Raw genomic sequence first — 288,358 nt, forward strand, 5'->3', positions numbered from 1 at the left:
CCTCCACCCCACCCCACCCCATCCCCGGGAAGGCAAGCCAGATTTGGGCCAGCCCAATCCCTCTTCTTATAATTAAGAGATGAATTGTTGAAATTGAATTGGGGACGCAGGGGGCTTTTAGGGCAATGTATGCAACTTTTTTTTTTTTTTTTCATGGTTAGTAACCACAACTGGTGCAAGGAACAAAGTCTGACGAGCTCCTATCTGAAGGGGTCCTTCAATGATTGTTGGATCGGAAGTGCTGAGCTGGATGCATGCAGGCCTGTGTGTGTGTACACCAGACATTTTTCTGTTTCTTTTTTAAAATGTATCTAGTCCTGTGTCTAGTTATAATCATAGTAAACATTGTAACGATTTCTAATCAAGCGTAATAGCAGGAAGGCAAAATGTAAGTCTGGAGGTTCCTGCTTCTATTGCAAAACCAAAATTTAGTATTGATCTTTCTAACAGACCACTCCCCCCACCCCATCCCTACCCAGTCCATCCCTGAGAGCTTGCCTTCCAGGCCCTACTGTCTCACTGGTGTGAGTGATGCTTGCACAGAGTTCCCAGCATGGAATCAGAATAGGAAGGGGCTCTCAGCAAGTAGGGACAGTGGGGGTAGAGAAAGCAAGACCAGTCAAGTAAGCCAGGCTTCCACCGCCTAACCCTAGTGCATTGAAAATGAGCTTTCATTGAAAATCGAGTGGAATTCTGCACTAAAACTGTCTGGCCTTGCCTGAGCTGTTTGGGTTGGGAGATTTTTTTATTGACTGCTTCTATTTCCTTGAAGTTTATAAGTTTATTTACATTGTTTATCTGATCTTGATTTGACTTTGGTAAGTAGTATCTATCAACAAAGTTAATCATTTCTTTTAGATTTTCCCAGGTTTGTGGAGTACAGGTTTTTAAAGTATGACCTAATGATGCTTGGGATTTTCCTAGTTGCCTGTTAGGTCCCCTTTTGTTTCTGATTTTGTTAATTTGGATATTCTCTCTGCCTTTTAGTTAGTTAGGACAAGGGTTTGTCTATCTTTTGATTTTTTTTTTCAAAGAACCAACTCTTTGTGTCATTGATTCTTTGTATTGATCTCTTTGTTGCTATTTTATTGATTTCAACGCTCAGTTTGATTACTTCCTGCCATCTACTCCTCTTAGGTATGCTTATTTCTTTTGGTTCTAGAGCCGTGGTTCTCAACATTCCTAATGCTGTGATCCTTTAATACAGTTCCTCATGTTGTGGTGAACCCCAACCATAAAATTACATTATTGCTACTTCATAACTGTCATTTTGCCACTGTTATGAACCATAATCTCAATATCTGATGTGTAGGATATCTACTATATGAGCCCTGTGAAAGTGGTCCTTTGACCCCCTCCCCCCCTCCGTAAGGGGTCGTGAGAGAGTTGTTCAGTTTCCATGAGTTTGCAGGCTTTCTGCTGTTCTGTTGTTGTTGATACCCAGCTTTAATCCATGGTGGTCTGATAGGATGTAAGGGGGTATTTTAATTTTCTTGTATCTGTTGAGACTTGCTTTGTGACTGAGTATGTGGTCAGTTTTGGAGAATGTTCCATGAGGTACTGAGAAAAAAAGGTATATTCTTTTGTATTTAGGTGAAATGTTCTATAGATATCTGTTAGGTCCATTTGGTTTATAAGTTCTGTTAGCGCCAGTATGTCTCTGTTTAGTTTTTGGCTGGATGACCTATCTGTCGGTGAGAGTGGAGTATTGTAGTCTCCCACTATCAGTGTGTGAGAGTTAATCCTCAACCAAAGAACAGATAAAGAAGGATAAAGATAAAGAAAATGTGGTACATTTACACAATAAAGTATTACTCAGAAGTTAAAAATTACATCATGAAATTTGCAGACAAATGGATAGAACTAGAAAAAAAAAAATCATCCTGAGTGAGGTAACCCAGACCCAGGAAGACAAACATGGTATGTACTCACTCATAAGTAGACATTAGCTGTTAAGTAAATGATAATCATGCTACACTCACAGGCCTATAGAGGCTAAGTAACAAGGTGGGGGGGGGGGCTCAAAAAAGAAAAAGAAGAAAACCAAGAGGGCTCTATGGAGGACCCATGGCTCTCCCTCAGAAGAGGAAATAGAATAGATTTTGTGGGTGGACTGTGGGCAGGTGGGAATGGGAATAGAAGGGACCCGGTGGGAAGGGAGGGATGGAGGGAGAGACTACTAGAATTGAGGGGCATTTGCAGGGGGGACGGTATGGAAACCTAGTGCAGTGGAACCCCCCTGGAATCTACAAGGGTGACACTAGAGAAGACTCCTAGTAATAGAGGACATGGAGCCTGAACCAGCCATCTCTTGTTACCAGTCAGGCTTCCAGTGTGGAGCTGGGACATCAACCCAGCCCCCAAACCTTCAACCTATGATCTGTCCTGCCTGAAAGATGTGCTGGAACAAAGATTATTTCAAGATCTCTCTGAATTGGGGCTGGAGAGATGGCTCAGAGGTTGAGAGCACTGACTGCTCTTCCAGAGGTCCTGAGTTCAACTCCCAGCAACCACATGGTGGCTCACAACCATCCGTAATGAGATCTGGTGCCCTCTTCTGGCCTGCAGGCACACATGCAAGCAGAATGGTGTATACATAATAAATAAATAAATCTTTAAAAAAAGAACTCTCTGAATCTTCTAGAAAAAAGCAAAAAAAAAAAAAAAAAGGGGGGGGGGGTGCTAAGGCAAGGCATACCTAGGAATATAATTAGAACCTGTAGGAGTGACCAACCAATGACTGCTTTAATTTGAGACCCACTCCAGGAGAGAGAGCCCATGCCTGACACTGCCTGGATGACCGGGAACCAGAGGCTGGAGAGACTTAGAGTAGAACCAAACACAACTGGCAAAACAAATAAATAAATGAAATCAATGAAATGGTTCCTAGTGACGTTCTGCTATACTCATAGATTGGTGCCTAGTCCAGTCGTTAAAAGAGGTTGCCTGCAGCAGCTCAAGGAAGCAGGTGCAAGGATTCACAACCAACCACTAGGCAGAGAGAGAAAGCCCAAGTTGGAGGTCTCCATCAGGCCCCTCCACTGGGAACTTGGGGAACCCAACAGAAGAGGGGGAGGAGGAATTGTGGGACCCAGGTGGGTCAAGGACACTGGGAGAACACAGCGCTCAGAATCTACGAAGCAGGGCTTCCAGAGACTGAAGCAGCCATTACAGAGCCTTCTTGGGTCTGCACTAGGTCCTCTGCATTCATGTTATGATTGTCAGCTTGGTGTTTCGGGAGCGGGAGTTGGGGGTGCCGCGTCTGGCTCTTTTGCCTGCTTTTGGGACCCCTTTCCTCCTGCTGGGTTGCCTCAGTCAGCCTTGATGTAAGGGTTTGGGCCTGGTCTTATTGTATCTTGTGCCAAGGTTGATTGATATCCCTGGGAAGCCTGCTCTTTTCCCCGGGGTGGGGGGGGGAGATGGGAGTGTGATCTGGGGGTTGTGTGTGGGGGGAACAGGGAGGAGTAGAGGGAGGGGGAAGCTTTGGTCAGTATATAATATGAGAAAATAAGCAAATTTTTTCAAAATGGGGTTTCAGTGTTTGACATAAAGCTTTGGGGACTCCCACTAAGTAGTCAATGGGAGGACAACTCCCAGCCCCTGAAAGTTCAAAGGAAGCTGAAGATTTCCCGTGGTAGAGATGTCACTCCGTGGTAGGGGACTTGCCTAGCAGGCACAAGGACCTGAGTTCAGTGCTGGACATTAGTCAATAAACAAAGAAAACCTTGTTTGAGCTTTTCTTTCACGTTACAAATAAGTTGGTTGGCTGATTTGAAAAATCCTTTGGAAATTGGAGACAATTGTTACGTGTTGGTCACTGTTTCTATCCGAATGAAATTTCAAACATGGAAGAGCTTAATTAGGTCCATTGATTTTTTTCTAGACAAATCCGATTGCTGTTACTCCACCCCCTCCTCCCCCAGGATCTGAAGATTCCCCAGACAACAAAACAAACGAAAAATGTCCTCTGTTCTCAGGGACAGAACATTCATTCGAGCTGAAACTTACAATAAAGTGAATGCATAACCAGGCCCCCCCCCCAAAAAAAAATACGTTGTGTTCAGGTTGTGTCAGGTACCATAAAGACGGGAAGAGCATGGGGACATGGGGTGGGGAGCTGCAACGTTGAAGTGTTTCAGGAAGGCCTCCTCTGTGCTGTGCTGTTTTTGAGACTCGCTATGAAGCAGGGGCTGGGAATGGAACTTCTGATACAGCCCAGGCTGTCCTCAAACTTACATTCCTCCTGCCTCCTGCTCCCCAGGGCTGAAATAACAGGTAGAAAGGAAGTATTGGGGTCAGGGTTTTTGAAGAGGCAAAGCTGTGCGTCTTTTCAGGTAATGGCATTCCAGCCAGTGGGAACAGCCGGGATGAGGGCATGAGCACATCTGGGAGTCCACAGTCCCCAGAAGACCGAGGAGGTCGGAGGAGCTGAACCAGGCTGGGGACAGCGACAACAGATACAACCCCAGCCTCAAGGAAGCAGTTTCTGGAAAGCGGCACCATCTGGCTGGCTTAGTTTTAAAATGTTTATCTTTTTCTTCCCCTTTTTTGAGGCAAGGTATGGTGGTATTTTATTTGTACTGAAATGTGATTTTAATTGTATGTTAATAAATAAAGTTGCCCCCGGGGGTCAGAGCTATTAGAGCCATAGCAAAAGCTGGGAGTTGGTGGTACATGCCTTTAATCCCAGCACTTGGTAGGCAGAGCTAGGTAGATCTCTGTGTGTTCAGGGATACAGCCAGCATTGGAGACACACGCGTTTTATCTCAATACCATAGAAGACCTGGAGGGCTATACAACAGACAGTGACGAGGCAGTCATGTGGTTGGTTTTACAACCAATGAGAAGGCAGAACAGACCCTTCAGAGATCTACAGAATATGGCATTTAAAATGTTTTAATAACTTAGAAAATTTTTCTTTTTTGTTATGACTATGAGACATGTCTGCTCCTGGCAGTACCAATCTACTTCAGAGAAAATATGGGCATTGAAGAAACTGCATATGGAGTCAACTTTCATTGTGGCAAAAGTTAGCCACTGGACAACAAAGTATCCTCAAATCAACTATTGACAAACAGGACAGACAGGACACAAAACAAAGGACTACTGATTCTTGCCAAAACAAGTGTGGTTATGGCTTTATCAAAAGGCATCTTCTGAGGCCAGGACGATATGGCACCATCCCTGAAGTGGCCTTCGCAATCCGGAAAAGGTACAGTGCCCTTTTCTTTGAAGGCAGCTGAACAGGCAGTGGGCTGATGGCTTCTGATGTGCAATGGAACAGCAGCTGAAACAGTTATTCTTGAAGAGTAACTAAGCTCATGCCTCTCAATAGTAGACTGGCATTTAATAGAGGGATGTGGAGAAGAAGGGGATGCTGAGATGAAGCCATATATACACAGCCAAGAAGAATGGACAGCCAAATTCAAAAACCATCAATTTCTAGAATTTAAAATCCTGAATCATGACCTGACACTAGTGGAATTCAGGTGTTTCTGGTACATGGACTGCTCTCACCCAATGTGAAGTTGAACTGTTGACCTTGTGTACATCCTACTTCACAAATGAGTCTGTCAGATACGCTAAGCCTATAGGCTGAAGATGATGCCCCAACACTGCAGAGAAACCTCAGGTGACTGTCCAGGCAGCTGGCTATTTCTGTCAACTCACAAATTTTTTGGAAGTTGCTTGCATGCACTTCCTGTTTTTATTTTTGTTAGGTAATATTATTTCCTTCTTGGGTCTCTGAGGGAGTTGAAGACAAGTTAGTTATAGTTAGACTAGTTAGGATAGAAAGTGAATTAGGTACATTTTGGACTTACCAAAATAGGATAGATAATGGAATTATTTTCTCTGAATTTGTCAAATACAAATGGACTAGGCATTGTTTAGGTATTTATTACTTGTATATATTGTATATAGTTATTGTTAGTTATAACCTTTTTCCTTTTTTCTTTTTATTAAAATAGAAAAGGGGAAATATGGTGGTATTTTATTTGTACTGAAATGTGATTTTAATTGTTTGTTAATAAATAAAGTTGCCTCCGAGGGTCAGAGCTATTACAGCCATAGCAAAAGCTGGGAGTTGGTGGTGCATGCCTTTAATCCCAGCACTTGGTAGGCAGAGCTAGGTAGATCTCTGTGTGTTCAGGGATACAGCCAGCATTGGAGACACACGCCTTTTATCTCAATACCATAGAAGACCTGGAGGGCTGTACAACAGACAGTGACGAGGCAGTCATGTGGTTGGTTTTACAATCAATGCGAAGGCAGAACAGAAAGTCCATATAAAGACAAACAGACAGGAAGTAGGTCTCTTTTGGAGAGGTCTCTTGGCTTAAGAGGCTAGCTGCAGCAGGCAGGTAAGGCTCTTAGCTCTGATCTCTTGGCTTTCGTCTTTGCATTGGCTCTGTGTCTCTTATTTAATAAGATGGTTGGTTACATCTACAGCAAGGTCTAGCTATAAAGCCCAGGCTGCCTCAAACTTTCAATCCTGCCTCAGCCTCCTAAGAACTGGGGTTATAGGCCTTTGCTTCCACTTGGCATTTAAAACTGAGCATTCTAACATTTTTGAGAACAGAATATGGGATGGGGAGGGAAAAAGAAGGGCAGGGCCAGGAAATAGTTAAGAGACTCTTGTGCTAGCCAAATAAGAGAAAGAGGAGGAAAGAGGAGTGGGCAGGAGTGAAAGAATCAGACCTTTGAATATATTTTGACACACAGAGGCAGAGGCAGGTAGCTCTCTATGAATTCAAAGCCACCTGGTCTACAAAGGGAGCTCCAGGCCAATCAAGACTACATGGTGAGACCCTGTCTCACCTCCACACTTCCCAATTCATTGTGAAGATAGTGTCAACTACACTTCCCCTTTCATTGTGAAGATGATAGTGTCAACCACACTTCCCAGTTCATTGTGAAGATAGTGTCAACCACATTTCCCTGTTCATTGTGAAGATGATAGTGTCAACCACACTTCCCAGTTCATTGTGAAGATAGTGTCAACCACATTTCCCAGTTCATTGTGAAGATAGTGTCAACCACATTTCCCAAAGATCTGATGTGAGAGATTGTGGGGTATTAACCCACCAACCCCACAGCTCCCCAGAGTTTTGAGTGTAAGCAGCAGGAAATATTAGATAGAAAGGTTTATATTGTGGAGAATATTGCTGAGATATAGATAGAAAATAAAGGATAGCCTCGAGAGGACCTGGAACCTTTTCCAACGGGCCCTGCTTCAAGGTATTTATAGAGATGCCAAGCAAAAGACCTCCTCCCCCAGCACAACCAAGTGCAGACCATCTCAGACACCTGCACTCAAGCCCGTGGTCCTAATCATCTTCTATGTGGACCTGCTGGGTAAAGCCACGAGGAACCCAAAAACGGGCTCCCACAAGAGATAAGAGAGAGGGTATGTCAAAAATGACTCCAAAGCATTCTCCACGAGCAAATGCAAAGAGCATGTTGCCTTTATAAAGAGGAAGAATGAGAGAAAAAAAAAGTAGGGCTAGGGGCAGAACTTATTCAAGAGCTGACTGAATTTGAGAATCCCATTAGATATCCACGTGGGTGCATCGGGCAGGCAATTGGTGATGCCAGTCTGCAGACTGAGAGAGAGGCTTGGCTGGAAATATAAACGTAGGACTCGCCAACCTCTCAATATTTTTTTTAAAGATGTAAGGATGGCTAAGAGCACGCCAAGCATGAGAAAAGAGAAGAGGTCTAAAGGCTCCTGAGGCACCCCAGTAGTAAGTGGTTAGGGAAATGAAGAATAAGAGTGAGTGTAGAGGGAAATCTGAGCACTGATGTGTCCCAGAAGGCAGATGTGTGAGGAATGCTATAATAACACCGTATAACAAATCACCCCATAGCACAATAACTGATGGATTTGCCTTTGTCTCCACGGCCACCAATCTGTGGGTAGGTTTAGTTTAGCTGGCCTTGCCTCAACTGAGGGCCTCTGCTTTAGGCCATGAGTTGAGTTTATGTCTATTCAACTTGTATTCAGGAGCCAAGAAGGAAGAGGCCACAGCTGGTTTGGGATCTCACAGTATATCACAAAGTTCACATGGCATTCCACAGCCTATGAGCACACTGAAGGTCCCCATCACATCAAGCAAGCTGACATTCCATTACCTTGAGGCCATCACATAGCCAAAGCCAGCATTAGCATCCTGTGAAACTATTAAGCCTACAGTGGAGGGTGAGGAAAAGGAATGCTTGCTAAAGAATAACCCAGACTCGTATCACAGTAAGAGAAGAACATGTTTCAACGTAGAGCAAGCGAATGCTGAGGACTAGAAAGGGACTGTGGATTTAACAATATGAAAGTTATTGCCTGATCTTGACAAAGATGGTTTTAAATAAATTGGCGGAGTAAAAATCTGGCCAGAGTGGGTTTCAAAAGCAAACAAGAAGAGAGCAATTGGAGAAGAGAGGTTTAGGCAGTTTGCTATCCATTTACAGGAGTCAGGGAGTGATCCAAGACGATCAGGCTGAAGCACAGACATTTTCCACTATGTAGATGCTATGTTTTCCAAATGTGCTTATAGAGGGAGGTGGGGGAGAGAGAGAGAGAGAGAGAGAGAGAGAGAGAGAGAGAGAGAGAGATAAAGTACAACAGCTGAAGCTCTAGCCTACCTTGATTCCTTTTATTCCAAAAAAGAATCCAGAAATAAGAATGGGTCATCCTTTTTTTTTTGTTACATGTCTCAATATGTACTGTAATTTTGCATGTAAATGTAAAATAACTAACATTTTACAGAACTAGTATCAGACCACATATATTATCTCAAAACTTTGTTCTTTAATCAACCTTTATTTTATTTTTTAGATTTATTTTTAATATATGTGTGCATGTGCATGCCATGATCCTAGTATGGAGGTCAGAGGGCAACTTGCAGGAGTCAGCTCTCTCTCTCCTCAGGCTTGGCAGCAAGCACCTTTACCCACTGAACCATCTTATCAGTCTCAATCAATCCTTGCTGGTGACTCATTCATGTAGATATGTATAATTTTTTTTTATTCATTTCATTGCTGCATGGTGTTGGACAAAAAAGCCTTTGTACATTTTCCTGATAACAAGCAAAATTAAGTTATAACAAAACACCACGTGCTAGCAAGATTGGACAACTGACATTTTCTTACAGTTCTGGAGTCAAGTCCAAGGTCAGGGTGCCCACATGGTGAGTTCTGGCTAGGGCCTATTCATGGCTTGCAGGCAGCCATCTTCCTGTTCTTGCTCCTGGCCTCTCCTTCTTCTTCTTAGGAGTGTTGGGGGTGGAAATCCTCATACTCATTCTCTCACCTACAACTATCATCTAAATTTAACCATTTTGGGCCAGTGACTCCCAAAAGCTTTCCTCTGATCTCCACAAGAATGCTATGCTATGACATGCACGCATTCATGTACCAAAATATATGAGCATGCACACACACACACACACACACACACACACACACACACACGACATAAATGACAACAGAGGCCAGTTCTGAAAATCAGACAGTAGAGATGGGTATTATACAGACTGGTGACTGAATTTGTATGTAAACAGGAAATCACACATTCCTTTCTATTATTATTCATTTCAGTTTCTTTGGCACAGACCATCAAGCACTGACTGTGCACATGGGTGTAATTGAAAATGCAGTATCTCTGCTGTTGATTTTACATACCCATTTTAATGCATTTCAAATGAGCTCTCTATTTCCAGATACAAAGTAATTATGTAGGTAAACCACTCTAAGGGCCAGGGATGTAGTTTAGTTGCTGGCATGCTTGCCTAAGCATACACAAAGTCCTGAGTTTGCTCCTCAGCCCGACATAAACCAGGGACACATGACACATAGCAGTAACACCAACATAGGAAAGACAAAGTCAAGGTGACCCTCAACTACACAGTGAGTTCAATCCTGACCTGGGACATATGAGCCCCTGTCTCAAAAACAGAGAGGAGTGGGGGGAATGAGGGAGGGAGGGACCGAGGGAAGGAGAAGGGAGGGGTAGAAAGAGAGAGGGAGAGAGAATTATGACAACCGCAAAGCAAAATTTGCGTCATTCAGTTACAGCTCATTTATCTCAGCTTCCTTCTTCTAGGCCAGGACAGGAAAGATTAGATTTGTTCAGAAGGCTTAAGGAGTTACAAAAGGTAACAGTGATGGGAACACAAAGAGCTAGCCCTTTATGACTTAGGCTCTATAATGGGCTCTCAGTGCATTGAAAAAGGAGAGACCAGTGTCTTGATGACGGATGCGGAGCAGCTCTCGACCCTTATCAGAAGAGCTGCTTTCTGCAGGAGATGGTGATTGACAGAGACTCACATTTGGTTAAAATGCAGAGACTAAAAGACTCTGGAATGCTCAGCTCTAGATCACATATGGATCACATCTTCTCCCCCTAAGACTCAAGAATCATAGAGAAAGGGGGGGGGTGCATAAAGATTGTAGGAGCCAGAGGTAGCGAAGGAATGCTGTGAAACAGTGCTTTCTGTATTTGACACTGCACACATGAACTCACGGTGGTGGTGACTGTATGCACAAGACCTGTGTAAGACCAAGCCAGCCAAAGTCGAGCATGGGTGGCCTAGGAGATCACGAAATCCCAACCCTAGCTGAGGAGCTATTGCCAAATGATGGTTGCTGGAATGGGGCTGGGGGGATGCATTCCCTGGGATGCAGTCCCTGGTAGGTTTCCCATGCCCCAGTAGATGTCCTGTGCCCATGCACCTCGCGACAGCACTAAGCAAAGTCAGTGGATTTAAAAGAAGTATACAGAGTTGAGATGGCAAAGTGAGAGTAGGGGTACAGAAGGAGCTGGAGGAGAGGCAGTGATCTGTTCAAAGTTCACAATAATGTTGGTATAAATTCTCAAATATTACATTAAAAATGAAAACGGAAAGAAAGAAATGAAGCACATTCCCATTCAGGGTTGTAGCTTATGATGGTTAACAATTCAGGAACTGTTTTTCATGCTTCACACAGCAAGTGATATTTTCCAGCCTTCCTTCCATTTTACATTTGGTCATGGAAATAACTTCTGGTTAATGAGCCAAGTGTTGCTTGGCTTTTCCTTCCAGGTGAAAGATGTCATGCTCACTTACCTTGTAGGTAGGTGGTCCTCTGCAAGAACAACAAATGCCCTTAACCACTGAGCCATCCAACCAGCCCACAGAACTCATTTGGAAAAATTAATATTGATCTCAGAAAAATATAATAATCAAGGTAACTGTTTTTAATTTACACCAGAAATTTATTATATGACTTTCATGTGTACATGTCTGTGTGAGTATGTGCATATGTGTGCATAGGTATACATAGCTGTGTGGGAATATGGAGGCCAGAAGAGGGGGTTGAGTATTTCTCTATATACTATTCACTTATTCCTCTGAGGCAGAGTTTCTTTCCCTGAATCCAGGGTGGATGTTTCCTTGGCTAAGCTAGAAGCCAGCAAGCCCTAGAATCCTTATGTTTCCACCCTGCTTGAAGCTGGGCCTATAGGCATGCCACAGATTCCCAGCTTGGTAAATGAGTGTTGGGATCTGAATTCTGGTCCTTATGATCGAACAGAAAGTACTTTTAAACAATGAGCCATCCCTTCTGCCCCATAGCTTTAAATCTTACATTGGGTTCTTGGTACACCTACATTTCCTTTTCCTTTCCCCTTCCCCTTTCCCTTTCCTTTCCTTCCTTGTCTTCTTGCCTTTTTGAGAGCCTTCATTTTGCTTTTTTTCTTTTATATTCCTAATCATCACCTGAAGTGTGTGAAATTTCCCACAATACTTGCCAGTTGTCCATAATGGGGGTGGGTGAGGATAAATCAACAAACTTTGAGTCAAATGCAATGGAGAAATTTAATCCGACCACATTACCAGGTAGGAACATGTGAGCAGTAAAGATCACATAGAGAAATCTGTATTTCAGGTTTCATAAAGGTCTCTTACTTTTGTTAGTTCCTGAAAGCCACAGTCCCTTGCATACCCAGTTTATAGAATATGGTAATGAGCCCTGTCTTAGAGTTTTATTGCTGTGAAGAGATGTCATGACCACAGCAACTCCTATAAAGGAAAACATTTAATTGGGGCTTGTTACAATTCAGAGGTTTAGTCCATGATCATAATGGTGGGAGGCATGGCAGCATGCAGTCAGACATGGTGCTGAAGACGTAGCTGTGAGTTCTACACCCAGATTGGAAGAAAGCAGGAAGAGAGAGTGACACTGGGCCGGGCTTGAGCTTCTGAAACCTCAAATCCCACCCACCGTGACATACTTCCTCCAACAAGGCCATAGCTCTGAATAGTGTTACTCCCTATGGGCCCATGGGGGCCATTTTTAATCAAACCACCACAAGCCTCATGGAGACCAGTGGAAGATCAGGACAGGACTGGAATGGTGTAAGGGCCAATAGCAACACTGAATGAAGAATCTTCTGATATTTTGTGAGAAGAAAGACAAAATTATGTAACAACCAACTTAACGAACCATTTTGTTTTTCATTAGCATTCATTAATACATAATAATAGGTTTCACTAGTAACTTAGCTAATATTTATTACACTTGAAATTTCATACACAGTAAATGATACACAGAACAATCAATTAACTTTATAATATGTAAACTGTAAGATTTATTGTTATGCAATTAAGGGTGTGGCAATGGGGTCATTTACTAATTAATTACACATATACATGTAGCATAAACTTTTCTCAAGCAGTATTCTAGGTGCTTTTAATGTGGTAATAAGCAAAATAGATGCAATCTTTGCCCTCATGGAACATTTACAGTCTAGTCTAGAAGGGAGATCCATACAAAGCAAAAAAGCAGATCATCTTGAGATAAAACCTGAATGAATTTTTCACAGGGTGGTACAACCCGGTACTTGTGAGATTTTAAAGTAAGAAATCTACTAGCTAAGTGTTTTTGTATGTCAGAAATATACTTAATATATTTTATTCCCTTCTACCAATGATCCTAAGTTCAGTATGTTAATTTACAAAATCAGTGAATCAGTGGTCACTCTGCAATTCAGACAGAAACATTAAAAATTAATCTAGAGGCTAGGGAGAGAGCTCAGTCAGTAAATGGCTTGTTGCACAAGCATGTGAAACTGAGTTTAGATCGCCAGCACCTGAAAGTTTGGGTGTGGTAGTTCACACCTGTAATCAGTGCAGAGGAGGTAGAGACAGGAGAATCCCTGCAGCCTGGTGACCTGAATAAGTCAACCTGTGGTCTCCATACACACCTACTCACACATGCATGCACACCCACTAACCCCATAGCCCCCCACACACAGAGGACTGCATTAGAATTCAGTCTCAGTGTTCTTTCAGTAATAAGGTAATTCCTTCATCCTTACCTTCAATGAACTTTAGTTATTATTCATGAATATAAATCGCTATTTATGCATTTCACACTGAATACCATTTTAAATGTTTTTAAAATGTCACAATGAATGGTCTTAGAAATAAAATGATCTTTAATAACTTTCCATCCTAGTTTTCTGATCTAGTTTCTCAGGTATTCTCACTTCACTTCCTCATTTAGTCCTTCCTTCTCCGGTCCAGGCCTCACCACCTCACTGCAGAGAGAGGCTGGCTTTCAATTCTCCATCATTCTGCCCCAGCTAGGAACTGGGGTTACAGGTGTGCACCACCACATCTAGTCACCTGTTCTTTCTTGATGAATCTATTATAATTTTAAAATAAGCTTAGTATTTTCCAATTTCTATAGTAATCATGACTATTTTTTAAGTATTTTTATTTGTGTGTGTGTGTGTGTGTGTGTGTGTGTGTGTGTGTGTGTGTGTGTGTATTACACCATATGTGTATGAGTGTCCAAGAAAGAGCTCTGTGTCCCAGGAGCTACTGTTACTGGTGTCTTTGAGTGTGCTGGGAACTGAACTCAGGCCCTCTCGAAGAGTAGCAAATGCTCTCAAATGCTAAGCCATCTACCCAGTTCCATTACTGTATTTTTAACAACTTTTTTCAATAGTACTTACCAAAAACCTAATAAAAATTGCATATATAATACAGAAAAACATTGTAACACTATAATATTGATTAAAATGGTTAACTCAGTTCCTGGAGATTTATTAGGAATTCTTTAAGTACATCTCTGAACAGTGCAGTTATTTAGGAACTACAGATGCACATAGCAGTGTGGATAGAGCATCACGTGACAGGGAGGGGAACTGGGGAACTGGAGCCTGAGTCACAGGCCTAGCTCTCTGCTCCTGCTGATGTTTGCCCAAGGTATCAAAAGGCCCTAGGTTAGGGCTGGTGCTAACCTGTGCACACAGGATGATACAAACCAAACAGAAATGGTTTGTGCAAATCCCTTGAGCCAGTGCTGACTACCAGCGGCACGAAAACTAAACCACCAGCCAGGCCTAGGGCCACCTGCCAGTTCTGCAAAGTTTACATAATAAACACTGACACACACAAGGCATCAGGGCACAAGCTTGAGGAACCTGGTCTCACACACTGATGTAACTGACATGATGACTGTGTATCAGATCCGGTTAAGGTGGTCACATCCTCTTCATGAGGATGCCTCAGGAGCGTGAACCAGGAGAGCCGTATCTATAAACTTGTGCAAAAGCTGCCTGAGAGTTCTCGTCAGCATCAAGAGAGAGCAGGGTGTTTACCTGTGGATTCTAACACACTGATAGAGATCATAACCGCTCGCCTTAATTTTTTCCTGTTTGGAGTTGTCAGTTATCTGATTAGAAACAAACAGCGGGGGCGGGGACTGACCGTGCGCCCTATATCTGAGACGGCTGCTGACACAATGGTTGAGATATGTTATGTTTATATTACAGCGACTGGATTATAGCTCAGCTGGGAGAGTACCTGCCTGCCTTGCATGCAAGAAGCCCTGCGTTTGGTCTCAGCACCACACACACAATGGGTGTGGTGCCACATGCCTTTAATTTCAGCACAGTGGCAGCATCAGGAGTTCAAGGTCATCCTGGGCCATATACCAAGTTGGAGGGCAATCTGGGTTATGTGAGACTCTAGCTCAAAAAAATGTTTGTTTACATGACTTGTTAACAATTCTAGAAATCAAGGAGACTGAACATCAAGGTAGCACATAGGAACTCCACATGTTCTTTGTAAAAAAGAACTAGGCATGGTGGCACACATCTGCAACTTGGGAAGCTAAGGCAGCAGGATCCTAGAGGGAGCCTGACTGAGTGTGGTGGTTTGAATGAGAATTGTAGTTGGAAGTTTTCCTGTGTCCCGCCCGGTCCCGTCTGGTCCCATAGCCGCTCAGACCCAAGTAAACACACAGAGGCTTATATTAATTACCAATTGCATGGCATGTGGCAGGCTTCTTGCTGGCTAGCTCTTATAACTTAACTTAACCCATTTCTATTAATCTATGTTTTGCCATGTGTTCCATGGCTTACCGCTCTGCTGGCATGTTGCTCCTTAGACAGCAGGCTAGCTTCTCTCTGCCTCTCCTTTCTCTTCTTGTCTATCTGCTTTAATTTCCTGCCTGCCTCTAAGCTGCCTTGCCATAGGCCAATACAGCTTTATTTATCAACCAATCAGAGCAACACATATTCACAGCATACAGAAAGGCATCCCACAGCAGAGAATGGCCCCATAGGTTCATAGATTTGAATGCTTGGTCACTAGGGAGTTGCACTATTTGAAAGGATTAGGAGGTGTGGCCTTGTGGAGAAAGTGTGTCACTAGGGGTGGGCTTTGGGGTTTCAAAAAGCCTTTTCCAAGTTCAGAGACTCTTTTCTTCCATGTTCCCTGCCGTGATGAAATGGACTAAATCTATGAAACTATAAGCCCCAGTTAAATGTTTTCCTTTATAGGAGTTGCTGTGGTCATGGTGTGTTTTCACAGCAATAGAAACCCTGACTAGGACAGTTCCTGAGAGTGTGTTTACATATTTGATGTTGCAGAGCACCCCCCACACCCCCTCTTCCAATATCTATTTGTTTAAGGGAAAGCAACTAGTAACAATGGCACAAGTGTTCAGCATAGTTAGCTAAATTAAGACACTGGGCTACATACACAGCAAGCTCAAGGTCAACCTGGATACTTAGATAGACTGTGTCTCAAAGAAAACAAACAAAACAAAACGGGGGCTGGAGAGACGGTTCAACAGTTAAGAACACCAGCTGCTCTTCCAGAGGACCTAGGTTCAATTCCCAGCACCCATATGGCAACTCACCACTGTCTAATACTCCAGTTCCAGGGGATCTGGCACCCTCACACAGACATACATGCAGGCAAAACACGAATGCACACAAAAACCCAACACAAAAGGAAAAGCCATACAACAACTGAACTGTTAACTACAGGCCATGAATCTAATACTTCCTCTTTCCCCCAAGCACCGCTGTAGCCTGCTCTTAGAGCCCAGTGCCAGGCCACTCAGTTGTTCTGATTGCCTTTCCCTGTCACACTCTCTGGAAGGCAAAATCCCCAGTGCGTCAGCCTTCTGTAGTTCCATTTCTGGCAGGGTTTGACTGATCTAAGCTCATTGCTTTAATGAGCTAAATCAATCCCTCCCCCTGACCCTGACCCTTTTTCTTGTCAAGTATTCGGTCACTGTGATGAGAAAAGTAACCACTATAGACAACTTAGGGCTGGAGAGATGTCTCAGTGGTTAAGAGGAGGAACTGTTTTTCTGAGAACCCAAGTTTGGTTCTCAGCATCCACACTAGGTGACCCAAAACTAGGCACCTGCGCTCACCTGAACATATCCACATAATTAAAAATAATAAAAACAATTCTTTTGTTTGTTTGTTTTGTTTTTGAAACAGAGTTTCTCTGTGTAACTTTGGTGCCTGTCCTGGATCTCGCCCTGTGGACCAGGCTGGCCTCAAACTCATAGAGACCCCCCTGACTCTGCCTCCTAAGTACTGGGATTAAAGGTGTGCACCACCATCGCCCAGGTTAATAAAAACAATTCTAAAAAAATAAAAAAATAAAAAAAATAAAAAAAAAAAAAAAAAAACTGGCACTGAGGGTAGGGTTTGTGATAAGGTTGTTGCTGAGATAAACTTTGGGACTATTGCGCAGTAGAAATGTGGAAGAGTTTAGAGTTGTGGTTTTAAAAAAAGGTCCTGAATCCTATAAGTAGACTTACTGGGCCATTGTAGTAGGAGCTAAGAAAAGCAGAACGCCAAGAGAGATAGATGCTTGAGGGTTCAAGAGGAAGGCGGCCCTCTCCACTTTGGGATGGGAATGCTTGTTTACTACAGGGATGAAGAGATACTGGGGTTTCAAGTGTTGGAACAGAAGGATGAGGATGGGGACTTTGGAAGCTGAACTGAATGTATTTTGCATTATGAGATGGCCATGTTGCTGGGGAGACCAGTGGGGGACTGTTAAGAGAGTGAAATATCCCCCATGGGATCCTATGTTCAAATATTTAGTCCCCAGCTGGTGGTGCTATTTTTTTTTTTTTTTTTGAGGTTGCAGAATCTTTGCAAGATGGAGTCTATTGGAGAAAGAATTTCTCACCTTCAGGGAGGGATCTTGCCGTTTATAGCTGGCCCTGCTTCCTGTCTCTGCCCTCTTGTCTGCCTCCTGCTTCTGATGCTGCAGCTACCATCTCCCCTTCCCACCATGATGTCCTGCACACTCAAGCCGTCCACTAGAATCCACACTTCCTCCTTTGTCAGGCATGGGATCCGAGGTAAGAAAAGCAATATAGTCACTGTTTCTGGAGCTTGCCTCGGACTTGCAGCCCACCTTGTCTCCACCTCCCTCGTCAGGCACCATGTCCACGCGAGTCTTGACGTCATTCTCATCTTACAAAGACTGCATGAAGGGGGCTGGAGAGGTGGCTCAGCAGTGAAGAGCACGGGATGCTCTTCCAAAGGATCCAGGTTCAAGTCCCAGCACCCACATGGCAGCTCACAACTGTCTGTAACTCCGAGATCTGACACCCTCACACAAACATACATGCAGACAAAACACCAATGCCCGTAAGATAAATTAAAAAAATAAATAAATAAAGACTGCATGAAAAGAATGTAAGGTAGAGAAGCCATTTCTATAAAGGTCGTTTCACCATCAGCTGTGTGTCGTGAAGGTTTCATGCACTCATTTCTCTTGACTGTGATGTGATGTGGCTAGCTGTTGGACGTTCCTGTCCTGACTTTCCCACAGTGATAGACTATAACCTGGGGTTGTTAACTGAAATAAATGTGTTCTCTCCTAAACTGCCTTTGTTTGGGGCATTTTATCATAGCAACAGAACTGAAACTAGAACACACACACAAACACACACCCCTACATCTCCTACACCCAGAGAGAAAAAAAAAATGTGGAAGAGTTAAAGCTGTTCAATAAACAAGCTTTCCACCCCAATGCACTGCCTAAGGAAGAGAGGATGCAGATCTCAATGTGTCCTATACGCGTGTTCCAGTCAGGGAAATGGCTGGAAAAAAAATCGGTATAAATACAAGATGGGATGCTATGAGATTAGGAAAAGTAACGACACCATTGTAACAAGACCGAGGGGTTTATACAAGCTGAGTCTGAAAAATTTAGATAGGATGTCGTCTCATCTTGTAAAAACAAATCCTGCACGTTGACACAGGTCTATACAGAACTGTAATATAAAAGAACTACACACTGGACCAATACGACTGTGTCCAAGTATGAAGAACGGGGTGGGGGGTGGGGGGTGAAGGTGCTGGTTTGAGAAGACAGGTGTTTCCACAGCAGCACCATGGCAAACACAACTGTATTTAAATTTTTTTAAGTTTAATTTTAATTGCTTTCTTAAAGGTCAAAGCATATTCCCTAAAGAGAAACAGAGCAGAATGGTCTGGCTTTCACAAAATTGACGCAAAGGCATAGTGTCCCAGTCAGGGTTCCTATTGCTGTGAAGAACACCATGACCAAAACAACTTGGAGAGGAAAGGGTTTATTTGGCTTACCTACCCTGTGTCATAGTACCTTGAGAGAAACCAAGACAGGAACCTAAAATGGACAGGAACCTGGAGGCAAGAGCAGATGCAGAGGCTGTGGAGGGGTGCTGCTTACTGGCTTGCTTCTCCTTCTTCCCCAGTGGCTTGCTCAACTTGCTTTCTTATAGAACCCAGGATCACCAGACCAGGGATGGCATCACCCACAATGGGCTAGGCCATCCCACATCAACCACAAGTTAAGAAAATGCCCTACAGGCCTGCTACAACCCCATCTTACGGAAGTGTTTTTTTCTTAATTGAGGTTCTCTCCTTTCAGATGACTCTGGCTTGTGCCAAGTTGACATAAAACTAGCCAGGACACATAAAAAACATTTGGTCAGAAAAGGCTGATATTAGGCCTAGCACTACCACTATAAACCCAACAATTATATATTTAGTATTCTAGCTCACAGAAACCTCTTTTACTACTCTACTGGGGCTAAGAGTCAAGGAGAAAGGAAGTGTAAGATTAGCAAGATTAGTGTCACAGGGGCTGAGTCTGTAGCCTGGTGGCAGCTCTCTTGCCTATTGTGTGAGGCCCTGGGTTCAATCCCTAGTGAACGCACGCGCGAACACACACACACACACACACACACACACACACACACACACACACACACACACAGAGTGGGCGCGGGAGGGAAAGGCTTCAGAATAATCACTCCTGGGTTGACACAAGAACGAGAGAACAACAGACATTTTATTAGAACATTTCATGTTTAATCTAGACCCTGGCACGGATCTTGCTGAGTTTCACAGGAAGAAAATGAGGACTGAGTACAAGCTGCCCTTTCAAAGTAACAAGTGGTCAGGGGATTGCCCATGTGATACACTGCTCAGACTGGAGGAGACACGAGCTGTACACTGTCTGACATAAAGCTAGAAGACAGTGAATTACATGAAGCCATCAATATGAATAAAGAGAATACAGAGTTATGATGTTACCTTTACAACAACTATTTTTGGTTTGTTTTTTCTTAATTATTCTTGTTAAAATACCCCCTGGAAGGTGGAAAGGAGAAGGCTGGTAGCACAGCCAGGGGAGCCAGGGCTGAGACACATCATCCACTCATCAGACCTACATAGGGCCCAGCTGAGAACAATAGCTTCTGTTCATGTCCTGTGCCCGTAGCAGCTGGCCTGCTACCATGGCAAACAGGCTCAAGGAGAAAGGTTTGGATGAATTAAAACCACAGAGAAGCTAATTTTAGGGTTTTATACACATTCTCACTTTAAAATACAGGGGAAACAAATTCAGAATTAACAGGCCAGAAACTGACTGAAGAGTTAAGCAAAATAAAACACACACACACACACACACACACACACACACACACACACACACACACACACACACACGGCAATGTGGTACACATTCGTCATCCCAACACTTGGGAAGCAGAGGCAGGAGAATGGCTGAAAGTTTGAGCCTCGTCTGGTTCCAGGCTAGCCAGGGCTACACAGTGAGACCTTGTCTCAAAACCAACAATAACCAAAAGAAGAGCCCCAGGCTGAAGTCCCCAGGAACACCGCTGTAGAGGTCCCATGGACAAGGAGCAAAGGCTGGCTGACCGTCACCCTTCCTCATCACTGCTGCTCCAGGCATCCTCAAACGCTGGATTCAACCGAGATTTAGTTTTAGCCTAAAAAAAGGAGAAGAATCTATTTTTATATTTCATAATTTTAGGCTAATAGGCTCAAAATATGCTATTTTAATAGCAATTAGATATTTGGAAACTGTATTACTGCTAATTTAAAAACAAAAGCAATGTAAAGATAATTAAATTAATATAAAACTGACAAAACTGACTCTTCCAAAATAACATGCTTTCCTCAAAGTAATTGGCTCACACGCATGCGCAGATCTACGCTATGACACTGGTCACAGTATTTCTATGCATGCGCAGATCTATGCTATGATACTGTTCACAAGTGTTTCTTCAACTCTATGGAGAAGGCGCAACACAGACATGCTGGGGTTAAGAATGGATGCATGCCCACAGCAGATTGGACAGTCCAGTATACAAATACTGGTAACCTTGTGTCGTTTGCACGAACTTTACTATCATCAATAAAAATTACCAAAATCTGAGGACTATTTTCATCCATCAGAATAATGTAGCTCCCCTACCCCCCTTGAGACAGTTCTTGTTCTGTAGTCTAGGCTGGCCCAAAATTCATCACAGTTTAGGGGTTACAGAGGGTTGTGTACCCTTATGTGATGCCACTGAGCCACCTCTCCAGCCCCACACACTACAGTTCTGTAGTCCAGCTGGCTTTGAGTTGTGGTAAGCCCCCTGCTTTATCCTCCTGATGGTTAGGATGATAAACATGTGATATCAAGCCCAGCTGAATAATATAATTTGTAATAAAAAATTACTGTGGGTCATTACACAGCTATGTCTCTGTTTTTACAGCCAATAGTGCTAAATTGTAGATGACTACAGGAGAAATGGTAGCGAGGGCAATAATTAGCATGGAGGTTTCCCTGGGAGATTTTTCTGGAAGCTATTTGGATTGTTACTCAAAACTTCAAGACAATATCACAATATTCTTCCTCCTTAGAGCCATGGGTGAAAAGGGTTTAGCAACTAGAGAGACCTAATTAAATGAATTACCAAGTCAGTTCACTTGTTTGGGAAACTGGAATGGTTTCTTCCTTATCTCTAGGAAATGACTTCAAAGGCTTGAAAGATGCACTTATTTTTCTTGAGTTAAGAATCAGTTTTGTCTCTTATGCTGCAGCTTCTGCATCTGGCTATTTGATATGACCCAGATTTCAATTGCTAACCAACTGCAAGATACTGTCAAATTAACTTAGATATACTGCCTTTTGTAACGTAGAGAAGTATTTTCTGTGAAGGTGACCCCTAAGTCATGTCTAAGAATGTGGTTTACTTTATGATCAACATCACAGACTCTTACAATTCAAATGGAAAAGCCCGCGTCCCCAGTATCTCCCCACACCAGCTAGAACAGCTAGACAACAACATAGTGATGTAGGCATGCTGCAGTTGTTAAACAGACCAGAGAACATGGCTAAACTTAGTGGCTATCACCACTACACATACAACAAAAATTTCCTAACACTTGTCTCCAAATGTCCAAATCAAAACTATGACCAAACTCAAGCTAACCACTCATTTCCAGCAGCAGTGATGAAAGTCTGAAGTCTATTCATTCATTCTTTGGCCCACATGTCTGATGAATCTCTCGATGCCTGAGATTAGTAGGGTTCACATCTGACTTCCATCAGGGATGCCATTTGAAGCGGGGTGTGGTGGAGCATGTCCATAATCTCTCCACTGGGGAGCTTGACAGTTTAACAACTACTAAGCTAGATTGCTCAGGAAGGGTTTCATCTCAGAGGTGACACTTCTCTCCTGTCTATAGACTTTGAACTCTGCCTTAGATACCTACCAAAAATATCCTTGGGGAAAAAAGCTACACAAAGTTCAAGTCTTCTAATTCCTCTATGGAAGCCCAATGTGTAATCTACTAGTCATTTGAATTTCATTTCACGATTCAATGGAAAAACCAATTTATATTTCATTATGAATTATTTTACTTTGGTAAGGATAGAAACAAAACCCCCCAAGATTTTGACATATTTGCACATACATTTACTCCTTAAAGTGGTAAACAGATATTTAGAATGCATTATAATAGTACAAGTGTATTTTATTGCTACAACAATCACAAAAAACAGCAACCCTGTGGTCAAGAGCTGCAGTCAGCAGTGTTGCAGGCAGATTTAATACACATTACTATTAGAGAGTCCTCTACTTGGTTTTCTCGACAACAGCCCCTCCTAGTGGACATCCAGTCTATGCACGAACACTCCTCCCTCTACCTGACCAGGTTCTGGTTTGACTGGCAGATAGTTAGTTGTGCATGGGGATGGTGAAGCTTGAATTTAGAAGGGATCCAGCCCAGAACCAAATGAGGACTAAAACAAAGCATCACAAGGATACATCTGGAAAAGTTTCAAGTGTTACTGGAAAGCCTCAGAGCTTTCCATGCCAGCAAATGATGTATCTATACAAGCATAAAGTAGAAACAGACATTCACTGTGCCAATGGCAAAGGTTCTGTTTGGTTTTGAGTCTGAATCTTGCTTTGTCGCTGTCTCAGTCCCCTTGGTGCTAGGTTACAGGAGTGGGTCACCACACTCAGCTGGGACTAGGATTCTGGATAAGAAGTAAGATTAAAACTGTAGTGTATCTTCCCTGCACATCTCTGGCAGCTACAGCTAAACTTACAGACTGGTATGAGTTGACCATGGCAATTAGCAAGTCTGGGTAAAACCAAACAGACACATTCCTCAGCTATAATACAACAGCCTGCCAGTTAACAACAAATTTAAAGACCATAAAATTTATCCCTGTCATCTAAGATCTTTCCGTTTCTATAGGTAGAATTAAGTTACTCCTTTAAAATCTGCGAAACACCCGTCAGGCATTCCGCTTAGGTTTGAAAGGAAAACTAAAAACAACTTTGGTTTAACAATCTGATAGTTGCATTTGAAAATGCCACAAGTTGTCCCAGGGTAATAGCTGTCAGGGCTGGTTGACAAGGGCAGAGAAGGATCTGACCTAGCTGCAGTATGTGCGCACACATGTTCTTTGTAGTATGCTGAGAAACATACACCACCTCCCGGGAAATGGCAAGTTATTTGTTTAGCAGCTCAGGGGAAAACATGTTTAAACACGAGTTAAACTGTGAACATTCACATATGCAACCAGTTCTCATATTTTAGCAGTTTTCAGACTTCTCTGCTGGGGTATATACCATGGTCACATTCTACCTACATTCATATGAACCTTTTCAGATAACATTTCATGGAATTAAATAACCTTACCATCCAGCACTTTATATCAATGAGCTATTCACATTTTAAAGTTGAAAATAGGAGCAGTATATTTTATTTATTTATTTACTTTTTGAGACAAGGTTTATATGTGTAGTCCTGGCTATCCTGGAACTCATTATAGATTAGGGTGGCACTGAACTCAGAGATACGCCTTTCTCAGTCTCCTGAGTGCTGGAACTAAAGGTGTGTACCACCACACCTGGCTTATTTTATTATTTTTATTAAAAATTAAAACTGTTTCTCCAGCTCACGGTAGTGCATCTGAAAAGATAAGGCTTTCTAGCTCTAACACTTGAATATACAGCTCAACTCTTCATTTTTATGATACAGGACTTCACTGTACAGTGCAGGCCAGCCTCCTCCTCACAGCTCGCCTGCCTCAGCCTTTGAAGTAACGGAGTTAATATAAATTGTCTGTGCCCACACCTTTTAATATCCCACATATAAAAGTTGTTTTGGATGACATGTCCCCACTATTACCACAGCTACCTAACAAGGATACATGACTATCAGTCAAAAATTATAACAAGCAACATAATAGTTGCTTCAAGTTTTTCCTCTGTGCAAATCACAGTAGCTTTATTTTTCATTTATTTTTATTATTTTCATTTGGCAAATGATTGTTGTACTTCTCAACATGATATAGTGATTCCCAAAAAGACAGAATAATTAAATAAAAATGCAAAATAAATGTCTAAATTCAACTATTCAAAGTCCAGTCAACCAAAGAAGCTGTATGCTAAAACTAATCAAGCCATAACAAACTGAATTAGACATGTGATGAAAACTGGAAATATTCATTTGGTTTTGGCCAGTTGCCTATATATTTATGAATGTGCCTCTTCTCTCTTTCATGTGGTTTAGGGCCCAAAGAAAGTAGCTCCCAGGCTTTACATTGGCTGTAACAGTAGCAAATTCAGGTATAAAACATATTCGCCAATAGCTGCTGTGTGGAGACCCACAGAGGTTTCCTAGTGAGAACTTACTCAGGGTCAGAGAATCTGGGATTGCTTTACCCAGCAGGGCTGCATGAGGAGATGATTTGGCCATGGGTGTGTTTACCAGGTGTTTGGAAGGGTCTACACTTGGCTGTGTGGTGTGCTTTGATCTAGCAAGGGGGAGGTCTTTGCTTTTCTTCTTGGCATGTTATGAAAAGGCCCTTTTCAATAAAGGACGAGGCTGTTGGGTATTGATCCAGGCCTGCTCCCCCCTCGCCCCTCAGCTATCCTATATTTCTGTCTTCTCATCATCTAGGTCTCTCTTTCTGATATTTCTTCATTCCTCTCTCCTCCACCTAAGAACCCTTTGAAAAGTGGGAGCTGGACCCCCACACTGCTGGACACTCCCACCTAACTACCCACGACATGCCTTCTTTTTATAAAGAACTAAAAAGATGACAAATATTTTCAGAATGTCAAACTCGCTTTATTAGTGATTATCTTCCATCTCTGCTTGAGATTGTACCTTTAAATGACCTTAAGAGGAGTCCTCCAACTCAAAAAATATACAAAAATTATTTCATACACATTTTTATATCCTTGAAGTTAGAGTAAATTGGGATGTTTAACACTGCATTCCAGAATAATCCCTGAAAGAGATGACACCTTAGACACGTTCAGTTACGTAGCAGAATTCATGTTTAAAGACCACACTTAGGCCTGTCCTGTCACTCAGTGCCTGTTAGTTATGTGTGGGTAAAGTCTTCTACTGTTCACCAGGAGAAAGTTCCTACGATAGTATCATACTAGGGCTCAATTTAAAAATACTACTTTATTATACTACTCCTTTTTGTAAATTTAAAATGAGAGGCTACTACTTCAGGGCAGGACTCTTGCCTCCTCATCTGTTTAACACCTTTACCTGAGGCTTTTTATTCACACTGTCATACTACCCTGAGACAGGCACAGTGAGGTTGCTGATCTAAGTGTGATCTGCTAAGATCTGATGTTGTGAACAGACAGATTTTAAGACGTCATACATACATAGTAACTCAAAAGTTAACTCCATCTCTTTCCTTCCCACAGGTGCCATGCCATCCAGACTGAGGAAGAGCCAGAAACTCTGTGGCTACGTGAGCCAGGGCCATAGCCGATAAGCAGGCATCACAAGCACCCAGAAGACCAAGGTAACGATGGATGCATGTGTCACCACAGGATCAACTTAGACAAATGACCTCATGTGACTTTGGTAAAGTTGGTCCGTGGTCTTACCACTTAAAGAGGAACCAGAGCTTATGTCCACCTGCCAACCGTGGTAAACTGTGGATCTGGTCAGTAAACAGACATGAGTAAATGCTGCCCCCGTCACCCATGTGGTATGGAATTCTGGGGAAGGAAAAGCCCCTAAGCAGCCCTCACTGTGAAGCCCAAAGTCTTCAGAATAGCCAAAGAGAAGATGAACTGAATTGGTCACTTGTGTCCTGGCGGCTTTAAGCCACACAGAGAGCAAACAAACAACCAAGAAAGATAACTCTAATTCTAGGAGTCTATCCTAAAACTAATTAGAAATATGAACACTTTTGAAAATATATTTACATTGATGCTGTTTAAGACAATCATCAGAAACAATTAAATATTTAAACTATGACATACAAATGACAGAATACCATTTCATTAAAAGTGTTTCTAAATAGTAGCCAGGCAGTGGTGGTGAACACCTTTAATCCCAGCACTTGGGAGGCAGAGGTAGGTGGATCTCTGTGAGTACAAGGCCAGCCTGGTCTATAGAGTTAGTTCCAGGACAGAAAGGGCTACACGGAGAAACTGTCTCAAGCCCTCTCCCTGTGAAAAAAAGTTTCCAGATACTTATTAATGATATGAATGGGGGTTACTGTATCATGTCAATGAGAGAAGACTCTAAGTTATATTACTATGAGTTAACTATTGTTTTTTTTAAAAAACAATACCAAGGAAAAACAGTGAATAAAAAGTATTTTCTAATTAAAATTGAGAAATTATGTTCTTCTTTTAGTATTTTTCTAAATTTTTATAGATGTGTGGTAACAAATTATCTGTATAACCAGAAAACAGCAAGAACTGCTTTGCCAGTCTCTCCCACATAAATAAAACACTAATCCTCATTATTAGAAATCACTGCACAGTAGGTAAAAGTACCACTTACCTCATCATCGTCGTCAGGAACTGGTTCGTATAAAGATGGTACCCAAGCAAGAATATTGCAGTCTCTGCTACCGCTGTACAGTTCCTGTAACAGAGAAAGCAAGACTGACTGCTGATCAATTTAAAGCTGGTAACATGAGGAAACGGGCTGTATCCATTTTGAAATGATCAGACTAAGTGGGTTAATTAAGTTAGGTTAGATTAATTCCATTAATTTAATTTCTATTCATAAAACAAAATATGATGCTCTTCAGTTTTTTAAAATGTGATGTCTTTAAATTCTGTGCAGGTCATTGGCTTAACTTCTTAGAGATGCTGCAAATCTTTTGGCTATATCCTGAGATTTCATTCTCCAAAAGTATTGTACCCATTTGTATCTTCTACAGATGACAGCATCCACTCCACTGTCCTACTGGAATCTTTTCAGGAATAGCCAATATAATATGAAGCTGTATTTTATATTTGAAAACCATGCCAGGACATGTTAGAGTTTACAAACAGTGAGAAAATCTTACAGAAATTCAATGCCTTACTAGCTTTGTCAATACTTATAAGCATATTTCTCTAACACTAAAAGTGTTAGAGACAGTAAAATATATAATAACTTTTCTTTGCCAAAAACTGAGGCATCTACAATATTGACTTCAATGAAGAAAACACAAGTTTCTAGGAAAACAAACCAAAAGTTCCATTTAGCTTACAGCTGTCTACCCGGCTGTTCTTCAAAAGCTTCAAGACCCCACCCTGTCTGCTGAGACTTTTACTACATAGAGGACTCGTGGGCTGATGCAGTGTGTGTCAATATCTTTATGGACATGCTCTTGGCTCCCACTGAACAATGCTCACTCCCTTCCCCAACAAACTGAAAACGTTCTCATCATGCAGTAAAGTAAATACATAGTGTTTTCCAATGTGTTCAGCAACTAAATCTTTCTGAGTTTGAAGCAGATAAAGACATGGTATTTGGCTGAGAGTGTGGCACATGACTGCAATCCAAGCATTGGGAACTGGAGGCAGGAGGATTAGGAGTTTGAGATTATTCTTGGCTTCATAGCAAGTTTGGGGCCAGCCTGGTCTATATGAGATCTTGTTTCAAAACACAAAGCAGAACAAAACAAATGAACACAGGCAGAGCATTTCCAGGTGACAGTCAATCCCAGGGGTCCGACTGAGGGCAGTCTCTGTCTCAGAATATTTTTTTGTTTTTAGTTGGAAACTTGCTAGGTAGCCCAGGCCAACCTTGAACTCCTGACAATAATCCAGAATGATGCAGGATTACAGGTGTCTGTGTCGCCACAGCCAGCTTACTTGGTACTGTTTGTTTATATATGTGTTTTGCCTATAGGAATGTATGTGTATCATGCATGTATCTGGTAACAGAGGAGGCCAGAAGAGGTTATCAGATTCCCTGAAACCAGAGTTATAGATGGTTATGAGCTGCCACATGAGTGCTAAGAACCCAAGTCCTCCGTGAGAGTAGCAAATTTTTCACTGCTGAATCATCTCTCCAGACCCTTCTTGGTACAGTTTTAACCAACTTCTAGGCCTCTTTGCTAACAAGCTCCTGCCTAGAAGAACATCATACTCTGTAGTCAGAATATCTTGTTTAAAATTTTGGTTGTGCCCCAGAGGGACTGTTTTCATTGATACAACAGAAATAAAAATTTTCTTCGACTAGAGAAAAGTAAGGACAGTAAACAAAATTCATATGGACTATGACAATCTTCACTGCAAACTTGACTGGCTTTGGAATCACACTGAAACCCTTCTAGTTGTTTCTACGCAGATGTTTCCAGAAAGGTTTGTTTGCTGAGGGAAAGCCCCACCATGAATGTGGGTGCTATCATCCTGGAGTGCTGGGGTCCTAGACAGAGTAAAAGGAGAAAGCAAGGCAAACGTCAGCATTCCCCTTGCTCTGCCTCCTGCCTGGGGATGCAGAGACCACCTGCATTATGTCCCTGCTGCCTGACTTCCCCGCCATCACAAACTGTGTACTTTCTCACTGGAAGCCGAAATAAACTGCTCCCTCGTGAAGCTGCTTCTGGTTATGGATTTTGGTCACATTAACAGGAAAAGTAACTAATGCAAGCACGTCAGTAATTTTGCGGGGCTCTTGAGGTGGCGGCTCAGTGAGCAAAGGCACTTCCTGCAAAGACGTCCCGAGTCTGATCTCAGGACCCACAGGATGGAGGGAGAGAATCAATTCCTGTAAGTTATTCTCTGACCTCCACATACATGCCCTTATGTGTCCTCCCACACACAAATAAAGAAGTGTGAAAAATGATGTGAGTTGCATTAATTCAAAGGTATACTTTACTATCCATTTCAGTATCTAGCCATTGCAAAGGCATACTTGTATCAGCCTCTGGCAGAAAATAAAGAAATGAAGTAACTGATTTCAGATTTCAATATAGTCACACATAGATAAACCAAGATATACTATATTTTGAAATTAAACATATATAGTTTATATATATATGTGTGTGTATATATACATATATAGATATATACTATATACTAAAGGACACACACACACACACACACACTAAAGGATTATTCATGAAAAAGTATTTGATTACATTTCGAATGGTTAAGTCGCGCTCATATTCAAAGGGAAAGACAACATATCCCAATCGATTGCACAGTATTGCACTGATTCATATACACTTCCTATGCCATCTGAGAATCAGGTTCTAGTAATCTCTACTGAAGAAATACTACTTCAAAGGTGAATTTTGGTATCATACTCCATAATGTTTAAAAGCATATAACACTTGAAAATAGACCACAACTTCCTGTTTCATACACCAGCCATCTACTCGTTTTCAATTCCCATCAGTATCATTCTCACCTGGAAGTGAGGCTGGAACACACAGCAGTCGACACTTTTATAATGGCCCTTCAGCAGAGTTAGCTGCTCTCCTGAGTAAACTGCATAAACAGCAATGGTGCTACCGTATGGAACAAAAACCAATTCTGAGCTGCAGCCACAGGAGACGGTGAATTTCAGTCCTTTCCTACTGTCATTACAAACTTTGCCATAGTTCACCTGCAGAATTAAAATCATAATGTTACTCATTTTTAAAGTCTCAGTTAAAAAAGCAACAAAGACTAAAAAAAAAAAATACTTCTTTCTCTTATTATCACATTATATAGAGAGGGCCTTTAAATTTAAAGAAACTAATGTCTTAATAAAAACAAGAGTCAATGATACAAACACACATTTTATATTTGAGGGAACAGAAATTGTGAATAATCCCACAAGGGAGGGATGATACAACTAAGTCAACTTGAAGAATTATTCCCGACGGTCAAACTTTCAAAAATCCCCCCTCCCCCACCTCTCCTTTTGGTACCTGAAGACAAAACTCAGGGCCTCATGGATGCTAGGTGAGACCTCTAACCTTACTAAATTCCCAGCTTCTGGTTTGGCTAATATTTTAAGAAACCTTCATATTGATAAAAAGTAAGGAGAACATGTTACTGGCGTCATAATTTGGCTATTCCTTCAAACAAGACAAATGGTTTAGTACAAAAAAAATAGCAAGATGTCTCTTTTGGGTGGGCTGAACTTTTCATAAGAATGTGTTGTGACAAAACCAACCCACTGTACATGGGACTACCACAATCACTCTAAGTGTGCAGCTCAATGGTCCAATCTCCACTTCTATCACAACTAACTCACTGAACAATAACGATATCCTTACTTCTTGATCTAGTAATTGCTCCTGGGAATTTCTCTTAAGGAAACAATTAAGCAGCGGAGAGTAATATGCCCAGAGGACTCAACACAGCACAATGGCAAACAACTGAAAATTGAGATAAGCTTGTGCCTCAGCCACAGCAGATGTGCCCACTGGAATAATAGCAACATGAAAGATCCTTGGGTAATCAACCATTTTCTGAGTGGATTTGAGGTCACTGTTACTGCAAACCCGATCAAAAGCCTATGGCTGTGGGAATCATACGTCCCAGAGGGGATGTACTATTACTAAATGGACATGGCAGCACACAGCCACCTTGTGGCAGCAGCAGTGAAGTACATGGAACACTGGACTTGGGTTTTGAAATCTATTTGTTAGAGGGGTCACTCAGATCTAACCTCTAAGTGCTGTTCCTCTGATCTGCTAAATGGACCCACCACCATTTCCCATAGTGCCATTGCAAAAACACAAATGACATCATGCACATGAGGGCACTTGGGAAGTGAAGGTAGCCAGCTGTTATGTCCAGACGTATTAATTACTTAGAAGAAGAATTACTTAGGAAGAACATTCTTTCACTTCCACCTGACGAACCAGTCTGTACCATTTGACTATGGGGAGGTGTGGCTCTAGAAGCTAGAATGGGCCATCATCAGGGAGGGGCAGGAGCTTAGGGTTGAGGGGAGAGCAGAACACACACATAGGAAAGATTACTGGTCATTAACATGAGAACGGGAAAGGAACAGAAGGAGGAGGGAGTTGGATTAGTGAACACTAAGGCTGTCTGAAATATCCTTATGGAGACCTACTACTAAAGGACTCTGAACACAAGTACAATGCATGGGTGGACACTGCCTCCCACAGAAGACACAGTGAAGTAAAAATCTCAGTGCCAGACATGGGATACTTTCCTACAAGTTACTGGTCATCGAGACCCCAGAGGTCCTTAAAGCAACAAAGGATACAGTGTAGTCATTGCTTTTGGTTGCCCATCATAATGGTATGATCCTATTGCTGAAGATGCCATTCATTTTGGATGCATACATAGAGAAACCAAGTTAGAACTGATCCAGAAACTTCATCCATGCTAGTGAGCTTTCATAGTGTTGGAAGGTGCTATGCAGGCTTCTGGGAGAGAAAAGTTCCTAAAGGTATTATCCAGTGATGAACCCTGAATGCAATAACACCAACCTGCCACGGCAGATGTGCCCACTGGAGTAATAGCAACATGAAAGATCCTTGGGTAATCAACCATTTTCTGAGTGGATTTGAGGTCACTGTTACTGCAAACCCGATCAAAAGCCTATGGCTATGGGAATCATACGTCCCAGAGGGGATCTACTATTACTAAATGGACATGGCAGCACACAGCCTTCTAAATATTCATGTTTACACCCATAGTTCAGTGCTGCTCTCAATCTTGGTCAGAGGAGCTTCTTTCTGTAGTGGACAGCAGGAGTGCACAAGCTCAGAACTGATCGAGTGCTGAGAACAAGAGACTGTTGCATGCTTAGTCGCACAAATGGGACACCTGTATCAACCCCGTGAGACTCAGGAAACATCACAGAGGAGAGGGCAGAAAGGAGTGAACACCTGGAAAGGCTAAGTAATTTGACCAATGAATCTTGACCAGTAAATGTCAGACTCAAACACCGCTTCTGAACTACACTAACCGAACCACTGAAACACTTTGTTCTGATAGTTTTCTTTCATTGTATGAAGAGATGGTCACAGTGCACTGCAAGACAAATAAGCCCTGGGTGTTCTGGGAGCTTCTAAGATAGGGTGGAAGAATCAAAGACAGGCTGAGCCTGAGATGAACCTTGGAAGCTGAGAAGCAGCAGCAGGAGGGGTATTCTAAAGAGAAGGCCGCAGTGTGTGCAGCAGAATAGAAAGGAAAGGGAGTGGGCAGATCTAAATCTTATGGAGTTTAATAGACTAAAGGTGGGGACATGGGAAAGTGGCAAAGCTGGAGAGCTGGGATGCACGGCTTATACAAGAGGTGAAGGCGTCGTTCAGTTGGAACAATACGAAAATGTGGAGGAATCAGGGAAAGACGTCCATTGGGAGAAGCTAGGAACAGTTAGGATATTAGCGTAATTAAACAGACACAAGCCCAGCAGGGACACAAGGGGAAACTAACAGTATTGTGGCTAGCTTAAATGAAATGAAATGAAAAAAAGAACAGTCTTGGTTCCTTACGTCATCACACAATACGAAAGATCGCACCAATGAACAATCTCGGTTCCCTACGTCATCACACAATATGAAAGATAGCACCAATGACCAGTCTCGGTTCCCTACGTCATCACACAATACAAAGGGTTGCGCTAATGACCAGTCTCGGTTCTCTACGTCATCACAATATGACAGATAGTGTCAATAACTACGACAGACCTCACCAATTCCCACTCTGAATTTTTCTCTTCTTTCATTGTGCCAAACTTGTCTCCTTATAAACTTGCTCTGCAGGAATTTGCTCTATACTTTAAGGCATGTTCTCCAGACTTCAAACCCTGGAGAGATTATATAACTAACCATTAAAGATCCATTAAGGATCAGGTGAAGGGAAAATCTTAAAAATTCTATTTCTATTTGTTATCTAAAAAATAAGAAATTAAGCTTTACTAAGCTTAATATGTAAGCTCAATATTTTTATATAGTTCATAATTAAACATAATAGAAATGCGTTCTTACACATATTTATACAAATAAGGCAAAAACACACAATTATCACTACACTCTGCCCTCTATTTGGCAGCTCAGCACTACATTTTTAACGTTTTGTTGTTGTTGTTGTTGCTGTTTTTTAAGGCAGACAGTATCCATGATTTACAAAATGATGACACCCAAACTGAAAAGAGTATTAATTAAGTAAATCAGGGTGGAATTTGTTTTTTGATCTTTAAGTCATTTACAAATTTTAGGACAAGGTTTCTCCCCAGAGTTGACTTTTGGGGATCAGTGTCTCAAGTCCCTCCAAGTGTCCTTTGTAGGAGAGAGTCTAAGTTAGCCTTGTGTATCTCTTTATGAATAACTTACTTAGTCAAGCCCATTAAAAACTCTACTTTCTGCTCTAAACCCACTATTCTAGATGTCACTGGCAAACCCCTAAGGCATAGCACTCACGCCACAGGGGACACACATGGAATAAACCATATTAACTGTGGGCATATGTTCAGTACCATTTGTATTTATCACATGAAACTTTGACACAGATTGTAGAACACTTTTCCAGGATGATCCTGTCACACTTCTCTACTGAAAGACCTTTACTCGCTCTCCATCTGGCCCAAGCCTTCCTCAGGCTGATTAAAGGACCACTCCACACAGTTACACAGAGGGGTGGAGGATGCAGTTAGCAGTGCAGTGCTGGCCTGGCAGGCACAAGCCTGCGGATCTGTGCCCATCACCACACACACACACACAGACACTCCTGTCAGTATTAGCATCAGAAATACTAGTATCAATAGTAGTAGTCAAAGTGACCCCTCCAGTACTTTACAGAGAATTACTAGCTAGAAAGGATGGGTAAAGAAAAGGAGATGACTCATTTTAAATGTAAAATTTGACTGTTGGTAACTTCATCTACAGCAGTTCTCAATCTTTCAATGAGAAGCATCTGAGTACACCCTACTGCAACAGTACCACAGTAAGAGTGTTAAGTGTGCAGGGGTGCCAGGTGGGGTGGCTCGCCTATCTTGAGAATTAGTTGTCATTGCCTAAAGCATCTTTTCAAAACGCATTACCAGCTGTGACTCAAGAGAAGAAATGAAGTCCCCTCTATAGTAAATGTAATACTATGTATATGAATGCACATGAGATGTACAACACGGATCCGTTTACTGAGAATGAAGTCCCCTCTATAGAAAATGTAATACTATGTATATGAATGCACATGAGATGTACAACACGGATCCATTTAAAGTCCTTTCAAGTCTCTCACCAGTGTGTTCTTCCCATTGGAGCTGTTCCAGAGCCTCATTCGGTTATCTGTGCCAACAGTGAGCAGGTGAAGCCCATCACTTGTAAAACACAAGCCATTAACTTTCCCATTGTGAGCAGTGTTGGCTGCAAGGAAAACACATCCAGGTTACCTTTTTCTGTGTTAAGCTTGTTTGAAACACGTTAAAGAATAACTAATGAATTACTTAAAATAGAAGTTGAACATACTCAAAATTAACCAACCTTTAGGCTGTGTAAGTAAGATAAGCTACATGAAAAGAACCATGAATATAGAAGGATAGGCAAAATACTTGCCAAGTATCATTTTTTCAGTAAGTAAACTGTACTATCTAATTCAATTAAATGCAAAGCTTAATACCAAAACTTTAAACACTTTTCAACCCTTTTATATATTTCCCTCTAACCTAGAAATCATTTGACAGAGTATTAAAAATCTACAATGGTGGTGCATGCCTATAATCCCAGCACACTTGGGAGGCAGAGGGAGGAAGGAGGACCATTTGTTTTATGCCAGCCTGGGTTCAGTCCCCAGCACTATCAAGAGAGAAAAGAAATTTTAAAAAAAGGAAGGAAAATATTAGTGTTTTCTATCAAGAGAAAATCTAACCGGGGAAGGAAAATTGTTCCAGACTTATAAAAATGTGTATCACTTTTACAATGAAAAACAACAACAACCAAGAAGTTCTATCCCATTTCATCACACGGTTATCCCATAGATTTCTAGTCTAGGATGAGTGGACACCACTCCACAGGAATGAAATCCTTTATGAAAACACAGTTGAGCCGCAATGTCCCAGGGATCACACCTGACTTACAATCACCACAACTTATAGTTTTTATGGGGACATGAAGGCACAAAACATCACTATTTTTTTAATCTACTGTAGCTTTCTGTGTAAAACTGAATTTACACAGTTGGCCTTAAAGCAAAAATATTGCAAACCAAGTTGCACGAGGAGTTTTTATGTTTGAAACTTTGGAGGCAAAAGAACTCCACAAAGTTATTTGGATCTTAGGAGAAACAAAACCACAATTTGATTTAGAAACTGATTCATGGTGAATGCCATTTACAAAATAATAATAATAATTTTTTTTAAAGATTTATTTATTTATTATGTATAGTGTTCTGTCTGTATGTATCCCTGCAGGCCAGAAGAGGGAGCCAGATCTCATTACAGATGGTTGTGAGCTACCATGTGGGTGCTGGAAATTGAACTCAGGACCTCTGGAAAAAAGCCAGTGCTCTTAACCTCTGAGCCATCTCTCCAGCCCAATAATTTTTAATTTGTCAATATGTACTTATTATTTGATTTCAATTTATAAAAAGCCACCATAAAAATCATTACTGTATTTCTTCTTTTTTTTTTTTTTCCCAAGACGGGGTTTCTCTTTGTAGCTTTGTGCCTTTCCTGGAACTAGCTTATGTAGACCAGGCTGGCCTTGAACTCAGAGATCTGCCTGCCTATTCCTCCCTAGTGCTGGGATTAAAGGCGTGTGGCACCACCGCCCGGCTCCATGACTGTATTTCTATATGAATGTGGTCTTTGTTACCTGATTCAGCAGCTTGTGACTTCTTCCCATTATGCTGATCAAGAGTGAGCAAACATCCTGATGCTCTTCTCACATCCCATAATTTTACTCTACTGTCGGCACTGAGGAAAAAAATTAACTCTTATGTTGACATAACATAGCTAGGGTAAAGACTCCACTCTTTACTTTGCCAGCATGAACACGGAGGTTTCACTCTATAGCACAATATATTCCTACAATTGTACTGTATTCTTATTTTCAGCAAATATTCAACAGTCAAACTCAGCAGTCCCCCAAAATAGCAAAGAAAGGTAATTTTTCTTATCAGATCACAAGGACAAAATTCTGCTATCACACTAATTATGACATATTTTCTATTATTTTTCAAATGCTACCTAGACAGTCACGCAGTTAAGGAATCTCATTGTTTAAGCATTTATTTCGTATCAATTTGGGATATCTTGTTTTTATTAAACAAGATATTAAAAGTTTGAAAATAAGATACATAATGATTTATTATGTATCTTTTCATTTGCTTTTTGTGCTCAAATAAGTCTTTGCTAGAAAACTATACTTACTATCTTCTAGAAACTAGACAAACAACAAAGGCCAAGACAGATTACTTATCAATTTCTCCTCTAAAAAATACCCAGTAATAACATGTGATCCCAATCTGATCCATTCATCTATCATGTCTTCTTAAGGACCTTAACAATATTCTTTAAAAACTCTATTTTACTTATTTACATGCGTTCGTGTGCATGTGTGTGTGTGTGCATGCATGTGTGCATGAGCTCACGCCAAAAGATCAAAGGACAACTTCCGTGAGTTGGTTCTCTCCTCCCACCACACAGGTTCTGGGGAATGTACTCAGGCTGGCAGCCTCGGCAGCAACTGTCTAAGCCACCTTTCCAGTCCTAGACGCCTTTTGATAGTTATAGTCTAGACGTCGCTGTACCTCAGACATCACATACTTTTTACCTCCTCAGGTCATTGATCCCTCCTACAATTTGTGTGTGTGTGTGTGTGTGTGTGTGTGTGTGTGTGTGTGTGTGTGTGTGTGATTTTCTCAACAACTTCCATATGTTGAGGTACTTTCCTTTAGACTCCCAAAATCACTGTCTGTGTCAGGTGATGTTTAGATTTCTGAACCTTGGTAAAGCTGTAGTCTATTTCTTGAACTGAGCACAGTTGTCCAGCTATGTACTTGTAGCCTGCCTCTCTCGCAGAGCCTATCATTCTGTATTGTTACTATCTCACCCTCCACTGAACAGCCCCCACCTTCACACCACTCGACTTTTTCCTGTACTAGTTCCCGAAGGTCTACTCTACCATCTCTCCCTCCACTAAACAGCCCCACACTCACACCGTGGACCTTTTCCTGTACTAGTTACTGAAGGTCTACTGCTACTAAGGCATTCTAGGATGTTCTGTAGGCACTGGTCTTTCTGACATCATGATCAACCTGTGTCTCTAGTGCAATATTTGGAACAGGTAGCAGCAATTAAATACTAACAAACTAAATCAACAGATAGGTGGGTACTTTGTATCAGAGCAAAAATGTTGAGTTAAAGAAACTAAAAACGGCCACCTTAAGTGAGTAGTGTTACACTTCCATGTAGGAAACAACAAGTGTCACTAGCGGCACACACAGCTGCGTCAGGCTTTGCGGGGACCTGCACTCAGGCCCTCCCACTGGTGCTGCAGGCTTTACCTGGGGACCATCTACCCAGGGCCCTCCTTTGCATGATCATCCATCTTGAAGGCTTTCACCTTTTAGAACAAAGAGAAAGCAGGAGACCCTCTGTAGTTGCATAAATCAGCTAGCACGGATTTATGTGTGCTTCTGTAATCCCAGAGCTGGGGATATGGAAACAAGCCAGTCCTACCTGACCTGATGGGCTCAAAGTTCAGTCGAGAGCAGTGGATGACCAATAGAGTGGAAGGCGACTGAGGGAGACACCCAGTGTCAAACCCTGGCTTACACACACATACATGTGCACACATACCACACACACAAAAGATGCAAAGCAAATTTTCTTTGCTGATATAAACTGAAATTTGTTACTCAATATTTCATTTCCAGGTACTAACAACTATATACAACAAAATGTATATCTTAGGAAAATGCAACCTTTCAAAATGCTTCTAATTATTAATATTAATAATAAAACCAAGTATACTGCACTTTACCTGGCTGTTGCCAAGATATAGTCATGGCGTGGTGACCAGGAAACTGCCAATATTTCCTGTCTGTGACCTGTAAATACAAGTGTATAAAAGGTCTTATAAAATATTTTAAAAAACCAAGCAAACAAAATGTAGGGTACCAATAATTCTGCCTAACTCACAAAACAGCAAGCATGAACAGCAGTGAAGATATGATCGCTTCTTCAGTTTGCAGTGTCTACGTTTAAATCCTAATGTGAGACTAGTGGGAGGTTTTTAACCCAGGACCTGTTAATATAAAAGGATTGGCTTCTGCTTTGGAAAAAATACAATTACTAATTTGTATCAATCAGTCCACACAACTGAGGCATCTATCTCTATAATAGAAATGCATGGCAATAAAACATAACCATTTTAAAGAAATAAAGTATTTTATAACTTCTTATAAAGTTACAAAAGAAAAAACTTGATTGAAAAAAGCATTTTAACATCTAGAAAACACAGATGATAAATACATAGAATAGTTTTACCTAATGGAACTATTCAAACCAGACATTTTCATCTGCCTAGCTTTTTAATCAACAGTGATTATTAATAATAATGTCATTGCTACCCACTGAGCTGGAGAATTGGCTCAGTGGTTAAGAGCCTTGTTGCTTTTGCAGTGGACTGGGGTTTGTTCCCAGCAACCACAAGGCAGCTCAAAACTAACTTCAGTTCCAGGGAAACTGACGCCTTCTTCTGACTTCCAAGGGCACCAGGCACACATGTGCTGCACATACATACATGCAGGGAAACACTCATACACATAAAATAATAAAATAAACTAAAAAAAAAGGACGACCCATTCCATCAAATTTTTCTGGTATATTTATAATGTTTCTCAGAGATTGATAAATAATGTGTACTTCTGAATTATATTCCAATATTTCATTGTTTAGAACTAGGTGATCTATATGGCTACAAATGAATAAAATTATTTATATTAATATAGTTTCCCCAAAGTATTGCTTCATAGACTTTTTCTAAAATATCTGTACTGAAGAGAAAAGACTTAAATATTAAGAACAAAGCTTCCTCATTAGCCACATTATTAAACGGTTGACACAAGACACATCTAATGACGTAAGTCTCATTACTCATTTATTTTAAAGGTAGAAACAGCTGAAGGCTTGGAGCTGGATTTTCTATTTTCCATATCTCAAGTTTCCCTTACAGTCATTGTTCATAGAAATGTCTCAATAGTTCAGTCTGACAAGAAAAATGCACAGAAGGACTTTTATTTCTCTGTTGACTTAACAACTAGCACAAAATGCATCAGTCACATCACTGACAAAGAACACATTGTTAGTAGTGTTTCTCTTTACTGAGTATTTTACTCAAAGTAGTAGTTGTTTCAAATTTTTTTAAAAAAAAATACCCTGTAGAATGTGAGAACAGGATCCAGACTTTAAGTCACAAAGTTGTACTTTGGGTCCTCTAGTACCAACTGTTAAAGAGAAAAAGAAAAAGATTTTATATAATATTTATTTTAAATTATAAGATCCAGCAAATCACCATTAAGAATCTCAATATTCCCATTGTATCTACACAGAAATATAAAATGTATGTCACGATACATTTACAAACATCTAAACCATCTTGAACATTTATGACTAGAGAAGTGTCCCTGTGTTAGCACTTTATTCTCGAGAACTGTGTGTTCCACAGCCTACTCTCATTCCAACAGCTACAGATCTGCATAGGCTGTCGGGCTAGTTCAGAGATAACTGAGAGCTAACCACAGGAACACATCACAGGAAATCTCTAGCAGCACTTGAGTGTGCGTATAGCTCTTTGTCACTTTACCACATGAAATCATTCAATTTCAGCAGCTGTTTTCCCTAGCTAAGTGTTACGTTATATTGCTATGTCACCTTAAAAACCTATGCTGTTAACTGGAAAAGTTATAAATTAACAAAACGACATTTCCTTTGTGTGTGTGTGATCGGTCAGTGTGTGCCGAGGTTAGAGCCCAAGCTGCTGTAGTCAGCTCTGCCCTGCCGCATGGGCTCCAAGGATCAAATGCTGGGTATCAGGCGTGGCAGTGGACAGCCCTACCCAGTGAGCTACTTTACCAGTCCAAGTTGCCGTATCTGGTTCACATAAAATACTTTAAAGTTTAGTGCCTCAAAGGAACTCCTCAGGGAACAGACACAAGCTGAGGGAAAAGAAAAGGAGAAAGACTTGATACTCTCAGTCCTTGAATCCTAGATAATAGCATGTGCTGAACTTACACTAACTAGTTTATGTTTAAAATAATCTTTCCCTGGGTTAAAATTTTTAACTAACTAACCCTAAAATGGGAGTTTCCTATATGCTAAAAGGCAAAAGGATGTGTACGCACCTGCTACGAGACAGTGCTTGGTGGCTGCTGGTGACATATGATGACTATAAACTGTTTCCTCAAAATTATACACATCTGCAGCCTGTTAAACAAGAGATGTTAAAAATGTGTAAAAATCGAAGCAACAAATTCTCTTTCCCACATTTTACACATATTTTTAATTGACTGTTAGCAATTTATCAACTAAAACACAACAGATCCTAGAAATTAAAGAAAGACAAGCCTTACCACGCCTCTCCAGTAGGCTAGCATCTCCATCGACAATTTAGCTAGCTAGCAACCTGCCTCTCTGAGCCACATGGCCACAGTTTCCAGGATCTGCTAATCACACTCCTTTGGAAGGATAAATTGCAGTTATCTGTAACCATAGCATCTATCCTTTTGGCTTTCTTCACCAACTACTCTAGGGCTCTTAAACAAGCCCCAGAGTCCCTAGCATTCTTTCCTACTCATTTTTTCCTAGTTGCATTCACTACAACCAGGCTTTAGTAATGACTGCCAGGCTACCATGTACCATTTCTCTAAACTAGTTGACTACAATATCCTGTAGCATTTCCAACTTCCTCCTCATCCACAAACATCTCTACACATTCACAACAGGTGATTAGATCTTTTAGTTCAGAGAAAATGAAAGCCACTGAATCAGGAATCTCCCAATCTCTCACACAGCCAGTCACTTCTGCTTAAGCTTTCCCCCTTCTTAGTGGAAACAGTCCTTCTCCCATCTCACAAGCTAATCCTTCTGCTGCACTTAGACCCCCTCAACACTGTGGCAATCTGGTCTAAGGTTAGCTCTGATATCTCTACTGGGTCATTCCCAGCAGCACTGAAAGTCAAGTCCCCTTCATCTTAGTATCCCTCAGGACAAAATAAACAAAGCTTATTTCACCCTACACTACCTCTCAATTTTCTTTCCTCCTCTTCACATCAATTTTTGCAATCTTTAATCACTTTCCATTTCTTTTTTAAAAACTAATTTACTTAATTAGTTTTTAAACTAATTAATTTAATTTTATTTTATGTGCTATGGTGATATTTTATTTGTGCTGAAATGTGATTTTATTTGTATGTTAATAAAGTTGCCTGGAGAGCAGAGCTAAGAGCAAGCCATTTAACAGAAGTCCGGCGTTGGTGGCACACGCCCTTAATCCCGATCACATGGCAGGCAGAATCTCTGTGTGTTCAAGGACACAGCCTAGCTGTGACCCGAACCTTTAATCTCAGTACAAACCATAGAGACCTGGAAGTCTATATAGACAGGCAGTGACGAGGAAGTCATGTGGTTGGGTTTAGAACCAATGAGAAGGCAGAACAGAAAGGCAATAAAAAGACAGGACACAGAAAGGAGGTCTCTCTCTCAGGAGAAGGACAGCTACTGCTCAATCTTTGGGCTTTCAACTCTTTATTTGGCTCTGTGTTTCTTATTTAATAAGACCATTTAGAATTACATCTACAATGTGCATTGGTGTTTTGCCTGCGTTCATTTCTGTGTGAGGGTGTCAGATCCGCTGGAACTGAAATTACAGACAGCAGCGAGCTGCCATGTGGGTGCTGGGAACTGAACCTAGGTCTTCTGGAAGAGCAGCCAGCGCGGAGTCATTTCTCCAGGCCGCACTTACCACTTAACTCACTGCAATCTTAGCTCTCTCCTTTCCTTGTTTACTTTTTAATTATCACTGATAGCCTCGTCATTCTATTTGGTGTGTCAGCTTCCTCAACACAGCCATTCACCCCAATGTCCTCGAAACAGTCTTTTCCACCGGCTTCCAGTTTCCAGAGGTACGGATGTGCCCTCACTCTCTGGCTACTTCTTTTCACTATTTTTGCAGGGCTTGTCGCCTCTTCTTTGGTCCTATTAGCCCTGGTCACCTTCAGGGTTTGTTCTATGCAAGCTTTTTCTCTTCAACTGAATGTTACTGATTCACAAGTCTCTGTTTTCAGTGTCGGCCTCACTCCCACATCAGATACAAACAGATCAATTCCCTGACTATCTCCAGAAGGATTTCCTGCAAACCCCTCAAACATCATAAATTACCCAATTCCCATTCCAGAATGGGACCCACCCTTGTGTGTGTTTGTTGCTGCTGCTCTGGGACTGGGTCTTGCTCTTTCGTCCAGGACTCACAAGCTAGTCCATGCTGGTTTCAAACTCGTGATTCTCCTGCCTTAGCCTCCCAAATGCCAGAATTATAGGCATATACCACACGAGCAGCTGCTGCTCTGTCTCTTAGAAGCTTCCACTGCCTGCCTTCTCAGGCCCCTGCTGTACATAAAAACACAAGAGTGAAGCATTTGTAAAGTCAAATTTACTTTTACAAACCCTTCTTTTCTCTGAGAACCATCCTATCAGGGTCCAGATTCCTAGGTTTTCAAAAGCTTTAAACAGAACTTTGCTGGTTTTGTCAATGGAGGATTGGTTTAGCTACAAGGCACTCCATTGTGGTCAAAACAGGAAGTTTATGACATTTAATCTTTACCATATATGTTTCATTCCGTTGGTTTTTTTTTAAAGACGGGGTCTTGCTACATATCCCTGGCTAGCACAGAGCTTAATATCTAGACCAGGAAATGCCAACTCTAAAGAGATGTCACATTTCTATAAAGAGGGTTTACAGGTAGGTACATATAAAGCTGAGGAGGAGGAGTACTATAAACTATATTTTACTAATTATATAATTCTCATCTCTACTATTTTTTCTAAGCTATATTATAAAAACTCCCTTTTCCTGCAAGTTTGTAATCAAGAGGGGAACAGTCTAATTCTCTTCCTTAGCTCCAGGTTTCCAAATAAGAAGGGCATTTGCAAAGCTTTTGAATGCTGATTACATGCTAAGCCTTGTGCTAGAAGGCACCATCTTGACCCTTGTCTGCAGATGAGAGCACGGAGATGCATTTGCCCACTGTCAGAATGTTAACCAGCAGGAGTTAGTTAATCAGGATATAAGCCCCACCACCTAGTTCTCCTTAACTATACTGCTTTCACATCGGACACACAGAACACCTTAGCAAGAAACCACACCAGTATCGGTGAGGATTCAATTTTCCATTACTGTACACAACAATTCGGAAAGGTTTTATTGTACTCACCTGCAAAGTATTGGTATCCCACACTTTCAGAGTTTTATCGAATGAGCTGGATGTGAATATGCCTGTATCATGGGGATACCACTGAACCGTTTCCACGCTGTATTTGTGAACATCGGGATGGCTTCTACAAAACAGCAATTGGTATTTAGAGACTGCCGACTTGAGTGAGTTTCACATGTATTACTGTGAAAAAAGTAGCAGACATTAATTAAAAAAAAAAAAAAAAGCCAAGTTACAATGCAGTAACCAGACTTCATGGGAGAATCCATGCCAGCCAACCAGACCTCCTTCAATAATATAGAAAGCATTCAACATTGTGTAAAACCCTGTAACAATGCTGGATTTTTTTTCTTTTGTTCTTTCTCTGTTGTAGAATATTATTTTAAGGTGTGTTACTTCTGTTTATGTTGCATTTGTTTAACTCTGTGAAAGTGTGATATTGTGTCTGTCTAAAACACCTGATGGTCTAATAAAGAACTAATGGCCAAAAAAAAAAAAAAAAAAAAAAAAAGTAGCAGACGTGGGCAGGAAGCTACAGATCGCTGCACTCACATCACGCGCCCCTGTTCAGAAGGGGAGAGAGAATGTCTAGGCATCTCCAGGTTAAGTTCCCACAGTGAGATGTTGGGGGCTTGCCTTCTCCTAAGGCTCATCATGTGGGATACCGGGTATCACTCACTCCTGTATTGTACGGTCGGGGGGTGGGGTAGGGGGGTGGGTGGTGTTGGCCAACTACAGTGGACTTCTTTCACCCTGCAGGTGGCAGTGGTTTTCCTTACTAGAAGAAATACATCTTTGGTAATTCTTTTCTCACCTATCATTATTAGAACTGTGGAATGCTTCACACACTGCCATGGGGATCCACACAATACTGTTTACCAAGAAACTTACTCTGGGACAAAAGAATGCAATTGGTGGGTATCAATGGGATCTGCTAGTTTCACGTAACCCATCATGCAGTTACATATAGCATCTTGTGAAAGGCTGTCCTGCTTAAAAAGACAGGGTGGATTCTCTGAACCAGTCATCAACACAGTATGTATGCCACCTTACTTTCCTCAATCTTAAATAAACTGGCATTGTGATACTTTTGAGATAATGAAGGAAATCTGAACACTAGATGTTTGATTCCAGGGATCACTGTGTATGTGAGATACTGGTACTAGGGTTACATTTACCAAAAAAGTCTTCACTTCAGTGACACAAACAAGTAATTATGGATGCAATGATCTTATTTGGGATTTACTTAAAGATAATCCTGAAACTGGCCGGGCGGTGGTTCAAGGCCAGCCTGGGCTACAGAGTGAGTCTCAGGATAGGCTCCAAAGCTACACAGAGAAAACCTGTCTCAACAAAACAAAACAAAACAAAACAACAAAAACAAACAAACAAAAACCCTGAAACTGGATGAGTATGTGGTGGATATGAAACTGCTTGTGATTGACAGTTACGAAGGTCGGGTGATGAGTAAACAGGTCATTATACTGCTTGCTATATTTGTACCTGGGAGAAAAAAGTTTAGAGACCATTATGTAACTCTGTGCAAACAGGACCACTATGGGCTTTAATTCCCAAGAGTGAAGGTCTAAGTCTCAATACTAGACCAAGGACCCTGACTGAGCATTTGTACTGCTGAACAGAAGCAAGGTCCTGAAGGCTTGCTCTGTGTGTGTGCATTTGTATGTGTATTAACTAACTTTACCGTTTTCTCCATCATTTTGTATGGGTTAACTGTATACTTGAGCCCACAATTTTATAATTCTGATATTGTAGATACAACATTAGGTTATGTCAGGACTGCATTTTTAAAGGCTATGAGGGAGGCATATACAGATGTTGGACAGGCAAATGTGTGGATGGCAGTACACAGGAGCCTTTCCTTCTTTTTCTGCTAAGGATTCAAACTCCTCCTAGTTACAGGGAACCTATGTTTTGCTGAGAGCAAGTACCTACTTTCTGCTATAGAAATTGAGGGACTCTGTGCATTGTCTTTTCCTGTTCCTTGGCACCAAGGGCAAAGCTGTGTGCTGAGCTTTATTGATCTGTTTGGAACTCTGAATCTCCAGGTCTGAATAGAAATCCCGAGGAGAGTCAGCCACTAGTCAGGGCTGTAGAACTGGGCCTACGTTGGTCACATGTACCAAAGTTCAAAGGGAATTACTTCTGTAGTGTGTGACCCTGGCTGTGTTCCCTGAGTTAGCCTGCCTTCCTTCCTTTCTTCCTTCCTTTCTTTCTTTTCTCTCTCTCTCTCTCTCTCTCTCTCTCTCTCTCTCTCCTCCCTCCCTCCTTCCTTCTTTCTTTCTTTCTTTTATTTGGTAAGTTTGGTTCTCTAATTTTCTCCACAATTTCATGAGATACAATTGTCACTTAAATAAGTCTCTATTTAAAATAAGCAGAATCAACTTTGATATGCTCTAAGAATCTTGATTTCAAAATAGACTTTCTGATGAGTTGTTTTAAATAAAACCAGTCCTTATTGTAGAAATATAAACAAAAGCTCATTTATATTTTAATTTAAATTTTAAAACAGGACACAATGTTGAATCACTCTCTTATATATGATATTATTCTTGTGTACATTTAGTAAGAATTTTGGTAGTAGAATCTTTTTAATGCTCAAGAACAAACAAATTAAGTATACCAACAATAAATATTACAAAGTGGCCTAAGCCAAAATACTAATAATAAATTTTCTGAAATTATTTTTTAAAATGATATTATAAAATAATCATTTTGAAATGCAAAGTCATAGAGTTTGAACTTAGGAATAAAAGTCAGACACATTGGATATTTACTTATATTACACACCAAAAAACCTATCAAATCACATTTCTTCATAGAGTAACATTATATAGCACATATATACATATATGTCAAATATATAAAATATATCCATTTCACTATTTAATAAACTTAATGTGTTAAATTTTAACCTCAGATAACATTATTTTAAAATTATTAAATTAAAATTGACTATTAATTTAAAGCCAGGTGGTGGCGGCACACACCTTTAATCCCAGCACTCAGGAGGCAGAGGCAGGCGGATCTCTGAGTTCCAGGCCAGCACTTTAGAATTTATCTTTTCCTTTGATTAAGGTTGACGGAAGTGTGTAAACGGCTCAAGCCTCTGAAAAAGCAGGTCCCATACCGTGCCACCACTCAGGGAGGCTCTAGGCTATCGTTACTACTCTTGGTTGCCCATCATTAACTAGACAGGAAGACAGTATTGCTGAAGACACAGTATACCTTGGTTGTAGGACATGGAGAAGTCAAGCTGGAACTGACCCGCAACCCTCCTCCCAGCTGGCTAGCTCTCATAGTGTGGGGAGGTGTTATGCAGGCCCCTAGGAGAGAAGACTCATCAATGATACATACTACCCAGAAATGGACCTGAATCCTACAATACCAACCTGCCAGGCAAGGTGGTAAATGAACAGTGTCAAGACTGGATTTGAGGTCTGTTCCACAGAAAGGAGTTTGTGCCTGGTACTGTAAACTTAGTCAAAAGCCCATGCTAGGGAGTTCATAGGCTCTGCGGCAACTTACCTACTGCTGTTGTTTGCTAAAGGGACCTGGGCGTTCTCTCCTACCATGTGGGTGTCAGGGGCAGAACTAAGGCCATCAGGTAGAGTGACAAATGCGTTTACCCACTGAGCCACCTAGCTGACCCCTAACTTTTTCTTTAGCTATATTCCTTTCCATTTACACAGCAGTTTTTACAGCTTTCAACATGCTTTAAAAATAATTATCACAGAAACTTAGTAAGAATGATAGAGCAAATAAAATTACCTCTAAAACAAAACAAGCTGAGCCTCAGAGAGATTTTCCAAAACATGTGTTTCTAAAATGAATCAGCACTGTGAATACACAATTATAAATCTCAGGGACACCATGACCTAGGGCCTTCCCAGTGCTTTGGGACACCAACAGCAGGGTGGCTGCTGAGCTCTGCGAGCTGATTCCTGTGAGAGCACACCTTGGCAGCTAGTCTCTAAGGCAAAGTTGACTTAAGAACAGATCAGAGAGACGGCAAAAAAGCTTTAAATGACCCGCACAAAAAAATTATCAAATAGCCAGGGAAGTCAGGACAAGCAGGTATATTTTTAAGTTGAGATTTTTTCTTTAATTTTTTGAGACAGTTTCTCTGTGCAGCCTTGGGTCTGTTCTGGAATCCTCTCTCTAGACCAGGCTGGCCACGAACTCAGAGATCTGCCTGCCTCTGCCTCCTTAGTGCTGGGATTAAAGGTGTGCACCACCACTGCCTGGTTCAAGTTGAGCATTTCATTTTTGAGTGAGTAGACAGACAAGAAAGATGGATGCGAGGTGTGCATGCGTGTGTTTGTGTGTGTGTGTGTCTCTGGTGGGAGGACTGTCTGTACATTTATTACATCCTGTTTTTAATCTGTTCTCCATTAACATGAGTTGAAAACTTAGTTTGCATTTATAATTAGCTGAAAGATTCATAAATGAACATTATACTAAGGGGTATTAAAAACCATAGTTACTGAGGTATACTCTGTAGGTACAAAACAAAAAAGACACAAAATGGTTTTTTTAAATTTCATTTGGAAGCTGATACAAAAACTGTCTGGAGGAAGTCACATGACAAAAAAAATCTACTGAATTTTAATTGTTTTCAAGAAAGCATCAAGGGATATCACTGTCAACTGAAAAATTTGCTTATGCCATGCATATGACTGCTATTTTCATTTCTGCACTTGATGCAAACATACTGAACTGTTTACATATTCCCAAGTTACACTTTCAAATACACACCTGCCAACGGTACACACTGCTTTACATGTGTAATAGGGCTGTCTGCTGCCGTTCTCAAGGTCATAGAGTGCAATCACACCATCTGAGCCACCCGAGAGCATGCTGACAACAAGAGAGTCACATGATCAATGCAGGAAGTCCACCTGCTGATGGCCATTTCCTATCTGTGAATGCTGACCTACATATACCCCTAAGTATTGAGATAACAAGTACAGTGAATCCTAACAGACTTAAATAAGCTGGAATTTCTTAACATTTACAAAAGCACAAACACAGCAAAACTCAATCTTCGATCATTTCAAGTTTATCTCCACAACTGCAAAAAAGGAAAGGTGATAGAAATAAAGGTGATAGAAATAAATAAATAAAATAAGCAAAGGCATTTACTTAAGAAAGTAAAACATTACAATATCACTTTACGTGTCGTCTTAAATCTGACCTAAATGAAAACAGAATTAGCCTATTACTGACATTAGCTATCTGTTACATCACCCACTTAACATTTCAACATTTGTGAGAATAGTAATAACCAAGTGGGGGAGGGGCATTTTCACCTAAATGACAAAGCTGCTGTGACAGCAAATGGAAGCTGGCTTCCTCATTCAATTCATTTATCCTACAGTGCATAAGGCACTCTGCTAATGAACTGTGAACAACCCAGGCACACCCCTGACCAACTGGAAGGTGAGTCTAACAGAAGAGATCTTGTATCTATCTCACAAACTGTAAGTTGTAATTGGGACCGCTGTGGCAATAAGCTCCTTTTATTTTAGTCTGAAGCTTCAAGGACGGCATCCTCGGTTACGTAGTATTTAAACTGGTACCTGGAAGAGAAAGTAGCCAGCGAGGTGTGTGAAAGTCACAATCTAAACTCAGTCTAGTGGCTGAGAAAGAAATATATTGCTGAAGTATGGAAGGGAGAAGGGAGAGAGATGAGAGGTCTAAGATCCACACACTGTCTTACATATTTTGTTTGTTTGTTTTTGTTTTTTTTCTGTGTAGCCCTGGCTGTCTTGGAACTCAGTAGACCAGGTTGGCCCAGAACTCACAGAGATCCGCCGGCCTCTGCCTCGAGTACGAGTTTAAAGGCGTGCGCCACCACCGCTCCCAGCTACTCAGTCTTACTTTTAATAGCAAAGGGTGCTAAAAGAAAAATGCTGTTCTTCCACTCGTCTATTACATTGGTAGAGACGGTAAATTATTTGATTAAAACATTCTGTAAAATGACTTCTAAATAGTTTAAGTAACACGTTAAGTACATATTTGACAACAGAAAGTTCTTTATATTAATTTAACTAACTTGCAAAATGAACTTGTAGGATATTCTTGGTACTTCACATACTTTCCCTAGGATCCTTGAATCTGCCTAAGATAGCTACAAGCTTGTTTACGAGCTACTGCTACTAGACTATTGGCTTTCCGATTATGATTTTGTTTTATTTATTCACATTATCTGAAAAAAACCTTTGAATTTGAAGCTGTAACATTTAACTGACTTCCCTGACAGCCATATTTTCAGTTTAGAAAATAATAGGTGGTGAATAGCGCAGTGAATTCAGAACAAAGCCGACAAAAGGGAAGACTTTGACTTTTCCATACATTGGAACACAAACTATTTCACAGTCAATATTTTCACTGTTTCTTTCTTTTTACCTCATTCAGGGTACCATTCCTTTGTATTTTTTACAGGATAAAAATCTTTTTGAACAATGATCTCTTTTGGATCAAATTTAACTTTAAAGACATCCTACATTTTATTCTACCAGTACACAAAATAAAAACAGGTGCACCTCATCAAGGGTTCCTCAGGAAGTCCACACACAGGACCTGTCCGAACCACGACCCCCTTCTTTTCCTTCAGTTACTCATTACTGCAACTTTTACAGGAATCGCGAATTTCTTTTCTGAATACTGCATAATTCATCACTCAGAAGTACATCATGACTCAAGAGCTTTGGATTGTTTTATATGGACACAGACCTTTACCCACCTTTGGGCTTCTTTGCTCCCTGACTGTTCCATCTCCTGTGATTCATCTATGCTAATGCCCAGGCCATTTGTTCTGCAATCTCCAGCTTAAAGTTCCAGACTGAATTAAAATAATGTTAACTTACAATTGGTTTCTTTGTTGTGATGTGATACCAACAGACAAACCAGTACCTAGATCCACAAAGTCATACATTTACTTTCTAGAATTACTGGTCATTATCAACCTTTATATTTCTGTCCTTCTGATTATTCTGGCTTTCTGATTTCAATTCAGTAAAATGCCGAAGAAGGACAATTAGTACAGCACTCCAAGAATTCCTGTACGCTACTGACAAACGCCTGTCTTTCGGCCTCGCAAATCACTTGAGTAGATGTCAAAGGCTTAATTCTCAGAGCATTTTAGATTTAAAAAGTCTTCCTTTGGGCAAAAAGTCAAAGTTCCGTGACAGTGTGACCCTTTCTCTTATACACAGTGACAGTGTGACCCTCTCCCTTATACACAATGACAGTGTGATCCTCTCCCTTATACACAGTGACGGTGTGACCCTCTCCCTTATACACAGTGGCAGTGTGACCCTCTCCCTTATACACAGTGACGGTGTGATCTTCTCCCTTATACACAGTGACAGTGTGATCCTCTCCCTTATACACAGTGACGGTGTGACCCTCTCCCTTATACACAGTGACGGTGTGATCCTCTCCCTTATACAGTGACAGTGTGACCCTCTCCCTTATACACAGTGGCAGTGTGATCCTTTCCCTTATACACAGTTGTAGATCTGTGGACCAGGCTGGACCCAAACTCACAGAGATCACTGGCCTCTGACTGCCCAGTGCTGGGATTTAAGGCTGTTGCCACCATGCCCGGCTCTAGTTGTAGATTTTACTCCAAGTAGACAGTTTTATTTTATTATAGTTTCATATTTATTCTGCTTTCTTGCATTGGTCTTCTCTGTGGATTCCTGTCGTGTGCAGTCTGGGTCTTCTTGGCTTCTATTCTGTCTGACTGTCTTCACATCTATTCTTTTCCCTTTTGGAGGAGGGGCTAGTGCTGGAATTGAACCTACAGCCTCACACATGAGGGGCAAGCACTCCACCAATGAGCGAGCTACAGCCCAGTCCTTGTTTCCTTCCTTTCTGATCTTAAGTTCTCGCTGTTCTTCATCTTCGATTTCTAAGGATTTACACCCTGTATTGATTTGCTTGTGTTCTTTATACTTTGGTTCATTTCTGAAATATTTTTATTTTATTTCTAATTTTTCCTGGGCTTGATAACCTCATTTCTGAGATCAATTTGAATTTACATTATTCTTTCATGGATTCAACTTTTAAAATTGTTTTGGGGTTAGGCTAGAGATGAATCAGTTGGTAAAGTGTCTGCCACACAAACATGATGACCTAAGTTCAGATGCCTCAGGAGCTGTACACACACACACACAGGAACATAATGAATTTCAGAAGTTAGAATTTAGATTTAGAATTTGGATTTTTGAATCTGGATTTAGAATAACATTTAAACTTTTATCTTCAAAAAATCCTCCTTCTAAAATATATTTCCTTTCCTTTTGATAAGATACTTAAAAACAGAAGCCTTTAATTAGAGATTTTCTGGTTCGGTTCATGTCCTAAACGCTCATCTAGGATGTCTTTTCCTCTTGTGTCTATCATGCAGACTGCTCAAGCTGGACTCTATTCTTCAGTGTGGGGCTTTTCTGCAGGGAGCTTTGACCTATTAGCTCCGAGGAGTGATTACAGGGGCACACTGAGCTCCTTCCAGCCTCAGGTGGGCCTTTAACTCACCTGTAACTGAGGTGTGACATGCTGTCCGGGGTCAGCTGCTGTAATCAGACTGGCCTGCTAAGCTTTCAGCTGCCCCACTGGTATTTGTGGATGATCAGCCAGATCAGCTACCCCATCACTTTGTGATAGCTCCCCTTCCGCCACGTGTAAATGCTGACAGCACACGCATCTTGGAGTTTCCAGGGTTTGTTTCCACTTACTCATGGTTTGTGATTTGTGTGGATTCTTTATGACCCGATGACCCTGACGGTCTGATCGTCCCGCCTTCATCTCCTGAGAGCTGGGATTACAGGCGTTTGTTGCCATCCCAGTCTTTGTGCCAAACCCAGGACTATGTGCACGCTAGGCAAGCACTCTACCAACTGAGCTACGTCCTCAGACCGCCGTGTCTTTGCTTCTTCACCAGGTACGGTAAATGCATTCTCAGTGTAACACCAATGATCACTTCGAGAGTTGCTTCTTTAAATTGAATTGGTATTTACAATAATGTGAAATATTTTTATTAAAATAATCCCCAAAATATTTCCTTTGAGTTTAATTATAGCATGAAAATTTAATCATTATTGAAATTAAATGACTTTCTATTTGGTATCTGACACTAATATTATTTAACTCTGAGGTCAGCATTCTGCTAATCATGACCATATTAGAGTCAGGGCATTATTTTTATATTATAAAAAGGAAACTTACAAGAGATGAATAAATTAAAAAAAATTATAAGACATACAAAACTTAATCTTCATAGGGTGGTATACAAATGTATTGTCTATAGCTGAACCTACTAAAAATGTAGTCTATGGATAGTCTTCTTAAAATAACACCTAATTGTGGAACTGTGTACTGGTCTACCAGATCTGTGCATTGTTGTTTTGGTTGTGTATATGTGTGTGTGTATATCTATATCTATATCTATCTATCTATCTATCTATCTATCTATCTATCTATCTATCTATCTACCTATCATCTATCTATCTATATATATATAGTGTTCGTAGTGGATGATAAATGTTTAATATAATATAGTGAACAATTTACACAAACACTGATTTTTCTTAAAGAAAACACTTGGCTTTCAATTTGACATATACTTTCATCTTTATTTCTTCTTGCTACTAAATGGGATTAAACACAATATGTCTTAGCAAACAAAGAAATAAAAAGCTGTAGCTTTCATCGGGTATTAAAGGGAAAGTTACTGTGCTAAGTGGCTCAGACTTTAGATGCATCATGAAGATGTTCTTCAGCCGCCTACTTTCCTCAAACATATTTCACACATACATAAACTGTAATCCACCAGTTCGGACTGACTGCTAACCAGTACCTCATAGGTACAGTATAGAACCACTATGCCAAACAGCTGGCTGGAATACTAGTATATTTTCCCTACTGGCACCAATGACCAAAAGAAATCAGCTGTCCTTTATGCCTTGGATCTCCGTCTGTTTTATAAAGGAGTGCCCCACAACTGTCCCTGAACAGGAAATAATTATGTTTTGCCTTGAAAAGCCAGGCAAAAGATTGTGCACCCTCTTTTTTATTATTTTTTTTTTAATTTATTTTACATACCAACCACAGCTCCCCCTCTCCTCTCTTCCAGTTCCCTCCCCCCACCTCCCATTTACCCTCCCCATCCACCCCTCCTCCATTTAGAAAGGGGCAGGCCTCTCATGGCACATCAAAGGTGAGGTAGGACCAAGCTCCTCCCCTTGCATCAAGGTTGGGCGGGGCATCCCAGCCTGGGGCCTACGGTTCAAACAACCAGTTCAGTGTTCCATCTTTTAAATGTAACCAGGTGCTAAAAGAGAACTCTGTTTATCACACACTTCTTCCACACTATTATTATGGCAGAGGTGAAGTAGAAAGTGCAAGTCTGCCAGACCCACCTGGCTTATGTTAAAGTGAATGACAATTCTTCACTATGAAACAAAACCTCTAGGGTGACTGCTGAATAGACCACAGCACAAGCGACTATTTTCCTTAGGTTTTTTTTAATACATAGTCTAATTGTAGACCACATAAAGATTGATTGGTTTTAGTTCCTTGCAGTGCCATGGCTTGAATCCAGGACAGTGTACATACTAGGTGAGGGTCTATTACTGAACTACAACCTCAGCTCACATGAAGGGCTCTGAGCCCACCTTCCTTACCGGCCCTTTCTGCTCTAGATTGAACCCAGATCCTTGTGTGCGCAAATCATGCATTCTGCCATAGAGCTGACCCTCCCCCAAACCTTCCCATATGAGTAGTGTGGTGTGATGATGAGTTGTGACTAGGGGAACACGTTCAGTTACAGTGTGGGCAATGAGCTGAAACAATTAACATGCACGTGAAGCTGCTTTCAATACAGATTTTCTCAAATCCTTAGGACAAATAAGCTAAGCATAACCATTCCCATCAAATAGCTATGGCAACTGAAAATTTGAAAGGGTAGGTAAACTGCACAAGGTCACAGAGTTGCTACGTATTCAGTAAAATTATTGCTTCAAACTTCATTTGACAAACACTTTTTATATTCAAGGCCCCATTAGGCTTCTTGAAAGTAACAGCTATATTTCAAAGAGCACCTAAGATACATCCCAGCACTTAGAAGCCTCCTGCATCAATGTCAATTCCTGGTTTATTGATTTAATATGAATATATTTATGTCACAGTATTTTGGAGGATCGAAAATCTGACAACATTTTGCATATTTGATTTTCTGTTTTTATTTTAAATGAATAAATGCCAACTCAACAAATGCTAGAATTATAATTTTCTTAACATATTGTAAGCAATGTCAACTAATCTATCTGAAAAGACAAGATTTGACTGTGTCTCATTTAAAAAGAAAAGTGAAGCTCCAACTTACTATCTTCCTTCAACAGGCTCAATATCAAGGGTGTTAACTCCACTGCAGTGGATTCTTTCAACATCTCTGTCTTTGTTCAGCTCCAGTGACAGGACCCTTCAAAATTAAGAAGAGAAAACTTAGTAAGAAGAAAAAATATAACATAAGCAAATTCCTTATTTCCCCAAGATTACATAGATTACCACAAATGTTGCAAGTCTTTAGTCTTACCATATTTAAAGGTGTTCAGATTTGTAAATGTCAGCCTCTAAAACAAGATACCAACAACTACATGCAAACATTTCACTGAAATATTACTTTAAATTTCATTTAGAGTTTAAGTTCTTAATAAGGTATCTATGGATAAACTTTCAAGAAGAGTTAAATTCTGATAAATTTGACTGAGGACACCCAGTGGATAAACGTTTGAATTACACATTAAAAGAGTCTCTTTAAGACTGTAGAAATGCAAACTATAGTCAACACAGTTTAAACAAAGTGAATTATTTTCTTTTCTCTTTAGTGCCTTGATTGTTTTTTTTTTTTTAAACCTGTCTTTATTCTTTTGAACTCTGCCTTGGGTCCAAACATGAAATGTGTGGTATGACAGTAACCAGAGTTTCAGAAAGTTGGGCAATCATAGCAAAGACGGAGATCAGGAAGGCCACCTCATAGAACAGTTTATGGACTCCAGGACTCACTCTCTACTGGAACATGCAGAGATCCGACCCCAAATACCCTGCAAACGACTTTCCAGACTCAACCAAGTGCCACTTGGCCACTGCCTGCCCAGTGAGTGGCATGCCCCTGGAGACCTAAAAGGATTTGAAACCACAGCCTACTCTGATATACCACAGCTAAATACTGACACCTAAAGACAGCATTAAAGCAACCAAACTGTCAATCTGTAAAGGAAAAAAAAATGATTTCAGTGACAGCATTTCCCCTTCAAAATCTGTGCGGCCATCAGATGTTATGGTGGTTTGAATAGGCATGGCCCCAAAGACTCATGTGTTTGAATGCTTGGCTATAGGACGTGGCACTATTAGGTATGGCCTTGTTGGAGGAACTGGGTCACTGTGGGGGTGCGCTTCGAGGTCTCATATATGTTCAAGTTACACTCTGTACACAGTTGCATTCTGATGCCTGTGGATCAAGATGCAGAACTCTCAGCTCCATCTCCAGTACCATGTCTGCTTGCATGCCACCATGAAGAAAATGGACTAAACCTCTGAACTGTAAGCCAGCCCCAATTAAATGTTTTCTTTTACAACAGTTGCCATGGTCATGATGTCTCTCCACAGCAATAGAAACCCTAATTAAGACAGAAGTGCTCTTTAAAAAAAAAAACAAAAAACCTTAGCAAGTCACGTTTGGATAGAGGGCAATGAAATAATATGGAAAATAGGGATATTCATAAAGAAAAGAGCAAGAGAAATGGTGAATATCTGGAATAAACAGAATAGACCATTCTTTTCCTTAAAATATGCTTGATGATTATAAACAATAATTATAATGCTGTCAGGTGGGGTATATACTGTTTGCAAACACAGTTACATATGGCAACAACATAGGATAGAGAGTAAAGGTTACTAAAGTTTTGACATTTCAAATGAAGCAGTAAAACTCCAAGTAAATGAGGAAGTTATACAGCCACTAGTATATACGTATATGCATTAGGTATACACATTACATACATCAAGAGTCAAAATTATGGCAGATACATTTAAGATGGAGTGCTAAATAATGTTCAGATAAACCAAATGAAAGCATTAAAGGGGAACAAAAAGGCTGTGGAGCACTTAGTGGACTCGCTATTTTTCCTTTTAAGTATTTTTAGATTTATTTATTTTTATGTATATGAGTGTTTGTTCTGCCTATCTATATGTGCACTGCATGTATGCCTGATGCCAGTGAAGGCCAGAAGAGGGCTCTGGATTCTTTGAAACTGGAGTTACAGATGGTTTTGAGCCACGATGTGAGTGCTAAAATAGAACCTAGGCCCTCCACAAAAGCAACAATAGCATGTTATTATTATTATATTATTATTATTATTATTATTATTATTATTATCTACAGTGACTGCCCCTTAAGCAGTGCTTCCGCTGCCATGGCCTCAGCCTGAGGGGAATTTGTTACTGAGTCTTTCAAAGCTACTAAGGGAACTTTTCTAAATCTACAGCACTCACGATTCAAGGCTTGGGTGGAATTCTGCTCCCTCAGAGAGGCTGAATAGCAAGTAGCTAATTTTCTCCCTTGGCAGGCATCTTGAAAAAAAAAAAAAAAGAAGAAGGAAAGAAAGAAAGAAAGAAAAAGAAAGAAAGGAAGAAAGAAAGAAAGAAGAAAGAAAGAAAGAAAGAAAAGAAAGAAAGAAAGAGAAAGAAAGAAAGAAAGAAAGAAAAGAAAGAAAGAAAGAAAGAAAGAAAGAAAGAAAGAAAAGAAAGAAAAAGAAACACAACATAACAAACAAACAAACCCCAATCCAGTGTCCTTCTCTCAGCCCCCACTTAAAAAACCCTTGCTACACTTGGTTTCTTATCACTTCCTGTCAGCTTCTTGCTGACTCAGCCTCCTGCTCATAGGATAATTTTATTTAATCAAACACATCTTTAAATTGTTAACAAAAGCAGTAGGGAAAAAAATTCAACACACTTTATAATAATATTCCCCAACCCTAGCAAGTGCTTTAAACCACGGAGCCACTTTTCCAGCCCCTCGAATTGGCTACTGGGAATACAAAATGCTTTCGGAGGGGCTGAAAAGATGGCTTAGGGATTAAGAGTGTGTACTGCTCTCTCGGAGGACTAGCATTCAGATCCTAACACCCCCATGAGACAGTTCAAAATGCTTGTAACTCCAGCTTCAGGAGATACAACACCATCTTTCGGCTTCTGTGTGCATTGTACTCTGTGTGCATTGTACTCATGTGTATGTGCGAAGTGAGTTAAAAAAGACAATCATTTCGAGAAGTGAATTAAAAAAGACTTAATCATTTCTGCACGAATTGATGAGAACATCAGAAGCAGATACAAACCCTCATCATGTTTAGAACTAATCAAAATGTGGCTTTAAAAAAGGTTGCATATTAACTCATTTAGTTAAAACAACTTAAATAATTTTTGGAACGTATCATTCTAAATATAGAACACCAAAATGTAAAAACGAAGGCAATATAATTATATTTCAGTATATAAAACACATAATTGTTGAAAGCAGGCAACTGATTACCTAGCAGAATAATTTGTTGTTTTGTTTGTTTCTCATTGATCAAGGAAGCCTGGAAACGGCTCCCAGTGGTCTCTTAATTCCTAGTATTGGTGACCTTCGGTAATTCGATCACCTTGAGCGAGCCAAATCTAGTGACTCATTTCAGATTGACAAGAATAGGACAAAAAATGATGAGCGAGCACTTCTGAGGCTGGAGGCGGCCTCCCACCTTACGCTGCCGTCTGTTTTCTTGGCCAGTTGTCCTGTTCCGGTATCCTATGGGATATTTCGAAACAGTGCAAAACTACAACCCCTTGGGAAACTCTCGAGTACGCCACCAGCATTCAACCCACCAGGCATATTATACCTGAGAATCAAGCTCCATACATCATCAGATCGATTTCTCCCACATTTCCCAGATCTATGCATTCCACTTGCAACCTTACACTCCCCTGCACGCCCATCAGCTCTCCTGGAGCGACAGTGACCTAACGCGACTCCCCTCCCAACCTTCAGCTTCATTCTTCAAGCAGACGCCAAGCTACAGTGACTGCGACCTGCGTTTCACCCTCCTACTCTGCTCTCCATGCCCACGCGGGTCTGTCTTCCTCTTCTGGCACCGGCCGACTTCTTCATCTTCGACCAGTGTGGTCCTGCCACCCTAACTCCCTGCTCCAGACTCTCACTTGGCACGTCACGGGGACCGACCAGGCGTGCCTTACCTCCGTGTGGACTGCGCTCTACGCAAGCGAAGAGGGTCCTCCAACCCCGACTGCCGAGCGTACAAAAAGCTCAACATCTCGGTCCCACTCACCGGCTGGAAGCCTCGGAGCCGCCATGACACAACCGGGACCGGGGGGTTGTAACAACGGGGTCTCCTATTGGCCAAGCCGTGAGAGGACGTGAACCAACGGAGAGCGCCTTTACTGGGAGGCGGGCGAACGCGAGTCAGAGCAGGGGGCGGGGCCCGGCGTGGGCGGGGTCTCCCGGCCGGCGCGAGCCCGAGGGACCTTGAGCTGCGCGGCGGCGGCGGCGGCATGGGCTGGTGGCGGGGTCTGCTGCGCTCGGTGTGGGGCTCCCTGTCGAAGGAGGTGAGGGAGCACGTGGGCACGGACCATCTGGGGAACAAATACTACTTCATCCCCGAGTACAAGAACTGGAGAGGTGAGAGCGAGAAGCGGCCGCGGGTCGCTGCGCGTCCCGGGCAGGTGGCTGTCACTGCAAATCTGGGGCCGGGCCTCGGGTGTCCTGGCCCCTGTCTGTCCCGGGGTGCGAGGGCTTGGTCGACGAAGTCTGGACCGAGTCCTCCAAGATCTGCCAGAGGGGTTTGGGGAGCATCGGGAAAGACTTTGCGCCGGTGCCCAGCTTGGTCTTTAGCTCCCTGCTGTCCTCAGAGTTTACCTTTCCCAGTGGCGCTGTGGCTGGGGCGCTCGCCCTGTTTGTAGCCATCCTTGAAACTAGGAACTATCCAGACACACTGATCTTTTCTAATTAGCAGTTCCCGTTTCCTTCCCAAGGAGTTTGTGAACCAATCGACCCTGTGCAGGTCGATTTCAGAAACATCTCTAAAGATATTTTCAAGAAGTGGAGCGTGTTGTTTGGGGAGTGCTCCATTTTAGCCAGAAGTGGTGGCACCTGCCTTTAATCTCAACACTCTGGATGCTGGGGCAGGCGGATCTCTTGAGTTCGAGGCCAGCCTGGTGTACAAAGCGAGTTCAAGGACAGTCAAGGCTGCACAGAGAAATCCTGCCTCGAAAAATAAAACAAACAAACAAAAAAAGGAGGTGTTCCATTCTTTTTTTGTTTTGTTTTGTTTTTTTGGGTTTTTTTTTTTTTTTTTTTTTTTTTTTTTTTTTTTTTTTGACAGCACGCCACATAGCGGCTTTCACAATGTCTTCTATTTTTCTCTATTGCTCCATTAGAGAGTCTCAGACGTGGGAGAAGAAAGAAGTTAGGGTAGAACTTCAGCTCTGAAGTAGCTGAGAGACAAGTCGTTTATTCTCACCTTGTCCCAGTGGTCTTACAGGAAAGAGATAGTAGTAGTGTCACTACTGGGACACTTGAAGACCCATCTGGCACTGTTTCACTCACTTCTCACACTTATTAACTATGTTAAATGTTTATAAAATTGTTTTACTTAGCTTTTAAAAAGTTTTTTTTTTTTTTTAATTTTATGTTTACTGCCTGCATTTATGTGTGCACACTACATGCCATAAAGGTCAGGAGAGGACGTTTCCTGAAGTGGAGTTAAGGGCGGTTGTTTAGCCACCATGTGGGAGATGGGATTTGAACCTGGGTCTTCTATTAGAGCAGCTATCACTCTTAACCTCTGAGCTATCTCTCCAGACACTGCTTAGCCCTTTTCTATAACTTACAACCTTGGACTTTTTTTTTTTTTTTACCCACTGAGCATTTAAATATGCTGCGCCTGCTTCATGTACCTAGACAACCACTGATCTGATTTTTGACTCGATGGATTGATTGCTCTGCATTTTCTACAGATTTTATAAGTGAAAATATATAGTAACTCTTTAGGTTTCTTTCTGGGTTCTTAGGATAATTATTTTGAAATTCACCCTCCTGTGTACCAAAATTGTAACCCTATGCTAGTGTTCCAGTGTGTGGAATGTAATGTAGTTTGCTTAACCATTCTCCTGTTCAGAAATCTTTGGATTATTACCAGTTTAAGGCTGTCACAAATGAATTATTAGCATCCATGTAGATAAGGCGTTGTATAGATATAATGCTTTCAGTTCTCTTTTTAAAAGGTCTACAGGGAGAATGGCTGGACCAACCGGTAGGTGTATGCTTCACTTTATAAGAAACAAAGTGACCGTGATGGTGCTTGCCTTTAATCCCAGCACTCAGGTGGTAGAGGCAGGTGGATCTCTGTGAGTTCGAGGCCAGCCTGGGCTACAGAGATAGTTCCAGGACAGCCAGGGCTACACAGAGAAACACTACCTCAAAAGAAAAAAGAAAAGAAGGGAGGGAGGGAGGGAAGAAGGAAGGAAGGAAATAAATAAATAAATAAATAAATAGACAAAATGATGTTACCAAGCTGGATGTGGTGGTGCACGATTTTAATCTCAGCACTCTAGAGGCAGAGACAAGCAGACCTCTGTGAGTTCGAGGCCAGCCTGGTCTACAGAGCAAATTCTGGGGTGGCCAGGGACACACAGAGAAACCCTGTCTCCAGAAACAAACAAAAGTAAATGATATCATTTTATTTCCCCACCGGCAATGCTGGAGGGTTCATTTTCTTCATGTTAGCTAATTAGTTGGTACATAGTGATAGCTCAGTTTTTTCTTTAAGTTCATTTTACTGCTAATAAATTGTTTTGTTTTGTTTTCAAGGACTAAGGAATGGCTTGTTGTGTTATAACACTTGTTCAGCAGATATGAGGAGCTGAGTTTGAATCCCTAGCACCTATGTAAAAAGCTAGACATGGCCATGTGTAAGCTAGGCATGGCTGTGTGTAAGCCAGGCATGGCTGTGTATACCTGGCAACTCCAGCATTTCAGGAACAGACAGGCAGCTCTGAGGGATGGGTGGTGGATGGTCAGGCTTCCTAGCCAGTAGGCAAGTTTCCAACTCAGAGACAGTCTCAAGGTAATAAGGTAGAGAATATAAGGAAAACACCTGCTATTCAGCTCTGGCCTCCACATGTGTGTGCACAGGTGTGTGCACTGGCACACTCAGGTGCGTGTAATGCACACAGCACTCACACACAGCACGAACTGTCTCCAGATTCAAGTGCTATAAATTGGTACACATTTCACATTTGACCTGTCAGAGATTCATCTGACCTCATCACAATCAGGATACAGAACAGGTTACTACCTTCAATATCTCCCACATGCTAATCCTCAGAAGTTATTCTTTCAGTTCGTAACCTTGGTAGCTGATTGTTATGTCAATTATTGTTCTGTCTTTTTGAGACTATTGCATAGAGAGAGTCATACCGTATGTAACTTTTTGAAAATGGCACCTTCTATTTTTCATCATAACGCCTTTGAGAGTCATTGTATGTATCAGTGGGTTGTTTTAAATATATATAATTGTGTGTATATATATATATATATATATATATATATATACACACACTGTAGTTTGTACATTTACCCACTGAAGACCATTTGGGCTGCTGCCAGCTCTTGGTGCTTGTGGATAGAATTGCCATAAACATTCACGTATAGGTTTTCCATGAACTTTAGTTTTCATTTCCCCAGAGGCATGGCTGATTTTTAGCCTTTTTTTATCACTTAATTTCCATACAAGCTCAGTAGCTCCAACTTGCTCTGTAAAATGAAAATAAAAAAGTACTTACCTGGCTTTGCCAGACATTTTTGGAAGTCAAGAGAAATAAATTAGATAATGTCTTCTTTAGAGAGTGAGATTTGATGTCACAGTCTGCTTGAGCTGAATTTGGACTTGGTTCTTTGATTTCTTTTATCTCTTGTAGTTTTCAGCATAGGGAGTGTACATGTATTTTATTTGTTTAGAAGTTTATTCTGTTTGATATTATAAAGGGTACTTTTTTATTGTTTTGTTTTTTGTTTTCTTCTTTGAAGCAGCCTCTCTATGTAGTTTCGGCTGGCCTGCAACTCACTGTGTAAACCAGCGTGGCCATGAACTCAAAGAGATCCACCTGCCTGTTGTTGGTTGTTTTTGCTCTTTTGAGGGGCCCTGCCACTCAGCTCCCAAATAAATCACCCGAGGAGGCTTATTCTTAATTATAAATATCTGGCCTTAGCTTGGCTTATTGATAGCCAGCTTTACTTAAATTATCTCTTCTAGCTTTTGCCTTTGAGCTTTTACCCATCTCTATTTCTGTTTGCCTTTCATTATTTCTTACTCTGGCTTGCTGTGCAGCTGGGTGACTGGCCCCTGATGTCCTCCTCCTCTGGCTACTTCTTTTCCTCCCAGATTTCTCCTTCTATTTATTCTCTCCACCTGCCAGCCCTGCCTATTTTTTCTCCTGCCTTACCATTGGCCATTCCGCTCTTTATTAGATCATCAGGTGTTTTAGACAGGCACAGTAACACAGCTTCACAAAGTTAAACAAATGCAACATAAACAAAAGTAACACACCTTAAAATAATATTCCCAACACCTGCCTTCCCTTTTCCAGTGCTGGGATTTTTATTTGGCTTTACTTATTTGTGTGTGTGTGTGTGTGTGTGTGTTCCTATGAACATATATCTGTGTATGGAAACCAGAGACCAGTGTCAGCAGCTTCTTCAGGCACTGTCTACCTTGTTTTTTGAGGCACGGTCTCTTGAACCCAGAGCTCTGATTCAGCTGGATTGGCTGGCCAGCACGCCCTAGGGATCTTCCTGTCTCCATCTCCTCGGCACTAGGATTACAGGTACATGCTACAGAGCTGACTTTTTACGTGGGTGCTGGGGATTTGAACTCAGGTCCTCACACTTGGACAGCAAGCACTTTACCCATGGAACTGTCTCTCTGATGCAGCTTTAAAAATTCCCTTTGTAAGCTTAATAGTTCCTTGCTGTTCTCTGTTAGCCCAGAGGTTCTTTTCGTAAGTGGATCTTGAAACTGTTTTCTCGCATGAGCTGAAATGTATGGACTGACCTTTTAACATTAATATTTACTTGTTTATTTGGTTTGTGTACATGTGTGGGCATGCCCACCCATGCCACAGTGCACTTGTGGATGTCAGAAGACAGCTTGGGATGGTGGTTCTCTCCCTCCACTTTGTGGGTTTGGGGGTTCAAACTCATGTCGTCAGGCTCGGAAGCAAGTACCTTTGCTTTTGGAACCATCTAACTGGCCCTGGCTTCATTTTTAGACCTGTTTTAGGCTCACGGAAAAGCTGAATGGAAGCTCCTAACAGCCTTTCCCCTCCCCCACTGTGCCATTGCCAGCGTCCTGCATCGGGGTGTGCCCCATTCTCTCCCCCATTGACTCTCTACTGTCCTGGTAGTTTTACTCTTTCAAGATGCCATAGAGATGTAACTATGTAGTATATTGCCTTTTTAGACGGGCTTTTCACTTAATAATATGCTTTTACATCGTTTCCTTTTTGCGTGTGACATAGTGGTTCTCTTCCTTCCTCTCTTCTTTCTGTTGATTATATGTTGAACTATGTTGATTGACTTTAACATTAGTAGACTTCATTTTTGTGTATTTATTTTGAAGTTTTGGCTGTTTTAGATTTTATTTACATTTATTTTATGTGTTTGGGTGTTTTGCCTGTTTGTATGTCTGTGCACCATGTGCATACAGTGCCTGAGGAGGCCAAATGAGGGTGTCAGGTCCTCTGGAGCTGGTTATGAACTGCCATGTGGGTGCTGGGAACTGAACCTCAATCCTCCGGAAGAGCAGCGGTGCTGAGCCATCTCTCCACCCGTTTTCATTTCTTTACAGTTGTGTGTGTGTGTGTATGTATGCCGCTAGTATACGGGTGCCCACAGAGGCCAAAAGAGGACATAGGATCCTCTGGAGCTAGAGTTATAGGAGGCTGTTACAGACTGTTAGAGGTGATTGTTACAGTATGCTGATCTAAGTGAAGTTTCAGACCTATTGATGGAACTTTGATCCAATTTCTAGCACAGCTAAGGCCTCTTTTATTTATAAATTGAATAGGATTTGGGAAGATAATGAGGTAAACATGAATCAATGGTTTTATTCATTTGAATTTTGCACATTCATATTGGAGCACACATTAGAAATATACTGTCTTCCATTTCTTAGTGTTCCATAACCTCTAGTCTTTTTCCTATCATTTTCATGGGCTTAGTTTAGCCAGAGTTACCATTCTTTCATATTTAATGTCTTTACAACCACCACCTAGGTCATAGTCTCATTTTAAACACGGGGCTATCCTTTCCTTTCTCCATGTTTAGCTGAGCTTCCTGTGTCTCTGCCTGGGTATAGAGTGGGTACCGCAAAAGCCATAGTCAATGAATTACCTCCTGGTCCACAATTCTAAAAGTCAAAACAAAACAAACCACAGCGATGGATGAACTAGCTCAAAGAATCTTAAGATACAGCTCAATAAATGAGTCAAATTAGCCTTGGAGGAATAAATATTCTTACCAGAAATAAGAGTGCCTATCCATGGCATAGCCACCCTTACTGTGGGTCAGGTCTGGACCTGCCTTTAAGACCTGCTAAATGGAGTTGTAGAACATCATAAAACTTCTGTGTGCACACTTAGCCTTACAGTTTCCCTTTCGAATCATTATTTAATTATTCAAAACCTGCGTCATCCCCTGTTGTGCGTGTAGATTCATTGATTAGGAGATCTCAGCTTATTCGCATGTATTATTTAATGGATTACCATTAATAGAAACAGTTACAGAGAACCTGAAAAGTGAATAACCAGAACTGAAAGTCTAGTTTCTTTTTTTCGTAAATAATTGGAAGGTGGTAATGCAGTTCTCTGGAATGTGGGACTTGACTCCTCAGCATTTGGCACTAATGAAAATATTTCAGTTCTTCCAGCAGATGGCAGCATTGTTCCAAAAATCAAGGTTGACAGTTTCTTTTTATTTTGAACTGATTTGAATGACCGCCTCCCACACACCCAGACAGGATCAGAGTATTTATTTACCTAACCAGCAGCAGCAGCAACAACAAAACATAATGGAAAGGAAAACAGAAATACACAAGATGGACAGAGAACAATGGACAATATGGCAGTAATAAATACTTCGCTGTCAGTTTTTCTCTGAGATTTCTTTTGTTTTGTTTTGTTTGTTGTTTTGGTTTGTTGTTGTTGTTGTTGTTTTGGTTTAGTTTTTTTTGAGACCAGGTTTCTCTGTGTAGTTTTGGTGCCTGTCCTGGATCTCACTCTGTAGACCAAGCTGGCCTTGAACTCACAGAGATCCACCTGGCTCTGCCTCCTGAATGCTGGGATTAAAAGTGTGCACCACCGCCACCTGGTGTTTTCTTTCTTTTTTAAAAAATTATTTCCTGAATTTCCCTCAGTTGTGTGTGAAGTTCATATACTTAAATACTAATTGTATTTTGGCAGAAGGGGAAAGACCTACTGTTTGCCCTGTGGCTTTGAAATGAGATTAAGCAACTGAATCCTAATCTTGATTCTCCTATCAGGGGAGTGTGGAATCTTTGAGCTGAAATGGAAACTAATTATAGCTGATTGACAAACTGCGTCATATCTATTTTTCATTGAGGCCAAAAGTATTTTCTGGAAATGAGTTGCCAGCTCTGTCTTCGAGGGTGTCATAATTGCTTTACGCTAGGACAGTACCATCAGTGCCAGTAATGATCACAGCATCTAGTAAATACTGTGTACTAGACTCACATTGTAGCATTTGTCAGGAGATGCTGCATTCGTGAGGAAATTACAAGAATTAAGAAAAATGGCTTGGTTAAAGCCACTCCATTGTCTCGTGCTTACCCAGAGCCCAGTTTCTCTGACATTTTAACTCAGATAGATACTGTTTTCCTAACTTTCAGAGAGCTGCTCAGGCCAGCAAGTCGTTTCTGCTGCTGCTCAGGGCTAAGTGTAAGTTATTTACCAGTTACAAAACTGCATTGATAACTGTTAGTAGTCACAGGTGAGTGATGTCTGGTACTGAGAAATAGCTTCAGGCTTCATTATCAGTTGTTAGATTTTTTTTTTCTATTCTAAGCTTTTTTCTAAATCCATTTTTGCAAAGTGGTGTGGGGAATATATACATTTAGAAAATACCTTGAATGGAATTTAAAAAAAAATAGCTTGAATAATTCCAATCAGGCTGCCTGTTTTATCTTGCATTCCAGCTGGTTAATGGCTCCATCTTGTGGTCCAAATGACAAACTGCATTCTTTGCCTAAAATGCCGATTAAGGAGTTTTTCCAACTTAGCTGAGTACTTCACATAGAGTTATTTATGCTGTCTTATTTATTAAGACATAAGTCTCATTAAACATATATTGTTGTATCTGCGTCTCTCTAGGGCTTTGCTCTGAAAAACCATTCCCCCACTTTCTAATGTATTTCCTGTCTTTCCTTCTTCAATGTTGGTTCCATCTTAAGGTGCCTTAAGTTCCAGAAGCCATTTTTATAGTGATCTGCCTATGAGTAAATAGAACTCTTAAATATACGAATTTAGCTGCTCATGGATATACACAGCATACATATTTATAAATTTATTTTATACACACACACACACACACACACACACACACACACAGCATAACTCTCCTCCTCCAATGGGGTTTCTCTTGTGTAGTTTTGGTGCCTATCCTGGATCTCACTCTGTAGACCAGGCTGGCCTCGAACTCACAGAGATCCGCCTGGCTCTGCCTCCCGAGTGCTGGGATTAAAGGCATGAGCCATCACCGCCCAGCTCAATAACTCTTAAAATATGTATATATAAGGAGTTTAATGATGGTGATGTTTGGGAGAAGTTTGTGATGAGAAGTGAAATGTAAAATCTTCAGGAAAATTAACTACCTGATCACAACTGTAAGATGATTGCTAAAATCAGGAATGAATTAAGTATTGGTCTGTCTCACCATCAGCTTTACTTAGGTTTCTTTTGGAAAAATTGCATGTAGCTGTGCTGTTCAAGGTTATGTTGACATATATGTGCATATTGTGTCTAATTAACAAATCATATTTGACATTTTGAAAAAGATATTTCAGAGATTCTGTTTTTTAATGGAGTAAAATATTTTTACATTTTATTTATTTGAAAATTTCATCTATAAGTATTGTGGTTACATCATCTACCCTCCTTCTCTTTTCCCCTTCCCTCTCCTGCCTTGCCATCCTCTTCTTAAATTCCTGGCCTCTCATTCGTGTGTGTGTGTGTGTGTGTGTGTGTGTGTGTGTGTGTGTGTGTGTGTGTGTACAGCCTGCTGAGCTCATTCAGTGTTGCTCACATGTATATGTGTTAGGGCTGACCATTTGGACCTGGATCATCACTTTTACAGAATGTGTTCTTTGAGAATCACATGCTCATATACAATGGGACATGAGCATCTCCCCTTACTCCCTTCCATCCGGACACTCTTCTCCATTAGCACATAAAGTGACTGTCACTGTGGCATTTCAGACCTTGTTTGTGCTGCTGCTGCTGCCCTCCCCTCCTGCCCTCTTCCCATCCTCCCTCGGAGCCCTCCATTTGCTTCCCTGGTGAGTGTATTGTGTTGCCCTCTTGCCCACTGCTCAGGACCTCTCCCTTCTCTTGGTGCTCTTTCAGGCTTATGATCTCTACGCACACTCACATCCATGCATAAAAATGAAAATCTGTGATTCCCTATGAGAGAAAACACGTGGTATTTGTCTTCTGAGTCTAGGTTACTTTGCTTGACACAGTAACTTCCAGTTCCGTCCATTTTCCTGCAAATTCCATTTTTCTTTACAGTTGAATAAAATTCGATTGAACAAACATAGCACATTATCTTCACTCATTCATGTGTTGATGGCCATCCAAGCTGGTCCCATTTCCTGCCTATTGTTGAGTATGCAGCAATAAACAAAACACAGAGTGTCTCTCTGTGACTTAGAGCCCTTGGGGACATGCCCAGAAAATGCCCCCTCCATGTTTGTTGAATAGTACTGATTTATTTAAGATTTATTTATTTTGTGTATATGAGTGTTTTATGTGCCTCTCTCTGTGTGCTGCATGTGTGCCGTGTCTGAGGAAGCCAGAAGATGGCATCGGATTCTCTGGAACTGGAGTTAAAGACAGTTGTGAGCTGCCATGTGGGTGATGAGACCTGAACACTGGTCCTCTGGAAGAGCAGCTCGTGCTCTTAATTGCTCTGCTTCTCCGCAGCACAGGACTCTGAGGTTTTGTTTGTTTGTTTGTTTGTTTGTTTGTTTTGGTTTTTCGAGACAGGGTTTCTCTGTGTAGCTTTGCGCCTTTCCTGGAGCTCACTTGGTAGCCCAGGCTGGCCTCGAACTCACAGAGATCCGCCTGCCTCCGCCTCCCGAGTGCTGAGATTAAAGGCGTGCGCCACCAATGCCCGGCATTTGTTTTGTTTTTTATATAATCTTTTGACAAAGTTATGATAGCACAATATGACATCTGTAAGTCACATGTCTCTTGAGAGTTTGAAGTGTTTTGGTTTTTTTTTTTTGCAAAATTTGAGGGAGTTATTTTTTCTGAACATTTATAATAATCTTTACTATATTCATTATTGTTTGAATTACTTTTCATATTTCTAGCCTGATGTACTATCTTTGGCCATGTTCTTAATTAAAAATTGATAGTATTCTTCTAATTGTCTATTACTTCCTTAGACTTTGTGAAGCTATTTCTGGTATGAAGCATGATTTAGTATGTGTTTACATTGTAGAATAACTAAGTTAAGCCAATGTGTATATGGACTCATATGATTATTATTTTTCTTTTTTATTGTGAGAATACCTCAAATTCCAGAGCAAATGTCAGGTTTGTAATGTGGTTTGGTTTTAGCCCGAGTCACCAAGCTGTGCAGTAGAACACTTTGTCCATCCTGCCAACCCCCAAGCTCCCAGCGTAACTCATCAGCTCCTTATAAGCAACATTATTTTATGTATCTTGCAATTAATCCTTTTTATACTTCACATATATGTGAGACTGTGTTGTATTTGTTTTTCTCTGCCTATCTTATTTTTTCTGAACATATTCTCTTACTGTTTGAATAGGTATGGCCCCCATAGACTTATGTGTTTGAATGCTTGGTCATAGGGAGTGGCAATATTAGGAGGTGTGGCCTTGTTGGAGGAAGTGTGTCGCTGCAGGAGCGAGCTTTGAGATCTCATATATGCTCAAGCTATACCTAGGGTGGGATAGTTCATTTCCTGTTGCCTTTGGATTAAGATGTAGATAGAGCTATAGCTCCCTCTCCAGCACCATGTCTGCCTGCATGCTGCCATGCTTCTCACTATGATGATAATGGGCTAAACTCGTGAACTAAGCCAGCCCCAATTAAATGTTTTCCTTCATAAGAGTTACGGTGGTCATGGTGTCTCTTCACAGCAATAGAAACCCTAAGATGTTCTCCAGATCTATCATTTGGCATAAATCTACTCACACAGCACCATCAACTAGAAACCAAGTGTTCAGAACCTGAGAGAGACATTTCTCATTCAAACCACCACATAATATCCTTTGTTTATGATGTCCCAAATGGTAGAATTTGTGACTCCGCTTTAAAATGCTGAACAATATCCTTTGTTTATGTATATACACCATATTTTCTTTATTCAGTATCTGTCGATGACGGACATTTAGGTTGAATAATACTGTGTAACAGGAATGCAGGCGTATTAGTCAGCTTTGTGGCACGATCACAAAACATATGACACAGGCTGCTTGTGAAGTAAAGAGAGGTTTATTTTACCTCATGGTTCTGGAGCTGTAAGTCCTAGATTGGCCAGGCAGCCTCATTGGCTTGGCCCTCTACTGATGAAGTTCATCACGGTAGGAGCATGTATCAGACCAAGCAATCACATCTAAAGCAGAAAAGTGTGGGGTGTACCAGCAGGGTCCTGTAGTCCCTTTCAAAGGCACACCAAAGGCACTTTCGTGTGTGTGTGTGTGTGTGTGTGTGTGTGTGTGTGTGTGTGTGTGTGTGTTTTAGAGAAAGCTGTGTTGGGAGGTGGCCGTTTGTATGACCACCATCATCTGAGGTTGCTAGTTTTGTTGTTCAGTTTTTTGAAGTGAGGTAAGGAAAACAGTTTAAGTACCATTCTTAGGATTTTCATTTAAGCAATTGCAGGAGAAGCAAGATTGGAGAGGACAGACCACATCTTCAGTCTTAGGTTCCATTTGAGATTTTGATTAGACATCTAAATAGAGATATCCAGAAAATTGTAAAAATGAGCCTGGAATTCAGAAGTCTGCTTTGGAAATAGAGATTTGCGAGTTGCTGACAAGGACCAGAGCAGGTGGTTAAATTCAATTATAAATGGTGGCTTGATAGTATTGCTACTTGTCAGTTCGAGTTGTGGCTGCTAAGACTGAAGGTGATGGAAGGCTGGCTGGTTCTAAACGGACTTTGAGGACAGGATCTAATATCGTGTCTTGAGTTTCCGTGTATCACTTTGTTCAGAACTGTGGCATTAACTTGTCCTTGGGAGACATGAACAGACATCCACTCACTCCCGATATGGCACTAATGACAGAATAAAGATGTCACCCTGTCCAAGTTGAGCTTGTTGAGTCATCAAGTTTAACTGGGGTTCCTTACAGGATTATGAGTGATGCGTGGTTAACTTCGGGGCAGCTAATCCGCTCAAGAGTCACTCTCCTCAGCAACCATTAGCCACCTATATGTTTATTACCTTAATTAAACCATTAATTATGGGGATGTAGCCACGTCAAGTCTAGAGCATTTTATAACAGAAAGTGATAGTAAAGGGCTCTACTTCTAAGTAACTAAAAATGCTAATTGTTTTTAAGTGAGTAAGCTCTTTTTAAAGATGACATCACCAAGTATAAGTTCTTTAATTTTATTAAATTGATTTTTGGGTTTTAGTATAATCTCTGTTTCCTATACTTCTTGTTTTGTTGTTTCCTCTTGGTTTATTAAGAGAGGGTTCCACCGCATAACCCATGCTGGCCTGGAACTCCTGATGTAGACTGGGCTGGCTGCAAACTTGTAGCCTGCCTGCCTCTCTCGTGAGTGGTGGGTTTACACCACACTCGGCTGTTTACTTTAATTCAAGCATCTAATTCAGTGAACTTTGATTAGAAGGTGTGTGATTGTTTTAGTTTCTCTTACCCTGAAGTCAACGCCTCTGGGTATGTGTGCATGTCTCCTAGTCAGCTCTAGGAAGAGGGTGCCGAAAATCAGTCAGCCCAGAGTATCACACCTGGAAAAGGGGTAACTCGGGTTACAGGTATGATTGCTGTTTGGAAAGCATGTAGCCACGCTGATGGGAAGTCTTTGGTCTCAGTGGGATTTCAGATCTAGACCCTTACACATTTGAGCACTTGGAGAAATAGTCAGTTTAAGGAGATAACCACAGACTAGAACTGAAAGTTCAGAAATCTTACTACAGGGATGCCAGGACTGTTAATTGGGGAAAAAATACTCTTTGACAGTTGGTACTGAGACACCATTGCAAAAGAATACAGCTGCAAAAATGAACACCGTATGCAAGATGGATCAACTGTCCACACAGAGTTAAGCTTATAAAACATCTAAAAGTGGCACTTGTGGGGAACCCTCCATAGCTTGGGCTGGCCGGGGCATACTTAGACAGGATTCCTAAAGCACAAACAACAGTAACTCAGACCTCATCAACATACAAAACCCATATTCATTGAAGACATTGTCAGGAAAGTGAAAAGACAACTTATAGAATGGGAGAAAATACTGGAAAATCATATAATGTGTTTAGTATCAAAAGTTAGGACTTAGGTAACTCAGTGATGGAAAGACTAATGACAAGAAAGAAAGGAAAAAGAAATGGATGTCAATAGACCTTTCTAGATGATAGACAACTGGCCAACAAGCACATGGAAATATGGTGGTCTTTCATCCTTGAAGAAGAAGAAATCAAGAAGCTTACAGCCACTGTGATTTCAAAGAGGACGAGAAGTGAGTTAGGCCTGCTGGCACAGGCCTATAATCCAGCTACTTGGGAGACTGAAGCAGGAGAGTTATGATTTTAGGCATGCCAGGGCTTCAAAGTAAATTCAAGGCAAGCCTGGGTTACCTAGGGAGACCTTGCCTTGAACCAAACAGTCACTAATTAATGATAACAATAATGATTAATTGATGATGATGATGATGATGATGATAATAATAATAATAATAAAACAAAGGGCTAGGTGATGGAATGTGGCTGAGTTGTAGAATGCTGGTCTGGCATATGCCAGGCTCTAGGTTCAAGCCCCGGTATTGAAAGGAAAGAAAATGGTGACTAGGGCATAGGAAATGAGAACTATCTATGGTATTGGTGGGAACTGATGATGGTGTACTGCTGGGAAGGTCAGTGGTCCCTCAGGGCGTCCAGCATGAAATCCCACACAAGTCAGTTCTATAACTGGATGTGTGTCCAGACGGAAAGTATACTCAAGCAAATGCCTTAAAACAATGTTCATAGCTCTACCATTCCCAGAAGCCAAAATGGAGAAGCATCCCAAGTATCCATCAATGGAAGAATGGATATACAAGATGTGATATGGCCTCTGTGTGTGTGTGTGTGTGTGTGTGTGTGTGTGTGTGTGTGTGTAAAATGCAGCATACTGAGGCATGAGAAGGAATGAAGTGTTGATTTATGCTTGCTGCAGTGTGGATGAACCAGTGAGTGTCCTGTGCATAGTGAAAGAAACCAAACAGATTCACACTGTATGATTTCATTTATATAAAGTAGCAGCATAGGTAAATATACCGAGACAGAATGTACCACTGGAACTACAGGGAACTGTGGGGCAGGAAGTGCCCGCTTACAACTATGGTGATTTTTTTCTTTTGGGATGACGAAACTACTTTGGAACTAGGTAAGGGAGGGATTGCACGTGAATGCACTTTTTACCACTGGATTTTCCACTTTAAAATAGTAAAATTTATGTTATGTGTATTTTACCTCAATTAAATATAATAAATCAACATGTAATTCCAGCTGCATGGGATCCAGTATCCCCTTCTGCCCTCCAAGGACACTACACTCAATACACAAGCCCACACAGAGACACACTTATATGCACATAAAAAAAAGAAACAAAGTAATATATGAGTACAAGTTCTAGCAATGTGGCATGGCCATCTAAACCAGATCAAGACAGGAATAGATGGGATTGGCAGTGAATTAAAAGTGTTCTAAAGAATGCAAACTATTTTCTAGTGAGACTTGTATAATGGATGATTTTAGATACTAGATTAGGCCTAAAAAATGGTAAATTCCAATCCTGCGTGACACACTAAAAATAAAAATAAATAAATAAATAAATAAATAAAGTGAAAAGTTAAGTTTTATTAACAGGTGAATAATGCTGTTCATATTAGTATTTGTACTGTGTGTTTTGGAAAATTATGCTGTGGAATATCATTTTCTTGACCTATTTAGCCAAAGTTCTTTAAAAATGAAATGTTCTGGGGCTGGAAAGTTGGTTCAGCTGTTATATCACTTGCTGTTTTTCCAGAGGACCTGGGTTCGATTCCCAGCACCTATGTAGTGGCCCACAGCCAACTAGAACTCCAGTCTCAGGGGGTCCGACCCCTCTTTTGGCCTCTGCTGGCACCAGGCACACATCTAGAGCATAGACATATATTCAGTCAAATCACCCATACACATAGAAAAGAAAAAGAAAAATTTAATGTCTTACTAATATGGCTTACTTTATTTGTAAGTTTTTGCCTTTTATAACAGAAAAGCTGATAATGTTTAGAATTCTAGAAGAATTTTATTTTTTTGGTCTGGAATTCATATAATAATTTTTGGCAGACTAAATAAAAATGTTAGAGGACAGCATAAAGGAAAAATTAAAATATAGTTATAATTGCTTGCTAAGGAGTGAAATAAAACTTTTTGAAGAATCTGTGCTTATATAACTTGTCCGCATTAAAAATTTGCAAATCTTCACAAAGCTGAGCAAGCAAAGTGAAAATCCCTTTAAGGGGGTGTGTGTGGATTTAATGATAATTGTGTGCTGCATGGTTCCATTAACAGCACTTGGGCATTTTGCTGTCACATTTGAGATGTTATGTTGAGAGAGGGAAGCTCAGCCCCTTGGGTTCATCCACCACCAAGTACTAATCATTCAGCACTTTCTAAGTGGTGCTAAATAAAGCTAATGCTTTACTTGTAAATTACCTTATTTTGTGTTTAATGTTAATAAATGTTGATAGAAAGTCATACAGATATTAAAATAAAATCTTAGGTATGTTTCTCTAATGATAATAAAAAATAAGAGTCAAACTTAGGGTTGGCAAGATGGCTTAACTGGGAAAGGCATTTTCTGCTAGCCTGATGACCCAGGCCTGGATTTGAGCCCTGCGACCCACACTGTAGAAAGAGAACCAACTCCTACTAGTTATCCCCTGACCTCTACACACATGCCAAGGCATGATGCAAAAGAGTGTGTGTGCTCATACACAATAAATAAATAAACAAATGTAAAATGTGAGTAGAAAAGCCCAACTTACTGAAATGAAAGCACAGTGCTTCCTTGGAGTTGACCCTTTGACCCTCCATCAGCCCCCAGTGTGGAGGAACCGGGACGTCTGTGTACATCGTCAACCTGCCAGTCGCAGCTTTTCACGTGGCTCTTTGATGGCTCATCCATCAGCTTCCTCTGACACCCCACGACCCATGACTTCGGAGAAGGAGCATCTAGCATACGTAGATGTTTGCGGAATAGTGTGCTTTAGGTCATACATCAATAAGATGCCCGGTCATGTTAACAGAAGACTGATTGCAGCCGGCAAGGGAGGTGCTGCAAGTCAAGAATGAGGAATAGAAACAGCACAGCGTGAGTTTAAATAGAGCTTTGGAAGGAGGCAGAGGGACAGAGTGTGACTTCTGGACCACTTCTTTCTCTGTTCTTCTGTGAGTCATTACCGTATCACACTATGGCCTTTTTCTGATGACAGACTCTCTTTGGGCATCCAGCCACCACATGATACCATTCTAAAGGTTCTATTCTTATTCTCCTTCCTTGGCAGACACACCCCAGGGGAAGAGGCCAAGGCGGGCTCCCCATCCCCAATTACTTTCTAACTATTTCTCCTATCCCATATCCCCAGCTATTCCCCTCAAGGCTTTTCTCTCTCTAATAAGTCCAGATGGGCCCACCCTCCTTATACTTTTGCTTTTACGTTACATTTGTCTTCCTGCGTATTTAATGAGCTCTTCTCCACTCCACAATTGCCTGCGTTTAAAAATGACTGCAAGAATGCAAAAGATTTGCAACAGTTCCCCGTGCAACTTCTATTTCTAAAATAAATACTCCTTCTAAATACCATCATGAAGCTTGTGAATCAGCATTCCAGACTTGTGATCGTGCCCATGTGCTGTCTGCTTTCCATTACTATCTGGTGGCATTGCACTGAACATATTTTTCTCACCTGTGCTGTTCTGACAGTCGGGTAGGCAGACTATTGGTCTCAAGGTAGTGAATCCTTATTAAATATAGTTTGGTTGGAAGCTATGTGTGATAAATATTCTATCTCTTTAGATATTAAAGCTTATTACATTGTGATGAATGATTTAATAAATAAAAGGAAATCAGGCTTTCTGTTACCACTGCAAAGTCTTATATTAGAGACATTTTTCCCTTGGTATTTTTCTCTTTTAGACACTAACCTCAGGACTTGGCATCTCAGGCATCATCTATATGCCCTGGTCAGACCATCCTGTAACATCTCTGTTTGTGACAGGACCATCACTGGTCCAGTGCCAGCTCAGGTTATCTCTAAAAATGAAACAAAATGGCAAACCCTGCTTTGCTTTGTTTGCCCTGGAAAACCGGGCTTCTCTCCAGCTGGATTAAGACATGGAGGAAATGCTGATGGGGAGATGGAGTGGATGTGTAGGATGGTGGGAGCCTTGGCAGTGGATCAGCTCTGGCAGTGGACAGGGTGGGCTAGGGGAGGACCAGAGCAGTGCCGCCGTTGTCCCCTTTCCAGCTGTTCCTTTAGTCCATCCTCCCAGGGTCACTTAACTGAAGTCACCACAATGTTTTCATTCCCTGCTCTGTGAGACCTTTGTAGTCTCTGCTTAAGATCACGAATGTGGTCTTGTTTAATATCCGGCGCACTCATCTGTTGGATTAGGGGAGGACGACATTCACCCCTAGTCCTTTAGGGTCTTAAGAGTATTATTGCATATTCATTCTGATTTAAGATTCTGAAAATGTGGTTTTGTATTTCAAAATCTATCCCGGTTTAATCATTGCAGAAGTTCAAGGGCATTGGAAAAAGGATAATTTATGGTTCCTTTTTCCTCTCAGCATGAATAACTTCAAATTCAGTGAAGTGTTGCTTAGGCTTTTCTTACCCAAATGGTGCACTTCTCTGACTCACTTCAATAGTTGCCTATTTCCCCTTTCAGAAATGTCTGTTCTCTCACCAGGACACTAAAACACTGTGCAGATGTACAGTTGGATACAATGATGCCAATATAATATATGCACTGTTCAATAATTTATTTTGTATCTGGAGTGATGCATCTGTTTCCTTCTTGTGGGAGGGGGTTTGAGCTTCGTTTTCAATGTCATTTTAGGTACTGGTCCAATTCTTCCATCCATTTAACCAAAAATGAAAATTTCCATCTGTTCAATTGCCATTCAGAGGAATGTTTTATCTCTGAAGCACATTATGACAACTAAAATTGACAGCATAATCAGTCTGAGTTTTTTCTCTTTCATTCCTCTTCATATTCTCTTGAGCTTTAACAAGAAAGGAGTCCTTTTTTCTTTTTTTTAATAGCTGCCCAAGATTTAGGGAGCTGACTTTCTTCTCTCCCGTAGCTATTGACCGGCAGAGCATGAATGACTGCTGTCCACTATTCAGTGCTTCATTATGGTTTTTTTCTGTCTATTAGTAACCCTACTTGTTAGCTAAATGCTATTAACAGAACAATATAAACACAGAGTCCTGTTTCTTAAGAGTAAGTGTCTGCCAGTACTGTGTGTTTCCATTGCACTCCCAGATTCTCTCCAATTGGAAGGTATAGTTATAGACTGGTCTTTATTGATTAGTATGTACTTAAAAAAAAAAAATCTAACCAAGAATATCTTTGTAATATACTTCTAATAATTTTTTTCTAACTTTTAAAGACTTAGAAATATTGTTTCAAATAGTTTCATTGCTGAAATAGCAGGAATGATTCTTTTTTTCATACTGTTAACATTCTAATTTAAATTATCTAGTTAATGGGAAAACATTTAGGTGTAATGAATAAAATATAGTTCTATGTACCAAATGCAGAGCTAAATCACTGGAGGAGCAGCAGGATGAGGATAAAATACCTGGGCTTGTGATGATTTCCTAATACACTATAAACACCAACACACTGGGACCAGCTGTGCTGAACCCTAGAGAACAATTGCTCTGAATAGCTGATTTTTTTTTGAAATGTCTATACTTTAATAAATATCTCTGATACCTGTACTCTTTCTTGTGTTCTCAAGGAAATATGATGCTTTGTATAGTGATGACTAGCACTTTGCTGTCCTACACAATATTTGCACCACAGCCCTTTGAAATGTGTTGAGGTCTCTGCATTTGCATGGTTGTACACGCTCAGTTTGTCTTTTGTTCTCCCTTGTGCCATGCTATTGGCTTATAGCTTTCCCATTGCCTACCTAATGTTCATGTACCTTTATGTAACAACCATGATGTCCTGGGGATGAAGTCAATGAGTTAGAGTACTATATTGCAATTATAAATTGTGCTAACCAATGGGAAAGGTACTGCTTTAAAACTGTAGGAATTAATGTTTTCTTAGGATATAAAAGCCTGGTAGAACAGATAACCAGCTGTAGGCTATTCAATATATGGAACATTTTAGCAGCTTGATTGGGAAACCTTTTGGAATATCCTATAAAAGGATAAAGAGCACTCTTGAACATTAAACATTACCACTGAAGGATTCCAGCTTTGTATTAGATTTTTTTCATAATAACATGAAATATTTGTATAGTTTATGATAGGTTGAGTAAGTTTAAATTTCCTTTCTTTAGGATCTTAGGACCTGAGAAATTTGGTAATTAAAATTGTAAGTAAGACTGTCTCATTACTTATCGGTCCCATGAATGGACAGGTTTGTGGGGAGGGGGAGAATTAATACTAAAGATATAGTCATGTCCTTTAAGAGGAGTACGATCTATTACCATCCCGTTCTCTCTTTCCTTTGCTGTAAATTCATTTTAAGCTACTCTCTTTAACAACCTAGAAGAACAGAGAAGTCGAGGAAAGAGAAAGAGGGCTGGGAGGAAGAGGTTAGCTGGAGGACATGGAAGGAAGATGGTAAGTAGCTGGAGGGAGGGTGAGAGGGAAGAAAAATGCACACTCTGGAATAGTGGTCATTTGTAGAGGGTGGGAGCGAATTGCTGTAGAATTTTGAAGTTGTGTTCTGTTTCTTTCATTAGTTCTGGGGAAGACTTATAAACAAAAAAGAGCTGTGGCCCTTGAAGTCAGAGCAGGAATTGTCTTAAGATGGGAAAACGGTAGGCAGGATTGGAAGGCACTGTGGAAAGATAGAGTGGTAGGAATTGCTTTTGTCCTTTTAGGTACTCACATACTGTTTCTGTTATTCTGGTACCTAAAAGTGTAAGGCTTGAAATCTAAACTGTTACTTTATTCAGTAAGCACATATTAATAGTATATTTTACATAAAGCAGTGTAGGATGAGGAGGATACAGAAATAAAGCAGATTCAGTCCTGACTTTGCCAGCAGTCTAGGATTAGAAGCTGAGTTTGAATCCTAGCTCAAGCATTCAGTAATTCTTTGATTCATTCATACACATTTATTGAATACATACAATACACTTGATTTTTGATTGTAAGTGATACTCGACTTTGGCAAATAAAATATAACAGGTATATGCTCTATCATTCTCCTTTTAGAAAACATGGTTGAGCAATAAACAGTTTACTATCAGATAAAGAAAATATATGAATGTTATGGATCTGTGAAACAGATAGATAGGGAGAGGAACGTGTGGGTTCCACAAGATAGGGAGAGGAATGAGTGGGTTCTACAAGAAAGATAGGGAGAGGAATGAGTGGGTTCTGTGAGATAGGGAGAGGAATGAGTGGGTTCTGTGAGATAGGGAGAGGAATGAGTGGGTTCTACAAGATAGGGAGAGGAATGAGTGGGTTCTACAAGAAAGATAGGGAGAGGAATGAGTGGGTTCTACAAGATAGGGAGAGGAATGAGTGGGTTCTACAAGAAAGATAGGGAGAGGAATGAGTGGGTTCTACAAGAAAGAAAGGGAGAGGAATGAGTGGGTTCTACAAGAAAGATAGGGAGAGGAATGAGTGGGTTCTACAAGAAAGATAGGGAGAGGAATGAGTGGGTTCTGCATTTAGCTGAATGATTTGAGGAAAGGCCTAAAGGCAGGAATGGCTTTCTGTTCCTAGAAGGACGGCTTGCAGCTCTCCTCCAGTGAACAAAGAAGAGAGTAACATGAAGTGAGATCAGCTACTGTCTGATACCAGCCCAAGCAAGGCTCACTGGTTATGGTACAGATTTGATTTTTATTCGAAATACATTTGGAAGTTCTTGAGAGACTTTAAGTAGAATAGTTACATGATCTGACTTCCTGTTTGGCTTTTTGATTTTTTTTTTTAAAAATAGCCTTTTTGTCCTTCGTTTTGTAAAAACTGATGTCCAAAATGGAAGTTAGTTATGCCATATTACATTTTTGCTTAACTAAAAATTTGAAACAAAACTGACGTTTGCTAGTAACCTTGGTGTTGACAGTAGTACCTTCATTAGACCCAGTGTGCCTTGAAGAAAGATTAAAAATCACACTCATCTTTGTATCCTCAGTTCCTGGACTGATAACTGGCACTTACTAGGTGAATAATGTTTTGCCTGAGGAGACTATATAAGGACTGTGTGATCATATAAAGAGCTTTTTAGATCAAAGACTCATCCCTAAGATGTTAAAGCTTTTCTGAGATAATGGGTTATCCAAAGCACTGAATGCAAAATAGTCTAGTTTAGCCCCTAGGCTCTCTCAATAGATACTGACAAGCTAGATCTTGTATGACTGTAGGATATACTTTTCCCTATGGTAAGACTTGTTTATTTATTTTTGATATAGGGTCTTGCTATGTAGCCCAGGCTGGCCTCAAACTCATGCTCCTCATGCCCCCATCTCCTGTGTATTGGGATTGTAAGCATGTACCATACACTTGGCTATACTTATATATATATATATATATATGCTTATTTTTAAGTTAGAAGTTGTGGTTTGAAAGAAAATGGCCCCCAAAGGGAATGTGGCTTTGTTGGAGTGGGTGTGGCCTTGTTGGAGGAAGTGTGTCACCGTGGAGGCGGGCTTTGAGGTCTCATATGTGCTTAAGCCACTCCCAGTGTCTCAGACAACTTCCAGTTGCCTGTGAGTCAAGATGTAAGAACTCTCAGCTCCTTCTCCAGCACCATGTCTGCCTGCACATCACCATGTCTCACTATGATGACAATGGACTGAACCATTGAAAATGTAAGCCACCCAATTAAATGAGTAGTCTTTAAAATGATTGATAGGGGCTGGAGACAGAGCTTAGTGGTTACGAGCATTGACTACTCTTAGATAGGACCCAGTTTCGATTCCCAGCACCCACATGGCAGCTCACAACCATCTGTAACTACACTTCCAGGGGATCTAACTCCCTCTTCTGGCTACTCTGGGCACCAGGTGCAGAGACATATATTCAGACAAAACACCCATATACATAAAATTTTATAATTGCTTTTAAAAAAACATTAAAATATTTTGCAAATTTTTAAATATTAAAAAAGAGTGATTGACAAGTGCATATGGATACCAAAGTCATATCTGTGTGCATATTCTTTTGTGTAATACCTAAAATTTGTGTGGAATTTTACAATTCATTTACAAATTTTTGCTCTTGTTATTCAAATCATCCCTCTCAAGGTTTTCTCAAGCAAATTGTTTGAATTTGCTCAGCTTCAGTTCCATCGTTCTTGAAGCATTGTGACTGGTGAGCGGATGAGCATATAAAAAGCAGGGTGTGGAGTAGTGATGGTCGTCAGCATTGTTATTTCATCAGCTGTGTGAGCATGCGCTGGCTGCTCAGGTAACCAGGATGCAAGTGAGCTGGAAGCTAGCAGAGGCCCTTGCCTTCCAAGGCTCATGGTTTTCCCACTGCTACCTTATCCATTGTGAAAGAGCATTGTCCATTGTGAAAAGCTCTCTAGGACAATGACATGAACTAGGGCCTTGGGAGGTGATGTAGGATCCAGTGCTTTTTATGAAATGCCTCCCTTGTCTCGCTCGTCAGTTTTTCCTTTTTCCTTTTCCTGACTGTGTCTTCTGTTGTCCCTTCCTGTCCCTGCATTGGTGTTCTGTGTATCCTTGCTTTGAGGGCTGCTGTAGAACCTTGCCCTGGCCTTTGCTGCCGGCCTCTGCCGCCTGTCGTCCCAGCTTATAGCCACTCCCTATGTTTTGTTCAGAGCATACTGATGTTTCCAGGTTTCTTTTCATTATTTATTCATTTATTTGTCTTTGAGGCAGGCTTTTTGCCTTGTAGCTTAGATGGCCCTGGAATGGCCCTACTTCAGCTAGCTGAGTGCCCCACAACTGGTTCTCTGGCTCCATCTGTTTTTCATACTTTTAGGTGTTAGAAGCTGAAAGTATTTTGAAGCCAAGTAAGTGTGGGTAACAGTTTTTTGCAACAGAGTTAAATATGTTATAATAACTAAATATATAACTCGTTAGAGCTTTTAATTCATTATCATGTACTGTGACTCTCCAGGAAGAAAAGAGGTATAGAGGGCCAAATATAAAATGAAACCTCTTTAAAAGTGGTTTAACCATGAAGCTCCGCCTCCCTCCCCCCCTCTTCCATGGAGATTAATGGATCAGGTCATTGGTCCGCACAGATTTAGGGCAGCTGCTGTGGTGCAGTGTAGGGTAGAATGCTTTTGAGTGTTAGGTTTTATAGGTTCCACCCCAGAACCACAAAACAGAATCTTGAGAAGTGAGAAACACGTCCCGTGTCCTCCCTTAAGAGACTGGACTAATGGGGCTCTTCTCAGCCACTCCGTGGTCACACTATTCCTTTCTCTGAGCCACAGAGTTAGTTCATCATGGCTTCACTGCTCATCACCCTCAATACATTAGGCCCTTCCTCTGTTTTTCTGATTCCAACCACTAGAAGACAATAGCTGACAGGTATTTCAGGCTCACCATGTTAAAAGTTAAAATCTTATCTTCAAAAAAAAAAAAGCAAAAATTTTGTTGAATAGTCAAATAGTCTTAGTGAACAGCAGCCATCTCCAACTAGACATCTCTGACAGAAACTGGAGGATGAGACTTGGCACTATTTTTCTGAGTCACTGTCAACCTCCCTTCAGGTACAAAGGAGGGCCAGTCATCCTCTCTAAGTAGCTTTGAGTCCTGGGCCTGTCCCTCTCCTGGGCTCTCTATCCTAGACTGTGCTTTAATGCTTTCCTCCTGGACTGCAGCTGCCTTCTGCTTGGTTTCCTACCTGTCTTTCTCTACTCCAGGCCCTACGTGCTGGTCTGAGTGGGACTGCTACATCTCAGGTGCGGTCATATGACTGTTGCTTTAATCCAGTAACTTCATACTATCCCTATGCATTATGTCCAGGCTGCTGCGTTTAAGAGGCATTCCACAGAATCGGGTTCCCACCATCCTTGTGAATAGTCTCACCTGCCACTTGGGTTTCTAGCCTCTAACTCACGGGATTCTTCAACTCCTTTTTTTTAGGTTATCATGCCAGGCCTTTGCCCTCTGCAGTCCCTGACCTCTTACCACCTCCCTCTCCCGCTTTTCTCTCTGACCTTTAACCCTCTGTCTTGCTACCCACCTTTGCTGGTCACTTACCTACCTCTTTTTCCTGGAGACCTGCCTTCCTTTCTAGTTCAGCTCTGCACTTTGCGGTCTCGGGGCTGCTTGGGTCCCAGCAGCACCCCTCATTGCTATCGTCTGGCCTTTTGCTGTGGCGCTTGCTCTCCCGTGTGCTGCTGCGCTGGGTGCTGCGGCTTGCGTCCGTTAGGCGGCACTTTTCTTCCTGTTGAGAACTCTTAGCTCTAGCTGGCATCGGGCCACATACTGAACGGCCGTTCCCTGTTTCTAATGGGAAAGCCATACTCCTTTGCCCCCTCTTTCTCTTGGGCTAGAGCAGTGTGAACGATTCAGCTGCCCTTTTACTCACCGCAGGCTGAGAGGGCACTTTAAGAGCACAGAGCATCCACAGAGAAGGGATGCGAAGAAGCCCTTTAGATAGCCGATATGCTATCATTTAAACCCCAGACTCTTATCTTCCACCATTTTTATGAGAGAGGGAAATAAGCTGCCTTGCTACTGTTAATGAGAATTCCTTACTTTGTTATAGATACTTTCTTCGTAGCATAGCAGTTCTTTGTGTGAGCCTTTTCCTGTTTGTATTCCTGTACCTTCTGTCTTACTGAAGAGTAGAGCCGGCCTTCCTTTAGTAAAGGATCTATATTCACACACCCCCAGCTTGCCTTGTAGCCAGAATGTGAACATATGATCTAGAATCTGCCAATAAGAAATGTCTGCCCCACTTATGAATTCATGAGTTAGTGATAAAATGTATACAGTAGCAGAAAACCTTCCTGGCAGTGGGTATAGTCGGACAATAACTGCGGGGAGGGCAGCAGAACCCTCGGGATGGAGGCCTTATTCACTGTGTTGTACCAGCACGTTAAGTTGGAGTGAACTGTCACACCTAATGCTTAATGACAGCAGCCATGGCTTTTGGTGGTTGTTGTTAGAATGTTAACTTATGGGGCGGGGTGGGGGGAGGCACACAGATGCTAAGGTGTGCATGTGGAGGTCAGAGGGCAATTTGCAGGAGGAGTTTTGTTCTCTCCATAAGCCATGCAGGTACTGGGGGTTGAACTCAGAATGCCAGGCTTGTTGGCAAGTGCCTCTACCCACTGAGTCATCTTACTGGCCAAATAATATTTTATGGGACTAGTTCTTGGCATTTTTAATAGTTCTTTTCTCATTACACAGTGTTGAAGCCTGTTTTCTTCAAGCCTTGCACAATGATATGAGCTATCTAACATTTCCTTTAAAAAACTAAACCAAAGTTTCTATTGTATGCACTTAGAAATCAGCTACTGCTATATTTGGCCTTCCCTAGCAGATTGTAAGTGCTGTGAGGACCATTGCGTTTACCAGTATTTCTCCACAATGTGTAGGTTCTCAGTGTGTCCTAGCTCAATGCCTGCACATTGAAAAGGTGCTCAGCATGGTTTTTCTTTCTCTAATAGATGATAGACCCGTGTCTCTGATCTCAGCTTTCTTACCTACCCCTGCAATTTTGTGCCCACCTTCAGTAGCAGCTCAAGCTGCTTGGGTAAGATTACCAGGTGTATTCTTTTCATTTTGTCATGTGACTAACTTCTTTAAAACTTTAGCCACGGTACTCCTTTCTTGGTGTCATTTTATCATTCTGACTGTTCCTTCAGGTTTCTAAAAGTATTCCTACTTATCTGGCAGCTCTTGCATCCTTCTGTTCCCCCCAGAATTCTTTCTTAAATGCACCCACTCCTATAGCTTCAGTTGCTATACATGCTGATGATTTCCAAACCTTGTCTTACACCCAGCCCTCTCACTTGAGTTTCCTACCATCATGTCCAACTGCCTACTCAATGTATGCATCGTGATATTCTGCAAAACTCTCCAACTCCACATGCTCTGCATGTCTAAAGATTCAATGAATTTTGCTGTCCTTCCCAGCAGAGAGATAATGTACATATGGCTATTATCTAAATCATTGGCTTACTCTAATTCTCAGTAAACTAGCTGAAACTAAATTAATATGCATGTGCAAAGTCACAGTTAAAATTTATTCAGATCTTTTTTCTTTCTTTCACTCTAAGGCTTATGATTTTCTTTTAGGATATAATTAAGGCTGTTTATGATTTCCAGAATTCTATTTAGTACCAAGACAAGAATGCAGACAATGATAACAATAGCAATAATGATAATAATAACATGCATTAATAATCTTAATATGTTAAAAAAACTGAATTTGAATCTGTTACTCTACTAGGAGAAACCATTTTAATTACATATAGACAGTTTTAATTTGTAACTTTTACTTAATAGAACTGTAATTCTTTTTAAAATAGAATGAATATTTTAGCTTTCAGAAAAAATACAAAACATTTTACAAAGGGGGGAATACTGACTGAAAAAATTGTGCACTAAGTCACCCCTCTTTCTTGTTTAAGAATGTCACCTATAATCTCAGATATTCACTTTCCCATTGCCATTTAAGTATTGGGGAGTTGTGCCGATCGTTTTCTCTCCTCAGTTGACTCCTGCCTGAATCCTCTTACTGACAGTTTCACAGCCAGCATGCCAGCCACTTCGCTAGAGACCGCTCCAGTTGCTTGGTCAGTTTGACAGATAAAGATCTTCGAACCGGGGAATTATTAAGTTATACAAGCAAATGCAAACTGTGTGTTGATGTTGCAGACATCTAAATACAAAAGTTGATAAAACAATTGAAATTTGCAGAGTGTGTTTCAATTTTTTTAATCACCCCAGGAAATAGCTGATACATAAAAACATGTTAGTGCAGTTTTGTTCATTTGAAACCTTCAAGCTTAATTAGATTTTTTTCCCAGGCACTTAATTTATGTATGCACCATAGTTTCCTTTGGATTTTAATTTTGTTTAATGTCTTTTGTTCAACAGTACATAAAAGGAAAATTTTCCCTTTATAATAATTTCTTTCAACTCCTAAAATAAGGTATTTAAGATTTTCCTTTGTTGATACATTGATTTAAAGCTTTGTGCCTTCTATACTTGAATTCTATTAAAGCCAGTGGATTTATTTCTAGCTAATTATTCTTTTCTATTGGACAGCTGCCTGGATGTTTAGAGCTGTTGAATACAGCGTGTTTTTATCTCTGCATCCCATGATATCAAATGTCTCCTGGAAGGAAGCTGCATTAAACTGACGCTGTGTATCACTGGGGAGCCAGGCAGAGTACTTTTTGGTCCCGTTTGCTCCTGCGTTTCTCATTTCCTTCTGTAGTGTTAGGAAGAAGTAAAAAAGAGTGAGTGGGGTAAATCGGCACGCAGAGCTGGAGTGTTGCTCTGTACGTTTCCAGTGCAGGGAAACTTCTTGTTACTAAGTACCCGTATCAGAGACCTCCGCCACAGACCTCAGTCTTAGGGATTTTTAAGGAATGTTTAGGATTTTGGAGTAATGCCATCTACTGGGTGAAAAGAGCATCTTTTGCATTTGCTTTATTTTTATTCATGTCATAAGCAGTAAGTGGAAAGCAGATCCTGCTTTTCAGGTATCTTGTTCATTACCTCTTGAGACCCAAATTGAAGCAAAAGATTCATCATCACGGGGTGGCTGACTTGGGAGGTGTTGGCTTTCTTTTGAAGCAGATGTACATAAGTCCCAATTCCCACTAATTTTGTGAAAGTATGTCATATCTGCTGGTAGAATTAAAACATGTTGTCTGAGTGGATGGTATAATATATATTTATCTGACTTGCTATTTTTAATTATTTTTAGCTGTTACTAAATATAAATCCATTTTTTGTTTCCATATTTAAGAGAGTCATGGAAACGTGTCTAAATATTTCTCTGCCTTTTCCAGTACTCAGAAGTTTCTTCATATTTAGAGCAAATAATGTTATATTACTATAAATTTCTTGATGCTAGTTATAGTTTAAAATCTGAAGGGAAAGGGTTAAAGCATAGTAACAATCATGGAAATCTTTATTGTATGTCTGATTAACTGTTTTTTTAAAAATATTCCTACAAAGGAAAGATGATTCACCTTTTGGAATATTAAAGCTTCTTTTTTATATAAAAGTATAAAAGGACTTTAAAAGTGGGGAGTAATATTCCCTCTAGATAGAGGTTGGAAAAGCAAAAGCTGCAGTTATATAAGAACTGTATACTCTGGGAAACAGGGCTGACCCCAGAGACACCTTCTGGGGGATGGCTCTGGTTGTGTGCATTTTGACATTGTAATAATGGCAGTGCTGGTAGGTGGCAGCCACGTGTCACGAAAGCTGGGAGCAAATACCTATGTTGTGGGGAAAGTTCGGGCTGACTGTCAGGAGAAGTCAGAAGGTGTTCTCTCCTGGCTGGTGTCGCGTTCTGCTCCACTCCTGTATTCTGCCTGGTGGTGGATTTCTGAAGATGGAAGTAGGTGCTGGGTGGTGGTGACTCTGCTGCTCCCTGGTCTGATGGTAGGGGTCTCCGAACAGTTGACTCCCTAAATCTGAAGATCCCAGGTCCAGAGCCCTTTATTTTGTAGGGCTAATTGAGGAAGCTAGTTACCTGGTATGGTCGGAGCTTGTATTTAGGTATGAGCCTGGTTTCTGAATGGCTATTACAGTTAGAAAGTTTAGTTTAGGGACCAGTGTTATGTTGGAGAGATGAAGAGTGGCATTGGCTTTAAGACGTACATTTCTTTCCTGCTGGATGGTAGTAATAGCTCACACGTCTTTAATCCCAGTGCTCAGGAGGCAAGCAGGCGGATCTCTGTGAGTTTGAGGCCAGCCTGGACTACAGAGCAAGTTCCAGGACAGCCAGGGCTACACAGAGAAACCCTGTCTTGAAAAAGAAAAAAAAAAATGTGTTTCTAAAGGATTGCTATTGCCTCTGCATGTGTAACCTGTGCCTCTAGCTACGCTATCAATACATGTGTGAAGCTCAGTCCACTCTGACTCGCTTTCCCTTTTCTGTCCATTTAGGAACTCAACATTTGCCTTGTAAGTTTATTACTTTCTCTACTTTAAGCCTTTTTAATATTCCTGTCTCTAGTGGTAAATGTGAAGCAGCCTGCAGTAGGTAGGTTCTGTAGAAGCTGATTGATGTCCTAATAAGATTTTTTTGGATAGTACATATCCCTATCAATGAATTGATAGTGCATTTTAGGGCAAGATAAGGATTTTAAATAAGAACTAGGCTTAGGAATCCTTTCTATATAAATTCATGATCTAAATAAGAGATCGCCACAGAAATTTTGTACTAAAATCTATTATTTATAGGAAGATTTTTTTCATTATGACAGTTCAGTTTCTTAAATAGTTGCAAGTTCTATTTGCTCTTCCCAATTATTTGATCATTTTTAAATATTCACATTTCAGGGGCTAATAATAATAACAATTAAATCGATAATAATTCACATATGTAATGGCACAGCAATTACAGGCACTTACTATTATTGTTTGTTTTTGTCTCATTTGGGGGCCTGCCACCCAGCTCCCAAATAAAGCACACATGGAGGCTTATTCTTACTTATGAATGCCTGGCCTTAGTTTGGCTTGTTTCTCACCAGCTTTCCTTAACTTATCCCATCTATTTTTTTTTTTGCCGCTGTGCTTTTCCCGTTCTCTTACTTCTGTTTCTTACTCTTTCTGTATGGCTTCCTATGTAGCTGGGTGGCTGAACCCTGGAATTCTTCTCCCCTCTCCTTGCTAGATCTCCCTTTCTCCCAGAGTTCTCCTTCTCTATAGTCTCTATTCCTGCCAGCCCCGCCCATCCTTTCTCCTGCCTTGCTATTGGCCAGTTCTTTATTAGACCATCAGGTGTTTTACACAGGCACAGTAACACAGCTTCACAGACTTAAACAAATGCAACATAAACAAAAGTAACACACCTGAAAATATTCTACTACAACTTACTGCTCTTGCCAAAGACTTAGGTCGAGTTCTGAATACCCTTGTGATGACTCACACCTAGTCTGTAATTCCAGTTCCAGGGGATGGATGCCCACTTCTGGCCTTGGCAGGCATTGTATGCATGTGGTACATTTAGACAAAACACTCACATTTTTAAAAAAGTAAGTTTTAGTAATTATCTTAAAATTTGAAGTCTACATGAATAAAAATATAGTGTTCTCTTCTGCTTTTTCACATATTTGTAAATTCCTAACATTGTTTACTTGTGTATTTTTCTTCTTAAAACTTAATAACAAATTTGTCTGTTTTCAAAGAACCAGATTTTTGTTTTGATATTTACTTTCTGTTTCATTAAATATTAATTCTACTTCTATTTTATATGTTCTACTTTCTTTGTTTCACCAATTTTTTTTTCTACTTTATTTCAACGTCTCAGGTCATCCATCTTCATCCTGTTTGTTTTCTGATATAAAGACTCAGGGCTATGTATTTTCCTGTAAATAATAATTTTACCTTCCAGATTTTACTGTTATTGTTAATATCATTTGCTTAATTTTCCAGTATGTTCACTAGTATATTTCCTCATAATTTATTCTGTGTGGCCTGTCTCACATGTGGTGCATGTGTGTGGTGCACCTGAGGCACATGCCTGTGTGTGCATGAGGAGACTAGAAGATGATGTCATCTCGTGTCCTCTGCCACCCTTTCTGCCTGATGGTCTTGAGACAGAGTCTCTCACTAAATTGGAAGCTGCCTGTTTAGGTTAGGTGCATGGCCAGCAGCTGTCTCCCAGTGCCAAGGTTACAGGCATGTGCATCCTGTCTGGCTCGTCATATGGGTGCTTGGGATTCAAACTCAGATCTTCACATTTGTGTAGCAGCCCTCATACTGACACCCATAACCACCTCAGCCCACTCCTTCTGTGTTCCTACTTTATCAGACTTGTTTTTCCTTTGGTGATTATTTACTGTGCTCTCTTTGGGTCTTTCAAAAATATTTTACTTAATTTTCCTTGTGGTTTTTCTCATACCTTTTAAAATTCACTCTAAACATTCTCATTTTTAATTACTTGCAAATTGCAGATGCACCTTATTTTGCTCTGTGATTGTATCCTCCTAAACCCACTGAAAATTGAAAGTAGCTTAAGTTAATAGTACATTTAATTTACCAACTGACTGGACATCATTGCTTCTCTAGTCTACCATAACTGTATTTTGAACATGTATGTATACCCTACAGTTGGGCAAATTGAACACAGAGCCTGATTTTAAATAAAATGGTGATTATCTCATGTACTTTGTTATATACAGAATTATGACTATATATACCTTGTGACATAAAAAATAGAATGATGATATAGATACCCTTTCATACCATCATAAAGTCAAGAAATTGTAGCCAACTATCATAAGTTAAAAGCAGTAGCATCATAGTACTATTGTCTAATTATATCCACTAAAGTTTTCCCTTCATGGTGGTCTTGTCAAGCTGTGCTCTCGCTCTCTCTCTCTCTCTCCTCTCTCTCTCTCTCTCCTCTCTCCTCTCTCCTCTCTCTCTCTCTCTCCCCTCTCCCTCTCCCTCCCTCTCCCTCTCCCTCTCCCTCGTCCCTCTCCCTCCCTCCCTTCCTCCCTCTCTTTTTTTTTAAATAGTCATCTTTCATTGGGATTATTTCTGTAGAAATCTAATGTGGTAGGTATCTCTGTAGCACTATTTACTTTCATGTCATTTGGCTCCTAAAATATTTCAAAGGTCTAGCAAGACTTTGTTGCTTTCAAGTTGATCATACACACTGTCCAGTTGAATAAATTTGAAACACCTGTGGTATTTCTCTAAACTTTAAATTTGTTGCTGGTGGCCTCCCATCCTTCCACACTGAAATGACTGCCTAGCTCTGCCCCAGATTAAGCACCAAGGATCTTTCTGATGTTCTGAGTGGCACAGCTCTTTGATACCATGAACGTTATGCATCCTCCACCCTGCCCAACCCCCCACCCCACCCCCATCAGCTAACGGTAAATTTTCTGTCTGGCAAGAGACAACTGCCCTTCTATGCCCTTAGGGCCTGCAGTTGGGGTTGAAATCCAGTGACTGTCACAGTCTCAATCCAAGCCCAATTTTATGACAGCGTGCTATTTTAAGGTATTCCACAGAGCACCATTCCAACCCAGCACACAGCAGCATGGACAAGTTTTGTTGTAAAAGTTTTATGTATTTTAAAAATACTGATGAAACTTCATTGACTTCTATGGTCCCCCTGCATCTTAAGAACATTGATTGATTCTGTATATTAGTATCTTTCCAAAATCTATTTTGTGATTATTTAAACTTCTCTTGTGGTTTTCTGTTTGTGAACTTTTGGGAGGTATTTATACGATATGTAATAAACACCCAGTAAATGTTTTATAAATGTAGATACACATTTATGCTGGAGTTAGGCCTGTAACTGTCGTTCTAAGGCATATAGATAGTTCTTTTACTATCAAACCTGGAGTATATCATGGTGTTACTTGGCTTACTCACATGCTAATTGAGAAAGAAACTTGCCCCGGTCATGTGGTCATCCTGGCAGATCTGGATTTGAATCAAGTCTGGGGCTCAGGAATCTATGTTCTTTACCATTATACTATAGCTTTTTTAAAAATATGATTTTGAGAAATATATTATTTTTATACTCATGCTTAAAAACCCTCCCACTGCCTTGCATTCAAGATGATTCAATAAATATTTTATTATTTAAAAAGCAAATGTTTCAATAAATATTTTAATATGCCGGCCTACCTAGTCTAGCCCAGCACACATCAGCCGTTTGCCGTCTTTGGATACTAACAGTTTTCCTTCGTCAGTGCGATCCCCTGCTACGTGTGTTGAACTGCATCCTCCTCTGCCTGGAGCTCACGCCTCTCCCTTCGGCTGCCTTCCTGATGACTCCTGTCTCTGAAAGTGTCATCACTGCTCATCGCCCTTGTCCCTTTCCAGTGCTCTCCTAAGTTCGTTCTAGTTCTTAACACTTACAGCACCATGTTGTAAACCGGTGGTTTCTGTTGTTCTCTCGATGAAACCGCCTGAAACCGCCATCTCTGAGAAGAGCACAGGGTCCCTCATCTCTCTGTATCTTCAAGGCTAGGAAGCGTTACCTGGCACACAGGGGTAGCTCAGTAAGTGTTTGCTAAATAAATGACTAAGAACCATCACTTCATTTATTATTCTAGGGACCATAAGACTTGCTTACTACAGTGGCTTGGTGAATTTTTAAATATGCCTGTGACTTATTTTGTAACAATGAAAACTGTTATAAGAAGTGGATGTCTTGAAACATAGCGTTTCTTAAGATAGTTTATCAAAGCTGGCAACATTGTTGCTTATTTAGTTATAAGCAACATAGGTTCTATAATTGTGTGTTATTTAAGAGCAGTTCTGTTCACTATTCACAGAAAATGAGTCTTTGGTGAAAAACTAACCCAGTTGTAATTATAGATTAAGAAGAATGCCCAGTCTGGCTGTATTGATTTTTTTTTTTCTTTTTTCTTTTTTTGCTTTACTATTTTTCTCTTGGAAATATTTAACAGCAATGTATCTCATTCAACTTGTAGTTCCTAGTCATTACTTTGCGACTGCTTTTCAGTTATGGACTCAGTTGATAACATACTAACTAATTTTATCAAAGCCTTGCTCATTATTCACTTACCAACTAGTGTAAATGAGTGCAGATAACCATACCGAACATGCATGTCTCCTAGGCAACAGTTTTTTTTTTTTTATAAAACATATCAAGTGTATCTAGGAGGGTTTTGCCTTGTTTTCTTGTTAGTGCAGAAAAAGTAATTGTCCAGCACTGGGGAAGGGGGGCTCCATGCTCCTTCTACATTTTAACTCTTGAAGTGGAATGAGGAAGTCAGAGTGGCGAGTGACTTGCTGCATGCAGCCTGGTCGGCTGCTTCCAGGCTGGCAGCTGAAAGTCAGACGTGAGGAAATTGCAGAAATTTACAATTCAATGTGTGTTTCATCAGGGAGAGATCCACAGATTGTTTTGACACTCAGTTAGAAATTCAGCATGAAGATGGACGTCTCATGAAATTTGCAGCTGCTGATTGAATTTATATTTCCATAAAGGCCATCAACAGTAGAAGCCTGCAGGGAAAGAAGGGGGAGAAATGACAAAAACCGTGAGGCCAGCGTTTTTCCTCAGTGTTAGAGCCGCAAATGACTGGTAATAAGGGTTTACACTGACCAGGATTAAAGAAAAATATAGACAGCCAGGAGGGAGAGACTCCTCAGTTTAATTGATTTTAACTAAATATGTCTACGTTTGATATCTAAATATGTATTTGTTCATCTATAGAAAACCTACTATATACTTAAAAGTCAGTCTTTACTATTTAAACAAGAAGAGTGAGGCAGTTCTTAAAGCTGCAGAACTCTTTATGTAAGGTTGTCTTTATAGGAATCTTCAAAGATTTGGGTAGTCACTCAGAAGAACCGAAGTATTTTGGAATAATTGATTGGTATTCTCAGGTGAATCGTAGGTTACTGTAAGAACGTGGAATCGTTATTTCAATCCCATAGAAAACAAGCTTGTCTTTTGTTTCTGTAATGTTTACCTTCATTTTGAAAGGGTTCAGGAAAACCCTGTACAGTCCTGTATCTTTAAGAACTGCTTGATTTTTCTTATTTATGGAGTAAAGATGAACTACCTGATTTTAAGTATGTGCTAAGTTTTCTACAGTTGAATAAATACAAACTTAGATATCAAATGCAAACATGGGTAAGTCAGTTATACTGAGAAGCTTATTCTCATTTTAAAGTGCTTTTTAAAAGCAAAATAGACAAACCTCATTTTTTTTGTGTTTAATGCTTCTTTTGTAGCGAATTCATGTTATACTCTGTTGAAAAATACTGTGGGCTGTAGAGAACTGTAGAATCTGGGGTTGCTTCATTGTTCCTTCAGGGTTCTTTCTGTGGATAGCCTTAATGGTATGTGAGGGTATACCCTCACTTAGCTTTTCTGGAAAATTAGAATTTATACAACTGTAAGTAAAAAATAGTGTCATCACTGAGTAAAGAATTACGTTTAATTAACAATGTGGCCTCAATCTATAAGTTTACCGAGAAAAAATATATATATGTCATTATTGGAGTTTATTGGCATACTAGATTATGAATATCAGAACATAGAAAATGATTCCAATTGTTCTGTTGTGTGGTTATATCTGAGTGTTTCAACTATTCTAATTTGAAAAGAACAGTATTTCTGATATCTGTACTTTGAAGCACACATTAGGCCTCCCCAACCCACCCTGCCCCAGCTCAGAATTGGCTTTCGGTGTCAAATAAGCTCTTCTGGGTCAGATGGTAGGAACTGCGTATTCTGCTGGGAGGCTGTGATTGGCTCCTTTTTCAGTATCACCGCCTGTTGTCTTCATCGTCGTCGTCGTCGTGTGCTGATGGCCAAATCTTCTAGCTAAATGTATTTTTATCTCTTTTTGAGGTTTATCGATTGAAACTTTATATGTATGCATGTTTTGTTTGCATGTATGTCTGCACCACATACATTGCAGTGCCTGTGGAGGCCAGAAGAAGTATGATTTCCTGGAACTTGAGTTACATATGGTTGCAAGTTGCCAGGTGGGTGTTAGGAACCTAACCTGGATCCTCTGGAAAGCAGCCAGTGCTCGCTCTTTCTCTCTCTCTCTCTCTTTCTCTCTCTCTCTCTCTCTCTCTCTCTCTCTCTCTCTCTCTCTCTCTCACACACACACACACACACACACACATACACACACACACACACACACACACATTTTTTTTTTTTTAGTGTTTAGTTCCGTCATGCATTTAGAAATGTTATTTACTGTTTTGGCTTGCTGTCTCTATCTATGAATTGTAACTCATGCATTATTTATATAATAAGCATTTACTGACCGGTTTCTGTGTAGCAGAGACTATTTTAGATACCGATACATCAATAACAGCACAGAATTTCATTCGTGGACTTTGCATTTTAAAAGTGAAAAAGGCAAACAAATCAGTGACTGGACAGTACTGTGTCAAGTAGGAATAGGAGAAACTATGAGAACAGCATGAGTGTGGTAACTAGAGGGGACGTTCCAAAAGAATTCCTTTTCCAAATAAGACAATTGAAAAGAAAGAGTAAAGTGATTAAGACACCACTAAAGGATCCTCAGAGTCCCGTCTTTGCTGCATAGCACAGGCACTGCCTCTCTGATCCTGCTATCTGGGTGTGATTCCTCTCCTCTGAGCCGCACCTCTTGTCAGCTCCATATCTGTAGTCCCAGCAGTGCTTCTGTGGCTCCGATGACTCTCCCTTGCTCATGTGATTTGTATACTGATGCATAAATACACACAGGTAAGATTTGGAGAAGTGTTTACTTTATACACAACCACAGTTATCCTAGTTACCTTCCCTCTCATTTGTGTCTGTTACTCTGCAGCAAACCAGGAAGGCACACAACTAAGTTATTCTTTTAAAGCTGAATGGCTTTTCTGTTTTTATTCTTTGACAATTTCATGCATGCATGTAATGAGTTTTAGTGTTCTCCCCAATCCTTCCCATCTTTCATCCACTTCCTCTCCAGCTAAAACCAAGTCTCCTGAGTTCATAACCCTCAGAGTTGCTTGCATGCGCATGGGTGGGGTTATTTACAGGAGCATCAGCAACTTCTCAGTGGCTAACCACTGAAGAAAATGACACCTCCCTTTCCCTGTCTCAGCAGCCAGTAACTGCCAGCAGACATGAGAGTGCTCCTCTCCACAGCCTCACCAGTACTGGACTTTCTCTTTTTTAAACACATCTGTCATCTTGTCTCTCCCATGCTCCATGTGTAGGTAGGTATTCTAAGCGTGCAGTGTGCATGCTGCACGGAACTGCTGTGTCTATATAGAACCGTACAGACCATTTCCAGCAATCTTACTATAAATATTACCCACACTGGCCCCCAACAACTAATGATATAAAGCCTGTCACATGGAAGGAAGCAGTTAGGTAAATACTTGCTTTGGAATGGAAGGGCTGCGCATATAGAGGGCTGAGTTGAAATAGAGGGGATTTCTGCATCCCACTCTCTATTGGTCTATAAAACTAAAACAGCTCAGAGGAAAGGCTTTCAAAATGAAGTGAAATAAATGTTTAAGACTTTAGACTGCTGGTCCTACTGGTTTCTTTATCAGCACAGATAAGCAACAGTTCACTACATTTCAAAGCTTTGCCTGAAACATCAATGCATTCCTTTAAGGATGGCCCTACTACACTTTGGATTTAAAGGAGACATTTGTCTTAAGTGGCACCTTACTGTGATCAGGATGTAGTTATATTTGTCACATTTCTGCCAACTCTTATGTATCTTCTTTCTGACTCTGAAACCACATGCCTGTTCTAGGCCTGTGCTCTGAGTTTCTTTGGAAATAACATTGTGTGCTGCAAGTGTCTTCACCCTGGTGTGGGATGTGCACTGTTGACCAGAGGTCAGACGGGAGGAAAAGCTCTTTGCTCTGACAGCCTGTTGGTTGCATCCAGGTCAAAGTATATTCTTTTCAGACTGAGAGGACAGTCCGAGTCCTGCCCTGGTCTCAGCCAGCCCTTTTGTTTCAGAGTCATCATGCTGAAATGCTTCACTTGCCGTAAGCCTTTCGTTGGTTCCTGTGCTAGCGCCAGTGCATCTGGGCTCCTGCCTTCCTTTACTCAGCAAGAACCTGGGAGAACGTGGAAGTTCCATGAGCAGCAGGACTCTAGAGGACAGCCTCTTACATAGTTGTGACCTCATATGGAGTAACCGAATTTGGGATTCATAACAAAATACGGCAGTAGTAAAGTTTTCCGAATACATGACAAGCAAGATAAATTCAGAGTGAGTGCGTGGTAAGTCTGAGGTGCTGCTGACAGCGTTCGGCAGTGTTGCGTCCACGCCTTCACTGTAGCCTTGGTTCTGAGCACACGTGCATTCCATACATAGTAAGGAGGAGTGCTGCCTGATCCACCTCACTCAAATGACACTCCTGTGTGTTACGTGATGCATTGTCTTACTGTACATAAAAACCTGTCTCCTTTTATAGAAACAATGGATTAATTGTGGAAAACTAAAATTTTTAATATTTTCCTACTGTTATTCCTTAACAGTCAAGTATAAAACTAGTATAACTTTGGCTTATATTGTGTTAAAATATTTGATTTTAAAAGTTGCTCTTTGAGTTTCATTTAAAAAAAAATATTAAACAAATTTTGGCTTGAGGTTAGGACAGAATTTCCAACAGTTTCTGAAGTGCCATTGTGTGCTATGTGTTTAGGTGAGGCAGACTTCTCAGCATTGATGATTATAAATCAAAATATCAGTCAACCCTGAAAAACACTGAATATGCTGAACATCTGACAGTATCAATTTTTCATCCAAAATTTAATTTATCACATAAAAGCATAGAAGCCCATCTATCTCGTTAGTATGCACATTTCCTTTCATCTTTCATAAATGGTGAGATTATAAATATACCAAGGAATTGTTTCAAAATAAATTTTTTTCATGATTTATTACCAGTAAATGTTTTATTGTATACTCTTAAATACCTATATAACCAAATTAATGTAAAAATTTCTCATTCCAAAATTGACTCACAAGTAGAAGCTTAAGAAGCCCTGCTCTGGAGCAAAAGGAAAGTGACTGTGACTAAGCTCCAGTGACTGTGACTAAGCTCCGGTTGACAGAGATTATGCTCTTAATTGGTGGGGAACTGGTTTCTGGGACCTGGCAAGAGTGTGGCCTTGGGCCCAGGGTGACAGTCAGTCAGTCCATTGAGGACCAACAGAATCAATCCCCTTAAGTATTCCCTCCTTCCCTTCAGTTTCCCGTTGGTATTCCCTATTGAATTCCACTAGACCCCAGGGTGTAAGACTGCCTGTCAGTGCAATCCATCCATGTTCCCTCTGGGGGTGGGGCAGGCTGGATCTGGAAGGGGAAACAAATATTTTCAAGGCCATGTTGATTGAAAAGCTGTCAATAACGATGGGGCTGGTTCAAAGTCATGCCTCTTCCTTTGGGAGTCCTGCTTTCTGAATTAAATCCAAAGGAAATTCTCCCAACAGCTTGTGTCAAAGTAGACTTTGAATGCTGCATGAAGAATTAGATGAAGTGCAAGTGTGTATGGTTGGACAGGGTGCTGTTAATGCAAGATGCACCCTTGGGAAGAAGCAGAACTTGCATTTGGCTATATCATGGGTCGACAGATTCAGAGAGAGGAATGGGGACAGAGTTATGAATGATAGTGTGCATAATTGCACGAGTACTGTGCCTTAGAGTTAAAGGTGAACATTCATGTAAATTCACAGAATTAGAGGAAAGAATAAAAGTCGGATTAGCCTATACAGAGCCATAAGGAGCAAACTCAAAGTTTGGGCTTTCTAAAAACTGTCCTGGTGTTCTGCAGTAGCTTACGAAGTATCCTGGCGTGAGAGGGCTCTGCAGTGAAATATCTTTGTGAACTGTAATTCCCACTGTGGATACACACAGTGTACAATTAGCTTACTAAAAGCTCTGAACATTTTTGCTGAGAAGAAACTGCTTTTTCAGCCGGGCGGTGGTGACGCACACACCTTTAATCCCAGCACTCGGGAGGCAGAAGCAGGTGGATCTCTGTGAGTTGGAGGCCAGCCTGGTCTACAGAGCTAATTCCAGGACAGCTAGGGTTGTTACACAGTGAAACCCCATCTCAAAAAAAAACCAAAAAGAAAAAAAGGAAGGAAACCACTTTTTCTGTTAACCACTTATAAAAAGAATCTACCCCACTTCCCCTGTTTTAAAATTGAAACAGGTTAAAATCCTGTGAAACTGATATTCTATAAAAACATATTTTGGGAAATGCTATGGTTAATGGAGAGCCTTTGAGCAGCTGAATGGATGGAGGTTATTTAAGGAGCTTACCATGACAAGATGGATTGGAATGCAGATGCCCTTTAAGCCGTGATTGGTACTGCAGGCACACATCACTCAGCTGACGTGGAGGGCAGTAGGTGAGTTGTAAAAAAATGATGGCTTTTGGAGAGACAGAATGACTTGACAGTTGGTTGCATATGGGGGATAAGAGCAAAGAAGAGGCAGGAGAGAGAGACGACAGACAGCTGGATGGGAGATAGTGAGAGAAGTTACGATTTTTAGGACAGATTTTCCAGTTTCCTAAGAGTTTGTTAAGTTCCAACCTGTGATATACATCAACCATCAAGAATAGAATATTTGAAAGACATTTGAGAAGGGTGAGTAGGAGCAGAGGAAGAGTAGCCTATATGCCTCCCCTGAAAATGAGTTTGAGAGAGCAGGGCCTCTAGGTGTGTGTTGTCACCCTTTTCAAGACCGCAGTGTCCCCAATGTCCTTCCTCACCGCAGCAAGCCAAAACAATCATTCTCCCATGAAAATTCTCCCATGAACTTCATTTCCTTGCTTATTTTCACACATGCACCCTGTTCCAGCTTTCCCTGGGTTTCAGCTCCGACTCCCCTGGATGCAGGGAGAGAGACTGTTAAAACGCCAGGAGTGGCAGTACAAACCTGTAATCCATGCTGAGACGGGGATTACAGGTTCAAGGACAGCCTAGAGAATTTAAAATTAAAAAGGGCTGGGAGTCTAGCTCACTAGTTCCACTTCCCTAGCACACGGGAGACCCTTGGTTCCCTATCTAACAAAATGGAAAAAAAAATTTTTTTTAAAATAATAAAATTGGCCGTGTTCTGAACAAAAAAGGTTAACTCAGACCATTGGGGATTTGTGTGTTTAGGCAACTGGAGCCGTGTCTCTGGTGGGCCTGCAAACACAGACCTTTTATTGTCTGCCCCTCGCCCAAAGGGAAGTTTGGATAAGGTGCAGCTGTGTTCTCTTTCATTTGGAGGATCAAAGTGATTGCTAAAAAACATTCCTAATCTCTGTAGTTTGCCCCAATTCTTCTTGAACCAAAGTGATGTGAAAAATGAGCTGCATGCATAAGGTTAGTGTGGAGCCACACGCCATGACAGCAGCTACTGTTGGACAAAGGAGATACTAGGGAATCCTCCTTAGATTCCTTGTCATGAAATCATAATTGACAGAATTAATCATTCTGAAACTAAAAGGGAGGGAAGCCAGTAGCTCTCCGCTATTGTTTGGGGTCTTGTTCCTTAATTTACATTCTCTATGTTGCTGTGGCTTTTTTTTTTTCCATATCATATGGTGGTTGTCATCTGCCCATTTCTCTGCATGTTATACTTCTTATATTGTGGGTTTTTTTTTTTTTGTAGAAGATGAAGTAAAATGTTAATGCTTCTTCCTTATTACTAAGTAAACTCCTTGCTTAAATCCTAAAGCCCCATTTTAATGTAGTTTTGGATAAATTTACTGAAAATATTCAGTGCTTATATTTTCAGTTTTGAATTTATTCATATTGTGACAGTAATTGGTAGAAAACTGTTTCTCACAGCTGACAGGCCAAAAAAAGGGGGTTGAGGACAAAGCTACCACATGCCAGAGTGCTGAGGCCCATGGCATGTTTAAGGAATGGGATTTGCACTTGCAGTATTTAAAGTACTATTGAAAAAAGCGAGAGAAAAAGACTGTGTTTTATCAACCATCTCATAAAATTTATTTTCTAAATACTTGTTTTTTAAAGAGGTCTGATACTTTATAAAGTACATAAAACAAATAGACTGAATCTTTTGAAAAACAACTGGAAGCCACCAATGCTGTTATATGAATCTTTTTTTGAAACGCAGATGTTGTTTATTTTTTACTCTTTTGGGGGGTCTGCCACCCAGCTCCCAAATAAATCACACAAGGAGGCTTATTCTTAATTACAAATACCTGCCCTTAGCTTGGCTTCTTTCTTGCCAGCTTTCCTTAACTGAAATTATAGCATCTACCTTTTGACTCTGGGCTTTTCCCCTCCTCTTACTTCTGTAAATCTTACTCTTAATCCATGGCTTACTGTGTAGCTGGGTGGCTGGCTCCTGGAGTCCTCCTCCTTCTCTGGCTCCTAGCTCTCCAATCCCTCTTCCCAGATTTCTCTTTCTATTTATGCTCTCTACCTGTTGGCCACGCCTATCTTTCTCTTCTGCCTTGCTATTGGCTGTTCAGCTCTTTATTAGATCATCAGGTGTTTTACACAGGCACAGTAACACAGCTTCACAAAGTTCAACAAATGCAATGTAAGCAAAAGTAATACACCTTAAAATAATATTCCCCAACACTCAAATGCTTCTGTCATTTAGTAAAATGGTTAAACTTCCAATGGAACCTTAGTCAATGATGTTATCATTTTCTACCACAAAAATACTGCTTACTAAGTCATTATTTAGCCTCTGTCTTGGGAGCTGGCCCAGATTATTGTCAAAGTGTGGTTTAAGAATCCTCCAGATTCCAGGCATAGTGGCGCATGTCTCCAGCACCCAGGAAGCAGAGGCCGGTGGATCTGTGAGTTTGAGGCTGAGAGACCCTGCCTCAAAAAAAAAAGGAAAACCCTTGATGACAAAATGGTGGTCTTTTGTTTTAATGATCATGTGATCATGGCTGTATTTCTGTTACTTCTGAAGATAAATAAGTGTACCTAGTAAAAGAAAATCACAGCATCTCATACATATTTCATCAAAGAGAAAGCTAAGTTTGTCCTGATGCTCATCGGGTGTCCTGGGTTAAGTAGGAATGGATTGAACATTCACCTCTGGCTTCTTATGTTGTCTTTAATATCCGGCAGGTAATCTTGGAGGAGGCTTTCATATAAATGGGAGGGTAATGATGCTTTGGAAGCTCGAGAGTATTATATCCTATCATTTGAGATTCTTGTTTAAATGGTAGCTTATAAACTCCCACGTGAGCGCTTCTGTCCTGGGATTTTTGTGTTAGGTCTCCTCAGTCTGATAAGCATTTCTCTGCCTTTCCCCTCCTCCTGCACAGCCAGTTCTTATTTCTAAAGTAAACTTATTTCTAAAGTAAAACCTCAGAGGATGGCTTTGTCTGGAAACAGGGCCCTTTTCAGGCATAATGAAAATGGTCGTCATCTATTGACTAGTGTCTGTCCAAGGGAGAAGGAATGCATAGACCATGTACAGGGAAGAAGGCCATGTGAGGACGGAGGCAGAGTTCGAGTGATGCAGCTACAAGCCAAGCAACATAAAGAAAGGTGGCAGCTACTAAAACGGGGAGGAGACACCCATCAGAGCAAGCATGCTCAGTCTGAGCCTTCGTTTAGACTTGTGGCCTCCAGAATGGAAACAAGGACGTGGAGTTGCATGAGCTGCCTAGTACCCTTGGCTATGGCAACTCTAGGAAGTCTGCACATTCTCCTATGAACTTCATTTCCTTTTTAGTCTTTGAGATTAAAATTACTTCATTTCCCCATTCCCTATCCTCCCTTCAAATCCTTCTATATACCCGCTTTGCTCTCTTTCAAACGGAAGGCCTCTTTCTTCATTGTTGTTACATGCATATAAGTACATGCATATCCACATGTATTCCTGAGTATAACCTGCTCAGGCTGTATAATGTTACACGTATATTTTCAGGATCACTTTGGATTGACTCCCCAATTGGTGTGTTCTTCCCCAGGGACGACTTTTTCTCCCAGACTCTGCATTCCTTACTCGCCTCTGGTTTTTGTGTAGGAGTGAAGCTTTTCTAAACATTCATGGTGGCATGTCTGCTGTTGTCTTGTTTAGGCAGTCACGTTGATGAGACTTTATGAGTGTAGCTTCTGACAGTCCTAGGAGACACACTCACACAACAGACTCCCTGGTCCTCTCTCTGGCCCTCACAGTCTTTTTGCCCTGGCTCCCACAATGTTCCCTGAGCCTTAGGGGCAGGCCTTCTTTGTAGATGTATCCACTGGGACTGGGCTCCACAACTCTGCATTTTGATTGGTTGTTATTTTCCTGTTTATTTTCATGCATTATTCTTATTCATGAAACTTCTGAGTCCTTGAATGTGGAAGTGTCATGCTCAGTCTGTACCCTCAGCACATAGTTCATTATCCCTCAGATACTCATGATCACTGTGACTGTGTAGACATTCTCAGGGTTTAAGATCCATGTATTTGAGGAGGACTGCAGTAAAGTAAATAACCACAGGCTATTCTATATGGAAAAGGTTACAACTGCTCTAAGGCTTGGGTTTCTAGAGTTAACAGAAGCAACTGTTGTTACCACTTTTATGTCTCATCCAGATGACAGATAAGATCCAAAGTGTGTTTTAAAGCAGCAACAGAAATCTCTAATGGGCTTTCAATCTGAATTCTTGAGGGAATATTAAATGTTCAGTAGTTTTGCTCTCATATTATAGAGCACAGCTGAAAATAACTGCTTAACTATCAAAATTCTGTCTGAGGCCTAGATCACTTATAAAAATGAACATTTTAGTAACAAGAGATGTAGTTTAAAGTTTAGTAAAAAGACTAAAAAGTGTAATTTAAAGTAACATTTTATTTTAGCGAAGTTGCAGCTAAGTGAATATGTAAAGATTTAAATTCTTTTATTTAAAGACTTGGTAATCTACTAACTTCCTGATGATCATTAAATAGTCAGTATAAACAGCCCCTGCTTTGCTTCCTTCTCTCTACCGGAAGTAGTTTTAAAGTATTGCTTTGGATATTTCATACAAAAGCTGGAGTTCTACTAGTAGAAGTACATATATCTACTTGGCATGGTTGTGGGTGTTTTTACCTGTCCTACTGTTTTCATGAATGTTAATATGCAAAGATTCCCAGTGTTCATTAAATTCTTCACTCTTTTCGCAAAGACTGGGGGCAGAGATACTGTTTAACTCATTCCATAGACCAACACTGGAGCAAAACAGTGCCAGATTTGAAACTTGGCAGCCTTGAGTGTGTGATTCTCTTAGTTACAGAAAGCATTGACCTATGAGTTATAAGCAGATTTATTTTATCCAACAGAGTGAATGAGCATTGCTTGTAGGTGTAAGTCTTTATATACCCATGAATAGACATGAAAATTATCTTCCAGTAAAGAGAAAAGTGATATTTTTACTTGGTAATATTTTTTTTTTCAGACTTGTATTCACTGAGCTTCCTAGAGGACAGGGAAGATTTTAAAGATTGCTTAATTATTTTCTTTTTGCTCCTCAATAATGATTTTACATGCTATAAAGCAAAATAAAAACCAATGGGAAGCCATGATAAACCATACATGCTTAACATGGCATGTAGAGTGAAGCATATGGACAACATTGTTGATAGCTCATAAACATCCAGCATGACCAAATAGATTTGTCACTAATGGGCCAGAGTCTTTTAAATAAATATATTTGTGTATTTGGACTCAAAACTACTATTCAGAATCCTGAACAAACAATAATTTTCGATGTGTTTATGTGTGTGGTGTGAGTACAGGCACATTTGGGGGGCAGGCACAGTGTGGTGATATTTTATTTGTGCTCTAATAAATAAAGCTTGCATGAAGATCAGAGAAAAAAGACAGCCACTATATTAAACACAGAGGTCAGGCAGTGGTAGAACATGCCCTTAATCCTGGCATTCTGGAGGCAGAGATTCATCCAGAGCTTTGTGAGTTCAAGACCACACTGGGAACAGAGCCAGGCCTCATCGCACACACCTTTAATTCCCAGCACTAGTTAACCATAGAGGTCTGGAGGTCTGTATAGACAGACAGGAAGTGATAGAGCTAGGTGAGAAGAGGAAAGTGATGTTGCTGTGCAGAGAGAGGAAGTAAGAGGGCAGGGATAGAAAGGCATATAGGCATGGGTACAGGAAGTAGCTCTATCTAGAGGCTGAGGATTTGGTGAGGTGAGGTTGGCTCTGGCTTGTCCTATTCCTCTGATCTCTCAGTTTTCACCCCAGTATCTGCCTCCGGGTTTTTAATAATAAGACCGTTTAGCAATTCATCCTACAGCACACAGTCATGACCATGTATGTGGATGCCATAGAAGACATTCGGTGACCTCTACTGCACTCCACCGTATCCTCTTCAGCAGGTCTCATTGAGCCTGAAGCTGGCTGTTTAGGCAAGGCTGGCTAGCCAGTAACTCTTGGACCCACCTGTTCCCACCCGAGAAGCTGAGGCTGCAGGCACACGTGGCCATACTCCGCTGTCGTGTGGGTGCTGGGAATTCAAACCCATGCCCTTGTGCTTGCACAGCAGGCATTCTCACCCACTGAACCAGCTTCCCAGTTCCTCACACAGTGACTTTGATGGAACTGTTTTAACCACAGAGTATCATTTAGCTTTTATTTGGAATGTGTTGGTTCTTCTTGCACAAATGAATAGATGACTGTAATTTCCAGTTTCCTTAAGTCCAAGTACTCATTCACAGATGACCAGTTGCATAAATTATCATACATATGCACAATAGATGCGACTGTAAAAATAATAAAGATAAGCTTTTGTGTTAATAAAAGCACATTTCTACTATACACTATTATGTAACAAAAGTACAGAGCAATGTTAAAAGTAAGCTATTAGTGGAAAAGCAAGAGAGGGATGTGTTGTGATATAAGCGTATTCTTTTTTTTTTTTTTTTTTTGGATTTTCGAGACAGGGTTTCTCTGTGTAGCTTTGCGCCTTTCCTGGAGCTCACTTGGTAGCCCAGGCTGGCCTCGAACTCACAGAGATCCGCCTGGCTCTGCCTCCCGAGTGCTGGGATTAAAGGCGTGCGCCACCACCGCCCGGCAAGCGTATTCTTAATTGAGTTTATGTGTACAACAGTGATCTATGGAAGGATAAACTCAGAATGGTTCTGCTAGGTGTGTGTGTGTGTGTGTGTGTGTGTGTGTGTGTGTGTGTGTGTGCAGAGATGGAACCCAGCACACAGGACTGCATTCAGAAAGGCTTTCTTTCCTGTATCACTATATGCTGTATGTTTGGATTATGTGAATAGATTAGTCAAAAATAAAGATAGGTTGACAGATAATGATCTTAATAATAAATGAATGTTGATGAATTTTGCTTTAAGACAATGGAGTGTAATTCAGTGTCAAAAAGAAATACCCTATCAAACTATGAAAAAATATAGGGGGAAGCTTAAAACGTATTACTAAGTGGGAAAAGGCTGCATACTATATACCTCCTCTGTGACATTTTAGAAAAGGCAAAACTAGGGAAATAATGAAAAGATGGGTAGTTACCAGTTCTTGAGGAGAGATGAACAGGAGCATGGATTCTTGGCGAAGTGTTCTCTGACAGTGTAATGAGACTGGTAATTGTTGTGGAATATTAGTTGAAGGTGTGTTACCATTTGTTTATGCTCTGGAACATTTTGTTTAATGATGCAAAGATTTGTTACATTCTTTTGTTGCATTTGTTTAACTCTGTGAAGCTGTGTTACTGTGCCTGTCTAAAACACCTGATTGGTCTAATAAAGAGCTGAACAGCCAATAGCAAGGCAGGAGAAAGGATGGGTGGGGCTGGCATGTAGAGAAAATAAATAGGAGAAGAAATCTGAGAAGAGAAGATCAAGGAACGAGAGAAGAAGGAAGAGGACACCAGGAGCCAGCCACCCAGCCACACAGCAAGCCATGGAGTAAGAAGTAACAAAGGTATATAGAATAGAGAAAAATAAAAGCCCAGAGCAAAAGGTAGAAGGGATAATTTAGGAAAAACTGGCTAGAAACAAGCCAACTTAAGGCCAAGCATTCATACGAAAGAATAAGATTCTGTGTATTTATTTGGGAGCTGGTTGGCAGGCCCTCAAAGAGCAAAGAGTAAAACAAATAAAACAACAACAACTACGGGTAATTATAAGCTTATCCAAACCCATAGGATATACACCACCACACATGACCCTTCATGTTGATGAAGATGGTGTGCCAACTCATCATTGGTGCAAATGTGCTACTCAGGAAGAGACATTGATAGTTGGGGAATGTTCTGCATTAGTAGGAACTAGGGGATGCATCTCTGATGTACCTTCTGCTCAATATTGCTCTGATTTAAATGGCTCTAAAACATAATATATTAAATGATTGTATTTGAGGTTGATGAGTATTAAACTTATGTAAGGCTTCTGCTGTGTAGAGTTGTCTTGGTAGGTATTGTTGCACTACAACAAAAAGATTAAGGGGGAACCAGAGCTTCTTGATGATGTACAATGCTTACATCACAGAATTTCCTTGATTTTGTTAAAGGATTCTATGTACTATGTCTTTGAATCATTGGTGTGTCTACTCTCCTTGCTCAGTTTTCCAATCTCTATTAAGTTTGTGGTTCTTCTATGTAGATGTAGATCCTAATTATATATCATAGTACTTACTTCCCTCTGGTTGATTTCAATTATATTAATGCATTTTCTAAAATCTAAACTCAAACATATAAACAAATGCTGTAGCTTGTTGTAATTAGCCTGGTGAATATCTTTGTAATTTTATTAGCTTTGTAATTGTATTAACTTTGTCCAACTATTAATAACTTTGACAGTTGGATCTGCTACTATACCACGGGTAAGCAGATATGTTCCATGAAGCAGCAACAGCAGCCATGTTTAATTTCATGAGCCATGTTTAATTTCATGAGCCATGTTTAATTTCATGACATTTTCTCTGTTTTCGGCCCATGTTCCTACAGTAGAAATACCCAATATTATGATTTTGAAATATTCCTCCTGTCCAATTTTTTCTAGTATGAAACATAGGACATTCTTGTAAACAACGCTAGTTGCCCAACTCTGTTTTCCCAGTGTCTTGTTGAGCTCAGCTCTGGCTGATCCCCACTAAGCCTCCCACCGAAGCAGGTGAACTGAGCTATAACTCAGATAAATAGATGCCTCTGTTACCGAGAAGTAGCTGGATAGGCTCTTAGCATTAACTGAAGTTGGCTCATTGGGTGTGTCATGCTCAGTACAGAAAGTTAGGCTCACTTATAGCTCATGTGGTAAACCTGTCTGTTTTATCTTTGGCAATGATGTGTGATTTGCAGTGATTCATCCTTCCCTGAATTTTAACCACTTTAATATGATAACTTATTGTGGACTTCAGTGGTTTACATCTGCATCTTTATACAACCATGATTTTAAATGATAGTTTCACCAAATAATTGTTACTCATGTTTGTACTTTGAATATCACTATTTCATTTTATTTATTAACTTAACCTAATTTAGTACTTATCATAAATAAAAATAGCACAAAATTGAAATATTTCATATAAATATCAAAAAGTCTGCCATAGCCTGGCAGTGGTAGTGCATGCCTTTAATCTCAACACTCAGAAGGCAGAGGCAGGTGGATCTCTGAGAATTCAAGTCCAGCCTGATCTACAGAGTGAGTTCCAGAACAGCCAAAGCTACACACAGAAACCATGTCTTAAAAAACAAAAAACCAAACAAACAAAAAGATCTACCATAATCCTTATCCAACTTCCTCAAACAGTAATTTGTGATAGATTTATATTAGGGTGTATCATTATGCTGTAATGTGAGTTGTTTATTTTTACGCCATACTTCCAGTTAGGAATAGAGTGGAAGTGAACTTTATAAATTATCTGTAATAGCCGTGGAGTAGCCACCATCATACATATGCCCTGTTGTTGACTCAAGTGTCATTACGTGGTATATGGCTGTAAATGGTCTGGTAGCCATTAAGAAAATTAACATTGTTAAAGTGCCCACATTTTCTTAAGTAATCCAGAGAATTGAGTCCCAAAGATAAAGAAATAGAAAAAGATTCTGCCAGTGGAGCAGACCAGAGCACCCAGCAACAAACTACCTATTTCAGCAAAGATGCCAGGACAGTGTGATGGAGAACAGACAGTCCCTTCAACAATCAATGCTGGAAAACTTAGTTCCCCTTAAGATAGTGAATTAGACCCCCACCTAACACCATACACAAAATCAACTCCAAGTGAATTAAAGACTTAAATGATAGACCTAGAATAAGACAGGAAAGAAAGCCTGGGGCCTTCATGGTGGTTTACTATGACACTGATAGACTAGTTTACAGAAATGAACAGGATGGGATTACATCGAGTTAAAAAGCTTCTGTGCGGCAAACTAAGCAGTCATCAGAGTGATGATGTAACTACCAAAGGGAAGAAACTATTTGCAAGCCAAGTCTGCTAGCTTTCCATTGTTGTAACGAAACGCCCCACAACAGTGGATATTGAGGACAGGCCAATGTTGGCGCAACGTCTCATGGGTTTCATTCTGTGGTTGGTTGGTTTCATTGCTCTTCAACCTCTGGTCAGGTGGTGTACAGACTATAGTGCTGGGTGGACTGAAGCAGCTTCCGTCATGAAGTCACTACCCGGGAAGTGAGAGGAATGGGAAGTGGCCATGGTTCTCCGGTCACCCTCACAGCTGCACCCCGAGTGAACCTACTTCCACTAAGCCCTGCCTCTTAAATGTTCTCGTCCCTCTTAAGAATGCTACAGCTTGAGGAACTGAGCCTCAGCAGGACATTGCAGACCCAAACGATAGCACCACGCATCCGAAAAGATGCTAATATTCCACAATATATTGTGGATTCTACAGCAAGGCAACAACCTGCTTTGAAATGGGCAAAGGACCTATTATGGTTTGGATGTGTCCCCAGAATTTCATACATTTAAAACTTAGTGCCCACATTCCTATGGTCTTCCAAAGTGAAGGCTTTGGGAGATAATTAAGATTAGATGAGGTCTTGATGGTGATGTCTTGTGGAGGCATCCATGCTTTAAAAGATAAGGGAGAGAGACCCAGGCTGGCATGTTTATTCTGTCTTGTTCTGTGATGCTGTCTGCCATGTAATGATGTGGCAAGATGGTTGTTCCACATGCGGGTGTCATATTTGTGGACTTTTTAGTCCCCAGAGCCATAAACAAAACAAACCTACCCTTTACAAATTACCTAGTATTTTGTACTATCTCGACAATCATATATTACATAGTTACACCTTTGGTTTTGATTGAGTGAATTTATTAAATACATAGCCAACGTACAAGGAGACAGAGACAGAGACAGACAGAGAGACAGAGATCTAGATCCAGTTTAAATTGACTGATGAAGCCCCTTTACGGAGGCCAGCTGGAGTTCCTGGTTGAGTTCTTGGCAGAGCAGAGTGTCCCCCACAGGTGAGATTTCAAGGAAAAGAATAACAGCTCAAGGCAGCATCATCAAATATAGTTCCTTGCAAAAGAAACTGACCTGGAAGTTGAGGCAGCCAGAGGGAGTTCCCACCTGAGCTTTCTCTCCATGGATGACCTTCCCATGACTGAACCTCCAGCTTCTCTTTCCCACTGTAGACGCTTTTATATCATGCAGTAAACAGTTGGAGCCTCTCTTGGAAATGGTTCTCCTTCAAGGGGTAATGCTTTCACTCTCAGGCTGTTGGCTGTTTTCTCCCTGACAGAGTTAGGGGCAGGACATCCCCTGGCAAGGGATTTTTAGAGAAGGACACTCAACATAACATATTTGGGGACAACCCCACTTGGGGAGCCAGCTTCACAGTGAGCTCAAGCAGCAGGTAACAGTTTACCATTCTATCTTTAATATTCTGTTACAGTAACAGCAAGCAGACTAAGACATGTGGCTTTTATTGTGTTAATGTATACTCCTCCAATAACTAATTATATGTTAAATTTGGCCCGGTGCTTTCTCTTCTTGTGGAAATGATTGCCTCTTTCTATTCCCTGTTCTACTAATATATTGTATCTCTTGATTTGCATACGTTGGCCATCCTCACATCATAGAGATAAATCCCAGTTGATCATAGTGAATGCTCCTGTTTTGTTGAGGTTTTTACCATCCATGTTCAGCATCAATCTTGACCTGTAATTTTCTGTTCTTGTTTGTCTTTGCAGCTTTAGTACCAGGGTAATGCTGGTGGCATTGCCAAATGGGTTGTGAGTTTCCTCTTAATTTTTTGGAAAAAGTTTAGAAAGATGAGTACAGTCGTTATTTTCTTGTTGCTATGGCAAATGTCTGGCAGAAAACAACCTAAGGGAAGAGAACGTTTATTCCATCTTAGAGTTTAGGAAGGACGCAGCCCATCATGATGGAGAAGGCATGGAGTGGACTGAGACCGCCTGTCACTTGGTCTGCAGCATGGGAACGGAGGAAGGGGGACCATGCTGTAAACATCAGTACCCACCCCCCCACACACACCCGTGACTCATTTCCTCCAAGGCACGGCCGCTTGAATTTCCCACAGCTACCGGCTGGAGACCAAGTGTTCACACACAGCGGCCTATGCAAGACATTTCCCTTTCAAACAACGGTATTGGATAAAATTCAGCAATGACGGACGCCATTTGGTCTTGGGTGTTTTCTTTATAGGAAACTTTACTACTCGTTCAATCTCCACCCTCATTATTGGATACAGATTTTTCTGTTTCTTCATGATTTGATGGTTTATATATATATTTTAAGCTACTATCTACATAACATCTCTTCTATGAGACTTCAATAACAGGAACGTATCTGGGAATGAAGAAACTAATAATTTGGATGTGTGTTTTGTTTTTTGTTTGTTTGTTTGTTTGTTTTTGTTTTGTTTTTTCGAGACAGGGTTTCTCTGTGTAGCTTTGCGCCTTTCCTGGGACTCACTTGGTAGCCCAGCCTGGCCTCGAACTCACAGAGATCCGCCTGGCTCTGCCTCCCGAGTGCTGGGATTAAAGGCGTGCGCCACCACTGCCCGGCTTGGATGTGTGTTTTGTGAATGGACTAGAATTTACCAAATTCAAGATGACATTGGGACATCATATATATATATAGAGTATATGTATACGTATAATGAAGCAAACATCACTATAGTATGCTCTCCAGTCACCCAGTGCTTTAGAGTCATGAGTGCTCTGCTCTATGCCCTAATTGTACCCCACCCCATACTCGGAGGTACTACTGTGACCCAGCGTGCACAGCCCTCTCCACATCTGTCCAGCTTCTCTCACTGCCTGCCCCTCCCCAATGTTTTGCTCCTAAAGTCATCAGCAGTTTCCAGGCAAAACTGTGCCTGCAGTAAAAGCCACTAAGGCTGCCCTGACCTTGGTAGAGCTTCTCGGCCCTTCAGCCACAGAACTGCTGGGTCTTCACCATGATTTTATTCTACACATCAAAGTCTGTCCCGTGAGGGTCCTGTATTCTACCCTGTGGTGAACACTGACACACACACACACACACACACACACACACACACACACACACAAATAATACAAAGCTAAAACATGTAACATTTACCAAGTACTGGGCATTGTTAGCACTTGAGGAGAATCCTGTGGTTATGTTTTTTATGTTATTAGCCCTATTGTATAGGTAAACCAGGACACAGGAGGTTACATAGGACTAAAGAAGATGGGCTGGTAAGGACAATATTCAGAGAAGGCACAGAATTGTGTGTAACAGAAGTGTTAGGACACTGAGTAAAACATTCTAAACAAAGGTGCGTGTCGGGCTCACCGAACGGCTGCAGTTCTGGAAGTGATGCTGACAGTTTTGGTCGTCGATTGCAGGTTAGCGCAGTGGAAGCTGACCTCCGCCGTGTCATGGTCGTAGATTGCAGGTTAGCGCAGTGGAAGCTGACCTCCGCCGTGTCGTTGCCGTAGCTCTCAGGAGTCGGTGTAAGATAGCAGCGCATCTCATCCATCGTGTCCACAGATCCCGGAGTGACCTGTGTGAAGGGCACGGTCTGAGCTCCACGGCACGAGGCAAGCATGGAAATGCACTCAGGACTGCTGTGCCAGCATTCTGTTCCTTTTTGCTTTGGATTTCATTCTGGAAGACTTAATGCTTCCATATGTTTTAATAATATGACAAGTTCCTAACCTACAAATTAGTTGAATTCTAAAAGTTCTATGTAAGCAGCTTATTTAAATTCAACACATTTTCCATAGAAATTGTGTTATAAATTGTAGTTCAGTTTTCAGAATAATTCACAGATCTCATTTAATCTATAATGTATCTGAATTATTGCATATTAATAAAAGCATATTGATTAGCTGTGAAACCAAGAGAGATGCAATAACTTCACGTGTTTTAAGGAGAATAAAGAATATATACGATACATGTTTTTCCAAGTGGGCTTAGCTCAGCCATAATAATAAAGAGCAGAACAAAAAGAAAGCTCAAGTTGAGCGGTCGTTTTTCTGAGGACTCGGGAAGTGGGTGCTGAGATTTTTTATTTTTCCAGTCAGTCAGTGCTATTGCAGGATGGTATAAAGAAAAGGTAGGGTTGGATATAGGTGTGCAAAGTTGGGTTTTGTTTGTTTGTTTGTTTGTTTTAGGAATTTGAAAAACAGAGGTAAGAAAACAGGGAGACAATGAACCTGATTATATGGACACTTTTGTAGCATAGGAATGGCTATACTAGAATGTATTCTTAAATCCATTTGAGAATTCTGTATAATTCCAAACACTATCCCTCAATGATGAAGGGTTTTGTTTGGTTTATTTATTTATTTTGAGCATAGTTTTCCTCAATTATAAACATGAAGATTGTTGCAAGAATTAAAGTAGAAAACTAACACGTAGCAGAACAATATATGCAATTGTCACTCTGTAAACAGTGCTGCCCGCCTGCAGACCAGCCAGGCAACAATGACCAATCACCCACAGTAACAGCGTCGTCAGTGTGTCGCTGAACTACGCTGAGCTATATCCCTTTAGACCTCACAGTCTTACAGAGAAGTAGCGGAGAAAGTGCCTTACTTACACTGAACATAAACATGTAGTCCGATGTTTGTGTCTTGGTAATCAACCCACTACTCATCCGACCAGTGCACAGGGCAAGAGGCAGATTTCATTCCTGTGTTCTGAGATTCCCCGACTCAGTAAGAGCGGGTCTTCTTCCTCTTCTGACTGCAGCCTTTTTCTTGCTGCTTTCTGGATTTGGGTTTTGGGGTGTTTTGTGACAGGGCCTCACTGGTCCTGTTCAGTTGATTCTATCACATTCCATTATCCGATTATGTGGTCTTTCTTACGTCAGAATAGATTTCCATTCACTAATGATAAATACTGCTTGGTGTTTAGCTACATTAAATAGGTTAATGAAGGGTAGTAGTAATTTCATGGATTGATAAATGTAATTTTTAAGAAATTAAGATTAATGTACCAATAAATGTACTCTATTTTCATTAAACCATTTGTATTTAAAAACTATAGTCTACCTGTGAACTAGGAGCAGTAACCAGAAGTGCAGCCCTGGATTCTTTCATGGCCTGGATAAATAACCAAATCCTTGATTTCTATGAAAAATTTTGAGTCTAGAAATCAACTTCTAAAAAATTGTTTTGAGTCTAGAAATAACATAATATCTATATTTACTACATTTTAACCCAAAGCAAAGTCTGGGCTAAGCTTTACAAGTGTTGTAATTTTAAAATTCTCTACATTCTAGTAATTGCTACTCTTTTTTTGGTTTGTTTGTTTGTTTTTGTTTTTGAGACAGAGTTTCTCTGTGTAGCCCTGGCTGTCCTAGAACTCCCTTTGGAGACCAGGCTGGCCTCAAACTCGCAGAGATTCACCTGCCTCTGCCTCCCTAGTGCTGGAATTAAAGGCATGTGCCACCACCACCCAGCGCTACTCTTTTTTTTTTTTAAGTTGAAAATAGTTTTTTTTTCATACAATATATTCTGATACAGTTTCCCTCCTCCAACTTTTCCCAGGTCCTCCCTATTTCCCCAAATACCCAACTCCATGCCCTTCTCTCTGTCTTTAGAAAACAGGCAAACAAAACAAACCAGAATAGAAAGAAATAAAGAAAAGCACAAAAAACACACGCACAGACATAAGAACCTGTACAAAGACAAAATCAGAAACCATAATATACAGGCAAAGAGTCATAAGACAAAAAAAAAAATGCCCAAACAAAACAAATGAGACAAAACATCTCCAAAAACACCACTGAGTTCGTTCTGTGATGGCCTCTGCTGCTGGGCCCGGGTCTACCGTTAAGTGCAGCTACCACCCCCACCAGACTCTGCTGGAGAAAACTCAGTTCTCCTTTGCAAACGGCTGTAGATTGGAGATAGCTTCTTGGTTAAGGGTGGGAGCTCTGGAAAATGTGTCCACATCTTTGTCTTAGCACCGGGTCCCTGTCTGGCTTGAACCTGCGCAGGTCACGTGTATGCTGCCCCTGTCTCCAAGTTCACTTGTGGGCCAGTCTCGGTGTGCCTGGAAGACAGTGTTTCCTCGGCGACCTTCATCCCCTCTGGCTCTCTCCCTGGTTCCCTGACCCCTGAGGGGAGAGGTTTGATGGAGACGCCCCTTTTAGGACTGAGTGTTTCAAAGTCTCTCACTCTGCACATTTTGTCCAGTTGTGGGTTCCTCTGTGTTGTTGAATCCCATCGACTGCAAAAGGAAGTTTAAATTAATTAAATTTAATTAATTCCCATTTCTCTTTTTACTTCTTTAAGCTTCACAGTACTGTAATTTTATATCTCTCCAAATCTAGTAATATTTGCTACCGTTTCCATTAATTCCTGCCATTCCTCATTTTATTGCTCTGTTAGCCATCCCAAGTGTTCCAGTTAGATATTCAGTGTGATAATCAAATACTTAATTATGCTCACTTGTACTTCACTGTGAGTATTTGCTGAATTTTGAGATGGGGTAGGAGATTGGTATTTGCTTCCTTTTGCTAACAAGCTTTGGTCTAGAACAAAACTTTTCCTTCACAGTCACACATTTCCTCTTATTTTAAGTCTTTTTGCTGGGCATAGTGGCACACTGTTTGTTTGTTTGTTTGTTTTTGAAACTATAGTTTAATCACAACATTTCCCCTTTATCTTTCCTCCAAACCATCCCATATGCCCCTCCTCACTCTCATTTGTCATAAATGGATAGGTTAAACCATGTTACAGCAGGCATTCAGAACAGCCAAGCTCTGTGGTACAATTTCTTTCTTTCTTTTTTCTTTTTTTTTTTTCTCCCTGAAATGACCTGAGGTTCCTTTTGAGGGACCTCTAACTATGGGAGACCTGATACAGTTTTACCTAACACACTGACCTCATAGGTGGTCTTAAGAATTCAGAAAGCATAGCTGCAAGGCCTCTTTAATTGCTTTTTAAATGTCTTACCTGCTGAGACCTGCTGAGATAGTCTCCCAAGCTCACATAAATATGTGTACCATATGTCAAATTATAGAATCATCAAATTTCCAAGCAGGAATGCTTCATGTAATCACTATAGGAAAATAATAGTTTATGATAGTTGTTAGTAAATGTTAGTTTTCAGCTGGATATTTGTAATGATTCCACATACAAAATTTGTAAATACTGATTTTAAAACCTTAAACAGAACATGCTTATGCTTAGAAACAAGAGAAAGGCTTCCATTAAAATGTCTGCTATCTTTCTATACTGGATGTGTCTTGGTATTAAGTTAATCGCTCAGCCTCTTTCATCTGTAAGAAGTTATTTTAAAGAGGAGATGCAATATATGAAAGACAGTTCTGCATTGCCTAGTGCATGGCTGTCACCTAATAAATAGATGCTGTAACTTTAGTCAAAACTACTGTAAGTCATATGTAAAATGGTTTTCAGTCTAAGAGTTCCTATTTTGGTTCTTATAATTATAATATATAATTTCATCATTTATAATGTTTCAGAATGTATCAAAATTTAGAGGTTCAAATCTAATATCTGTAGTTGAGGTTCTTGACTTTCCAGTAGGCTTGACTTTCATACATTATGCATTGATATTTCTAAGCCTCCTTTTATATGCAGAATTGAATCTTTTATAGTTAAAATTATCAGCTGGCTGCACTGCTTGCTGCCCCTGTGATAAAAGGCCAAAAGTCAGTGAGACTTGAGAGATCTTATCCTGGCTGTCCTGTCTACTTCATAACCATTTCTCCAAGCCGGGAGCTCCTATCGGACATCAAAAGCTTGGCGCTTGCTTACTGACAAGGGACAGCCACCTCAGCTATGTCAACCTCGCTCAGCCCAACCTCCCTTTGCAACCAACCCTACCTCGGCTGCGGCTACCACTCAGCTCTCCTGCTCTTGGCTGCTTGGGGAGGAGTGGGTTAAAAGTAGACAGGTGAAACCCTCCCATGCTCTATCTCTATCATATTGTCCATCTTTCTCCCGCTGCCCCATAACCCTTCATACACATCCTCCAGCCAGGGTCTCACACCATAATCCAGGATAGCTGGAACTTACTGTGTAGCCAGAAAGAGAAATGTGTGGGTTAGGTTTTTTGTTCAGTTTGATACAAACTGGAGTCATCTGCAATAAGTCAACCTCAATTGAGAAAATGCCTCCCATTGACCTATAAGTAGGTCTGTGGAACATGTTCTTGATTGATGATTGATATGAGAGGACCCAGCCTACTCTGGGTGGTTCTACCCTGGGCAGGTTCTCCTGGGTTGTATCAGAAAGTAGACTGAGCAAGCCATGGGAGCAAGCCAGTAAAAAGCGTTCCCCCATGGTCTCTGCTTCAGTGCCTGTCTCCAGGTACCTGCCTTGAGTTCCTGCCCTGACTTCCCTCAGTGATGGACGATAAGCTTCAAGATGAAATAAACCACTTCCTCCCAAAGCACTTTTGGTCATGGTCTTCATCACAGAAATATCTCTGGAGTTCTGAAGCTCTGATTAAGGATTACAGACAACTCCAGTGTCTGCCCTGGCCTGTGAGGGTGGAGAAAGAAAGGAGTGGTGGTCCAGGAAAAGATGCAGGAGTCTGCCTTCATTCCTTAGGACCACTGGTGCCTCTTGCCACAGGGATCTATCTGTCAGTAGTCTTGTTCACTTACAGGGTAACTAAGGCTGTATGAGGCAGGATGTATTGTAACATTCAGCATGGATTCATTGTAGAGAACAAGGGTTTCATTGTGGCGGATGGATATGTATGTGTGATACACTTCAAGTGCAATCACTCCTTGTAGTACTCTAGTACTCTCTGCCCTCCTACAGGTCCTTTTCCTCTTTCCAGATGTTCATCTTTACTACTTTAAAATCTAGATTCTGCAAATGAATGAAAGTGTGTGTGTGTGTGTGTGTGTGTGTGTGTGTGTGTGTGTGTGTGTGTGTGTTTAGTAAGCACAAGCAAGGGCGTCTCCCTTCAACTCCTGGCTCTTGGCCATTCAGTTCTCTCTGGTGGCAAACCAGGGTATGTTTCTGAAGTATTCTTCCGAGGTAACTTTTAGCTGTACAAGCAAACATGTAGGAGGATTTGGGGATGGAGGGATGACACAAATGATAGCGGGTGGATCAGACTCTGAGCACATTGCTTTTTTCTCCTGTAGTAGCCTACCTCGGAACTTCTTACACACGAGCAGAAAAAGACCTGTCACCATTTTGTTATCCAACCTCGCACCTTTTTACTTTCTTAAATTCTTTCACATCAGTTTTATTATATTTTAATAGACCTAGAATAGTACAGAGAATGGGTGCAGCATAATCTTTCCTTCGTTTTTATCAAGGAATATATATGGAGTTCCTAGCCTTTTGCCATTATAAACAGTGTTGCAATGAATAACTTTGTCATATCTTTTCAAGTAAGTGAGACTATATAGATAAAATTTCCAGAATTTGCTGGTCAGGTTGAACCTGCATTTGCAATTTTGACAACTATTTCTAAACTGTTGCCTATAAAAGTCGCTGAGTTTGGCTCCCACAGTGGGCACTAAATTGCCGTTTTTTGCTCAGGCACTTGGCATTTCATCCTCTCTGCCTTTGTCCTTCTTTTCTCGGGATTATCTGTTCATGTCCTTGGGATATTTTTCTGTTTACTGTTGGGCTTTTCTTAATGACCCTTAGGAGCTCTTTTATATATTTAAGAATGACTGTATTAATAATACATATGCATGTGAGTATTCATTACAGCATTAGCTGCAGTTGCAAAGTACTGGAAATGACTTAAATGGCCAAGCCTCATAACTCTCCTGAATACACAGGGGAGTATTCTGGGAGTTACATGTGTAATATACCACCATACTGAATTGTAATGCTTATATGAAAACACGGCTTTTAAATTAAGCCATCTGTATTAGACTTGTATACATTTTCCTTGTCATTATTCCCCAAACACAGCACAACTGTATGTAAGTCTGGATGGGTAGGAGTGGTGGGAAACCCTGGCTTCTGGCTTTGGATGGCCATTGAACTCATGAACCCATAGCAGCTAGGGTTGCCTGCCTAAGACATGCATAAGATTGTGCCCTTCAACATTGCATCACAAATGGTGAGGGACCCATGCATCCCCACCCTAGCTGAGGAGCTACTGTCAATTAATTGTTGCTAGTGGTGAAGGTACTAGCAAGCTGCCCATGAGTCAGTAAATAATCCCAACCATTCCCATGCCAGCAATCGTAATTAAACTCAGCAGGGCACGCATGCACCACACAAAAGACCTGATGGGGTGATGGGGAGTGTGATAAAGATACATTGTATACATACACAGATTGTTAAAAAATAAATTTTAAATTTTTTTAAAGATCATTTCCGGTCAGAATCAATGGAGCTGAAACGGTAGCTCAATGGTAGAGCACTTTGCCTAGCAAATGCAAGACCAGGAACTCCTTTAGGAAAATATCCTGAGACTAACAGTAAAGTCTATGTCCTGAAAATAGTGCATGCAATCATAGAAAACACCAGATCTTTCCAAACAGAATATTCTGGCTACTGTTTTATGGATCTTTATCCAACAATAAAGGATCTCGGCACTTTCAACCTCTGTCAATGGGTGTGGCTTGTCATTTCAGACAGACAGACACACACACACACACACACACACACACACACACACACACACACACACACCATGGAGGGTGTGCCTGATAATTTCAAGGAATTTATGAAAACACTTTACTATCTCTGGTATTCCTTTCTCTTTTGAGTCATAAAATAAAAAAGATGAATGGCAGGCTGTAGGGTAGGGGACATAGAGCATTGTTTTGCTATGGTAGATTTTTGTCTCACAGAAGAGAGAATTTCTTTGGTGACCAATCTGCTAAATGTATTATTGCACTTTATCTCTTCTTCCTCAGGTCTTGAAGTTGCGCCTCAATTTGCAAAACTAAATTTTAATAGCATACGTGATACATGTTCTTTAATTGACATAAAATTTCCTCTAGTATTATTTTAACTTACTTTATCGGTGTTCTGTGTTTTAAATATGTTTTCAACTACATCAGTTTCACCTCCTTTTCCTTCCTCCAGCACTCCCAGGTACCTTCCCTTGATGCCGTCCCATGTCTCTCCACTTGATGCCGTCCCATGTCTCTCCACTATCAGATTGATAGCTTGTCTTTTATTATTGCCTCATACATGTGTATGTGTGCACATGTATGTACGTATGTGTGTGCACAACTATATATAAACAGAACCTGCTGAGTCCATTTTTGTTGTTTGTGTGGATATGGTTTCAAGGATGACCACTCTGCACTGAACAACCAATAAGGAGCTCCGCCCTGGGAGAGGCTACTTCTCCTCCTCCCAGTAGTCACTGGTTGCCTGAGGTTTTTTGTCTATAGGTGCAACTCCATGAAATTTCTCCACTTCTACATACACATGTCCATGGATATTGCCGCTGTTCCAGTCTTGTTGATGCATCCATTTCTAGGAGCGATCATCTCACAGCAGACTTTCTGGTTGGGGTAGTTTGAATAAGAAGGCTCCTGTGTTCTAATACCTGGTCCCCAGTTGGTTGACCTGTTTGGAAAGGATTAGGAGATGTGGCCTTGTTGGAAGAGGTGTTTGCCTCCGTCATGGTGTTTTGTCACAGCAATTGAAAAGTAACTAAGACACGGGTGTTCTGGCTTGTACAGCCTTTACCTCTCTTTCAGCACAGCCGTAGGTGCCAGAGCTGTGATGTAGATGTACCCTTTAGAGCTGGGCTCCCCGTGAAATGCTGACCTCTGTGTTGGATCCTGGTGTGTTTGCATTTGCTGTAAGGAGAGGCTTCTTTGAGGGATGGTAACTACATGTAACCAGGAAAGGTGGCTTGCGCACAAAGAGCGTTCACAAGTCATGGGTCTGGAACTCAGCTTGTGGGTTTGATTGCTAATTCTTAAAGCAGCAAGTTTTATTTTTATCTTCACATTTAAAATACAACAGAGGGGGAAATGTTAGCATACTTATAACAGGAGCTTCCTTTTCATCAAAATGTCAAAACATACTCAGACTGGATAGAGAGTTTTTTTATGGTAGGGAGAATGACATCAGAATTTTCACATTTTCTGCACCAGGAAACTCCTTCATGAATATGCCCTTATCAGCACATGTGTGTGTATATATATCTGTCTGGTATGTGTATATACATAGTCTATTAGGTGTTAGCAATAGGCTATTTCAGGTGATGGGATTTTATATGGTTTTTATTTTCCAACAATTGCCTGTATTCTGCAGCGAATGTTTGATTACTATCTTAACTGACATAAAGGATGTTTTTTCCATTCTTACAATCTGCTGGTAAAGGGCAGTGGGTTTTCATTTTTAACTGTTTTAGAGATAGCCGTTACCTTGCTTTTAGCTTAGCCCTTGCAGTTTACTAGCTGAGACATGCAGGTCTACAGATGAACAGTTAGAGATGCATTAAAGTTCACCAGAAGGGCTCCCTTCCCTCCTGGAGCCTGTTTGCTGGTGTTTTACCTCAAATCAATGAATTACGTTCTTGTAGGCCCCAATGTCTCTATTTATAAACTAAAGTTATGGTGCTTCATGGAGCTGTAACGTGTGAGAGGAAAGTGTGAAAGGCCTGCGTGTGAGAGCTGAGGCCTTGAGATTGCTGGAGGAAAATATAAGAAAAGCACTTCAGGGTGGAGGCATGACAAGGACTTTCTGAGAAGACATTGCACGGTGACGAGCCCAAGAATTGGCATATGGGATTAAATGAAATTAAACACTTTATCATAGCAAAGAAATCAACCACCAGAGTGAGGGGACAGCTTGCAGATGGGGAAATAAATAAATGCCAACTAGGTCTCAATAGGGGACTAATATCTAGAATATATACAGAACTGAAAAGATTAATAATCCCCTAAATACAGATCATCCAATCAATAAGTAGATTTATGAACTGAATTGATAGTTCTCCAAAGAGGAACTACAAGAACCACTAAGTATTTGAAAAGGTGTGTAATATCCTTAACTGACGGGGAAATGAAATTCAAACTCTTCATCTTCCATCTCACCCAAGTCAGAATGGCTGTCATCAAGAAAACACATGAGAGAAACACTGGCAAGATGTGGGGAAAAGGAAACCTTACACACCGCTAATGGGAGAGTGGTGTGGCCAAGTGGACTCAGGTCAAAGAACTGAAATAGTAGCATTACGTGAGGGCCTAGCATCCTGGGTCTAGACCTGAAGTCAGCACACCACAGAAACACTCGCACATTTGTGCATACTGCCTCACTATTAACAATAGCCAAGAAGTGGAAGCAGCCTCGTTATCCATCCCTAGATGAACTGACAAAGAAAGTGTGGTACATGTACACCAGGGCAGCTTGTTGAGCTATAAAGGCAGATGAAACCACATTTACAGGAAAAGGAACACAACTAGAGATTGTGTTAAGCAAAATAAGACACTCAGACAAATACCACATTCTCTTTTGTGCATGCGTGTGTGCGTGCGTGCCTGTGCGTGCATGTGTGTGTAATAAAAGTGGAAAAGGAACCCTGAGAGGGAGGAAGAGGTCCTTAGAAAGGGGAATTGGGTGGGAGCAGAGGCAGGTAGACTATGTATCATGAAAGCACAAATGGAGACCCAACTGGGGGAAACGGGACCAGCCAGAGGGAGGCAGGAAGAAAAGGAGAGTTGTGAAGGAGATGAGTTAGAACAAAAGGCTGGATGTGCCCCAGCTGGTAGAGAGGAGGCAGAAGCAGGAGGATCACAAGTTCAAGGTTATCCTTGGCTGCATAGTGAGTTTGAGGGCAGCCTGGGATACATGATGCTCTGCCTCAGAATCCAGAACAAGGCCAGTGAGATGGGTCAGCTGGTAAAGGCACTTGCCGATACCTAGGATCCACATGGTGAAAGACGCATGATGACATATGTGTGTATGTATGTGTATGAAAATGCTGTAATGCAACCCAGCGCTTCTGGCATGTGGTAAACATGCCATAAATACTAGTTTGTATTCTCTTTTAAATCTGGTCATATTGGGACTCTGCCCTTTTTAGACTTATCATAAGATAATTGTACATAACACGGTGTTATGAAGTGAAGAGTAAATCCAATGCCAGCAAGACAGTGATGTTAAATCACACATTGCCTGTCCACAGACACTCCAGCCTGGTTATGTTGGCTCTTGTGCCCTTCATATGTTACTGACCTGTCTCGACAGACCAGTGAGTTCTGCAGTATGGTTACCTAAGTAGGTTCTAGATGACTCTTTGGACTATTTTAATGTATTTATGAACTAAAAATACAACAAGCATATGGATGGGGATCTTTTAGGAATAAGTAAAAGTGACTCCTAAAGAAAAGTCAACTTAATCAAGAATGTCAATAAGAATATTATAAAGTATGGCAAAATATGGCAAAAAAGATATTGAAGGGCAGGATTGGGACTTAAAAGAGGGACAGGAACAAACAAAATTGACGCTAGGTTTTGGACTTGGTGCTCTGAGGTCTCATCTCTGTGTCCTGGATCCCCGTAACCTTTCTGGCTTCCAGCCTAGTCAGAAAAACCTGACAAGCTCCAGGTTCAGGGACAGACTTTGCCTTAAAGAAATAAGGTACCCAACATCCTCGTCTGGCCTCTGCTCTCACATGCAAGCACACACACATGCACATACACGCCCCCCCAACACACACTGCATTTACATAGAGACAAATAAATCAAGTAAAAACAAGGATGCTCATTAACCACTCTCCCTGTCTTTTCATCCATATGCAAGTAGCTGTGACCTGTATTTTCAAATTATTTGAAGACCTTAGATGAAGTTTATAGACAAAAAATAGGAACAAAAGGCTAATTTTTGTGTCACAGATATACGTATCTACAGCAAATATTCTTTAGTGCTGCTCCTGGGAGCTGCAGACCTTTCTTCCTCCTGTGCCAAACTTAACTGAGGTACACTTAAAAGCTTATAAGGCACACGTGTTCTGTTTTGTATTTTAAATGATTGTTTTCCTTTATTTAGTTGTTGTTACTAAAAGGACATGCTTATGTCTTAGGTATAGATAATGACTATATGTATTCTGATTCTCAAACATTTTAGTAAGTGGTGTTCAAGCATAGTTTATAGTAACCCATTGCATTTGTATGCATCTTGGGGTCTTTGGAAGTGCCTTAGTAGGTAAGATGCCTGCCACATAAGCCATGAGGACCTGAGTTTGGCTCCCCAGCATCGAGTGAAAACCCAGTTGTGGTAGCACACATCTATCTGCAATCCCAGTTCTGAGAAGACAGATCCACGGAATCCCTGGTCAGCCAGCCTTGCCCAATAAATAAGCTCAGACAAAATGAGAGACAAATAAACAGACGAACAGAAGGTGGTGGGGAGTGGTAGAGAAAGAAAACCGATAATGGATTATGGCCCCCCCAAACGTGCTACCTTGATCATGGCCTATGATCTTCCTGGTTCCATGCATTTACTCAGGACCTCCCTGTGTTCATCAGGGAAATTTGCCTGTAGCTTTCCTCCATATTTTTCTTTACTTTCTGTTTTCCTACATCTGTCCCGCCACCTGTTCACTTCAGCTGTGGACATAGGTAAGGACAAGAGACTTCAGAGCAAAGCATTCCAAACCTGAAGTTTCCCCTGGCCTGCCTTATCTGAGTCTCACCAGTCTTTTTCTCTTGACCTTACATTCCCGTGAGGTCGTGAACCAGATGGGTCACAGAATCCAAATCCACAGAATCCAGCCCAGTGTGCTGTGGGAACAGAGTGCAGCCCTGTGTGCGATGGGAAGAGAGAGGCAGCGATGTCTTGTGGTCTCTTACATAAGGGTTGTGGATTAACTCCCTCGGGCGGTCACAGCAGCTGTTGACTCCTGTAATATATACACTGTGAGTTTTAGGAGTCGGACACTTCATTAGTATCTTTATTAGTTATTAGTTTCCTGCAGGACTAATTGGTTGTTCTCTTTAAATAGAATCTAGATTTGTTCTATAAAAATTAATTTCGCATACAATGCTAGAAAGTATTGCAGCTGTTTAGGAACTGCCTTCTGCACCGTCTAACTGTAAGCCAAATTTATTCTTTTTCCTGATAATTTAATGATTTTGGATATAAAGTAAAAATCCCAAGCGAAGATAGAACATGTCATGGTTTAGTGTAGGCTCATGTCAAATGTTCATTTGATCTTACAGGACAGACTATTCGAGAGAAAAGAATTATAGAAGCAGCAAACAGAAAAGAGCTAGACTATGAAGCAGGAGACATCCCAACAGAGTGGGAAGGTAAGTGTTCCCCTCCAGTAGGAGGTTCAGTGATCTATCAAATTAGTTAGAGGACCTAGAATTACTTCTCCATGGAAACACTTCACAACTTTGTTTCTGGAACGTTGCATTTATTTGAGATTTGTGAAGGTAGCAGAATTTTAGTAAGGGAGTGCTTGTATGGCACCGAGCTGTGCAGCTCCATCAGGACTGGGGTGAGGGTGAGGCAGGCAGACCAAGCTCCTGCATGTCACAGTCAAGGGCTATCTATGCTCATGCCTTGCGCTTGCACCTGCACAGCCCCAGACTAGCGTTCTTTTCCAGCAATCACTAACTCCTCAAGTTGGGAAAGTAACGTATTCTGGGTCTTCATTTTCTCCTTTATAACCTGTGGAGAACACTTACATTAGGTGATATTTTGGAGTATTTATCTAACTCACAAGGACCCTGCTAACTGACTTCATCTTAAATGAAGGATAGGTAACTGACCCCTATCTGAAGACAGAAGTTGAAATGGAAAGCTACATATAGTAGCTCTTGCCTGTGATTCCAGCAGGGGAATTGCCTGAACCTCGAGGCCAGCTTGGGCTATAGTAAATTTCAGGCTAGTCTGAGCTATAGTATGAGACCCTGTCTCAAAAACAACCTTTTTTTCTATAAAAGATCATGAGGACCTGAGATGCCACATAAAAAGCTGAGTGCAGCTACATGTGCACCTGTAACTCCTGCACCTGCAGCACTGCACTGCAACTGTAACTCCTGCACCTGTAACTCCTGCACCTGCAACTCCTGCACCTGCAGCACCTGCACCTGTAACTCCTGCACTGTAACTCCTGCACCTATAACTCCTGCACTGTAACTCCTGCACCTGAAACTCCTGCACCTGTAACTCCTGCACCTGTAACTCCTGCACCTGAAACTCCTGCACCTGTAACTCCTGCACCTGCTAACTCCTGCACCTGCAACTCCTGCACCTGACACCTGCACTCTGCACCTGCTAACTCCTGCACCTGCAACTCCTGCACCTGTAACTCCTGCACCTGTAACTCCTGCACCTGCAACTCCTGCACCTGTAACTCCTGCACCTGTAACTCCTGCACCTGTAACTCCTGCACCTGTAACTCCTGCACCTGCAACTCCTGCACCTGCAACTCCTGCCCCCCTGCACCTGTAACTCCTGCCCCTGCAACTCCTGCACCTGTAATTCCTGCCCATGCAACTCCTGCACCTGCAGCACCTGCAGTGCTGTCTGGAGTGGAGACAAGAGGCTCACTGGAGTCTGCTGCCTGGTAGGTAGCTCCAGACTCAGTGAGGAACTCTGTCTGTCTAAGAGAATAAAGCAGAGAGTAATAGAATACCCAGTGTCCTCCTCTGGCCTGTGTAAGTACACACATGCTGGTATGCATGTGTGTGCGCGTGTGTGCGCGCGCGAGTGTCTGTGCGCGCGTGTGTGTGCTCGCGCGCGTGTCTGTACACAGACACACACAAACACTAAACATAAAAGACTTGACTGAAATACCAATATCTATCTTCTACTTTGCTTAACACTTGCCAAGTAGTATATATATATATATACCTGTGGTAGACTCTTCCCCTATAGTCATTGTCTTGTTTGATCATAACAACAGTCCTGTAATTCAGACACTATATTTATTCATGTTTAATCTATAGAGCATCTAAGGTCCGGTAAGTTTGGTCAGTTGCTGGGATTATGCAACTTGGTACATATAGAGCCCTTGCTTCTTGGTGGTCATAACATGATAGCTTCCGTGTGGTAGCCATAAGCATTATGTTCCACTTATGGTAGCATGTGCCTGTAAATACCATTTCATGATACCCATTTCTGCTCACTGACTATTAGAACAGTAGGACTGTGAGAAAAAGAGCTACCTATGGGTAGATAACAGAGCTTGAAATGCAGTCTCTAGGTTGGCAACTTCTAGAAGGAACAATTGAGCTTTATTTTCCCAGATTGTCTACATTTGCAAATCTCGGGTAATACTTGTGCCTTCTTTATGAGCCTGTTTTGTCATTTTCCCAATAATAGTATAGAATTAAAATGTTTCTAGAAATAAATTAAGTTATAAATAAACAAATAGGTAATGGCTAATTTTTCAGCTTTTGAGACTTTCCGAGAATTGGAATGAAGTTTTAATGCTTTTTATGACTCTGTCCTGATTTGGTAATTTAGCATACTATCCCCATGGGGCATATTCTTAAAAATTATGAATCAGCCAAATACTGAAACACAAACACTTTTACAGTGGCACACATCAATTAAGGATAAAAAATAAGCACTTTGTGCCATGAAAATATTCACAAATATACACAACCCTATGCACAGGGAAGTGGGGGAGCTGTTGGAGTCATTGATACCAACACCAAATGAGCCTGTTTTCAACCCAGATGAATAAGAGCTGACGTTTTTAATTGTTAATATTAGAGTACTGATACCTAGCAGTTGCCTGCTGTCATACGGTAAGGATTAAATAGTGTGGCTTTCATTCATTTATGTAGGAAGCTATTGACTTCCTAGAGCAGACGTTCAGGAGTGGAAGAGAGACAAACCAGTTAAGCACTAAACTACATACTATGTTAGTGACCATAGCAAATAAAATGGGCAAGGACAAATGGGGTTCTTGGGAAGCTTTGCAGTTTTAATTAGTATTCAGAAGGACCTTTCTGAGAAGGTAGCTTATTTTGCCTAAAGAATGAAGAAAGATCTGTCTCTGCTGTAACCAGAGAGGGCCATAAGTAAGGCAAGTACAAAGGCCCTGAGACAAAGACTTGCTCTGGTGAGTAAGGAATATCAAGGAAGCCAATTTGACTGGAATAGAGGTTAGAGAAAGCCATGGGAGATAAGTTTAGAGTGTGAAGAGAATGCCCGATGTGGTGGGCAGCATTGTGGGCTATTGTAAGGACCCCAGCCTTTTCTCTCAGTGAATTGGAAGCCACTGAGAAGTTTGAGGAGTAGCCACATGCTGAGTTATAGTTCAAAGGATCAATCTGGCTAATGAATTAGAAGAACTGAGGGCGATGTCATCAAAACATGGAGACAGAATGTTTTCTAATACTAAATAAGGCAAAGAGTAATTGTGACTTGGACCAGATTAACAGTAGGAGTGGAAGGAAATAGATGCGTTCTGGAACAATGTAAAAGTAGAGCTAATGGGATTGTTGACACATTGGACACAAAGAATGTGAGTTATGATTCTAAGCCTTCTGGTCTCCCCAGGAGAACACGCAGTGGCTTTTAACTGTAACGGGGAACAACAGATTAGCAGGGAAGTGAAGCCAGTTTTGGAAATAGGAAGTTTGAGGTGCCCATTCACCATCGATTAGAAATGGTAAATTGCGAGTCAAGAATTCAGTGGAGCCAGGCAGTGGCTCCTTTAATCCCAGCACTCACTCAGGAGGCAAAGGCAGGCAGATCTCTGAAACCCAGGAGAACCAAGACTACACAGAGAAACACTGTCTTAGGGAAAAAGAAAAAAGAAAAATTCAGTGGAAATGTCTGGGTTGAAAATAAAAATGTGGAATTTCAGCGAATAAATGCTGCCTAAGTCTGTGAGGCCAGATGAAAACAGAGGCAGTGAGTCTAAGCAGGAAGTATATGAAAGACTGAAGCTGTGCCCCTCAGGTTTAGAACAATGGAGACAAGAGAATTGACAGGAAAATTATGAGAAAAACTTAAAGTGTCACGTTCTGGAAGCAAGTCATCAGGAGGGAAGATGTGATGAGCGGTGTCACGTATTAACCGGCTGCATTAAGATCAGACAGGCCTGTGCTAACCCTACAAAAACACTTCAGTACGCAGATGGCGCCTGAGAGAAAAAAGAGAGACTTTGAGGAGATAAGTAGAGATGGTGTTTCGAGGAGGTTATCTGTAAAGAAAGTTAAGCCGTGAGACCCTACCTACCTAGAGAGGAAGGCCGGGTGAAGAAAGGGTTTATGTTGACTGTCTTGGAAGCAGGAAATGAGAGGATTTTTCAGTAGTGATGATGACGATCCACTCCCCAAAGAGAGCATGAAAGCCCTTGAGAAGGGAAGGTATGCGAGCGCTGGTCCATGGCAGGAAGAGCACAGAAATTCCATCAGTAGGAATGTGGGACAGCCAGGGTGGGTGGATGGGACAGTGAGAACTTAGGTCAACTCCTGATTCCTCCTGCTGAGTCAAGGGTGCTTAAAACCTCCCCAAAGCTGACAGCTACCACAAGTTTTGAACTCCAGCCATGCCTTCTAAGTCTGTGACGTTTGTTTTCCTGTTGTCGGTCCAGGGATTGAACCCAGTGCTTTGGACAAGCAAGGCAAGGACAGCACTGTGTATTCAATTCTTTTATTCTACTGTATAGTGTTGTATTTAACCGCTTCAGTGCCTTGGCTAACACCTACTTTTCCTTCAGTTTTGGGATAGATGTTGATTCTCTTTGGAACCTTTCCTGATGCTACTCTCAGTCAGTCCCTAGTACCAGATGAAACATTTCTGTTGTTTTCACTGACTTCCTGCCTCCACATATACTTAGCACACTCCAGCAAATCTCCTGTTTGTTTTTCTACCTCTTTCTCCTGGACTTGAAGATTCCTTAGGCTGGAGTCCCGACTTGGCCATCACTGTATTTCAGAGCCTACCTTAACACTTTACATATAGTAAGATGGCTTCTATGATTATTTTCTTTGTATTGGTGTTTTAAGTGGTACATTGCAGACATTATGTACATTCAGACTGTTGTTGAAGCTTCAACACTGTTCATTTACAGGATGTTTTTCATCATTCCAAACTGAAACTCCCTCCTTAAAAATTAACCACCATCCTACCATTTGTTGTTATGAATTGGACTGTTCTAGACATAGCATATACGAAGAATCAGATTGTAATTGTCCTTTTGTATTTGGCTTATTTATTTCACTTAGCAGAGCGTGCTCATGGTTGTCTATGTCATAGCACACATCAGAATTCCGTTCCCTTCTCAGGGTGAACTGGATTCCATTGTACACAGTCACAGTTTATGCATCATCACACTGGGTCCGATGCTTCCATCTTCTAGTTATTGTGCACAATGGTGTTATGAATATACATTGACAAACATCTTTAGTTTGAAACCTAACTGTAAGTAGTTCAAATAAATTTAGTCTAGAAAGACCACGTGGAAGACAAAGCTTGTCAAAATGATAGAAAAGACAATTATGATGAACAATTTGACCTAATTGGCATTTAGAGAACACTCTACCGAGCAATTAAAGAATAGACACTTTTCTCTCACTTTGGATCACACGTTCTTTCTAAAAATGTAGCCACTACTGGTTTTTTTTTTTAAGCCCAGTTTATCCTGTTTATCAATCCTGATACAAAACAATCAAGAGTATGTGATACTGCAGACCAGAATCCCACATCCACACAGACACAGAAATCACTGACCCTGCAATCTATCAACAGAGAGCCAGATGTAGTACTGTATGCCTATAATCCCAGCCCCTTGGGAGGCTGCCTTGTTAGTCTAGTCAGGAAGATTGTGACTCTGGCCCTCTGGACTCCTAAATGAGACCTGTTCCAAATAAAAATAAAAAGGGGGCTGGGGAATAAGGCCAGTTGGTGGCATGTGCAAGCCTCTGCGTTTAATCCCCCAAATACTACCCACCCACCCCCAAGGATTAGCTCGTGATGACTGTGGAGTTAGTCTAGTGTGATGGGTTGTTTTACCATTAGAAAGCCAAGGCTGGGAGGATGGCTCAGCATCTAAGTCCTTGTTCTGCAAGGATGAAGACCTGAGCGTGGGTCCCCAGCACCCAGACGCCATGGTGCATGCCTATAACCCGGTGCTGGAAAGCACAGGCCAGGGCTCACTGGCCAGCCAGTCTGACCAGTCAGTGAGATACCCCATCTTAAGAAATGAGGTGGAGAAGGGCCGGTGAGATGGTTCAGTGGATAAAAGGCTCTTGCCACCAAGTCTGACAGCCTGAGTTCAGTCTCCTGAACTCACATGGTAGAAAGAGAGAACCAACTCATGCGAGCTGTTTTCTGACCGCCACAGACGCGTGCGCCTCCCAGTGCACACGCACACACACACACACACACACACACACGCGTGTGTGTGTGTGTGTGTGTGTGTGTGCGTGTGTTTAATGTAGAAGGTGATAGAGGATGGCATCTGATGTCAACATCACGTGTCCGGAGGCATGTAAATACCTCCCCCAACACACCTAACTTTTAAAAACTTGATACATTGGTTTTGACTTGATTTATGTCAACATGCAGTAAACCTAGAATTCCTAAAAGTCTTTTTGAACAAGAATAAGATTGGGAGATTAAACAGTGTAAACCTGTTTTATCGAGACAGTTTATAGCTGAGAAATGTTAGAATTTAAGAATGGGCAAAAAGTGAATTCATGTTTCACCATTGTAAATTCCCTCAACCTTTCGTAGGTTGCTGGCTGGAATATAAAATAATAGTAAAACAGCTTTGGAAAATAGTCTATCAGTTCTTTATAAATGTAAACATACACCCACCCCACGGCTTAGAAATTCTGCTAGGTATTTCCCCAGAGACATAAAGACATTCGTCTGTCTACCTAAATACTTGTCCCAAATTCTGAGTAGAAGCCTCAGTTAGCCAGTTTGTAAGTGACCAAACAAATTGTCCTATCTCCATGCAATGGAAGTAAGGCACAGCAATACCAGAATGAACTGGTGAGCGTGCTCTGTTGCTGGGGCTGTGTGTAAGTACATCAAACGTTAGCTACTCCAAGCAGCATATGCTTGTTACCCTAGAATTTCTGAGTCAGGAGCCCAGGCATAGCCTAGCTGGGTTCTCTCGTGAGGATCTTGTCAGACCACGATGCAGGTCTGACAGTCCCACCTGGGGACTCAGTGGCAGCATCAGTTCCTTGCAGTTTTAGGACTAAGCTTCAAGTTTTTGCTGCATATTTGAGAAGCCACCCTGAATCCTAAAAGTCACCAGGTAATTCTCGTATATCTGTAAGATATACTTAAAGTTCATTTACCAGAAAATGTAATATGAAACAAGACTCATTTCACAATATGTCTTTTGAAGAATTTTTCAAACTTGAAAAAAGTGTACCTTTATTTATTTTTATAAAGTGCCAGCTCTCAGAACTGGTGAAGATCTCTTTTTTTCTTTCTTTCTTTTTTAGGTATGAGACTTTATGAGTATCTTCCTTAAATGAAACAAACATCTCTTCAAAATTTATATGTTTTGGATGCAAACTGTTAACTTCTTTATCCTCTGATTTTGTTCACATACTAACTTGATGGTAGGATATATAATTTACCATAGATGGACGGAGGTGTTTCTAGAAGGATCCTAATGCCTGTAGAGATTTGAAGAAAGTACACCTCATGAAGTATTCTTCTTTCTGCTTCTTTTAGTCTCTCTACATGATTAATGGGAGCCTTAATTGCATGCTCACCTTTATACTCGGTATAGTTTGTATGTGCCGATGGGAATATTAAGGTTCATGCATAGTAATGAGAATGCAAATGAGCACTGATGAAAGACTACTAGGATCTCAGGGCTTTAACTGCCCAGTCCTTTTGCTGAATTCTCTTTGAACAATGGTAACATAAAGAGGACCAATACAGAATTCACCTTACACATATTTTGCCAATAGTAAGAACATTTTATGATTCATAATTGGATAGAGGTTCTGTTTAGATTGTTCTGAGATTTAAAAGTCATGCTTCAGTATTATTGCTTTTTCCATTCCCTCCTCTGCTGCCTTTTGCTGGCTCTCACCAGGACATGTCTGTGCGACCTGTGGTAGCTGAGGAAGTGGGTCTGATTGTCAGAATGAATGATCACATGGACCGTGTCCAGCTGTGGTCTTTACTGGATACTTAACAAACAGCAGTGCCATCAGCCATCATCTGAAGATGTTTCGGGTATCTGGTTTTTGAAGAACCATAAATGTACAAGCTTATTGCAGCAGTTAACATTTATATATCCATTTAAAGCAAACAGAGTTAAATGGTCATCTAAATGAAGCCTAGGGAAGCCCTCAGCCCTTCTTTAGAGAAAAGTGTGCCGTGCCAGTGACTAGGTGGCACTCGGCATCTTCAACTCATAAAACCAGAAAACACATGTTTCAATACAATATTATTTGCAGACACTGAAAATATAATTTTCATGTCATAAATGTTCTTTCAGTTTTTTTAAACTAACATTTAAAGATGCAAAGCAAGCAATAGTTTTCCCCAATGTCTTCACCTTTATTAAAACCTTTTAAAATGAGGAGTAGGTGTGCAGCTTGTGGTAGAGTGCTTGCCTGCCATACACAAGGCCCTGGGTTCAATCCCCAAGTACTGAAAAAGACAGAAGATTTTTTTTTTTTAATGCTTTGGGTTCATTAAAACATCTTTTTTCAATCTTGGGAGAAATCTGAAAATGCTGGCCTGTGGATTTGCCAGTAAAACAGTCATTTTGTGGTTTTCTCCTGATGATAATGTGCATTATGCCAGTGTACCTTTTCATCACAGTCTCATGCCCACTGGTATGGATTTACAGACTCTAGAATATACAGTATCATTAGTAAAATATATAATAGCTAATCATGAAGGTCTTTTAGGCGTTATGGTAGTGGTTTACATTAGATATATACTTGTTGCTGAATGGATTGTACTAAATGACAGCCCTGGGGTTGGCACAAATTTTCTTTAAAGGACCAGATGGTATTTTGGATTTTGTGGGTCATTTGGGCTATTACAGTTGCCCAATTCTGCCACTGTAGCCATAGATACAAATCAGCACGGCTATGTTTTGATAAAATTTTATTTATAGACACTGAAAATTTAAGTTACTTATAATTTTCATATGTCATGAAATATGCATCTTTTGACATTTAAGAAAAAGCCACATAAAGATGTAAAAACAAGCACTAGACTGGATTTAGCTTGAGTCTCAGATTTACTGAACACTGTCCTGGTGGGTGGTTGTTCTGAACTAAGCTTCTAATATGAATTAAAGCTGAAGAGTTATCTGAAACTTTTGAGAGGTATGGGACTTACACTGAATGATTTTAAATCAAACCTGTCTCCTGGGGGGGGGGGGAATTGACAAATATAAATAGCTTATTTGGCCATAAAGAAGCAGCTGAAAATGTTGTAAATCACTTCTTTTCCTTGACGGCATAGAGGAATTTTTGATGTTCCTAAGCCATTTTTTCTAATGAGCAAGAAGAACTATTGCAATGAATATATGTATGAACTGAACATGTGTATTCAGTAAGTATTAAGAACCTACTTTCTCAAGGCATTTGCATGATATAAAGATAAATTTACCATTGGTGCGCCCTGACCTTGACAGCCTATAGTCATAAAATCTATGCAAGTTTTGGTTCAGATGGACCGAATAGAAGCTAAAGATAGTAAAAAGAGAGTGCAGAAAAGAATCAGAAGTAGAAAAGCTCAGAAATGGAGTAGAGAGTACTGAACATGGAACCTGCTGGAGATGCACATCTGGGGTCAGTGCAGGAGAGCGCAGCAAAGGGGAAGTATTCCAGCCCACAGCTGAATGTCCATCTCCTTACCCACGACTGCAGAACTAGACTTTGCAGAAAGGTCGGTCCTGATGTTATCATGTGGATGATAAGAGGCATTTGGCAAAGCTAACTTGAAAAGCGGTGTCTGCTCAACTGATAGAGCTCTGCCTTCACAGCCACTTCACCATTTTAATACCCAGCCTGCTTCTCATGAATTGTATAGCCAGAAGCACGTTGCTCAGTCTGTGTGAGCCTCAGTTCCCGGGTGTATAGAGTGGGGTCGATGATTTGTCCCTTCTGACATGGGTAGGCCTGCAGCTAGCCCTCCTCCTGCTCTGGTGTCCTTTGACTGCTGCTGAAGGTTGACAGACTGCTTAGGAAAGCATGGTTGGTTTCAGAGCCAAAGACAGGAGCAGATCTGATTTGAATCCCACCATTACTACTTAACCTTCAAACCTGGAGAATTATCTAATTTCCTATAAAATAAGGATACTTCATGGTTTTATAGAGAAGGCTGAATCAACTAAACTAGAAAACGGTTTTACTTTTCTAAAGCAGTGGTTCTCAACATATGGGTTGCAACTCCTTTGGGGCCATTTTGGCCCTTTCACAAGGATCTCCTAAGATAGACAGAAAACACAGATAATTACATTATAATTCATAACGGTAGCAAAAATACAGTTATGAAGTAGCAACGAAAATAATTTTATGGTTGGGGGGGCGGTCACCACAACCTGAGGAGCTGTTAAAGGGTCGCAGCATTAGGAAGGTTGAGAAGCACTGGTATAGAGACTACATTACCCACAGTGAGGTTTTCAGAATCTCCTGTAAACCCTCATAGGACAAGCAGATGTTATTGGATTTTTGCCTTTTAAAATCACTTATAAAAATGCATAAGGCTGGGTGTGGTGCTGCATACCTTTAATCTTATCCTTGTGAGGCAGAGGCAGGAGGATCTCTGTGAGTTCAAGACCAGACAAAGCTACATAGTGACATCCTTCCTCAAACAAAACAAAACAGAAAAACAAACATAGGTGTATTGAATAAAATTGAATAATAAGAATACATTTATATTTTCATATGCTAAATAGTGAGCAGACTATACATGTAAATATAAAAATCATATGGCTTTCATAAACAACCATTCACTGCAGATACCATTTTAATTTCCATTTTACAGAAGAAAAATCTGATGCTTTGAAAATGAAATGAGTTACCCTGGGTACCATAGCTCGGAAGTGATGGAGGTGAAGGGAGAACCCAGAGAGTCTGACTCGAGAACGTGCTTGGTAGCTTTTCTGGAGGCAGCTGCTACACGCCCTTCCCTTTGACGCAGTGTCTACCAGGGGGCACTGAACCAGTGTCTGTCCCACCTCTGGAGCCTGCCTCCCGAGAGCTAAAGTGAAGACTGATGGTCTGCAGCCAGAGAAGGCAGCTGCCCACTAGAGCACATAAGAAGAAAAATTTCTGTAATAAAAACTTCCCTAAATCCTTGATAAATTGGGCAATTACAAATTCAAATTTCCAGAATAATATAATTTTGACATTGCCTTGAACTTTATTGTGATTTGTCCTTTATGCCATAGCCTAAATTGAATTCTGACGATTATGAGCTGTGATTTTGAAGATAGGAGACTGTCTTCCTGATAGTCTAGTAGTTTTTTCACAACACAGATCACCTGACATCTGTGTGTTTATTTCCTGTACCCCACTTCCCTAGTAGATAAGCTGCAGTAGACTGAGCCATTTCATCTGCTCAGTTCCTTGCTAAAGCTCCAATATTTAAAACAGTACATCATAGGTGTTCGAAATATCTTGTAGGCACGAGCAAATAGAATGTTTATGTATGTCCAGCAAGATGGCTCGGCAGGTCAGAGCTCTAACGACCAAACCTGACAGCCTGAGTTCCATTCCCAAACCCTACATGGTGGAGGGAGAGAACTGACTTTGGGGGGTTGTCCTCTGACCTCCACACATGCTGTTGGGTCCCCCATTAAAAAATATAAGAAAAATGTTTAATATGGGTAAATTATGTAAAACAAACATCTAAATGCTATTTTTCATTTTAGCATGGATTAGAAGAACAAGAAAGACTCCACCTACTATGGAGGTAAGAATACATGAGAAAATATTCAGATGGTTTATGATTGTAATACTCTGTTTGTCAGCTGAGAGCTTGTACTACTAAAGATACATAAATTCTTGGGAAAAATATAATACATCTCAGTATTAATTTTACTGTGTAAGAAATAATTCTCAAGTATTTCTAATAAAATAATATATTATTACAATATACTAGCATTGCATAGTAATATTGTGTGATAAAAATATGTGCACGTTTTCCTCATGCATTCTTGTAATTATAATTTTTCTTTATTCTTAAAATTTTCATGCCTGCATTCAGTGAAATAGGATTATATCCACTTTCCATTTCTCTTCATCAACTACCCATCTCCCCCTCTAATCATGCATGCCCCTTTTGCAACTTCATGTTTCTTTTGTTTTTCTTCTTTCTTTTTCGATAATCCATTGAGTCCTTCTAGCCCTGCCCATATGTGCGTGGACCTGGGCCCAGCCACTTGCACAGGAATCTTGCCAGTGGGAGCGTCCTCGAAAGAGAATGATTCTCCCTACCGCAGCATCCATCGAGGGCCAGTAGCTTCTCATCAAGGACTGGGGCCTGGAGAGCACACTGCCCGCCCATCCATGCTGCAAGTTGGGCTAGGTTGACCTTGGGCAGATAACCACAGCCTCTGTGTGCGCCTGAGTACAGTAGTCGTGTCGCGGCATTGTAAAGCGCTCCCCATCCTCCAGTCCCATCCTCCAGTCCCATCCTCCTTCTGACATTCACGGCATTGCCTGAACCCTGGAGTTGGGAGGAGGTTGATCAGTCTCCTGTTCGCAGCACTTAAGACATGCCGTGTCTCTGCCCTGACTAAAGCCACTGTGAAAAGAGTCTTCTTTGTCCAAGGTTGAGAGCAGCCTCGCTCTATAAGTATAAATATGAATATTTTAGAAGGCAATTTGGCCACATGACTGCAATAAATGCACATCTTATGGAATTTATCAAAAATATAAAAAACACATGTTAGTAGGAAAAACTACTTTCTAGGCCAGTTGCCTGCAATACTATCCACTCAGAATACTGAAGCAGGGGGATGGTTGGTTTGAGGCCAGCCTGAGAGCCTTGAGGACAGCAGTCTTTAAATTTTTAGAATAGTATATGTTTGAAGTAGCAGTTTGTTATAAACTCAAACACCATGACATTACTATTTCTCTCCTGGCCAACTTGAAGGGTGAAGGGATCAGTTTCTTGTACAGTTCTTGGGGTGCTCTGGCCAGCGGAAGGCCTGTTCCTCCCACAGCTTGTTGACTTCATTCCCTGACCTCCTTCTACCTGCTCCATTCATACTCCTTAGAGGAGCTCCTGGGAGTCTCTCGGGGTTAATGCTTCTTTCTGTGGCCGTCGGCTGACAGACATACCTGCTATGTTTAATTTTTTTTTAAAGGTTCATTAGAATCCTAGGATGCCTCTCTGAAGTCTTTCCTTGTTTCCTTCCTGCCTGCCTGCCTGCCTGCCTTCCTGCCTTCCTTCTCTTCTCTTCCCTTTTGTTCCCTCCCTCCCTTCCTTTCCCTCCTTTCTTCCTTCCTTTTTTTTGAGACAGAGTTTCTCTGTATGGTCCTGGCTGTCCTGGAACTTGCTCTATAGACCAGGCTTGCCTCGACCTCAGAGATCTGCCTGCCTCTACTTTCAGAGTACTGGGATTAAAGGTGTGTGCCACCACTTGGCTAACTTCTCAACTGCTTAACTCACACACAGATTTAATCACTTGTAGCTGAAGTTTTCTCCAGTCCTGCCTGGCCCACGGTCAGGACAAATCTCTCTCACCCACCAGTCCCGCAGCCACTCAGACCCAACTGAGTAAACACACAGAGACTTATATTGCTTACAAACGGTATAGCCGTGGCAGGCTTCTTATTGTCTAGTTCTTCTATCTTAAATTAACCCATTTCTGTTAATCTATGTCACCACATGTTCCGTGGCTTTACCTGCTGCCTTTACATGCTGCTCCCTGGATGTCAGGCTGGCGTCTCCTCACTCAGCCTTCCTCTTCCCAGAATTCTCTTCTCTGCTTGTCCCGCCTATACTTCCTGCCTGGCTACTGGCCAATCAGCATTTTATTTATACAGAGCGATACCCACAGCAATCACTCCTTTCTTGGGCACCCTGGCTTAGACACCTTATTAGGCCCTTGGAATTTAGTGTTCAAGTTTATAGTTTTGTTTATTCATCTTTCTGACGACATCATAACCACCTGGTGCAAAGCTTGATTTGTTTTTGTGAGGTTGGTTTTTATAGACAGATTTGAGTGATGAGCTTCAGTTTCTATCCACCAATTACAGATTAACCTTGTAAAACTGAACATACTTCCAAGTTGAACATTGCTTGCTCTGTTTTCTAAGAGGTTCACATTCAGTTACAGTACATCGTATGGCTCAGCACCTGATCTGTAGTGCAGGACGAAGTGAGCTTTAGTTCACAGAACCAATGAGCTAGACTTTTCCTGATTCTTACCTTATTGGAAGCCATTAGTAGCAAATATTTATAAGTATTGTTCTTTTTAGACTAACAGAATAGTTAGAAGCACAATAAGCTTTTTTTTTTTTTTTTGAAAAGTGGCCATGCTTTTTGCTAATTATTGGCAAAAGGCATGATGATTCAGTGATATGTTTATAGACAGTAAGAAAAGAAAACCACAATATTAGTGGTCTGCCTGCTTTATTTTCAATAGATGCTTCATGAAAGGGAAAAAGGAGTTCGAGACACCAATAAAGAAAGACCAGTAAAAAGTGCTTACAAATGGTGCTGGTGTAGTCTAGGCAAAGGTTGGGTAGATGTGTAGGAGCACTTATGGCTTTGGTTACTAACTGGACCATTGTCTTGACTCTGGGCTGGAAGCTCCAAAGACTCATTTTGTCCAGTGGTCATGAAATGGTTATGAGAACTCCGAGTACTGGTTTACAGTGGGAAACTCTCAAAGCAGGGGAAGCAGGAGCTTGGTTAGTGTTCAGATGAGGAGAAGCAGGTAAAACAGACACTTAACTACTCCGTACTTATTTAATGTTGCTTACTGCATCCACCGTACAACTGAGACAGTCCGACCCCCAGGGTGCAAGCAGGTGAGAGATTGTATGTTGTTACCGATATCTCTTCAGACACGCAGAGCCTTGTGGATGGGAACAGAAGATTGTCAGGTGCTGGTTCGGCTTCCACTGTCACGGACAGTAGGTATCTGGATTGTCCGCCAGCCTGTGTCTCTTGACCCCTTTCCTCTCTGCTCCCCTTCTGAGTGACACCCTCCTTTACTGTCATGGCTGCTGCAGTGTGGCCAGACGCTGCCAGCCCTGCAGCTTTTCTATGCTTTGCCGTTCATACTTCTGCTCTGGCCTATAATATGTCAATTTTGCAGCTTAACATTCAGAGAAGAATATTGCTTCTGAATTCTTGAGGCCTATTTCAGAGTTGTCTCCAAGTAACTGACAGTTATTGAGTTCTCTGTGCTCAGTATTATTAGGCTCATTTTATAAGTTCCCAAACTGAAAAGCCTTAATTTTGGCATTTTGCATAGATAGCCCTACTTTCCTCTTGACTTAAATTATTAAGGTAGCCGGGCGGTGGTGGCGCACGCCTTTAATCCCAGCATTCGGAGGCAGAGCCAGGCGGATCACTGTGAGTTCGAGGCCAGCCTGGACTACCAAGTGAGTTCCAGGAAAGGTGCAAAGCTACACAGAGAAACCCTGTCTCAAAAAACCAAAAAAAAAACAATTATAAAGGTAGACTGTGTTCCTTCGAAAAGTAGACACCCCTCCTACCCCAAATCTCATATTTTTAGGAATGTGGTAGAAACTTATAACAAAATTGTCACATGTTCACATGGGATCTAGCATCGTTAATTAAAAATGAGTGAAGTAGAGCTGATTTCTGAACCTGGGTAAATCTCAGACAACATGGTATCACACAAAAAGAGCAAATCACAGAGGATTCCGTACTGGATGCCATCCGTGTAAACTTGAAAGCAGGGAAGGAATAGTGGGCATGCAGTTAGGGCGGAGAGTTAAACACAGGAGTTCACTTTTACAAGTCCAGTGGAAGTGACAGCAACAATGTACTTGAAAAGGCAGAGAGGACAGCTGTGTTTGGAAGCTAGAAAGCACGCAGACAGGTGGTAACACCTTTAACACAACTGTCAGGAAGGAAAGGCCAGAGGTAACGCGGCTTAAACACAGAACTCAACACGCTCAGTAGCTGGCAGTGTCCAGACTGGTGCTAAAAACTAGGAACTGATTGGAAACTTTAGAGATAATTAGATGCCAGCCATTTAGGAGAAGAAAGAATAAAATTAGATGTTGCCATTTTCTTCTATCATCGTCATCATTGATTCAGGGAAGAGTCATCTGCAGATACTAAAACTATTGGTTCCTAGTCTTTGGAATAATAGGTCTCATGATCTGAAAGCATAGCCTCATGAATTACTTATTAATTATAAAAGGGGAAGTAGAGCTTCCTAATAGACAAACCTGGCAGGGAAAACCCTCGCCAGATGGTCAAATGTTTTGCTAAGTTGTAGAAAACTGATGTTTTGAGTGCCCCCTTGTTTGAGGCAGAGAACAAAGCATCACCCATAAAATAATCTTCCAAACTGTATAACCCTAATATAGTCATGAGGAAATGACCAGAAAACCTAAATTGGAAACATTCCATCAAACCTGTCATGTCAGGGTCATGAAAAGCTAAGGTATGTAAACCTGACATCTCAATTGTATAGTGCTTTGCTGTAAAGGATGGTTAGAGAAAACTGGTGAAGTCGAGACCTGTGCCATATATTAGAAAAATAACATATATCAGTGCTAAATCTGCAAAAAGGATGCTCTTGAATTCACGTTGTGGTAGTGCGCATCCAGGCAATGTCTCCTTTCTATCCTGCTGGAAACTCCAAGTTCATTCTCATGAAAGAGATAACAGTCTTGGCAAATCTAAGGAAAGGGAACATTCTGAAAACCAAGCAGTTGGGCTGGCCAGGTGGATCATCGGGTGAAAGTGTTCACCGTGCGAGCCTGCCAACCTGAGTTCAATTCCCAGATCCTCCGGTGGAAGGTAGGCTTGACTTCAGAAAGTTGCTTGAGACCCCCACACATGCCCTGTGGCACATGTGCACACACACACACACACACACACACACACACACACACACACACACACACAACGATAATGATAGCAACAATGAGGGTGATGGTGATGATGATATTGATGAATAAATTAAAAAGAAATGTTGAAAACAGAGTGATTAGATGAATATGTGGCATTGAAAATGAGACTCTAATTTTCTCACTGCTAAGATCCTAGAACCAAAATAAACAGGCCTTCATGCCCCATGTGGGGTACTGAAAGATCTGGGGTTTCTGAGCAACTGAGAACAACGTAAAACCTGAGTTAAGGACACTGAGTTAACAACCTCATAATGGTGTTATATAGATCTGCCCATCAGATTTGCATAGAAATACTCGTATCTGGGGAGTGTCTAATATGAAAGACAGAAGCCTACATAAATAAGTAAATAATCAGGGAAGGGCAACTTGGGTAAAACGAACTGCTTAAAAACCTTACTACGGTCCTCAGGGACCAAGCAAGAACAAAATGCTGCTTAAGAGAAGTAGTTTCATCACACAAATGGTTTGGGGGGAAATATCATCAATGAAATATTTAATGGAAAGATTAGAACTTAAATTGAAGGTGTTTTCTGTGAAGCGGGGCAAAGAACAGGTGGCTACAGGAAAGGAAATGGTTGGCGAAGCTAGAGACGGTGCCCTCGGTGCATAGGTGGGTGACAGCCTGAAGTGCTGTGCCCATTGTCTTTGACTAAGCCTGACGGTGGAAAAACATTTTTGAGCGTGGGCGGCCTTGCAGAATCGTTTTCCACAGACCCTTTGTCAGGAAGTTATGGAAGTGCAGAGATGACAGAGTTCAAGGGCAGCTAGACCAGGAGGTGCTGGGCAGTGAAGGCAGGGAGAGAATGCTCCCCAAATGGTGAAATACGTAGAGGATGTGACACATCAGAACATAGCAAAGGAGCCTCGCTTATAAGTCAGTTATGGTGATATTTTATTTGTGCTGAAATGTGATTTTATTTGTATGTTAATAAAGTTGCCTGGAGAGCAGAGTTAAGAGCAAGCCATTTAGCAGAAGTCCGGTGGTGGTAGCACACGCCCTTAATCCGATCACTTGGCAGCAGAATCTCTGTGTGTTCAAAGACACAGCCAAGAGGCAACCCGAACCTTTAATCTCAGTACAAACCATAGAGACCTGGAGGTCTGTATAGACAGGCAGTGACGAGGAAGTCATGTGGTTGGGTTTACAGCCAATGAGAAGGCAGAACAGAAAGGCAATAAAAAGACAGGATACAGGAAGAAGGTCTCTCTCTCAGGGGAAGGATAGCAGCGAGTGGTAAGATAAGGTGGTCTTAGCTCTTGGCTACTGCTTGATCTCTGGGCTTTTAACTCTTTATTGGGCTCTGTGTTTCTTATTTAATAAGATTGTTTAGAATTACATCTACAGTCAGTGTGTGCAAAACAGAATTCATTAGCTCCAGTAGAAGCAAAGCTTCTATAGGGTTTCTATTGCTGTGAAGAGACACCATGACTACAGCAACTCTTATAAAGGAAAACATGTAATGGGGTGACTTACAGTTTCCCAGGTTTAGTCCATTGTCATCATGGTGGGGCATGGCAGCGTGTAGGCAGACATGGCACTGGAGAAGTAGCTGAGAGACACAGACACTGGGCAGTATCTTGAGCATATATAAGACCACAAAGCCCGCCTCCACAGTGACACACTTCCTCCAACAAGACCACACCTACTCCAACAAGGCCACACCTCCTAATAGTGCCACTCCCTTTGGGGGCCATTTTCTTTCCAACCACCACACGTGGCTAGAAAGAGAAGTAATCCTAGTATACTACATAAGTCACTAGTTAAACATATTCATGCAGAATAATGTAAATATTGAATATTGAACTGTAACTGGTGGCTGTTGGAAACTATTGAAGTAACTCTTTTATTTCCAATTATAAGGAGTTAGTGCCCAAAGCTTAAATCTGAGAAACATAGGAGTGATTCACAGTTACATGGCGGCTGCAGAATGCCTGGAGCAGAGCCTGTTAGAGCTCCTCGGCAGTTCTTTGGATCCTTGGTTTGCCTGTGCTGTGACTATGAGTAGCAAGCGAGCACTGAGTGTGGAGCCCTGTGTGGAGGGGCCTGTGCTAGGAGTACTTTACCAGCACACTTGAGCCCAGTTTTCATCCCCAGTCCTGCAAACAACCATACAGAATCAAGTCAGATGTATAAAGTAGTTTCTTGGAGGGAAAGAGTGATAGTATTTTTCATGACAAATGTTTTTGTCATGAAAAACATTTGACTTAAAAGGGAAAAAAAATGTTTTGTTTTGAGAGACGGGGTCTCACACTGTAGCTCAGGTTGGCCCTGAACTCACACCGCTTTTCTTGTCTCCGTCTCCTGATTGCTGGGGTCTTAGAGATGAGTCCATACAGTACTACAGACTTTCTCAGCTTAAGCTTTGTAAGCCAAACCTTTCTGTAGTAGACCTGATAGTTACTGCAAAATGGGTCCGATTGTGCTTGTTGCCAACTCAACCACTAATCCGGGTTGTCAGGCTGTCTGCCTGTACTGCTGGCATGCAGAGGCTTCCTGTCCAGTATGCAGGTTCAGTAGCTTTAGGAAATCAATTTCCATGTTCTCTCTGCATGTGCAGTCTTTCACTTAAAAGAAACAAAACAAAAAAAAAAGTCTGCCTGAGAACTCCTGGCTTGCTGGTTTCCAACTGATCTCTAAAATTACTATTAGAGGTGTCAACTTTTCAAAAGGAAAGATGATTGTCCATGCTCTACCTGACTATGGGGCCTTGCTTTGGGGTTTAAAAATCTCCAGGCACCACAGACACCATTGAAGAGTGACTCTCACCTGAGGGAGAGTCCCTCGGCTGCAAAGCCGAGACAAAGCTTCAGTAAAAATGATCTGAGTAGCAACACGTTGTTTCTATTGAGGACACAAACTTGCAGCCAGTCTCCTAAGACAAGAGCCTCTCGGTCCACCTAGCTAGCTAGTTATCCACTTAGCATCCTAAAGTTAAAATTCAGAAGTGTGAAAGTTGTCATGGGGATGCATAGTAACAACTTTATTTGAATTTTAAAATTAACGCAGACTTTCTGACAGAGAGTAAGTCAGATCTGGCTGATCGGTTTTGACAATCAGGACTAGCTTTGCCAATTAAGTTATATGGTTATATCTTTCATAAATTGAGCAAGCTGAACTGACTCTGAGGCTTTAAAAAATATTTAAAGCCTGCATTCATTGTACAATCACTTCTGATGGGGGCTTTGCTATTGATTGTGCCGACTGAAATGTGATGTGGTTTGTAGAGTCTTAGGGCGTAAAAGTGCTGCTGTGGTTTATGGATGTGTCAAGATGCAGTGCAGGCATTAAAGCATGCATGAAAATGACGGGCAGCAAAGGAAACATGAGGCCATTGTTACTGGAGGAGAAAGTAGGAGAGGCCACTAGGGCGTTATTGTATCTGCAGAATTTAATCCATTCCATTTGATAGTGGCCACAAGGAGTATATTGTTAGCTATTTATATTTTTGTTCGTGAACTATTCTGTCTAAAAAGAATACCAAGAGGGCTGCACTTGTAGTTCAGTCAGTAGAGTGTTGCTTAGCATGCCCTGGGTTCAATTCCCAGTACTGCATAAACCAAGCATGGGGTATACCTGTCACCCCGATACTCTGAAAGTGCAGAAAGATCAAAAGTTCAAGATCATCCTGGCTACATAATAAGTTTGAGACCCTGCCACAGTAAGATAGATAAATAAGCAATGACTTACAATCACATCAAATTGAGCCAGGCAGTGGTGGTGCACACCTTTAATCTCGGCACTCAGGAGGCAGAGACAGGCAGATCTCTGTGAGTTTGAAGCCAGCCTGGTCTACATAGTTCCAGGACAACCAAGGCTACACACAAAGAAATCCTATTTTGAAAAAGAGAGAGAGATCAGGTTGAATCTCTAGTAGAATAATAAGATATTCTTTTTTTAATGCAGTATTTTCATACAATATAATCTAATTATGGTTTCCCCTCCCCCAACTCCTCCCAGCTCCTCCCCACCTACTCACTCCCACACCCTTTTTTTCTCTCATTAGACATTCTTAAACGAATAAATGAGACACTTGAAATTCAAACATACTTAAGCACTTAAAAGAATTTTCCTAACAACATACATAGAAAACAAATCAGCAGGATTTAATTTTTGAAATTCCTTCTGAAAGTCGTAATGCTTAATTTGGCTTATTATTTATTCAGTTACCATCAAATACCTCACATAGACTTAAAAGTTAATATATTTTCCCTGTAGACTTCTTTTGCATATACCAACCTGATCTAATTGCATTTGACATAATACTCTTAAGTTATATTTAGTTTCTGATTTCAGTATCTTTTTTTTTCCTTCTGTGAAACTGAATTAGTCCAATATGATAAAATTGCAAAGAAAAACTATTCACGTATCACGCTTAGAAATGGGGTCTGACTGCAGTCTACACAGGAGTGTCGTGTGTTCTGTGACAGTGTCACTCTGGGATCCTGTACCTACAAGGCTGGAAAGCTTACTCACTGGCCTGTTCTGGCGTTTCCATCACCCCAAGAAAAAAGACATGGATGACCCGGGTTACCGCCGCCGTAACAGACAATCTGGGCAGTCTTATGCTAGTCCTTTGACTTCCCTTATACCTCACTCATTTGTCTGTCTCGGGTCAGGTGCAAAGGTCAGGGCTGGTGCCAGCAGCAGTGCCTCCAGCCCTGCAGGGTACACACACACACACACACACACATACACACACACACACACCCCGCTGAACTGGTGTGCTGTGAAGATGTCTCACTTGGCCAGCACTGGGACTCTACCCGACTTCTCTGTTCTCTTATTAAAATGTTAGTACTAAAATCATATTACATCTTTTTTTTTTAATTTTTATTTTATTTTTGGTTTTTCGAGACAGGGTTTCTCTGTGTAGCCCTGGCTGCCCTGGATCTCTCTCTGTAGCCCAGGCTGGCCTCGAACTCACTGAGATTTGCCTGGCCCTGCCTCCTGAATGCGGGGATTAAAGGCGAGCGCCACCACTGCCCGGCAATAATTTTACTTTAAAAAAAAAAAACAGAAATAATAAATTACCCCCCAAACTTCTGGTAGATTCCACAGCTCTTGGTTTTTTTTTTTTTTTTTTTTTTTTTTTTTTTTTTTTTTTTTGTTTTTCGAGACAGGGTTTCTCTGTGTAGCTTTGCGCCTTTCCTGGAGCTCACTTGGTAGCCCAGGCTGGCCTCGAACAGCTCTTGGTTTTAACAAGTTAATTTACTCACACATGCAATAGTGCTTCATTGCTGTCAGGGAGAACTTGCCCCCTGTGTTCTGCCCTTACTTATCTACTACAGTAAATGAAAACACACAGGTACTGGCTGCAGCACACACTTAGCATTGGACAGGCTCTTTCTCCCCATGTGCCTTCTTTGGTGTTGACCTCCAGCTCTGTGAAAACAGCAAGGATGTAAAATTCACCTTGCTTCTTAGAGATCTGTGTAAAGAGATGAAAATTAATCCTAGGAGCATTTTGAGTCCCAATCCTGAGTCTGTTCTTCACTGCTAAGCCTGTCTGTCGCCCTGCCTGTAAGTATGTATTCATTAGTCCTTCAAGAGCTATTTGAAAATGAAAGCCTTCTCTTTTTCAAAACACTGGTTTTAGGTGAGTATTGCCTGGAAGCATCCTGTCACTTCCAAGGCTCTCGCTTTTTCCTGGTCAAGGGTGCTGCTCCCACATCTGTCTGTCTAAGCAGAGGTACGCATTTTATTCTTAGCACAGTTTTCCATCCATTTTGACCTTTATCTGGCTTTTAAGGAAAGGAATATAACAGAGTTTTTAAATAAGTTGTAAGTAAAGTGCTATTATTTGTTATTTTTAGATTTATTCCTGCTCAGATTCTTTGATTCATCAAAATGTAGTACGTACATATTAAATGGTGTACAGAATTAGTTCTGAATGGTTAACCTAAATCATATCAACGGTTACTAAGACAAGTCTCATTTAGGTTTGAAAGCCAGGCCTAGATCCAGATTGGGAAAGATTGAGGGAGTCCAAGTGGGAGATAATGTCCCTAAATCTACACTTTTCTTCTTGTTTCATCAAGATTCTTGATTCTTTTCACTCATCTCCATATTGGAGAAGTAATGATTTTATGTGATCTGAATTTAAAGAAAAGCATGAATGAGAATCACTTGTATGTGGTGTAAGCTTTCATTGGGAAAGACAGTGTTTAAAAATAATACACTGATTTGCATTAGTGATATGCCCTCTAGAAGGCCAAAGCATAGTTGATCACCCAAAGGAAGAGATACAAATGACTAATGAATATTTGGGAAATGTTCGGTGTTTACCGTCAGGGAAATGTAAATGAAAACTATGGAGATTCCGTCTCACACCAGTCAGCGTCATCAAGAAAGCAGCACGTGTTGACAAGGGTGTGGGGGAAGGGCAGCTCTGATACACTGCTGGTGGGAGCGGGAACTCGGGCAGCCACTGTTGAAATCAGTTTGGAAGTTACTCAAAAAAACTGAAAGAGAAAAACTGTGCAACCCACAGGAATCCAAGTCAGCATAACACAGAGATGCACGCACATCTGTGTTTACTGCTGCACTGTTCACAGTAGCCAAGATGGTCATCAGCATAAATGGAGAAGGCAGAGGTGGTATACATAACAGTGAAACTTTATTCAGCCATAAAGAAGAATGAAATAATGTCATTTGCAGGAAAGTGGACTGAACTGGAGAGCATCATGTTAAGTGAATTAAGCCACCACATACTACATGAAAGGGGGAAAGGAACTATAAGGAGGAGGGAATTATAAGAGAAGGTAATGGGACAAAAGAAAGACAAAAACACCACATTTTCCTGTATGTGCAGAATCTACATTTAAGCTTAGGCATATGCCCATGTTCACAGGACAAGGAAGCAGAAAGTAGGTTATTTCAGGGGTAGAAGGAAGAAAGGGATGGAGAAGGCAATGGGGGATAATTAAGAGCAAGGTACAAGCGTGTGCGTGTGTGTGTGTGTGTGTGTGTGTGTATAAGAGAGAGAGAGAGAGAAATCTCAAATGAAACCCACTATTTTGTACAATACAGCAATTAACTTTTAAAAAATTAGAATTTGAGTAAAAAGAATTTCCCTACAATGTGTGGGTGGGCCTCATCTAATGAGATGAAGACCTTAGTGAGAGAAGCCCTGATAATTCCAAGGGTGTCAGGACTGCTCCTGTGTGAGGGTCTGTCGGGACTGCTCCTGTGTGAGGATGTCTGTCGGGACTGCTCCTGTGTGAGGGTGTCTGTCGGGACTGATCCTGTGTGAGGGTGTCTGTCGGGACTGCTCCTGTGAGGGTGTCTGTCGGGACTGCTCCTGTGAGGGTGTCTGTCGGGACTGCTCCTGTGTGAGGGTGTCTGTCGGGACTGCGCCCATGTTAAGTTGTCTGTAGGTAGACTTTCTTTCCTGCCTACCATTTCCCAAATAACCAACTCAGAGGCTGAACATGAATTGTAACTGCTTAACCGATAGCTTAGGTTTGTTACTAACTAACTCTTCCATATTTCCTATCTGTGCTTTGCCATGTGGCTTGGTACCTTTTCTCAGTGTGGCATGCCCATCTTGCTTCTCTGCCTCTCCTCGCAACTCTCCTGACTCTGCCCTTCTTCATCCCAGCATCCTTAGTTTGGTCACCATGCCTATACTTCCTCGCTGGCTACTGGCCAATCAGTATTTAATTAAACCCGTTCCAGTGACAAGTCTTTGCAGTGTACAAGAGGATTATTTCATAGCATTTCTCCCTTTTTGTCTAATTAAAAAGGTTTTAATTTTAACATAGTAAAATTACATACAATAAAGATAGTTATTAAGTAAGAATTACAGTTACAATACTCAGTCTGTTTGTGTTTGGCAAAATTAAAGAAAATACCCCATTATCTGTCTTACTTTTGTAAGTTTTACATCTTACAGACTTTTCTTAGAAGCAGGAAATTTTGAAGGACTGTCTTATCTTGTCTTGGCAAAGTGTGGTAGTTGCTTTCTTTTGTGTCCTATTGGTCCAGTTTGGTCAGTAACTGTCAGCAGTTGAGGCAAGGGCAGTTTCTTTGCCCACATGGCTAACTTTTGCCATAAAGAAAACAAACTCCATATAGAGTTTCTTCAATGTCCATAATCCTCTTTGAAGTAATTTTAAATGCCATAATATGTAGGTCTTTGAGTGTTTGAAGATTATCTATCTATCTGAAATGTATCTCTGTATGACCTTTAAGTTTGCTGTTATAGATGACTATTAATCTGTATTTCTTAATTATATATTCCTTTTTTTAGGCGTTTTGTTTTGTTTTGTTTGAGACAAGTTTTCTCTGTGTAGCTTTGGAGCCTTTTTTGGAATTCACTCTGTAGCCCAGGCTAGCCTCAAACTCACAGAGATCCACTTGCCTCTGCCTTCTGAGTGCTGGGATTAAAGGCGTGTGCTACCACGGCCAAGCTTTTAATTATATATTACATTTTTAAATGAGCTGCATAAACATATCCTAAACAAGAGTAGAAACATACATACAGTATAACGAAATTTAATTTTAAATTTGTATTAATAAACAAAATCCATACCAGTGTAAAATATTTTAAGATTAATAGGTTTTTTTGGATTAAAGTAGATTTAATAATCTATTCTTTTTTTCCTTTAGAAAGATATCTTTGAATTTAATTCTTTTGTTTAGCCTTTTTTTTTTTACTATGACTAATAACAATTTGTAACCAACCCCCCCTTAAATGATAACAAACATCCATAACCAATATTTTGGGATGTGGGCATGGTTCTGTAGATGACTTCCTATTGTTTGGGAGTGCTGACATCTTTGGGGGAACCTTCAGAAAATCAGGATAATTGTTAAGTCTTGATTGGAGTATTCTGTGAGACTGGATCATTTCAGTCATCAACCTTGAAGCTGTTCTGGATGCTGGATCACCTAAGCCATCTGTTTTTATTGGTGTCTGGTCCCCTTGTTCTGAAAATTCATAAACTGCTAAAGGTAACATCCATATTACCTTTATTATGTATTAATACAAGTATATACTGTGCATTGTACACAAGCCTGCCAAAGATGATTTTTTGTTATATGTTTGAGCAGATAAAACATGCATCACATGTGTTGTAGTTTTTTTAGGTTTATTTCTTTATGTCTGCAGTCAGAAATTTCAGGGGGCTTCCTCAATCAAACTTGATTTTCTTTAACCCAGAATAAATCCACAGCCTCTCATTTCCTGTGGAAATAAAAGTATAACTTTCCTCCAAAGCCTTTTGACTTAAATTTTGAAGTCAAGATTTTTTTTTAAATATATAGGTTGGTTAAATCTAGCAGTTTTTATAATCCAGTGTCCCTTAGCAGCTAAAAAAAAAAAAAAACATTCAAAGACAACACAATAACATACAGGACTCAGACTGTCTGTATATTTCCCATCTTTATTAGCTTATTATATATAATATTACTTAATTCCTTTTTAAAGAACTTTATTATTTTATTCTTAAACTATTTTTTAATATGCCTTTTCTCTCTCCCAAGCCTATGTGTGTATTTTTAAACACACTGTAACCTGTTCAGAGGCTTTTTTTTTTTTCACTGAATCTGTCTTTACTGTGTATCTGTTGTTTTTTGATCTCATGAGACAAATCTTAAACTGCTATGTCAGCTACCTGTTGCTGGAGAGCTTCTCTCCAGGTTCCACCAAGCCCCATATGTAATTTTACCATGTTAAAGTTAAAACCTTCCTTTTTAAAAAAAAAAAAAGAAGAAAAGGGGAAGTGCTGTGGATATCACTCTATATAAATAAAACACTGATGGCCAGTGACCAGACAGGAAGTATAGGCAGGACAAGGAGAGAGGAGAATTGGGGAAACAGGAAGAAGGAGGGAGAGACACTGCAGCCACCGCCAGGACAAGCAGCATGTAAAGATGCCGGTAAGCCACCAGCCACGTGGCAAGGTATAGATTTATAAAAATGGGTTAATTTAAGATATAAGAACAGTTAGCAAGAAGCTTGCCACGGCCATACAGCTTATAAGTGGTATAAGCGTCTGAGTGATTATTTTATACGTGGATTGTGGGACTGCGGGGTTTGGGGAACCTGGAGAGAAGCCCTCTAGCAACAGCTACCAGCATTGTTCAGCTTAGCACATGGCAGTAGCTCATGGCAGGTGGGGACAGTTGTCAGGAGACGTTTTCCTGTACTGTGGCTGGAATGAGAGACTGCGGGAACCCACCATACAGCGTAGCTCATGGCATGCATGTGGCCAGCATTAGAGACACAGAATAGGAAGCCTTGCTTGGCTCTGTTTCTGAGCATTGAGAACTTTTTTTAAGCTTTTTCAGGTATTATGTGGAAATTCTTGCTGACCTTTTGGGCGCCATATGTAGGTGGACATTTCTTTCCCATCTTAACCACCGACTCAGGGGCTGAATATAGATTATAAGTGCTTGGTCAATAGCTCAGCCTTGTTACTAGCTAACTCTTACATTTAAATTAACCATATTTCTTACCTATGCTTTGCCATGTGACTTGGTACCTTTCTCATTATGGCATGCCCATCTTGCTTCTCTGCCTCTTCTTGCAACTCCGCCCTTCTTCATCCCAGCATCCTTAGTTTGGTTGCCACACCTATACTTCCTGCCTGGCTACTGGCCAATCAGCGTTTAATTAAAAGCCAGTTCCAGTGACAAATCTTTACAGTGTACAAGAGAATTATTCCACAGCAGGAGTCTGTCAAGACTGTGTCTGTGTGAGGGTGTCAGGGCTGTACCTTTATCTGCTTTCAAACTAAGGTAAGAGACTCCTCCAGCATTTCTCATTCACTAAAGCTCAGAGCCCAGAAATTTGAAAATTAGTCATCTTGTGGGTAGTTCTTTCATGTAACAAGTTAGTAAGTAAACTAACTAGCCAGAATAATTCAAAGTTAAAAATATTCAAAATGAATGATAACCACTATTATTTTATTATCATTTCTACTTTCTCTTAATGTCTACAAGAGGGGCTTGTGAGGAGGGTCAGTGAGTAAAGGCACTTGCTGACAGGCTTGATGACTTGAAATCAACCCCTAGGATCCATGTAGTGGGAGAAGAGAACTGACTCCTATTGGCCTCCATGAGTACTGCCACCACCCCAAATAAATGAATTGTTTAAAATGCATACATATATATTCCACAAGACATTGAATTTCATGTGAAGTTTACAGAAATAGGTCTAAACTCCACATTCATTTTTTGGTTTTTAGTGTACTATTATTATTGTGTGTGTGCCCACACATACATGTGTACTTGGGTGTGTGCACACCATGTGTGGGAGATCAGAAGACAACTTGTAGCAGTCAAGTCTTTCCATCCACTGTGACCCCTGGGGTTGAACTCAGGTCATCAGGCCTTCACAGCAAGCCCCTTTACCTCTGAGCCATCTCGTTGACCCTTGGTTCTCTTTTGGAAAGATCTGCATTCGTGAACAGTGCTATAGTAGTTTTGAATACTTATAAACTTATAGAAATAAACGTAAATTTCCTGGGTTTGTCTCCCCATTTGTATAGTCTAAGAGCTGCCTGTTTTCTACCTGTGATATTCAGATTAATATATTTGAAGTTTAGTAATAGAGCTACCTCCTTCTAGAGTTCAAGATGATTTTAAATTTTTAGTCCCAGTGGAAAGAGAAACAAGTGTGTGGTAGATGGTACCTGATACCTCATGTCATACCATTTACTCTGGCCCACTGCTCATGAATGTAACTTCACAGGGGCTCTGACAGCATGGGGTGTCTATGGGAAAGAATGTGACCCGTGAAAGAGTTAACATACTACTTGATTGGTCGGGGTAGGGGCTGAGGGGTAAATGCTCCCTTTCTGTCCCCTGGGCAAGCAGCTGAAGCCTGTCAGGCATTTGGCACACATTTGCCTCACCTGCTCAGAAGGCAGTGACCAGTAACAGCACATGCTGATCCAGGCTTCCCTTCCTCCCACTCTGCCATATTGTGCTCCTTTCACTGGGACCCCTTATTCAACATCAGCTGTATCAAAACCAAAATTGTCTCTAGCAGACGTGAGCTCAAACCAGCACTGGTCAGTACCAGGTCATTAAATTCAACAGGTCTACTCGTTCTGTAATCTGACTGCATGTCGGTTATGCTGACACAAAACAGTATGTTCACTAAGAACATGGCTGAAACCGTGTATCAGAGTGCTTGAAAGCTTGGTGACCATCTCAGGGAGTTGAGCTGGAGAGTTGAGAACTGGCCCAGGTACTTCGGATACCCAGAGGTTAATTTTCACTAACAACCCTGGTATAGCCTACAGCCGTCCAAGTTGATCTCGTGCAGGAGTTGAGTGATTTTTCTGTTCCGGTGAGTTGTGCTGTAGTTTACCAGTTGGCACTGGGCTCCACAACTCTGCATTTTCATCAGCTATGATTTTCTGTAATGAGTTTTGTGGTGGTATTGTGTTCCCGAAATATTGTGCACCCTAATAAACTTATCTGGGGTCAGAGACAGAACAGCCACAATATTAAACATAAAGGATAGGCAGTGGTAGCACACGCCTTTAATCTCAGCACTTGGGAGGCAGAGCTAGGCAGAAATCCATGGGTTCAAGGACACAGCCAGACATGGTGACTCATCACGCCTTTAATCCCAGAAAGCGAGTCTTTAATCCCAGGGAGTGATGGTAGAAGGCAGAAAGATATATAAGACGTGAGGACCAGGAACTAGAAGCATTTGGCTGGTTAAGCATTTGGCCTGGTTAAGCATTCAGGCTTTTGAGCAGCACAGTTCAGCTGGGATTCATTCTGGATGAGGACTCAGAGGCCTCCAGTCTGAGGAAACAAGACCAGCTGAGGATCCCGTGAGGTGAGGTAGCTGTGGCTTGTTCTGGTTCTCTGATCTTCCAGTTCACCCCAATACCTGGCTCAGGTTTGATTTTATTAATAAGAACTTTTTAAGATTCCTGCTACAGAGTTTCATCTGTTACAAGAGGAGTTTCCTTTATGAGGGGCGAGGAGTACACTTATCTGTGGGTATGAGGACAATGTTTAGAATGTAGTGAGGGATTATGCTGGTTTAGGAAAGTGACAGTTGTAGGTTCTCCTCCAAGACCCAGGATAGTTGTCTAGATTCCAAGACTCTTGTTGAGTGTGTCTTAAAGTCCAATTAGAGAGCTGTTGGTTACTGCCAAGTTATGTGTGCCGCTACTACACCCTTAGGTTATACCATGCTGGCCATTGTTGTGGTTCATAGATATCAGAGCTGGTTAGGACTATTGGTGGCTCCCCTCCTTTGGAAACTTGTATGGTGTCTTCTGGTACCATGAAAGCTAGTCCTTAGGGAAAAAGGCTTTCAAATCCAGCTTAGGGGTCAGCTCAGTTTGACTTTCATTTTTTAAGGTATTTTTTAAAGTGTGTGTGCACGTGTGCACATATATGAGTCATTTCTGATGGAAAAATAAAATAGTGCTTTTTGTTTAAAACAAATGCTATCATTCTAGAGATTTGCTCAGTTTATCTTTTTGTTAAAATATTTTTATTTCACTTGTACTCAGAGAGTAAAAATACATTTAGGTTTTAAATTTTGCTTTTCATCTTTAATGTATAAAGTTCTTGATGTGTAAATAAAATGCAGTGTTTTCTGAGTTGCACAATTGGATATAAGGTGAAATGTTCAGAAGGAAAAATGAAGTTTTTATGACAGGCCCTGTCTTCTTCCCAACTATTTCTAGCTTTTCTATAATTATGTATTTTGACAGTCTTTCTTTTTCAGACGGGTAGAAGGTATGTTTTCCAGAGGACTGATAAGCACATGGTTTCAGTAATTATCTCCCCCACAAAATTAAACTAATTGCATTATCAGCTCTCACCAAATTACATGGCAATTCATCATAAAAACACTTATTAGTGTTTGTCTAAAATAGCCTCACTAATGATGTCTTCTTAGCAAAATGAGTTCTGCATTTTCATCACCAGTTGGATATTTTTTTTTGCCACGTTTATACTATATAGTCATTTGAATGCAATAATTTTTTAAAGCTGCAACATTATCGAACTATAGTAATGCTTGTTAACAAAATTCATTTGTGTATTGGCAAAATATTTAGAGATAATAAGTTCAGTGATATATTAAGTAGTAACCTGGATTTACCTAAGGAAACATTGTTGTCTCTAAAAAAGCTAGGCCATCCTTTTCACAGGAGGACCTCCTCTAAAAATTAATTAATAAGTACCTAAACAAACATAAAATGTAAATGCTATTAGGCTACACTCAACCCAGCTTTGTTCAAACTAAAGGCTTTCTGATATCAAGTGTTAGTTATATGTATTAGAAAATTTTTCAAATAATAGCTTTGATAATTCCTGCTGCATTATAAGATACCTAGTGGTTTCTATCTGTGTAGTTTGTCTCTTCCTGCTAGAGTCTAAGCCTCGTGACAGCAGGTCCTGTGGTCTGGACGCTGTTGCATCTTCAGAATCTAGAGCGGGCCCTGACTCAGAGTGAGCACTCTGGATGCTGAAAGACCCATCTGCTGAGCCCTCTTTTGTCTTGTCTCTTCTCCTGTGTTCTGATTTCCCAGTGATTCGAATTTAAAATACTGTCGCTGTTGTTGTTTTAAAGGGTAGGGCACATGATGACCTGGCAGCATATGGAAGGCAGAGGGTAGCTTTGTGGAATCAGTTCTCTGTCTACATTACATAGGTTCCGGGGATAGGACTTGGGTCACCAGGCTTGTGTGACAAAAGTCTTACTCACTGAGCCACCTCACCAGCTCCCCATCAACCATTTGGATTCCCTCCCACAATTCCCATGAGAATTCTCACCTGACTTTGTTATTTCGTCCTCTTGTCTCCATCAGTAGGACATCGGGGACATCATCCCTGAGCCTCTTTTACTCCTGGCACCCATCCTGGCAGACACTCAGCTCCACTGATACCCATTTGCGCTTACACTTGGTTGCCTGGCCTTCAGAGGTCACTGTATCCTAATTAATACGCTGGCTTCTTCAGTTTCTCCGAGGAGAAGAGCTGCCGCTGTGTCCCTCTGCTCTTCCTTCGTCCCTCCCGCAGTGCCGTTTCAGTTTCAGTTAGTTTCATCAGATGCTGCCCTTCAGAGAATTCCACTTCTCTCCAGTCGAGTTGCTTCAGGGAGCCTCACTTGCCCGGCTGCCAGCACTAGTCACCTTGCCCTGGGCGGCCGCCACTGCCAAGCTTCTCTAGTGGTTGCCTGCCTGGCTGCTGCACCTCTGGGTCGTCCCAGATCACCATCTCTGACCCTGCCACTGCCCTCCCCATTACCTAGCCTATCTTCTTCTTCCTCTCTTCTCTAGTCCTATGATAGGGAAGGAAATGCCTTGTCTGTCTGGGGAGTTGAATATGGGTAGTGGTGGGTAGGTGTCCTGAGTTCCATTTTAAATGACTTAAGAGTCATTTACCCATGCTTTCCTCCTTCCTCTGCCTCTTTGGGAAAGTCAGTAGGTACCTGTCATTGTGGTCCCGTTGGTCTCAGGCACTAGGAATGGATATTGTGATCTGTCACGTTTGTGTTGTTATTGCAGATGTGCGATCCTGGGTAAATTCTCAGTGTGCACTGGGTACAGAATATAACCATCATTATAACCTGTTTCTCAGGGGTGAAGTATTTGGGGTCTAAGAAGTTGGCTGATCATTAACTTTTCCTACTTTAACCTAACGTTAGGAACTCTGTATCAAAGCCAAATACTCAATGATTGACAAGTGAAGAATATACAGAGATAGATTTTTTTCCCAATTTCAAAAGCATCATTTTTACCACATTTATTTTTAAAAACTAATATAAATTCCTAAGAGTATAAATACCTTTTTTTTTTTCCATTTTCAAGAATGTACAGCATTTTTGTCATTATGAAGAAAAGGCCTATAAATTATTTAGAACCACAATTTAATTAACGGTGAAATAAATTTATTCTTAATTGTTAGCTCTTTAAATTTAGGTTTGCACGTGTAATACACTGCAGCATGCGGAGCCCGAGTCATTCATTCAGCAAGTGCATGCTGGCTCGTCTTGTGTGCGAGGCCCTGTTCTAGGCACTGAATACGAGGGACGAAGGGAAAGGAGCCAAACAGGGCTGACAGAACCCCATCGCCTTATGGCCACCAAACTGCATATGCATTTGTTTACCTTCTGCCTTGGCAATCCGGCTTCTAGAAATCTACTCAATTATCAGACAAAAGCAAAGGTGTAGCCGCACAGGGAGGTTCCCGGGAACCAAAAGATGACAAAATGTAGCAGTACGAAGTTAGTGCCAGGAGAGTTTCTAGTGACTGAAGTTACAAAAAATTGATCCTATATGAATGCAAATGATAGATGAAGGATGGATAAATAATCTGCTTTTTTATGAAAAATGGAAAGTACGCAGAAAACCTGTTTGCTTTAATAAAAGATTAGCGAAGAAGGGTGTGCCTGGTATGGAAGAGCAACGGCGGAACATTAATTTTATTGGTGGCAAACAGTTACCGCGCAGCTCAGCCAGGGGCACTCTCTGTAGGTCGGCCTCCCTCTCCTTAGCCACCAGGCTCAGGCCATGTGACTAACTGGAAGAAAAGCCTTCCAGGCAGAAAGGGGCCCAGCCACTTGTCTGAGGAACCCAGAAGCCAGTGGGGCTGGAGCATGCGCAGTAGTGACTGGAGGGGAGGACCCCAGGTCACCTGATCCTTGTGGAGGTTGGTTGTTGGGGCAGGCCTGAGATGGAGGAGCAGTAAAAGGTGTCTAGCAGGTAGGCTTGAGAAAGAAAGAAGTAGTATCAGAGGACAAAGGGCAAAGCCCAACACTGATGGAGGCCCAGCCCAGCGTTGGCCAGCTCTGCGGAGTCCTTAAGTGTTTAGACTGCCGACTGGTTGCTGTGGGCTCGCTTTGTGTCCCGCCTGTCTCAGTGTGGACGGGCTGCCCTTAAAGCAGTAGTGAGGTGGCCCTCTCTGCTGGCACACATGCTAGCATTGGGGACATAGGGGTGTTGCCTTGTCACAGGCCCCTGCCACTGGAAAGGATCTCATGAGTGTTCTCTATCTGCCACATGCTCATCTGACGTAACTTCTAATAACCCTGAAAGGTTTGTTAGAGGAGCTGTGTGCCGTGTGAACATTACATCATGGAGGCCCAAGGAGACCTGTTAGGGGGTGCCTGTAGTCCAGGCAAGAAATGCTGCTGGCAAGAAAGGTGGAGAGAAATGTCGAGTTCAAGAAGCAACGTGAAGAGCTGGTAAGATTTAGTGCTGGTAGATAGATGGGACACAACACTGGCTTTGTAAACACCCACCATGATGTCAGGGCAGCTAAGTTATCCACTGCTGGTGAAGCACAGCTCCCTGCCATCCTCACAGCTCCCACTCACTCCCCAGCCTCTCTGACTCTTCCTACCTCCCCCTCCCGCCTCCACCAGCTCTTCATCTGACCCTGCCGGCTGGTATGGGTTTGATCAAGACAGAGCCTCTTCCAAGAGTGATCGTTAACTCTCGGGGCTGTCTGTGCATGATGTGGGTTGTTATGGTGGCGCTGCTCTGTAGTTGAGCAGGTGAGGATAGGGAAGAGGCCCAAGGAAACCAGACAGAGCTTCCAGGCATCAGGGAACACTGGAGATGGACAGAACGGCCCTGGTCCCAGCTGTATGCACAGCCCTGGGAGGGCCTTGTGAAGAATTTACCAGGCAGGGGCAGGTGGAAGCAGATTTCAAGTATAGGTTAGTGGTGTGACCTTAAGCTAGGCCTCTGAGCCTCTGTGGTCTTTGGACATGTTTAAATGAAGCTAAATTAGACACCCAAGTCTAAGGGGCTATGTAGTTTAACTTAAGATTCTGGATCTTGAGGAACAATCAGGGCTGAAGGTACAAATCTGAGATTGTTCAGCATATGGAGATGGTATTTAAACTTGCAGCATGGGAAACAATTATCCATGGAAAGAGCATAGAAAACAGGGCCTGTGCCTGAGCCTTGGAATGCTTGAGGCCAGAAGTGCTTGGAGATTTGGTAACAAAGGAGCTGACAGTTTGATACAAGAGCCCAAATGCTTTACAGGCATTTTCCTTTGGTATGTCTTATTTGTAGCACACACACACATGCACCTCTTTTTCTTACTTTGTAGTTCAAGATGGCCTCAGTCTCACCTGTCCACGTGCTGAGGATTGGCATGCACTCTTCTCTTCTCTTTCCATCCATGGCCAATCTCTGCAATCCTTTAGAAATGGGAGTGGTTCTGCCTGCCTTCCCCTCCCCATGCTTCATAACCGAGTGCCATGTATACAGAAGCACACGATCTCCATCTTTGCTTCACTGCCGTCGTGTGCTTTCTGACCTAATTCTCCCTGCTTGCATTCTGTAGTAACGCCCTGTCTCATTTCTGTGTTCCAGTATGTCCGCCCCTGCCTCCCTCACCTTTCAGTCCAATTTGCACAGTTGCTATAGTCATATTTTTAAAAAACGAAGTGAACATGGAAATCTTGTATTTATGCTTGCAGATTAAGCAAATAGAAATATAGCGTAGCCCATTAAACATTAATTGCAAATAAACAATGAATTTTAAGTGTAAGTTTGCCACATGCAGTATTTAGGGCACAAATACTAGGAGGTTGTTTGTTTATCTGAAATTCAAATTTACATAAAAAGAATACGTATTTTCTCTGGAATCCTGTTCTTGCTTCAAAGTCTAAAATGTTTCACTAATGCCTTCAGAATAAAACCTTCATGTCCTGAGACTGTACCGCAGGAGTCAGCATGTTCTGAGTCCTGTGTTCTCTGCGACCCCACTTGGGGTGTCGTGGACTCACTGCGCTGCTCCCCTCCTCAGCTCTGAACACGTGCGCACCTCTTCCTACAGTCTCTAGTTCCTCTGATTAGTGTCTGTAGGTTCGTCAAGACTCAAATATCATCTGCTCCAAGGAATCCTTTCTAACATGCTCGTGCTCTGGTGAGGTCAATATTAGAAGACTACCTGCTCTTCTGTATTTCTCAGACATTCTATTCTTAATAGCACTACAGAGCTTACTGTAATTTAGTACATTTGTGCTTAACTTTCTCCCCAGGATTGCTAGTTCTTTGAGCACAGGGGTAAAAACTGTATACGTTGCCAGGCATGGTGGCATACACCTTTAATCCCAGCACTCAGGCAGGTGGATCTCTGTGAATTCCAGGCTAGTCTGGTCTACAGAGCGAATTCCAGGACAGCCAGGGGCTACACAGAGAAACCCTGTCTCGGAAAACAAAACAAATTGTACCCTTTAACTGTACTCTGTGGCACATAGCAGGCGCTTCTTAATATATGGATGAACCAATGAATGGGAAAATAGGACCCCTAGGCATTGGGCATATGGTGGCCATTGGTGTTTGCACAGCTTTTCTGGGTCTTGACACCTCTCTAGATCAGAATTACAGCAAGGTACCCCTGTGGCTTCTACAGACACCAAGGACAGTTCCTAAGAACATAATGTGGATGTGCAGGTGCTCAGTCTTCATTTACTGAGTGCATAGGAGAATAGAAAATGCACAGTCTGAGTTGTCCCTGCATCAAGCCCTGAGAGTACAACCTGTGACCATAGCATCTTTGTTTCTGCACGACAGCCATCTTACAGCCTAAGCTGTGACCCCTGACTCTGCTTGATGTGCCCAACTCTTCTCTCTCCAGCAGCTGGCACATGACTCAGTAACTGTTAGCATCCGCTCACTGAGGGCACCTTCTCTTTTCTCCCTGGCTTTTGCTTCTCGGCCACATCGCTGCCTCACTTAGAAGAATGTTATGGAGTCCCAACATTGCCTTTTCTTCCAGGGATTATAGCCTTCCCCACTTTCACATAAGAGCAGCGTTTTCTTTGTCTCCTCCCAGAGTAGTTCAATTAAATAGAACTAAAGCTAAGTAACTTTAATTATATTATTTTCTATTAATGTTTAACTACTAAGTTTCTTTTTCCATTAAATGATGGTGTCTTTATGCTCAGAGGTTTTATATATATATGGAAGTTCATTTCTTTTATTAAAGGAAATGCCACCACAAAACTATTAATGACTTGAGCTCTGCGATTAGTTCTTTTTAGTGACATTTCAAGATTTAATTATTAATCTGGCTCAAGTTCAAAGACAGAAAACTCAGTGCCAGAAATTCCTAACCAGCAAGGAATATAAACAAACCTTACAATTGTCCCCTCAAATAACAAAAACCAGCTAGATCAGCTTCTTGTAATTAGAGATTTTTTTTGGGGGGGATACAGAAGGAGAGTTCAAGAAAGCATGTCAAAACAACAAAACTCAGGGCACATTTTCATTGCTGTAATTGATCAGAGGATGTTTGCAATGGATTTGAAAGTGAATAAATTAACTGTGACATTGATTTGGCAGAGGCACGCGAGTGATTGGCAAGAACACACAGCCGAGCAGCGTCTGCTGGAGCACAGCTCCCTTGACTGTTAATTTGTTTCTAATAGATGTCTTTGCAGCCGGTACTAGCCTTCTAACCTGAGTGCTGGAGCTTAGTTACTCCTTTACCCTTTGGGTTCATCCTACCATCTGGGCAAGACCAATTGATCTTTGATTAATATCTCAGGCCCTTCCTTGGGTCTGAACACAGAATTCTTTCTGAGGTTCTATGTACCTACCTCCCCCTTTTCTTTTCAACACTGAAAACGGGTGGACTAGTAATTCATTGTTTCATCCTGACAGTAATTAAACAATGGAACAGCATTCTCAAGCTCAGTCTTCATTTAGCACAGTATTTGCCAGGACTGAATTTGCCTCAGCATGTTACAAAATTGATCTCAAAAAAATTTCCCAGGTGGCAGGATATAGCACAGTGGTAGTGGTCAAGGCCCTGAGTTCAATTCCAACCTCCCCACATACCCCCAATGTGCATATTCAGCTTAGAAAGTTCCCACTATAGAAATGTTGAGGTTTGGGTCTCTGTGCCAAATTAATAACGTAATATGCTCACATCTTTGTGGCTGTCTGTAATAAAGCATTTAGAAACATTCTTCTGGCCAAATTTCACTTTTAATCTGTTGATTAAATCCTTTTGTATTTGTAATTTTTTTATTTAACTCAAAGGAAATATATTTATATGCTAAAATGTTTAATATGATTTTAAACAAAAAGTATCTCTCAACATGTACAGTTTAAATTAGGAAAGACACTAATGGAATTGGTAAAATTGAATTTATCCTCTCTATGGCATATGTCTGGTAAGAGATTAAAATATATATAAATTTTAGAGAGTGTACTTAGTAATATAAACATTTTAGAAATATTTCTTTCTCTGAGAACAAAAATTTCCTTATATTTTTTATCTTACATGTTTTCCTATGTGTAGTGCCAATAACTGTTGAATGTATTACAGTTTTAATTGGTAGTGTTTTATAAATTCCTACTCTTATTTTCTGTATGTAGTATAATTTTAACTTCATAAAATGAGTCACAGTTTTGTTCCTATAGAAAAACATAAGAAGAACCCCAGTAGTGTGCCTGAATATGACTCCTAAGTGTTATTTAGTCATAAATTAAGAAAGTTTCTAACAATAAAATGTTAAATTTATTTAAACTGTCCTGGTAGGTACATATACCTCTGGAACATGGAGCTTGAACTTAAGAATCGGGCTCTAATGTAAGGTACAGGTCTTTAACCTATATAGCTTTATTTATTTGTTTGTTTGTTTGTTTTCAGATTAGATTTCTAGCAATTTCAAAGCAAACTTGATAACTGCCCAATAAAAGACTGACCATTAGCCTGTCCCACCACTGTGCCTGTCTGTGAAAATGGCATGACTGAGGGTGTAGCTCAGTGGCAGAGAGCATGTTTAGCATGTTCAAGGCCCTGGTTCAGTCCCACGCTTCCGCCCCCAAAATAATAAAAGTGATTTTGAAGTCTGTTATCCTTGGAACCTTTGGAATTTGACATGAATATCATATCACCATCACATACGTGTACATAAAGCATTACAGAAAAAATCCTTGATGGACTAATTCTCAGTTGCTTAGTTTGAATTTTTTAAAACTAAAAACTGGGCTGGGTAGTTGGAATCTTGAATAATATCATGGAAACAATCATTTCTTTTCAGTATTCATATATCACACCCAAAATTAAAAGAAATTAGTGACATATGTCTTGCATTAATAATGAGTTGCTTCTAGCCTGAACACGTTGTATTTCTTTCCCTTGTTACTGAGTTTACTGCTAACAATATTTTAGAATGTTCTAGTATGGGTCCTTAAGCCTGCACTTAAATATTCAAGTCCATTTAATAGTATAGACTCAGAACTGTCCATTTGCACACCTTTTCTAGCTGTGATTTCTGAGACAGAAGGACGTGAAGGAGAAGACTCTGGGTAATCTCTAGGACTTGCTCTGATATTTCTTCGCCCTTCCCTGTTCCCAGAACCCATCAAGTCATGGAAACCTTCATCCAGTCAAGGACAGCTTCATCAGAGAGCACGCGTCAGCGCTCTCCCTTCTCTCAGATTTTAGAGTTCTGTTCCAAGGCTCTGCTTTACACCATCTTTGTTTCTTTTCTCTCTCATGACACGTTTTTGTGGGACCTTTTATCTATTCTGCCATTTGTTTTACCGCCCTTTAACAGTCTAAATTCCTGTTTGTTTTACTTAAGATTTTCTACAGCTCTGCTGTATGATAGAGATTTCCTCAATGTTGTGGAAAATGCCTCTGAACTAGAATTTCACATAGAAGATTGATAGAGTGAGATAACTATCCTGATTATATCATGCCTAATGTCTGTGACTGAACTATATGTCAGCATATTAGTAGAGTGCATATTTAAGCCTTTAAAAAAAACTTTAAAAGCTTTTTGGCATCATGATTCATGTATCAATTTGCAACATTGAGTATAGCTACCCAAAGGACTCCTAGCAAAGTAATGGCATTACAAAGGACTTGAACACCTTTGGGGAGCTTGAGTTCACATTAATGAGTCATACCAGGAGAACAGCCGTTGTAGCTTTGTCTTATGTGGTGAGCATATTTTGAAGGCATTCAGGCAGTTTCCTTTTGCTTTTGTATCTCATCCTCCACAATGACATTTAATGTTATAATTTTGGCATGTAAAATAATCTACAAATTGAAACAATAGGAAGCCCTCTGTCAATTTTCACCAAAACAGGGCTCCATAAACAAACCCAAACATACTGGCTACAGCTGAACAACTTCTGCTGCCTATTTAAATGAGAGCTATCACAGATGCTGGTCATTCCTAAACACATTTAAGGAACAACTTGATGTTCAGATTTTGACTGAGTTCACTCTGTCTCCATTGTCAGTATAGTTTCTTCCTTGAGCTTGGTATGGAATAATATTCTTCAGCTGTTCACTCCATGGGACTCCATGTCACTCTCAGAATGGGGTTGACCTCACACGTGACTTTGTGATTATTAACTCCATGAGACTTGGCTTCATACTGATTCAAAGGAGCATTTTGATACACTCCTCAATGCTGTAGAGCACAGAAGGCATGATAAGCAGGTGCTTTTCCTTGGATGGAAGTAGCAGGGGCTTAAGGTGGTCGTTGTGAAATGTCCCCATAGGCATGTGTGCTTGAGCACTCATCCCTCGCTGGTAATGCTGTATTGCAAGAACAAGGATGGAGTAGAAATAAGTGGCTAGGAATGTGCCCTGATGGTTTTATGATCTAGCCCAGCTTTCTGACTGCCCTCTACTTCCTGTTTTGCCAAGATGTGAGGAAACAAGGCGTCCAGCTGCACACTCTCACCTCCACGATCCTGCAGCCATGGCTTCCCCACTGTGACGGACAGTGTCTCCTCACTTGGTGCCACTTTTTAGAACTCCCTTCAGGTGCTTCTTGTTGGGTGTTAAGACATGGTGTTGAGAAATGTAACTAATCCAGAGTGCTGTTAGTCTGAGGGCCACATATGGGATTAGCAGTCCTCTTGCCCTCCAGGCTGGGCTTGTACTGAACTAGGTCTACAGAGCTTGAGGACTTGCTGTAGTAGGAACTGGACCGTATTCTGATGGTCTTCATATTTTTTGAGAACTTGAAAGGAATAGACATCGAATTCTAGGATACCCAGCATGTAGCAAAGTATTCAGAAACCCTGTGAGTTTCTCTGCAATGAAGTCCTTCATTCTGATCCTTCCCTGTGGGCTTCATCCTGTTGCATGGGTTCAGGTTTCTGTCTAGAGAACTTTCCCTTAGCTGAAGTATTTGCTCTAATGTTTCTTGTATACAGATTTGCTTGTGATCAATTCTGCTTCTATTTGCCTAAAAATGTTTCTTTTATTCCTTTATTGAAGAACCTTTTCACAGGATATGGAATTCTATGTGGCAGTCTTTTTTTTTATTCAAGCACTTTAAATCATTCTCTTGTCTCAGAGCACCCACTGTTTCTAATGAGACTCAGTAACATTTCATTATCTCATATTACTACACCCCTTTACTCTGAAGAATTTCTCTTGCTTCTTAGTTTTTAGCAGTTTGATTTTGGTGTGTTCTGGTTTATGAAGAATTGCTCTTGTTTGTTAGTTTTTAGCAGTTTGATTTTGGTGTGCTCTGGTTTATGATTATCCTCACTAGGGGTCTGTTGAGCTTCTTGGATATGCAGGTTTGTGTCTGTAACCCCTTTGCATATTTTTAATCATTATTTCCTCTTTTTTTTTTTTTCTGTGTTTCAGTTACTTGTATGGTAAACAACTTGTTATTGTCCCACACTTCTCTGAGGCTTTATTTTTTAAGCTTTTTTAAATCTCTCATTTCAGTTTGTAAATTCTTTACTTTTAGATTCCTTTCTTAAGCTCTGTCTGAGTGGCCGCTAAACAGCTTTCAAATTTTCACTGTATATATTTTGACCTCTAGTTTGTTCACGTGCTTCTCTACTTCCTTTCTTTCCTCCTTGTGGCCTTTATAGCTGACATTCCAACAGCAGCTGGGATGAAGTCCTTATTTGTTGGTTCCGTCATTTCTAGGTCTGTTGCTATTGGCTGATTTTAAATCACTTTCTCCTCTTCTGGGTTGCATGGTGAACACTAAGGTTATTTATTTAGTGTGTGGAGTTTTTTGTCTTCCTTTCTACTGAAATTTGTACTCAAGAACCATTAATTGACATGCGAATCATCTCAAAGTCTTGGAGGATTATTTTTAAGTTTTATTAGATAAATTCTAGAACAGTATAGTCCAAGAAGAGATTCTGTAATGATGGAGATTTTATATCTGTCTTTTCCAGTGTGGTAGCCACTATACACATTTGGCTATTAAATACTTTGTGTTTTCTGAATCTTATTTATTCCAAATAAGTGAAATTCAAATAACATCCGGCTACCACACTGAACAGCACGGTTCTAAAGTAAACTCTGCTCTTAGACCAGTTTGCTTCCGAATCCTAAGTAGTACGAAGGTCTTTATGCTGATTGCCCCAGGTGCTCATGGGGTTCCTGTGGCCGGTAGAGCTTGAATGTCTTCTAATCGAGTGCCAGCTCCAGCAGCAGTTCAACTTAACAGCTCTGCAGTATTCCTTGGCCAGAAGTCTTCCTGCCTAGCTTTGTGGAGTGTCATATTACACATGCTCAGCTTATATCCTTCTGAACACTCAAGGGGGTCCCTGTGCAGTGTCTAGAACTTGACAATACGTCCAGTGTGTTCCATCTTCCTTAGTCTCTAAGCAACTGCCTCTATCACTTGAGCTTAGTGAGAGGCCATCCTTTGCTTGGGTTCTAGCACCCAATGTGACAGTCCATAATGTGTATCCAGGCAGAAATATGGAGTGACACAGGGTTACATTATTTGATCCCTCACCTTTCAGATGTCACAGCTGGGCACTGACCATTGCTAAGTTTAATTATGTTTTGTATATTTATCTACTCTGTGTGTGTGTGTGTGTGTGTGTGTGTGTGTGTGTGTGTGTGTGTAGTGCTAATTGCACTACCTTAGTCAGAAATGTGAAGATTACATTGTATCAACACCCTTCCCTGTTTGAAAAGAATAGGATAGGGTAGGGATGTAGCCCTGTAGTAGAGCATTTGCCTAGCATGCATGCACCCTAGGCTTAATCCCTGGAGTAAGAGTTTTTTAAAACAGATATAGGTAGAAGTCGAGTGATTTGGGTTTGTTTTGTTTTATTTTATTTTAACAGAGTAGACTAAACAGTCACTCTCTTTAATTCAGCCTGCACTTGTTAGACTGCCACCACCCAGCAGCGTTCCTGTTCATTCTTTGTTCTGTGCTTTTCAGTCTAATTGTAATATGATATGGACAGGTTCTTTCTAGTCATGTGCATCTGGATAGTCACATCATTCCCAAGATCTGGCATTGCTTTCCTAAACAGGCCACTTTGGAGCTCCTATCAGACGTAGACTGAGCCCTGCCAGGTGTTGAACAGTACAGCACAAGGTTGTACTCACTCGAGGCATGCACATGGGTGCCTCTGCTAGTCTCTGAGCATCAGCATTAAATGCTCATGTGCTCCAGTCTGTGCCCCCACACTAACAAACGTCCACAGCTCCCCTGATGCTCAGAGCAAGCCAGCCAACCAGTGAATCCTGTGCCAGAAAGGGGGAACCATAGAGCCAAGCAAGCCCTGCTCTCAAACATGGTCTCCATGGTAAACCACACCCAGCTGCTCTCCCAAACTACCTAACCCACCACAGTTCTCCCTTCCCCTCTGTTTAAATGTCTTAAGGGCTTTCTTGGGTGAACTCACCCCACCTCTTCTCCATGACTCTGTGGTTGTTAGGGTGTCCCAAGGAACCCTGAATTATAGCTGTCTCATGTCTTCTGATGCCCCGAGTAACTTAGTCCCTAACAACAGATCCCTTATTCTCCAAGTGACTCCTCGCTACAGCGCTTGTGTGGTGGGTTTCTTTATGAAAGCTAGTTTGCCGCAGAGGAGGGGGTCCCTTTCAGCCTAACTCCCTGTGACTGTAACTGCTGGTCTTTTGGTGTTTGGGGAGGCTGTCTACACTCTCCCAGTGTGCTTCACACTTCCCCTTCCAGGGAGCCAGTCTGGAAATGTGGGTGCTTCGTGCCTCTCTGGTTCTCCGCCCTCTGGCTTTCCAGTTGTCTTTCCTACCCTGGAAATCTTCTTCTCAATTCCTTGCACTCTCATTGCTTCTTGTCGCTCCGACTAGTTATGTGAAGGATGCTTATCCTGCCTCCTTACCCTACAGGGGTAAGGGTTAACACCCAGAAGGATTTAATTGCCTTTGCTGAGTGGTACATGTAATGATGCTCCTTAACTATGACAGTCTTGTATTCAGTGAAAGACAGTAGTATAGCTCCTAGATAGAGCAAAACTATAGAACTTACTGCAAACTGCAAGGACTGAGGAAGCATCTCCAGCAGTGAAGTGCCTCTCTGAGGCTAGTGTCTGGGACATGAACTTCGCTCCTGTCCCCTTCCACTGGACTACTCTAGGGAAAGAGAAGTAGGTAGGTATCTTAGAGTTTCTATTGCTGTGAAGAGACATGGCAACTCCCATAAAGGAAAGCATTTAATTGGGGTGGCTGGCTTATAGTTCAGAGGTTTAGTCCATCATCATCATCATGGTGGGAAGCAAAGCAGCATGCAGGCAGACATGATACTAGAGAAATAGCTCAAAGTCCTACATCTTGACTCAAAGGCAACAGGAAATGTCATGAGACACTAGGCGTGGCTTGAGCATATATGAGCATATATAAAGCCCACACCTCCTAATAGTGCCACTCCCTATGAGCTTTGGGGGCCATTTACATTCAAACCACCACATTAGGACTTGAATCTGGCACTGTAGAAGGAGAATTTAGCATTCACATTCCCAGGACACAAGAGTGGCAGGCTGGACTAGCACTCTAGGATACCCACACACATCTTCCTCTGCAGTGGAAAAGTGGCTACTGATACTGAGCCTTAAGACAGAAAGTAGTTGTAAAACCTGAAAATTTGGGGGAATGATTCAGAATCTTATGTAACATTCGTTTCACTTTTTGAGTGGCAAATATTTTTCTGTGATCCCTCAGTCTTCTCTTGTAACATAAAATAGAAAACATTTCAGTACTGATATATAATCAAAAGCCTTCCCAGCCTTAGCCTATGCATATCTATACATGTAATGCAGTATCTTTTAATATTTTGATTTACTTATTGCCATAAAATCTTTGAATTATTTAAACTAAAATTTTAATCATGTTTCCCAATTATATGTATGTGCAGGAAATACTAAAGAATGAAAAATACAGAGAAGAAATTAAAATAAAAAGCAAGGATTTTTATGAAAAAGATAGACTGGGTAAAGAAGCCAGCGAAGAGCTGCTGCCTCCACCTGCTGCAACGCAGATTAAAGGGCATGCTGCTGCCCCATACTTCGGAAAGGAAGAGCCCTCGGGGGCTCCCACCAGCACTGGTCAGACTTTTCAACCAGGATCCTGGATGCCAGAAGATGACAAAAGACAGAATCAGTGATGCACTATGGCAAAGTCATTTCATCTGTATGGATGTGGCTATTTTAATAAATAAAGGTTAAAAGTTGATCACTTTGCATTTCCTGTATGCCCTGTGTCCCATAAAGCTTGAGGTATTTATTATGTATAATGTGATGCTGTGAATATAGAAGCTTAAATATATTCAGATTTGAATCCTATACTTGGTTTTCTCACCCTTCCCCTCCTTGGATTACCATGCTAGCAAGGGTCATACCACTGTGAACACTCAGTACGTAAGGTCCTCAGGCTCAGTTAGGAACCACCACAGATAGACACTGTGAGGATAACAGTGGGCTTCCACAGCTGCTAAAAAGGGGGATGGGGGAGGGGATTTGTATTTCATGAGGAAAACTTGGATAGAACATGTGATTTTTTTTTAATAAAAAGTACTATTTGCTGGTAAGTGATGCAGGAAGTCATTTGAATCTCCTACATAATCAATATAATTTTGGCCTGATTATCATGTGCCTTTGGGTCCTGTTTTAGAGACAGTCTCACTATATACACCACACTGGCCTCAAATTCAGATACACACCTGCCTCGGCTGGCATGCCTCAACTGCCTTTCTACTTTTTAAAAACCACCTAGCTGTGAAGCATTTAAAGTAGAATTTAAATATTAAATAGCTTGCCTGCCACGTTTCATTTTTTAATTAGCTATATTTGAACATTTCAAAGTTTACGTCTCTTTCAAGACAGAATTAAACCTATTTTAAGTTTTTAGTCTCAAGAGTGAAAGTGTTTGCATTAATAAAAGAACATTGTGTATACCTGAAGTATAAGGTATACATTAAGAGCTAAATTCTTGCAGTTTTCTATGCCTCCGCTAAAATGTATGTGGTATATTTCTGCAATGATGGGCTTAACACTGTGCAAACTTTGAAAGCACAAAAATATAAAAACACAAAAATATGTTTCTGACTCCAAGGTTTAATCATATAACCTAGCTATGCCTGTATTTGCACACAAGTAACTATATTGGCTGAGCATGTTGTATTTAGGAATACATACACATACATACACACATATGTATGTATGTAACAAAGAAAAAGAGGCCGTGAATTTAAAAGAAGACAGGGGTTGGGGTTCGGGGGGCATAGGAGGGTTTAAAAGGAGGAAAGGGAGGGGGAAAATGATGTAATTATAATCTCAAAATAAAAAAATTAAGGAAATAATCATTACCATTTTTTAATCAACATAGAAAGCGTTCATTTATTTCTTAATTAACCTTGAACCAATTACCACTGTATTGATCTTTTTAAATGCTGTTTCATTAACTACATTACTTAAAATGTAACCTGAGTTTATTTAAGCCAAACTTTTTCAAACTGTTTCTATTCTTTGAAAAAAGACATGGAGAGGCTGTGGAAATCAAGAAATTATGAAGGAAAGAAACTTGTCCCTATTCCATTTGCATTTCCAAAACTTTGATATCTAACCATCTGTTACTGTGTTTGAAAATGAAGAGCTTGGCCTTAAATAATTTACTCCAATTAAGAAAAGACCAGTGATCCTATATCCAGATGCAAACATTAAAGGCAATCATTCTGAAGGAGAATCAGATTTCCTCTATTATTTTGGCAAAATGCTAGGACAGCTTGTTTCTAGCCTTCTACCAAGGGTGATGGCTGCAGTTAGTTTTCAGAAATTCAGAAGTGACAAGCAAGCATTTAACAAGGAAGATTCTTCCAACAGGAACATTGTTTCCCAATGAGAAAAGATGGAGTTTTCTGAAGAATTCCAAACTTGACAGTATTCTGCTTTACACACTGCACACAGCATGCCCTGCCATTATTTTAAATCTTTGTTGATCTCATGTGTACAAGGTTACTGTCAAACAGCTAGTCCATCAGCGCTCAGGAATCCCTGGATTCTTTTGAAACACTGCCCTATTTCTAGCACATTTAGCTGTGACTGAAATTCACATTCTTTTTTTTTTTTTTTTTTTTTTTGGTTTTTCGAGACAGGGTTTCTCTGTGTAGCTTTGCACCTTTCCACCTTCCCTGAAACACTCTCTGTAGCCCAGGCTGGCCTCAAACTCAGATATCTGCCTGGCTCTGCCTCCCAAGTGCTGGGACTAAAGGCGTGCGCCACCACTGCCCAGCGAAATTCACAATCTTTCGAAGCCTTAACCTGCATGACAGGTAACTTAAATGATTACTCCTCCCTCAAAAAAGACATAAACTCAAGACCTCTTTATAAAAACGTATCAAATTTATTTCCACATTTAGAATCATTTTTAGTAAGACCATTTGACAATTACCGTAACTTAAAATTCATTATCAGAAGTACAGAAAACATTAATAAGCAGTTAAATACTGTAGTGAATAAAGTTGCTGGACCATGCATGTAGAAAGCCATGTTTAATAGTCTCTAAGTCTGTTTTGCCACCGAAAGATCCCTGGCTTTGTACTCTTGCCATTTTATTGCAGTTCCTGTCATCACTGTTATACCCATGAAAAATTTCCCAAATTTAAACCTTTATTGGTTTAGTAAAGTATGACTTCATAAATTTGAAATTTTAATTTTCACTTTGATCCTGTATGAGTAAAAAGCAACAGGACATCGCTGCTATATTAGTTACAGACAGAATAAAAACAAAAGCAGTGTCTATGCAATCAGCAAATTATCTGGTGACATGAACTATTTCACACTCCTAGTGATTGTAAGAAAACACGGAACCGAAGGTTTCAAAAGCACATGGCATCTTCACTGTTGGCTTTAAGTCATGTTCTTCTTCTTAGCAAACTCATTTAAGAAAATGACAGTGTACAAAAATTCTATCCATGGTCAAGACAATGAGAAACCTATATAAAAAGAAGAAATGTCTGAATAATCACTAGCTGTGTTCATGGCTAAAGTCTTAAGAATGCAAATAGCCATAATCATTAATAAAATTTTCCTTTGAGAAAGTCAGTAATGCTTCCATTCCAAAAAATAAGCAATGATTTTAAAATAGTGATTAATATACTTTATCTCTTTTAAGCCAAAGTAAACTTTTCACCTCAGAAGATAATTCTTTTACATTCCTAATTTCCTTTGTCCAGAGCTGAATCCTGTTTTAAACTACCATTTAAACAGGATTCACAGTCTAAAACCATTTTTCTCTACATGTTTTTTACCTGAGTACATTAAGCTCCAAAATGGCAAATGACTGTCAGTTTAAAGAATTTTCACTACAGGTTAAGCAGACAAAAATGCTTAGGACCAGTAATGTTTTATTTATATTTTTCAGATTTTAGAGTATTTCATAATACCTTGAGGATGGGATCCAAATCCAAACACAAGGTTAATTTATATTTCTCCTGGCTTGATGATAATTTTATGGATTTTGAGCGCACCTGTATTTTGACTGCAACCCATCAGAAAATAGGGTGTTGAATTTTCCACTCTTGGCATGGTGTCTGAACACAGGTGTTAGATTTTACAGTGCTTTGAGTTTTGAATCTTCACATTAGGTATGCTCCACCTGTATGGTAAATGCTAACTTAAATACCTGTCAGTGGGTTCCAGCAAGCTTCTATTTCCAAACCTAAAAGTTACTACAGTATTGAGGTCAGAACATGACTCTTCTATACAGTCAGATTTAATTTACTGTATAATACTATCATGAAATTGACTGGAACGTTAGTGAGTCCTTCCAAAGCTGCAGAATTTCCCAGACAGTTTTTGTCCAGTTGCAGAGTCTGTTCACTTTCAGTCCTTTTTGAGTCGTTTAGCTTTTGCAATGTTTTCTTGACGTTTTTGTTTCTTCTTTTGCTCCTTCTCTCTGGCTTCAATCATCTTGGCCAGTTTCCAGGACAGTACAGCACTAGCTAGAAACAGTGGCGTAAGGGCCAAGATGACGGTCGTAAGGAAGCCATATGGGTCCTTTGCAGCCCACTCCACAACATACTCAGCCCACGCCTTTATATCAAGCATCTTCCAGCAAGCAGGAAACTGGGGCTTGGAGAATGGAGGGAAGGAAAAAAAAAAAAAACAGAAGGCTATATGGTTAATCAAATCCTGAAAGTTAGAACACTTCCAACTAAATCAGAATCCCATTATCATTCTGTTGTTTTTAAATATTAGTATTTTAATAGAGACTAATATCTCCATCTAGGAAAAAGTAGTTCAAATAGAGCAACACAAATAGTCAATTTATAGACAGTGAAGACCAATTCATAGAAGGTAAAGCCCATTTGGACTGCGTCCTATGGACGCTCTCCATGCCTCTTAGGATACTCAAGACAAACAAGGAGCAGACATGCAAGGATCTGGAGTTTCATATGTTCATTTCAGGAAGGAGCCGAATCCCGTCATTTGTTGACATACCATTAGTACTGCTAAGTACTAATTAACAAAAGTACAAATCAAACTCACGTCTGATTTCTCAAGCCAGACCATAAGAAATTCTCTCAGGGAAAGGGGAAGTAGATGACTATTTCTAGAACATAGGTAAGGAAACCATGATGCTAAATCCACATTAATATGTCCAGCAAAAAATGACTACTAGGTTACAGGCTTTCAGTTTTGACAGCCCCTAACTACAAAAACACAGTAAGAAATGTACCCATAAATAAGTGCTATGATTTGAGTTTTTTGGTTTTTTGTGAGTTGGTAAGAGGGTCGGTCATCTGGTAAAAAAGACGGTAGGACTTGAGAGGCATTTCCTATTTTGACCCAGTGGCAAACTGTGTTATTTCTATCAACCTGTATTCAATTACAGACTAAATTACAATACATGGAAAGGGAATGTTTATGTATATATACGGCTGTATATATATACACACATAAAATCTCAAGCTAGGATTTTTAAAAACATCTACCTTATGCTGGAGTAGTGATCTCTAATTTTTCCTCCGACTATCAGTGAGCCAGGCACAATTCAGATGACTGTTGCTTTTGACCATATACTTTGGAGGGGTTTTAATTCTACACAGTGGGTGAGCTGAAAAAGAAGAAAATTAAGTCATTAACTACTGTAAAATTATGAATGGGAAAAAAATCTAAATTCTCATAAAACATAAATGACAAGTAAAAAACGTCTTTCTGTGATACGGTAGCCCTTTAACACCTATCCCTTCTGAATTCACAATTGTGAATGCCCTGAAATAAAGTACTAATTGCTAGAAACCAAGTATTTTATGTAGCTTATTTGATTACTCTATTTTTAATTTGAATAGAAATTTAAAAAAACTATTTCCACTGACTTATAAAAAGACAAGTTTGTTCACTAACATGTTAGAGGACCATACCCATAGAGATCTTGAACCTTTCTTTGTCTATGTTGCTGGGGATCCAACCCAAGGCCTAGAGCATGCCAGGCAGGTGCTCCACTGATGACCAACATCCCCCAGTCCAAAGCCTAAACCGTTGGTACTTAAGAGTATTCAGTTATTTGTTCGATTGTGTACATTTATTAAGTCAAACACTGTGCCTTGCTCTTTAAAGGTTCTGTGGTCCCTAGTACAGTTAGTGTACCTTATAGGAAAATAAAGGCTACCAAAATAATGGTACCCACAACTCTGTCACATCAAGAAAACTGCCACTGGTTTTAACTTTCACATTCCCAAGCTCCCTTCCTATCTGTATTAGAAATAATGCCTCTACTTTTTCAACACGTTAAACTGGCTTGAGACGTTAACCATCCTGACCCATTTGGTAACATCCTCCTCGTCCAGCTGTAACCAGGTGGCAGGAAGGTCCAGGAAGGATCGATCTTTCTCCAACCCAGTAGAACACACGTTTCAGCGAAAAGCAAGTAACTTTGCAAATAGAAAAACAGCGCGACCGACGGGCATGGTTTGGGGCAAAGTTACCGCCCACAGGCCACAGATCTTGCGGGCACCTCAGTCTCGGACCAAAACATCCTCGCCTCACTTTGGGGCCCACTCCTCCACCTCAAAAAGCCCGGGGGGACCCGGAGCCGCCCCTGGCGGCACTATACCTACAGCCTGTCTCCTAACTTTCCCTCCTCAGGATTCCCCTTGCCCCGGGGCCACGTCCCCCGCCATCCCTCGGCCTCACAGGCACAGGGCCGTCTCCGAGCAAGCCGGGCAGGACGAGCCGGCCTGGAGCTCGGGAAGCCGGGGTGGCCCCCGCCACACGCCCGTCCAAGGCCGCCGCTGGGAACACGCACACCCCGGGGACTCCGGCTCCCATTTCCACTCACCGCCCGGGCAGGAAGGAGGAAGGCGGAAGCCGCTCCGCTCGGGGTCCCGCCCACAGGCGGGGCGGGGCGGGGCGGGAGTGCGGAAGTCGCGGGCAGGCTTCCGGCGGCGCCATGGCTGGAGCGGGAGGGCGGGGCGGCGCGGGGCGGAGCTTCCGGGCGGCGGCAGGTGAGGCTGCGCGCAGGCTGCTGTGCGCTGCCCGGTGGGCGGCCGCGACCCGGCGTCCTCAGTGGGACCCTGGGGAAGGCGAGGCGACGGGGAGGGGGGCCGAACCGGTGGGGTGTTCGGACTGGGGACACTCGGCCCGAAGAGCTGCGGCGAGAGATGAGGTGGACCCCGCAGGCTTCTCGGAGCCTTCTCGCCGGCCATCGGGAAGGCTCATTCACATCTCAGCCCGTGCATTATGGTTGAACAATAGTTAAAGGTTCAGACAAAGCAGCAGCCGGGCCCGGGATGGGTCCCGTGAACCTTGTTACCAGGGGGGGAAGTGCTGCCACGCTGTGGGAAAGAGGTTTTGTTGTTTTTTAATCTAAGAGCCTACCTTATTTCACAAAGGAAGGGGTCGATACTTGCCCAAAGTAAACTATCAATAATTAAACTGCCAGGGCATAGAGATTCCACAGAGGTACTTGTTCTTCCGATACATAAATAAAGGGCAGCAAAAGTCAACAAGCAGGAAGGGGTGCGTTAAATAGCTCTCCTAATCTACAGGAACTGGAAGATTAGCTCTGGTTTGGTTGCTGCTCAAATTTTGTGATTGCTTGCCTGAACTGCTTGCTCTGTTTGACTGCCTCTGGCAAATGTTGCAAGACCTCCTCACTGTTGTGTGCCAAATAAAGCAAGTTTTTATTCCCGAGAGACCGAGTGTTCTCTTTGAGGAGCAAGCCGAGACATGTATGACTAGTTAAAGTATAACAACAGTAACCATTATTTACCAAGAAGCAGACTTTGGCAGATAATCTAAGGATCTGAAACACTGCTCCTGGGTATATGCTAATGTTTGCATGTTGTATTGGCGGCAGCTGTTTTCTTATTCTTGTGTGAAAACCTGAAGGATGGCTTAGACCTGTTCTGAAGCCTAACTGGCCAGAAAAAGCAGACTCATAACTGGCTCGTATCAATGAAATTTTCAGTGGAATAGATGGTTTCTCACGAGTACTGCCTTCCAGTGTGCTTTATGTCAAGGTCCCAGGTTCCCCAGGAATCTTGGGGATGAAAAGGAAGCCCCTGAGGACTGAGGAGATTGTTCCCTGGCATATACATGCATAGTACACACACATACAAAGGAAAGAAAGAAGCAAGCCTCTTTGGCTGTTACCTATTGGAGACCTTATCTTCACCTCTAATTTTACAGATCTATCTTCTGGTGTATTAGGTAGGCTTGTGCAAATCCAAGAACAGCATAGAGGATGCCACAGAGTACAGCCTTACTGTGGTCTGCATTACCTTAACCAAAGATGATAAGTAAGATAGGCTCCCAAACCATGGACTGTTCAATGGATGAGGTGGAACTCATCACTATGAGCCTTTTCCTCCTGCATGTCTAGAAGGAATATATCTATAAGGAATCCTAGTTGACCTCCAGTTCCTTTGGGCCACTACAGATCAGTAGTCTGTATTTGACCAGTCCTCTGACTCCTTATCCTTTTTGAGAGGGAGGGAGTGGTAGTGGTTTTTGGGTTTTGTTTTGTTTTTGAGACAGGCTTGCTATGTATCCCAGGCTCACCTTGAACACCTAGATCCTTCTGGTGATGGGATTATAGGCATGCACCAACACAGTTGTCCTCTTAACTTGGTTTTTATTCTCTCCCAAAAGTCATTCAAAAAAGCATTTCTAGATAACAAGTAGTTATCTAGTTCTGCCTTGTTTTTAAGAAGTAAACTTTAGCCAGGTGTGATAATTTACACCTATGACCCCCCAAGACTTGAGAGGTGAAGACTGGAAGGTGAGGCTCCTGTTCAGTATCTTCCTCAGCACCCAGTGAGTTTGAGAACGTGTCTCAGAGGAGGTAGGGTGTTAAGGTAGTTCCTATAGGTGACCAGACTAGGAAGAGCTGTGTGTTCAAGATTAAAACGACACACCCACAAAAGGAACTCTGAAATGAAGGCAGGGCTGCACAGTGTTTGCTGTTACAGGAATCCTTAAAAACTGGAGGTTTGTTGTTCCGTTTTTCTCTTGAGAAGGTAATGCCTAGCCGACTCATCATTTGTTGGGTTTTTAGTCTTCTTACCTTTGTAAGTATAAAGTTAAATCTCGCTCTAACCATGTGAAAGGAGTGTGCCCTGAATAAGAGTCTACTGTAGTAATGTAATTATTTGCTCTGATTAAAAGGTGCTGAAAGGTCTCTCACCTGCACTTGGGCTTATTTCCCTACAGTAACTCTTTACATATTCCACTTCTTTTGATGGAATTGTTTTTTATCTGTGAGACTTTATTTCATAACATTTTATTTTCTTTCCTTTGCTTTTCATCAAAACACAATGCAAATGGATTTGTTAGTAAGCATATTTGTAACTTTAAGAATTAATTGTGCTCATTATGTTTTGAAGGGCATACTAAAGAATAATAATTTTTAAACATCAGTTGAGTACTTTCTCTGTACCAAGTACTGAGGTCAGTGTTTCTCAAATACTGTCACTAATCCCGAGACTAAGTCACTTGTCAAAGGTTGTGTTCTTATACTGATCTTACAGATAAGGAATCAGTAAAGACAGGGTTCTAAACATGCCTCACCAAAATCCTTGTTCACTCCTCACGCTCAGAGACTTGGCAAAATTGCCTTGTTCACAAAGTGATGTTTTTTGAGTCTGTCATTGTTAACTGATAATAACTAAAATCCCTGACTTAACAATTGCCTACTGCCCAGATGGTGGCAGCATGTCTCAAAGAGCTAGTGTGTGCCGGGGAAGGCTTTCCCAGCCTTGCTGGAAGTGCGTGACCTTTCCGTCTCCACAGAGCCCTTCACTGCTATAGTTATCAGCCCCTGATTCATCCTGCCAAAGCCTCCTCTTCTGGGTAGATCACACTCTGGCAATTTCTTTTCACTAGTCTTATCTATGAAGTATCATAATCTGTCTAGAAAACTCATTAGGACCCATCCAGTGAGACAATTTTATTTCAGGTGTAGTTATTTTTTGACCATTATTTGATGTTATTGGGCAGAAGTACTGAAAGTGTTAATATTAGCTAATATTACTAAGAAACGTTTGCTTAAATTAGAAGGCGTGTCTTAAACACACACATTAGTAAAGGCACTTACGAAAAACAATTAGTGGTCAAAAGAAGAGCAAGAAACTCAATAGGTATTATATATGGGGCCAGGGAGACAGTCGAGGGTAATGATGCAGACAGTCAAGGCTGAGCTCCAGCCCTAGATTCCCAACTGATGGAAGGCCAGACATACAAAGTAATGTTTGTTGTTGTTGTTGTTAATTAAACCTTTAGTTAAAATTTTCTTGGAAGATTCCATTTGTGCCTTTGAAGGGAACTTCCAAAACAAGTGCTGCCTCCCCACAGATGACTGCCATACTGCTGGTTATGTACCGGCGATGCTCTTGGCTGGCCAGTGGCCATGCCGGTGGAGGAGAGTGCTGGTTGGAAGAATCACAAGCCATGGTTACCTTTTTAGAGCTTTATTGGGGGGTTGGGGGAGAGAAGACAGACAGAAGGAGAGAGCAGAAAGAGAAGGCGGACGCACAGAGGGCTCGCCTGCCCGCCCGCCCGCTTTTTAGGCTGGGATGCTGACGCAGGCTGGTGACGTAATTAAGGACAGAATCCTTACACATACCCCATCACTTCTTCGCTTGCCACAGCTCTGGAGTCTGATATTTATTTTAACAGTGTATTGTCTTTTCCCACTAGAATGTAAACCACAAAATTAGTTGCCTCAAAAATATGAACATCACCAGTCAGTGGTAGTGCACACCCTTGATCCCAGCACTTGGGAGGCAGAAGCAGGCAGATTTCTGTGAGTTCAAGGCCAGCCTGGTCTACAGAGCAGGTTCCAGGACAGCCAGGGCTACACAGAGAAACCCTGTCTGGAAAAACAAAAACAAGAAACAAAGCAAAACAAATATAGATATGAACATCACTGTATTGTTTTTGCAGTCCTGGGTTGGAGGGTTGGACCCAGGTATGTGACACATGCCAGGCAAGTACCTAGACTTATGTGTGACCTATATCCTTAGCCCTTAGTAATTCAAGGTTTTTGTTCCTGTGTTTGTTTGAAACAAGCTATTTTAGTTTTTGTTCTGTTGATATAAAGAGAAACCATGACCAAAGCAAATTACAAAAGGAAGCATTTGGTTGGAGGCTTGCTTACTATTTGAGGGGGTGGTTACTTCACAATCATGGCAGGAACCTGGCTGCAGGCAGGCAGAGTGCTGGAGACGTAGCTGAGAGCTCACATCAGAATCACAAGTTGCAGGCTATGATAATAAGTTAGACTAGGCCTGGCTGAGCTTTTGAAGCCCCAGAGCCTACCCCCAGCGACACATTTCCTTCAATGAGGCCAGGCCTCTTAATCCTTCCTAAAGAGCCCATCTACTGGGAACCAAATATTTAAATATATGAGCCTGTGGGGGCTGTTCTTATTCACATCATCACACAGAGTATTGATAAGTTGGCCATCCTAATCTTGCACTTGGGGTTGTTTTAAATAGTTGATTTCAGGGTGTAATGTTACTCAAATAACTGGTAGTGTTGGAACAAATTTAATAAATTAAATCCTGGGTATTTGTGAAGGTTGTGTTAAAGTGCTGAGGGTTGGAAGACTTTGAAAGCAATAAGAGATGCCCGAGGAAGGGTGTTATGTATAAAACTTAATAAAGCTGTTTGTAGATCAATAAATACATTGTGGCTATATCTCATTAATGAAAGAAATGTAGTTGCTTAATGCTTTCCAAGTATGTAAAATTATCTACAGGAAGGAAAGTAGTGATTCATCATTTTCATTGATAAGATAAAAAGAATTAGTTCTAGACTGTAGGTGCTAAGATTTAAGATAAAAGCAGCTAGACCAGAGATCTAAATGGAGATATTGATAATGGGATGAGGATGTATATGCAGACTAGATGCCCTTTCTAGATATTTTTTAGCCTTACATTCTCAGTGCAGATAGCAAAAGAAACAGATAGCAGGTGCCATTCTTGATCCCTTGCCTGCCTGGACCATTTCCATGTATTTTGAACCAGTTGAGGGAGGGAGATTGATGTTTTGTTTTGTCTTTTTTCAGTCAGTACAGGTGATTGTATGTTGCTGCTTTGAGCCATTCATAGACTTTTGTTAACATAATACTGAAAAGTGGATGCCTGCTGTTTTTTGGGGTTTTTTTTGGGGGGGGTTGTTTTTTTTGTTTTTTGTGGGGATTTTTTTTGGTTTTTTCGAGGCAGGGTTTCTCTGTGTAGCTTTGCGCCTTTCCTGGATCTCGCTTTGTAGACCAGGCTGGCCTCGAACTCTGCTGTTTTTAACACTTCATAATGTTTAATTTCCAGAATGCCTTGCATATGCACATGTAAGCAAACAATTTCCTGTAGTTGGAGGACACCCTTTAGGATAAGTATAATGTTCTAGTAAATCCCTGCAATTCTGTGGGCTGTAATCCTGATAAAGCCTGAGAGACCTCAAGCTTTCTTCCTCAATCTTGATGCTCAGATATTAGGTCTAGCCTTTACATGAGTCAACTGGGTTGCTATGTCAAGGTGCCTTTTCATTTCTCTGTGGATTTTCCTGGTCACCAAACAGAAACTGCTCTCCCATTGGGAAAACCAATCCATGTATTAGAAACCTTTGATGTAAAGCCATTTATAGGAGCCCTGGCGTCATCTCCTTCACCATGTAGCTTTTGAACTTTAAACTTCTGCTTATAAGCACATAGCTTAAATATCAATTTTTTAAAATAGCTTTACTTTTTGAGTGCTGCTATCAGGGACATTTTAAAGTCCCATTTAAGATTTTTTGGAATGTGATTATAAGAAAAGTTTTTGAAGACTGCTCTTTGATAGAATTGTGCCTCGTTGATTTGTCAAGATACTTGAGCCAAATTTGAAATTCATATTGAGCATTCATCCTAACTTCAAATGTCCTAAGCGCATACTCTACCAGTGATCAACGCATTGAGCCTCCACATTTCTTTTTTAGAATGTTTTTTCTTAGAATAGGCATCCTGCGTAACGTTTGTTCATATAGTAAGGCAACATAAGTCCTTTGTTAAGTAAGGGGCAGGGGTATAGGTTAGCTTTAAGTGGTGTGAAATTCCATACTTTACAGAAACCCCTGATGTGTAACAACTAGTTACTTGCTATTCAAACTCTTCCATTGATCCTAATTTTTTTCAATCTTGTATTATAACCCTTAAGAACCACTTGTTCAAATTCTGAACTAAAGAACTGAGGAATCATAACTGCCTCCCAATATCTAATTCTGAAAGCCAGTCTGTGTCCTTAGCACCCCTCCCCCAGTGTGAAGCATATATTTGGAATCTAGTTATAAAAGTAAAGAAACATTGAATGGTGCAGGCTAGACCATTACTTGCAGACAAACATCCTGGTCCCAAATTCCTTCTTTGCTCAGTTCACATTTTAAGCTTTGGGACCTCCCAACTTAAAGTGAAAGAGTCTGGATTGAGAAACTCCATTTGCATGTGTTGTGTGTGTCCTCTTGGCGAATTATAAGTAGTACTATGATTTTTCTGGAGGCTATGAATTTGGAATTCTACATTATTTTAGATTTTCAACTTTTAATTCTGTACCTTTCTATTTTTAATGTTAGTTTTTTCCTGTGTTATACATAATACACAATAGTATCTGCCTTCAGACATATCAGTGCTCTTGAAATTATCTTTTCATGTCTGCTTTTGAATATCCTGTTGTAAGATTATATTTTAACTATAGGATTATATTGTTAATAAATACAGTTGCTTAAGTATCTGATTTAATATTTCAGCTTATATTTGTTCTCCTGTGGAGCAATGAAATAAAATATTTCTGTACCTTGGTTCCCATATCCATAAAACAATAGTAGCAATGCCTATTTTCTGTAAAATAATTAATAAGTAAACAAACCCTTTTTACAATAAAGAAATATTGCATTCCATAGAATTCCATTTGTGTGTTGGTTGTTGGATGCTTACACTGATCATTAAAGAGTTGATATTTACTGAAGTCGTCATTCAATCTGATGCATGCCTATAAACCCAGCACTTGGGAGGTAGAAACAGGGTCAGGAGTTCAAGGCTAAAGACCCTATCTCAAAACACGAAAGTCCTCTGTTAGGCTGTAAATACATACTTAACACAACCTAAATATAAAGAGGATCTCTGCAAAAAAAAAATTATTTCTAACACTTGTAAGAAAATGATTTTTAAAAATTTAAATCAGTTTTTTTATTGTTTTGTACTACAGTAAGATTTTTACAAAGAATATAGTGGAAATGAATTTTTATGGATTCTTTTTTAATTTTCAAATTTTTCCACCCTAGAAAGTATGAATGCTTAGCCACCATTTTCTGACCATTTTAGTGTACATGCAAGGGACACATCTTACTCTATAAGCAGTCCAGGAAATACTTTGTCTTGCATCTGTTTTCCAATCTGCTAACCCCTTTTATACTTCAGGAAACTAAAGCCACATATGGTTCTATAAATTATTCATGTGTATATCCAATGCATATGTAATTTGTCCATATACGTTACTCTGTAATGTGCCCCCCCCCAAACACACATACAATAGAATGAAATATCAAATCCTTAGAGAAACCTCAAGACTTAACAGACTGGCCAAGCTTCCATGTAAACTCTCAGGGTGATAGAGGCCAATTTACTGCAGACCTCTGCAGTTCTGAGATGCTTTCTAGGGCAGTGATTCAGAGTATAGACTATGGACCCAAACTACCTGGTTTGAGCTGCTCTTCACCGGAAGGATGGAGCTACTATGAGAACACACCTTAGGGACAACCAACAGCTGTGTTCTAAAATCCATCACTGTGTTTGTATCAAGACCTTGCTTCTCCAGCTCCATAGCTAGTCGTGACAAATACGGCCAAGCCAACCTGTTTCTAAACCTAAAATTCCTCTAATAACCATCTCAAACCCTTCGTCTTGCTAAGCCTTCCTTAAGCTACATGGTAGTCTAGGATACTCTACCCGACATACCTTCCCTGTCACTTGCACTTGAGGTCACATTTGAACTGTCAAGTGATAATCCACCCAACTCCTTCCCTGTCTCACAAAAAAAGACCTACACATGTAATCCTGTCTTGGCATCTCCTTGGGTAACAAAATTGAGACACCAGTTTTGGTGCATGGGGCATTTGTAGTCCCTGGCATAAGACTGCAGCTTATGTTGACCTGGGACAACGTCCCAGTGGAGACAAATACTGTAGTAGGTGTAAGGATACAAGGATTTAGAAAATAGAGCGGGAGTGGTGCCTACAAAGACAACAGAGTTGGCTGGTCTAACTTTGTTGGCAACCTGAAGAAATAAATGGCTGTGAAGCTATTGGTAGCTAAATGTGAGAAGCAGTGTGCTGACTTCTAAAGAGGCCTTTAGCACCTGAAGCAGGACAGAGCCAGCTGGACTGCAGCTTAAGAGCCCATTGCTAAGAGGCACAGCACTCCACCCACATCTGGGCATTGAATATTTAGGCAAGTCTGTTAATATGATGGTAGAGAGATGTAGGATCCTGAACACGGAATGAGGTCATCTGGTTGGTACCCATAGACTCCCTCTGGTTTAACTGGCATGTCTGATGTGCTAGAGAAAAGCCCTTGCTTCCCTCCTCCCTGAACTGCCCTTCACTTCACTTCTTGGCTGCCAGACCAGACCAAACATTAGGATTAAATCCCAGCATAACCTAACTAAGACAAGCTGGCATGTACCGCAGGAACCAGGAGAGTACAGTTGGGACTAGATGTTAATGGTGCTTGGTTCTGTGGATTGAAAGCTATCATGGTAGGGAGAGCCAAATGAAAAATTGAAGTGCCTCTTGTTCTGCCAAGATAGATCAGAAGCAAACGTGTGTGTTGGAGGAAGATAGAGATCCATGCCCCCATTTAAGACCTAAAGGATGGAGGAGAGTTGTTCCAGGCTGAAGCCATTAACTTGCCAAGCTGCTCTCTAAAATGGGATGGATCTTAGAGAATGGCTGTAGACGTGTGCTGACTTAACCAAGTAATAACCCTGATCCCAGCCTCTAGCCTAGACTCAAGCTTCAGCATATTAATACTACCACAAATACAAAGTATGCAACCATTGATTTAGAAAATGTATTTATTCTATTCCAATTGCAAACGAGGAAGAGGAAATAGTTTACCTTCACAAAATACAGACAGAGATATTAATGTGGAATGACTTTTGCCTCAAGCCTGTTAACTCCTCCACCCTCAAACAACAGCCCAGTCCTCTTTGTTGCCCACATTGTACTGATTGGATATGATGGACAGAAGATGCCACTGTGTTGAATGCCTTCATAGAGCATGTGCCCCAGAAGAAGAGAGCAAATACTAAAAAGATTAAAAGTCCTCCTACATTTTTGTTTGTTTGTTTGCTGGCGTTTTGCTCAGTGTGCATGCATGTAGAGGCCAAAGGCAACCTCAAGTGTCATCCTCAAGAATGCCATCTACCTCCTTTGAGACAGGGTCTCTCATTAGCCTGGAGCTCACCAAATTAGGCTGGATTGGCTGGTCAGTGAGCCTCAGGGGTTCTCCTCTCTTTGTCTCCCCAGCACTTAGATTATGAGTACATCCCACCATGCCTGGCATTTCAATGTGTGTTCTGGGGACTACACTCAGGGCCTCATGGTTGTAAGGCAAACACTGACTTGGCTATCACCCAAGCCTGAGCTCTACTACTTTGGAAAGGTTTTTAAAGGTCTCGTGCTCATGGAGTGTTAGTGGTGGTGTGTTGGTTAGGGTTTCTGTTGCTGTGAAGAGACACCATGACCATGGCAACTCTTATAAAGGAAAACATGTAATGGGGCTAGCTTATATTTCAGAGGTTTAGTCCATTATCATCATGGTGGGACACAGCAGCGTGGAGGCAGACATGGTGCTGGAGAGGTAGCTGAGAGTTCTACGTCTTGCGTAGGGGAACAGAAGAGGTCTGAAACACTGGGCATGGTTTGAGCGTATATGAGACCTCAAAGCCCACCTCCATAGTGACACACTTCCTCCAACAAGGCCACACCTCCTAATAGTACCACTCCCTTTGGGGGCCATTTTTTTTCAGACCACCACGAGTGGGGAGAGATGTGGTGGAGAGTTTGCAGAGATTCCAGTAGAAGAATCACAGCTCAAGCTTTTCAGATTCTGGAGCAGGGTGATGCCACCTGTAGCAGAGAACTGAATCACCATTAAGATGTCTGTTCTCCTGGCACTGAGTCCTATCGGGACAGACTAGAGTACATGGAAGCTTGCTCTTCCTATCCCTTATGTGAGTAATAGTCCTTGAACCATTCCAGAAGTATTTATTAGTCCACATTCTGTGGAAAGAAAACACTTTTCCTTCCTCTCATCTTTATCTTTTCATTTATAACATAATACACTTATGACGTTTGATCAACAGATGAAAACCCTCTATGATTATTTATTTTGATGTTCTGAATATCCCTGATTTGACCAATGGAAGGCCCAGGATGCCTGTGTCCTTTTCTTGTGCCATCGTTCATTTGGCCCTTTCCTAATTTTTGATACAAGAGGATGTCCCAGGCTCATCTACATTCCCAGCTCCAACCCTGGCACCAGCTGAGTTTCTGAGGAGCCCTGCTTATTTTCTATGACAAACAGTATTCTGGAACCCAAACCTCGGTGCCCGGTTGGCTCATGCTCCTGGCATGTCATTTCTTGTGGCTCTTCTCGGCAGACTACACACATAGCTCTAGCTACTTCAACATATTAAAAAACACAAGTGTTGGCCAGTCATGGTAGTACATGCCCTAATCCCCGCACTCAAGAGGCAGAGGCAAGCAGATATCTGAGTTCAAGACCAGCCTGATATACATCGTGAATTCCAGGCTAGCCAGGGCTACACAGTGAGAGTCTCTCTCAACAAAGCAAAATACCTCCAAAGTGTATTTATTCTACCCGCTCAGGGCCATATTAAGAGTGCTTTCTGGTTTTCTCTTCTGCCACATTTTGAACTCACCCAGCAGAAAGAAACCTGACTGCCATTAATTTCACTATTCATGTACTCCAGGGTTCACTATACAGAAAGTAATTTTAGAATTGCTCCCTGATATTATCATGCAAAGAAAACCTACTGGAATTTTAGGTGGCCTGCCTCTTGTCAGTCATCTCTCAGCTTCGTCACTGACGTGCCATCTGTGGAGTCGAGTTAACAAAGTTGAACTTGGGCCCCAAGGAACCGAGTTTGAGCCATGAGCAGGGGCCCAACACTCTAGGCTGTCTAGGTTACTAGCTTTAAACCTGTCTACTATAACTAAACATGCCTGACAAAAAAAACTGTTTTTTATTGGGCAATAGTAGCCGATCACGGCTTTGTCTTATGGGTCTTAGTGCTTATAATCATGTCAGTAGGAATTGCCACCTCAGCTGAATGAAAGGGCAGACTTCCCCCAGTGGTGCAGTTTAATCCGTTTAGAAGCACACCGTAATGGATTGCTTTTAAGTCATTCTGTCCGTGTAAAGTACATGAAGCTCAGTTCTCATTTGTGTCTTTTTATACCTTGCATTATAACCACATCCTTAGTACACACACACACACACACACACACACATATATATATATAAAACAAATGTTTTTGAACAAATATTTAGGAAATTATTCAAAGAAAAATGTGCTGTCAAAGACTGTGTTTCAAAATGGGAAGGCCAGTGCTCTCACAAAAAAAAAAAAAAAAAAAAAAAAAATCATCTTCAGGAGGTGGCGTGTTGTAGTTGGAATAGAAATTCAGAGACGAGGATTTTGTGTCATTTGCTGTCAGCAACAAGCTTCCAGAGGTCAAGGCACTGTGGCTTCATAACGGTTATGCCACAGCAAGGTCTCCTTCTTATTTGTGGTACTTCGTTGTAACTTACTAAGTACTATTAGGCAATTTTAACTTGCTGTGGTGGTTTGGATGAGAACAGGCCCCGTACACTCATTCATTTGAATACTAGATCACCAGTTGGTGGAACTATTTGGGAAGGATTAAGAGGTGTGGCTTTCTGGAGGAGGTACGTCAAGGGGCTGACTTTTGACTTCAAAAGCCTTCTACCATCCCTGATGAGTTTGTTCTGCCTTTGGCCTTCAGATCGAGATGTGAGCTCTCAGCTGCCCCTGCCATCATGCCTTCCGTTCATCATCATGAACTCTAACCCTCTGAAACCATAGCCCAATTAAATGCTTACGGTGTTTTACCACAGCAATAGAAAGTAACTGATACACGTGCCATCTTAGCAATAATCTGTAAGCAGACCAAACATGAGTGAACACTTTCGCACTGATAGAGTCTTTGGGGAAGGCTTACACTGTGGTTGTTAGCATCTGTGTTCATGGTCATCTGGTACACTAGCTTTTGCCTGAACATGAAAAGCATAGACTGACTATTTTCACCAGCCTGGTAGCAGTGCATGAACTTGCCTGTTTTCCTTGGCATTTTAGCCTTACTGTTAACTGTTTTCTCTTTACTAAAATCAGAATTTATGTTGTCTTTAAAGTGCTTGGCCTATTTTCTGTGAACTTGTATTACTAAGAAGATGTTAGGTTAGGGAGGTAAAGGAAAATCACTTTTAATCTTTGAAAAGCACATTGACCCAATTTATAAGGCCATGTGAAGGCTACTTCTCTATGAATGGACCTGCTTTGATGCTTTCTCACCTAAATGGCCTTAAATTAATCTATCCGTAGTTAAATAATTAGGCAAAATATGAATTTGTTATTACTGAGTTCACCTGTCTATTGACTTCCAGTTCATTTCTGTAAAAACCTTTAGCATCAGTTTTACATCGATGGCCTGCTCCTAGGATTAAGACAGTCTAGCTGGGGTTCCTTTAAGGGAGGTTAATTTTTAAACCAACTATTACTAAATGTCTAGGTAGGCGACTTAAAGATGAGCCCAGTCATATCCATGCTGTGATTTGTGCTCTTTTATTGTCTTCTCACTCTCCCTCTTCACCCATCCTCACCATTTCTTTTTCTCCTTTCTTACTTTTTGGTACAGAAGGTGTCCCAGTCTCATCTGCTTTCCCAGCTCCAATCCTGGGATCATCTGCTTATCTAGGAGCACTGTTTATTCCCGGTCAAGAACGGTATTCACAAACCACTCCAGAGCCTTCCCCTACCCTCTGGCTTCCACCCTGCTTTCCCTCTTTTAACCTCTCGTGGAGGAGTTATCATCCTCTGAACAGCTCCAATGAAAAGCTGGACGGCTAAGGGCCACCAGCCAGGGAGGAAGTGAATCCTGTCCATGGGAGTGGGTTTGGACATGCGCTCATCTTTCCAATGGAACCAGAGATGACAACCAGTCATGGGCTGACACACTGAATGTGGACTTGTGAGAAATATGTGAGCCAAAGGACCCAGCCAAGTTGTGTCTAGATTACTAGCCAAAATGTCCTGTAAGATAGCAAAACTGAGTGTTTGAAGTTGGTCAATTTTGAAGTAATTTATAATTAATTCATAGATAACTAATTGTCTTTTAAAAAAATCACAAAAGACCTTCATACTTCCCTTTTCCTTGGTACAGCATTGACTAGCATTTCCAGATAAAACAGGAGGTGTGTGACCCTGGCTACACATCAGACTGTCTGAGAACTGTCTACTCTCCACACTTTCAGCTGGAATTGGTCTAGGGTGGACGTCCTGTCTCCGTAGTCTTCAAAGTCCCCGAAGTATTTCTAATGGGTGGATGAAGAATCACAGGTTCAGCACAGGTGAATTTATCAAGCACTTCCTGTGTGTCAGGTATAAAAGCGATAATACAGATTAGGACATGATGCTCCCCTGCCTCCTGGGTAAAGAGAGCAACATGCAAAACAGATTTTATTTACAGCAATGGCCAATGTTCCAACAGAGTGACAATATGATGGGCGAGAAGAGGGGGCTGGACCCCCTATAAGTCAGCCTGGTATAATCAGAAAAGATTTTACGGGGAAAATGTTGGGCCCAGCCTTCAGTATAAAACCAGTCGGCACGAATAGAGAGGAATGAACACTGCAGAGAAATAAGGAGAGTTAAGATTCCCAGTCAGCAAACGAGCAGGGAGATGGCATGTACTTATTCAAATAAGAAAGTAGCGGGGGGGACTTTCTAGGGGTAGGGGATGTCCACAGAACAAACTCAAAGCTGGAGTTTGAGCCGTCTGAGCGTGAAAGGTGAGGACATGGCCTGTGGTGGGTGGGGGCAGAAGGGATAGGGTCCAGGGGAGATGGGTTGTTACTCAGGGGTGGGCGAGGATGGGCAACAAAAAAAAGCATCTAGGACTGGTCCAGGAGTTCCCGTCTGGTGATGCTATGGCAGACAGCTTGGGGCTGGCAGCTCACAAGAAGGAGGCTAAAGTCTGAGATTAAAAACAACAACAACAACAAAACCACTCTAATCCAAACTTCCTAAGCCTCCACATAAGCAACTGGCAACTGTCTGAGTCAGTACTTGAGATGAAAACCAAATTGTCAGTGCTGTTTGCTCGAAGAGCACACGGGAAGGGACGCTCTGATGGGTTTGGAAGAATCCAGAACGTGGCGTCGAGGCTTTGAGGCTTTTTTATCTCTGCGTTTTAGTGACCTGTACTCGGCTTTCAATAAGAGTCGGGAAATCGCTTTCTTTTTTCCCTTATGTATTTGTTTACTTATTTATTTTTCTTTTGAGACAAACTCAGGTGGCCCGGGCTGACCCTGCATTCCTGATTCTCTTGCTCAGCCCCCAGAGAGCTGGGGTTACAGAAAGGCACCGTCTCCTTCTGCTCAGGAGGACCTTGAGAAGTGGCTGTGTTGACTTAGAGGACATAGTCTGTTTCATGATGAGCGACAGACACAGCTTTGATCTCGATTTTCATCCACTGGCTGCCATTTACTCAACACTCTTTCTAGGTACCTTTGCTCCAAACTGAAGTCTTAGTTTCCCCAGCAATCAGTAGAATTTTGAGCTGACACTGATATCAGATTTTTTTTAACATCTATTGTATTTTATTTTTGAGGATTTCATACATGAGTTCTGTATTTACATCATTCAATTCTTCCCTTCCACGCCTATCCCTCCTATGTCCCTCTAACTCCCTCTCAAACTCATAATCTCTTATTATTATTGATTGTTATATTCATATATACTCATATTTATATATATTCATTATGCACACACACACAATCTGCTGAGTCCATTTAATGTTCTCATATGCACATGTGTTTAGGGATGGCCACTTGGCATTTTGGTTTTGAGCCTAACCTTTAGTGGCTAAGCCATCTCTCTAGCCCAGGCTGGCCACTTAGGGTTAGATAGCCATTCAGGGGGCTCGTCCCTGGAAGAGATTCATAATAGCCATTAACTGCCTGTAGCTCCTCATATCGGGGTGGGGACTTGTGGGTGATAGTGTTCATCTTTCTTGCTAATGATCTAGCCATTGTTTTTGTTTCAAAGAGCAATGCGGTCCAGCACACCCAACTGCCTAAGACATTTCTGCCCTGAGTGTCAGAGGGAGCGTACATTCTTACTGTGGATCTGTGACAGACATGGATGCCTACTTCCCAGCTGCAGTCTGCTCACCTGTTGTGTGGGAGCTTTTCAGTTTTTATGGTGTGGTGAAGACACTTAGTATTCCCATTACTTATTCTTGATGCTTTGAACTTTTCAAGCTGTTTTTCTTTCTCCTGCAGTCTGGATAGCTGCTGTGTCCCCACAAGAGGAGGAACAGTCGCAGAGAAACATAACTGAACCTTACTGTGGCAGAAAGAAAAAGAAGAAACAATTACAAGGTCTGGACATCGAGCCTGAGGCTAGTGTTAAAAAAATTAAAAAAAAAAAAAAGATGCTTTTGTCTGCATAACTCGACCTGTATCTCTTTAGTAAATCAAACCAGCAATTCCACTTGGCTGCCTCTGAGACACTTAGATGTCTGCCAACGAGAACGTTAATGAACTCAGTATCTCACGCAGGTTTGTTCATGCAGAGCACACGATCACTTGGTCTTCCCTCCAGCTGCTGCCTGGGCTCCATCTGATGAGGTGGAAGCTGGACCAGGTCATCATTTCATCCCAGGATACTGTAGGTCATGGTCTCCAATTCTTCTGTCCAGTTTCAGGATGGCATGGCTTTGAAAAACCCCCTGGTGGTAATTCTTGTCATGAAAAAAACTTTACAGAGCTCAACTCCTTTCTGCCTTTGTTCCTCCTACCTTATGCTCTTGTGACAATAGTACATAATTTAATGATGTTGTGTTCTTGCTTTTGGATCTTTGTTTACCGCCACAGATTTATGGTCACGGGATTATTCCAGAACAAATAGTTCCTCCTTACATTTCTCCAAATGGTATGAGAGTATTATAAGAGACAGGCTAACGTTGATATGAACCTACTTTGTCAAAAATGTAATAGAATTATATATAGATCATTTGTTCCCAAACTTTTCTGTAGGCAGAGTCTAATGGAGGTCTATAAAGTTCTAATGGCAGGCCATGTTCCAGACCAATTAAATCACCACTTCTGAGGATGGGCCATAGGCATCAGTAGTATTTTGACTCTGCAGGTCATTCCCATGTGTAGACATGTTTGGAAACCACTGATCTGGACAGGGCTGTTGGGATAATTGTGAGGCGGCACGGCACAGCTGTGGCTTGTTCTTCTCCTCTGCCCGGCCCTGCCCTTGGTGCTATGTTTTTGGCCTTTTGGCATCTTTATCATCTCCAGCCACAGAGGACTCTGAGGGTGTGCGCCTAAGTGGGAACACTGGACCAGAGGGGAGCCCGAAACCGAAAGGCAGCAACAATCGAAGGGTCAAGGACCACAGGTGGATGTAGAACAGATTATTCAAACTTGTTTGGGGGTTAATGCCATTTTTTTTAAAGCATGCCGCTGATAACAAAGGCTTTTTTTTCCCTTGCAATTTCAGACACTAAGGGCTTCTCAAACAGTTAGTTTGTGAGCTTTGTTTAACAAGATACAGGTTTCTCATGCTGGAAGCTTTAGAATTCCCTGGCTTTGGTATTTCTTTGTGTTAGCTTTCTTTGTACAGCTTGGCAGTAAAGCAAGGAGCCCTGTGAGCAGTGAGTGAGAACTGTCCACCTGTCGTGTTTAAAGAATCCTAATCTGACGTAAAGTAGCTGTTAGAAACCTGACATTTCTGCATTTGTATGATGTGTATACACAACACATTACTTATTTATGTCAAAAAACTACTCAGGGTGGGAAATGAGGGGAATGTGAATTTTAATTATAGCAACAATTGTTTACTCATAGGTGAATTTACATGTCATAGCTCAGAGCTCTAGCATGGTACAAATAATTGCATGCTGGCTTAGAAAAATATAGAACTAGGCCGGCGGTGGTGGCGCACGCCTTTAATCCCAGCACTCGGGAGGCAGAGCCAGGTAGATCTCTGTGAGTTCGAGGCCAGTCTGGGCTACCAAGTGAGTCCCAGGAAAGGCTACACAGAGAAACCCTGTTTCGGAAAAAAAAAAAAAAAAAAAGAAAGAAAGAAAAGAAAAGAAAAATATAGAACTAATAGAATAACTGAGTTCTTTTGCTAGCTGTACCTTGAGAGAGATAAATTAAAATAAGTTTGTAATTGAAGTTGTTGGATGATTGCAATTATCCAAATAGATGTGGCCTTGGCTTTAAGGAATTTATAAAAGTTCACTATATTTCACCATGTTTAAGCTTTATTCAACTTAGAAACAATGGATACTTAATTTCTGATCTATTGCTTAATTAAAACCTTCTGGGCTAATATGTAAGAGTTCTAGACTTTGTGCTTATTTCATCCTTGGCTGCTACCACTGAGGAGTGGAAACCAAGACACATAGCTGTAATCTAATCATTCATAATATCTGCAGGGAAAACATTTCGGAAACAGTTCTGATTGAGAAATGTATGTTTGATTTTTCCCCCTCATATTTTATTCTGCACGTCATTGTTTGGAATGTATTAGTGTAATGCAATGACTTGCACAGGGTACTTCTGAAGCAAGAACTTAGCTCGAAGTTTGTGGCAGCTGAAAGTCCTGACCCTCTTGCCTGACTCTCCTCGTGGTGATGGGCAGATAGCAACAGCTGGAAACACATTAATAGTTACATCCGCACCAGAGCAGAGAGACCAGGCTTATTCCTCTAAAACCAGCTGCTAGGACTCGACGGAGGGCTCAGACAGATGGCTTGGTGGTTAGAAGCATCGGCTGCTCTTCCAGAACCCATGTTGGAGTCCCAGCACCCACCTGACAACGAACAGCCAATTGGAACTCTAGTTCTGGAGGATCTGACCCCTTCTTCCAGCCTCTGCAATCAGTGAACATGCATGGTGCACACACATACACACATTTTATACAAGCAAAACACATCAGATAGAAAGAATAAATCTTTAAAAGAACACTCCAGTGGATCTAGATCTTTCTTTCCAAGGCATGCACCACGGACTTGCTGGATCTTAGAGTTCTTTGTTTGAGTTAGTCCTAGGCCTCACCTTTTAAAGGTGCCACCACCTCTCCATATGCTGGAGATCAGTCTACAGTATATGAACCCTTAAAAGGACACAAAACTAATTGAGCCACAGCAGGATGATAATGCACATCTACCTTATTAGAAATAAACTTTTGTCCAAGTTGTGAAAATTACTGTGGTCATTTTTTAAATGAAAATTTTAGCTATGTCATTGCTGGGGAAAGTAAGGATAGCTGTGGAGTTTACAAGTGCAGAGTGTGACACAGAGTACAAAGGCCTGCGTCTAAATTCCAGTTACTCTACTATCAAGGGGCATTTTATTTGTCTGTTGCTAAAATGCCTTTTTAATATAAAAGTATTTTATCCAAGAATGTATTTGTGCTGCTCCACAGAAAATGTCATCCCCTATCTACCATTTTGTTTTGTTTTGTTTTGGGGCTTTTTTGTGTTTTTTTAAATTAATTAATTAATTAATCTATTTATTTATTTTAGTTTTTTGAGACAGGGTTTCTCCGTGCAATTTTGGTACCTTTCCTGGACCTCACTCTGTAGACCAGCCAGGCTGGCTTCGAACTCACAGAGATCCACCTATCTCTGCCTCCTGAGTGCTGGGATTAAAGGCCTAGGCCACTGCAGTCCGCTCTATCTACCAGTTTTTAATTTCACTCCAATATTGCCATCATCTACATAAGCCAATAGTCACTAATCACTGAATACCTTGACTTTGGAATGAGCCTTGGAATTTGTATGTGAATGTGAACAATATTTCTGGAAATTAATTCAGTGATGTTGGGAAACAAGGTTACGAGTTAGGGGTGGCACTCTCCATCAGGTCACACATGCAATTCTATCTGGGGAAATCACCTTCGGCCCCCAGTATTTTTTGTTTTGTTTTGTCAAACAGTATACTATTGTTCAGGAGAGCAACATCATTTTTTTTTTTTTTTTTTTTTCGAGACAGGGTTTCTCTGTGTAGCTTTGCACCTTTCCTGGGACTCACTTGGTAGCCCAGGCTGGCCTCGAACTCACAGAGATCTGCCTGGCTCTGCCTCCCGAGTGCTGGGATTAAAGGCGTGTGCCACCACCGCCCGGCAATCGACATCATTTTTAAGCAATATTGTTTTATATCTGTCTGTTTCCTACCTACCCCCTCTCCCTTTGCAGGATTCTGGTTTATTAAAACACAGTATCAAAAGGAAACTGTCCTAGTTAGCTTTGATTGTCAACTTCATACAACCTACAGAAAGATAGGCTGGCTAAGTTTGAGTCAGATTGACTCTTTCATGTGTGTGCTTGGGTTGGCTCGGGTTAGTTAGTTAGTTAGTTAGTTAGTTAGTTTTTTCAAAGAAGGAGACTTTCCTAAGACAAGGATCAATAATGCAGAGAGAAGCAGGAACTCAGGGCTAGCCACCAGGCGGCAAAGCATAGGTACTTCTGTGTCACCCACTTAATGACAAGAAGATGGCCATGTGTCCCAAGCACTGTCTCTGTACAGTTGTGCCTCAATTTAGATCAGTAAGCAGAGGAGACTAGGAGCATAGCCATGCAAGTCCACCATCAGCCAAAGGGCCGTGCGTCTTTCTCAGGCTTTCAAACAACATCCACTTGTAACTGCAACTCTGGTTAAGAGGAAGAAGGGATAGGGAAGGAAGAATGGGACCACACATGAGAACCCTGGCAGAATAAACCCTATCCGTGCTTCTTAAGTATCCCTTTCTGCCTTTCCTTACCGCTCTGCCTCCCAAGTCATCATGCAGACACGTAGCTCAGACAAGTGGGGACCCTGCTTTCCATACTCCTTTCTCTGATGTCTTCCTTTGCTGTGCGTGTTGTCGAGCCCGGAAGCGGTTTGTTCATTTCCATTACTCCGTAGTGTTCTCCTGTATAAATGCACTACAACCTGTTCAGTCATTCTGTTGTGCTAGACATCTAGGTTAGTTATTTGTCCCTACTCCATTAATGTCACTGTGGGTATTCTAAATGCACCCCCACTTTTGTTTCTGGGTTTGTCTTGTTTTGTTTGTTTTTGTTTTTTTTTTTTTCCCTGAGATAAGGTCTTGCTTTGTAGCCCAGTCTGACCTTGAACTCATGGACTTCCTGCTTTGCCACCCAAGGGTGGGGATTACATGCTCAAAGCACTTTGCCTGGTTGCTGTGAATTATCTTCTGCCAGCTCTTGGTGATCATGGGAAAGCTCACATTTCTGTCGAAAGTAGTCTTTGAATCACTGATACACATACAACTGTTCCTTCGGTTATTCTAAGATGGCAGACGCTATCCGGACAGAGATCGATCCAGGTAAATAAAAACAGAGTGTCCAGGGGCCGAGCAGATGGCTCACGTGGTAGAGCATTTGCTGTATAAGCATGAGGAACCTGAGTTCCGATCCCCAGCATCAACCTGAAAAGGCAGATATGGTGGCAATGCCTGTAATCCTAACACTGGAAGGAGTGGGGGTTCAGACAGGAGGCTCCCTGGAGCTCACTTCCCAGCTAGCCTAGCCGACTCAGTGAGCTCCTGGTTCAGCGAAAGACCTGTTACAGAAAATTAGTTGAGGAGCAGCAGAGAAAGACGAACATCAGCCTCTGGCCTCCAACGTGCACATACGAAGTGGAGCACACAACATCTGGCCTCCAACATTCACATGCAAGCTGTGGCACACAACATCTGGCCTCCAATGTGCGCATGTGAAGTGCGTGCGCACACAGTATAAGTCCCTAACACTGTGGACAGCACCAAATGCTCTGCAGAGTTAGTTCCCTTTTGTTTTGGTTTCCCTGTGGCCCTGTGCCCAGGCTCATTATAGATTCACTCTCACAGGATACAATACTCCTTAATATGTTTTCCATGCTTATCAAAATGAACACTGTTAGCAAACACCAGAAATTGGCTTTTTTTTTTTTTTTACCACAGTGACTTTTATATACATTGTGTGTATGCACATTTATGTATTTATTTTGCATGTGTATGCATATATGTGAAGACACATGCATGCTTACTATGGCACACATATAGAGCGCTGAGGACAACTTGTGAGAGTCTGTTCTTACTGTCTACCTTGTTTTTCGGCGGGTCTCTTTCTTTTCTGCCACTATGCTGTGTGCATGCCCGTGAGCTTCTAGCCAATTCTGCTGTTTCTGCCTACTGTCATGCCATAGGAGTGTTGAGATTACAAATGAGTGCCACCACATTCAGCTTTTTACATGGGGTCATGGGGACAAACTCAGGTGGTCAGGCTTGGACAGCAAGTGCTTTTCCTCATTGAGCCATCCTCCCTGGCCTCCAGAAGACTCTCTGGGTGGAGAGAAGCTCCAGTTACCTATTTCCACAGGACCCCTGGAAGGATCATTCTGAATGATCTGTGGTGGTTCTATAGTATCTTCCTGGCAGCTTGTTTTTTTATTGATCTGGGGTACACAGTTGAGATTATTTTAGGGGCATAAATGAGATTAAAAATCAAAGAACTAGAAAAATAGTTAAGGAAAGTTGCCAATGAAGCATGGTGGGGCTAGGAACTTGTTCAGGCTGGGAAATGATGAAATTAGCAGACAGAGTCAGGTGTGGTAGCTCATGCTTGCAAGCCTAGCACTTGGGAAGCAGAGGCAGGAGGATCATCACAAAATTGAGGCTTGCCTAGTTTGCATAGCAAATTCTAAGTGAGCTATATAGCAAGATGTTGTCTCAGAAAAAACAGAACTATGACAGCAACAAAAAAGTGGAAACAGCCAGAGCCAAGGAGTCCACCGTTCTTCTGATGTTTATTCCAGACTGCGGCTGCCATGCTATGGTCTAAACTCCTATACGTACTACATGACATGAACACAGGAACAGAGGTGCTATGTTCTTAGAGTTAGAGTTCTTCAGTATTGTGCATCTCGATACTCCAAGAAGAGCTTTATATTTCAAGGGATGCTAGTGTTCCAAGGAAACAGATTTTTGGAAACAGTGAACTATAGAGCAGTCATCTGATATATTGGGTAAAAGGTCACAGGGGATTAGAATTTGTGCTTGAGCACCCCATAATAGGAATGGCCACATGGCTTTGCTATTGTCTGGGGTAGAATAGACAGTTATCTGTGTCCTTCTCTCTAACTATGAGACTCCATGGAGGTCGCCCTTGATGGGGTGGGACAGAATCTCAGCTGGGGTTTGCCGAACGTCTTTTCTGCCTCTTTTTTTCCCTTTCAGTTTGTAGGCAGGATGAATTCCATTGGCTGATTTTATAATGTTAAGCCAACTCTATTTCTGTAAAAATCTCACTTGTTTATGGTGCACTGCTTTGTGAAAGAATATTGTTATATTCAAGGTGGCAAGTCTTTGTTTGCAATTTTCACATCTTTGTTCACAGCAAAACATTGGCCTGTAAGCTATCTTTTATTATAACGACTCTGTCTGGCTTGTGGTGTCATTCATAGTTAGCTTTGGAGGATGAGTTAGGAGGTCCTTCCTATACTATTTTTCATGCCACTATACAATCTAACATCACAAGGTCTGTTTGGGGTTTATCCTTTCCATATTTATAACTCCCTGACTCTGGCAATGAAACCACCCCACTACTTTCTTTTTTTTTTTTTTTTTTTTTTTTTTTTTTTTTTTTTTTTGCTCCACTTACCTTTCTTTACCGGTGAATGCTTCTGTTTGTGACCAGCATTCCCCCTGCCGACCCTTCCTTATACAAATGTCCCCTTCCTCCTTGGGCTGTGCTGCAGCTACTAACTGCCTCCTCTCGCCACCCAGGCTGGCACACACCCTAGGCCAGACCACTCCACAGCCTGGACATGCTCTTCACCTTCCTGTTCCAACCATTTGTGAAACGATGCCTGCCAGCCAAGCCTGTTTTGTTCAATGTAAGCTCCACATTGTCTACACATAATGGGCACATAATAAATATCTAATCAATGAGTATTTTTTAAAACCTACATTTTAAACTAGATATGTGCTATCGTGGTACTGATGAAGACGTTTTTCAGAACTGTTTGAGTTTGCATTCTTGGCTGTTAACTTGCTGACCAGCCATAGGCAAATTAACTCTTTTAAACTTTTGCGTTAAGTGGGATGATGATAAAAAGTTGTAGTAGCCAAATGATAGCACAAGCTTGCTACTGTGTACCCTATGCCGTTCTAAAGACTTGGCGTCTATTAAATCATGTGACCTGGAAAACAGTCTTTCTAAGTTCATTCTATGATTATCTTTATCTTCCAGAAGAGAAAGCTGGTATTGAGGTAGGTGTGTTTATCTGTTTTGTTTCATAGATGGAGGCACAAAGTACAAAGACTCCAAGGTCATACTGCTGGATCCCAACACCACATCCCTGGAAAGAGTGATGCCTCCGGCACGTATGGGATGTCATAGCACAGTGCTTGTTTCACAGTGGACTCTGGCAAGTAATCACCATGTTTACACACAACCGTGAAAAATGGTCATAGTTCTGGCATTCCTGCCAGGTTATAGCACTGCACCGTCAGACTGAGGAGGGTGATTGACTCTTAGCCTGAGTATGAATAGGTGGCAATATTACTTACTACCTGAAGTTTAAAGTCCTTTCTGTTGGTTGTAGATGGGCGAAGGGGGCGTTTTATATAGAAAGAAGACAGACAGAAATAGATGATGACATATTTCAAACTAAAATGGAAAGATAGGAAAAGATACTTTCAATTGATAAAGAAAGAGGGAGGGACTAATGAAACTCAGAAGATAAAAGAATAAACAATGGGCACCAGAAGGACTGGAGAAAGTATCTCAGTGAGTTGTGAGAGAAAAAAAAAAAAGAAGAAGTTTGAGAGACATAGTTCCAGGTCAGGATTTAAAAGCAGCTGAAAATCCACAGATGCATTGATGTGATGAGCATACAGCTGGTGCATGATAAGTGCTCAACATACGCTTGTTGACAGTCTGGCAATCCTTTGAAAATGTAATTTGCATTTCCAGTTAGGAGTGCAAGCATAAGATAAAAGGAAACGGACAGAGGGTAATGTCTGAACAGTATGGAGGCTGGAAAGAATGTAGTGGGACCTGAGTGAGCAGAAGCCTAAATGGGCAGTGAGGAAAGCGGAAGGAAAACTCAATTTGCATTCCAAAATCCCCCAAGACTCTGGCAAGTGAGGGTGAAGATGAGGTTAAGGTCTCCCTGACAGTGTGTTAATGAAGCAATTATTCTTTTAGCCCTTTTCCTGCTTCGCGTGCAGCGACAGCTCTGACCCTCCCCGCATCCAGACAGCTCCCTGTCACACGCTCCTGGCAGAAAAATAGAAATCTGCTCTAGGGAGGGAAAGGAGTATCCCAACCTCCCGAGCTCCCTCAAGGGGTAGCCTACAGTCTTAACAGCGGGAACCCCCACGTGATGGGGCATGGATGGCTTCCGTCAATGAAGTGTATCCTCAGAGCTCCAAATCGGTCTTCTGACGGACAATGCTGGGGCCGAGCTAACAGCCAGGCAGAAGCAAAAAACGCAAGGAGACTCTCTGGTAGGACTGATTCCCAAAGACCTTGAAGGAAACAGAGTCCTTTCAGGGAGATGTCAACCACCATTGTATTCAAAGAATACTAGAGTTCTTCTTCTTCTTTTGTTGTTGTTATTGTTGTTTTTAAGCGATGCTATCAAAAAACAAAACAAAACAAAAAACAGATAAACACTTAGAGAACACAGAAAATTGATTAGTTTTTAGAAACTAAAATTATGCCAGCCATCAAACCTGAAACTGATTTAGAAGGTAGAATTTAGGAAATAGCTCAGAAGAGTGGTTTTTTTTTTTTTTAAGGCAGGGAAAGTGGGAAGAGAAAAGAGAAGAGAATTAGAAGACTGATGTAGAAGATCTGATAGCTGAGTCGTGAGAGTTCCCTACAAAGGAAAAAGAAAGGGGATGGAGGAGAAGTAATCTGAGAAAGTCATGAGATAAAGGCTCATTATTGCAAACAGCTAATTCGGGCTGGTGAGATGCATGGTTGCAAATACAAAGACCTGAGATCAAGCCCCAGAACCCATGTGGACATGTGTGCGCGCACACATACACACACATACTGCCATGATGGCTCTTGGTAATCCCAGGGCTAGGGAGGCAAAGACAGCTGGATTCCCTGGAGCTTGCTGACCAGTCAGCCTAGCAAATTTAAGAGTTCCAAGCACTGAAAGACCCTGTGTCAAAAGAAAAGAAAAGAGGCATAAAGTGTGAGTATGAGGTTGTCCTCTGACCTCCACGTACCTACACACATGTGCACATGCGTACCTATGCACACTCGTGGTGCACATCCACATGAAAAAAGAACAGCCAAGTTCAGCCCAATGACAAGTGTGTGTCACAAATGCTGTTTAATATAAACCCATGAACCTCAGTTTCAATAAAAACTATGTAGGAAGGAAATAAAGTCATCGTGTGTTACTCAGCACAGGAAGACAGCACTTAAGTAATGTAAGTATGGAATAATGAGCTAAGCACTTGTCACAGAGCCAAACGTGGAGACTCAGAGTATGCATCTGTAGAAGAGCAGGAAGCACATGACGACTAAATCCTTATTTTCTTTATTGGGAAGTCAGCAGATAATGTCTGAAATGGAAAAGTTGAGAAATTACAGTATTAATTAGAACTCGGAAGAAAACCAGAGTCTACAACCAGAGTTCAAAATGGCTGCCTGTGGGTGTGGTTGGTGGAGTTGGGAGGGAGAGAGGAAAGCAATGTTTGTAACAAGGTTGTTAAAGCTGTTGGACTCTTTACATTTACGTTTTCAATTTTAATTGGTTATGGTGTGTGCTTGTAGGATGTGGGAGTGGGCACATGTGTGAAGGTCACAGGACAACTTCCTGCCTGGGATCCAGAGCTGGGCCTTGGGTTATTTGGCTTTCAAGACCAGTGCCATCTCACCAGCCCCATTTGATCCTTTAAACCATTATAGACTCTGTACATTTAGTAAAAGTAAAAGCTACGAGTTAGTTTAAATGTGTTATCAGAAAGTAAAAATAAAAGAATCATACAGTAGAACACAGAGGAAAGCTCATAAATAAAAGTATTTTGCCTAAAATTTATCCTATCACTTATCTTCTGATTCAGCCAGTTGGTTTTTGTCCAGTTTTCTTGTGTCCCACCCCACCCCTATATTTTTAACCTTAGAGTCTCATTACACAGCCCTAGCTGACCTGGAAGTCACCATGTAGAACTTGAACTCACAGCGATCTGTTTGCTTGGCTTGCCGAAGGATTAAGGCATAGTTGTGTGTCTCTATGCTTAGTTTTTTTTTTCTTTTTCTTTTCTTTATTTCTTTTTTTTTGGGGGGGGCCTTTTTTTTAGTTAAAAAAAAAGTGGAAACAGTATGTATTGTTCACTTGCATGGGCTTTATTAGATCAATGTCTATAGTGTATAATCCTTAAGTTCTAAAAGAAGTTAAGCTTTCATAGGGAAATTATGAACTAAAAACACAGGTAAGCTACTGTTTTGATTCCAAAGAAAAGTTCAATAATAATTGCAAACATATTTAGGTAAACTTCAGACTAGAAGAAGTATTGATCAAATGATGTAACCTTGTTAAATACCATAAATAAATAAAGGTGGTAATTTTTGTAAAATATCACACACACACACACACACACACACACACACACACACACACACACGGACCATTCTGCATTTCTGGTTGAGAATATCCATTTGTTCAGGCATGCGTGATGAGTGGCTACTGAGGCTGAACTTTTCACACAGTTTCTGTTAGCCATAAACAGTGTGCCTTATCTTCTAGTTAATATGTATCGAGCTTGGCACTCACTCAGATATCACTTCCCAGATCCCATATGTGAGTATGGGCACCAGTCAGAGCTGTCTTCTTTGCCACTGACCTCTCAAGGAATCTGCAAGCATAGCTGTAGAAGTCCTGGCCACGGTGAATCGTGAGTTTGCACACAGCATTTAAAGTGTGTCCTTGTGTTTTACTAACTCTGAAATGAGAGTAACTGTGCTGGCTTACCTGTTGTGTAATTTCCTAAAAAAGACGTCCCAATGCCTGTCAACCACGGACAATAAATAAGTAAAATATTGGTGGTTACACATGACAGGACACAAAGAAGAAGTGAAGTTGAGTTTTAGGCCAAGGTAGGGACTGAATTGTTTCAACTTTTCAGAGAGTCTGAATGAGCAGATATCATGTAGCAAAAGAAAGTGGATACATTATATAAGTAAACACATACTCAAATCTTATTTACTTGATGCTGTCGCCTAACTCTTTGTCAAGAACAAAATATGCATTTTTTTTTTGTACTGTCAAAGGGCTAACTCGAGAGTTTAATTATGATTATTGAGCTATCTGCATTCAGCTCCTAGCAAAGTGAGTGAATACAGGACATTTTTTGCCCATGCCGTAAGCAACAACTTGACAGGCCCCATAAAGTTTCTGGTTGTGTGTTTTGAGTAACCACATTCTGAGTTACAGGGATTACAGATCTCATGGCCGTTAAAAGTTACAAGGCCCCCACCCGATTAGCTGTTGCGGTCATATCTAGCTTATTCATTTCTGCCTCCACATCGGGTAACGAAGGAAAAAATGATGTCACTACCGAGCCCTGCTCAGAAACTCCTCTGCCTAGGCCTCAGGTTTGGGAAGTCTGCATCTCCTGCTAGCTCCCACCTCTGCCACTGGAATGAACTCGTACAACTTTTCTTCTTTCCCAACACGCTGACAGGGGAAATGATATTCTGTTGTAAATATGACAGTGTATTTATAATAAATAGTACACTGCACTGTTTCAGGAAAAATCATTCCAAGGTGTGCTATTTCTGAAAAATCTCTGCATTTGTAGTAGGAGCTTTGGGATGTACAGTGGTAATATGGAACCAACTGTGTCACCCCAGTTCCTAATAATCTCACCAAGCTATGTCCTATGGACCTTGACCTCTTGACAGCATTCAGCACAACTGATTACTTTGTTCTGGTTTTTGTTTTTTTGTTTTGTTGTTGTTGTTGTTGTTGTTGTTTTGTTTTAAAGTACTGGCCCTCTATTGTGGTTTGAACTTGAAATGTCCCTCACAGGTTCATGTTTGGAAGGCTTGGTCTTCAGCTTGTGGTGCTAGTTGGATGGCTATGGAGTTTTCAGGGGGTGAGGCCTGGTTGTCAGGATTAGATCACTGGGGGGGGGGGCTTTGGAGTTTATACCCATCCCTGGTTCTGGGCTCCCAGAGCTCTGCTTCCTGATGTGATAGGACCTCATGCTGGTGCTCCAATTATAGCAGCCCAAACTTCTGCCACTACCCTCTCCCCACCGCAGTGGACTGAAACCCTCTGAATCCACGAGTCAGAATAAATCTTTCCTCCAGTAAGTTGCTTCTGTGAGGCATTTGGTCACTGTGTGAGGAAAAATCGCTGACAAATTCCCCCCCAAAGTAGAGCCCACAATAAACATTTAGCATGGAGGGGGTGTTATTTGGACAAAGATGCCAAGGAACTTTGGTGAGCATCCCGAGGGGTAAAGGTGAATGCAAAGTTATGGTTTGGAGGTGTCCACCATTACAGATGACTCCTGAAGAGGCTGATGTGCCTCAGAATTGTCTGTGAGGGGATCAGAAGGAAGTGGGTATCTAATAGGTCTTATCTCTCACACCTCTGGGACAGACTTACAAATGTCATCTGCTCAGCCCTGGCTTATGCATAAATGCTGGTGGATTGCTGAAGATTCCTACCTCAAGGTTAGAGAGGCAAAGGGCAAGACGTGGAAAGGACCTGATTTCTGCTAGGGGAAAGCAGGTACATGGCCTTGCAGCAGTGAATGGAGTTTAGATTGAACCAACATGAAAGGAAACACTCCACTTCCCCCATAAAGCTCTGGAGTAACTGACTAAGATTAGCTCTCACCTGCTAAAATTCTCCTTCATTGTCAATGTCAAACTTTTCTCCCACATGACTAAACACTGTCTCTGCCCATTGATCACTTTTTTCTATCTGCCAAATTGCTGGGTGTCAGCTACCTAGAAGTTTCTTTCCCTGCAGCTTTACATGGCAGGTTCTAAATTTTTCACTAAAATATATCTACCCAAAGATGCCTTCTCTAAGCACACAAACAAACCTACTTACAAATTCTCTTTCTGTTATGCATCTGTATTACTTATCTGCACGGCATTTATCACTGGCTGACATTTTTCTTGCTTACTGATTCTGTTGGGCTCTGGGAGAACGAAGATCCTATCTGTCTGAGTCGGGACACTGTTAGCTCCTACTGGGTACTATCAATAGTCCATTAAGTGAATTAAAAGTGAGAATTAATTTAAAAAAACATAAAGTAAACAAAAGTTTAAAGAGCTTTCTTATTGAGAGGAGATGTAAAAAGGAAATAGAAATTAAAATTTTGAGGCATGTCCAATACTTCACAGTTTTAAAATATAATAAGATGGAGAAGCAAATCTGGATTTCACCACTTACTATCCATGTGTTTTTGAACAAACCACCAAGCTATAGTTTGTTTGTTGGGTTAATTGGTTTATCTTTATGATGCTGGGGAGCAAACCCAAGGTTCCCACACATTTGCACATGCTAACCATCATGCTAGCTACAGCCCCTGTACCTAGTTTTTTAAACTTTCTGATGAATATAATGCTCATCAGGCTATTGTGGGGATGGCATGAGATAACGCAGAGGAAGTGCTGAGGACAGTGTCTGGCTGTCATGGTAAATGTTAAGTACATCCTAATCACTGCTTTCATCATCATCATCATCGTCATCGTCATCACCATCATCACCACTATCACCACCATCACCATCATCTCCATGCTCAATCTGATTTCTCCATTTACTGAAGTAGCACACTGAAACTCTCCAACAAGTGCTTGTTTTATTTTATTTTCATACTGTATCTCCCTCATCTCAATTTACAATTCAAGCTCATCTCAATCTGAGTCTTAAACCTTCACTTTGCTTCATCTCGTCTTCCTTCACCTTGCAGTCTAGGGACATGTGCTCAGGCAAATGCCCTTATCATAGTCATCACAGCCCCAGCATGTTAGTTACTTCTCTATTGGTGTGATAAGACACCATGACCAAGGCCACTTAAAGAAAAGTTTATGTGGGCTTATATTACAGAAGGTCAGAGCCCATGATGGTGGAGAGAAGCCACAGTGGCAGGGGCAGAAGCCAGGGCTCGTACCTTGAACAGCAAGCAAGAAACCAAGAGTGGGCTCAGAACGGCATGAGCCTTTGAACTCTCAAAGACCACCTCCAGTGACATAATTCCTTCAACAAGGCCACACCTCTAAGTCTTCCCAAACAGTGCCACCAACTAGGAACCAAGTATGTAAATGTCATAGCCTACAGAGACATTTTCATTCAAACCACCATACCCAGGTCATGAAATGGACCCAGGAGCCCCACCATCTACTCCTACAGTCTTACCACAGACCCAGGATTGACCATTCATTGACTTCTTCATTCTTGTATGGTATTATTGTCCATGTTGCAGTGTTTTTTTGTTTTGTTTTGTTTTGTTTGGTTTGGTTTGGTTTGGTTTTCTGAGACAGGGTTTCTCTGTGTAGCTTTGCGCCTTTCCTGGATCTTGCTCTGTAGCCCAGGCTGGCCTCAAACTCACAGAGATCTGCCTGGCTCTGCCTCCTGAGTGCTGGGAATAAAGGTATGTACCACCACCGCCCGGCACAGTCTTTTACTTTATAGTTCAGTCCTTACACTCTATAGTTTGGTCTGGACCAATTCTTTATAAGTCTTTTGATTGCCTCCACTATTAATCAGCTGAAGAACCTGAACCACTTTGAGTGTTTCCAATGCTCTAGTTTTGTCCGTGGCTAGTCCATCGTGATCCTCTGTCTGCTGGAGTCCTTGAAAACTGGACCCAGACACTTGACCAAACCCAGGTTAGGTCCTTTCTGTAACATGGCAGGTGGTTACGGTGTTTCTCTTTTGAAATGTCACCACTGTCTGCATGCATTAATTTATAGGGCTGAAAAATGGTGAAATGCAGAAATGCTTCTGCCATTTCATTTTCACTTATAAATCAGAACGATTTTCAAGAGATGCTCCTTTTCATCTATAATTTGTTGAGTCAGTAATACAGGTTATGCAGGAAGGACAAGATAAATGCTTGGGTTTTCCTTAACTTAAAAGTTTTTCCAATGATGTAACACGAATCTTAAAAGGTCTTATTAATAAAAAAAAAAGAAGAAGAGCCGGGCGGTGGTGGCGCACGCCTTTAATCCCAACACTCGGGAGGCAGAGGCAGGCGGATCTCTGTGAGTTCGAGGCCAGCCTGGGCTACCAAGTGAGTTCCAGGAAAGGCGCAAAGCTACACAGAGAAACCCTGTTTCGAAAAACCAAAAAAAAAAAAAAGAAGAAGAAGAAAACCCTCAGTGCCAGCTATTGGGGTAAGTTCTGAAAGATCAGAGAGAGAGAACAAGCCACAGCTAACCTCACCTTAGCGACCCTCAGCTTCCAAAGAGATCTACTTCCTGTACACCCACGCCTATATGCCTTTCTGTTCTGCTATCTCATTTGCTTTCTCTGTCCAGCTATATCACTTCCTCTTCCTGCCTAGGTCTATCACTTCCTGTCTGTCTATCCAGACCTCCAGACCTTTATGGTTAACTAGTGTTGGAATTTAAGACATGTGCCACCATGCCTGGCTCTGTTCCCAGTGTGGCCCTGAACTCACAGAGATCCAGACAGATCCCTGCCTCCTGAATGACAGGATTAAAGGTGTGTGCTACCATTGCCTGACCTCTATGTTTAATATAGTGGCTGGCTTTTTCCTCTGATCCTCAGATAAACTTTATTGGGGGACACAGATAAAATATCACCACACAAAGATGAATTAGTTCCTTGACATCCTAAAGTATACAGGTTTTTTTTTAAAAAAAGTATTATAAATAGATGACTATATAAAACTTGATAGGTCTCAACCCATTGAAATACTGATCCTCATTGAAATTCAAAATGTTCTATTTTCAGAATCTTGATGGGTTGGTTCCTGAGTCCATTAGACACAATGCTAGGGACTAACACAACAACACATTTTTGTTTTTTGAATAGTTCTTGCCCCAAACCTAGACTCAAATATTCTTTCTTCCTAGAAACTCTGATTTATTTCATAGTAAATAATGTTTCAAGACTATGCTTTTGGAAACTGGTCATTGTTTCTGGGCCTTTAAGGAAGCAGAAAATATGAGTATTAAAAATAAATTATGTAATATATAATAAAGTAAAATATATGCTTGAAGGTAAAATACCTCTTGAGTTTACACTGGCATGTTTGATTCAATTTACTGACTGTAGGAATTTTATTTAGCTTCCTTTATAGACACATCTCTTTTCTTCTACACCATGAGTCTTGGTTATCACAGATTCAAGAGATGAGAGAATAGGAATATCCTGCAATAGTTCACTTATTTTATCTTAGGTGTGCATGTCATAGTCTCAGAGCAACAACTCTAATATTACCACCAAAAATTATTACTAGAAGCAGTTAAAAGCATTTTTGTATATCTCTATTTGTACTTCTCCACTTACAAAAAGATTTACTCATTTTTATGTGTATCAGTGTTTCCCTGCATGCATGTATGTACACAGTGTGTATGCAGTACCTGAGGATGCCTGAAGAGGGCTTTGGATGCCCTGGAACTGAAGTTATGAATGATTCTGATTGCTATGTGAGTGTTGGGAACTGATCCCATGTCCTCTTAATGACAATCATCTTACCAGCCCCCATTCCTCCACTTTTAACCTATACTGTTACATATCGTATAATTAATACTTTTCCATCTTCAGTATTAGTTCCACATGTAATTATATGTTTGATGTGCATAACCAATCCATTTGTAGCTGTTTCTTGTTAAGCTAATTTTTAAAACATTATTACATTTCTTTTTTGTGTGTATAGGTATGTGCATGCAACAGTGCACATGTGGAGGTCAGAAGACAATCTGCAGTTGTCTGTCCTCTCCCACTTTGTGGGTCCTAGTTATTGAACTCAATTTGGCAGGTTTGGCAACAAAATTCCTTGATTCACCACACCATCTCATTGGCCCTGGGTTATTTTTGTTGTCTTGCTCTGTTGTCTTATTTAGTAGATTCCCAAAGAAATACTCATAGGAATAACATTCGAAGAGTTCTCACATAATGCTAATAGTTTACACACACTTTTTGTAATTGAAGATATGTTTTGCTAGATGCAAATCTTGAATATGTTCCTTGTGTAACATCTTAAATATGTGTTACTTATGTAAATCTGAAATATGCCACCCCATTTTCCTTTGCCATAGAACACTGCTGTCAAAAAATGTCTGATTGTGATCTAATTTTCTGTCCCTTTTGGGCTAGATGCCCAGAGAATTTTTTTTTTTCTTTTACTTAGACTGTGAAAAAGCTGGGTGTGGTGGTTCCTACCTGTAATCTCAGTACCGGGGAATCTGAGGCAGAAGGATTGTGAACTGTAGCTTGGGTTACATTGAGAGGCACTGTCTCAAAAGTGAAAGTAAACAATACAAAAAAAAAAAGAGTTTAAGGCTTCCAACATTTTACTTTAGGAAATTCCCTTAAATTCTAATTTTTCAGCGTTGGTTTTATTAGCCACTCTATTTTTCTTCAAGGACTTCTATTGTCCAGATTTTGGATCATTTTTATTTTTTTTTCGTATATTTTGATTTTCTCCTCCCTCAACTCCTTCCAGATTCTCCACACCTTCCTACCCATCCATCACACACTCTCTCCAAAAAAAAAAGAAGAAGAAGAAGAAAAGAAAAGAAAACCCCTAAAACAAACAAACAAAAAACCAATAAGACAAACAGAAAACCAACAAGGCAAACAACAACCACAAAAACAAAACACGAAGTTCATTTGTGATGGCCCTGGGGCCTCGCATGAGTTATGGTTGATGGACCCTGGGACACTCCATTGAAGAAAACTGATTTTTCCTTTCTCAGTTGGTAACAATTGTACAAATAGCTTCTGGGTTCAAGGTGGGCTTTGAGCTCACTCCCCCTTCTCTGCACTGGGATTTTGTCTTGTCTGAGCCTGTCCAGCTCTTGTGTGTGCTATCCCAGTCTCTGGGAGCTCAGTCACATCATTCCTGCTGTGACTACAAGATACTGTTTCCTTGGAGTCATCCATTGCCTTGGGCTCCCTCAGTCTTTCTGCCTCCTCTCCCCATGGATCCATGAACATTGAGATGGGAGGGGTTTGATGGAGTTGAAAGGACCAAGCAGATGCCATAACAGGCTGCTCCATCTTCTCTCAGAGATCGGGCCTCAATTTCAGTGTCCTGAGACTTGAGCAAGCAGTCTCTGGGAGGGCCATGAACAAAAGACATAGTCCTTGCAGTAGCTCCCTTTCTGCACGTACTCTGACTGCTCAAGGTTCAGCCAGATGTTTACTGTCTGGGACCCCTCACCAACTTAGAGCTACGTGCATGGGCCAATATGAACGTGCGAGGTCAGCCAGCCTCCATGGCAGCTCAAGGACAGAGCCTGGGACTTGTCCAGGCCTGCCCAAAAATGATAACTGTAACCCCAACTAGAAAATTCAAAGGTTACACACCCTCACCCAATCATATGACACAAAGGCTTGTACCACCCTGCTTGAGGTTTTTCCCTTAAAAAACCCCTCACCCTGAGAGCTCAGGGCCATTCTCCTCCCCCCACTGTGTCAAGTGTTGGACACAGACCAAGCTCGGGCTTGTTCTTTATCAATAAACCCTGTGTGTTTTGCATCGGGTATCAGCTCTGTGGTGGTCTTGCTTGGGGGGGGTCTTGTGATGCGGGCACAACAGAGACACCCCGTTAGGACTGAGCGCTCCAAAGTCTCTCACCCTCTGCACATTGCTCACCTTCTCCACTTGTCTGTAGTGTTTATCACTTAAAACATTTCCCCCCACACAACATTTTTATTGATTCTCTAGGAGTTTCACATCATGCACCCTGGTCACAATCCCTTCACAGTCCTTCCATGTTCAACCCCCTTATAACCTCCCCCTGCAAAAGAAGTTAAAAAAAATTAAAAATTAAAGAAGAGAAAGTCCACTTTGTGTTATCTGTATACTTGCTGGAGCATGGTCAAATTCTCTGTGGCCTGACCCTTTAATAGAATGGAGTCCTTCCCCTCCCACACCTTAGCCAGAAGCCATCAATTGCGGAGACCTAGTCCTCAGCATCTCCATCACGCTTTTTAAGAGTTCTCTTTGGTGGCCTCCTGTCTGGGCTGTTCCTTTTGCGGGGGGGGGGGGGGGGGATTGAGGTGGAGGTAGAGGGTGTCACAGAAGCCTTCCTCATCTCTCGATCTCAACTCTGTGTCTGCGGTCATTGATATCGCAGCAAAAGTAGCCTCCTCGCTCTTCACAGTCAGCAGGAGCACACATTGTGGGCCTCCACATGGTGTCTGGCTACAGCACAGACCACAAACACGGTCCCCTGCTGCAGAGTAGGACCACGGACCCATACAAAGCCCTCCTAGGCTGCTTGGGCCACGGACATTACACATGGCCTCAGGTGGCAGCCTAGGCCACCCACATCAATATGGCCTCCCTGTGACATCCACTTGGCCTTTGGTGGTAACAGTCCCTGGCTGTAGTAGGACCATGGACCCGGACAACTGCCCCCCCCCAGGTGGCAGCAAAGGCCCCGCACCGTGGCAGCTCAGGCCACTCCCTACAATGTGGCTCCCAGGGGCAGCACGGCCCTATAGACATTGATGTGGCTTCAAGCTGCAGCACAGTCCGTTGACTTCTGCATAGCCCTCAGTGCTAACATGTGCCACAGACATCATCCCAGCCCTGAGCAGGGCACAGCTGAGTGAGGCAAGGGTGGTCGCACAACAGGCAAACCAAGTTTACCCTGGTCAGGGCGCTCCCACGGGATGGGGGTGGGGGGCACTTAAAACGTTTTAAAAGTTTTTAGGCCGGGCGGTGGTAGCGGCGCACGCCTTTAATCCCAGCACTCGGGAGGCAGAGCCAGGCGGATCTCTGTGAGTTCGAGGCCAGCCTGGACTACAGAGTGAGTTCCAGGAAAGGCGCAAAGCTGCACAGAGAAACCCTGTCTCGGGGGAGGGAGGAGAGTTTTTACATTTTTGTGTTTCTTTTTTTACTTTTTTTTTTTTTTTAAATCAAATGCTGGTCTGGAGAGATGGCTGGGTGGTGAAGAGCACTGGCTGCTCTTCCAGAGGTCCCGAGTTCAATTCCCAGCACCCACGTGGCCACTCACAACTGTTTGTTCACAACTGTCTGTTCCAAGGGATCCGACACTCTCACACAGACACACATGCAGGCAAACACCAATGCACATAATAAAAATAAATCATTTAAAAAAGAAGGAAAGAGCCAGGAGGTGGTGGCGCACGCCTTTAATCCCAGCACTGGGAGGCAGAGGCAGGCGGATCTTTGTGAGTTCGAGGCCGGCCTGGTCTACAGAGTGAGTTCCAGGAAAGGCACAAAGCTGCACAGAGAAACCCTGTCTCAAAAAACCAAAAAGAAGAAGAAGAAGAAGAAGAAGAAGAAGAAGAAGAAGAAGAAGAAGAAGAAGAAGAAGAAAAAAAGAAATATAGAAATCAAGTGCTTGCTTGTTTTGCACTATGTAGAGCAAGCTCACCTGGAACCAGTGAATCTCCTGCCTCAGCTTCAACAACACTAAGCCTGTGCCACCACTACTCTCAGCTTCCTCTTTCTTTTCTTTTCTTTCTTTCTTTTTTTTTCCTTTTCGAGACAGGGTTTCTTTACGTAGTTTTGGTGCCTGTCCTGGAACTCACTTGGTAGCCCAGGCTGGCCTCAAACTCACAGAGATCCGCCTGCCTCTGCCTCCCGAATGCTGGGATTAAAGGCATGCTCCACCACCACCCAGCTTCCTCTTTCTTTTAATTAAAATAATAATGATAATAATAATAATAATAATAATAATAGCCTGTTCTTTTCACTTTCTGCTTCTGCTGGTTTATTCTTATGCTCCTTTTCATTTACCCTTCACTTCTAAAATGATTTTCCCTTTTATTTCGTATTCTTTCCTGAGTTCCATGATCTCATTTTTCTGGTTTTTACTTACAATGTTCTTTTATGTCACCATGCCTTGGTGTCTTCTAGATCATTCTGATGTCGTCAGCTGTGGCTCGGGCATCTGTGGGGATGTCATTCTGCTCCTTGCCCAGCTGTTGACGTGGTTAGCACAGAGTCTGACTTCGGGCTTTTCCCATCGCTTACTTGGATGTGAAATCCATTTCCTCCACTGTGAGAAGGCCCAGCTCAGACTTCCCCTTGTCGCTTTCGGTCCCTGAAGTGCTAACAACACAACATGATGGCATGCATTCTTAACTTCCTGCTTTTGTCTCCCTCTCTGGTTTCATCTGGACCCTCTCTTCCCCAGATCTCTGTTGTCCACGTCTTTCTCGCGTTTCATTCAGCCATCTTGCTACGGTGTCAGGCGCTGGACTTTGGGGAGCCCTGTGTGGACCAAGTTCACAGACTCTGACCTCTCTGCCTGACCCTGTACACCACCCGTCATCCACTATGGCAGCAGATAAAATCCTGTGGGCTTCAGCTGATACCTTCTGTTCCACACCCTGCTTACAGCTAGTGTCCCTGGGCAGTTTTGAGATCTGTCACCTGCTGTCTTGTCTGGGGGATGCCTATGGCTTCCCTCAGCCTCACCCTGCTCACAGGTACAAAGACTAGATACGTCCCTGGTAGTTGCTCCCTGCAGCAGGCTTTCTTGAACAGCCAGCCACCAAATCAAGACACAAGACTTATTATTAATTATGAATGTTCGGCCTTATCTTAGGCTTGCCCCACTAGCTCATTTAACTTAATTTAACCGGTTTCTCTCCATCTACATTTTGCCTTGGGCTTTTCACCTTTCTTTCATCCTGTGTGTTCCATTTTCCTGCTTCCTCCATGTCTGCCTGGCTAGCTGGCACCATGTTCTCCCTCTTTTCCCCTTCATTCTCTCTCGAGCTTAGATTCCTCCTCCTACTTATTCTCTCTGCCTGCCAGCCTCACCTATCCCTCTATTGCCTAGCTCTTGGCCATTCAGCTTTTATTTGTTTATTTGTTTGTTTGTTTTACGAGACAGGGTTTCTCTGCCTGGAACTCGATCTGTAGACCAGGCTGGTCTTGAACTCACAGAGATCTGCCTGCCTCTGCCTCTCAAACACTGGGATTAAAGGCGTGCGCCGCCGCTGCTGCTGCTGCTGCCGCCGCCGCCGCCGCCACCGCCGCCGCCACCACCACCACTACTACCACTCGGTAGTTCAGTTTTTTATTAGACCAATCAGGTGCCTTAGGCAGGCAAGATGAAACAAATGCAACACATCTTTACAGAGTTAAAGTATATTCTGAAACATAAACAAATACAACACATCTTTACAGAGTTAAAGTAATATCCCACAACAGCCCACACCATTTGTTTGCTGGAGCTCATAGACATCCCCTATTACCGTCCTTGGCTCTAGGGTTGGGCTCCTGGTTTCTCTGTTTCCTGGAGGGGATTTTGATCAACACTGCCATCCTGCTGTGGCATTCTCAACTAGTCATTTTAGGCAAATCAGCCAAATCTTTCTTTGCATTAATTACCTGATATTTTGATTGAAATGAAAAACTATACAGGTCAACACGATCATATTTTACTTTTATGATGGTAAAAACCAAAGGTTTTCCTGTTTTCTGCCAGTTCACATCTGCAACATTTTTCTTGGGGTTCTATTAAAAATGGAGCCACAGAGTGAAGTCTATTGCCTTTATTGCCTGTAACTCAACACTTTTCAAGTAATTAGATCACATAAATGTGCATGCCAGAGAGCTGACTGAGATCTTGTAAATCATTGTGCTAAATGTATATGGTTCAACCCAGTGCATTACTATTGTAGCAAGTTCAGTTTGTGACTTTATGCTTAGGTGTTAATGAATAGATACCTTTACCCATTGGCTAAAGAAAAATAGCTCCTCACATTTATGACTAAATAGACTAGAGAGTCTGAGAAATGTTACTTAAACCTTTGTTAGGCAGTCTCTTCAACTTCTACGTGGTAGAATTAATGATGCTCTATCTCTTGCACTAAAACAATACTCACCCAGAACAAGTGTCAAAACGAATTTCAGATCCTCTCACTAGGCAAGAGTAGCCTTACAAAACTAAATCATATATCTAATCTTTTTATAATTAAAAGAGAACATTTAGATTTTATTTTTATGTGAAAGTACTATATGAGATACTATCTTATTCTGCATCAAAGTATAAAATGTCTTCCTAAAAACTACATTATTGCTGTGGGATGGTCTGTTTGTCAAATTGCTCTGATTGGCCAATAAATAAAACACTGATTGGCCAGTGGCTAGGCAGGAAGTATAGGCGGGACTAACAGAGAGGAGAAAAGAAAGAACAGGAAGGCGTAAGGAGACACTGCCAGCTGCCACCAGGACAAGCAGCATGTGAAGATGCCGGTAAGCCACGAGTCATGTGGCAAGGTATAGATTTATGGAAATGGATTAATTTAAGCTATAAGAACAGTTAGCAAGAAGCCTGCCATGGCCATACAGTTTGTAAGCAATATAAGTCTCTGTGTTTACTTGGTTGGGTCTGAGCGGCTGTGGGACTGGCGGGTGACAGAGATTTGTCCTGACTGTGGGCAAGGTAGGAAAACTCTAGCTACACATTATCATTAATATAAATAGGATAGACATATAGATACATGATAGAACACACTTGGAAAATGTTAATGAAAGAATCAAGATAAGAGGTATGGAAATTTTTCTGTATGATTTCTTTAACTTTACTGAATCCTTTAACATGCTTGCAATTAGATGTCAGAATAAACACTATTGTAAACTTTAAATATCCATGAAAGAAAAATGGAAATCTAGAAGTTTCTTGTTTAAAATCAAACAGACTTTGTAAGACCTGGAAGAATTACATCTTCAAAGTTTCTTCATGTGTATCTATGTACATTTTAATCACTCTCAGAAAACGAGAGTTCCTCAAAAAACAGGTTGTATCAGTTCGTTCTTTACGGATGTTCCCCATCCAAAATAACTCCAGGAAGGAGGTCTCCTTGATATAGTCTTAAAATAAAAACCCAGTTTAAAAGACTCTGGCTGACTGAGCCGGGTGCCAGAAGACCCCGGAGTAGTCGGCACCTCCTCCTGACACGCGTTTGCCCTCCACACGACTCGGGGAGAGAAGGTTTTGGTTTCTGCACAGGCTCCAAGAAGATTTTGGAAGAGATGACATCATCCTGACTACTTGGCCCTAGAAATGGGCATGGACCCTCAGGGGTAGAGTAAAGGCCAATAACTAGAGCTCCAGGGCTACTGTGTGGCTTAGGCGACTAGGTGCCTGGGAAGGGAAGGAAGAGGCTGTGCTTCCAGTTCGGCAAAGATGTCTGGTGAGTGGTAGCCGCTTGGGGGACATCCTAGACCAGCTCCTTTGGAAGGGACATAATTGTTTTCAGAGGGAGAGCTTTTTGCAGACATCGTAATGAGGTTCAGTTAATGAGATTCATGAGTGATGGCCAGGATATCCAGGTGGGGAAGGAGCATACAGTGAAATACCATGCTGCTACACATCTGGTATTCTCTGAAGAAGTTCACTGTTTGAGAAGAGGTTCCATCAAAGCCCCTGAGGTAGAAGTCCCTGGTGGAGTGATTGTTCTTGGAAAAGAGCAGAAAGTGGATGGGATGGGGAGGGGAAGAAACCCCTCCGGAGCCTGAGGTCTCAGCTGTTCACAGAATAGGTCCCACCTTGAGGCAAATAGACAGATCTCCCATTCTCCATTGGTCATTGGCTGAGTTTTGCCCCTAACTGTAAGAGGCCCCTCATAGCAACTCCTTGGAGAGAAGGGAAGTTGTGCCTTAATGGTGTTTGCGTGGGTTACAAAAGGTCCAGGCATCAAAAGCATGCACCAGCGTTCTATGCTCTTTGGGAGATGGTTTTGGAGTTATTGTAATGAGCAAACCCATAAACACCACCCTCATCTTATAACCACGGGCTTGCGAAATCCAACATAGCAACCAAAAATTACTTAGCCTTAATCATGTAGACTAATCAAAATGTTCCTAAAGTAAGGCCAAAAATGGGTTAAATATTTTCCTTTTGGGGACTGCATCTGATTTGTCTATAATATTCATAAACTATACTCGTGATTAGAAATATGGTTTATTGTTGTTTTGTTTTCACAGACATTTTTCAACATTGAAGAAGCAGCAAAGAGGACCTGAGTTGGAGTTGGAGCACAGGGAATTCAGCCCTGTCTCCAACACGTCTGTGTCTTCACCTAAGTCTTTGAACATGTCTGGGCCCTGGATAAGGGACAGATTGATATTCATCCCAACCTTATTAACATTTAGTGTGTTACATTTATGATGTAACTGGGAACCAAGGAGAGTCCTCTAACAAGCTCATTGCCACATTGGAAAGCATCTTTGAGAAAAGTCATCTAGGACCTCTGTGCCTGGAGGAGGGAAGGACAAAGCATGGAGGTTTAAGGGTAGACGCAGTCGCTCAGGCTTGAAGGAGTATGGCTGCCATCTTTTACCAAACAAGGTAAGGGGTCCTTGAAGGTCTCCATCAAAGCACCTTGCAATTACATGTTTATCAACTGCATTTTGCATTGTATCCGCCCAGCCCATTCATCATCACATACCCAGAGCTGGACATAGGGTCCAGCAACTCTTTGCTAGATAAATGGAGGCTTCACATTAAATAGAGGGATGTCGTTAGACTTGGCAGATACTGGTGAAAAAGTGGCAAGTCTTGGATTTGATGGAAAGAAATATAAACCTTTGAGTACAAGACAATGTAGTTGGAAGAGTCTGTTTTCTATGCTGCAAAACAAATGACTGCCACCTACTAAAAACAACACACTGTTTCTGTGGGTCAGAAATCTAGGGACTGCTGAGCCAAGGCCCCTATTCATGATTTTGTGGCTAGCAAGGAAAATGACAGCTGAAGCTTCTGGTCTTCTAGGTGCATGGAGATTGTTGGCCAAAATCAGCAACTGAATTGATAGATGGGGGCCTTAGCCCCCAGAAACTGTCTTCTGCAAAAGCAGGGTGTGTGTTTTCCAAGACAGACAGGAGTTCCCCTCTTGCTTCCACCTCTTCTTTTAGATAAGGTCTGTGCCCCGTGTCGAAAGGGTCCTCAGAGTAGGTCAGGCCCGGGTGCAAGTTGTCTCTCTTTTGGTTAGATCACAGGCAGCTGATTCAGGGTTTTCTATCCACTAAATCCCTTCACCTTGACATCCTTCTGTTGGTTAGCAGCGAATCTCAGGCTCCGTTCACTGTTGAGAAGTGAAGATTTCCCAGAGGCTCGGCCACCGGGGAACCGCCCGGGTCTGCACGCCAGTCAGTCGGCTCAGGTGTTGTCAGGTGTGAGCATGAGTGGAAGATGAGAAGTCAAATCTGACTTACGGGTTTGACAGTTGATGATGTGGGAGAGGGTACCTTGCTTAGAGGGGGAAACAAAGGACAAAGACGGAGCTTAGGGGAAAAGAGGTTTATTATTAATACTTTTTTGTTTTCATTTCTGGGGATCAAACTGGGTTTTCATTCGCTAAGCAGGAACTCTACCAATAAACCACATGTCCTAGCTCTTTGGTTTTTGTTTTGTTTTGGAATGGGACCTTTTGGCTAGTCCAAGCTCACCAAGAATTCATGTTCCCCCTTCTTCCTCCTCCTGAGTTCTGGGATGACAAGTGCCTGCCACTATGCCAGGGAAGGTGTTTACTGTTTAGGCACAGGGGGGAAACCTAGAGAAGTTGAGAACGATCAGCACAGGGAGGAGAAAATGAATGGTGACTGGCCGTGGCCTCAGGAAGGAAGTTCAACCGCAGTGTGATTAACAGAAGCCAATGTGGCAGTGATGGAGGATGCTGGGAGGCTCCCGAATTTGACTGTGTGGTGACCTCAGTGGAAGATATCTGGCACACTGGTGACATCAGGTTAGAGTTGTAAGGTGTCACCTGGGTGGAGCAGGAATCTTAACAGGTCTTATTAATGAAATCAAACCTGAGGCCAGTTATTGGGGTGAATTCTGGAAGATCAGAGAAGGAGAACAAGCCACAGCCTCCTCATCTCAACAGTTCCTTAGTTGATCCTGTTTCCTCAGACTGGAAGCTTCTGTGTCCTCATCCCAATGGCTCTCAGCTGAACTGCTGCTAGAAAACCTGAAAGCTTAACCAGCCAAAATGCTTCTAGTTTCTGGTCCTCACATCTTATATCTTTTTCTACTTTCTGCCATCACTCCCTGGGATTAAGGGCTCACTTTCTGGGATTAAAGGCGTGTGTCACCATGCTTGGCTGTTTCCAATGTGGCCTTGAACTCACAGAGATCCAGAGGGATTTCTGCCTCTGGAATGCTAGGATTAAAGGTGTGAGTGCCACCATTTTCTAGCCTTTGTATCTAGTGGCTGTTCTGTCTCTGACCCCAGATAAGTTTATTAGGGTGCACAATATTTTGGGGGAACACAATACCACCACATCTGGGCACTATGAATGCAGAGGGGGGTCACAGTCAAGGGGCAGAGCAGCCAAACATCGCCCTTCTTCCTCAAGACGTAAGCTTCCTTGGACTCTCGTCAGGCCAGTTCCATCTGAACAGTCCTCAGTGACTTGCATCCTCACAGGTAGGACCTGGGTGGAGATTTGCATTGGGCTGTCTCATCCAGAAAGGATAAAATAAGACTTTTTCCACAAAACACATATCAGCTCCTAACTTGGGCAGAATCTGAGGTAAAAAGCCCTTCTGCTCTCTGAATAATTAAAAATGATCTCTTTCGTCTAGCTGTGAGATGAATTTTTTTAAATGATTATTGCAAATCTTTGCTCAGTTTCGTTCTGGCCAGGCCTCGTTTCTTTCAAGCGGGGAGCCCAGCTGCCCCAGCTGTTTTTTGCAAAGATCAAGGAGAATTTGGAGGAAATGAAATAGTAGGAAGGATGAAGCAATTGTTGGACCCGAGACAGACATCCAGAGGCCCTCGAAATAGCCAGCATTGCAAGGGAGTCACATTAATCAAGTGCCATATTGCCCTATAAAAGCTGGACTTAATTCTAATATAATAAATCCATAAAATGAGATTGTTCTCTTTATGTTACCTTCTCACCTTTCATGCAAAACAAACAAACAAAACAAAAACAAAAGCAAAAACAACCCTGAAATGATGTTTGTTTTATTATGAGAGCTGTGTGGTTAACGCAGAAAGTCAATCACAATTCTGTGAGTACGGCCACAGTATCAGCTCTATCTCCACTTTCATTATTAGTTGCAAATATCACTCCTGTCAAAAAGCAATTAGCCTATGTAATTTCACCATATTTTCTTTACTCCATCTTAAAAGTTTCTGGATATGAATGCTCTGTGTAGAAAAAACAGGATTCAGACCTCTGGCTCCGAGAGTTTAATCATCCCTGAAACCTTCCATGTATTCATCTAACATTTTAAATGGATTTTTCCATCATTCTAAACTAATAGGGTAAGCACTCTGCACACCTTCATAAAATATATTTCATAACTCACCAGGCATTTCTGTCTTTAACTCTACAATATATGCATTTGATTTAAAATTGTTAGCTGCTTAGCTGACAGGAAGGAAGGGCTGGAAACACTTCCTAGCAGAATCTCCAGTTTGCCGGGGACAATAGTTGAGGAAGAAACGAATTTTATGCTTTGTAGGAAGTTAGAAAAAGGTTTTGTTCTGTTTCCCTGGAGCGATCTTCTGGTAGAACCTAGACACCCAAAGCCACTCCACCTTCAGAGTGTCGCACTTTGTAAACATGCACGCCAAGACTCAAATGACCCCTTTGAATGTTTGCATCTGATTCCAAACTTCACACACAGACACACACACACACACACACACACACACACACACACACACAGAGAATTTCCATGTCGAGCAGCCCACACTGCTCATGCACACTGCTTTCTCTGACATTGCTTCAGCAGATGAAGCTGAGTTTGACTGGTTCAAAAAGAGGAATGCTTCTCGGCTCAACTGGAGGGATTCTGGGCTTATACTGCCAACTTCATTTCCCTGCAGAAATGTATATTCCCCATTATAAAATGTACTCATAATAGAAACGAGGCAGTTCCCAGGAGTGTGGTTATCCAAAGGTAATCTCCACCCAATCTGATTAGAGGCAAGTGGCTCATGCCTCAAAATGCTCCAGGGTGCGATTATTTTATGATAACCATGCCCTGTATCATGTCTTATTGATTAACTAATAAAGCGTCAGCATTGCCATTTAGAAGAAAAGCTGAGGAACCGGGTGGGGGCGATGACTGGGTCTCAGAAGGAAGTAATTCTTTTCAAAGACCCAAAAGGTCCCTTTTGCATCACCTCTTTATAATTGTGACTCAAGTCTGAAAGTCATCCAATCGCTATTTTAGTATTTCGTTGGAGGTAAGCTAATTGATTGATTAAATCTGATGCAATGTGTTCCATTTCAGTGTACCCTAAGTTGTTACCTGTGTTGTGGATCTTGCCTGAGGGCAAGGTAACATTCCTTTACTGTACATTCTTCTCATCAGCCAGGGGACTTAGCCACACGGGTCCAGAGAAATGTGTATAGAATCCAAAGAATGCTGGAACTACCTCGCCTGTGGGGGCCATGGTCATGTCACCTGGCATTTTGGTGAGAAGAACAAAGGATTAGCAGCAGGCAAGTACTTTGCAGGTAGAACTAATCAGGAGCATGTCCCTTGAGAAAATAGGCTGACATCTACAGTGTCCTCATTTCCGAAGGCGGCACTGAACATCTATAGAAGGTGGGGGTGAGGGAATCGAAGCAATTAACTTAGGTGCTTCAGTTTTAGGACCCACTTTGTCATAATTAGTTTGTTTTCATTGTAAATATAAGCGTATGGCCCGAGTGACTTAGTCATGACTTCAGTGTTCTGCTTCCTCTTACTATGCAAGCCCAGCCACCATAGTTACATCGGAAGATGTCCATGATTGTTTGTGTTAGATATCCTTTGTCCCTGTGATGACAAAACACCAGATAAACAAGGAAAGTGGGGAAGGATTTATTCTGCTTGTGGCTTCGGAAGCATCTGTCCGTCATGGTGACAAAGGTGTGGCAAAGTCCAACAGCTCACTTGGTGATGGAGAGGAAGCCAGAGAACACAGACAGGGTATCAGGCAAAAGACAGCCTTCAAGACACACCCTCAGGACCTCGCTTTCTCTAACTGGGCCTTACCTCCTACTTCACCTCCCAAAATTCCACCATCGTATCCATCTACCAAGGAATAAATCTGTTGATTAGGTCAGGGGCATTAGATTCAATCCCTTTTCCAAAGCCCATCAGCTAGTAAGCAAACCCCCTAATACATGATACCTGGGGGCCAGGGTGGTTGGCATCTCATATTCAAACCACAGCAATAGGTAATTGCTGTGGGATGGTCTGTATGTCAAATGTGTTGCTCTGATTGGTCAATAAATAAAACACTGATTGGCCAGTGGCCAGGCAGGAAGTATAGGCGGGACTAACAGAGAGGAGAATTAAGGGAACAGGAAAGTGGTAGGAGACACTGCCAGCCGTCACCATGACAAGCAGCATGTGAAGATGCTGGTAAGCCATGAGCCATGTGGCATTATGAAAATGGATTAATTTAAGATGAAAGAACTAGATAGCTAGAAGCCTGAGCCATTAGGCCAGACAGTTTAAATAATATAAGCGTCTGTGTGTTTATTTTATAAGTGGGCTGTCAGACTGCCGGGGCTTGGCAGGACCCGGAAAGAAAAAACTCCAGCTACAGGTAATCATGTCAGGTCTAAGTCTTGGCCCCTTTCATCCAATTTGACTTTCAGAGAAGCAGCATCCAATCAGTACAGTTACAGCTACTCAAGAGTCACCAGACACTAGAGTCAGGAGGTCCTCTCCCACCCCTCAGTCCATCTCTTTGACTCCACAGTATTGATGTGTCTGAACAGAATGATGCTTTGAGAAGATATGCACAGGGTTAGCTTAATTTATACATGTGTGCTCTAAGTCTCCCAGCATTCACAGAGCCAACGGTATTTTTAACTTCAAAATCCAAACCTGCTAGGATGGAATTTCTGTTAATTTTCCAAAGAACATTTCAGCAAAGCCTCCATCTTTAAGATCTAAGTTTAGAGTTTGCCACAGAACCCATCTGAACTGTTTTCAAAAGGCCTTTAAAGCAGAGCCCACCCATCCCAAGTGCAGTCCTCCCTGTTAACCCACAGCTGCTTCCCTTTCTTTTTAAAAAAAATGAATGTTTTACCACTTAGATCTTTTCTCTTGAGTAGTTCTGGGGTGTTGTTTTTGTTTTTGATTTTCCAGTTGTGTTTATGTTGTTTAGTAGTCTCTGCTGGGTAGATACAGTCCTCTTCAATTACCTCAGGCCATCTCTCCCAGCAGGCTGTGAGGATCCTACGAGATCCTTTCTGTTAAGAGAGTGTGGAAACCCCAAAGATGGAGGATAGCATTTGTGCTAAGAAGAGTTGTCCAAGAGCAGCATCCCACATTCTTTCCTTGGGGAGAGAAGAGTGGACTACTCTGCTGATTGTGACCTTCTCAGACACCCACAGCCTCTGTGATTGTCATGCTTTTCAACATGGGTGAGTGATGGTTGACATTCTCCTGTCTTCTCAGCCACGCAAACATACGTGACTTTTTCCTTTTTTCTTTTTTCTTTTTCCTTTCTTTCTTTCTTTCTTTCTTTCTTTCTTTCTTTCTTTCTTTCTTTCTTTCTTTTTTCTTCCTTTCTTCTTCCTTCCTTCCTTTCTTTTAAATTAAAGGAAATAACAACAGTCTATGAAAACATTAAAAATAAATGTCCTTCTATCTTCTCATTTCTAGGTCTCTGTCTGACGTTTTGGGCTATACGGGTTCAGTTGTTCCAATTTATGTTGGTGTGAGCTTAATGTTACAGTAGCAAACAACCTAAGAAAATAGGGCATTAAAATATCAATGATTTGTTCTTTACTCACATTAGAGATTCATTACTCACACAGAGCATGACTTCCACACCCCTTTACCCCGAGAGCAAGGCTCTGGGGGGCATGCCTATACTCTATAGCAGAAGGAAGAGAGCCAAGGAAGAGTCAGATGTCACAGCCAAGTGCCCCAGCCCAGAGTGATACCCATCACTTCTGCTCCCATCCAGTTGGCCACTGGGATGCACGTGGTCTATCCAACAATAATCACACAACAAGGACAGACAGCATATCATATCAGCAGTCATATTTCTGGAGTGGGGGAAATTGCAAATAATTCGCCAGCATGAATGGCTACCAAATGCACTGGAGTAAGATAACAGAGACAACTTCTTTCACATTATGAAGAAGCTCATTGACACTGTCTGCCCTATTACCTAGCAAGCTGTTACTGTATCTCAGAACCTCAGGTTGGGGGAGTTTCCATTAAATGTGAAGGCTTAAGGGACAGGTGTGTTCATTTTGCTCACCACAAACTTGATGCCCTAAAACTACATGCATTTCTTATCTCACAGTTCCCTCGCATTAGAAACAGGAGTAAGGCTTTTCTGAGTCTTCTGCTCAGGGTCTCAGTAAGCTGAAGCCAACTGCCATCCTAGGCTGAGTTCTCTTCACTGGCTTTGTGAGGAGCCAGCTCCCAGTGGTTGCCAGAGTCAAGTCCCCAGATTCTTAGTAGCAATTGGTTCGGTTCCCAGAGACTTCCGGCAGGGTCTTGTGGTTTGTCCTTCCTACGCATGTTGCCACATCGTCACTGCTTCTGTGACACTGGCAGGACAAGCCTCTCTTTCTCTGAATTGCTCCGATTTCTTCTAAGTGTTCCCATGGTTAGATCAGGCCTGCCTAACACAATCTGTCTTTTGATTAACTAGAAGTCAACTAATTAGAGATCTTAATTACATCTGTAAATCTCTTCTGCCATATAACATAACAATTACAGGCCTGGTGGTACCCCATCTTATTCACAAGTCCATCACATTCAAGGGGAGGGGACTACACTGGGTGTATACACAGAGTTAGGCTCTTAGGGGTCGTCTTGTCAACACGGAGGGGCCACATATGTGCCAACAGAAGTTGGCCAAGGGAAATGATGCAGTGGTATTAGGGACCACATTAATAGCTGACTTCACAAAATTTATTGGATTTTTTTTTTAATGAATCAACATTTGAAAGATGGAGACAGACAGACAGACAGAGAGAGAGAGAGAGAGAGAGAGAGAGAGAGAGAGAGAGAGAGAGGAGAAAGCTGCTGTGAAATGGCCTGATTAGCAGATGCAGGGAGAGAGCTTTATGAGGCAGGTATAAGATAATTCAAACTCCCGGATGCAAAACTACCAGCTCCTGGTCAAGCCATGATCTTTCTAGTCATGGCAACTGAGTGACCAGGGATGGTGTTTCTCCTTGCAGCTCCCTTTGGATTCCTTTATAAGTTCTGAGGACAAGATGACCACATTCTCCCTTTCTGGAGAGGACGTGGGTTCCTCTGCTTCTTGTTCAACTGCCTAAAATGGCTCATTATTCTGTAATACGTGCAAGATGGCCCAGAAGTAATTTTCCTTTTATTTTTGCCCACAAGGTGGAAAATTAGGGGTAAAATACAACTTTATTTTTTGCTTTTCCCAGAAGAGGTGACAAGGAAGGGTTTTTTTTCCTGCCTGTTTTTCCACTTGCCCTGAAATATTACATTGGCTGTAACGGCTGCTCCCTTCATCCTATTTTGGCAAAAGTTTTCTTGTTTATGACCAGAGCTCATCCCAGGGTCTTATGGGATAGAGAGGATTCCCGTCTCCTGCGCCTTGGGGACGTGATCTTTCTGCCTGTCACCACAGTCAGATGTCCTTTCACGTGCATTGGTTCTTTCTCTGGATTGGAGACCTTCTTCCCAACAGGTCTGCTCGGAAGACACTATTCCCGACTGCAGAAATGTAGGCGCTCTTAGGGGGACTGGAACCCATGTGGTTCTTCTTTCTTTTTGGTCTTCAGTGTGACTATATTAGTAAAACCGTTGGCCCAGGGGAATGCTGTACACGTCAGGAGAAATGCACTTCATCTGACTTTGTTTCATTGTTTTTTATCTTCTGCTGACTTTTAAAAATCAATTCTAATGTGATGGAAATTTTCAAGAAATTGAATAACAAAGAACCCCCAGGATTAGCCACTAGGTCCACTTTTACAGACTTTTCCTTCTGTTCACATTTAACTTCATTTTGTGACAAACTAATTTGTGAGTGAATGAATTTTTGTTTTCTGTTTTTTGTTTCTTTGTCCAGCTACAGATTTATTTTTATTTTTTAGAATCCAGAGTCCCAAAGCATACCCTCAGTATTTTTTCAACACAGATTCAAAACTCTGCCTTGAGCACTGGGACCTAAGCAAGGCCAGGCCTCTGCCCTAAGGAAGAGCCACTGACAAGAGTCTAGAATTAAAATCAGACAGACCAGGGTTAGAACGCCTTCCTGGCCACATGCTGGGTATAGACCATAGTGTGTGCCACGATTCTGTCTCTGATTCCTATCTGTAAAATGGGCATCCTAAACCCAGTTTCATTGGGCTGGGAATACCAAATGACCCCAGTCACATAAAAATATTGAATATATCATAACCAAGATGGGTTGATCTAAGAAATGAATCACTTGGTATTTTGAAATTTCATATATTTAATCTTGACATTCACCAATTATGAGAGAAAATCCATATGTCAATTTATACAGAAAAGGCATTTGAAAAACTTTAGTGTTTAATCCTGAGGAAAGCCGAGCTGCTTCCTAATGAACTTCCTTTGATAGAATGCCTACCAAAAACTAGAGTCTGCATCTTCCTTTTTGTGTGTTTTGTTTTCTTTTGTTTTGAGACACAGTCTCTTCATGTAGCCTTGGCTGTCCCGGAACTTGCTACATCAACCAGGCTGTCCTGGAACTCACAGAGATCCCTCTGCCTCCTGCCTCAGCCTCTGCATGCTGGCAATAAAGGTGGGTACGACGTTCTTAATGGTGATATTAGAAGAAGCCATTTCGAATCAGTTCTAGGGGCTGGAGAGATGACTCAGTGGTTAACATAATCTGCCGTGAAAAGCCGGAGAAGCTGAGTTAGAGTCCCCAGCATGCAGAGGAGCAGGCCTGGCCACGGAGGTGCTTGTGACCCCGGAGGTGCTTGTGGTGACCCCAGTGCTGTGCCGGGCACAGATAGAAGGATTGCTGGGACCTGCCGGTTGTCTGCCCAGCTGGAAAGAGTGAGCTCCAGGTTCAGTGAGACTTTATCTTGAGAGAATAAGACATGGACCAGTGATTCTCAATCTTCCTAATGCTGCGACCCTTTAATATAGTCTCTCGTGTTGTGGTGACTCTCAACCACAATATTGTTTCATTGTTACTTTATAACTGTAATTTTGCTAATGTTATGAATCGAAATGTAAATATCTGATATATGCAGAATATCTGATATGCGACCCCTGTGAAAGGGTCGTTTGATCCCTACCTCCCCCCAAAAGGGGTTGCAACCCACATGTTGAGAACCACTGACATGGAGTGATGGGACAGGACATCAAAGTCATCCTCTGGCCTCTACATACATGTGCATGTGTGCACACATCTACCAATACTTGTACATATAACATGCACATACAATTTTTTAAGTGATTGTATTATTTTTGTGTGAATGGGCATTTTCTCTGCACGTATGCCTGTATATTACATGTGTGCAGTGCCCAAGGGGGCCAGAAGAGGGCGTCAGATCCCCTGGGACTGGAGTTGCAGATGGTTGTGAGCCACTATGGGGGTGCTGGGAGTAGAAGAGCCCTAGAAGAGCTGCCAGTGTTCTTAACAGCCGAGTCCTGCTACAGCACTCCCACACACAAATTTTAAATTAGTCCTAAAAGAATAACATGCAACATTTTATATTCAATGTTATACTGGAATGCTAGTCAACATAACGGGCAATGAAGAAAAAAAAGAAAGAAAGAAAAGAAACCTGAAGAGAAATCATATATAATAAAATAAATATAATATAATAAAATAGGTTTTCAGCCTAGTTTAATATATGGTACACTTCTTTTTAATTTATTTTTTTATACGCGTTAGTGTTTTGCCATGTATGTGTGCCATGTGTGTGCCTGGCACCCACAGAGGTCAGAAGAGAATGCTGGGTCCCTGCAATTGGAGTCACAGATGATGTGAGCCACCATGTAGATGCTGGGAATTGAACCTGAGTCCTCTGCAAGGACAAGTGCCCTTAACCACTGAGCCAACTTTCAAGCTCTTGCTATATGATAAATTTATAAAAAAATAGATGGGTGGTGGTGGCGGCGGCGGCGGCGCGGCGGCGGCGGCGGCGGCGGCGGCGCACGCCTTTAATCCCAGCACTCGGGAGGCAGAGCCAGGTGGATCTCTGTGAGTTCAAGGCCAGCCTGGGCTACCAAGTGAGTCCCAGGAAAGGCGCAAAGCTACACAGAGAAACCCTGTCTCGAAAAACAAAAACAAAAAAACAAAAAAAAAAAAAAAAAAATATATAAAAAATTAATTGTGTCTGTATGCGCTAACGAAAAATAGCTGGAAACACATTTTAAACACTTTTCATTTATGGAGAACCTGGAAATTACTTTTATAAGGAATTCGAAAAATTCATAAAATCTGTTTGACTCCGCTCTTCTGTGATCCAAACTATAATCATTTAGAATCATATGCATATCTTCAAATCCTTAGCATTTCTCTTGCCCCGACACATTGGTCTAACTAAGCCCAAATCACAATTATATCCAACATTTATTCTAACCAATACCTGCATCCATATAAATGAATGCGGCTGGAAAAAATAATACAGAAATAATGACTGGTTTCATTTTAAATTCAAGATTGCTGATCTCAGTGGAGCCCTACAAGTGTTCCACAATTATATCATATTTCTCTTGCTTGTTCTTGGTCCATTCTTTTGGACTCATTTCTGCTAAGTAAATATACAAACAGAAAATTACCGTTACCATGTGATCCAGCAATTCCACTCCTGGCTCCATACCTACAAAAACTGAAAGCCAGGATTTGAATAGATATTTATTTACATGTATTTATACCAGAATTATTCACAATTACCAAAAGGTACAAACCATACGACTGTCCATCATCAGATGAATAGATGAGCCAAGTGTGATGTGTGCACACATACATATGTTTACACCCATAATGAACGATTATTCAACTTATAAAATGTAAAATTATTTATTTTATATTTTAAATGCATTTTTAAAATTATGTGTCCACATGTGTATCTATATGTGGGTGTGTGCATGTGAGTGCAGTTGCCTGTAGAGGCCGGAAGAGAGCACCAGATCCCTTGGAACTGGAGTCACAGGCAGTAACAAGAGTAACAAGCCATTGGACAGTGGGTGTTGAAAAGTGACCTTAGGTCCTCTGCAAGAGCAATACACTCTCTTAACCACTGAGCCATCTCTCTAGCCCATAAAATGAAAAATTCAGGTGTGTGCCATAGTATGAAGAAATGTGCATGGCATTGTGCTAGCTGGAATAAGCCGGTTACAAGGACAAACACTGTAAATCAATTCCTGTGAGGAACCCGGAGTGGTCAAATCCACAGAAACAAAGCATTCCAAAGATGATTGCTAGTAGTTAGGGAAGGCGGATGGATAGTTACTGTGCAAGAGGCATAGGATTTCATTTGGGACGTGCGCTGGCTAGATTTTTGCCAGCTTGACACAAGCTAGGGTCAAGGAAAGAGGGAATCTCAACTGAGAAAATGCCCCCATTAGATTGGCCTGTGGGCAAGCCTGTGGGGCCATTTTCTTGGTTAATGTCTCATTTGGGAGTGCCCAGGTCACTGTGGGTTACGGTACCACCCATGGGCGTGGGTTATATAAGAAAGCAAGCTGAGCAATCCACAGAGTACAAGACAGTGAACAGTGTTCCTCCAGGGTCTCTGCTTCAGTTCCTGCCTCCAGATTCCTGCTGTGACTTCCCTCAAGGGTGGACTGTGATCTGGAGGTATAAGACGAAATAAACCTTTTCCTCCTCAAGTTGGTTTGGTCAATGTTTTATCACAGCAACAACAACAACAACAACAACAAAACCTAACTAGGAGAGCATGGAGGACCGTTCCAGAGATGCGCAACCATGGAAATCCAGGCAATGCCATGGAATTGTATAGTTAGCCGTTAAAATGTTAATTTTTGTATGTGGTTATCATTCTTTTAATGTATTGCATGAGTGGATTCAGGCATGTGCAGGTCAGGGCACAAGTGTGGCGGGCACAAGTGTGGCGGTCACAGGACAAGTCTGGGGAGTCAGTTCTTTTCCTGCCACCTTGTGGGAACCAGAGACTGATCTCAAGTCACCAGGCCGGTACACAAAGGCCTCCAGCCACTGAGCTGTCACGCCAGCCTTTTTATCTGTTTATTTGTTTTACAATTTTTGTGGCTTGAGATCCAACCAGCGGCCTCACAGTCACTAGACATTTTGCTGCAGTTTCTAGGAATAAATGAACTGTGGAGACTTCCTCAGGAGAAACGTTAAGTAAGGACCCTTGGGAAAAGAAACTTTGTGCGGATATCTGTCACCCATTTATTGTATTTTTTTACATTTATTCATTGGCACAAGCATGCCAAAGCACACATGTGGAGGTCAGAGGACAACTTTCGAGAGCTGCTGTTCTTCCTATTGCATGAGTCCTGGGCATCAAACTTGGATGGCTGGGCTTGGCAGCAAGCTCCTTTACCCACTGAACCATCTCACCAGCCCGAATCACCAAATGCCATTTGCCAGACTCTTCTGCATTCAGGAGTTTCCTTTCACATCACGTCTCTTCTTTAAACAAACAAACAAACAAACAAATAAGACTATGCATATCATCTATTACGACTCTTAGTGTGTTGCATGGCCCCAGTGCCTAAGAAACCACATCAAGAAACAACCTGAAACATTGTTGTATGTGTTAGGAAAAGAAATAGCTCATTTGGGAGAGGGCCATGTCCCATTGCCGCTTAACTCCAATTCTCTGCTTTTAGAACAAGCTGAACAAGGAATAATTACATTGTTGCTGCCACATCATCAAAATTATTTTGATAATTGATATAAAGTATTTGTTAAGATAGTTTTTCATAATCTTGGGGTTGTTAATAAATAACTCTGAAGAGTTTTTTTAAAAAAAAAAAAAAAACCATTAACTTTGCTTTAGCCAAATTCTTCTAGCTGGTTATATAAGCGAAAGACATTCTTCCCAGTGAACGGCTTCAGGCACCAATCTTAAAATATCTAAGGATTAGCATTTTGTAAAATTATTTTAGGATGCATACAATCAAAGAAGTCAGGTAATGGCTGAGCTGGTTAAGAGGTTCATGTTTTCCCTTCTCTTCCCCAAACACCAACCTTTCCAGGTTCTGTCGGCACATGACCTTGCTTTCTGACAAGGAGAAAAATCAAAGACATGAAGAGAGAACCCTTTCAAACCACCTGCCTCACCTGCACACCCAGCGGTGATGGCACCTTCTCTCTGCCAGGCCGGACGGCTGCACTCAGGCTCCTCTCCTCATCCTCCTCCTCCTCCTCCTCCTCCTCCACTTCCTCCTCCTCCTCCTCCTAGCCACCAGCTCCCTCAGTTCTTGCTTGTCCTGGGGCAACAGCAATTCACTCCTCTCCCATTTTCTCCCTTTCTGCCGGGTTATTCCTATCAGTATAGAAACATGCTGTTATTTCTCTCCCTCTTGTACAACAACAGAAGCCATCGGTTTTGATCTAGGTTTCCTTCCGTCTTCCGTCTACTTCCCTCCATCCTTCTGAAATACATACATTCACCGGGTGGTGGTGGCGCACGCCTTCAATCCCAGCACTTAGGAGGCAGAGCCAGGCAGATCTCTGTGAGTTCAAGGCCAGCCTGGGCTACCAAGCGAGTTCCAGGAAAGGCACAAAGCTACGCAGACAAACCCTGTCTCAAAAAACAAAAAAACAAAAAAAAGATATACTGCTGGGAATTGGATTGTTCTATCATCGGGATCACAATATGGTGGTATCCCTTTGAAGTGAGCATTCACACAATAGTGATACGTTCACGTTTGTTAGCATAATGAATGCCCGTGGGATATTCCTACAGTATATTTCATAACAGTGGAGATGAACAAGAACCATGCACAGTGGGGTGAGAGGAGTCTTGGAGTAGGCAGATATCGGTTGAGTTTTGAAGGAACATTAAGAAAATCTAAATAGAGGTAGATACACTGTTTTAGAAAAGCTCAATATTATACAGAGCAAGTCTCCTCAAATTGACTCATAGCTCCCCTGCAACTTCAATGAAAATTCCCAACTGCTCTCTGTTCACTGCTACTGAACTGTATGCACAGCATGCCGCTCTGCCCCAGTTGGGGACAGCCAGTCAGTGAGTAACAGTGTGGACTTCCACTTCCCCTCAAACACAGCTGCTGACTCATCTGCTTCTGGTTTTATCAGAACCTCACCTCCAAAGCAGGCCGTGAACGTGTGTGTGCGTGCGTGCGTGCGTGCATGCGTGTGTGTGTGTGTGTGTGTGTGTGTGTGCGCGCGTGTGTGCATGTGTGCGTGCATGTGTGCGTTCATGTGTGCGTGCGTGCGTGCGTGAGTGCGTGCGTGAGTGCGTGCGTGTGTGCGTGCATGTGTGCATGTGTGCGTGCATGTGTGCGTGTGTGCATGCGTGTGTGTGTGCATGTGTGCGTGTGTGTGTGCGCGCACGCGCATGTGTGTATGCGTGTGTGCATGTGTGTGTGCGTGCGCGTGTGTGTGTGTGTGTGTGTGTGTGTGTGTGTGCGCGCGGGCGGCGCGTGCATAAGGAGAGAAAGGAGACAGGAGGATTCTGGACCATGGTTAAGATCCTGTTGGGAGGAGGAATTAGGGAATAGATGCAGGGATGCAGCCACTGAACACTCCTTCTGCGTCTCATGGCTGTCTCTCCTAGCTTACTGTAACGTCCTTGAGAGAGACTGGGTTAGAATCACCTCGGCGCTTGCAGCAGGATACCTGTCATATCTCAAGCACTCCAGATACACTGAACAAAGGATTTAAACACCAAAGACCTAACTGGTCAGACCAACCCAAACAGAAATCAGGTCAAGAGCCTCTCCTCAGGACCAACGTGCTGGCAGGAAAGCCTGGGTGGACAGACAGAGTGCGTGGCCATTGGGGAAGCCGAGCTGACTTAGTGGCGTGCTATACAGACACGTTGACCTTCACTGGGGGGTGAGCAGAGGCGGCAGCACTGAGGGGGCTCCTTGCCTTTTGGTGAGAGGGGTCCAGCAAGCCTCAGAAGCACCATCATAATAGTGCTACAGTATTTACCCGATTCGAAAACGCCCGGAAACAGAAGTCTGTCCACTGGCACTCAGGGTGTGACACATGGCTTGCTGTCCCACGGGTGCAGGACTTCTGGTAAGCAGCACCTCTCAGTAGCATTACCCAGGCTGCTCCTCGCTCCGGCCAGCCTCCTACTGGACTAGCTTGGGAGACACCACAATTCTCGTGCACCAGGCCCATGGGGTTCATTCACATATTGCCTCTGTTTAGTGGGCTAGCCCAGTTCTAATGCTCCCTACCTCATCAGCGATGGCGAATTCCCAGCCGCTACGTTGAAGGAAGAGTAGGGTAGGGAACTCAGAGAAAGCCAACAGTTTCCTGACCTGAAGGGACAGACCTAGGCCAGCGTGTCCAAGTATTTCAGGACTACAACCAGCCCTCGCTCTCACCTTCACTTTGGTTATTTTGAGCATTAACCTCAGGCTCCTTTGGTTGGCAAGGGCTGGATACAGGCTGCGCTCTGCACTCTACGCGCATCTGCATCTTCGGGGAGGGAGGGCGCTCTTTTCTTCTCAAAGAGTCACTTCCCGTTTGCCAAGCCGGGCTGTGTCAGCCTAGCAGGGGCCCTCAGCTAACTGGCACAGAAGTCCAGTATTCTCTTCCCATCCGGTCCCTAGGATGGATCCAGAAGCCTCGAGATTGTTCTTGCTCCAACAGGAAACATGCCAGAGACTTTCTTCCTGGCAATGAAGCTCTCAAGATGTTTGTCCACCTTGGTCCTGAGGGACACCTGATTCCCATATGGCCCATCTTGCCAGCCCATTCATGCCTAGCTGCACCTTTCCGGGCTGTGGTCTGTCTGCAGTGCATCCTCTAAACCAGCTGGCACTCTGCTGTGCGCAGGCCAGAGCTGCTGCTCAGCCTACCCTCTGCCTGCCCTTTGGCTCCATGCCTGATGGCTTCCTGGCTCACAGCTTGGCCCTGACCTCCTGTTTGCTTGTGCCTAGGCTTCTGCATTTACGACTATTATCGTCCCTGAATGCCGCTGGTTCCAGCATGCCTCAAGACTCCAAGGCTTAGTTAGAATTGACAGCCTTTGATCTGGACCAAAAAGCAATGGTTCTGTCTAGACATCCTTGACCAACTATTCCTGACCTAGGGGGTATGCACCCCAACCCCTCTTCACAGATAGACTCTGGACCCCACCCCACCCCTTATTCCACCACTCAACTTTGTTTTTAGCAATTGGGTCACAGGATCTCAGAAACACCTTTCACAGTTTGACCCAGTCCCTAAATTCCTCCCAGAATTATTCCTCTCCATTTCCACCTTACCCTTTCCTCTCACACACATGGCCTGCTTTGGGATTGGGATCCACAGATTATGTGGCCTCCAAAGCTACAGCAGGATGAATCAAAAGTCTAATCTGGGTGGGAGGGAGGGGTCTGTGCTAAAAGTCCACATTGTTGCTGGATTTCCTGGCTGTGTTCATGCCCTGAGTGGCATGGTGTGCCAGACCCAAGAGACACAGGCCAGCAGAACTGGACAGAAAGCCCGGGCTGGAGAGACACAAGACACCAGGAGCTATGGACTAAATGCTTGTGTTCCTCTCGTCAAATTCATGCATTGATTCCCACAATGTGTTAGCATTTGGAGGTGGGATCTTTGAGAGAGAATTAGCATTGGAGGAGGAGGTCATAAGTGGGATGTTGTGGAATATTAGTTGAGATGTGTTCCATTTGTTTCTGCTGTGGAATATTTGTTTACTGATACAAAGGTGTGTTGTGGTCTTTCATGTTACATTTGTTTAACTCTGTGAAGCTGTGTTACTTTGCCTGCCTAAAACACTTGATTGGTCTAATAAAGAGCTGAATGGCCAACAAACACATAGGCAGGGGAGGGGTAGGCGGGGCTGCCAGGAAGAGAGAATAAATGGAACAGAGAAGAGGGAGGATGGAGAAAAGGAGAAGGGGAGGAGGATGACAGGGGCCAGCTACCCAGCTACACAGCCAGCCATGGAGTAAGAAGTAAAGAAAGGTATGCAGAATAGAGAAAGATAAAAGCCCAGAAGCAAAAGATAGATGGGATAATTTAAGAAAAGCTGGCTAGAAACAAGCCAAGCTAAGGTCAAGCATTCATAAGTAAGACTAAGTCGACGTGTATTTATTTCAGAGCTGAGTGGTGGTCCCCCAAAGAGTTAAAAAAAAAAAAACAGTGTGGGATTTCCTGTGAAATTAGAGGTCTTCTAAAAAGAGGATGGGTCTGTCTCTCTATTTCTTTGAGCATTCACCAAGGAAAGGTCACATGAAGGCACAGCAAGGAGCTGGCCATCCACAAACCAACTAAAGTCTTTCCACTGATACCTTTCTGCCAACCTTGACCTTGGATTTCCCAACCTCAAACACTGGGAGAAAATCAACATCTTTTGTGATATTTCGTGATGGCAGTCACAAAGATGAACAAGATACCAAGGGAGGGCCCGGGAGGGCTTAGCAGGTAAAAGTGCTTGCCACACAATTCTGGTGACCTGAGCTCAGCCTCGGAAACTCGATGTGAAGGGTGAATGGAGAAAACCGACGGCACCAAATTTTCTTCTGACCTCCACATGCATGCTCACATACACTTGTCCACAAACATGCATGCATGGATACAAACATGCATACACAAGTAATAAACATTTTTAAGGGGGCACCAGGAGAGATGATTCTGTCAAAACCCTGAGAAGGAAGATGACACATACACACACCCAAAAGAAAGGAAGGAAGGAAGGAGAGAGAGAGAGAGAGAGAGAGAGAGAGCTTGAGTCCCATCATGCTTCCTGCTCCCTTCCTTGTCCCCAATACCACTTCTTATTTTGTAGCTTTTCTCCAGGTGCTGGCTTTGTAAGGCTTCTCTGTGGGCCAACTGGTGGCTTACTCTCTTGCTCCTCTCCTGGAAGTCTCAAATACTTCCTGTCTGGTCACCAGGTGTTTCTCTTTTTTTTTTTTTTGGTTTTTTTCAAGACAGGGTTTCTCTGTGTAGCTTTGCGCCTTTCCTGGAACTCACTTGGTAGCCCAGGCTGGCCTCGAACTCACAGAGATCCACCTGGCTCTGCCTCCTGAGTGCTGGGATTAAAGGCGGCGCCACCACCGCCCGGCCCCAATACCACTTCTTGCTGCAACCCTGAGGACCCCAACTCTGCTTGTTCCTGCACTTCATTCTTACGGCCCCCCATTTCAGCACATCATTGGATCTGATATACATTGCTCAGCCTCAACTGCTGCCTCAGCCACCTGTGCTGACAACCTTCCCCTGCTCTGTCCCTTGGTTGGCTTTCTCACACTTTCTCACAGTATTTGCTGGCTGATTAGAAGCACACTTTATAAAGTAGTGTTTTTCGAAGCTGCTATCAGGCCCCCTTGCACCAGTGGATGTTTGCCCTAGTTCAGATCCTCAAGTTTCCCATATACTTAATAAACTGGAATTTCTAGGACTAGAAATCTATCATTTGTGCCAGAGGTAGTAAAGGGGCAACCAGCAATTATTTGCCATTTGGCATTTCTTCCATAGGGAGATGGGCCCATTTCTACCCCCTTGAAACTGGCTCATGGGTGATTTGATCAATGGAGTGGCTCATGCCCATTCCAGGCTACACCTTGGCCTGGACGTCCTGATCCACCAGAACAATGTGGAGAGGCCAGAATGGAGATAGCAGGGGCTGATCCAGCTCCACAGTTGTCCTTCCAACCTGCCAGGTATGGGGTGCAGCCTTTTGAACACTCGGGACAGGATCAACTACCAATTGAATCTCATTGGATGATCCTAGCCAATCATATGAAGTGAAAGAATCCCTCAACAGGATCCTGACCCACGAAATTAAGAACCGCCACTAAAATGCTGTTGTTTTATTCCCTATATTTTGGGGTCATTTGTTATGCAGTGATAATCATAGGAAGATACCACAATTTGTAATTAATTAATTAATTTTCTCATTTCCATTTTATATGTATAGGAGTTTTGCTTGTATGTATGTATGTATGTATGTATGTATGTATGTATGTGCAGCACATAAATGCCTAGTGCCTGAAGAGGCCAGAATCGGGTGTTGGAATCTTTGAAACTGGAGTGACAGAGGGTTGTCAGCCTCCATGTGGGTGCTGGGAATTGAACTCGGGTCCTCTAGAAGAGCAGCCAGTGCTCTTAGCCACCGAGCCATCTCTCCAGGCCCTCCACAGATTTCTTCAGCTCGTACTTATAATGAGAGGCAGTGCTGAAAGAGAGCTGACATTTAATGAGGGAACTTTTGTATTAAAGGACAGAAGATATAATTTATGTTGTGCAGTGTTGTCTACACATCCCAGAGGAAGGAAAATATGGTAAAACAAAACCTCATCATTTATGTTGTTGGTTCTGATTTTATTGGACAGCCGTCTGGTTCTGTTCATAACACAAACAAGAGGGGGACTCCAGCTTCCCTGAACTCTTCTAGACAATCCAATTGCCACAGACAGTGTTAATAAACACTGTCACCCTAGTGGAATAAAATTCAGCTTTGGATTTAAAATGAGCGGGTCCTGACAGCATTTGGTTTGGACCTGTTTCCACAGTCTACGCTTCCAGAGCCAAAACTAAGATGATTTTTTTTTTTTTTTCCTGGTTCATCTCTTGGGAGTATATTTTAAGACTAAGCTTGCGGGTTTCTTTCAGCTTTCATAATGAAACCTTTAGGCTTGTCAGTCACGTGACTGACCCCTGCTTTTGCTATCACTTTGGATTAGAACCACAGGACCCTAACAAACCCCCACTGGGATTAGGGACTTTTGTTTTGTTTTGGTTTGGTTTTGTTTGGTTTGGTTTCTCAACAAGGCAGTTTTGGACAAATCTGTAAGATTTTTACAGACTCAGCAGAGATCTGTGTGAAACTCAGCATCTTCCTTGGCTGCATGGGCTCGGCTTCGGTGGGTTTGGATAGGCCCAGTGCTTAAAAATGGAACTCAAAGCATGAGACCACATGAGCCAAAAGGATTTTCCAAAATGAGTTTAACTAAAACTGAAACTGCTGGGATTTGTGGCCTCTCTGTACAGACAAGTAAATAGACCCCTTCCAACTCAGCCTCCAACTTGCCACCAAACATAGCCATCTGCTGTACACTGAGCTGAGCAGAGCTGCCCTTTAGAACAGAGCTCAGTCCTCTTCGGATGCTCATTAGGGGTAGAAGTGTGTTCCCAAAAACGCAGTAATCTAAATCTGGCAAGGAACCCATCTCCCCACTTATTTTAATTTTGTTCAGCAGGTTAAGTGTTGGTGGTATTCACCGAGCCATAACTCAGAGACAAACACCCTCTTCCTGTAAGCCAGGAGGTCCCTGGTGACAGGTCAGCCTGTGGCAGGTTAGAGTCAATATCACTTGAGGCTCTGGGTACAGATTTGAGTTCCCAGGCAGCCCCTTCAGCATCAGGAATTCTGGGTGGAAGCCCAGGAATCTTTATTTTTAATGAGTTTCTCAGATGATAGTACACATCCAAGTTTAGGAAACACTTCAGTGTTTAAAAATATGACACTTCTACTTCTGGCCAGGGCTGGAGAACGGGAACTGACTGTGTCTCTTCTCCCGTCTGGAGTCACCGAAACGCAAGGCAGGATGATTTGTAGACCACAAAGTTCAGGCAGCTCAGGGCAGTGACCCTGAGAGGACATCAAAGGAGTGAACTCGGAGAGGCCCCATACATCCCTGGAGAGTTTCCAAGCTGCAGTGCAGGATAGGGACCTATGTGAGCTCCGTGGTCTCGGAGATAAAACTGGGGTGTGGGGGTCCAGGGAACCAACATAGATGAAAATCATAGGACAGGTGCCAAACAGGGAGATTGAGTCACAACTCATATGTGCAAAATCAGTTTATAAAGACAGATCGTAAGAAAGGGTTTTACTCTTTTAAGTATTACAGAGTCAATGTACAAGAAAGTCCCGGCTGGAGAGATCATGACTGATCTTCCTTCCAAGGCCATGTTAGGCAACACTGGGAAAGGTGAGAGATGATGGAGGTGCTACTCTGGACTAAGCAAAGAGTAGAGTGGGACTTCTACACAGGTCCCTTTGTCTTAAAAAACAAACAAACAAAAAAAACCACGATATCTACATCTGTGGTGGTTTGACAGAAAATGGCCCCCAATGATAGTGGCTCTACTAGGGGATGTGGCCTTGTTGGAGTAGGTGTGGTCTTGTTGGAGGAAGTGTGTCACTATAGAGGCAGGCTTTGAGGTCTCATACATGCTCAAGCTACAGCCCAGTGGACAGTCACTTCCTGTTGCCTGCAAGATGTAAGACTCTCAGCTACCTCTCCAGAACCATGTCTGCCTGCATGTCTATATCCACAATGATGATGGTGGACTGAACCTCTGAAATGTAAGTAAACCACCACAATTAAATGTTTTCTTTAAGAATTGCCATGGTTGCCGGGCAGTGGTGGCGCACACCTTTAATCCCAACACTATGGAGGCAGAGGCAGGAGGATCTCTGTGAGTTCGAGGCCAGCCTGGTCTCCAAAGCGAGTTCCAGGAAAGGCGCAAAGCTACACAGAGAAACCCTGTCTCGAAAAATAAAAATAAAAATAAAAATAAAAATAAAAATAAAAAAAAATAAAAGAATTGCCATGGTCATGGTGTCTTTTCACAGCAAGATGTTCCATAAGAACCACAGTACATTTCTGTGGCATTTTATTGTCTCTGAGAACTGGAGATAGGTCTAACAACCTGAGATTAGGTGGAAGGAGATGTTTTCCCTGCATATTTATTGTTTGTTTGTGGTTATTGGGGAATGAGCTTGGGCCTTGAACTTGGTGGGCCTCCCAAGTATCTGGAATTACAGTTCCAATTGCTCTATGCATTTTTACTCTTAAAAGTCTTATAATGTTCATGAATTTCCTTTTTAATAAAAAAAGCTAGTTAAAATATAATATTAAAATAAATGAATCACCTTAAGGGTTGCTTTAAATATTTAATCAAATTTTATTTGATTTTCACAAACTTATAGCACTTTAGGGAAAAGGCTACAATAGGAAGCAATTGTTATAATAATATACACTCGTGCAATAGCTTATTCTGTATGTCATTCACAATTTAGTTTTATCTTTTATCCATCTGGCATAGAGCACGACACAAAAAAAAATAGCAAATTGCATTGTTACTGTGTTTCAACTTGCTTGAAACACAAGGTATTCTCTGTTCACTTCCAAAATATGAATTTAAATTTTTTTCATTTTAGAGAGGGGCCTGGCATGGTCCCACACAACACCTTCATCAATTATCTGCCTACACACACATCCCCACAGTCATTGAAATGTACAGAATTATTCTGTTGGAGACTTCCAACTGTCAAAGAGTAAGATACAGTTATGCACCTCATAACGGTGTCTGCATCAACAACGGACCGCATACCTACACAACAGTGGTCCCGTACGATTATAAGGAAGCTACCAAGGTCCTATCACCTAAGCGATGCCACAGTAGTCATGATATCACAGCACAAAGCATTAAGGCAGTGCTGGCCTAAACACACCTACCTACTGATTGCTTTACTATTACATAACACATGAAATCATGTACGATGCACGATGCTCAATAACAGTAGACAACTGTTACTGCCTCAGCTTTTGCTGTACTATACTTCTATTATTATTCTAGAGTGTGCTCCTTCTATTTAGAAAACAAATTTAGAGTTAAAACAGTCCTCCGTGTCCCATGGCAGCGGCCTCATACGTCTTGTAAGTTTACACAGCTTTTGAAAACATCGTTTCCTCTTGTGCGTGATCTGCTGTCATGTTGCTGGCTCATCACATCTCTAAGAATAACAGGCTGCAGTACACAGCCCAATACACATCCCCAAGCACTGAGCACACAGCCTGGGTGAGCACAGGGTATTCCATGTAGGTTTGTCTTGGTACAGAATGTTTGCACAAGAGCAAAATTATCTAGTGATGTGTTTCTCAGAAAACCCCCCACCCAGCATTCAGGGATGCATGACTAACTTGTGAAGGTACTCCTTTTCTCTATCTATAGGTACAAGACAAAGAGAAGCTATGCATGGGGACAAATGTCCTTTACTCTCTCTGGCCATCATCAGCATCCCTACTGTAAGAAGCAATGAGATAACGCTCAGACCTGGAGGGACCCTGGACCACCCTTGCTGTTGGGCTTTTGTTGTTGTTGTTGGGGGTGGGGAGTGAGTTCTCTGAATTACTTAGAATGTCGCTGGTGCAGACAACAAAGTCTTCCTTCAAGGAGAAAGAGATCCCCAAGAACAGGTACAATGGAGGAACTGAAGCAAAGAGCGCGTGTCCCAGGGCCTAAGTCACTGAGAAGACCTTCCAGTGCTTCCAAGGGGCCACCAACCATTATGCTTTCTCTGCTAGTGTATTCCCACCCTGTGCCGATTTCCTTCATCAGCTTCACACAATCCATAGTCACCTGAGAAGGTAGAACTTCAGTTGAAGAATTACCTCTACTAGATTGGCCTATAGGCATGTCTGTGGGGCTTTCTTGATTAATGATTGTTATGGGTGGACCCAACACACTGTGGGCGGTGCCAGCCCTGGGCCGGTGATTCTAGGTTGTATGAGAAAGCCAGTAAGCAGTGTTCCTCCTCCATCTCTGCCTCACTTCTTGCCTCCAGACTCCTGCCTTGGCGTCCCTCAATGATGGACTGTAAGCCGTAAGCCAAATAAACCTTTTCCTTCCCAAGAGGTGTTTGGTCATGGTCTTAATCACAGAAATAGAAACTTCACTAGGATTACAGTCCTGGACAAAATGGTCAGTTCCTCAACTCCTAAGTTCTTTCTCAAAAAGACAGGAAAATAACAGAATGTTTGTATTTGTTTGCATCGGCGCACACCTGGTAAATACACAAGAAACTAACAATGCACACACCCACAATGGTAAATAGGTAGATGAGGACAGACTTTTTGACACATAGACTTTTCTATTGTTCTGATATTGGGCCACATAAATGCAACCACCTATCCCTAGAATGCTATTTAAATCATTTCTCAGGATATATCTCATTCAATTCAAATCTTTACATAACAAAGTCTAGGCCAGGGTTGGAACAGATGGAAACAGAGTTGCAGAAACTCAGTCAAAACAGGAGGAAGCTGGACTCCAACTCACACCTCTAGTCAACTGAGATGAAAAGAGATCTCTAGGAAAGGCCGGAGTTCCTTCCCATCACCATTTTCCATGGCTCATGCCCGTTGAACCCATAGATTCTTAGAACATTTTAAAAATAAGGCACAGTTAGACCTTTTGTAGATTTTTCCTTTGGAGAATATGTGGGCACCTTGTTAGAGAATCACCTGTGTGCACGTTCAGAAGAAGTCACAGGAGCTGCAGAGATGGCTCCGAGGCTGCTCCTGCAGAGACCCTGAGTTCAGTTCTCGGCACCCACACGGTGGTTCAGAACCACCTGAAACTCCAGTTCCGAGGAACCTGACACTCTCTTCTGACCTCTGCAGGCACCAGGCACACACATGGTGCATAGACATAAATGCAGGTGAACACTTCTATACATAAAATACGTCTTTACAATGTTCTTTTAACAGAAAGAAAAAGCAGATTCCGAGGATCCTAGAAAACTGAGAGGGATACGTGTGCATGTCTGTCTGTGTGTGAGTAGGGACAGAGGAGGTGAGGGGGCAGGATAAAGAAGGATTGGATATTTCCCGGTGTAAACGTTACAGGTTTCTTTCTTTTTTTCTTTTTTCTTTTCTTTCTTTCTCTCTCTCTCTCTCTTTCTCTCTCTCTCTCTCTCTCTTTCTCTCTCTCTCTCTTTCTCTCTCTTTTTTTTGAGCAACTTTTCTCGTGAAATATAGCTGACTGTATTTAGAGTTGATAATATAATTCAGGCTCCTCTGGGCATTGTGGGTACACTATGATTTTCTTGGTTGCAATGTGCCCCCCCCAACCTCAGAATAGTAGGAAGACCGAATAATTTAATATTGGACACTTTCCCTTTTGGGGAATAATTTAAGCACTACCATATGTTTTCTTATTTTGTCCTTCTATTGTCTCTCAGGAATGGCTAGGCTTTGACAAGGCAGGAACAAAATAAACACAGAGAGACACTCTTGAGGTGTGTGTGTGTGTGTGTGTGTGTGTGTGTGTGTGTGTGTGTGTGTTTAAAATCACTCTGGTGATTCCCCAGTCACTGGGCCATGGTAATTATCCAGGAAGGTGTTTGAAGATACGCTCCGCTGAAGGAGTGATAACAACCTTCAGAAACTGCTGAATCCCTAGGGACTAAAACCAGTCTGATGGCGGCTGCACATGATGGAAACAAATAATCACTGAAATTAGAGCCACAGAAGAGCGCCTGAGGGGTGCTTGCCAGCAGCTGGCATTATCGGGAGAGCTGGGGTCCAGGCAGCGCCCCGCCCCAAGGCACTCATGGAGAGTTGATGTCTTTCTCTGGGTTGCATGGCACACTGCCCCACATCACAAGAGCCGTTGGCTCCTGGGAGCCTGGAAATCCGAGTCGGGTGTTTTTATTTATTTATTTTTCCCCCATTTCTTTACCTTTCCCCTTCACTGAGGAGTTATGCGGCTGACTTTATTTACATCTAACAGCTGTGGAGGTTAAAGTTAACTCCAATGCTGAGCCTTATAATTTACTTGAAAAGTGCAGTGACTCTTTTAAGTACATTTACTTCCTCGGTATTCAGCAACGCACATTATTCAGGGATCCTCTTGTCTCAGAAAGCTGATTAAATTATATACATTATCAAGACATTTATCCCAGAGATACTAAGAAAAAACAGGGCCCCCCCACACACACTCTCTGACATCCTCTCCATTCAAGACCGGCTGCTGAAGACTACAGAGTGGTACCCTGTGACCTGGAGGCTGGTTCAGAAAAGGTCACCCTGCTTCTTCTGGGTTCTCTGGGAGATGCTTGCTCTGGAGGAGGCTGGTCAGCCGGTAAGAAGCCTGACGGAGGGAGTCATTCAGGAACGTCTTCTGGTTCCAGCCTTCTGAGTCCAGCTTGGATGGTCCAATGGCCCGTTTTAGCCTTCAGATAGTGGCAGTCTTCATCCACAACTACTAGCACCTATGTGGAGACCCATGTGACTATTCGGCTTTGGTTGCTCCATTAAGTTTTGGGATCATCTGCTGTATATAGCATCAACGGGCAAGATTCTTCCTCTCCTTTTACGTTCTGACCATTCCCGCTGTTTCCTTTCACTGTGGGGCTTCCAGGCTGCTGCATTTTTTTTTAACCCATCTTTGAGTCTGACTTTTCATAGTCGGTATGTATGCCACAGACATACACACACAGAGCTCGGCATGCACAGTCACACCTCCCAGCCCATCACATGCCTGTTTTCACTTTCCTAGATCCTTTGACTTCTCACCGTTGCTATTGGGAGCTGAGCTTTGGCTTTGAAGGAGAACGGTTCCTGCCCAAGGTCACATGACTAAGCTGAACTAAACCCAGGTCTTCTGATGCCAGGTTTCATCGTCCTTTACCCACTTAATTACTTTAATTTCCCACTGACCTCATAAAAGCTAAACGGACCTAGCCCTTTCTGCTCCAAAAGCTGTAAATCTAGGGCGGGACACACAAGCAGGAGCCCCTGGTTGTTGTAGGGTCTCTCTTGGACCTCTCGGGTGCTCAGAAAGCGCCTGGTGGCTGGCCTGCTTCGCTGAAGAGGTAGAGGGGGAGGAGAGGTGTGCCTACTCCCTGTCTTCTTCCCCCGAGGCTTGCATTCTGAAGACAGAGTGCTAATTATGGTCAGAGTACAGGCAGGGATTCCTGAATACGCTGGGAAAATGCCAAGGTCTCCTCTCACGCTTCTGTGGTGGACACCTCTTACCAAACCCCCACCCCACCCCCCAAAAAAACTAAAGTATTTTTAAATGACATATTGCATATTTTGGAACAGGGCTCAGAAAAGATGAGTGACAGGAAGAAAAGAATGAGAGAGTCTCCGTTAGGACCTGGGCTGGCTCAACGTTGGGAGAAGTGTCTCTGCGTGCTTTATCTGCCATTCAGTGGCCTGGGCAGGCTGTCATTAATACATTCTCCACCGCCCACTGCCCCAGAGTTGCCCCAGTTTTTTCCCCCTAAGCCCTACAGCATTGTCATTTCATGTGTCCGGCGAGGGAATCAGAGCCCAGTGAATAAGAAGACCACCACCTCCCCCACCTCTCGGTAACGTTGTATTTCCACTCCCTTCAGCTATCCAGCCAACAAGCAAGTAAGTTCTCTCCCTCCTCCGTCTCCGCCTACTCCCACTCTCCTATACCGAAGAGGAAAAAGATGATTGTGAATCTTTTACATGAGGTGTGGTTTGGTTCAATATGTACTGTTGGTTCTGCAAATATGCCAGTGGGAGGTTGATTATTCATGTTATGTGCCATATGCCACTCTGCTGGCTGGCATGCAGTGGGAAGCCTGGAAAGCAAAGGAGGGAAATGGATCTGCTTCCTGCTTTTGAAGCACAGACTTTGATAATAATAATCAGAAAGCAAGAATTTTAGAGGGGAAGAAAAAAAAAATCACATAATTGCAGCTGTGTTAATCCTTCCTAGGTTTCCTTGTGCCCTGCGCAATTTCCTTCTCAAAAAGACCCAGCAGCAGATTCAATGGACCTCCTCAGACTCACAAAGCCATGCCCAACTGGATATACCCCTACATGTACTGGGTATATTCTGGAAAAGTCTGTTGTAAATTGAGTTTCTGCAAATCTCGCTATGTCTCAAATATTGTCAAGGTGCTGTGGATTTAAAATTGGTACCATTTTGTAAGGCAAATAATAATTTTGTAATGGAAATAGTTACTCCCTTATTTGTTTTGCAAGTTTGGGGTTTTTGTGTCTATATTTTTTCCCTAATAACAAGATATCCCTATAGTTAAGATTAGGAAAATAATAGTGATAATGACAATAATGTAAAGTTGTAAAATATAAGTTTAAAATGTAAGAATTTATATTCTTTTTAAAGGGAACCTTTCTCTGAAGTGAGTGGGACTTTGTGCCAATCCCCAGTTAAACTGTATAGCACCATACGTGAAGTACACAGGAGGCAATTTTCTCTGAGATAGTCTAGCGCCATGTAGCAATACACTGAACTTGATTGTGCAAAGGTATATGTGTATATATACACATGCATAGCATTGTTTAGACCAGCAAAAACTAGAGAGGAACATAGGTATGATGGTTTGAACGAAAGTGGCCCCCATAGGCTCATAGAGGGGCAAGTGTGGCCTTGCTGGAGCAGGTGTGGCCTTGTTGGAGGAAGTGTGTCACTGGGGTGGGCTTTGAGGTTTTAGAAGCTCAAGCCAGGCCCAGTGTCACTCTCTCTTCCTGTTACCTGAGGATCCAGATGCAGAACTCTCAGCTACCTCTCCAGCACCATGCTGCCTGCACACTGCCATGCTTCCCACCATGATGATAGTGTGTGTGCCAAACCTCTGAACTATAAGCCAGCCTCAATGAAATGCTTTCTTCATCAGAGTTGCAGTGGTCACGGTGTTTCTTCATAGCAATAGAAACCCTAAGAAAACAAGACAATGGGAACAGATAAGTCATACAAACACAGATTCTTTTTTTATTGTCGTGAAATATAACGCTACTATTAGGAAGGACGAAATAGTAACTGAAGAGTTACAGTGAGATGCCAGTGTTTACCTATCACAGAGGCAGCTAAGGATAATGAGTTCACCAGTAGTATGAATGAAGGCTGCAAAATACTACCCCTGTGGCTTTGATGGGGGCTGTGGATAACGTTGGGTGCCATTGGCTATTCCTCACACTCACAGTAGACCAAGCTGCTTTACTCAATATGATACGAACTTGAATTGTTTATTTACAAAAGACTCCAGTCCTTTTTTATGTACTTAAATTAAAAAAAAAAATTGGTGTTTTTTTTAATGTATATTATTTAGTGACCAGATACTAAATTTTTATTTTCCTCAGATGTTTTCACTAGAGACACCGCCTACTGGGTTGTATTGCTGCTACGCTGTGGCTGGCGGTTCTTGGGGTCAGATTCTAGTGACTCATCCATGATGGACAGGCTGTCCACCACTGAGCTGCAGTTTCCACCCCCTCCGTACTGTTTGTAAAAGGAGGAAAAGACATCCCCATTTGTGGTGGTTTGAAAGAAAACAGCCCCCGAAGAGAGTGGTACTATTAGGAGGTATGGCCTTGTTGGAGGAAGTGTGTCACTGTGGGGGTGGGCTTTGAGGTCTCATATGTGCTTAAGGCACACCCAGTGTCTCTGACCACTTCCAGTTGCCTGTGAGTCAAGAAGTAAGGACTCTCAGCTCCTGCTCCAACAACATGTGTACCTACACATCACTGCAAAACCCCATGATGACAATGGACTAAACCTCTGAAAATGTAAGCCACCCCATTAAATGTTTTTCCTTTATAAGAGTAGCTGTGGTCATGGTGTCTCTTTACAGCAATAGAAACCCTAACTAAGACACCATCTCCTCCAGAGTAAGTTCCAAGTAAAATCATATTCAGCTGGGCAGTGATGTCACATGCCTTTAATCCCAACACTCTAGAGGCAGAGACAGGTGGATCTCTGTGAGTTCAAGGCCAGCCTGGTCTACAGAGTACAGAGTGAGTTTTAGGACAGCCAGACAGATAAACTCTGTCTTGAAAAACCAAAAAAAAAAAAAAAGAAAATCATATTCTTTCTTTTAAAGTTGTATGTTAGGTTTGATATATATATATGAAGTGTATATAAAGTGTTGCCCATGTCACAGGGCTTCTTTGGGGACAAGGTTCCTTCTTCTTAACATCTACTTAATTAAAATACATTAAGCATTACTTGTCAACTCAAATGGAAGTGAACTGTTGTTTAAGCAAGGGAATGAAATGGAGAGCAGGAGAGCAAGTGTGTATGCCCAAGGGTGAGTGGAGGCTTCTTGAGTCACCATGAACTGCTATTTAAGAAACTAAAGACTGCTGGGTGCGGTGATGCACGCCATTAATCCCAGTACTCAGAAGGCAGAGCCAGGCAGATCTCTGTGAGTTCGAGACCAGCCTGGGCTACAGAGCGAGATCAAGGACAGGCACCAAAAGTTAACAGAGACACCCTGTCTCAAAAAACAAAAAACAAAAAACAAAAAACAAAGAAGAAGAAGCTAAAGACTCATTTGGTTACCACCCTTAAAGTTTCTCCATCTAAAGCACAGAACGTTGCAGGTAAGAATACTCACTGATCATCTCACCATCCCCATTTACTGTTAGTGGGGTGGGGGTCTATTTCCATCCAGGTTTGTTTGTTTTCAAGTTAGTATCTTTTTAAATATGCAAACATGCAAACCAGTCCAACAAATTATGTAATAGGACCCCTGTTTGCTTCAGTATGGCAGATTACATACTCTAACCATCCCTCCAATGCAAACAACTGATAATTCAAAAGAAGATATCAAAAGTTGGTTTTAAATGTATCATTGAGTTGATAGGAATGTGTAAAACATTAGAAGCAAAAAATCTGAATACAGGAATCTCTAGAGATTAAAATGTGTTTTGGATGTTGTCTTCTTCATGAACGCATAGGTAGATCCCTGATGACACCGATGTCACCTTCCAGTGGACATATGTACTAAAAGAGACAAGAGACCATGCCCAGGTCCCAACCAAGGTTATGTCTAAGAGTAACACAAAAGGCTAGGAACCCAAAGGGCAGTGCCATCGGGGTAGGGACAACCTAGCTACACACCCACCCAGGGACAGAGATAGTGTGTAAACTTACCTCGACTACAACACTGAACAGAAGTTGGGAGATTTTTTCCCCTGAAAATGTGTAACCATAGACAAAACTACACTGGAGTTTTTAACCCAAAATTTATAACTCTCTGTGAGGACCAAAAACCCTCAAGCTAAAAAAAAAAAAAAAAAAAAAAAAAGTCTGTTTCAAGTTATAGTTGCTACAACAAATGTGATCATCTCTTGAGAAAACCCCTTCAATCATATCTAATTTCCCCAAATCAGCTGGGTGTGGTGGCACACACCATTAATCCCCATACTTAGGAGGCAGAAGTAGTGGATCTCGGTGAGTTTGAGGCAGCCTGGTCATAATAGTGAATTCCAGGACAGCCAGGCTTATGTAGAGATCCTGTCTCAAAAATACTAAAAAAAAAAAAAAGAAAAAAAAAAAAGAAAGAAAGAAAAAGATAGAAGAAATTTATTCATAGGATTTGTAGGGAAGGAAAACCAAGATTCTAAAAGAATATAAGATCTTTTGTAGAATTAAGAATTTTTAGAGAAAAGACAATGTCAACAATAATTAGGAATGATTTTTTTTTTTAATGTGCAAACACGAGCACTTGAGTTTAGTTTAGCTCCCTGGCCTTGCATAAAAGCCAAGCATGGCCGCACCCGTCCAAAACTCCAGTGCTGGTCGAGTGTGGCTGGGGGTTGGAGACAGCCAGAGAGAGTATGCTCGCACTAAATAGCCAGTCATCCTAAACCCAATCAATGAGCTCCAGGTTCAATGAGACATCCTCTCTCAACAAATAGAGTGGAAGATACTGGACGTTGACCATGGCTTCCACATGTAAATGCATGCACTCTTATATGTACACATGCATAAGACACATACGCCACGATAATAATGTTAAATACAAAAGTGACCGAGTGAGTTAAGCAGAAACTAGGTATTGTTCTTAAACCTGTTTGCCAGAGTGGCTCTTTGTCTTTCGCTGGAGGACTGTAATGCCAACGTCCTTCCGACTTTCGTACAAGCTTGGATGTTCAGAGCAGAATGCATGCATGTAGCTGAGGCCTGCGTGGAGGAACTGCCAAGTGTCTCGCCCTCCAGTTCCTAAGCTTGCTATGGATCTTCTTTACGGTTCTATGTAGCCTGCTGCATCTAACAACCACGCCTTCTGAGTCTGCGCATCCACGCATTTCAAAAACGTTCAAGTAAGCCCTTTCAGAGCATTTTGAAAAGCTTGATTTTCTAGTATCAGGTCTCATGTTTAAATGAAGGCTTAGCTTCTTCTCTCCCTTGGATCTCCACGGAAGGATTAAACAAGGTCATGTGGCTTCAGGTCGGCCTGGGATGTATCAGGGATTTATGAATGACGAGCTGGAAGCAAAGGGAGTTGTGGAACAGTCATCCCAATCAAAAGCTTCGTGCGCCCCTTCCTCAGGCCGCGGGGTTGAGCGAACAGGGCACAGGAGGCAGCCGCATCTCTCTTCTCACATTCTCTTTCCAGAACCTCACTTCATGAAAATTCAGAGCTAGAGTCCCTTGACATTCATTCTCTCGTACATGATCTATACTCAAATCAAAGCTTTCCTGTTGTGACCTTGGCTATGAAGAGGAAGCAGGAAGAGAGGATGGACTCAGCTTAAGAATCAGAACAGGCCAGGAGGCCACCACAAGTTCACCAGCCCCAGAGACTGCCTCGAGCCCTCGCCTGGAGGTCCTCAGAAAAGCAAGGTCATGGGCCTGGTCCACCCGAGTTCCCGATAATAAGCGGAAAAATATGCAAACCAGTGAGTTCACACAGCAGTTCAGACATTCTTGGGGCATTACTGAGAATTATTTTGAAAGCATACAATCAGATTATTGAGGGGCTGGCTTGTCAGAGAGCCACAGCAAAGACTGGGAAAATGGGAGTCTTTCCTAAACCCCTGCGGTGGCCAGGGTCATGGGGAGACGCTTGACGCCCTATGACAGGGCATCTGTGCCTCCTCTGTCCCACTGCCGGGCAGCCCAGTCTGTCTTGCATGCCTGTAGGGCTGCTGCCACTGAGGCTACAGCCAGCAGATCCCCCAAGGTCATGTACCCTGGGTCCTGAAGACCCAGGTCTGCCTCTGTTCCATGACGGGCACTGCTAAAACCCAGGGAAGGGAGGGCACTTGTTCTAAAAGGCGCAGGAGAGACAGGGGCCGAGACACCGAGACTAAATGGCACTATGGGATAATACAAGTTGGAAAGCTTTTGAAAAAAAAAAATTCCAAGAGCTACATAAATAAAAGTTAACACTATTTCTATATAATAGCATGGCTTAGTGGCTCCACACACTGCAAGCACTGAGCCGTGGCTAAGCTGTCCCTTAAAAATAGAACCCAATCCTGCCATCTTTTCTCAGTGCTCCGCATCCGTAATTCGGCCTTGTGGAAAGGCAGCTAGACCTCCGTGTGGCAGGCAAAGAGAGTCCGGCATTTCTTTTCTTGACCTTGGCTCCTTCTAGATAAGAAGTGAGAGAGAGAAAAAAAAAAATCAAACAGCACCTAATTAATAGGCACCACTCTCGAGTTTTCAAAACATCTTTGCTTCCTAGCTTCCGAACTGGAGGAAATAGGTAGAGGTAGCCTGTTTTCTGGAAAGGAAGCAGCAGCTCAAAGAGGCCAGCGGAGGACGGCTGAGGGGAGCCCCAGGACTCTGCAGCCAGCAGCCGCTGTGGAAAGCCACACCCAGGACCTCATTCTGAACAGTGACTGCAGCCCCCGGGTGGGCGGCTGCGGCTGTCCTTTCCCTGCTCTGCTCCCTGTCGCTGCTGAGAGCCTTGGTGTGCCTGGGAGCAAGGAGTCTGCCTTCCCTCTCCCTGCTGCTCCTTCCCTTTCCAAGCTGGGCAAGGGAGCGCTTGCCCCAAGATCAGGGTGATTGCAAGCCGGTAGAGGTGAGCACACCTCAGCACTTTCCATGTAGATGTTATCTCGCTAACCTTCCCTGTGTCCCTGCAGGCATGGGGACTGGCCTCCGTCCACCTAGAAAAAGGCAGGGTTGTCCTGTGTCCCCTAGGACTAGGGCCTTAGATGCTTCAACTATTTTACCAGGGTTGGAAAGGTGGAAAGGTCCTTTATATGCGTATCCTTTAAAAGGAAATACCTGGAGTTCAGGAGGCAAATGCTGGCTATTGCTGAATGCTGAGAGCTAATATCAGATGGTCCTGATGGGTTTTTGGTTTTGTTTTGTTTTGTTTTGTTTTGTTTTGTTTTGTATTCTCTGCAAGGACCCTGAGTAATATATAAGTGTCTTTTGAAATGTCTATCATAAACAGTGTTAGCCCTCATTTTATAAATACCTTGCTTCAGAGACGGTGGTGTCAAGTGGCACAGTACGTTCTGTTCCCAGGTCTGGTTGGCTCTGGAGTCGACCTGTGAGGTGCCAGCACCCTGTTCCTCGTTCAGTCCTCGCAGGCCGAAGGGACAATGCGAAGGCCCCAACGCCACAGCCTGGTTGGCACCACATCAGCATGCAGAGTTCCTTTAGGTGCTGGAGGCAGGGGCCTGAGGCAGGCAGAGGAGCGGTCCCAGGGGAGCTCCTCCAGGCCCTAGGCCGCCCTAATGACAGCAGGGAGGTCAGTCCGAATGCTGACATTTTCAGGCCAGGGGACAGAGGGAGTCTCAAAACAGAGACAAAAACTGAGCATGGTGGTGCACCACCGTAATTCTAAAACAGACAGGGGATCAGAAGTTCAAGGTCAGCCTTTGCTGTATAGCAAGTTCCAGAACAGTCTGAAAAAATGAACGGTGGTGAAAGGCATGGGGGCATCCATGTGAGGACCAAGGAATGGGGGCCTGGGACTCAGCCCCAGCTGTCAAAACGGGCGGTCGGCTGAGGCTGTCTCTGTAAAAGCCTGGTGCCAGGAAGAAGGATTTGTGAAGGGATGCCTCATTTCAACACAGTGCACCACGTTTTAGCATTTGTCCTACCAATTTTAGAAGAAAAAAGAATATCCCAGTGACCATCTCAGTAAGACAAAGTCGCCCAGGCATAATCAAAACAACCATTAAAAAATGTTAATACGTCTTTATTATATTTACATTCACTTCGGGGGTAATGCAAAGACCAGATAATAATAGCATTTCTATAAATTGGTTGTGAGGGGAGAGATAGCTGTTGTTTCAGGTTAATTATGATCCAACTCCATAATTTCACAGCTAGTAAATCAACCTGCAATGCCATTTATTGGAGTACTTCCCTTAGCCCAGGTCTTGGACCTAGGAGCCTGTGGCCCCAAGCAGAGCTTAGCTACCCCATAGCAGACAGGGTTAGAGGAACAGACCAATGCCAGTTCTTACTCCTACATCCTAACAGAGAAAAGTGGACTGGGATCAGCGTCAGCCTTTCTAATAAGCACCCGGGAAATAACCAGCCACTGTCCCCGAGGCTACATTTCTCATGCAATGTCCTTGTTCTGTGCATGTGACTAATTGCCAAGCTCTGATAAAGCAGTGTGTGTTCAACGTAAATTATACACTGGATGCCAGGCTGAAGCTTCAGCCTGATAGTGTTGGAACAGGTATTTCTAGCTTTGCAAGGTCAAACCTAGAGCTTAATGATGCTTGTGGAGGCCTATAACTGATCCTTCTGCTTAAACTTAAGGAGCCTCTCTTCTCCGGAGTACCGTACAACTACAAACTACAAGTTATTGTCTGGTTATTCCTATTGCTTTTAGGTAAGTGAATCAATAAATGCTTTAGAGACTCACCGGCCCTGTCCTTGTCTTTTTCCAAAGGACAGAAACATCCTCAGTAGTTCATCTTACGTCTTATTCTTACAGGCAAGTTCTCCTTTAAATGTAGCTAATGTGTGCTGCCTCAATTCCATGTCCTTTTCTCTTAGGTCTTCAGAAGTCATGGAAATATTTTCATGATATCCTAGCAGTAAAACCTTCAGCCAGGTGGTGGTGGCACACGCCTTTAATCCCAGCACTTGGGAGGTAGAAGCAGGCAGATCTCCGTGAGTTCGAGGCCAGCCTGGTCTACAAAGTGAGTTCCGGGACAGCCAGGGATGTTACACAGAGAAAGTCTGTCTCAAAAAACTAAAAAAAAAAAAAACCTTCCATAAATTTGAAAACCAATTCCATGGCCTGGCTAGATGGCTCAGCAGATAAAGGTGCCACTTGCCAAGCCTCATGACCTTTTGTCAACCCCCAGAACCCACAAAGTGGAAGGAGAGAACCGAGAATTTCACAAGCTGTTCTCTGACTTCCACCTGTACAATGCAGCCAGTGTGCCTCCTCCTGAGAGACACACATACAGGCACACACACAGAGGCACAGGCACACAAGCACACACACACACACACACACACACACACACACACACACACACACACACACCACAAAGTAATACGATGTAATAAAAAATTTTTAAACCCCAAGTTCATTCATAGGTTTTCTCTACCGTAATGTAAGTTCTCTGGTTCCTTCTAACCTTTTTTTTTCCACTCAGTTTTTTTCTAATAGAAGATGCTTGACTCTCCTCTGTTTCCTCCTCGTATTAATTAATTAATTTTATTTCACTTGTATTAATATTTTTACTGTATATATATATATACAGTTTGTGCCTGGTGCCTCAGAGGTCAGAAGAGGGCATTGGATCCCCTGGATCAGATGGTTGCGAACCTCCATGTGGGTATTGAGACTTGAACCCAGGTCCTCTACAAGACAAACATGTGCTACTAACCACTGAGCCAACTCTACAGTCCCTCTTCCCCCCACACCCCACACCCCTGTAATCAGGGATTGTCTCTCATGACAAAAGTCTGCAGGCAGGGTGGCTTCTGTCCCGGTGTGCCGTCAAGATTCCCCTGTGGTCTTTAGTAGGGGTAGCTCCGTTGTGCTGCAAGATGTCTGCCATAGTTCCAGATACCCCGTGCAATATCATAATAATGGGTTTCTTTATGTGAGTCTTTCTGCAGTATAAGGAAAACCTTTTTGCCAAAGGTTTATTTAGTACCTTACTGGCTGGGAATGGGCCACAAACCTGGAAAATAATCGCCAAGGTTGGCTAGACCAATCACCCATTGCGTCCCTATGTCCTTTTCCTTAACGGGAAGTAATCCTAAGCACATGCTCTGACTAAAATGAGGACTCCACATGAAGTGAGGAGGGACGATGGTGGCTGTTGGGCAGGCAGTCAGAAGTGTTTGCCATAAGTAAGCCAATACAAGACCAGATCATTCTGAGCACAGTCCAATGTCTTAGCAATAATACAGCAAATTGGTAACTACTGACAGCCCACAAAATGTCAGGAGGTGCGAGGACTTGTTGGTACATAGAGATGAAGAAGATATGTCCCTTGGCCCACAGAGCTGTGTTAGGGGAAAGACCCATATAATGTCAAATTGGGTGATAAGAAGAGGTATGTCACAGTGCTTTGCAAACAAAGTCAGAACCTCCTAGCTCAATAGAAGGACTATGACTCCTGGGGACAGGACAACTGGACTGGCCATGAATCCTAGGAAGAAGTTAGGGTAGGCACCCAAGGCTTGGGAGAAACTTTGAAGCATCTCCTTGCGATTTTCAGATCTTTGTATGGTATCCTATGTTTTATTGTTATGGCTCATCTGAAGTTAATGAAACAGAAAGCCCTTTCAAGCTTGAGGGTCACTTCCCATGAGTTCATTTGTTCATGTTTTGTGTCTGGATAAAATCCATTTTATGATCAGTGAATTCCATATTTAAACAAGGAGGCCACTCATGGAGTGGGGAAATGTCTGCCGGAGACAATGAATGCCGTTCTGATTGTCATGATGTCATCGGCTCTGTAAGGGGCTTGTTTTTAAGGCATTAGGAGACAACAGCAGTGATTTAGACAGAGGATGAAGTCGTGAGGGTGAGTGAAGGTCTTAAAAGAGGCAGTTTTTATGAGTTTTACTTTTGTGTGCCAAAGACAGGAGAAAGAGAGTTGCTTATGGGGACTGGCTGATTGAGAACGATTTTCTTACTGTGTTCACTCTCTCTCTAAAAGTGTTCCTCAGAAGAGACCCAGAGAACAAGCTGTTCTACTCTCCTTTCCACAAGGGAACTTCAGTGGACACCTGAAACTGTTGGTAATACCCAACCCCACATCTACTCTGCGCTTCTTGGCTGTGACAACATTTAGTTTATAAACTGGGCACAGTAAGAGACTAGTAATAGTTTACCATGGCTCTTGGTGACTTCAGCATCTGACTTCTTCCTTATTGAGAACGTCACCTTTTCACTTAAAGGGAGTACTTCACAGCTTCTCACTAGCATACCTACACCCCCAGCATCACTACACATTGGAGGCAGTCATTAAGTAAAACAAGAGATACTTGACAAGGAGACTTCACTATGGCAATGGGAGTCCGGATAACTGAGAGGACTCCTATCTTAGATGGCCCCCAGAGGCTGTGTTGAGGGCTTGAACACAGTGTTCAGAGGGGAAGCCAGCTGGGAAATGGTTGGAGAATGAGGATTCTGATCTTATTTATAGATGTATTGTTTAGTAAGCCCCAAAGAGATGATGGAAACTTGGAAATGGAACCAATTGGGGAGTAAGTAATGGGGGTGTGCCTGTCAACAGGGAATTTTGCTCCTACCCCCTTCTTTCCCCCCCCCATTCTTTAAAATCTCAAGACATAGTGCATAAAGCCAAGCACAGAGCAGAACATACCTTACCCGTGTGCACACATATGGAGACACACACAAGTCATCGTGCCTTCTAGAAGGCCCTCAGAAGCTGTTACAGTAGTTATGATACTTGCTTGCCTTTGGAGCAAAGGACTACAGGTCAAGGACAGAAGGCCGACTTTGTATTGATAACCTCTCTCCGTGGTTTGAGTCTGTGAAAGAGATGTTTTATTTTAAAACATGGTTTTTAAAAAAGCATAGGTTCCTTCTTCGTGGTTTGATGTGAGAAACTATTACCTGCACTATCACAAGAGAAAGAGCAGGTGAGGATGTAGAATGGGTGGCAGTCATAATGCTAATGACTTAGAAAAGGGTGTGTGGGGATGGCTCAGAGAAGTGCCTGTCACCTAGGCTGAGGATCTGAATTCAGTCCTCTGTGGGATCTCTCTGTAGACTGGGAAAACTGACTTCTGAAGGTTGTTCTCTGACATTCCCAAGCACACTGTGGCATGCACCCCCTCCCTCCCACACACACATAAATAATTAAAAATAATAAAAAAATGTTTTTAAAGCATGGAAGAAAACTCAGCTGACTCAACAATGTGGCCATCCTCTAGGCAGAAGTGGCATATTGAAACTGTAGAATCTTCCATTTTCTCTGCATTGTTTAATTTTGTGCAATGGAAGTGAATGGTCAAAAAAGAAAACAAACTTTTTCAAACTGGAAAGAGAAGTGGGAGGGGGAAAAAAATCCAGTCCTGCCATTCCCTTTTGCAGGAATCCTTCTGTGTAGTCTATGCAAAAACAAGAGTTTGGCTCCATCTCTCACCTGGCTCCTCTAAGCCTCCCCTCACCTATTTCCCTTTTAAATCCCACCTGCACTGAAGCCTTTGTAGTCAGCCACAAGGTGAGATGGGTGAGAAATCTCACCTCCGATCCAACTTATCTGCCCTAGTCTGACCCAACTAGAAAAACTGGAAATAAAAATCCCAAACAGAATGTTCAAACACGATTCTGAAAACTAGCCTAACCTGTAAATGAAATCATACTTTACTACATACACCTGGGATTGGTGCTAAGCGCCAGCAGCCAGCTAAAGGAAAAGGAGCTTGGCCAAGGACCTCGGCCCTGTCCTCCCAGAGACCTCTTGTGGAGTTTCCATCCCCTTTGATCCTCCTTGTTTTCCTCATCTGCTGTCATGTCTGGTGCCCTCACTGGGGAGGCTACAAGCTGTGGGGCAGAGTGCTATGGAGATGGAGGATGATTAACCAATCTGTAAGCCCTAGAGGGAAAGGCTCAGATCATGGGTTTGTTATGAATATTGCCTAGAAAATTAGGAGAACCCCAGATGTTCATTAACCCTAATATGTTCTGATATTATTTGGAAAATACTATGGCAACCCAACCCCAGCAATGGCTCTTTTCATCTCAGGATTTCAAAAGCACTTAAATATCACTTTAAGTGTTACATGTGACTGTACAATAATGGGTGTGAGTTACTCTTGGGCAACCAATGGGATGTATGTTGACTTCTTTTCCAGCAGCTCCCCCAACTTTCATCAATAGTGGGGGGGCGCATTGTAGTCCAGTGGTAGAGTGTTTGCCTAGCATGCATAAGGCCCTAGGTTCAATCCCCAACCCCACAAAAAGTGGGGGAGAAGAAATTTTTGTTACAGGTATGAGACAGCATCACATAACAAAATAAAAGGCAACTCAAATGTGTCCCAGTGCTAAATGAGATCTCTGGCAAGAAAAATCCCAGTTTAAAGTACAAATCACATTTCTACTTTGTTCAGGGAAACTGGGGAGAGCTTTAAGCCCGCATGTAGAAGGGGAGGCGAGAAGCAGAAGCTGCAAAACACCAGGCTACTGTTTGTCCCACTGAGCAGCTCTCTGCCATTTGCTGGAATACACCAGTAATACAGTCACAGAACATCCCGCAGGCAGACCCGCAAACCAGAGATGTCTGTCTCCGGACACTGAAAAAAAGAAGCTCCAGGCGGACCTGCCGTGACTGGCTGAATTGTGTCTCCCCCAAAAGATACGTTAAGTTCTTAGACCCATACCTCAGCTAGGATTTTATTTGAAAATAAGGTCTTGACAGACGACATGACCAAGTTACAATGAGGTATTTAGGGTGGGTCTTAATTCAGTCTGCCTGGTGAGTTTTATGAGAGGGGAATGTTGGACGTAGAGACAGACACACAGAGGGGGAAAGACTCAGGGAGGAGGCCCTGTGGAGATGGGAACCAGATCAGAGCATCTCTAAGCCAGGAAAGCCTGAGGCAAGCAGGAGCTGGAGAGGCTGGGTGGAAACAGGCCTTTCTGTAGCCTTTGGAGGGCGCTCAGCTTGATGCACCTCCCCTGTGGACTACACTCTTTTTTTTTTTTTTTTTTTTTTGTTAAATAAGTATGCACCCTGTTTGTGATACTTTGTTACGGGAGCTCTAGGCCATTAATGAGCTGAAGTCTAGCAACGTCAGAAAATAGAGTAGGAGTAAACCTCTGTTTATTCTAGTGTGTGACCTTTACATGATAAAATAATAAGAGTTCATGGCGTCTTCTTTGTTCCAGAGATTTTGTTTGTTTTGCTTTTTTCTTTTTCTTTCTTCTTCTTCTTCTTCTTCTTCTTCTTCTTCTTCTTCTTCTTCTTCTTCTTCTTTTTTTTTTTTTTTTTTTTGTTCTCCAGAGAACACAGGGCCTGTTGGTGGTTGGTTGCCTTTCCATAGAAAGTGGAGAGCCAGTTAAATCCTTCAGTCTGTGGTTAAGGCAGAGGCCAGGTGACAGCCCTGGTAAAATAGGCACATGGTTGTGCCAGAGATAAATATAATGCCCTCTACCTACAGGACTCCTGTTCTCACCAGCTGGTGATTTAAAAAAAAAAAAAAAGTGACAGGCTCATCAGCCGGAGCCAGGATGAACTAGGAGTCAACGGCTGCCTTCACCAACAAACCGAACTGGCAAGACCCAAGCCAGCCCCATCCAGCCATGATTTTTGCTGTTGCTTTTATTTATTTATTTGGCCAGGATATATAAACAAAATCTGTAGATATTGTTAAGAAGGACCAAGAGTGCCCCTACACTCATGGTAATGATCCCCAGGGAGAGGCCAGAAGCTGACCTGGAAGCCCCTTGCCAGGAAGGACTTCCTGCTGCCTGGGGGTGGAAGCAGGGGTGGGGGGTGGGAGGGTGCACAGCCCTCACAGCCCCGACCTCAATGTCTGCTGAATGAGACAAAGGCCTGGGGCCTGGGCCTTTGTAGTCCTTCCTTCCACAGATCCTGAAACCCAGCTCTGCTCCCTTTGTCTGAAGAGGAGCCCAGGCCAGGCAGAACGGGAGGGGAGCTGATACCATGGAGGGGTCTCCACCTGTTGCAAATAACTGCGGGTGATTTCCCTGGTTTTTACCTCGTCCTCCAGGGAGTCTTCGTTTGTCAAAACAGATGCATGTGTGAAGAGAACCTGCTTATTGTTATTTTGAAGAATTTGAACAGCTAAGGTGTTTTCCTTGAGACTCCGGTTCAAAATCAACAACAAATGGGCAGCCCTCCTGAAAACGGAGAAATGGGGTCAGCTCTCTGGATCCGTCTTCCGCAGCAACATGGAAAGCGCCCCTCATTCCCCGCTGCCCCCCAATAATGCTTCAGAAGCTGTCCACCCCACAGTCCTCTCCCCGCTGCCCCAGGGGTGAGGAGGACCCGGCAGAAAGGTCCCAGTGTTTGGTGTCTCACTGTGACTGAGAGCAGCATGTTCACCGCTTTTAAAAACTTAGAATGGGGTCCCCACCTTCACCCCCTGCCCCACCAAGGGTGAGAGAGAAAGGAGCGAAGTGTCCACGTTGTTAATTGTCACCGATTTTTTTCTTTTCCTCTCTGGCACAATTGGAGTTGGAGCGAGGTGGGTCTAAAGGGCCCGAGGTGGTTATAAATATATTTGGAAGTCGTTTTAAAATGAACGCTGCCAAGGGCGAGGCCTAGGTAAGAGCCAAGCCATGGGCAGCGGGAAGTTTATTGGGAGGTGCCCGGCACCCTTCCACCCTGCTTAGCAGTGGGGATGATCAGGAGAAGCAGCAGGTACACCTCCCTTTCGGCCTGACTCAAGCAAGAAGAAGCTGACCCGGAGGCCCCCTGCTTTAATGGTGCCTGCTTTTTTAAGAGACTTCTGAGCAACGCTGACTGGGTGACTTTTAAAGACCAGTGTCGCTGGGCCCTCACCTTTATTTCCTCCTTCTTCCTTCCCTTTGTGTGGCTCCCTTCCTTGCTCCGGTGGAGGCCCTCTGTGGCGCAGGGGATGGGGAAGTCATTGGCCTAAGTGAGTGTCCCTTCCAGGGCAACTGGCCACCTCCATCCTTCCAGCATGGTCCCGCCTCTGTTTCTTCAGCAGGCTCCGGCGGGAGAGGATGTCTGGTCAAAGGGCATCGAGATGGGAACGGGAGGAGAGGAAATAAGGGGCCAGAGATAAAGAAATGCGAGCCAAGGAGGAGAGAATAAATAGAATCAGAGGATGAAGAGCACCAGGTATGCAGCAGACAAGGAAGAGGCAGAAAAAGGAGCAAGACAGAGACCAGGCACTTGTCTTACCGAAAGAAACAATTCAAAAAAATAGGAAAATGTTGAGAAACCCCCAAACAAACAAACTCAAACTCGTGCGGGAAAGCCAAGGACCAACTGGACGTAAGAAACAGAACGCTTTAGACAGGAAGGAGTCTAAATGAGAAACGCCAGCGAGGAAGGAGAACAGAGGGGCCTTTGTGACCAGTTTGTAGATTAGAGAGAAACGGCAGAACAGAGAGAAGCGCGAGTGTTTACTCCTTGCACTTGGCCAACAAAACATTCATTATTTTTTAATCATGGAGGACACGTGGAGCGTACTAAGCCTTTTCGTTCTCTCCATCTCTCTCTCTCCCTTCTTCGCATCCCTTAGGACTTTTTAAAAGCATAAGGAAACGCACAACCAGGAAAACCAAACCTACATCTACGTTATTTTTGTAGAAGGCTTATCTTGTGGAGAAGTCGTGTCGTCCTTAGGGTTCAGGCTGGGGTACCTGTCCCCGATGGCAGTTGAGCTCCGGCTTCCTATTCCCCAGCAACCCCAGCGAGACCTCATGGAGGTCTATCGCTCCCTTAAACATGGGCATTAAAAAAGGAAATAGTTATTTGTATGACTCACACTTCAGAATCCTGCCTTACCATTAATAAGTTAGAGGTTGCCTTGTAAGTTTAAATAATTTAACAAATAGAGTAATAAAAAAATGTAAGTAAAGCATACCCACGAGAAGTAGGGATTAGTTATCTTATTACTGCAAATTGCTGTTACTAAACATTATGATAAACTACCAAAAAGGTGCCTCGCTGCCCCTTTCTGTAATTTTAAGTTATTAATATTATTCACACACGAGTATGTCTCCTTATATTGCCTCTCTTGCCCTGTCTCCCTAATGAGGAAATGGAGGGGGGAACACAGTACATAAATGTACCAACCATGACTGAAGCAAATGAAAAAAGATATCAGAAACAAATAACATTACCAGCTTTTAGTTCCATAATAAGCTCTTATTTATTTAGACCCTATTAATTTGGAATTTATAATAACTTGATTGGGATCTGGGCAGGAATTTTCCTTCATTTAGCAAACGCTGTCTGGATAAAAAGCGCAGAAGAATAATGTAAATGAGATTATAAGGGGAATGCTTGAAATACATCTTGGAGCACTTCAGGCAACCCCTTCTATATGAATAATTAATATAAGAATACATATTATTCTTATCCAGTAATTATCTGGTAATTCAGCAGGAATTTGTTAGGTCACCCTGCAGAGTAAGGCTTGCCGCGAAATAGCTCTATGACCATCGGCAATGCTCTTAACTTTATCAGCCCTTATTTTTCTTACCTGTAAGAATAGATTGATAATACCAACTCTGCGTAGTTTGAGGGCTTGTAACAGGCACGAAATAAAAGAGTGGGTGGGAAGCCATTTTGAAATCTACACATAAGGTAGCAGGGGAAGAAACCCTATCATATTATGAGCCTAAATTACATACTTTCAAGCCAGGTGTGACTGTAATGCTCATATAACTCCAGCACTTGGGAGACTGGGACAAGATGATCGAGACCAACGTCAACCCTGTTTCAACAACAATGACACAGAAATGAAATTTCATACTTTCAATTAATTCAACATGACCTTTCTTCCAGTAGTCTATGCTTCACACAGTTTCAGGGAAAGAAAACTCCCTCATGAATTGGGTATGTATGTGTGTGTGTCCCAACAGATTGGTATGTATGTGTGTGTGTGTGTGTGTGTGTCAAGAGATCCTCGAAGTCATTATTTGTGTTCTAGGTATATAAAATACATTTGAGATGGTACAATTGAAAAAAGTTACTGTGCACAGATGAAAGAGTCCAATGTTGGAGTCTGATAGTTTGGGTTCAAATTCATGAGCCTCCACACAGATTTTTTTTTTTTTTTTAGCTAGAGCATTTATATCTGAGCTCATTTCTTTATAAAAAATTGTGAATTTCATAAGAGTTTTTAAATATGAAGACTAAAAGAGAAAATGCACAGAGCACAATGCCTAGCTCAGGGTGGCAGATGTGACTCTGGGCATGCAGAGTGATAGGGTGATAGACAGAGTGGGCATATCAAAGTGATGATTACCAACAAGAAAAGATAATTATTTTGAAATGATATATGCATTAGAAAAATATCACGGCTTCTCACCTCAAGTATTCCATTACAACTTGGCTCTCAAAATATAAAGTCAAATAGAGAGAAGAGGCATTTTACACACACCAGCCTATGCTGCTGTGGGTGAAATATATGTTGCAAAGTATAATAATAACAACATTCCATCCATTCAAGGACACCTGCTTTTCACATTTGAATATTGTGGAAACCAGAAGGAGCTTAACTGTTACACATGTGCTGATCAGGCAGAGGGCTACTTAAGAGGGACTATCATTTGCTACAGTGGGTGAATTTAGCCAAAGTTTTCAGAAAAAAGGATTTTCAAGGGCTAGAGAGAGAGAGAGAGAGCCCTGTGGGTATGGCTTCCTTGGCATAGGCAGAGGATTCGAGTTTGGATCCCCAGCACACACATTAAAAGGTGGGCACAATAGAATGCCTCTGCAATCTAGCACTGGGAAGACAGACAAGTGGATTCCTGGGGTCTGCCGCCCACAGAATCAGCGTGGTGAGCTTCAGTTCAGTGAGACACCTTGTCTCAGAAAATGAGGTGGAGAGTAACTGGGGAAGACACCAAATGCCATCCTCTGGTATCTACACGCTCAAGCCCTCGAGTACACCCCCCACACACACACACATACACACACGCGCACACACACACACACACACATCTATATGTGCACACACAGAGACATACACACTTCTACATGTACACACATACACTTGTACATGTACATACATGCTTCTACATGTACACACACACTGTATACACACATCGCACACACATAGTGTATACACTTATTGTACACACATTGTCACGCCACGGATATATATTGTACACATACATTCTATACACATGAGCATACACAGTGTACACACTGTGTACATGCACATTGTACATACACATGCACACACATATACAAAGTATCAGTGGAACTGCTTACAATAGGTAATTGACCAAGGCGGGGGGGGGGGGGGGGAGTTAAGATTCCAAATGAGGAGTGCTGGACACTCCAAACACACAGAACTGTTACAGAAGCGTCATTCTGCTTGAGGACACAGACTCCTCAGAGTGGGTTCAGATAGTGGATAACAGCATGAGTGGCATGCACGCTGTTTAGGGGCAAAACTTGTGTACCTTTTTATCCTGTGAGTAAAGCTATCTTTTAATTAGACAAACGAGCCTCCTTCCCTTTGACTGACAGACTCCTCAGAGAAGGCATCTTGTCCTTCGAATTACTCAGAAACAAAGTTAAATATAAATGCAGGCGTAAGACGTCTGTACTTGGTGATAATATGTTCCATTTTAACACAGCATTTAAAAATTATGAATTTGTGTATCTGTAAATTTAGCTTAAAGAATTGAATGTACATGTCAAAATATAGCCAGTTACAGATTTCACACTACTGAATGAAAACACTGACAGGAATACCTTCTTGACACATCCTGAGCACTGTACACCTGATGTTTAATGATAACAACGGCAATTATTGAGCACTCACAATTCGCTACTTATCTGCTAGGGATACACCAAGCAGCTCCTTTGATTTTAAAAGACTCAATATGACATTGCTATCCCCCAACCCTATAACATTTTATTATTATTATTATTATTATTATTATTATTATTATTATTATTATTATTTACAAGTGTGGAAGCACAGATGAGACACATATCAATTAATTACGAACATGAAGTCATGCATCTGGGAAGTCATTGGAATTAAGTTAGGATCCAGGCAGTTTAACCCCAGAGTCTTCACAGACCTCCTCTAAAGCAGGCACCTTTTACGTTTGTATTTTCCCTGCTTCAGAGATGAACTCCGAAACTCAGAAAGATGGAGTGGTTGGACCGTGTCGCACGGTTTGTAAGCGGCAGAGCCAGGATTCCTCACGGGGCCTGCATCCAAACCAGCTACACGCTTTTTCCTTAAGACGTGACTTGGGTGGGACCACACAGCAGCAAAAACCGAGAGTACAAGGGGTACAAATGGGGACAACTTGGGGGGGGGAGAGGGAGGGGACTCTGGAACGTCTCAGCTGCTGGAGGACTGACAGTGACCTTCAACCTGGGCCAGCCAGAAACGGGGAATTTTCCACCCGCAGTCACCTCTTTCAGCTGTTATGATTGTGAGCGCAGTTCCCAGAGACATTGAATGCACACTGCCTGACATATTGTGACATAAATTCTCTCTAGCTTGGATGTGCATTTTTTTTCCTTCCTCTTTTCATTTCTGGCTGGCCTCGACACACACCTACCCTCCTTAAAGAATGAAACACAAGCAGCAGCAGCAGCAGCAACTACTAGTACTACCATTGCACACATGTACACGAAGACTTTCAGGAAGCATGTTCCTCAACCTGAAATATGATAGGCCATCAGTCTTGGGGCGGGGGATGGAGGTGTGCCCTTATCCATGCCTGAATGGTTAGGTCTATTTTCCTTTTCCATGTGTTTTGTTACTTATAAATTAATGTGATTCATTCTGGATTCCAACTATACAAATTATATATATATATATATATATATATATATATATATATATATATATATTATATATATTATAATATGCTACTTTCAACAATCACTAACTTGGAGTCATTTCAATGGCTGCACTTTTCTTTAGGAAGTACATGTTATGACTGGGGTCAGTTCTGTTGTCTATGAAAGAAGCTCTTACACTCCATTGTCTCCTGACAAAGCTGTCCTAATGACGGCCGTGGCACAGGAACTTGGGAATGTGGAGCACACTGGGGTCAAAGGTCACTTGGTACCCTTTCCGGTGCACTAGAGCGGAGCACCTCTTCTGGAGCACTCTCTTCCACTCCTTTAGCTAGCTTTAACTATGGTGTCCATACTTGAGTTCAGGCTCCCTAGCTGACTAACCATATCCCAACCATCTATTTTATGTGTCCCTGGGTACCTCAACCGCGGCATGTGGAAGCCTGTCAACCCACGGTGTTCTCTCTTTCAGCGGATAGCTCCGTTATCCACCCGGTTCCCTAAGCCAGACCTGAGTTCCTCCTGCCAACTTCTCCTTGCCTCGTCTTCACACAGCTGACCTTCTGCTTGACATTTGAATCTGTCCCCTCAGCTCCAGCCATCATTTTCTCTGTCACTTCTCTGGATCTTGGGCTGAGCCCCATGCTTCCAGCCTTGCTGCTCAGTCCGTTCAACACACCCCTCCTTTGATCCGGTTTTCACGACAAATTCCAAATACCTTAACGTGGTTATGAAATCTTGCACGCCATGGCCCAAGATCCAGGCCTACGTGTGGTTCACGTTTTTTTTTTTTTTTTTTTTTTTGGTTTTTTTTTTTGGTTTTTCGAGACAGGGTTTCTCTGTGTAGCTTTGCGCCTTTCCTGAATCTCACTCTGTAGACCAGGCTGGCCTCGAGAGAGGCCAGCCTGGTCTCTGCCTCCGGAGTGCTGGGATTAAAGGCGTGCGCCACCACCGCCCGGCTGCGGTTCACGTTTTTAACACCTTCTGTCCTTTCTTACCTCTGCTCCCAACTGCCTGCAAAATCTCTTCTTCTCTGCTTGACCTCTACCCATCCTTCAAGTCGCAGCTCAAGCCCGACTTCTCCTGCACCTCTGGCGTGATCTCCCGCACCTCTGGCGTGATCAACACCCCCACACCCCACCCACAGCTAGATGGTCTCACAGCCCAGAGAACCTGTTCTGTACCCCAGCAGCCATTGTCCTGTAATGAATTGCTTCTTTAGTTTGGACTCCTTCACAAGTCTGAAATTTCAGATGGCGTTTACACCCTCCTGAATAGGGCATGCCCCTACCACAGTCTAGGCACGTGGTAGACACCAAGTAATTGTTGCCCTACCTGACGGGTGCAAGGCCAACTCCTGAGTTGTGATGGCTGTTAACAAAGACACATTGGTGGCACATCGCTGCCTTTGTGGGACCATTCAGGAAAGCTTCTGCCAAGGGAACTCCATCCAATGTATGACTGCAATTGGAGCTACTTTGTTAGAACTCCCCTTGTGTGCATGATATATTTTAAAATTTAAAGAACGCTTCAATGGTACATGTCTTCATCTTTTCATTGTTATTTATTTATCTTATTGTGGGGACAGGCTGGCCTTGAACTCCTGTGCTCAAGGGATACTCCTCCCTCAGCCTCCAAGTAGCTAAGATTGTAGCTGCTCTCCCACTAATGGAGATCTGGGAGTTTTGTGCTACAGATAACTCAGGGCTTCACGTGTGCTAAGAAGTGAGTTACACTCCCATTCTTGTCTGTCTTTCTGGAACTTTGTGTATGTGTATGATGTATTTACTCCAAGATAAGTGTATCAGTATAGTGTACTGTTATCTATCTACTGTGGATCCTGACTGTGAAGGTGAGTAGTGCTGACCACACTCTGAGCAACATGCTCTTATGTTGCATGAAGGCTTGTTTATGTTGTGTTGCCATGCATATGTGGAAGCTTGTCATGTGGGAACAAAGTCAGGTGTCTCCCTCCATTGTTCTCCACATGGTTATTATTATTATTATTATTATTATTATTATTATTATTATTGACAAGATTCTCTTGCTGAACCTGGAGCTTATAGATTCAGTGAGACTGGCTGGCCAGTGAGTTCCAGGGACCCCTTTGCCTCCATCTCCCATTACTGGAGGGATTAACAGCGCACACACACACACACACACACACACACACACACACACACACACACTGCTGGGTCTGGCTTTTTTGTGAGATCCAAACTCTGCTCTTCATGCTTGCTCAGCCAGAACTTCAGCAGCTCTGCTTCTCTCCCCCCAGAAGACTGTTCTCTGGCATGCTTTCCAAGCATCTATTTTGAAACAAGTATACTGTAAAATCGCTTTTCTTTTTCTTTTTCTGAGCCAGGGTTTCTCTGTGTGGCCCTGGCTGTCCTGGAATGAGCTCTGTAGACCAGGCTAGCCTTGACCTCAGGGATCCCACCCACCTCAGCCTCCTGTGTGCTGGGATTAAAGGTGTACACCGCCACGCCTGGCTAAAACTGGGTATTTAAAAAATACATTTCAAGGGCAGCTAGAGACTTTATTGTGTAAGACATTTTAGTATGTAGATACCTAAAATGTACTGTTGAAATAAAGTGATATATACATTCCTGGGATCACTGAGATCAGGGTCAGGGTTAAGAACGTCAGTTGGCAGAAGAGGAAATGTTTGGGAATCAGAGAATATGGCTGTCCCCTCAGGTTAGTTTTGACAGAGAGGAGAGTCGATGGGTATGCAAATCTAAGCAGTCTGCAGCCAGACATTTTTCGGAATGCAGTCAGAGTGCAAGTAAAACCTCTAGAAACTGCAAGAATTAAACACCAAGTTGAACAAATAAATAAAGCGGGCATAGAAATGCCTAGGTTTGGAGCCCAGAGCCTCTCATGGAATTCCCAGGAAAAGAAAGCAAGAGAGCCTGAGGGGAGGGTCAGAGCTGTGGAGAAGACCCATCCTCCCCATCTCACAGCGGGCCCTGGGCTCTGGAGCCCCACCCCACCAACCACTACAGAACCCCAGACTCCCCCCCAAACTCCACCCAGGGGCCTTGTCAGTTCTTCCTGATTGGGAGCGTCCGGGTCTGGTAAGGCCAATACCTCGATACCTAGCTGCCAGCCACACAGGCACTCTCGGGATTGGTGGGTAAGGAAGATCCCATGCGGTGGTGAGGAAGTGTATGCTCTGCCTATGAACTGTTGGGAGTCCAGCCTCAGTCTTCTAGCACACGGGACCCCACCAGCTCAGGCTCCATTGTCCGCTGTCTCAATGCCCTCTTCAGTAGAATGACCGAGACAACGGCACGTGGCCCACGGTGCCTGCCGTATGAGGATTAGGTGAGATCTTCTGTGTAACGCTCACGAAACAACACCTGGTTCACGGTAACAGCTCGGTGAACATGAGCTACTGTGACTATGATGGCTCATTCTCTGCTCTCTCTCTTCTTGTTCCTTTCTTTCTCTGTCTCTCTCTCTCTCTCCTCCGCCTCCCTGTCTCCCTCCCTCCCTCTTTTCTCATTGCTGGAACCCAGGGCCTAATACTTGCTGAATGAGTCCTTGGTAGCTGAGCCCCAGTCCCTTCCTCCTTGAAACCCGTTTTCCCAAAGTGGTCATTTCAAAGTCAACCTCGTTTCTAACACTTCCCCTCTAAAAATGCTTGCGAAGTGCTTAGGGGTGGCTTTTAGGAGCAGCCCAAGTCCTTAAAAAGGCCTCACGGATAGGCGTGCACTGACTGGGTCCTCTGGCCCTAGCTCATCTTGCACCGTCTGTCTGCTGGACTCCAGACTCTCTGACCTTTCAATTCTCCAGACTTAGGGACTGCCCTCCAGCCCCATGCTTTACACAAGCCGCTTCCTCTGCCTGGAACACGCCAACTCATCCTTCCTGTCTGGACTGGAGCTGCATCACTTCCTCAGGGAGACTGTGCCCAGCTGCCCTAACTAGGCCAAACCTGTCCAGGGGCACCAAGTGCTTCATGGCAGGACTCGGGGTTAAGATCCGACATACACTTGTGAGGGATTAGTTTGCCACAGTGAATGAATGGTCATGAAGGCGAACCTTGCCTGTTTGGGATTCTCCTCTCCCCTCCATCTCCCTACCTCCCCCACTCCCACCTCTACAGCCCAGCACAGTGCCTGATAGATAACACAGTAGGTGCTCAGTTAATAGCTTTTCAGTAAGGGGTTGACGATGCAGGCCAGAGTCCTAGCTGTTCTCAGATGATACTCTCGTGAAGCTTGGCGACAGGCGCCATCTCAGTACATAGGTCCTGTATGCTCGTCCCACTTTAGTTTATTAAGGCATTTCATTACCAGGCTGATACTTGTTTTCCAGGAAAAAAAAATGGTCATTATGGTAGTGTCATGCAGCTTTGCCTCTGGTTTGGAGATGGTCCTTACCGTCGTGGATCAGAGCAAGCTGTGCCTAGCTCCATGAGGCTCACACAAAATCGGGCCTATTAACATTCTCTCCCAGAAGGAACGGAAGGCTCACAAGTCTCCTCGGCTCATGGGGTTACGCACAACTTTTGGGAAGAAGTCTTTTGTAGCATGATTGCCTGCACACTGCACAGGGGAGACCCCAGTGGTCCAGTTTTTCTCAAGTGGTCAGTGCTGCAGGGAAGATTCTCCAGGGGTGTAACTGCCCATAGGTTACCCAGAGAACTTGCAGGTCTTGTAGCTGCCTTGGGATCAACCATGCTCCTGTAAGTAACTCACTGGTCAACTCACTGGTTCGCCAAGCTTGAGTTGGGCATCATCTTTTTGTTGCCTATCAATGACCTTTCTGGTCATTATTTTAAGTTTCCCCAGAAAAAGCCACAGAGCAGACGGTATTATAGAGTAACCTTTGGATGTGGGTTCTGGGTTTTGTTTGTTTGTTTGTGCAGACATTTCATGATCCCAAGAAAAGAGGAGAGAATAGTGAAGCTGCAAGGGAAAAACGTCTACCCAGTCAAATCTAAAAGTGATTCCTCGGGCCATCAGATCAGCATGCTCCCTGCCATTTATGCTTCAAATTGAAAGACTGTCACAGGAGGGGCTCCAGGACAAGCAGAAGGCAAAGGACAGAAGGAACACGGGCACAAAGCTACCCCAGGATCACTGTTTCCAGCTTTCTGGAGAAAGCCCTCAAAGTGAAAGTAGATACATGAAGGACAAATTTCTTCCAAAAGAAAATCTCCTAGTATACAAGTGCGAGCCCACCAAAGAAAGATCGCCGATTGGAAGGACCGTCGTCACCTTAACCCAACTCCATTCCTTCATGGAGAAGACTACTGAAGGCTGATGAATGTGAAGTTTTAGGGAGGTCACCAAGAAGGCAGCTGGGGGCAAGGAACAGCTTTATCGAGTGACTGTCCCTCTGAGCTCCTCCCCACAGTTCAGGTATTTGCGTCCATTTCGTTTTTTACATATCCGTGTGAAGTAGATCTCATTCCCTACGTGTCACAGAAAAAGACTGAACACTCGGGAAGGCCTGGCCCAAAGAGGGAGAAAACTGTTCAGTGGAAACCTGCCTCAGCTGACCCTGCCAGGTGTTCTGGCTCAGCCAGGTCTTGTACAAGCTGACATTGTACCAGAGCGCCCTTATCTGTAGGGTGGCCACACACTCTGGCTTGCCACAGTCAGACCCGGTTTGTACCTATTGCCCCAGGGTCATTAGTATCAGGGACCTCATTTCTCACTCAAAGGCATTCCAGCTGAGATAATGAGTTTATTGTACGGTTGTTTAACTGTCATAAAATGGGGGATATTACTATTACCAAGGTCATAGAGAGGGGTCACCGAGGAATTAGTGAGACTTTGCACATAAAATCCACGACATCTGGTATGCAGTTAAACACTCATTGGAAGTTGGGAGGCAGCAAGGAGTGAACCACACCATCTCACTGACAGTTCACCACCGTCTCCGTGAATGGTGGTCCCTGGACTTACGCAGTGCCAGCCTTAGCCCCTTCCGACTGAGCCAGCGTGGGGAGCACCAGCCACTTTAGATTAAAGCCATATGGGGTCACTAGGCTTGCGGTTCCCACCTCTGCACCAATCAAATTTGCCAGCTGCTCCTCCTGCCACATGGCTCAGAAGGAATTTTTCCCCCCACTCTGGCTGGAAGGTCTAGAGCCCAGATTGCTTAAAGAGGAAAAATATGAAACCCACTGAATCCTTCAGAGGACCAGCGGGGCCCTGCCCTGAGCCCAGGCTAATTAAGAGAGGGACTTAAGGGAGCTGCCTCCTCTTCAAGATTAAGAGGTGGGTGTGAATATTTTCCTCTGGCCCTGGTAAATGTTCTTGATGGCAGTCATAAAAATGCTAAGCTCTGTTGCCTCTTATTGGAATGAAGGCTGTCGAAAACCCTGCTTCCCTGAAGAAGCTAATTGTTGATGCTAGCTCACCTAAACAGGTGTTCTTCCAATTGCTTTTTCTAATGCCTTTTCACCGGGAAGATCAATTTAAATGTTGCTTTGAGCTAATCAGTGATTGCTTTTGTGTTCATCCACATTTATATCTTTCCTTCTGTGTGCTAGAGGACACACACTGCCTTCAACGTCTGTACATTCAGACAAGATTTCTAAATTCTTTGTCCTCTTCTATGAATTCCATATTTCATATGTAATTTATGTGAGGAGCTGGGGAGCTGACTCAGTGAGTGAACGGCCTGATGGGTGAGCATGAGAACCTAAGTCCAGAGCTCCAGAGACTGACAGAGAAAGCTGCCGTGGAGGCACAATCTGTAACCCCAGAGCTGGTAGGCAGAGACGGGCAGATCCCAGGAGCTCGCTGATCCATCACTCTAGCCAATAATTGAGCTCCAGGTTCAGTAGGGATTCTGTCTTAAAGGAATAGAGAGTGGCAAAGAAAAACAACAGGCATGACCTCTGGTCTCCACATACACATGTGTGGGTGTGTGTACCTGCACAAACACATGCACCTGCATGCACATACCACACAGAAGCACTCAACTGTATATAAAACATAAATATGTACTTCTTTTATTACTGAAAATGTTTAGTTAAAATCTGTATGAGAATGACTGTACAGACGCATCTCTAGATGCTCTGTATCATTGGTGTATCACACAAGATATGCGTTCAGTGGATGTGTGTGGACAAGATAAATGAATACCCCAACCAGGATCACAGACAAAGTAGATTTGTTGTCTCTAGGCATTTGGATTCAGGAATTCCTCAAAAATCTGAATTTTCTGTTCAGGCATCTGTGTTTAGTTTATTCTTCCTACCTAGGCATCCCCTTGCTTCATCTTTATCTTTGGCAACCTCACCATTCACTCAAGTTTCTCATCAAATGCCAGTTTTTTTTTTCATATAACCCAACTTGTTATGACTAAGAAGATATTATGGGGTTGGTCTTAAAGAAGCTAGTATAGGCCACATCCAGTTTTTCAAGACATACCTTACTCTGGCTCCCAATCACCTGTCCAGTGGGGATTTTCACTATGTCTAGTCACCCAGTTACAGAATATGAGCCTAGCACCTGCTAACAAACAAGTTAGTAGTTTTGGAATGACTTTTTTTTTTTTTTTGAAGTTGGGTGTATCCAATCATAAATGATCAATGTAGATTTTTAATTCAAGACTTTAAAACATGGAGTTTTAGAAACTGGAAGTTGTCTCTTTGGACTCTTATTTTTGTGAGTGAAGACTTATCAGTGATGTGTCCATTAGGGTCTTGTTTGAGGTCACCTGACTGCAGAAGAGCAGATTCCCTGTGTGCTGTGACAGACGTTTCTTCATAATTTAACCCTTACCGGTTCATCCTGGAGTGGAAAGTGTCCCAACTGAACACGGGTAATTTTCCTCATACCTCCCCACCCCCTCCCTTCCAGTCCCATTTCTGAGCAGCAGGGCTGTGGTTCAATGCCACAGAAATCCGGAAAATATGAAAACCGGGTGCCCAGCCACTCTTGATGAGTGAACTATGTCCCTAAATTATCATTGCCTAAGCAAAGCCCTACGCTCTGCTGTTCAATGCATATATCTTCACGTGGGGGGAGGGGGAGGGGCGGATCATCAAATAGCTGGGATTTCGTATTGCACACTGTCAAGCAGTGAAAAATTGTCATCCTTAGAAATGACTGACAGCTTCCATGCCTCATTTCTGCTACACTGAGCTAGGTAAAGTGAAAAAAAAAATCTTCAGTCTTCTTATGCATTTCTTACTGAAAACATGTGACAGGACCATACATTTTCACTAGGAATTGATGGGAGAACGGGTGCTTCACAAGTTCTGGAAGTCTTTGAAAAGTGTCCCAATTAACAGAACGTGGCTAGCACCTCAAAAACAAAGTCAACTGAAAGTTGCAGTGGGAAAGAATGCTGCTTAGAGCTCTGGGCTGTTGGCTGATTGCCCGGGGAGAGCGGCAGCAATGGCTGGCCAGCTGGCTGAGCACGCGCCTATAAAGGATGCGGTCAGCTTACACCTTGGCAAACCATGCTTCTGATGGAAATTGTGGAGGTCAGCATCCAGGCCCTCTCCCTGGTGAGGGACGTCAGCTCAGGCCACTGCTTTTGTCTGAGTGAAGACCATATCTAGATGGCTAGGAGTAGTAGGACTATGTCAGTATTCTGCAAACCAGAGTCCGTTATTGGATCCGATAGACAGATCCTCCAGTGGAGATGCAGGATGTAACTGAAGGTGGCGCACCATCTAATGGTATGGAGATGGTCACGGTACCAAAACACACCCACTGGCTTGCCGACAGACACACCCCTGCTCACCATTTCCACTCAACAACCTTGTTTTGAAGACTGAGTTCCAAAGTTACTGCCGTCCTGTCTGCCGCTGTTCATGCAGCTTGAATGGCTGTTGTTTTGTCTTTTATAGGTCCGACAGCAGTATCTCCACAATGGCTTCTTTCTTATCTATCTATCTATCTATCTATCTATCTATCTATCTATCTACCTACCTACCTACCTATCTACCTACCTATGCATCCATCCATCCATCCATCCATCCATCCATCCATCCATCCATCCATCTATTTATTTATGCTCTTCAAGACAGAGTTTTTCTGTACAGACCTGGCTGTCCTGCAACCCACTCTGGAACTCAAGAGATCTGCCTGCCTCTGCCCCACCCCCAACCGCTGTTTAGTGCTTTTTCAAAGAATGAAAGAACTACAAACACACACACACACACACACACACACACACACACACACACACACACACACACAGAGTCCAGTCTGTAAATGAGAGCTATTTAAAAACTGTTACCAAAAAAATTGGACAAAAACCCTCAGTCTCTCAAGTTATTTATTTATTTTTTTTTTTGGTTTTTTAAGACAGGTTTTTCTCTGTAGCTTTGGAGCCTGTCCTGGAACTTGTTCTGTAGACCAGGCTGGCCTCGAAACCACAGAGATCTACCTGTCTCTGCCTCCTGAGTGCTGGGATTAAAGGCTTGCACCACCACCGCCCGGCCTTCAAACGGATTAAAAAAAAAAAAAAAAAAAAAAAAAAAAAAAAAAAAAAAAAAAAAAAAAACTTGTCAGAATTGATTCAAACACTTATATTTAAAAACAAGCATTCAAAAAATAGCCACAAAGTGAATAAACCAAAGACAGTAGAAGAAACACTTGCAATACTGAGTATGAAACCAATAGAAAGTCAGCATCCTTACTACCTGAAAGAGGACTACAGAGATGTTCTGGGAATTTAGAAAGGAAGAAATGGCATACAGAAGCATTTTCTACATCGCTAGTATCAAAAATAACTATGGCAGCCAGTGTCTCCTTCCATCTTTCAGACAAGAAAAGATAGCTATTCTGAATAGTCATTTGATACTTCCATACATTGCCCATGTCAATGAAAAAAATGAAACCATGATTGCTGGGGCAGTGTGTGTGTGTGTGTGTGTGTGTGTGTGTGTGTGTGTGTGTGTGTATAAATATATACCTGCAGAAACTCAACTCAAAGGAGCTCTTACTGTATAAAGATGATGTATGAGCAAACTGGACAGACTAAACATTAAGAACAATACACGTTCACCAAATTAAGCAAAATATATCCATACTATTATACAGTTCTTAAATTAGTTAGCATGTGGTCATATTTTTTTAAAAAATGTGTGCATATAGTTAAACACATGTCTACATGTATGCATATACATGCATACATAAATGTACATAAATGTTTGCATCTGCTTCATGCCTTCTCAAAGTTGTTCTCATTAGAAAAGACTGAGTTTAGCTGTCTGGTAATAAAAATGAAGGCTTTATTCATACATACTTAAAAAATGTTTAAAAGCACAAACTTAAGGGACTTGATATGAAGAATAGAAGAACAAACTGGAGTATGTAGAATGGAGGTTTTACTAAAGCTTGTGTGAATAATATTGAATAATGAATTCATTAATTTTCCTTTGCCAGAGATTGACTTGAGTTAGGCCTTTAGACTTAAATATTAGTGAATCTGAAATATCATTTTACATATTTTCATCTACTAACAGAGAGGTTGGAGCAGGAGAAACACATTGGGAGATCTATGCTTCAGATCTACTACATCCCAAGTACATCCAGGCAACCCATGACTTGTACCTTAGTTCAATATTGGGGGGTCATTATAAGTCTAGAGTCTATTGTACAGTTTCTAGTATGTGGGGGAGGAGAAATTGATGAAAGATATTAAAAAAGTAGTTGAGGAAAAAATTATAAAAAAACAGCAACAGAGTTTTAACTGTTATAAAAATTGGTTGGTATAGGATAGTTTAAAATTGCAAAAGTTAAATATAGTAAATCAAATTAGCATTAATATTTTGTGAATATATAACTGTGAAAAGATGGGCTAAATGACTAGCTAACTGCCTTTTTAATAAGACTATTGGTAATAGAATCAATTATGGTTCATTATTAACTATATTAACAGAAAATTAGGCTTTCCTAGCTATTCCAAATATGCAGCATTTTAATAGACCATGGTCCCTTGTCAACCTATGTGAAATGTAAAGGCTTACAAACCAGTTCCTTTCCATGAACTAAACTAGATTAGATGATCAATTAATGGGTAAAATGTTATTATATCTCTTTTTAATATTTCTCGTTGAAAACTTAAATATTCTTGATTCAACTTGTGCTTCTATGTGTGCAATATAATTTGGTCATAATTGGTTTCATTTTGATTTTCTTTACATTGGGGGTACTTATTATCTTTTCTCTCACCCATTGGGAATGCCAAGTACCAATTTTTGCTATTTAGCAAGTCAGCGAGGAGCTTCCTACTGAGCGCTTTAATTATGGTTAATTGAATATTGTAAATGGTTTTCAGGGCCGCCATCTTGGCAATCCACACAGCGTTCTTCTCTACAGAAGTCAAAGCACCGAGAATCCCTTCTGCTCCTCCCCACAGAGTTACTAAGTCAAGTGTCAAGAGTGGTGAACTCCTGTAGAACCAACCTCTTTTCTTCAAAAATGTTCCATCACATAGATGCTTTGCATGATGCTTAGAATGTGGCAGCCATTCACTGGGTATGGAACAACACCTGGTCTTTAAACAGTGATTCGGGTCTGAGGCATCTATCCTGTTTTGTTTTCCAGGCCACATCATCCAGCACAGCCTGTCCATTTGTCTCCGATAGACTCTTCTCATTGTCATGGACCAGAACCAAGGTTCCAAGGACTTTTTGCTGCCCCATTATCAAAAGAAAGAAGACAAAGGAAATTAGTGAATGGAGAGCCTCAGAAGATCTGAGGATGTCAGCAATGTTACCAGCAGAAACCAAGAAAAAGGAAAAACCATTCGGCCTGCCTTCTCCTGTGCTTCATGTCTTACCACGCAAAATAAACAGGAAGTGAAGAAGTTATGGTTTTAGTTACATGAAATGTTGCCTTCTTAATCATTATTTCCTGACCCATAACTATCGTTATGAACTGAAGACCAAAAGATGCCTCGAACTATAATCTAGTCTCCCCTTCCTTGTCAAGGCTGTCCACAGAGTAAAACATCAAGAAAAGACCCCATCTCTGTTGAGGGACAGGTTTCCTCAGTTTTGTCTCATGACCTAGCCTACTGTAAATGGCATTTTCTTCCAGGACTTTCCTATTGTATGAAGCCACTTGCTATTAAACTTGAGGATCTCAGATTAAAAGAAACAAATTCAAGGCTCACTCTCTTAGTTCCTAACCACAGCTGCAAAAAACTTCATGCCTTAGGGCAAGTAATTCATAAACAATAGAAAATTATGGCAACTGGTTCTTGAGGCTAGAGATTCGATGTCTGGTGAGGCATCCCTCTCTCCTTCAAAGAGGATGCTTTCTTGAGCATCCTCCCAGGGAACAAGGGGCAAACAGGATCCTGGTGGATCCTCCATACCAACTAATTCATTTGTGAGAACTCTGCCCTCATGACCAAATCACCTCCAAAAAGGTCCACTTTGTGATACCATTACATCTGGGAACATAAGTATTTGTGAGGTACAACTAGACCATAGCACTTACCTTTAGTCATTTTCCAAGTCTGGATGGTAATATACTATATATACTAATTTTTCTCCTGTCTCTTTTTCTTTCCCATTTCCCCTCCTTTGTTTGCTTGGATTTTCTCAACTATTTGATCATCATATATTGAATACAGACTAGTATATCTCTTTAAATCTTTTGTAATAGGGTTTGTATCTGAATGAACCAGTGATTGAATGAATTCAAATTTGTTAAAAGTGAAACAAACAAAAAGAACACATCCTCAAGCTGCATTCTGAAAGCACCTTCGATGGTTGCCATGATTACTTAACAGAGACAGTAATCAGAGCATATCAACACTCCAGCCCTTTCTGATGAGAAATGCCTTGACCACACCATTTTACCTTCCACCTCACATTTGCTCTTATGAATACGAGCAGGGCTGGGCAGCTGACCAAAGAGTAGCCATTACTTTGGCCAGACAATAGTCTGTGATGTAACTTGACCCCAAAAGGTGAATCAAGCCAATGAGAATTTAAACTTCAGCAAGCTGGTGGTATGTAGCAGGAAGGCTGGGGGATCTGAAATAGAAGAGTCTTCATTAAAGAGGGCGTGAGAAGCCGCTGTGCTGTATGGGGACCTGATCATGAGGTAGCAGAAACCATTGGGAAGCCGGGGAACTGGTTAAGAAAGAGAAGAAGATGTGCCAGCTGGGAGCATAGCCACACTCGGAGGTAGGTGCCTCTGGTCTTGGATGCCTGCTTCTGCCTCACCCGGCTCACACAGATGCTCCTGGTACATCTTCCTGTTTCCCACAGTGACTTAACCAAGACTGTGTTGTTTGCAACCAATATTGCCAACAGGTATTAAAGCTTTTCTTTTTGTTCTGTTCTTGCTGACTTGGGAAGTTTTTATTTGGCCACTTAGGGAATTTCTTTTTTAAGATTTTAAGATCTTCTTAATAAGATTTAAATTGTTTTCGTCTTACAGAACTATATTTTGGAGTAGAAGTTTAGTAGAAATCAAGAAAGTAGAGAGGGATAATTATTGGTATTCACTCGCCTCTAAGTAAGCACTATATTTATAAAAAAAAATTCCCAATGCCAGCACAGTATTAGAGCATTTTCCTAGCATGTGTAGATCTCTGGGTTTGATATCCAGCCAACACCACACACACACACACACACACACACACACACACACACACACACACACACACCACCCCACCCCACACACACTACACATGTACTGGCTAGTTTTATGTCAACTTGATAAAAGCTAGACTCAACTCATTTGGGAATAGGGAAGTTCAGTTGAGAAAATGTCTACACTAGATTAGTCTGTGGGCAAGCCCGTGGGGCATTTTCTTGATTGATGGTTGAGGAGGGAGGGCCCAACTCCCTGATCTGGTGACCTTGGGTGCTATTAGAAGGTAGGGTAAGCAAGCATGAAGACCAAGCCAGTCAGCAGCACCCCTCCATGGCCTCTGCAGCCAAATTCCTGTCTTGAGTTCCTGCCCTGACTTCCCTTGGTGATGGACTGTGAGCTGGAAGTGTAAGATGAAACAAATCCTTTTCTCCCCAAGTTGCTTTAGGTCATGGTGTTTCATCACAACAATAGCAAGCACTCTTACATGCACATGCCCCATATATCTATGGAAAGAGATTCTCTAATTCCCTTCAGCGGCTTTTTTTTTTTTTTTTTTTTTTTCTGAGACAGGGTTTCTCTGTTTAGCTTTGCGCTTTCTGGGACTCGCTTTGGAGACCAGCTGGCCTCGAACTCAGAGATCTGCCTGCCTCTGCTTCCTGAGTGCTGGGATTAAAGGTGTGCACCACCACGGCCCAGCATATCAACTCACCTAACGTGGGGCTCGAACCCACGACCCTGAGATTAAGAGTCTCCTGCTCTACCGACTGAGCTAGCCAGGCATCTTGCCTTCAGCAGCTTTTTAAATGTTCCAACAGAGAATCATCTTTGATGAAGCTCATATTTGTACAAACTGTTTTCTCTTTCTACTTATTTTGTGTAGAATCATCCAACTTTCGGCTTCTCCCTGAGACACTCCTGGTTCCACTGAATAGAATCCTTAGGCAAGAGACTTCCTTCTCTAGAATTTGAATTCCTTCTCTAGAATTAGATAAATGGCTGTTTTTCTGGGGGAAGGAGGGAGATGGCAGATGTTTCTAAGTGGGAGGAGGCCCATTCTCTTGCTGCAGCTCTGACTAGAAGTAGGGGAACGAGGAGGAGAAAAGAAAAGACTCAAAGCATTTGGTCATCCATTTTCTTCAAGAGAAAACATGGGTTCTGCCTCAGTGACGTGTCTTGGGTTGCTGTGTGAGGCATTCTTCTTTATTGGTCAGAGCTGTCTCTAGATTTAGAAATACACAGTTAAAGACCTGCAAATACGCACTAGTTCTTCATTTCCATTACATTTGTGTCTTTGGGGCCTAGACTATCTGCTAGGAAAAAGTTCGTAACTTTTTAAAAGTCATGAATTTATCAATGTCTGGTTTCTTTTGTGGCCATCTTAATTGCAAAATTGACTATAGAGCAAACCAAATCAACTGTGCATAATCCAATTCAGTCATCAACTGAAAATATCAAGACTTTCCCCTCTGAATACATGTGGCCACGGATGTGCCAAGAAACATAATTCCGAGTCACGGTCTGCTGCACATGGACTGTGGTTAATTCCCAGTCATGGTAGCTGGATTCGCCACATTATGTTTCATGGCAGGGTCAGCTTATTCTTAACGTTGTGAGCACTTAACATCTCCTCTATGCGGGGGCTAGCTGTGTTCCCATCCCCATTACTTTCCGCCTCCCACCTCGGCTGCTTAATGGTGTCCAGACAGAAAACCACTCTGCGCATGGCACCTCTGTGCGTCCCGCCATGCTTTCATTCTACCTAGCTGGAACAGTCTCCTGTTTTTGTGGGTCTTTCAAAAGCCTATGTGAATGTCCCCTCTCTTCTGAATTCTTCTCTTACTTTCCCAGACTTCCTTGGTGTTCAGTTCTGGATGTTTAAGCCTCATCTATTTCAGCAGGTTACCTCTTTATTATTTTTTTTTTTAATTTAAGTGTATGTGTGTGCCTGTGTGAGTCGATGCGAACTACATGCATGCAATTGCCCACAGAGGCCAGAGGGCATCCGATTCCTTAGAACTGGAGTAATAGGTGGGTGTCCTCTGATGGGGGTGCTGGGAGCCGAACTTAGATCCCCTGTAAGAGCAGTAAGCACACTCTCAACCGAGCTATCTCTCCAGTCCCTTTACCTCTTTATCATTAATGTGAGCTTCAGTGGATTGTTCCCTGCCCTGCGGTCGGCAGCCCCTCAGTCAGCTCACATGCTTTGGGATGGAACTGTAGCCACAGCTTTTACCGTGGCTTTATGTCACACATTTTTGCACGAGCACATCCGTCTACACATGCACACACACGGAGCGGGGATCATCAATTTCCGTTCTGTTTTCTTTGCATATGGAAAAACAGATGAGACAGTTACCACTTGCGCTGTAGGGAAAGCTAGAGAGAGCAGAAACTTTTCAGTCATTCTAGAGAAGAGCTCTCATTTCCCCCTAGGAACTGCATTGCAGGAAGACAGTGTGGGGGGGAGAGGGCAGCCACCCAGTTCTCCAGATCCCCATTTCCTTAACTTGTTCTGAGAGAATGCGCAGATGCTCGACATGGCCACATTCAGACACAAGGATCTAAACCTGTGCCACAAGGAGACCCACATGATTGGTCTCATTTCTCTGTGGGGGTATTGTGTCCCCCAAAATATTGTGTATTCTAATAAATTTATCTGGGGTCAGAGAACAGACAGCCACTAGATACAAAGGCTAGAAAATGGTGGCACTCACACCTTTAATCCTAGCATTCCAGAGATAGAAATCCCTCTGGATCTCTGTGAGTTCAAGGCCACATTGGAAACAGCCAAGCATGGTGACACGCCTTTAATCCCAGAAAGCCAGCCTTTAATCCCAGGGAGTGGTGGTAGAAAGTAGAAAGATATATAAGGCGTGAGGACCAGAAACTAGAAAGTTTTTGGCTGGTTAGGCATTTGGCTGGTTAAGCATGTGGCTGGATAAGCATTAAGGCTTTGGAGCAACACAGTTCAGCTGAGACCCATTCCGGATGAGGACTCAGAGGCCTCCAGTCTGAGGAGAGAAGACCAGCTGAGGAAATGGCAAGGTGAGATAGCAGTGGCTTATTCTGTCTCTCTGACCTTCCAGTATTCACCCCAATAACTGGCCTCAGGTTTGATTTTATCAATAAGAACTTTTAAGATTCCTGCTACATTTCTCTTCTGACAGTGGACAACCGAGCAGGGGCCACTCTGGAACTAGCTGTCGGGAGCACTCTGGGGTCACTATCACCGCCCTCGCAACTTACCAGGAGGAAAAGCGGTCACAAGCAGAAAGGAGTCTGTAAAGATTTGGGTTGTGATGTTACCAGAAGAGTCTTATTTTCAAATTCGGCACAATCTGGGTGTCACCGGTACAGAATCCCTTGGCCTGTTGCCGCGAGGTGGCTCCATGGATTTTTGCAGTTAAGATCGCCGTGGTATATTTGCTCACAACCAAGGAGGTTGGAACTTGTAAGGCAAGCCCTATTAAGACCGGCTAATTTCCCTGAAGCCCCGGGACTGCAAATTAGGTTGCAGCCACCAGGGGTTTCGCTTGACTCAACTGCTCTCCAAGCTCGCGCTCTCTTTCTCTCTGCTGAGGCCAAACATTTAGCACACAATGCCGTCAATACCGTCAAATGAGATAATGAATGTGAACAGGCTTGGTAAGAGTCCCCCTCGCTGCAGGGGACCAAAGGCTGACAGCGCTGATGGGGAAAATATAGACAGTTGCAGGCTGAGCCAGCCTCAAGGACCAGGGGAGAGAATTACTCCAAGACCTTAGCTTTGCTTCTCTCTCTCTCTCTCTCTCTCTCTCTCTCTCTCTCTCTCTCTCTCTCTCTGTGTGTGTGTGTGTGTGTGTGTGTGTGTGTGTGCCAGTAGTTGGGACTGAGCCCAAGTTTTTGCACACTCTCTCCAACAGAGATATATCCCCAGATGGTTTCCCTCTGGGCAGCAGGAAACAGCAGCTTTCTTGTACGGAGACAGAGAGTGGGCCTTGCAAGTCACCTAGCCCACAAGTGGGATGGACAGACAAGAGCAAAGAGGGAAGGCCAGGAAGTAACCACATCCCGGAAGGAGGGCAGCAAATAATAAAGCTGCAGGTGCAGTCCGGCTGAGGGGGCCTCGGAGACCCAGGCTAAGAAACGCACAGACTCTGATGGGCCGAGCCACTGCAGTCCAGAGCTGGTGGAAAGCCCTTTGAAGGCCTGCAGGGCCACTCGCCCAGGGGCACATCTGTAGTTAAGAGAGCACAGTTCAGAGCAGCCTGCCTGCCACCACATGCCTGGAGCAGACACATAGGAAGAACTAAAGAAATGAAGTCAGAAGTCTAGGATTAATGTCCCGCCACAGAGGTATACAGGAGCTGGTTCACAAGAGCCGCAGATTCAGTCATGTCAGATTTGGACCAGATGTTGCTGGAATGCACCCCAGAACTGGCAAATGAGAGGGGGCTGGTGAGAGAAGTCAATGGGCAAAGGCACTTGCTGTCAAGGCCGAGGACCTGAATTCAGTTCCTGCCACCACATGGTGGGGGAGGAAACTGGTTCCTGAGAATGGTTCTCTGACCTTCACATGCGCGCGCGCGCGCGCGCGCACACACACACACACACACACACACACACACACACACACAGAGCAGAGTCCTAACCCAGCAGTTCAGATGTTGGTGACCACATACCCCTGTCCGTCCAGAGTCCCCTGCTCCAGCATCCTGTCTGGGTTAGCTTTTACTCTGCTCTGTTTCATTCTCATGATGGTCCTAGTTTAGAAGACATATGATGGCTACTTGACCCAGGTCTGCTCTCCCTGCTCAATTGTTTCAGGTTGGCAGCCATCACCCCAGAGTATCCCATGATCTGTCTTCCTCTCCAGCTCCTGAGAGCTCCATCCCCTTCCCAGGGCACATCACAAGATGGCTGTATCAGCTCTAGACCTCATACCCTCACACCACTCCCTCCAGGGGGACAGAAAAATTCTCCCCACCCCACCCCGGCGTCTCCAACATAGCCTCTGCACCCTCGGAGTCACTGTCTATCACCAATCCCTTGGCTGTCCCGTGGCCATTCTACTTCGAAAAAAATGCACTGGATGGTGGAATTAGTACTAAATGCTCCAATAGTAGGTGGGAGGCACTTCTACACAAATGGAGCATGGAGAATGAGGAAGGGGTAAATGTCCCATGGAAAAGCGAGTATCTGTTGGCACCGGCAGGGGAAGGTAGCTAATGGTGTACCGTATGGCACAGTAACAGAAACGCTGGAGTGGAAACTGGTCCACCTGGCCGTGAGCTCCTCCGCTAACTAGTGTTTGAAGGGTAGACTAGCTGTTGCATAGTTTCTGCCTCGGTTTCCCCTTAGGGAGAGTGGGATTTTAGAGTCAGTTTCCCGCTGAATGTTTGATGTGTGACTATATTCTCTCAGTCCTCAGGGTTACCAGTTCCAGCCTCCCTTCCCCCAGGTTTTCTCTCTAAGGGAAAGACAACTTACCTTGGCTTGGTTTCTAATGTTAAACAACCTTGCAACATCAGTGGGGGTTTGAAATATGCCATTGTTCCTATTATGTCATATTCTTTAACTAGCCAACTTTCCCTACAGTTTACAACTTCTGTCAGACCCCGGGAAGATTTGCTTTTAGATTTTTTTTCCCTGTGAACAAAACAAGTCATAAAACCAGATTTATATTATGGTTTCCTTACAGTTGCATTTCACCCCAAGTTTCTTAAATCAAGGAATTGACGAACATAATGGCCGAATGAATGAGACGCGGCAGCGATGAATGACTGCCTTTAGCAAACCGAGAGGAGCCTTATTATTTAAATATTCCTGGGTACATTAAGTGGAGCGAACGGCTTGGAATCAAACGTGAGAGAAACGGGCGGTCAAGTAAAGAAAATGCCACCAAGCTGTAAATAAAATATGAAACTGGCTCCGGAAGGAAGCATTGCCGTGAAGTCAAACACTGATATATGGTCCATAATTGTGGGACGTTTGTAAAAAGGTGACATGACACCTGTCAATTACCCACAGCAGCCAGGAAATGTAGATTACATGAATAATTCAGCAACCCAGTGCCCTTTGTTGCTAAGCTGTCTAAGCCCAGATCCATAAAATAACTACCGATATGAAAGAGAGAAGGATGTTTCAATTTTAAGAACCTTCCATTACACGCAGAGGGTGTTTTGAGGGTGGTTTCTTCATACAGCTGTGCTCCAGCTCTGTACTAGCGGCTGAATAATTAACAGATGAGCCTTTTTCATGTGGAGCAAATGCGGGGGCTTGGGCTCCAAAAACTTTACACATCCTACAAGAATCTGCGGGATCATAAATATATTATTATGTACCTCATCGTCTCGTCCTCCCAAATAGCGTGTGTTCTTTTAAAAAGACTATCTCAGGACTGGGTGTGATGGTACGTGTCTGTCATCCTATCACTCAAGGGATGGATCACAAGGCAGAAGGATCACAAGTTCAAGGTCACCTGCTGATAGTGAACCCATTTCAAAACACAAACAAACAAACAAAAGAACCATTAATTGTGTGAGTGTATGAGGTGTAATGTGATAACAATATTTGTACTTAATAGGTAATGATCACGTAAGAGCTTTGAAAAGGGCCAAGTTGGAGTTTTTATTTTAGATTCATGCTAATTGTAGAATATTGCATTTGAAAGGTCACTCAGAGACAGCCTAGCGGTGGTTTCCAGAAGCTAATGAGAAAAGCTAATGGCGCAGCTCAATGTAGAACACTGATGTGCTTAGCATATTCAATCCCACCCTTAGTATACAAGGAAGGACAAAGCTACACCAAGTGTCTTGTCTAGAAGGCAACAGAACCCTGTAAGAAAACCTTAGGTGAATGTCCAAGCAGGAAAAAGTGACATTGTCTTCACTAATTCTAGGGGTGCTGTTAGAGTTATAGACATCTAGTCAACCTACTTAGTGGTCCCTACTCGATAACTTACTCCCCGCCTTTTGAAAGTATCTACATGATGCAAACATTCCATTTCAAGGATGAGGCAAAACAAGGACCCTGAGAGATGAAGGAGCTTGCTGAAACTCCAGAACCAGGTAGTGGTGGAGCTGGAAGGGGAAGCCAGCCTCAGACTTGCAAGCAAGACACACGAGCATGTACAGCTTGTTTACATGGCCACACAAGCATCCAGGATTTGGAGACATACCAGTTCTGTGGCTCTCAGGACCTGACAAGAGAGCTAGAGGGATGAGAATAACTGACTTCTTCCATGTGTGACTGGGGCCTCCTTTCTTTCCTTTCTTTCTCTCTCCTCCACAGCCATGTTAGGCACAGGGTCAGAGGTCACAGTCCAGGTTGCAGGTGAGGCCTTCGGATGCCCAGGGGACCAGGCAGGGAGTGACAGGGAACTGAACGGAACCTTTCCTCTAACCCACCTGCTTCCCTGGGCTGCTGTCAGAGAAGC

The 288,358-nt window shown here is 42.2% G+C and overlaps 3 protein-coding genes across 10 annotated transcripts; 1 reads left to right on the forward strand and 2 right to left on the reverse strand.

Annotated features, from left to right (window-relative positions):
- Positions 1 to 19,625: 19,625 nt before the first annotated feature.
- On the reverse strand, positions 19,626 to 59,236 carry Ercc8 (ERCC excision repair 8, CSA ubiquitin ligase complex subunit). 6 transcript variants are annotated; one of them, XM_028884285.1, is made up of 12 exons: positions 59,098 to 59,236; positions 55,190 to 55,285; positions 48,553 to 48,654; positions 43,777 to 43,900; positions 40,690 to 40,771; positions 39,724 to 39,792; positions 38,328 to 38,394; positions 36,156 to 36,256; positions 34,585 to 34,709; positions 29,786 to 29,983; positions 26,936 to 27,019; positions 19,626 to 20,586 (listed from the first exon to the last, which is right to left on the reverse strand). In XM_028884285.1, exons 1-12 carry the CDS (start codon positions 59,172 to 59,174, stop codon positions 20,518 to 20,520), a joined length of 1,194 nt encoding a protein of 397 aa, XP_028740118.1. In that variant the 5' UTR covers positions 59,175 to 59,236; the 3' UTR covers positions 19,626 to 20,517. The 6 variants fall into 6 exon arrangements, with proteins under 6 accessions (XP_028740118.1, XP_028740138.1, XP_028740126.1 ...); XM_028884305.2 differs by lacking the exon at positions 48,553 to 48,654 and adding an exon at positions 47,023 to 47,120 and having other exon boundaries at positions 59,190 to 59,228; XM_028884293.2 differs by having other exon boundaries at positions 59,190 to 59,222.
- A 122-nt stretch (positions 59,237 to 59,358) lies between these two features.
- On the forward strand, positions 59,359 to 171,055 carry Ndufaf2 (NADH:ubiquinone oxidoreductase complex assembly factor 2). The gene is made up of 4 exons (XM_028884249.2): positions 59,359 to 59,539; positions 125,807 to 125,896; positions 137,437 to 137,477; positions 170,731 to 171,055. Exons 1-4 carry the CDS (start codon positions 59,413 to 59,415, stop codon positions 170,977 to 170,979), a joined length of 507 nt encoding a protein of 168 aa, XP_028740082.1. The 5' UTR covers positions 59,359 to 59,412; the 3' UTR covers positions 170,980 to 171,055.
- A 2,135-nt stretch (positions 171,056 to 173,190) lies between these two features.
- On the reverse strand, positions 173,191 to 177,242 carry Smim15 (small integral membrane protein 15). 3 transcript variants are annotated; one of them, XM_028884263.2, is made up of 3 exons: positions 177,153 to 177,242; positions 175,807 to 175,928; positions 173,191 to 174,943 (listed from the first exon to the last, which is right to left on the reverse strand). In XM_028884263.2, the coding sequence occupies exon 3, from the start codon at positions 174,917 to 174,919 to the stop codon at positions 174,695 to 174,697; it is 225 nt and encodes a 74-aa protein (XP_028740096.1). In that variant the 5' UTR covers positions 174,920 to 174,943; positions 175,807 to 175,928; positions 177,153 to 177,242; the 3' UTR covers positions 173,191 to 174,694. The 3 variants fall into 3 exon arrangements, with proteins under 3 accessions (XP_028740096.1, XP_037065338.1, XP_028740106.1); XM_037209443.1 differs by lacking the exon at positions 177,153 to 177,242 and adding an exon at positions 176,932 to 177,009; XM_028884273.2 differs by lacking the exon at positions 177,153 to 177,242 and adding an exon at positions 176,635 to 176,899.
- Between the last annotated feature and the right edge of the window lie 111,116 nt (positions 177,243 to 288,358).

This window comes from Peromyscus leucopus, chromosome 11 (genome assembly GCF_004664715.2).
Source record: "Peromyscus leucopus breed LL Stock chromosome 11, UCI_PerLeu_2.1, whole genome shotgun sequence".
Lineage (NCBI taxonomy): Eukaryota > Metazoa > Chordata > Mammalia > Rodentia > Cricetidae > Peromyscus > Peromyscus leucopus.

What these genes read in the sequence shown, in the direction of transcription:
- Ndufaf2 (XM_028884249.2), top strand. Translation starts at nt 59,413, where the DNA reads ATGGGCTGGTGGCGGGGTCTGCTGCGCTCGGTGTGGGGCTCCCTGTCG. An exon ending in CGAGTACAAGAACTGGAGAG is followed by an intron (nt 59,540 to 125,806) that starts GTGAGAGCGAGA and finishes TTGATCTTACAG; the next exon opens with GACAGACTATTCGAGAGAAA. An exon ending in AGACTCCACCTACTATGGAG is followed by an intron (nt 137,478 to 170,730) that starts GTAAGAATACAT and finishes ATGTATGTGCAG; the next exon opens with GAAATACTAAAGAATGAAAA.
- Ercc8 (XM_028884285.1), bottom strand. Translation starts at nt 59,174, where the DNA reads ATGTTGAGCTTTTTGTACGCTCGGCAGTCGGGGTTGGAGGACCCTCTT. An exon ending in GGGATACCAATACTTTGCAG is followed by an intron (nt 40,772 to 43,776) that starts GTGAGTACAATA and finishes CTTGTTTAACAG; the next exon opens with GCTGCAGATGTGTATAATTT. An exon ending in TATATCTTGGCAACAGCCAG is followed by an intron (nt 36,257 to 38,327) that starts GTAAAGTGCAGT and finishes TTTTTTCCTCAG; the next exon opens with TGCCGACAGTAGAGTAAAAT.
- Smim15 (XM_028884263.2), bottom strand. Translation starts at nt 174,919, where the DNA reads ATGCTTGATATAAAGGCGTGGGCTGAGTATGTTGTGGAGTGGGCTGCA.